Here is a 288,358-nt window from a genome sequence, read left to right as displayed (position 1 = left end):
TTGAGCAGGCGGGTGTTCGATGTCCTCTTTTGCATGTTGCGGCACCGTTTTGTGGTCCGTTCTGCATAACGTTTTAGCTTATTGCGCCCCATTCTGCCCGTTTCGCCCGACCCACTAGCCCGCTCGGTTCTCCCGATGGCCAGTCCACCCATGATCAGCCCCAAAATGTATCGGCCCACCGGGAAAACGCCCAGTATGCCAGATTACCAGTGCAGCTTGTCCACTGCGTCTTCGGTGGCTCTGATGCCAGGAGTACATGAAGACTCTTATGTTCACTTTTACAGCCAACAACAGAACACTTATGACGCTAAAGAAGCGGAGATATTATTCTTCTCACTGCATCTGCTCCAGCGCAGAAAAAAATGTCGGACTGTGTGTAGATCACTTAGGGGAGGATCTATGATAATAGGGTGGAGTACGTCACCAGTCGTGGAAGATGCCTGCTCTAAAATAACATCACTTTAGCGCATGTATGTCATTTTTATCAATTTGAGTACCTCTCTTGACTATCTTGTTTACCTCCTTTACGGTTCCTCTCAGCTGGCTTGCAAGACAGGGATTGCAGTTTCTCAGAATGGCCTGCACAATCTCCTTCTCAGTCATCTACTTTTTCCAGCGAAAACATGAAGCTCTATAATGATAGGCGAAGTCACGAAAAGAAACCCGGGGTCCTTGCTTTCTTTCTAGCAGCCTTTTAGTCGCTTCAGCGTCGTAGTCATCATTCAGAAAAGAGTGTAGAAAAACTTCTGGTTCCAAGTGTGAATGGATCTTCGCTCTGCTAACCACCAGTCTCTAGGTGTTATCTTTAAAATGGTGAGGTGAGAGAAGCTAAGATTTCTAGATCAGTGAGGGGTCTAAAGGCAAAATAGTCTTCACATTGATCAATAAATGAAACTGGATCATTTTCTTTGTCTGTGCCAAATTGGGGAAACTCGACTTTGACTGGTGGGTTATATGAAAAAACCATGCACATTTTCAGAGTTAGTGGATAACCGCTGATGGGGTTGAGTATGATGGGATCTGGTTGGGGTTTTTGAGACCAAAGGGGTGCGTAGCGGAGGTGTAAATGGAGTAGACATGATATGAGCAACAAATGTAACATGGCATTGATCTGAACATCTTAGTTTTAAACAGTCCACCATTGATTTACCCAATTCTTGCACGCTGTCACGGCCGGCTCTGAGCCGCGACAAATCAGGGAGGCAACGAGAACAAAGTCAGTCAAAGAATCTTTATTAACAATAAAGAATAAACTACATAATCAACCCAAGAAACATACTCCAAAACCACAGGCCTGCAAACGTAACTTTCCAAACTAAACTAATACACAAAGCAAAGCAAACAACTAACAACGAAAACAGCAACCCCAAACTAACAGAAAACCAGAGGGTAACCGAACAACCCTGAAGTCAGAGAACCATTATCTTTTATAATCCTCTGCAGGTGTTTCACATTAATCCCTCAGTAGGACGGGCCTAGAGGCACGTCACAACGCTCAACTCAAGGATGTTTTTGACTTTTTCCACACTCTCTCTCAATATTGTAAATGAACTACTCTTCCAGTGACCAGCATTGATCAAATAACTCTTTATGTAGACAACATTGACTCACATTCTGGGTGCACTCTTTGAGATCTTCCTCTAAGTTTGTGACTCGTTTTGCCAATTCATCCAATTGGGTGGAATCAGGGAAAGTAATGATGGCTTCCTCTTCAGGAGGAAGTGGAGGAGGAAAAGCAGTGTCGAGGAGAGAATCGGAATCACTGTCTTCATCAGAGTTAATGTAATTCACTGAAGATAATTATGAGCTCTCTTAAAAGCTGTGGGTCCCTTATGGTTACAAAGGAACCAGCAGTGAAATCAGGAATGGGTTTGTATTCATCATGAGGCTCATCAGCGGCTTATGTCCCTCTTCCCACATATCACAACCTTTTTCCAGAGTCTGTGCAAGCCACACAGCTTCTCATGGCCAGCTGCCGGTGATCCCTTACCCCTGAACATTTTTTCAGCCTTTCTCTTTTTAACTTTTGGACAACAATACCAGTTCTGCAAGATGTGGCACAGTTGTTTTGTTTCCTTTTTAAGTTGGTTACAAAGACAGTAAGGTAAAAACATTTTGATCTGCATAGTGTCCTTACAGATCTGTTCAGGCATTGAGAGATGTTCTGTGGTTTAAAAAAACCTTTCCTATGTACAGCCTACTTATTGAATTTTTATTGTTTGTGCTTTACTTTGGGGAAAGAGACTGACATCTTTATAGAACAGAAAATACAATAAACAACAAACAGCAAAAACAAACAACAATTTAAAAAAAGTAAAAGTAAAAAAACTTTGAAACACCACAGACTTGCAAATGGTCCCTGTTCAGGTGCCATTCTATAACCTGCCTAAGCTACTTTGAACTAAGGTGTTAAGAAAGAGTTGAATTATTGCTGTTATTCAAAGGATATGTAGTGTATTAAAGTAAAATAAAATCAATGAATACACGAGAGCGACAGTGCTGTTCTTTCCATACATGCATTAAAAAATGATAAAGTATTATTGTAACACGAGAATTCCAAAAAATAATACCAAATATGAACATAAACACATGAGACTGGCAGATGAATGAAAAATTATGAAAGATTTTCAAATCTGAAACAGTCCTATTTGAAGATGAGATGAACAAAGATGGTCTAGATGATTATTTAATTGTCAAAATTCATGACTAGTCTCTTAGAAGTTGCAAAGATGCATCAGAGTTCACAGTGTTGGAAAAAGGAAACAGTTTTCTAAGTTGTAGAATCATACTAAGAAAATACATTTGAGCAGTAAACCACAGAGAGTTTCTCAATCAAGTATTTAGATGTGGAACCATTATACACCATGATGCATACAAACTGATCTGCTTCCACTCTTCTACTTCCCCTATTTAAATAAAATTCACCCAGGATTCGAACAGTGACTCCTGGTGGCAGGGATGAATACAACACCAAGAGAAAAATATGAACATACCATGTGACAGGCATTTGACTGAGGTGTGCTGAGTGAGTCTCAACTTTATTACCTGGCTGAAACCTTTGGTTTGAGTAAATGTTTTGGGTGCTACCCAGAATCACTGCATTCTATACGGATTACACATGCCTAAATCATCTATTTTTCTGTTTGGATTACCATTATTTTGATAATTTTTTATCTTTTTTTGGGGCACTTTAACGAGGTTTATCAATTTTGCACAGACATCAAAATTGTCACGATAGGACTGTATTCTTTCAGCAGCTTAATGACTATCCAGCACAGACTTTAAGCACAATCACCGCTGGAGGACAGGTTCCATTTAATTTAATTTCATGTTATATCATAACATAATTTCAGTATGGTTCATTACATTATTTCATGCCCTTATTCACGGGTTCATATTTTGGGTTTTGGTTTAAGTATGATGATTTGATGTTTAATGAGTTCATGTTGGAGTAAAGTATTTTGAGTTGAACTCTGTATTTATTGTATATATTGGCACTTAGTGTTTGGTTTGTTTCAAAAACAAACTTCCTCTCGGATGCTCCACATTTCCGCTTCGTTGTTGTTATCAGCTGGATTAACGTTGCTGGTGATGGTGAGCAGCTACGGGTCTGGGTAATTATGCACTGTTATAAGGATGATATAACAACTACAGGTGGCTTAAAGAATACTGGAAAATTAATGTCACAACAATAAGCCCCACAAAAGGAGTTCCACATGACGCCATGCAACGGCAAGGTCTACGCACATTGCTAATTTTTGGTTATTTTTGTGTCAAAAACCAGTGAGATTCAATACACCCTGCTATATATCTGTTTTTTGAAAATAACATGGCAAAGAATTCAAAATTCTCAGGCTCTGAAGATATTAAAAGACACTTACGTGCTCAAGCTGAAACCTCTGACAGGCAGACCAGGGACTCAATTTGGAAGGTGCATGGGAGAAATTCAACGTCAAATGGCAAGCATGTCTGTGATGCTTGTTGCTGACTTCGATCGATTACGGTGATGGAAATTAAAAACTCTGAGTTGGTTACAAGAATCAGGGAAGTCGAGAGATGGATCGATTATCTGGAGTCATCGGAGAGGGAATTAGCTGCTAACTCGTTTGTGACAAAGACAGATTTGGAGAATCGTAGCTGGCAAAACTACTTCCGAACTGTTGACATTCCTGAGAATGAGGACGGCCGAGACATGGTAAAATTCCTGGACGAGCTCTTCCCAAATCTGTTCGACATAACAGGCCATAAGCTATAAATCGAGCAAGCACACAGAGTCCAGGCTTGGAGATTGGCTGAGGGAGACAGGCCCTGATGAATTCTGGCCAAATTCCTGAGATCATCCAATAAAGATCTTGTGTTGAGGCGAGGAACAAAGGAAAGCTTTGAAAAAATTACAGCATTTTCTTGTTTCTAGAGTTTGCGAATTCTACAAGAATTCAATTCAAGGAATGCAAGAAACTCTTACATCAATTGAAGATCGCTTTTGCACTGATGTTTCTGGCCAAACTGAGAATAGATTCTAAGGATGGCCATTGGCCACAAAGTATTTAGATGCCCGCAGCAAGCATTGTCTTTTATTAAAACATTGGAGTAAGTAAGCCATTTAGTGTTTCTCATGTGACCCCCTGTACATACACTTGACTGTCTGAGGAAGCTGTCTTGAGTTGGTTCCGCCTAGTGGCTGGAGTATGTTTTTTGTAGTAACACTCCTTCAAGAAACTCTTGCATCAATGGAGGATTGCTTTTGCACTGATGTTTCCGGCCAAATTGAGAATAGATTCCCCGAGAACTTGTGGAGATGAAATACAGATATAATAGTATTTTGTCATGGAAAGTGGAGTTTTGGTTATTCAGGGCACGACAGTCATATTTTGAGTTGGGGGACAAAGCAGGAAAACTTCTGTCTAAATATATAAAGCAGAGAGAGAGTCTTTCTCTACCATTACCTCAGTGAAATCTGCTGGTGGTGAAATTTTTACCTCGGCCATTAATATTAATAATGCTTTTAAAATCTCTATTTTGATCTTTATAGTTCCATGTCTTCATCTACTGATGAAGATATTAGAATCTTTGTGGAAATATTAGATCCCCCTAAATTGACGACAGAGCTAACAAATTATCTTGATTCTGAGAAAAACTTGGAGGAGCTTGATGAGGTAATTAAGGCCTTACCTACCAGCAAGGCTCTGGGGCCACTTTTGTTAGAGGTTTATACAGAGTCATTAAAGAATTGAAAGCTTTCGCCAACCACGACACAAGCCCGGATCAGTCTGATTCTTAAAAAGGACAAAGATCCAAGTGAGTCTAAGAATCACTGTCCAATTTCCCTGATCCTGCTAGACGTAAAAACATTGTCAAAAATTTTGGCTAACAGATGAAGTAAAGTTATGACCACATATACATATAGATCAGGTGGGGTTTATTAGGGGCCGTAGCTCTTCTGATAACATTAGGCGTTTTATCAATATCATGTGGTCAGTGGTGAACGATCAGAATCCTGTCGCTGCCATCTCACTTGACCCCGAAAAGGCATTCAATATGGTATAATGGTATTATATTTTTAAGGTTTTGGAAATATATGGGTTTGGGAATACTTTTAAGTTAGTTTATAGACACCCGTTAGCAGCAAACGAATGGATTAATTTCAGATTATTTTACTCTGGATAGGGTCACCCAGCAGGGTTGCCCTCTTTACCCATTATGGTCCTATCTTACCCTGGAACCATTAGCAGCCACGATAAGAAAGGAAGATGATTTTCCAGGAGTGGTGGTGGGAGGTACGGCGCTTGTGCTTTTTTTTTGCTTTTGCAGATGATATTTTATTATTCATCTCTGACCCCACTAGATCTATACCTAGTCTCCACAGAATTATTAATTCATTTTCTCATGATACAGTGTCAATTGGTCTAAATCCAAAATTTTGGCTCTGACAGCGTACTGCCTATTAACTGTTTTTCAGTTTCATCATGGCTCTATGACCCTTTGGCTCCACCGTGGTCCTGCTGCCAATTGGTTTCTCCGGGGTCCCTTGTCCCTTCAGCTCCTCCTTTGCCAGTCAGTCACCTGGCTCCGCCTGAGCTCTCCTATCCCACACCTACGCTTCGTCATTCCGAGCCTGCGGCTCCACCGGGGACCTCCTTACCTATGGTCCTCAGTCCCACCAGTTCAGCCTCTGTCCTCCGATTCCCACATGTTAAACCTCGGTCATCCGGGCTTTGGGCGCCACCTCGGTTCTACGAACCTCTGGCTCCACCGTGGTCCTTCGATCCGCCGGCTACTCTCTGGGTACCAAGTTCCCTGGTGTTGCCCCTCAAGTCTCTCAAGGCCCCGCCTTCCACGGCTCCACCCCTCGAGCCTCTCAGGGCCCAACTTTCCATTGACTCAGCCAGGCCATGCCCCATTCCATGTTTTGCCTAGCCATATGCTTCAAGACCCCTCCCAGCTCCTTACAGAACTTTGGGTTTATGCCATGCTTCATGTGTTTTGTTCATGTGTTCGGGCGTTGGGAGCTGCCCCTTAGTGTGTGTGTGGGGGGGGGGGGGGTGTCATGTGTATTTTGTTGGTTCATGTTTTTCATGTCTTTTATTTTGAAAATGTAGTTCCTGTTTCATGTCATGTGGTTCCCTTGTCTTGTGATTTCATGTTTCCCTCCATGTTCATGTGTCTTGTTTTCATTGGTTGATTGTCTTGTTATCTTGTTTAGAGTTCTTGGTGCTTATTGGTTTTCTTTGTCATGTATTTAACCCTCATGTTTTCCGTTTTCCATTGTCAGGTATTGCTGTGGTAACTTTGGTGGTTAGTTCAAGTTTATGTTTTATTTATATTTGCAGTTAGGGTTTATGGATTACACTGTTGGAATAAATTTGCACTTTGGTTCTTTACTTCCTGGTCATCATCTTTGTCATTACCAGTGCCAGCAACATCGTTACACCTACAGTACATATGCAAGGGTTTGGTGAAACTTGGCAATGAGTTCAGGCAGTTCTGGCTCACGCTGCTATATCTTTTCTAACTCATCGGAGTGCTTTCCATTCAGAAGTGATCATCCCTACACCCTGTTTCCTTCGAAGACTTTACCCTCCATTGTGAGAGCTTTGAAGGAGTGAAAGGTGGGGCTCTGAAATACTGGTCATTAAGCATTTTATTGAAAGGTCTGCTTGCAATGACCCAACAGCTTGGCTATACCATAATTATTCTCCCATCGAAAAGCCCTGTGAAGTCATCATGTAAGCCAAAATCCCTTAAAGTAGATTATATTAACAGAAGGTTTAAATTATATTAATACTACAATAATTATTATTTAGAACAATTAAATCATTGTTACGGTCAGTTGAGTCGGAAAACTTCAGGAATTGACCCTCCGTGTTAATCTGACAGCAGTTTTTGTGTTTACTTCATTGTACTGACGTACGTGTTTAGCAGCCGATCGCAGAACAAATGCTCATGCAGCATTACGCATATGACTTGTGGGTAATGTAGTTTACTAATCGCTCTCTCACAGTTGATGTGTATAGGATTTGAGCTGATATGTACACTACATATCCCACGTGACACGTGAAAGTCGTGTGACGTTTAAATACTGTTTCTTTTTTCAAAACGTTTTTTACCTCAGCAAATAGTCGGGTCGTGTGTAGGTTTAGGTAAGTTTCTAAACTTAAACTTATTTCTTGTTTATATAAACTGATATCATCATATGAACGCAACACGGGATGTTTATGTGACGCTTGCACACTAACCTGCTAACTACACGTTTAACGAGTCGTCTTCAACTGTTTTCTGATTCAGCTGGTTGAAGATATATTTGTGTTGAACTGTGTATGCCGTTATCGTCGCATAAAGTATGTGCTGTCCTCTAGTTTATGTCATTTGTCATTATATTTTTGCTTAATGATCAAAGACACATTCATATTCAAACTGTCATTAATCTTTCTCATTTATACTTTAGATAAACCGTGGGTATTTGATCTGTCATCTATCATATGTCAAATGACTTTCACAAGTGTCCGCTAGCAGCAGAAATGTTTATCTGGTCATTTTCACACTGTCTGTTAGCGGATCATATTTAGAAGTAAAAGTCTAGTGGCAAACGAGTAATTATTTATTGACAACTCATGTCTTTGTTAATTTTTCTCACAATTCAAAACTACAGGAAACATAATCTACTTATATTACATTGGGTAATTGCATTTTTCTCCTAATCAGGATTTCTTGTAAACCAGATTAAGTAGATTTAAGGGCTGTTCTGCATGTTGACTAGAGGATTCAGTTTAACTAATGAGTTTTGTTTGATGGTGAGGCTTGTGAGTTGTTTTTACCTGAAAGCATCTGCAAGTGTCTTCTCGGATGTTTTCACATTCACATTACTCACTGGTCAGGAATTTCAATGTTGTCGTTTTTGCATCCCTAATGTGGTGACACTTTAGAGAGAGTGTGTGACATATCTCTTAACCTCTTATGCTTTTATCCCTTTGTCCGTTCAGGTTTTTAAGACTCATTCCAAATTAAAGCATCTGCCTTTTCTACAGAAGACCACACAAAAGTGATTTTTGCGCCACCGAACGGAAAAATTAAACATTGTTTTCAAACAGGTTCCCTGAACACACATAGTCCTGCCCAAACTCATGCTTTTGTGCACTGGTTAGGATGCTCAAACTCATTATAACATATTAAGATAGGATTGGAGAAAGTATATTAACAACATGGAATAAAATGACACACTTCATCTTTAAGTTTAGTTCTACTTTTCCAAATGCTTTGAATGTTTGTTGTGGTGTTTTTGAGGAGGATGTTTTTGTGTTGTTGGTCTGAATACAGGAAGAAATTTTGTCATCTCTCATATTGATCTGTCTCTTTGGTGTGTTTGTCTGTGCAGGTAATGACTCATTAAGAGAAGCGCAGCATCATGGATGAGGACAGTAAACCGTTACTGGGTTTAGCACACACTGGAGAGTATTACACTGATTCACTGGACTCCAAACTAAGGAGGTACAATATATATCATGAAAGATGTTGTGATGTGCAATTACTCTCTGTGGTTTCATTCCAAAACCATATGCCTTTTTGTCTTCATGAAACAAAAAAAATCTATATATATTGAATATTTATCATATATATTTTGAAGAATGTACACGCTGTGCTTTTCCATACAATGAAAGCATATGTGATCAAGGGCTGTCAAGCTCTGAAAAGGACAGAGCACCATAAAAACATCATAAAAGTAGTTCATAGGACTATATTACAAGTGTTCTGTAGTCAAACAATATCTTTGTGTGAGGAACAGACCCAAATGTAGGTTGTTATTAAATGAAAATCTTTCCTTCTGCCGCAAATCTCATTTGTAGTTACAAATTGAACGGGGCATGACATGATCATGATGCATACAGGCACAGATGGTGTTTGGCATCATCATCAGAATTGGCACAGTGCGTCTTCTCATGGCAAGTTTGATTATGCACTTGTGCGAATGAGATTTGAGAGCTACGGCAGAGGGGAAGATTTTCAATGAATAATGACTTCTATTCTGCTCAGAAGAAAGTCATACATGTTTGAAACAACATGAGGATGTATAATTATGAACTATTCCTTTTGATGCAAGTTGTTTTAAAAGTAAGCAGAGCTTCAAACACTTTATAATTTTGTTATTGTTCTTGATTTTCTGTCTGATATTCACAAAAAACACTGCTGCTTATAGCATGAATACCTTAGATGAAATTGAGCCCCTCAAAGCTGGATGAGATTTGAATTTTTTTATTTTTTATATTTTGCTCTGTAGGTTTGTTTTTGACAGCTTAGACACTGTTTGCCTTCCAGGAACAATTACCATCACTGACGAGAATGAACCCAGTCTGGTATTTCACAAATACTGTCTAAGATTTGCACCATGTGCAGTGGTTGACAAAAACAAAAACTCTCCTCGTGCTGTTTAAGAGCTTGACTGTATTAATAGCATATATGTGTATGTGTGTGTATATATACACACACATACATACATACAGTGCATCTGGAAAGTATTCACAGCGCTTCACTTTTTCCACATTTTATTATGTTACAGCCTTATTCCAAAATTGATTAAATTCATTATTTTCATCAAAATTCTATTAACATTACCCCCATAATGACAATGTGAAAGAATGTGACGTACTTAAGTATTCACAGCCTTTGCCATGACACTCAAAATTGAGCTCAACAGAGCACAAACCAAGCCATGAAGTCCAAGGAATTGTCTGTAGACCTCCGAGACAGGACTCCGTGATTGTATCGAGGCACAGATCTGGGGAAGGGTACAGAAAAATTTCCCAATGAGCACAGTGACCTCCATCATCCGTAAATGGAAGAAGTTCTGACAGAGCTCCAGCATTTCTCTGTGGAGCGAGGAGAACCTTCCAGAAGAACAACCATCTCTGCAGCACTCCCAATCAGGCCTGTATGGTAGAGTGGCCAGATGGAAGTCACTCCTCAGTAAAAGGCACATGACAGCCCGCCTGGAGTTTGCCAAAAGGCACCTGAAGGACTCTCAGACCATGAGAAACAAAATTCTCTGGTCTGAAGAAACAAACATTGAACTCTTTGGCCTGAATGGCAAGCATCATGTCAGGAGGAAACCAGGCACCGCTCATCACCTGGCCAATACCATCCCTACAGTGAAGCATGATGGTGGCAGCATCATACTGTGGGGATGTTTTTCAGATCTTCCAACAGGACAACGACCCTAAGCACACAGCCAAGATAACAAAGGAGTGGCTACGGGACAACTCTGTGAATGTCCTTGAGTGGCCCAGCCAGAGCCCAGACTTGAACCCGATTGAACATCTCTGGAGAGATCTGAAAATGGCTGTGCACCGACGCTCCCCATCCAACCTGATGGAGCTTGAGAGCTCCTGCAAAGAAGAATGGGAGAAACTGCCCAAAAATAGGTGTAGCATCATACACAAAAAGACTTGAGGCTGTAATTGGTGCCAAAGGTGCTTCAACAAAGTATTGAGCAAAGGTTGCGAATACTTATGTACATGTGAATTTTTTGTGTGTTTTTTTTTTTTTTTTAAATAAATGTGCAAAGACAATCAAACTTCTTTCACGTTGTCATTATGGTGTAATAATTTGGAATAATTAATTTAATCCATTTTGGAATAAGGCAAATGTGCAAAAATAACAAAATGTGGAAAAAGTGAAGCGCTGTGAATACATTCCGGATGCACTGTGTGTGTGTGTGTGTGTGTGTGTGTGTGTGTGTGTGTGTGTGTGTGTGTGTGTGTGTGTGTGTGTGTGTGTGTATATATATATATGTATATGTTTTCCTTGCTTGTACAGTTCCGAAACAAGTTTTCACCCTTTTTTTTTAGTGACCGTGGTGTGAAGAACAGCTCCTGGATCAACATTATTATCTGAGATGTTCATGAATCTGAGCTCAAGATGTTGTCTGCTCTTTGTTTCAGGCCATTCCATGTGGAGCCCAGGAATATTGTGGATGATGATGTTCAGGAGCGGGTGTCTGCTGCAGCGTCGGTGTTGAGCAGTCGAGTTAATTACTATGGCCGTCTGACCGGCTCCTCTGACAGAATGCTGGTGGGACATCACACTGTATTACACAAACTGTACAGTACATTGGTTTACAAAGATCTGTGTTGTGTGGGGAGATAAAAATATCAGAATAAGTCTTGTAACGCTCATGCTCAACAATAAGGTTCAGTGTGAGAGAGTTTAGGACAAGATGACAGAATTGCAGTAATTGACCTTTTAGTCCTCAACATCTTGATGTAGATCAACTACTGTTGTGGCAAAAAAATTATCAACCAACCATTATCACTGCGTAAGAGACACTCTGACTCAAACAGTCTTTTAAAAGAATTTATTCTTGCAAGAAGGACCCGGTCATTACACAGGAGTTAATCTGTGCCATGAGTGGGACCCAGAGGGGAGGGCTGACTTGTATTTTATACTCTTTTATCCCAAGGTTTCTCAACAAAAGCAGATCCTCCCCCTCTGCATCCCTCAGACACAGAGGCATTCCCTTGCAATGACTATTACTGTTCAATGAGTCTCAAAATTTCTACAACACTACATTATGTGGTAAATCTTTTAATAATGTCTTTTGGCTTTCATGCAATAAGAATGTTAAAGCTAGTTATTTCATTGTGCAAATATGTTGTCTTTTATAATACCTCCTTTAAATGTGAAAATCTATAGCTGTCTTATGTTTAAGAAAGGGAGTCCCTTGCCAGGAGGTCATCATATCTGGGTGCACTTGGCAAATGTGTTTTTATACTAGAAAATTGTTTTCAAATTGTGCTGATTTAAATTTGTCACTATAGTAACATTACCTAGCTGATTATGATCAAATTATTATTTAAAATTGCAAACGGATCAGGAATTTTTCATGCTATATGCCATTGCTTTCCATAGTTGTAATTTGTAAAAAATACAACAATTATATTTTGTTAGGGAAAGTGGAAAAAATCCTTATAGTTGAGCCCTGTTGAAGGCTTGATGTGGGTGAAGTCAAGAGATACAATCTCATTATTCTGCCTTATTTCCCAGAGTAATGATGACGCTATTATTTGTCTTTGCTTCTTATAATTAGCAAGTGTGTAAGTGAATTGGCACACTTTATAAAGGCCCCTTTGTTTGATCTCTATGCATGTTGTGTTTGTGAAAAGTCAATAAAAAAAATCACACCGATTATTCATGCTCTTTAAAACACTAATGTGCCACTGTCCACCAAAATCTTAACACTGTAATTAACAATGAGCACTGGGATGCAGATCTAGAATGTGGATTGAACTTTCAGTGGAGGAGCTTTGATGTAATGCTTTTGTTTATGAGTTTTCTCCTCCTTAGGTACCTCCAGATCATGTGATCCTAGCTCATGAAGACATCTATATCTACAGTCCTCTGGGAACAGCATTCAAAGTGCAGGGAGGAGAAAGTGCTGCCAAAAACCCCAGCATTATTACAATGTAAGACCTTCTTCAGAAGGACTCTTCACATGATGTTTAACACCGGTTTAATGTGTTTTAAACCTGAGTTAAGGCCACTTGTTTTTTTAAATGAGAATTAGCACTGCTTTTAACCCTGGGTCACAAAGCCCTGCTGTTTTGCATTGCTAAACATGTATTGTGCTTTCAAAGTTATACTGTGTAATTGACAGTTTGTTAGCAACGGAAAAACAATAGCATACTAAACATTCCTTGCCTTGGTGCATATTCATGCGCTTTATACTGTATATTTACAGGAACGTTCAACATGCTGTTCAGTTTCAATGTTTGTGGGAAACTGTTAATGTCGAGTTGAACAGTGTTGGTAAACGTGTTAAATGGCATGACAAAGAGACATTTTTGCACTGTGATTCAGGAGATTTCAGAAAAACTGTGGAATTTTAACATGGCGACATTTCCACTGTTGGTCAGGCTGTTATTAGAACAGGTTATGTGCTGTACTTGTCCAGTCAATGTTATTATTAACTTCTTATGCAAAAACAGTGTTCCCATGGTCCCATGAAAAATATTTCATGAGCTAGATATTGCTTTATACCTGCATGCAAGATGAGTTATAACCGCTTATTGAGTAAATCATTCTTTTGAGGGTTGGACAAAAAGAGTGGGAACAGCGAAATGAGAATGTAAACCTGGGTTTACAATTGAACCGTGTGAAATCTCGAAACCTGAACACCCAGGAGTAAATGGTAAATTAATGATACTGTACATAGAGCAAGATAACCCAGGATAACATTAACCCAGGGTTTAGACACAAGAGTGAAAAGACACAATGGCATCACCTCTCTTTTTAGTTTTACTGATGTTGTGTGTCTGTGCAGTTTTGCCATATGGAACACCATGATGGGAACATCTATATTAAGTATACCTTGGGGAATAAAACAGGTGAGTTTAAGGGGTTATTTTTTTTTTACAATAGGCTAACATCCGAATGAGGCTTAAAGCTGATCCCTCTTTTTGTTTTCTTCTAAGTCTGGCTTCACTCTGGGTATTATCATTATTGTGCTCATGGGTCTGCTGACACTCTACTGTTGCTACAGAGTGTTAAAGTCCACAAAGTCAATACGTAAGTCAATACACAACCACCAAATTCAGATTTACTACAGCCACAAAACGCAAGGCTCATGTTATGAAGGATAGTTGAGTCAGTGTGTCGCTTATACAGAAAAACTTTAAAAGGATAGTTCAGCCAAAAATGAAAATTCTCTCATCATTTACTCACTCTCATGACATCCCAGATGTGTATAACTTTCTTTCTTCTGCAGAACACAAATGGAAGATTTTTAGAAGAATATTTCAGCTCTGCTGGTCCATACAATGCAAGTGAATGGTGACCAGAACTCAGATGCCCCCTTTATGTGGATTTTGGAGCTTCTGGTCACAATTCACTTGCGTTCTATAAACCTGCAGAGCTGAAATATTCTTCTAATAATAACAACAATAATTTGTTTTCTGGAGAAGAATGAAAGTCATACACATCTGTGATGGCATGAGAGAATTATCTCTTTACTGGCTTTAACAGAAGCATATATCATGACTTAACCGCTTCAGAGCTCATGATAGTTCTGTTTTTAATGTTCATATTTCTTCTCTAAAAGTCAGTTTCACAATGCAGAAAATGAATGACATTTTTTTACTTCTGTTGCACTGCACTCTATACACAATATATCCACTAATGAAGTAGCAATCTTTTAAGTGTTTAGCTGTTTATTACTTGAATATGAAGCTCTTTTTTGCAGCCTATGTAGATACCTCAGACTGGGAGTTTCCTGATGTGTGTAAATATTACTTTGGAGCTTTTGGAAAATGGTCGAGTCTCATCTTCTCATTGGTGTCTCTGATTGGTGCTATGGTGGTTTACTGGGTTCTCATGTCCAACTTTCTGTTTAACACTGGGAAATTTATTTACAGTAAGTCTCTTTTTAGAACATTTTTTCTATTCCTCATTTATTCTGCAGTCAACTAACCTCAAATGTTTTCTTACCAAATCTGTTTAAATGCTTACTTATTTTGCATTCACAGACTATGTTCACAATGTCAGTGCATCAGATTTTGGCACTAATGGAACAGACAGAGGTGAGCAGTCTCTGGACATTGGACATTGCACAAAAATGTAGTCAAGATATACCCATTACTTTTTTCACCATTAGTTAGCTATTAGAGCAGTGTCTGATGTAAAGATGCTTTCCATTCTTGTCACTGAATGTAGTGATATTCGTTTAGGCAAAAAGAATAGAAGTACCTTTGTTATCAGCCTTGTAATGGTAAAACGGTGTGTTATCACTGACCCTACATTTCTTGGGTCATTACAACTTGAAGATTTAGTCGGTGCAACTCCTAGTTAAAACAATGTTATCCTGAGTCTTAACACAACACATGTGTCTCTGGTCCCTGCACTAGTGGTGTGTCCGTATCCAGATTTGTATCCCGACAAGAACCGCAGTGTTTTGTTTTACGTGACTGACAACAGCACAGGACATGACGTGTTTGACCGCTGGTGGAGTAAAACCAACACCATCCCGTTTTATCTCATCATTCTGCTGCTGCCACTGCTCAACTTCCGCTCGGCATCGTTCTTCGCCAGGTTCACTTTTCTAGGTAAGATCTTTACTGGCCTAGATAGTTAAAAAAAAAAAAATGCCTAAATGTGTCATACAAGATTTTTTGTTGTTGTTGTTGGCTTTTAGCAGATGCTTAAATCAATAAAAAAAAAAAGTAAAACAGGCAACAACAGGCAAACATGCAATTATCTACCAGGAAATGTGCTATGCAAATGCAAATAAGTACTTGTTATTACAAACTGAAAAAGACTGGACATTAGGGATTTAGCTGTTCTTGCATGTTGGGGAAGTCCACCAAGTGGATCTGTGCATATGAGGTTATGGTGTAGTGTCAGGGGCTGTTTTACCTGATATTACGATCATCTCAGGTGATCTGTTCACAAACAGTCACGGCACATTGCTGTTTACACCTGGTAATAGTAAAGTGTCTCAAAAGGACCTCCTGTAACCACTTGTGATTTCAAAGGAAGCTCTCCAAGCACATCACTTACAACTGTGTCACGTGAAGCGTTACTTCATGATAAAGAGCAAAAATAAATATATGGAAAAAGAGACTGTGAAATAGTCTGCACATTAAGCAGAATACTTAAATCTTTTACTGAGCACTTGTGACCGGATCACCTGAGATCTTTATACCAGGTGTAAACTAGGTTAAGGTAGTATGCTTTGGTACTCAAAGACAGTGAATAAAAAGGTGTCAGCATGGGCCAAATGCAAGCTATACTTATTCATCAATTGATTTGCATGCCAGGACAAGTGCTTGTGTACTATCCAGGGTAATGGTGAGGGTCTTGGCTTTCTGTTTAGATGAGATGATTGTTGTCAATTGAAATGTGCAATCTTGCAGTGGTGTTTTTTGACTGGCATGAAGAGCAACTCATGAGGATGATAGAGCTGAATTTATGAAAACATTAGAATGTTAAGAAAAGTAATAAAAGGTAATAACTGGTCTGAGTGATATAAGGAAGAATAAAAGAAGTCCGAGTACCGAGCCTTGTGGAACACCAGTGGGTTGTTTTTATGTGTGGCTCCTTGTGTATTGTGTGAACAAGTATTTGGCTATTATTGCAGTAAATTATGATAAAAGCTAATACTATCACTAAAAAAATAAAATTGTTCAAAAGCTAATTCTTTCACTTAGTTTTGTATTATCCTATCACTTATGCAAAGTTAATACTATGATTTTCACAGGCACTATATCGGTGTTGTATCTCATCGTTTTGGTCACCTTTAAAGCTGCTCGACTGGGATTTCACCTGGAGTTCCACTGGTTTGAACCATCTACATTTTATGTTCCAGGTAAAGAAATTCAATGAATCATATTTTTTTTACTAGTATAGAACTGACTGAAGCAAAATTGTCTTGTAAATGTAATCATGGAATCACCTGTAAATGCTTTTTAAAGATATTTCAGTTATGAAAACTCTCGGAATGATTAACAGTGTTAATATGGATATGACAAGTTGCCTGATTTGATCTTAGAAGACTAGATCTGCTATGATGTTGCAGAGAAATGAAGAAGACTCGCTGCTGCTAGAACATAAGCAGACATGCTGTGTTGAGCATGTAAGACATGCTGTAGACATACATAAACATGCTGCATCGAGTGTGTAGGACATTACAATTTCAACAGATAGTGCTGTGGGGGAAGATAGTTTCAGGAAAAAAACACTCATGGCACACTGTTGTGAGATCAGCTATCTGCAAACAACTGTGGCAGTTTAAATGTTAGAGAGGACACTAGTTTACAATTTCACCTTTGATCCAATTTGCCACTGACCTTTCAAAGTGCAGGAAATGTTTATTAGACTATTACACGGTACTGCCATTAAAGTCAAAACGAAATGGAAGAGAGGCCGATCTTATGAATATTTTGACATTCTTTTTTTTCAGAAACCCAAGTTCAAACGAGTCCTTTTGTATCTTGTAAGATGCTGCACAATTGATCAAACAAATAATTAAGATTATAATTACAGCTACCACAATTAACTAATTATGAAGTGTCAATTACAGAATTCCCTTTAGGTATACTCCAGTCGTGTCTAAATTGTCGATTTAAAAAGTAATGTAAATGTTTTTTGCAACACTGAGCTTGTTGAGAGTACAACAGTCTTAATGGCTGTTGAATGAATTATCAAATTGGTTAAAATATTAATAAACACACAAGGAACGTTCCGGTTTGACGAACCAGGAGATGGCAGCTTATAGAACGTGCTCCCGACAATTTCGGACAAAGTAACCCACTACAACCCGAATATTTAGAAACAAACTTAATTTAAAGTGTGATTTAAGACAGTGGGTTTTGAGAATGCCCAGAGGGAAAAATAAAAAGTCAAAGCAGACGGAGTTATTCGACGTCGAAGGAGCTAGCCAAACTTCATCGCCTAGCAGCGTAATGGAGGACGAGGAGGATATGCATACGCAACTCGGAGCGGATCAAAGTGAGACCGGAGACTCTGGCCTCATACTTAAAGAGCTGAGAGAGTTCAGAAAAGACAGCAGTCAGCAGCTGAACGCGATTCGGGAAGAAATTAATAAATCCAATACGAGGATCGAAGAAGCGGAGAGGAGAATTGATGCGACTGAAACACGGTTACAAGTGGCGGAGGATACCGTGCAGGAACTGCTACACCTTCAGATCCACCTAGACGCTAAGCTGACTGATTTAGAGGGCCGCTCCAGACGAGAAAATATTAGAATTCACGGTGTTAAAGAGGGAGCGGAGGAAAATTCCCCATCGATGGTGGTATATGTGGAGCGTTTGCTGCGGGAGGGTTTGGAGCTTCCAGCTACATTTGAACTTCGAGTGGAAAGAGCTCACCGTGCCTTGATGCCGAGGCCGCCCGGGGAAGCCACGCCGAGATCCATCGTTGTCAAGATGTCAAGCTACAGGATGAAAGAAGAGCTGTTGAGAATGGCCTGGCAAAAGCGAGGATTTCAATATCTCGGAAAAGAGTCAATCTCGATCACGACTACTGCGCCGGATGTCTTGAAAAGCGAAGGGAATATGCCGAAGCAAAAGCGGTATTGAAGGAGAAGAAAATCCGATTTCAGACGCCGTTCCCCGCCAGGCTTAGAGTTTTCTACCAGGAGGGAGTTGTGATGTACGGTTCGGCGGAGGAGGCTATGGAGGATATGGCGAGGAGGGGGTTCCCGGTGTCGATAATTAAACACCCGGACTCGCTTTTGGAGCGGATCCAGCGGTTCACGTGGCACACTGTCAAGAGACCAGGGAACCGACACAGAGCTGGCAGGGCTTTGGATTTTAAGGAAAGATTACAGGCTTTCAGACATCAGGATTCAGGATGACTACTAGTTAACTGAGAATTGCTTGGTGCGAGTTTACTGGAAATATAACGGGTGAGTCCGTTGAGTCGTTGTTTTCTTTTTCCGCTTGGGACTCCCAGTAGAGAGAGGAATTAACGTTAAATCCTTTAACACGTCCTGTTTACTAAAGAAGCACTGAACGGGCTGCATAACTAATTAAGTTTATAATGTAAACGTCGGGGAGATTTTCTTTTATGTTGCCAAGACAGTCATGCATGAAGGCCCTCACCCATTCGTAAGGGGGGAGGCTTTACCTCAGAGCCCTTTTTCCATCAGGGCTTCACCAGGGTCAATATTAAGACCCCACAGTTGGAAGTCTTTTTAATTCTGTCTTTATTGTTCTTATTGTGTTCTCGGTGTCGCAGCAGTTCTTGCTGCCGTTCTTTGTAGTTTGTGGGGTATATACTGTGATTCTCTTTATTACTCATGGTCATTTAGGGTTATTTTTATTTATTTTATTATTGTTATTATTTATTTATTTATTTTTTATTTTTTTTGTCGTTTATTTCATTTCTCATTTTTCCCCTTAGTATACACTGAATGCAATCAGTTAAAATAGCAACTTATAATGTGAATGGCCTTGTCAACCCCATCAAGAGAAGTAAGATATTAACTAAACTAAAAAGAGAGAGAGTTGAGGTGATGCTTTTACAGGAAACACATCTTTCGGATACAGAACATGCTAAATTAAACCGATTGGGCTTTAAGCATCAGTACTCATCATCGTATACTGGCGGGGCACAGGAGGGGGTGGCAGTATTGATATCCAGCAAGACTAGTTTCGAACCCATTTTTGAAAAAAAGGACACGGAGGGAAGATTTATTCTGGTGAGGGGAAATTTAGGGGGCTCATTGGTTACCCTATTCAACATCTACGCTCCTCCTAACTCTGACTGGAAGTTTTTTAAACAGATATTCGATTTGATAACAGCGGAGACCCATGGGGTCCTAATCTGCGGGGGGGATCTCAACATTAGACTAAATCCCAAACTGGATGCCTCAAGTACACACACAGTCCAGCCCAATTTGATAAGTAAAAAGATCAATCTGTCTATGAAAGAAATCGGATTAATTGATATCTGGAGAGAATTAAACCCTTCAAAGAGAGACTACACTTTTTTTTCAAATCCACACTTGGTGTATTCGAGGATTGATTATTTTTTTACTTTTGCTCAAGATCTAAACAGGGTAGTTGGCTGCGATGTGGGGAGCATGGACCTTTCAGACCATAGCCCCATTTATTTAAAACTAAATCTTGAACAGTACCGGAAAGACACTTTATGGAGGTTAAACACATGTGTACTAATTCAGATGAAGGAACAAATTAAGAGGGATATTGCTGAATACTTAGAACAGAATGACAATGGGGAAGTTCCCCCACCAATAGTATGGGATGCATGTAAAGCTGTGCTTCGAGGCAAGATAATTGGGTACAGTGCTCACCTAAAGAGAGTAAGACAAAAAGAGTTAATTCAGTTAGAAGTAGAACTAAAACAATTGGAACAACACCACAAAGACACAAATGATGGAAAAAATAGAGAGCTACTTAGGAAGAAAAAGAACTAAATAAATGAGATTTATACAAAGGATATACAAAAAAAGTTAATTTTTACAAAACAGAAATATTATGAAGGGGGCGGGAAAGCCAGCAAATTATTAGCATATAGGCTGAAAAAACAACAAGCAGAGAATTCAATTCATAAAATAAAAAATCCTATTACTAATTCGATGCATTACAAATTAAATGAAATACAAGATTGCTTTGAAAATTATTATAAAAAAACTATACTCCCAGCCTCAAATAGAGGGAGAGAAAATGGAAGATTTTTTTCAGAAAATTCATCTGCCCAAATTGAATAGTGAACAAAGTAGGAATCTCGTAGCAGAAATTACAGAGAAAGAAATTCGATCAGCCATATCGCATCTTAAACCAAATAAGGCACCAGGTCCGGACGGGTTCCCTTCCGAATGGTACAGAGTCATGGAGGGTTCTTTGACCCCGGTGCTACAGTCCACCTTTAACTGGGTTCTTAAAGAGAATAGTATACCTCCCTCTTGGAGGGAGGCGGTAATATCCTTAATTCCGAAAGAGGGGAAGGACAAGTTTGAATGCGGTAATTTCAGACCAGTAAGCGTGTTGAACCAGGATTATAAAATATTTACCCATATACTATACAAACGAATAGAGGGACTGCTACCATTAATTATTAGTATTGACCAGACGGGCTTTATTCGCGGAAGACAAACTCAAGATAGTATTAGAAGGACTTTGCACGTAATTAATCATATAACAGAGTATAATTTAGATGCAGTACTAGTGGGGCTGGACGCAGAAAAAGCTTTTGACTGTGTAAATTGGGCTTTTTTATATAAAGTTTTGGACAAATTTGGATTTCACAGTACCTTTATTAAAACATTACGAGCTCTCTACGATAGCCCAAGGGCAAGAATTAAAATAAATGGGGCTGTCTCTAACCCCTTTTCATTAGAAAGAGGAACGAGACAGGGATGTCCAATTAGCCCCCTCCTGTTTGCAATCTTTATTGAGCCCCTGAGCCAATGGATCATTCAGGACAACAATATTAAAGGAATTGTTATGCGTGGGGGAGAACAAATTATTTCGTTGTTCGCTGATGATGTACTGGTGTATTTAACTGACCCTGAGCAATCGTTGGCACGGCTATTTGAATTATTGGAGCAATATGGATCCTTTTCTGGTTATAAGTTGAATGTTCCAAAAACACAAATTCTATGTTTTGATTACAACCCTTCTGTAAATATGAAAAATAAGTATAATTTGAAATGGGACTCGGTTTCAATTAGATATTTAGGGGTGAACATTCCAAGGGACTTGACAAATTTGTTCTCACTTAACTACCTCCCCTTGAACAAAAAGATCAGGGAAGACATAAGGAGATGGGATCTTTTACATTTCCTCAATTTCGGATCACGCGTGGAATCTGTCAAGATGGTTATTTTGCCGAAGTTGGTGTATCTCTTTCAGTCTCTTCCACTAGATATTCCTGACCAACAATTCCAGGAGTGGGACAAGCATATTTCAAGGTTCATTTGGAAGGGACGAAGGCCAAGAATTAGATACCAGAGTTTACAATTGTCAAAAATCAAGGGCGGGGTCGCTCTCCCATGCTTAAAAGACTACTATATTGCTGCTCAACTGAGGCCATTAATATGCTGGTGCAACCCAGATTACGGTGCTAGATGGAAAGAGATTGAGGGAGCTATATCAGATGAATTTCCAATTCAGGCTGCAATTGGGGACAAGGATTTGCTATTCAATTTAAAGGAATTGGGAAACCCATGGATATGTTTGTCACTTAAGATATGGAGCAAGGTAATAACTCATAATAACCTGAAGGATGGGGTAAAGGTTCTGAAATGGTGTGCATTCGATACAGATTTTTTGCCTAATAGATGGGACGCAAGATTTAAGAGATGGACCTTGCAAGGTTTGACAGCATACTGTACATTTTTGTATAAGGGCACTATAAATAGCTTTCAAAATCTGAAGAGGCAATTTGGCTTAGATAAGGATGATTTTTACAGATTCCTTCAGGTCCGGCATCATATGGACCAAATGCAGAAGAGGTGTACAATAGTAGGCTGGGATAACATTTTGTTAAAAGTGTTTATGGAGGCCTATTTTGCTGGCTCTAACCGGAAGCTCATCTCAAGAATATACAAGGTAGTTCACTGTATGTAAAACAAAAATGGGAACGGGAAGGAAACTTTGTTCTAAAGGAAGAAGATTGGGAGAACTTATGTAAGATACAGTGGAAAACTTCCAGTTCATCTCTATGGCGAGAGTTTTGCTGGAAAAACCTTGTGAGGTTTTTCATTACTCCAACTCAAAAGAAGCACTACGCCAATTCTTCGGCGTGTTGGCGACATTGTGGGTGCCTTGAAGCAAATCATTTTCACATTTTCTGGTCCTGTACAGTGCTGATCCCATTTTGGAGGGAGATATATAAAGTTTTGCAAAGCATTTTTCAGACGGATATTCAATTTAAATTTGAGTCTTTATATTTAGGGGCTTAGCAACAGAAAATGTTTCTTCTCATGTCAAATACTTATTTCAGATTCTAAGTGCTGCTAGTAGAAAAGCTATTACTAGAAGGTGGTTAAAACCAGGAAGACCTATCGTAGAGGAATGGATTGACATTATCTATGATATTTTCAAGATGGAAAGGATTACCTTTGCTTTGAGATTGCAACAGGAAACTTTTTTGAAAAGATGGGAAAGATGGATAACGTATATTACTCCATTACGCCCATCATTTGTTTAAAGTGGATTTTGGTTTTATTTATTTATTTATTTATTTTTTTTTCTACTTTCCCTCGGTAGAGAGCTTTATGAGTCATTGAGATTTACCCCAACATGTTTGTTTAGTTCTCATTTTGATTTTACTATGTCTAAAAATGGTTATGTGTATGTAATGTAGAATGAAGGCCTAATGGGTCCCTGATTACTATAGTAATGGTTACCGAGTCTGTGATACTTTTCTTTGTTTCTGAGTTATTAATGTACATTTACAGATGACTTAAGGAGAAATTTGACATGTAATATCATTGACTTTATTGTATGGACCTGTAAAATCAAAATAAAAAAAGAATTTAAAAAAAAAAAAAAACCAAAAAAAAACACAAGGAACAGGGAACATGTGGAAATTTGCTAACTAGCAACCTCATAAAATGTCTCTTCTGTGACACTATTACATAGATGCATATGGCAGGTGCTTATGTAAAGTGCAGACAAGACATATATTTGATCAGTTTGTGTGTTCCTTGGGAGTCAAACCTTGGTGTTACTAGTGTCTTGATCTACCAGCCGAGCTACAGGAACTAGTATTTTTCATCATTACTATCTGCAACACTGCTTATGTGGAGGTCAAAGCAGTGCATGATACTTCTGTTGAGATGTGCATTGAAGTCATGTCATGGACTATGTGGTTGTGTAAATAAGCTTTTATATCTAACGTGTGTTTGTCTTGTGTCTCTCTGACTTAATGTAGAGTTCAGATCACTGTTTCCTCAGCTGAGTGGAGTTCTGACACTCGCGTTCTTCATTCACAACTGCATCATCACGCTTATGAAGAACAACAGACATCAAGAAAACAATGTCAGTATTATCAGCCTCTTCACATTTAAAATTTACCAGAAGTACACCACATCAGTTCTGCCTTACAGAGTATGTTCATTATTCACTTGAGCACAAATGCAAAACAGTTTTTAACCACAGAGTAAGTGGATCAGCTGTCATTGCACAGAAACCACAATATATACTGGTGATGAGTCATTCTGATCAACACTGACTCACCAGGAACATCTGTGGAGAATAAAAGAAAAACCTCACTGTCAGCCAAAACATGACCATTTCTGTCCATGGAGTGAATTTTTTTTTTTTTTGTAGATGTCTTTATAGTCTTGTGACTATATGTGCAATTTTTTTATTCTTGTTATTAAAATCAACAAAAATTAAAGGCTGTACTAAAGGTGCTGTTTTATTTGTTAGTTTTCTTCTTTTTTCTTCCCCAATGGTAGTCTATAACAGCCCGATGAATAGACTGATAGAGGTAGGCATGAATAGTCCCCAGACAATATTTTAGGTCTCTAGGACAAACTCTACAGTGCTACCACAGGTTCAAAAATTAACTTTTCTTTTGCGCACATCTTTAGAATTGTTTGGACTAGGAAATATGGACCCCTTAAATTAAATTTCTGCCCATTACAGTGACTGCCATTTTGGACTTGGTAAAGGACACTTGCCTTTTTTTATTTTCTCATCCTCCAAACTTGGTCTGATTCACCCAAAAATTGTGACCGATAGTCTTTAGACTGAGCCGCACAGCATTTTGATTTTCACAATTGTTAAAAAGTAACTAACAGTTAATGTTAACATGAAACCAGAAGTGAGGCTGTGTCTCGGCAATGCTTTGTCCTACCAAAACTAAACTTGTCATGCTTCTTTAGGACAATGGTCTGTAGGTACATACAAAGTTTGGTGGCAGCGGCACCTATAGGTCAAAATATATGAAAAATGGCTATTTTAGCCTGTAACTTGAACCATATGTCCTAATAATGAGGTTGGTGTTTATGGATTCTATGGGTCATGAGGATTTTGCAGATACCATTTTTTTCCATCATCGTCCACATCGCCTCCATCATATTGAGCTATAAGTGACTGTGATGAGGAGGAGTGCGTGGCCAGGCCATGAGGGTGAGTCAGCTGATTAGCGGGAGAGCGAGATAAAGGGTGGCCAGAGATGCCAGTTAGAGAGGGAGAGACTCACTCAGCCGCTGTATGTGTGTGCGAATCTTTGTTTTATGATGTTTTTAGTTGAATTTGTCATTAAAGTTTATGTTGACTGTTCTGCCAGTTCCCGCCGCCTCCTTGCCCGTTACAGTGATGTATGTTTTGAATGCTTTGTCAGATTTAAAAGAACTGGTAAGCGTCATCAAAATCATAACTTGGGGGTACCTGAGCATATTGGAAATGGCTCCAACTATGGTTCAAAAGATGACTAACCAACACTTTTGTGTGTTGACTCAAAACCTGACATGTCTCTTTGCTATCAGTGAGACATATCAACTGACTGGCATATTGTGTAAAGCTGTAGACTACAGTGTTCCATCCCCACCTCAGCAGGTGTTAGAGTTGAATTTCTATTTTTGTATAATGCGGAATGGTTGCAGGGCTTGTCCCATATCATTGCAGCATGCAAGTATTATTAGTATTCTTCTTTCTCTTTTCCTCCAATGGCTGTTTAAGGGAGCACTATGAGCTGTACATAGAAAATGACGATGTTTGGCACACTGATAGGGGTGGGTATGAAGAGCCCCTTGACCAAGTTTGGGCTCTCTAGGGCAAACTACAGCACCACCACCAGCTCAAAAATGAAATTGTCTTTTGCCGTTAACTTTTGAACAGTTTGGTCTAGAAACTAATTTACTTCCTTTTGATTACTCTCCTCATGGTGATTTTTTTTTTTTTTTTTTATTGTTCCGCATTAATCAACACATTAAAACGGTGGCTACCATGGGGTATTGTGATGTGTATAGTATTTTTGCTTCTCCTACCAAAAATGTCTCAGATGATCCTCTGTCTGAGCCACACAGAATGACTGAACAGAATTTTGATATTCATCTTTATTGAGAAGTTACAGCAATACAAAGTTGACTAGCGCTTGACTGTGCTGACTCACACCTGGTTATGTTTCTTTGGCGGCTGTCAAACTTGTGTCATTGCAGTGTATAGTGTGGATAAATGTGGCGCACAAAAGTACAGGCTCAATCCTGCCCTGGGGAAATTTGTGAAGTGATGTGGGATTCTATGTGTTCTTTATGTTGTGCTTACTGTGGTGCAGTGGGTGCGATTTCGGTCCTTGATCTTGTAGTTGCTAGTCAATTTCATGACAGGTTTTGCGAGAATAATCCATGTTTTATTCATGCAATTCATTTTATTTAGTGGTTAACTTAATATTGTCATGTAGTTGTGCTTCCCATTGCCATTTCTCATACTTAAGGGTTTATACACTAACACTTTAGTGTGTAATTCCTTGTGCTACAGACACGAATGGTATCTGAAATAATGTGGCTTGTTGAGTAGTAATGCTACTTTTTCTAAATGTTTTTCTAAATTTAACTTGGTGCAGGACGATCAGATAAGCAAAAAGATCTCATGGACTTGAATTGAGAAATGGACCCGAGTCAAATCTAAAGACCAGAATATCATATTTGTGGAAAGCAAGTGCCCAGAACTTCCTAGCATGCAAGTAGAAGACACGGGGGATGTGTCCCCTGCAATATCAACTAGAGGTCGACCGATATGGGTTTTTTCAGGCCGATGCCGATTTTTTGAAATCCGGGTTGGCCGATGGCCGATTAATGCAGCAGATTTATTTTGGCCGATATGTGCTTGTTTTTAACCTCTTATTTGAACCTTTTTTTTGAAAGATAAAATGTAACACAAATAATTACTTAAGATAGACAGAATTCCTCAACAAATACATTTATTGAACACTTGACCAATCTGCACTTGTACACTTAAATTAAAAATGTATAATGTAAAAACATATTATATAAATAATGTATAACAAATATATTAAATAAACAAAGCAGGTGTTACGAACTGCTCCGAGACACGACGGTTGAGATCCAAATGCAGCTTTAATTAAGGGGCAATCCAGACACGTAATCCAATATTCAGAGCATCCAAGAGAAGCACAGGCATAACTAGGGATGGGTATCGTTAAGGTTTTAATGGTATTACTGTCTTACCGATACTGCTTATCGATCCGGTACTTTAACGGTATTCTTAACGGTTCTTTTTAAGATGAACGTTATATAGGCACAGTGATTTAATTTCAGGAAGGTCTACTAACATTACTGTTCAAGTGTGGTCTACAAAGAAATCTAATAAAGTAATCAATTGTAAAATAACACTGCATAGTTTATCATAGATAGATTAATGCTCATTAATGCAGAAGTTATTCATTCAAGAGCTGTAAGTGATTTTCTCTTTGCCTTTTGTTGTTTGATTCGCAGTAATGGCTCAATCGTCAGCATGTTGATTAGACTGCTTCCCCTTTAAGACCGAGTCTAATAGGCTCCTGATGCACCATATTTTCTCCCAACGATTTCCATAACTACGTCCATTTAAGACATAAACTGTGTTTAAGTGAATCTCCAAGCCGGTTGTTTTGACATATTTTTGTGTATATTTGATCGTTTAGACGCCAGACATGAAACCCAAAGTAGTCTATACTTTGCTTGTCTCGTTGAGGTCTGTTTCGAGCCGCACCACCTTGGGAACGGTATCTCTTGCGCTCTTTTTATTATTATACGGCGTCCCGCAATTTAGCAACAGTAGCTAGACTGCATTTTACAACAATCACCGATCGTGCTGATTCTGATGTTAAGTTTGAGTTTTAGGGAGAAATGTCAGCGCACTGCTGTGAAGGGAAGGAAGTTGTGCTAGACAGAATGCGGCTTATGTATAAATATTCTTTTTATAATCTTTGGAAGGCGAAATCTAAAATAAAATCAGACTAATAATCACAGATCTAAACCAGGCTACGTTTGAATGTTTCGTTCTGTCACTCATTTAGCAGGGCTCGTGTTTTGCTCGCTGTAGCACCGCGTGAGAGATCTCTCTCTCTCTCTCTCTCTCTCTCTCTCTCTCTCTCTCTCTCTCTCTGACTGCGAATAGCTAAATTGCATCACAGGCAAATGGTTTCATATTATTATACATAGAAATGGCTGGCGAGATAAAATAATATAGCAATAATACATGTATTTTCTTAATTTCTCCAGTACTGACAGCAGAACCGATAATGTCCGAGCTTACAAAGCCAGTCCTTCACTAGCATATAGTGCGTTGGTATCTTTTTTATTACTTATTTCTCTGCATTGAGTGACAACCCTCTCAAATATAAGACACACAAACAGAACAAATAAAAGTCTCAGATTCACAAAAGTCTTGTTTACTTATTGTGACATGATAGCAACCCTTCTGCTGTGATAATGCAACTTCAACTACTCTATCAATATCCAAAGTAGCCGAACGCGTTTGTCGCGTTTTTTCTCGAAGTTGGCTGTAACATATCAAAAGTTTTTAATTAAATATAAATAAGTTATACAAATTTAACCCTTACTGTTTTCTCCAAGGAACTTAGCTCCTTCCTTAGGCTCTGGATGAGGTCTGTTCACTCTGCTGGAAAATGACTCTAGGGGCAGCGTGCGTCGAACACGTGTTCCACAACAACACTAGGCTGCCCACAGATGCGCCTGCCTAATAATCGGCTTGATATACTTGGATATTGGCCGATGCCGATTATGTTAAAAAATGCAAAAACAATCGGCCGATTAATCGGTCGACCTCTAATATCAATAATCATCCCTGGACTTATTCACTGGGCAAATGTATTGATGTTGTGCTTTTTGTGCAGCAAGTGTGTGTGTAAATGTAAAAATACACTGATTAATATCTTAAAGAGACGATAGTGCTCAACCAAACACGTATTCACGAGCTCATCATATAGCATTGCTTACATGGTGGCCATGTCACTCACACAAGCTGGTTCTACCGATGTCAGAGTGTCCGAATATTTCAATACAGTCTTCCATTTGCATTGGTGGAAAAATTACACGTAGGCGAAACTCAAAATATTTTTATAAGTCAATGTATAATTTGTTATTTATACTAATTTCATATTTACTGCATATGTAAAAATGTTTTGTCAGGTAGCTTGTGTTAGGTTAAAATGTGCTTCATATGGTTACATCTAAATTATCTGCTCTTTTAAAAAGAAAGATATAATTGAATATGATTAATTTAAGCTAATTACTTGATGTTATACCTTTTTTTTTAAAGGTTAGATGAGTTTGAATGGATCCTCAATGTAAAACAAATATCCTTTTTAAAGTGTAGGCTATATGACTATATTCTGGTAAATGAAATGAGTAAATTCCATGTGCTCGCTTTTAATTTTACACAATAATGGAAACTACAGCAGCATAAAATGTATTCTGGACTAAACAACTATAATTATTTATATTATAACTTCTAGTTGTGAGTGATGTAGTGTTGTATCAATTGATGTTGTGGTCACAGGTGCGGGACCTGTCGTTGGCTTACCTGCTTGTGGGGTTAACTTACCTGTATGTGGGCGTGCTGATCTTTGCTGTCTTTCCATCACCTCCTCTGTCTAAAGAATGCATCGAACCAGTAAGACACTACTGTAAGCTTCACAATATCACAAATGACATTCAGTGTGTGGTGTTTAATGCAGACTTTTGCTCTGTTGCAGAACTTTCTGGATAACTTCCCCAGCAGTGACATCCTGGTGTTTGTAGCGAGAATGTTTCTTCTGTTCCAGATGACCACCGTTTACCCTCTGCTGGGGTATCTGGTGCGGGTGCAGCTGATGGGGCAAATCTTTGGTGATCATTACCCGGGGTGAGCGCAGTGCATCACACACACACACACAAAATTGTGACTTTGTGGATGTTGGTCCTTGGATCTGTATCTTTGCTGTTGATTTATACAAATAAGATGGCAGATTTCATGAGAGTTTGCATGTGTTTTCTAAAAGAGGTTGTATCATGAGGAAACAACTTGTCCAACTTTTGAGATAGAAACCCAAAACACGAACATCTGTGAAAAACATGAAAAAACGTGTAGCACCTACAGCTCTGCGGAGTCTTCTGTAGAATCCCAACATTACAAACGAGTGGCTGTAATGATCATTTCCATCTGATCGGAGCAGTTTGACTTCAGCACAGATTGTTTAATGAATCTGTCAGTGTCATGCGGCTGTACTTGGTAGATGTGGCAGTTACAATCGATATTCGACCTGAAAGCAAACTTGCAGCTCTTGTGAGAATGCAGCAAAACACCGTTACTCATTTCACATGTGAAGAGGTTGTTTCTTAAAGTCACAGCAGCAAAAAATTGATTGTACGATGTGAGCTCTTTAAAGGTTTGGCCATGTTGAATGCATTGAAAACGAAGGCATCATCTTAAAGCCCTTGTTTTTCCATTCATAGTTTCCTCCGTGTGTTTGCTCTGAACATCCTTGTTGTTGGAGCTGGAGTTCTCATGGCCAGATTTTACCCCAATATTGGCTCTATTATCAGGTAAGAGTTGTCATATTTCAGGGCTGTTGCGTTGAAGTCTTGCTTCCTTTTTAAAATGGGTATTTTGTCTTGATATTGCATCTACTGTGTGTGTGTGCACATAATACTGTGAATGTCTTTGGTAGTTGCTAATCTTTGCTTTCCTCTCAGATACTCGGGGGCGATGTGTGGTTTGGCTCTAGTGTTTGTTCTTCCCTCTCTGGTACACATGATCGCACTGAAGCGGCGAGGTGAGTTACGCTGGCCATCCGCTGTCTTCCACGGGTTCCTCATCCTTCTCGGAGTGGCCAATCTGTTGGGACAGTTCTTCATGTGACACATCTGTGCCTTGAATTTGTCACACGCGAGTTTACTGTATAGAGTTGAGTTTGCAATGTGGTTGGGAATCGTTCCTCTGGTGCTTCTTACAGGACTGAAGTCATCATGACACTTGGATGACTAACTGACTAATTAAAGCAGCAATGGGTTTTATTACAAGGAAAACAATGCACCAAAATGTCCTTGTTTATACATTTTAATGGAGTCAATTAAAGGGATAGATTTATAATATGATCTGTTCTCTTTAGCTTCACACAAGCTATTGGATGCTTTCATCAGGGATCTAATCATTCTATCCTAATTCTTGATTTTCATTTACCTGTGCATATATTTGCAAAAATAATTAAATCATAATGCATCATCTTTATGATTTGTTTTCTCTGATTTTTAAATGCTTCATTATTTTAGTGAATGTGGTGACAAAATTTACCCGAGCTATTCATGTACCCCTGCAAGATGCAATAACACACTGTATTTAATTGCACCCTCATATTTTGATCCTTTTAAACTTTAGTCAGTATCCTAACAGAAGTCCTCATGTGTAGAAAAATGACACAGATCAAGCTATTTCAGCTGGAATGACACCACAGTTAGTGTGCAATATAAACATACCTCAAAGGTCTTCCAGACCCAGTGTTGTGAGTGCTGTTGTGTTCATGTATTGAGTTTAAGCTTGTACAGTTAATGGATACATAAAGGGAAGCAAAAGTGTCTAGATTCAGTTACAAGTTAAATGTTCATGATAACTGTTTCTTGTTGCCTTTGTTTGATATTGTGTTTGTTACTCTTCTGTAGAATCAGAATGTACGATTGCATTTTAAATGCATTTGTGCCACTTTATTAATTATATGCACATGAATGTGGGAGGCTTCGAATTGCTGTGGGATTCCAAAGCTTGTCAATTTTTAAGCATTCGTAAATATACTTTTCTGTCTAAATGTCTTCTGTTTTTGTGTATGTATTTGCAATTCCTCATATTTTTGCAAATATATGTGGCATGGATTTGACTTCATATGTATGCTTTTATAAAAAATAAATAAAAGGCAAATTGTTGCAACTTTTCTATTGTAAAAGGATTTACAAATAAATAAACTAATACAGCATACTTAAAAGGGTCATGAAATGCTATTTTCTTTTTTTTTTTTTTATCATTTTATTATATTCCCTGAGGTCCACTAATACTGTCAGTAACGGTTTTTGCATCAAAACTGTCATAGTTTAATAATAGATGATCATTTACCACCCTTTTTGGCCTTCTGTTTCAAACGCTTGGTCTGTTTTGGCCTCAGCATCTCCTTTAAACTTCAATGTAAGCACCCACTGTTCTGATTGGCTAACATCGTGCTGCCCCTCAAATTCAGCTAGATTTGAAACTCCATCTGAAGAGAATAAACAAGCTCTCTTCACAATATTATAAAACTACATTTCAGGGTTTACACAACACACATCCAACACATTGCATCCGAATATTTAAAACTGTTCACTCCAAACAGCCCTTTTCCACTCGTGCAGTTCTGTGAACTTTTACAGTGGAATCAGTATTAACATTGGTGTAGCAGATTGTTGTAGTTGGATTTTTGCCATAGCATATAATGTTATTGATAGAAAATACCACCATTTTACTTATCAGATAGCCGCGATCTTCCAAACTTAGTGAGTAGCTGGTCAAAAATCGTAAAATCTGAAAACACAATGCACAAATAAGATGACAACTGTGTAAGAAAAGCTAACAAATTTGGCAAATATCTGTCTGATCATTTTGTGGATTTTTATTGTTGTTATAAAGAGAAGTACTCCTTGCTGCAGATGGTAGCTACTGTTGGTTTTTGGGAAAACTTTACCATGGTGGCGAAACATTATTCCGTCCCCTGATGTTATCAGTTCCTGTGTAGAGACCAGCAATCTTTTGGGGCCGGTGCGGAACCAGATTTTTTGGCCCTGGAACAGCCTTTTCTGCGGTGGAAATGCACGGAACAGTTCGAGAACCCGCACCCAAACCATTTTGGTGGAAAAGGGCTAACAGTGTCTCCTTTTCCGAGTCGTAACTTGACAACGCGTCTTTAAAAAGAGGCGCGATAAACATGACAATGGTCAAAAGACATCTGTGTAAAGCTGTGTTACATGCACAAAGAACTTCGAATAGTCCCTATCGTGTTTAGGAATAGTTGGTCACACTAGGCCTGTCTCTCTACTTTTGTTACTCTGTTTACCATACACTGAACGCCAAGGGTGCGATGACACATGTGGTGGGGCATGTAAATACAACTGAGCAATGTTTCGTGATGAACACAGTTTTCATAATGAGACGTTTCAGCAGGGTGGGAAATATAAATGCTCTTTTAGATTGGGAAGTTATGAGTTCTGAAATTTACAGAATGTATTAATAATAGAGTCACCTCTTATATGCATCTAAATATCAAGCGAAATTAGATTTTCCATTTCATAATCCCTTTAAACATGTTCGAAGAGTTATGTAAAGGAGATATTACTAGTGTCGTTAATATATTGTTCAAATTTGTGCCAATGTTCTTCCTAATTCTGTTTCTTTCCCAAACAAAAGCAGACATGTAGAGTCTATTAGGTTTATATTATATTAGGTTTTTGTTTTCATATTGCAGCCAAAGTTTTTATTACAGTGTCAGACAAACAAAAGGGCATAGTCCGAAACTGTGTTTTGAAATAATAAACAATGAGTGCACTTGCATGTACAACTATCAAAAATGCAAGAAAACCATTTAGACATCCACACACACAACTCAATCAGTTTATGCTTAAACTATTTATGAACTTACACTGACAAAGAAAAGCCACTTATGACATTTACATGACCTTATGTTTTGTCAACTTCTTAACCAAAATCAGTGTAAGATTATGCATGTAAACACACCCATTGTTAAACAACAGTGTTAATTACGCTGTATATGATGTGTGTATATAGTAATTATTAATACCATTATTTCAATTATATTAACAGAAAAATTATAATCTTTTTACAAGCAAAGCACTTTTAAAGTCAATATCATATTACAAAAAGAAACAGGCTGTTTAAACATGGAAAAATCATGTGGTCATAAATGTACATCAATAATTGGATTCAAATAAATGCAATACAATTCATTTGGGTGCCTCTGGAAATGTGATAATCCATGAAAACAGAATTCTAGTTCAAGTTATTCTTGCTGTATTTATTATTATTAAATCATACATTCAGGGTTGACAATTTTGTCCAATGATTCCTGCTAAGTATCACAGTGCAGTACGCTTGTTTACAGTGTGAAGGCTCAAATATTCTTCATTCAGGTGGTTTATGTCAGTGTTTACAGTTCAGCTGAAGAGGTCTGTGTAGTCAGCGGCACCTGCTCTCTGGCCACGCGCGTGCAGTAGATACTCCCCTCCAGATGGGCTTAGCGGCTCCACCTAGTGACAAAAACAGCCTTAACTATTGTAAATTACAACTGGATACTTGCAACAATTCAATCAAATAAAAAAATACTAGTGAGTGAATGGTCCTGGCTTCAAAACATGGCCATGTATAAAATATAAAGCCAATTAATTAAACCCCCGGTCACACACACAGGAATAATGCTTTACCTGATGATATTCCACCAGTTCTGTGAGAGAAGTGAATTTGATGTGGTCTCCTAACATCATGTAGCAGCTCTCTGAAGTATCGATGAGCAGGTGCTTGATTCCCTCTTTAGATTGGTAAGAAAGCACATATCCAAAAATTCTCTCACTCACACGCACCAGAAAGTGACCGGCCTCCCCCTCGTTCAACAGCTCCTCTGCCTTCTCACGAGTTATAATACCTGATAGTATTAGGAAGCATTAGATATTATACCTGCAGCAGTGTCAGAGTTCATATAGAAGTTAATATAATATACAGTATGTCCCCTGGAGTGGTTTTAGAGGCACTGTTCACCTTTACAAGGACATATTCCTTTTCTAACCATACAAACACAGCGTACCTTCATTTATGTTGTAGTAAATACTTCAGTTTAATAATGTCACCTATTCAGCTCTGCTACATATTTTGGCTGCTGCCTACAATTTTTCACACCCAAATTTAAAAACTCACCTTACACACACATACAGTGGCCTAACTACATAATATTGGCCTAATTTTACAGAATTGCAATGGTTCATAAATATGAATGTAAATTATTACAATCTTAAGAACAACATACATTTTTAAAAACTTTTATCCCATCTTTGAAAGCCTGTGATTTAGGCTCGGTTTGCTTAATGTTCCTGCAAATGTCAGTTCATTCCACTAGATGACAGCAATTACTAGGAAAAACAAACCTTTATCACCTTCTATCACAATATACAGATGTGAAATGCAGATGGCACTGTAACGCAACGAAGCACTCGCCATGTGCTTGTCCATAGACATTCAGTCTATTTTGTGATCTCACGCACCTTCCCCAATGTTTCATTGAATATCTCGGCATCAGAGTGGACTAGAAGCTTAATATGTGTGTCGTTGGAACATGGAGATCCTCGGTTTGCATTCTGTATAATAGATACATTTTTCTGATGATTTATTTATCATGATATTTCTGGACATTTGAGACATAATGGATCATTTACCTAAACAAGCTCACAGACGAGTAGAAAATGTATGTTTTACGAAGATCACATTCCACTTTGTGATTCCTTTGATAATAATTAAAACTGTGCTGTTATGGCAGATAACTATAAAATAAATAATAATTAACATTTTGGTGTTATGCATAGTCACATTCATGAGAATGAGAGCTTTAATTTAATATTTGACTTGTCGATTTTGGTGTTATTTAAAAAATAAAAACATCACAAGGTGCCACGTATTTGCAAAGCAGAGGTTTTCATATCTTATCTTGTTACCTTATCCCGTAGAATGATGCAGAGGTCAATTAAATTCTTTTTTTTTATTTGATCCCAATTTGGAATGCCCATTTCCCACTACTTACTAGGTCCTTGTGGTGGCGCGGTTACTCACCTCAATCCGAGTGGTGGAGGACAAGTCTCAGTTGCCACCACTTCTGAGACAGTCAATCCGCACATCTAATCATGTGGCTCGTTGTGCATGACACAGGAGAAACTCACAGCATGTGGAGGCTCATGCTACTCTCCGCATCCATGCACAATTTACCACACGCCCCATTGAGAGCGAGAAACTCTAAATCGCGACCATGAGGAGGTTACCCCATGTGACTTTAACCTCCCTAGCAACCTGGCCAATTTGGTTGCTTAGGAGACCTGGCTGGAGTCACTCAGCACGCCCTGGATGGGGTGGTAGTCAGCGTCAATACTCGCGGAGCTAACCAGACCCCCAGTTTATTTGAATTCTTAATCGGAACAATTATGACTGTTACCTATAAAAGTCAAATCATAATTTTTCTGGTGTGGAAGTTGGAAGCACACAGTTCTATATAATGTTACTGTATGGTGTATGATTCAGGTTTGTCCTCACAGAAATGACTGGAACCTGTTAATTAGAAGGTGGTGTCTATATTGTCTTTGGTGTACCTATAGTAAATGCAAGAGCAGTCTGACAGGCGGTGTGTTGAGCTGTTTAACAGCAGTGGGCAGCAGAACAACACAAACACTGCAGCAGCCGCTCTGTTCATTATTACTAGATTTCCTTCTACTGGGAAAAGTACGTTGACTTAACAATTAAGTATCAATGAACAATGAACATTAGAACCTTCAGCAAAATGATTGTATTCAGTTCAAATCCTGTTCCTTTGAAAAGACTACAGGTGTGTTTATTTCAAGAGTGCTCACACAACTCAAGGTAAAATCCTTTAAAGGATCCTGACATTTGAGGGGTTTTCACACTTGGCTGGTTTTAAAGATCTTGAATTTTGGCTAAAATGTGAATACTTGTAAACAAACTCAGACTCCTTAAAGTGAACGGAGATCATCTCAGGAGGTGCTTCGGGTATGGTTTTGCATATAACATGCACTGTGAACAAAAAACACTCCAGATTCACTTTACCATCATATTCACATAATTCTAAATATGTTTGAGATCTGTCAAGGCAAAGGACAGCGTGAATGCAGAGAACTGGGTTCTTCATCACTTTTTGGTCTGTACTCAAGTGTAAACACCCTTTGAAGTTTAATAGTAGACTATATAGTTCAAGTTCTCTCACCATGAAACCAGGGGGCAATCCCGCTCTGGTCACGCAGGAAACCCGCTCTGAGAGGCAGCTGTTCCTCCTTAAACCAGCGAATGATATGTGCTCTACTAGACGTTGACAATGAGCGCCGCAATTCTGGCTTCCTGTCAGTCAGAACAAAGAGATATTTGATTACTTGCATGTGTCTTTAATTAACATGAAATCATCAGCCACCATACATCACAACACTAGACAGGAACTGACAACGGCATTTTTAAAGCCGTCAGTGCTTTTGTACTTAATAGATGATCTGTTAAGGGGAAATCCTTGTGAATACATACGACTACAGAAGTTGTCTGCTGTACAACATTCCTGAGATGATGGACATGAAAAGACTTGACGTACAGTTGAATGAATCTGTGACAACTAATAGCTCTCTTAAGACAGGTCCGGTCACATTTGCTGAATCCTGTTTTGCCACAGTGAACGTCTTGGAATGAGGGCTCAGATTATTGATTATCATCATCATGTTTTTAATTTTATGGATAACACTATTGCAATGAAACACAAACCTTAATGCGAAGGAACGCAAAACATTTTTCAAGGGAGAGCAAATCTTTTTTGTAAGGGAACGCAAAACTATGTCTGAAAATAAGTTAGCAAATAGCACTAAATGTGTCATAGTAATGAACAACTACAGACATACTATAGCTGTAAAGCATGTGACGTGACTCACTGAGTGATGGCATTGCTGCTGGTCGTGGTGCTTCTGGGTTTGGGCTTGGGTGGAGGGACTTGATTTCCTCCACAGAAGGTCTTTGTAATGGCTGCCACACGACCTCTCTCTAGAGCTTTGACAGAGCGTCTGCGTTGGTCCTCGATGGTCTGTTTGACTAGGGAGCGTCTGCGCATGTCTGCGGCTTTTGACTTCTGCACTGAAACCACAAACACACACGTTATACAGACATTAGTGTTTTTCAGGGCTAGAAATAAGAAATGTAATATTCTGTGACATTTCAACATGATCACATGGAAAATCGACCCTGACATTGACCCCGTTCAGCTGAATTACTGACAAACACAATCTCCCATTACACATTCAAGTGTGAACACATTTCCCTCTAGCACTACTGAAAGTGTGCGAACAAAAGAGACACAGGTTCTGGTCCCATGGGAACCAGGAAGTAATCATTTTCAGATAAACAGCGCGAGTAAGCGTGATTGAAAAGTCGCATTAAATTGCTCTAAAATCATACTTTTAGTCCACTGATGTTTAGTGGTTTGGGTAATACAATATCCATCCTTGTTAACTGTATTACATCATTAAAAAACTAAAATGAACTATAAAAGTAAAAACAACTCTTTTTTGGACATTTTACCTGGAAACTGGAGATTACACATGCCCTTAAATTCAACAACACTTCCAGCTTTGGACACAGGGGGCAGTGCTTTCAATTTCAGTAAGCACAGACAGATTTCCAACCTGGTCTCAGAGAATCACGATACTATACCTACATTTTGTCAAAATTATTTTACATGGCTCGTTGCATGTATCGCAGTAGGTTTCTAGTGGAATGAACACTAGATGCACTACAACAACAATTACTTTTATTCACCTTCACACAAATCATAGAGTAATGTGCAAATGTGACGTCACATTTGGTTTTTATGACTCTTTCGGTTAGGTTTAGGTTTAAGGTAGGGAGGTAGGTTTGCACACTTCACCTCGGAACTGCCGTAATATGTGTAATGAACCAGGTCATGGGTATCATTTCGCAAAAATGCCACCACAGTCATATGATTTTCATGAGATCAGGCTGCCAAATTCAGCAGCAAAACTTTCGACCCATTGTTGCTGACTTCACAGTGTGATCATCCTGGATATTCCAGGTTTTCCATGACCGTGTGTGATTTTCATGACTAATGCTGTGATTTTGTGGTGAAATACCCGTTTATTCGACTAATGGCAGACAGGGGGAATGTTTGGGGAACCTGTTTGGAATCAGTCATTATTTTTGCAAGTCTATTTGGTTACGCTAGTGACACATAAGTTCCACACTATAGCTTTAGTAACTATTAGTTATTGAGGAAACAGTGTAGTTAAAGCAATGCAGATTGTACGGTGACAGGTTGTAGGATTGACTGAGCTTTTTACATGTCTCCTGCCACTGTTTCTCCTCCTCCTCCTCCTCTTGAGTCTGTTTATTGGTCTGCAACTCCTTCAGACACATGTAAGTCTGCTGTTTTCTCTCCTGATCCAGCCTCCGGAGCTCCTCCTCTGCTTTACTCCTCTCCAGGTCCTCCCGTTTCTGAGAAAGAACAAGCCTCCAGGTCAGAGCAAAAACATTTGCTTCATCGTTTGTTTAAAACAAAACATTGAGCAGTGAGTGGCTGCAATGAACACTCTTTGACCGAGTTCTCAGCGTTTGTTTCTGCGTTTGTCGTACCATGAGTTCCTCCTCAGCTCTGCTCTGTTCTACAGCAGCAGCCTGTCTGATCTTCTCCTGCTCCACTTCCGGTTCCATCGGTTCCATATAGATACCTGAAAAGTGCTTCTCTAGATCTGCCTCTTTCTTTGCCCTGCACAAATGCACCAGAAAAGTATAAAGAACGTTTGCATAAGTTATTAGTTATCCAAAGTCAGTAATCATTTACAAGCATGACCAGGAAATTACTGCTATGAGGCCATGAATGCCTATGAGAATGTACATAATAATACGGCAGCTAAATTCCTGCACCATTACAGCTGAATAACATAACACAAACACTCATGTTCACACAGAGCAAAAAAGAAATTTCCTTAGCTCAAAGTCCTTTGCATACACTGTAAAATCTGTTGCCAAGGTATGTTAAAAGAAGAGAAGCAAGTTTTTTCTCATGCTGTCATCAACTCTTTTCCATGATATGGTAATGTTACTTTCTTGTTTGGACAGTCTTACTCATTCTTAATGATTATTATTTTCTAAATTTGATAATAATAGTAAAGTCATCAAAGAATTAAACCAAGACAATTGGAAGAATAGGAATTATGCCGTGACCACAAATGTTAAACAAGATTCGTGTAGTGTACGTGTAGATTGCAGCCCTGCACACAAATCATTCTCTCAAGCAACTTCTTGAAGTTATCCTGGGAAGCTTTTTTAACAGTTTAAGTTTACATATATGCTGGACACTTAATCACTGCTTTTCCTTCATCCATTAGGGCTGCACAAATCATAGAAAAATGTAATCGACATTACAATTACAATTGTGAAAAGTGTTAATTACTGAATTCTTTTAAGGTATACTTTAGTTGTGACTATATTTTCTTAAAGGGATAGTTCACCCAAAAATGAAAATTCTCTCATCTTTTACTCACATCCTCATGCCATCCCAGATATGTATGACTTTCTGTGTTCTGCTGAACACAAATGAAGGTTTTTAGAAGAATATTCCAGCTCTGTAGGTGGAGAAAGGCATCATAAATGGTTTAATCCATGTCTTCTGAAGTTATATGATAGGTGTGGGTTAGAAAAAGTTAAAAATGTAAGTCATTTTTTACTTTAAATCTTCACTTCCACATTCTTCTTCTGTTTTTTGGCAATGTGCATTCTTCATGCATATTGCCACCTACTGGTTGGGGCTGGTCAAAGTTGGAGATTTATTATAAAAATGATTTAAATATTGATCTGTTTCTCACCCATACCTATCAAATTGCTTCAAAAGACGGATTAAACCACTGGAGTCATATGGATTACTTTTATGCTGCCTTTATGTGCTTTTAGAGCTTCAGAGTGGTCACCATTGACTTGCATTGTATGGATCAACAGAGTTTATATATTTTCTATAAATCTTCATTTGTGTTCTGCAGATGATAGAAAGTCATACACATCTGGTGTATGTCATGAGGGTGAGGAAATGATGAGAGAATTTTCATTTTTTGAGTGAAATATCACTTTAATAAACAACCATTCAAGGGGCAGGGAATTTCTGGAAATTAGATTTTTGATTTTTGAATGATTTTTGTCCCAATTGTGTGGAAATCTATAATTTTCTGCGCATGCAGATTATGTGTGGCATTTGCAAAGATTGAGTTTAGGGCTGTTGGTCTGATGCATGTTTTATGTTCTCAGTTTGTTTTGGATGTGTAGCCTAAAAGAATATGGCAAACAGATTCTCTAAATAAAATTATAATGTAAGTTCTATTAATAGAAATTAAAAGTCGCATTTTAAATATCAAACGAATTAAATCAACAATTTTATTTTTGTCACTATCGTGCAGCTCTACTGCACCTGCTTTAAAAAATAATTTCAAATACATTTTAATCATTCAAGCATAAGCTATTAGATCAAATGGTTTTCAAGAATTTCAGTCAAGTTTAGAATTATTTCATACTGTGGTAATTTAATATTGGGATTGTAAAGGGATGAGGCTGTCTAACAGTATTTCGTACATTATTAGAAAGCCTTAAGTTTTACTTTCGGTGTTGTTAAAGTCTACAGTATATAGATGCTGTTTGGAATGATTTACACCAATGATCTCTTAACATCCGAAATGTCTCTAAAAGAAGCCACAGATTGGCAAATAATCATTATAACTTCTGTCTGATAGATTTGGGTTGAACCTTCCAGCTGCAAAAACAAACCAGCACAAGGAGGAAGTGACATGGCAGGAACAGTATAGGCACATTGTGTTGACATCTTGCCATTGAGCTGGTGAAATATTTAACTGATCCTGACTCGGTCCATTTCTTTGTACGTTATTTAAGCAATGTGTTTTCAGAGTCAAAGAACAATGATATGAGAATGTCAAAGAATAACTGGCTGAATCTCTCACACATTCGTGCACACCCACACACAAATCATTTTACTTACGAGTTTGTTTGTTATATCATTCTCAATGGTGATTCTCATTTATACAGTGGGTACGGAAAGTATTCAGACCCCCTTAAAATTTTCACTCTTTGTTATATTGCAGCATTTGCTAAAATCATTTAAGTTTCCTTCCTAGAGCTGGCCGTCCAGCCAAACTGAGCTATCGGGGGAGAAGAGCCTTGGTGAGAGAGGTAAAGAAGAACCCAAAGATCACTGTGGCTGCGCTCCAGAGATGCAGTCAGGAGATGGGAGAAAGTTGTAGTAAGTCAACCATCACTGCAGCCATCCACCAGTCGGGGCTTTATGGCAGAGTGGCCTGACGGAAGCCTCTCCTCAGTGCAAGACACATGAAAGCCCGCATGGAGTTTGCTAAAAAACACCTGAAGGACTCCAAGATGGTGATAAATAAGATTCTCTGGTCTGATGAGACCAAGATAGAACTTTTTGGCCTTAATTCTAAGCTGTATGTGTGGAGAAAAGCAGGCACTGCTCATCACCTGTCCATTACAGTCTCAACAGTGAAGCATGGTGGTGGCAGCATCATGCTGTGGGGGTGTTTTTCAGCTGCAGGGACAGGACGACTGGTTGCAATCGAGGGAAAGATGAATGCGGCCAAGTACAGGGATATCCTGGACGAAAACCTTCTCCAGAGTGCTCTGGACCTCAGACTGGGCCGAAGGTTCACCTTCCAACAAGACAATGACCCTAAGCACACCACTAAAATAACGAAGGAGTGGCTTCACAACAACTCCGTGACTGTTCTTGAATGGCCCAGCCAGAGCCCTGACTTAAACCCAATTGAGCATCTCTGGAGAGACCTGAAAATGGCTGTCCACCAACGTTTACCATCCAACCTGACAGAACTGGAGAGGATCTGCAAGGAGGAATGGCAGAGGATACCCAAATCCAGATGTGAAAAACTTGTTGCATCTTTCCCAAAAAGACTCATGGCTGTATTAGATCAAAAGGGTGCTTCTACTAAATACTGAACAAAGGGTCTGAATACTTAGGACCATGTGATATTTCAGTTTTTCTTTTTTAATAAATGTGCAAAAATGTCAACAATTCTGTGTTTTTTTGTCAATATGGGGTGCTGTGTGTACAATAATGAGGAAAAAAATGAACTTAAATGATTTTAGCAAATGGCTGCAATATAACAAAGAGTGAAAAATTTAAGGGGGTCTGAATACTTTCCGTACCCACTGTACATCAGCATAAATGAAAGCCAAAACAATAAAAAATGTAAATGTATAAAAAATGTGTATATACCAAAATTCTAAAAATCATGACTGTTTCATTTTAGATTGACATGTAATCATCTAGCAGATGCTTGTATTCAAAGTGCCTAACAAATGAGGAACAAGCATTTGCCATATAAGCAACTTTTCTGCAGTATCACTCTGGCAAGTTCCCAAGAGCATGCTAGAGTAATACACAAGCTAGATCAGAAGAACAAATTGAGTTTTATTGTTATAAAAAATAATGCCAGAGTGCAAAAATCCATTCATTTCCTTCTTCTGATTATGTGGGGAATGACCACATGACAGGTTCTAGCATGTTCTGTCGTGTGCATTATACAGTATACAATACCTGAGCTGCTCGGCTTGTCTCTGGGCCTGCAGCCCTGCACTCTCAGTCATGATCTCATCACAGATCTCATCGTACGGTTTATCATGAGGATGCTCACCCATCACCCAAACCCACACGTCATCATCCAGACCCTTCATCCATGATACACACTTCCCTGAAACTGCATTCAGCACACATAACATTCAACACAATAACTTCACAGCACTGAATAAACAGTCTTGGTGTAATAAATGTCTAAAGTGACTTTAAGGGCAAAATACTAGCTGAGATTTATGTAGCATGAAGCTGTATTGTATTTATTTTGTCTCTGTGAGACTTAAAGGAGACATTTTCCCTAGAGAAAGAGATCACAAGTCATATATTGTTACTCTCCCAATTGTTTTTTTTCTAGACAGACTAAATGGATAAAGCCGTTAATTCTCAGATGTTTCTCCTGAGAAAAAATAAATGAGTATCTTACATGTGTCTCCTCATATGTTTCATAAGAGATCTTAATGTCTCAAACTGTGCTAAGATTTGCAAGAAGTCCGCAATCAAAAGTCATTGTATTAATGTGAACTTTTAACCAAGAGCAAATGTTAGGCTATACTCATTCATTTTATACTGTATATCAACCACTGACTCATTTGTGTCTTTTATTTCTCCAACACAGCTTCAGGAGACAAAGTTGATACTTACAGTAAATAAATCTGAAGAACTCCACAATATCTCCTGAGCAAATGAAAGACCAACTTCTGATTGTTTTTATTCTCTTGGTGTGGATTTAGACATCATTACTGTCTTTACCAGATCACATTCTATGCATACATTTCTAGTATCCGTTTATTCAGATCTTTATGACACTAAACATGGAGATAAAAACCTTTTTTGTGTTTCATGCGTGCAGTCTCCTCTTTCTCCAGCTGCATCTCTCTCGCTCTCCATCTCCTGATCTGTTCTTCTCTCATCTTGAAGAACAAAACCCGTTTCTGTTCTTCATTTAGTTCGGCTAGCAGCTCCGGTTCAATATACATGTCAGTCAAGATCTGCTGCAACATCTTCACACTTCAATAACACTATTCACTTTACAGAGCTCAAAGAAACTGGATGATGTTCATCTGTGAGGGCTTTAGTCCATTACTGTGTCCAAGCAGACTGGGTGAATAGAAACACAATGCTCAAACACACACTGTACCACGGTAAATTTAAGATCACTATATTCATACAGCACTCCAAGGTGCTGACATGTCCAAAAAAACAAGATAGTATCATTGTAGCTGAACCATCATTGATGAAATTGTACATCATTGATATATTGTTTAATAAAATAAAAAGCACTAGGTCTTTCCTATGTAGAATATTACCAACAAAAACAAGCTAAATACATTTTTATTAATTCAAATGAGACTAAATGATTTAAATAATGAAAATATTGCAACTGTATCGAATGATAGTCTAGATATAAGAGGAAATAAGTCCATTTCTATAATATAAATTGCAACTGGGTCAAAAATATGGGAGTGTCGCATATCTGAACAAATTTTACGGTCAATGCATGAACGTAAACAAGGAACAGGAAGGAGAACTAAGAGCTATCAATCAATCAATGAATTAATGGCACATCAAAACCACACACGCACACACTCACGCACACACCTCTCTCTCAGACACACACAACACATCACGAAGACTACACACCACTCTCACAAACATATAACACACACAAAACTCTCACATCTCTCTCTCTCTCTCTCTCTCTCAGACACACACAACACATCACGCAGACTACACACCACTCTCACAAACATATAACACACACAAAACTCTCACATCTCTCTCTCTCTCTCTCAGACACACACAACACATCAGACTACACACACTCTCACAAACATATAACACACAAAACTCTCACATCTCTCTCTCTCCTCAGACACACACAACACATCACTAGACTACACACCACTCTCACAAACATATAACACACACAAAACTCTCATCTCTCTCTCTCTCTCTCAGACACACACAACACATCACGCAGACTACACACCACTCTCACAAACATATAACACACACAAAACTCTCACATCTCTCTCTCTCTCTCTCAGACACACACATCACGCAGACTACACACCACTCTCACAAACATATAACACACACAGACACACACACAACTCTCACATCTCTCTCAGACACACACAACACATCACGCAGACTACACACCACTCTCACAAACATATAACACACAGACACACACACAACTCTCACATCTCTCTCTCTTTCTCACACACTCACACACACACACACACACACACACACACACACACACACACACACCACACCACTCTCTCTCAATTTTCAATTTCAATTTAAAAGTACTTTATTGGCATGATTGTGTTTACATACAATATTGCCAAAGCATTAATACAGAAAATAGTAACAAATAACAATAAAGATAGAATTAAAATAAGGTGCCAGAATAAAAAAAATATAATAACAATACACACTAGACAATATAAAATAAAATATGCATTTAACAGTACATTATGAACATAAGAGACTAAAAGTACTGTGAATGAAGTACATTAAGGCAGTGATTGGTTTCGGAGAGTGTGCAGCTCAAAAAGAATTTAGCTGAAACTGATGCATGATGGTCCTCCCCCAGTAACACCAGCATCTGATCGGTTTCTGCCAAACTGGAAAACTGTGGCATGAGGTTTGAGAGTTTGTGGAGGTATCTCTCTCTCACCTCTGTAAATTTCTCACAGTGAAGGAGAAAGTGTGTCTCTGTCTCGACCTCACCCGTGTCACAGTGAGCACAGACTCGTTCTTCCTTTGGAAGCCATGTTTGTCTGTGTCGACCTTTTTCTATGGCAGACTGAAATCACTGAGTCTGTATTTGGGGAGGATCCATCTCCGTTTTGGATCTCTTACAGTGTGGAGATATTCTGCCAGATTATATGTTCTGTTTACGGCCCGATAACATTCCAGTTTGCTTTGGTTTTTACTTTCATTTTCCCAATGGTCCAAATATGAATTTTTGCTTTCTTTTATGATTTGGTTTATTCTGATCTGGTTATGTTCAGAAGTGCTGGTTTGAAACTGGTGTTTGTCAGTTGTTAGTGGGTTTGTGAGTTTCAGAGCCAGCTGACAAAGAGGACTGGTTTTAGGCTTCAGCTCTTGGGTTTTAAGGGCTTCATGTTGCAGTGTGTTAGGGGAACTTGAATTTAGGTCTGTCCAACATTTGAGGGATGGTTTTTCAATACGTATAATAAGGGGGTATCTGCCTAGTTCGGCCCGGCATGCATTAGTAGGTGTTCTTCTCTGAACTCTTAGAATGTTTCTACAGAATTCTGCATGCAGGGATTCTATGGGGTGTTTGTCCCATCTCCAGTAATCTGCCAGACAGACCCCAAACCTCACTTCCGTACAGAGCAATAGGCATTATAATACTATCAAAGATCTTACACCAGATTGTTACAGGAATGTCAACTTGGGTAAATTTGCCTTTAATAGCATAGAATGCTCTTCTAGCTTTCTCTTTTAGTGCATACACTGCCAGACCAAAATCCCCTGAAGCACTAATTTTTAGACTGAGGTAGTCGTAGTGTCGGGTGTGTTCTATTGCTGTGTTCCCCAGAGTGAATGTGTATCTGGTGTTCTGTAATCTGGAAAATCATAATTTTAGTTTTTTCAGATTGACTGTCAGGGCCCAGTTCTGACAATAGTTCTCCAGCAGGTCCAGGTGCTGCTGTAGCCCTTGTGCAGTAGCTGACAGCAGCACCAGATCATCTGCATAGAGAAGAAATTTTACTTCAGAATGGTTTAGAGTAAGACCGGGTGTTGCAGATTGTTCCAGTAGCACTGCTAACTCATTAATGTAAATGTTGAACAGAGTTGGACTCAAACTGCAGCCCTGTCTCACTCCTCACCCTTGAGTGAAAAATTCTGTTCTTTTATTGCCAATTTTAACTGCGCACCTGTTTGAATACATAGATTTGATAGTGTCGTACATTTTACCCCCAATGCCGGATTGTAGAATTGTAAAATATAGACCATCATGCCAAATGGAATCGAATGCTTTTTTTAAATCAACAAAGCATGCAAACATTTTGCCTTTGCTTTTTTGATGCACGTGCTGATTGACTATTGTGTGTAGCGTGTGAATGTGGTCGGTGGTTTGGTAGGAATCCAATCTGACTCTTACTCAAGACATTGTGCTTGGTAAGAAAGGCCTGTATCCAGGCATTCAGGATACAGCAGAAAGTCTTCCCCAGATTGCTGCTCACACAAATGCCTTGGTAGTTATTGGGGTCGAATTTGTCTCCACTCTTATATAATGGGTGTATTAAGCTCATACTCCAAGAGTTTTAGCAAGGCCTCCTGCAGTACTGCTGGACTGTGCTTCAGCATTTCTGTTCTAATGTTCTCTAAACCACATGACTTTCTGGGTTTTAGTTTCTTAAGTGCATCTGCCAATTCTTCTCTGCTAATCTGATAGTCTAAAGGATTTTGGTTATTTTTTATTGTAGATTCCAATTGACTTTATTTTGCATGCTTTTCTGGTCAGGTGTGAGATTTTCAGGAGAAAGTTTTTAAAATAGTCTTTCCATAATTCTCCATTTTGTATGGCTATGTCCTGACTGTGTTGTTTATTTAGAATGTTCCATTTTTCCAAGAACTGATTATTATTAATTGAGTCTTCAATTTCATTAAGAGTGTGGTTTAGGTGTTGTTGTTTTTTGTGGTGCATTGCATTTTTATAATCCCGGAGTGCTTCACAATAGTTTTGTCTGGTTTCAGATTTGTGTGGCTCTCTGTGTTTTTGGTTAGAGATCTGTCGGAGTAGATTTCTTTTAATTTTACATTCTTTATCGAACCAAATTTCATCCCCAGTTTTAAGTTTAGTTTTCTTGTTTGTAAGCAGTACATTTTCTTTGATTGAGCACCTTTGATAAATGTCATTTATTTTTTGTACTGCAGAATTTACGTTGATCTTGTTAGCCATAAACCGTATTGTTTGAAATCTATTGATTAGGTTGGACATTTCTTAGGAGCTAATTGCACTAAGGAATTCAGACTCATATTTTGGGGACCATTTGCATGTTGGGTTTAGTTGGAACAGGTTTCTGGGCCCTTGGTCTGTTCTATGGTGTTGGATTGACTTTAGGAACACGTTAATTTGACAGTGGTCTGATAAGGTGGACTGTGGTCTGACAGTGAATGCACGTATGTAGGAGGGGTCCATGTCTGTAGTGGCATAGTCGACTACACTAGCCCCAAGAGCTGAGCAGTATGTGAATCAATCTAAAGAGTCCCCTCGGATCCTACCATTAAGCATATACAGACCCAGGCCTCGACAGAGACACAATAACTCCTTAACGTTTTTGTAGACTGTACTGTCCGGATTGTTCCGTGTTGTAGTGTTGGGGGTTAAATGTGTGTTGGCTTTCAGTATGTGGTTATTCTCTGAACCTGTCCTTGCATTTAGATTCCCACATAACATCACATTCCCCTGGGTCTGGAATTGGCTGGTTTCCATCTGAAGCTGATCAAAATGATTGTCCTTGCAGTTCAGAGACTCTGATGTAAAGGTCCTTATCACAGTCTATGATACCTTTTTTAAGTTTAAGCCAAACATGTGATAAGTCTTTTTTCATGATTGATAGCCTGTTCTTTAGAGTCTCTTTGTACCAAATGATGACGTTTCTCTTCCACGTTTCACGTTACAGTTTTTAAGTGATGGCCATAATATTTCGCTGTATCCTAAAGGGCAGTGACTGTCCACATCTGATCTGCACCATGTTTCTTGCAGAATAATCTCTTTCTTTCTTTCTTTCTTTCTTTCTCTCTTTCTTTCTTTCACTCACTCACAACTCTCTCTCAATTTTCACTCTTTCTCTCTCTCTCAGTCTCTCTCTCACACACACTCACACACACTTACCACCGCTGGAAGTTTCTGTCTCACACACGCACACATCAGTGGAGAGTTTGTTGTGCCAGCTGAGGTGTATGGAAAACCCTCTCTGAGGATCCGGTTAAACTCGCACTGTTTCTAAACCTTCAGATATCTGCTCGAACATCAGACCTGTGGAGGAACATGGAGAGCTGTAGGGAGGTAAATGGAAGTGTGTGTGTGGTAATGTGTTACACACCCTCCAGCTCAAACTCGTTTCCTCCTCTCACGCGTCAAACACATTCACGTGCGTCTAGTACTGAAGCGGTGTGTTGTTTTACTTGTTAGTAGACCTGCACAGAATCATTCAAACATTTCTACTCGTTATCACCGCTTGTGTTCGTTTATTAAGAAGTTTGACTTATTTGATGACGCTTTCAGCTGCCTTGTGAATTGACTATTAGCAGTATTACACTCATCTGGCTTTTCGCAAATTTTCCGCCAACAAACCATTCGCCACAGAAAATGTAAATAAAGTGCGCGGATTGCATGGTGGCCTATTTACAGCATTATTTCTGATATATTCTAAAGTGTGTCATCAGTGACTTACAACTTACATGAACAAACAGGGAAGAATAAAAACTTCTTCATAAACTCTTCATGATAGCAACTATTAACTGACTTTGAAATACATACGAGGAAAGTTGTCTTCAGTTTTGCACTAGATGGCGCAATTTACCAAATTACTTAAACGACTTGAATACATGCGGCGTGGTAAAACTCATAAGCATTTAGTGAATATTGACATTCACAATGCAATTATTTTTTATTGATTTAATTATAAGCTCTCAGTTTGGACACACTTAAATGAATTTATGTTTCTCACAATCTTAAAAATAATTATGCTTTAATGCTTAAAATGAGTTTAATAGTTACACATCTTATGTGCCTGCAAGAATTTATTTACAAAACTACCATTTGTATAGTTGTATAGTAAAGCATTTGAAAAGCAGTGATCATACATGTGAACTCCTTTAATCCTGTTTAAAAAGCATGTCAGCAAGAAGCACCTCAACCTGAAGTTGCTTGAGACAGCTGGAATCTCTGGAAACTTTTTAACATTTATTTGGTTGTGACATAATTCCCAAACTTTAATTTTTCTTATTTTAAAGTTTTGATGACTTTATTATTTGTTACCCATCTAGTGTCAGGTTGCAGAAGAAGAGTAGTGAGACCAGAGCATTGGCGTAGCCACAGGTGTGCCAGGGTGTGCAACTGCCACCCAAAATATCAGCTGGGGCACCTAAATGAAATGGCTGTTTTTTTATGCTTTACTGTTTGCATCATGTTAGACATGGTGTTATACTTTATTTATATTGGCTTAATAATTAACATAACAACCTTTTTTTATTTTTTTGTTATTATTATGAACCAAACCTCCTTGTACTCCATAAATACAAAGAATGTTCAAAAAGGGGTTGAATCTTATTACAGTCGTGCATTCTTCTGTTCAACACAACACATTACTGATTTATTTCTTATCGTCTTATATTCTTATATGTTTTAAACCAATTCATGAAACTAAAACCTAGTTTTATAATTTTTTCTGTATTGTGCTAATTGTACCATCATTTATATTTGTGTATTTAGCATATTTGGGAAAGTAATGATGAATAAATCCAAATGGTCAATTCCAATTCCAAATTATTAAGCCTAATGTTTTTATATATTAACAGGGCAACTTACTTCATTTTTGTTTTTCAGTCATTTAAAATACACAGAGCTTAAATATATTCTTGCCACACCCAGTCCTATTTTGGCTACTCCACTGGACCAGAGTATACAAAAATAAGGTGTATTTTTTTTGGTAATAAGGAGAGAATAAAATAAGGTGAGAATTTTAATTTGTAATGTTTTTTCATTAACAAAAAAAAATAAAAAAATTCATTTTCAAGATGGCCCTGCTGGCAGCATTTGTTCAGAACTGTCAGTAAAACAGTTTGTAATAGCACAAGTTTAAAGTCAAAATGTTTCCTGCTTCATGCTGGACTGGCACTTTGTTATTTATCATGTTTATATGATTTGTGATGCTATCTTGCAGAGCTTCATGTGGTCTTGGATGTTGGCTCTGTCAAGGGTGTAATTAGTACTGACGCATGATGGTTTACATGCAGGACCTGTTTGATGTGAGCAGTGTAGGGAGGAGCTCATGCACTGATCACTGGAGGATCTGTACAGCTCACGCAGATTGCTGGAGGGATCCGTTTTTGAAGCAGAGTGTCCCGACGGTCAAGTGATTAAAGACCTCTTGCTGGCAGGCACTTTGTCTCCCTCCGCCTGGCCAGCGAGTTGGGTTACTCATGCCCAAGTCACGAGTCCAATTTTAATGGACTTGGACTTGTCACAGACTCAGATGCATTTTTACTCCGACATGACTCGGACTCGAGCCTTTGGGATTTTTGCAGAGTCCATGGCATTTGTGATGCAGTGAAAAAATCTAATAAAAATGTAATTGCAAAACAGAAATCAATTGAACACATCTCTATCTGCAGGCAGCTGTAGCATCCCCTGATGTTGTAGCCAGAGTTTGTTTCACACATGCACACACATACATACACGCATTCAAAGCGGCACACTCGTCAGTCAATCAATGCGCTTGAATGTTACTACGGACTACTGAATAACATCAATTTATGAGGTGGCTGGCTCGACGAACACATAAAGATAGGTATGTAGCCAATGTACTAGAAACTTAACAAGGCAGTTTCACAAGGCACAGGAGTTGACAACTGGTATATTCGTATGCAGCGTTTGTTCAGCCAATACAGTGCTTGCATCGTGGCTTCATCGTCGTTAAGAACTTAATTAAGTCAAGTCACCCACATCATGTCTCTCACAGTTTACTAAAATAACATATTTAAATAAAAATGGTCTTTTTATGTGTAATGTGGGCTATCCACACAAGTAGGCTTCTGTAGTCTCTTGTGGTCCAAGCAGTGTTGTCAACTTGAACTGGTCCTTGATTAATTAATGATAACTTTTTAAATAGTCGGAAAATATTTATCTTTATTGTTAAAGTAGACAGCAACTCTGAACAGATAAACGGCACCAATTTATTATTGATTTTCTATTTGAAAAGCATTGACGAGCTGCTTAAAATATGTTCTTTTACAGTTTTTTCACAATGAAATGCACAATAAAATATTAAGATAATTTGGGCAGCTAAATGTTTTGCTTATAATTTAATTATAGATTGGGTGACCAGACATCCTGGTTTACCCGGTACAGTCCCAGTTTTAAGAGGTGTGTCCTGACAGTGCTCTAAAAATGTTAGTGTGTCCTGGTTTCAGGTGGTAGGTTCACTGATTTTGTTCTTCTTAAATTAAATCTTAACATTGTCCTTCTTGATATTGTCTCTGGTATTGTTTGCTGAGAAGAGAAGCAATTTCGTTGTGTTGCACATTGATTTGATGCTATTTTCATTATAGTCTTCAGCAAATCAGCTGAAATGGATCTGGTTACTATGGCAATTATGTCATACGGTTAGCACTCATGCTCTATCCACCTTTTTCCTGAACACGTAAGTATTACACGATTTGAATGTTTTCAATTTCCAGTCTCCAGTGTTTTCACTTGCATCGGTGTATATTCTTAGTGGGATATGCAATGTTTAAGGTATTGCATTGTCAAAAAACATGTCGATACCGCACAGTTGATATGCCAATTTTTTTTTTCTATATATAAGATAGAGTTTATAGATGACATGAAGGGATGATCCGAGGTTAGTTACGTTGATATCATTAATTACCCCCACCACTTCAACACGGAACAATCTGGACAGTACAGTCAACAAAAAACGGTAAGGAGTTACTGTGTCTCTGTCGAGGCCTGGGTCTGTATATGCTTAATGGTAGGATCCGAGGGGACTCTTTAGGTTGATTCACATACTGCTCAGCTCTTGGGGATAGTGTAGTCGACTATGCCATTACAGACATGGACCCCTCCTACATACGTGCATTCACTGTCAGACCACAGTCTACCTTATCAGACCACAGGGGCGAAAATTTCATCAAAATGTTGGGGGGGGGACAATAAACATAACAATTCTCAAGAGCAATTTTTGAAGGGGTTTTTTGTTGTTGCCCCATTTGCATTTGTATTATTTTATTTCATAAACAATTATTTTAAGAATATATCATTATATTATTTACAATACACATATTTTAATTATATTTTAGGGGGGGGGACAACCCTCAGATGGGGGTGTCCTGACCCCCCCGCGATTTCCGCCTACATCAGACCACTGTCAAATTAATGTGTTGCTAAAGTCAATCCAACACCATAGAACAGAACAAGGGCCCAGCAATCTGTTCCAACTAAACCCATCATACAAATGGTCCCCAAAATATGAGTTGTTATGACAGCCAACAGCTGCACAAGTTGAGCAATTCATTTTTACTCCAAGTAACAGTTAAATGGTTGTTGTTCTTTGGATCACTAGTTTTGGCAGTTTTTACTTGGCATCTCAAGACTAGAAATAGAAAACAGGCAATTAGAACGACCATGGTGCTCAAGAATACTGTGGAAAGCTGTGTCTCATTTCAAAGGCTGCAAGTTGAAGTATCTCAGTAGACAAGTGTAGAGTATATACAGCGAATCCGGAAAGTATTCACAGCGCTTCACTTTTTCCACATTTTGTTATGATACAGCCTTATTCCAAAATTGATTCAATTCATTATTTTCCTCAAAATTCTACAAACAATACCCCATAATGAAACGTGAAAGAAGTTTGTTTGAAATCTTTGCAAATGTAAAAAAAAAAAAAAAAGAAATCACATGTACATAAATATTCACAGCCTTTGCTCAATCCTTTGTTGAAGTACCTTTTGCACTAATTACAGCCTCAAGTCTTCTTGTATATGATTCTACAAGCTTGGCACACCTATTTTTGGGCAGTTTCTCCCATTCTTCTTTGCAGGACCTCTCAAGATTCAACAGGTTGGATGGGGAGCGTCGGTGCACAGCCATTTTCAGATCTCTCCAGAGATGTTCAATCGGGTTCAAGTCTGGGCTCTGGCTGGGCCACTCAAGGACATTCACAGAGTTGTCCCATAGCCACTCCTTTGATATCTTGGCTGTGTGTTTAGGGTCATTGTCCTGTTGGAAGATAAACCTTCACACCAGTCTGAGGTCCAGAGCGCTCTGGAGCAGGTTTTCATCAAGGATATCTCTGTACATTGCTGCATTCATCTTTCCCTTGATCCTGACTAGTCTCCCAGTTCCTGCCGCTGAAAAACATCCCCACAGCATGATGTTGTCACAATCACTGTAGGGATGGTATTGGCCAGGTGATGAGAGGTGCCTGGTTTCCACCAGACATGACTCTTGCCATTCAGGCCAAAGTGTTCAATCTTTGTTTCATCAGACCAGAGAATTTTGTTTCTCATGGTCTGAGAGTCCTTCAGGGGCCTTTTGGCAAACACCAGGTAGGCTGTCATGTGCCTTTTACTGAGGAGTGGCTTCCATCTGGCCACTCTACAATACAGGCCTGATTGGTGGAGTGCTGCAGAGATGGTTGTTCTTCTGGAAGGTTCTCCTCTCTCCACAGAGAAACGCTGGAGCTCTGTCTGAGTGACCATCGGGTTCTTGGTCACCTCCCTGACTAAGGCCCTTCTCCCCCGACTGCTCAGTTTGGTTGGGCGGCCAGTTCTAGGAAGAGCCCTGGTGGTTCCAAACTTCCATTTACGGATGATGGAGGCCACTGTGCTCATTGGGACCTTCAATGTTGCATACGTTTTTCTGTACCCTTCCCCAGATCTGTGCCTCGATACAATCCTGTCTCGGAGGTCTACAGACAATTCCTTGGACTTCATGGCTTGGTTTGTGCTCTGACATGCACTGTTAACTGTGGGAACTTATATTGACAGGTGTGTGCCTTTCCAAATCATGTCCAATCAACTGAATTTACCACAGATGGAATCCAATCAAGTTGTAGAAACATTTCAAGGATGATCAGTGGAAACAGGATGCACCTGAGCTCAATTTTGATTGTCATGGCAAAGGCTGTGAATACTTATGTACATGTGATTTTTTTTATTTATTTTTTTTATTATTATTTACAAATTTGCAAAGATTTCAAGAAACTTATTTCACATTGTCATTATGGGGTATTGTTTGTAGAATTTTGAAGAAAATAATGAATTTAATCCATTTTGGAATAAGGCTGTAACATAACAAAATGTGGAAAAAGTGAAGCGCTGTGAATACTTTCCAGATGCACTGTAAGATGTATAATTATAGTAATATTGTGAAAGGTCTCTTGTTTGTCGTGAAGGAGGAATCTTTTATTTACAATGCTTTTCAGCAAATGTTTGCATTTCAGCATAACAATCACACACACAAACAGCTTCATGCATCTTTCTCTCCTCCGGTGTTCTAGACTGCCCTTTTAATCTCTCTCCAGCTCTCACTGCAAACAGAAACATCTGTTAGGAATAATTTCCCACAGGTGTCAATTTTTACTGCTCTTCCTCTCCCAGCCAAACATTTCTCGACCACGCTCACATCACCACATATCCCCATTGCATCCTTTATGCTATGGAGTCACTGGAGTGGGGTGTGGTCCGAACAGAGGGTGAAGGCATGCGCCAACAGATAGTACCGGATGGTGAGGACAGCCCACTTGATGGCCAAACAATCCTTCTCAATCATTCTGTACCTAGTTTCCTTCAGTGAGAGCTTTCGACCAATGTACAGCACGTGGCGCTCCTCCCCCTCCACCATCTGGGACAGTACCGCACCCATCCCCCTGTCTGATGTGTCCGTCTGCAAGATAAAAGGGAGAGTGAAGTCAGGAGATTGGAATAACGGCCTACTGCAAAGTGCAGCCTTCGCCTGTGAGAACGCCTGCTGGCATGGCTCCGTCCACTGGACCGGATCTGGTGCCCCCTTTTTAGTCAGATCAGTCAGTGGGCTGGTGACGGTCGAATAGTTAGGCACAAACCTATGATAATTCCCAGCCAGCCCCAGCCCTCTAACCTCCTTTTTGATCTTAGGTCTCAGGCAGGCTGCAATTGCTGCGGTCTTATCAATTTGGGGCCGCACCTGCCCATGACCCAAGTGGAAGCTCAGATACCATAATTCCACCCACCCATTTATGCACTTCTTTGGGTTTGCTGTGAGTCCTGCCCATCTCAACGACATCAGGACTGCCCTCAGATGCGTATGGTCTGAGGATTCTGTCCATGAGCTGCTGAAATGTAGCCGGGGACCGAAACAACCCGAATAAGAGTGTCACAAATTGGTGTAATCCAAACAGTGGCATCGGGTATGCTTCAAACTTAGACACTGCATTGACTTTTCTATAATCCACACAGAACCGGACCGAGCCGTCGCTCTTTGGAATCAACACCACCAGGTTGGCCCAGTCACTGTGGGATTCTTCTATTACCCTGGCCTTTAATTCTTCCCGTACCATTTCTTTTTTGTGCTCCAGTAACCTGTAAGGACAACTGTGTACCACTACCCCTGGGGTCATTATGGTGCTCTTATGAGATTCGTAGGAATGAGGAGAGGAGAGAACATATCAGAGAATTCTCCATGCCACCTGGCAACCTCCGTGAATTGGGATGTGAGAGGTGGTCTCCACAAGTGAACGGGGTGACACGATCAGTGGCTTTTAAGTTCACCTCCAGCCTGAGCTCTTCCCTCTTCAGAACCACCGTCGCCAAAGTTACGGAAACCATGAACTCCGTGCTCCGCTCTCCGTTTCACCTCATAATCGATATCGAGTAATTTAGAGCTTGATGTGGGGAGCAGTACAAGGACTTTATCTCCAGTGTAAATTCCCTTAGCCAAGCACCCCTATTATACAGCTGACTTTGACGTTCTTTAGCCTGGAGCAAATTCTCTTGTGTTAATTGTCCGCAGTGTGTGGAGTTTTCTTCTCTGGTCAAGATTTTTTTTTTTCAAGAATTTTGCGTTTGCTGTTTGAAGGTCCCTCCTCCCAATTTTTGCGTAGGATGTTGAGCAAACCGCGTGGTCAACACCCATACAATATTTCAAATGGGGAGAACCCCATGGAGGCTTACGGTACCTCTCGTACAGCAAATAATAGGGGCACGAGCGTGACATGAGGCACGGACTTAGGTGGGTTCGGGGTTGTAGCTGAAGACAACTCCTGGTGTACCAAGCTGACGGTCGTCCGCTTGAGAGCCTTATGTTGGGTTTGTGGATGACAGCGTGGGTCTTAATCACTTCGGCCAGCGGCGAAGAGTCCATGACAGCATTTCTTCCTCCTATCCCAGGTTTCGAAACCACTGTGAATGGTCTCTTGTTTGTTGTGAAGGAGGAAGTGGGTGCCAGGTAAACAGTCAATGTAAATATTTTATTCACAATGCTTTTCAGCACAACAGTCACACATAAACAGCTTTATGCATCTCTCTCTCTCCTGGACTGCCCTTTTCTCTCTCTCCAGCTCTCACTGCAAACACAAACCGCTGATTTATACAGATAATTTCCCGCAGGTGTCAATCCTTACCGCTCTTCCTCGTTTAAAGGAGGACGCTTGGCATACCACTGCCTTCAAAGGACGCGTCCTAGCTAGCATACAGCCTTTGAAACGAGACACGGCATATGTCATCCTGTCAGTCACTGCAAATGCCCAAATAAAAATCTATTTCTTCGCATGTGAAAATATAAGCAAGGTGTTTTCTGTCACTGTGAATGTTCATTTCCCCACCAGCATGGAGGTAAATCAGACAGTGTCACATTCAGACAGCTACATTACACTTTTTACATAGTGCAAGCATTTAAATGTTGAGATGTGGTGATTGTATTTTGAATTGTAGGTTCCAATATTATGAATTTTGTTAAAATGTGTACCTGACATGACAAGTCATTTCATATGCAATATGAAATTATATGGATAGAATAGGTAACATGGAATTTCTACAAAACAAAAGCTAAAATGTGGTTAAATAATGAAAAACAAAATATAAAATTAAAAATACATTTTCACAAACATGCATACCACTTTTGTTTTAAGTCTATACGTTTTCACACCCCTTCAGAATGTATAAATATATTGTATATAACCTGAACAAGTAATGAGTCTTGATGATGAATCACTCTATGACCTATTTCTATATTTTGAGTCAATCTGTCTCTCAAATTAACATCAACCTCAAAACAGAAGATTAATTTCAAAAGTGGAATGCCCTCATTTACTGAAAGGTTCTCATTTAACCTAGTTCACATATTGAGGCCTTTTCATGCAATTTATGACTTATAGGTAACTAATGTTTAATTCAATTGGTAGGGGTAAAACAGGAGCTAAAGGCACCCCACAAGAACATTTTTTTGTTGTTTTTTCTTGTCGCAAAGTTTAATTTTAAAATATAAATGTATTTTTATTGCAAATCGATAGTTAGAGCGCAACATTTGTCAACTAATGCAAATGCTTTTGAGACAGCAAGATGCTTTTTTGTGTAACAAATAAAGATAATATTTATTTAAAATAAGCACTTTAGAAGAGGGTGCTCCATTTTCCATTCATTTCAATTACTTTTTTTTTTGCTTTTCCTAACATCTAAAGTATTCAATAGGCAAATTAATCTCCTCTGTGACTGGATCAGTCAGTAAGAGCCCACTTTGAAAAAATGTCTAAACAAATACAAAACAATCTGTTTTATGAGGGCCTTTAAATTAGATAAAACAGTATTAAAACATTAATACGTAAGTATTCACAGCCTTTGCCATGACACTCATAATTGAGCTCAGGGGCATCCTGTGGTAAATTTAGTTGATTGGACATGATTTGGAAAGGCACACACCTGTCTATATAAGGTCCCATAGTCAACAGTGCATGTCAGAGCACAAACCAAGCCATGAAGTCCAAGGAATTGTCTGTAGACCTCCGAGACAGGATTGTATCGAGGCACAGATCTGGGGAAGGGTACAGGACAATTTCTGCAGCATTGAAGGTCCCAATGAGCACAGTGGCCTCCATCATCTGTAAATGAAGTTTGGAACCACCAGGACTCTTCCTAGAGCTGGCCGCCCGGCCAAACTGAGCGATCGGGGGAAAAGGGCCTTAATCAGGGAGGTGACCAAGGACCCAATGGTCAGTCTGACAGAGCTTCAGCATTTCTCTGTGTAGAGAGGAGAACCTTCCAGAAGAACAAACCATCTCTGCAGCACTCCACCAGTCAGGCAGAGTGGCCAGACGGAAGCCACTCCTCAGTAAAAGGCGCATAACAGCCCATCTGGAGTTTGCCTAACGGCTAACCTGAAGGACTCTCAGACCATGAGAATCAAAATTCTTTGGTCTGATGAAACAAAGATTGAACTCTTTGGCCTGAATGGCAAGCGTCAAGACTGGAGGAAACCAGGCACCTCTCATCACCTGGCCAATACCATCGTATGGTATTGGCCAGGTGATGAGCGGTGCCAAGTTTCCTCCAGTCTTGACGCTTGCCATTCAGGCCAAAGAGTTCAATGAAGCATGGTGGTGGCAGCATCATGCTGTGGGGATGTTTTTCAGTGGCAGGGAGACTAGCCAGGATCGAGGGAAAGATGAATGCAGCAATGTACAGAGACATCCTTGATGAAAACCTGCTCCAGAGCACTCTGGACCTCAGACTGGTGTGAAGGTTCATCTTCCAACAGGACAACGACCCTAAGATATCAAAGGAGTGGCTATGGGACAACTCTGTGAATGTCCTTGAGTGGCCCAGCCAGAGCCCAGACTTCAACCCGATTGAACATCTCTGGAGAGATCTGAAAATGGCTGGGCTATGCACCGACGCTCCCCATCCAACCTGATGGAGCTTGAGAGGTTCAGCAAAGAAGAATGGGAGAAACTGCCCAAAAATAGGTGTAGCATCATACACAAAAAGACTTGAGGCTGTAATTGATGCCAAAAGTGCTTCAACAAAGTATTGAGCAAAGGCTGTGAATACTTATGTACATGTGATTATTTTTTTTAATTTTTTTTTTTTTTTTTTTTATAAATTTGCAAAGATTTCAAACAAACTTCTTTCAAGTTGACATTATGGGGTATTGTTTGTAGAATATTGAGGAAAATAATGAATTTAATCCATTTTGGAAAAAGGCTTTAACAAAAAAATGTGGAAAAAGTGAAGCGCTGTGAATACTTTCCGGATGCACTGTAAATAAACTTGCCTTGCATTGCCTTCTCTGAGGCCTCAGAAGCGGAGGTAAGTGAGACTTGTCCTTGAGTGACCGCGCCACAACAAGGACCTACTAAGTAGTGGAAATTGGATATTCCAAATTGGGAGAAAAGGGGATAAATAACAATCAGGGAACAGGGGCAGTTGATAACCGATGGAGCACTGGAAGGGGGAGAGACCCGTAGACGCTGCTGGTTGGGAGTTACAATCGTTCTCAACCCACAGGAGCCGCTCGCTCCTGGAGGAAGGATTCTGGGTGGCCACACAATGGAGCATTCTCTCTAGACTTTGGTTAGCTTGCTCAGTCTGACCATTGGACTGGGGATGGAACTCAGACGATAAACTATCGAACACCCCAAGCTGCCTACAAAACTCCCCCCAGATGCGAGACACAAACTGAATGCCTCTGTCGGAGACCATGTCCAGTGGAATCCTATGGATACGAAAGACATGACCCACGACAGTGGTCACCATCTCACAAGCTGAGGGCAGCTCAACTAAATGGGCTGCCTTCGAGAACCTGTCGTCCACCGGCAAAATGATCGCATTGCTGCAGGACACAGGTAGACTGTCGCATAATAATACATGCCATAATAAAGTATTTGTTTTAACAATAATTTTCTTTATTTTACTTAAAAATAATAGCTAATTATATGCTTTGAAATTGAGAAACCAAATAGTTATACATGATAGCAATTGTTTCTCTCACTGCTCTCAATAACGCACAGAGAAGGCAATGCAAGGCAAGTTTATTTATATAGCATATTTCAAACACAATGGCAGTTCAAAGTGCTTTGCATAAAAAGGATTAAATAAAATTACGTGGAGGAGGGCGGGCCGGGATGTGATTCCGCACAGCCGGCCCCCAATCAGGCTAATCAGCCAAAGAGCGGGATAAGGCCGAGCCAGATGTGACAGTTAAACAGAGAAAGAGCCACATGCAGCTGCCATGTGTGTTTATATTTGTTCATTAAACATTATTTTGATGGTTCATCCAGTTCCAGCCTCCTCCTTTCCCATTTTAACCCTCTTACATTAGTGCTGAAGCCTGGGAAGGAGGATGGATGCACTTCCGTGGAGTCCTCACCACTGCCGTCTGCCCAAAGGAGCAGCCATCTGGGAACAGAGGAGTCACTGCCAGCTGCATGGATGCGGAGGAACAGCCACCGTTCTCGAGGGGAGGAGGGGCTCGCTGCTGGCCGCCTGGACGAGGACCAATTTTTTTTCTTTCTCTCCTCTCTCTCACTGTTGCTCCGCCTTGCCCTTTCCCTCTCCTCTTTTCCCTCCCCTTGTCTCCCTACCAGGTCTGTCGGCAGGTGTTGCCAGAAGGGCAACATCCCCCCCTCAGGAAGGGGACATGTACATCATGCGGGGGTTCCCCCGGCCTGAGGCAAAGGAGGTAGGAGTGTGCGCAGCAGGAGTGCGGGCTAGTGAGTCCACACGGCCGGCCCCCAGTTGGGCTAATCAGCCGAGGAGAGGGATAAGGCAGTTAGACAGAGAGAGAGAGCCACACGCAGCGGCCGTCGTCTCTCTGTGAGTATTTTGTGGTGAACTGTGTGATCCAGTATTACCAACACCGATATATTGCCTGAATCAGTATTTAGCCGAATATCATTCAGTATCTTTATGAGCGCCATATCTGTGCTATGATGCTGTCGGAAACCAGACTGGAAATTGTCCATGTAGAACAGGGGTGACCAACCCTGCTCCTGGAGAGCTAACTTCCTGCAGTGTTTAGCTCCAACACACCTGCCTGTCATTTTCAAGTAATCCTAAAGACCTTGATAAGCTGGTTCAGGTGTGTTTGATTAGGGTTGGATCTAAACTCTGCAGGAAGGTAGCTCTCCAGGAGCAGGGTTGGTCACCCCTGATGTAGACATTTGAGTTTAAGAATGTATTCAGCTGATTGAAAACAACCTTTTGAATGAGCTTGCCTTTGAAAGGATGATTTGAAATTGGTCAGTTTTAAGTGACTTCAGAAATGTGCTTGAGGAGTGAAGCATTTACTAGACAGTTAAACACATTTTTTAAAAATGATGTGGGGAGTGTCAAGACAGTAGGTCGATGTTTTAAGATGCTGTACTGTTTCTTTCAGGGTTTTGACATCAATTGCCTCAAAATCAGACATAGTAACTAATTTCTGAAGTTTTTGTGGTGGGTACAGTCTAACCTCGAGCTGATCGTCATTCTAATATCATTCTAATATCATAGCAAAAAGAGTGTGGGCGTTGTTTATGTTGCTGTTTATTATGTTGGAGAAGAAACTCTGTCTAGCTATGCCCAGTTCCATATTGAAAGCATGAATGCTGTCTTTGTAGATGTTACTGCAGTAAAATTGGACTTCAAGTTTTGTTTTCCTGCATTGTATTTTCATGTTTTGTACTGCTGTTGCGTTTCTCCATGATGTTTTACGCCTGCCAGTAATTTTCCTGACCTTTACAGGAGCAATGCCATCAATAGCATTATTAACTTTTGAGTTCAATTTATCAAGGAGAACATCGACACAGTCTGCGGATATACTTAAGAGTCATAGATATAACTTCATAAATTTCACGCTAGTATTCTCATTTATGTACATCTTTTTGACAGAGATGGATCTAATTTCAGTGTCAGGAGAAATCAACATATCAAAGAAAATACAAAAATGGTCAGATAGCACTATGTCTTTAATAAGAGTGGTTGAAATGACAATAATATTTTTTTTTATTATTTTATTAAAAAATATAGGGAAATATGTTGTTATGTTGTTATGTTGTCTATTAATAACAAAGTGTCTAAAACATTGATTGTTTCATAGAAAAGAGTGGTGATCTTTTATCAGTTTGTACGTCTTGTAGAAGGAAACAAACTGTGGTTGGTTTTTATCATGAGCTGTAATAAGCTGTCAGTAGATGATGCTAATGCACTATTTTAGTTTGTGATCTGCCGTTACAAAAGAAGACACTGCCTGATTCTGAGCAGCAGCCAGAACACGCTTCAAGTTCGTTAAACATTTTGCTGGTAGAAGTTTGGCTTCAATAAAATAAAGAAGGTTATTAGTTATAATCTGACCAAAACGTGATGTAGTGTTTGGTCGCACTACTGAAAAATGTAGTTAAGTTAGTAGCGCTGCTACTAGTAGTTAGCTACTATCCGACACTGCTAACTAATCATATCAAAATTATTTAGTTTTAAATAAAATACATTTGTCAATCTAAATATACACCAGAAATGCGAGGCAAAAAAACACGCATTTGGGAAGAGTTTTTAAGCTTGTCACAAAATAAAGTTTAATTGCCTTTTTGTTCATTATTTCCAAGCCTTATGTTCAGACAGCTGTGATGGGATGGACTAGTCATTAATCTGGGTTGACCCATACCACTGTGGCCCTGATGATCTTGGTACTTGTCCTTTCTGAAATGAGAGTTTCAGAGCTCCTCCCACACAGAGATTACCTCTTGAACAGGAAAGAGGAGATCATCATCACTGGTAGACTTCCTTCCTGTGGGTCTTGTTGCAGTCACCCTCCAGACCCCCACCAGCCCTCAGAAAGAACCTCTCATTCAGCACCATCGTCATTCACAAATGACCCATCTGTTCAAGGGGGCACAGTAGAATATTACAGTACTTGGAATAATTGTTTCCAGCAAATGATTTATAAAGTATTGATGATTCATTGGTGTAATATTGTATTACTTTGCCTTTCAAGAAAAAGAACCACAAATTGGAGGAATTTTTCAGCAGATGAGCTGAGCTTGGAAGTAGGGCAGCTGGTACAGACGTAGAATTCTCTGATTGGATTTGATGTCAAGGGAATTGTGAAGTCATGAATCAGGTGAGTGTTTCTGCTTCAGAGGGAAGCTGTTCTCCATCACTGTATCCCAAACTCACTTCGGCTGCAAATGTCGTCTTCCTCCATCCCGGAGCGGGGTCAGGCACAGACTTCAATTTTCCAGGGGCCAAACCTCCACTGAGTCCGAAGCCTTGCATCCTTCCACAAGCTCCTGTCGTTTCCACCTTAACCACTGGCAAACCGCAGCAGACGCACATCAGCTGGGTTCATAGTGCCAAGCAGAAAGAGGAAGCTGGAGCTCAGAGCAGAGCGAAACCCGACAGGAAATCCTTTCTGTTTGCTGTCACTGAGAGGACTTCAAAGTTGTATGGAGACTTATATACACCTGCACTGCTTCACAGGACCACACCTGCCATTGAGGCTGCTGCTGTAACATCACATCCTGATGAGGACGGTGGCAAAATTTCATCATTGACTGCAGAAACAAAGTGCGCCATGCTGCCATCAGCCCGGCTTACACCTTCAGTTCCTGTAAAGGTATATGTGCACCGACTATTGGGTTATTCTTTGTCAAATCATTCAAATTTCAGTAACTTTCCTGAAGGAAGATAATAATAAATGATGATGAAAGGCAAAATATGAAATACCATGGATCAATGCTATGTTTAGAAACAAGTTTCCTGTAGCTGAATTTGTAAATCATGGTGTTAACAACACCAAGCTTATGGATTTGATTTCTATTGAACACACAAACTGATGCAAGGTATACCTTTAATGCACTTTAAATGTATTGTTGGATAAAAGTGCATCTGATAAATGTATAAACGAAGATACAATATCTGATGTATGCAAATGCACATTGTATGAATACATAGGCTGAGTGATTTGTATGTGCTCAAACTGAACGCCTCATCATACAGTGCTCTGTTCTGGTCTGTTATATGCAGTGCCGGTTCTACCCCATTTGGCACCCTAGACGAGACCCTCCATCACCCAGCCCTGGTTATATGCTGAATGTGAACATTGACTCTGGTGGGATTTGGGCATGCTGGGTTATGTTTGTCTCTCCACCCAGATGGGCTGATTACAGCTGATATCTAAATCTCTCCCATACCTCATGCTAAATAGACTAGAACCAATTTCCATCTTCCTCTTTTACATGTTACTTGAAGAAATATTGGAATTTGGAAGAAATATATTCTTTTCAAATCTCATTTCCTTAAAATACAGATTAGCACATAGCTTGCAATGTTTAAAAACAAGTGTGTTGCGTGATTGAATGTGTTTGTGTACACAAAACATTTTAGTTGCTATTATTATAATTGAGTTAGTATTCTGGACAGATAATATGAATGCTGCTAGTGTTAATTTTGAGATGTATAATAAAGATGTCTGCTGTATGCTCTTGTTAGTTATCTATTAGAAATTAATAATAGAATTAATAACTACAACTACCATTATTATTGATACTGTTAGTTGTTGTAACATTCACATTTATGCTCTTGAAAGATACTTCTTACCAAATCGGCAAACATCACAGAAAAAACCCATTATGGAACTCCTCAGGAGAATCCTAACTCTAACAAATGAACTGAATTGGTTGTGTGTGGTAACAGTAACATAAAAGATACATAATTTAAAAAACAAATTAAACAAAAAATACACAAGATGGGGGAAAACAGGCGAAAACTTGATGCATATTGCCCTCAAATCTTTCCAAAACCTTCTGCAAGCTCCAATCTGATTGGCTGACTTCTATGTAATGTCTGTCAGAAAGAAGTTTTGTTTACAAGATAGATGGTGTGTCAAGTCAAGTGGACTGTTGGGTTGCACAAGCATCTATGAGAGTGCACACAGTACGTTGACAAAAGGGACTCCTGTACTTGTTGTTGACACACAAATAAAGGTTGCAAGATCAAGTGTAAGGCAGTCAGTATCAAATAAACAAGCCATCCTCTGTGTGAACTACTTTATATATTCTGTTTTGTTTGCAGAGATAAGCCTGTGAAAAAGTCAGTAATTAATGAGACAAATGGACCTTTTTGTTGCACATCGGTGTATTATTGTGGTATATAATTTATGCATTGTGGAATTCACAATAAATATACATGCCAGTCTGATCACCCTTTTCAGGGTAACTGGGCGGTTCTTATAAGCTACGTCTGACCCGAGAACGAGCAAAGTATTTCTTTTTTAACATCATTATAGTGTTTGGTGAATAAGAGAAGTACATTTCAATAAAGATATCTTTTCAAATAAATAATAAATAAATCAGTCATTTTCAATGTTTCTTCAACACTTAATGAGTAACATTGTGTAACTATAAAATTATTTTAATTGATAATATATAAATAATAAATGTTATTGTATATTAATACAAAATAATATTATTTAAACATAAATATATATTTAAATAAATAAATACATTCTAAATATAATAATATTCATATACTATATATATATACACAAGGTTGGGGAGTAACGGAACACATGTAAAATCCAAAATATAAGTAACTGTATTCCACTACAGTTACAGTTGAAATCATTGGTAATTAGAATATAGTTACATTCAAAAAGTATTTTGATTACTGAAGAGATTACTTTGCATTTTATTGTCATTTGTTTCATTTAATATTTAGTCCTTTCATATGAAAAACATTTATACATATAAATTATGCGATCCAAAGTGCATTTGAACAGTGGTGAAACACTTTCTTATGATGTGTTACATTCATACGAGCGGACAGAGAAGATTGAATTAAGTTTGGAGCAGAAAAGATAGAAATAAACCTTGTGTAAATTGTTAGCTTTACGCTAAGCTAAAATGCTATTCCTAGACATTTTACAAGCGTGTTACCTGACACGATCATATTTTTATCAAGAAAATTCACGTTGGATCATAATTTCTTTTTTATATTAAAATTATATTCTTGATAATCATTTTTGTATCGTTTTCCTGTAAAAATATCTACAAATCCTAGATCCAAATCCAATTTGATTGATCTTGTTTTAGAAACAACACTGCATAAGATATCTTTCAGTTTTTATTTTTAAGATGTATTTTGTCTTACTGTACTGGAGGAGTTTTTATAGTCAAAACAAGTGAAAAAAATCTACCAGTGCTGAAGAAGTAATCCAAAGTATTTAGAATATGTTACTGACCTTGAGTAATCTAACGGAATACATTACAAATTACATATTACAGCATGTATTCTGCAATTTGTAGTGGAATACATTTCAAAAGTAACTCTCCCAACCCTGTTTGTGTGTGTATATGTATGTGTATAATATATATATATATATTATATATATATATATATATATATATATATATATATATATATATTCATTTTCTAATGCATTACTAAATAATCATTATATCATATAATAATATTATCTCACCCCAGATGATTTTACATCTGGACTTAAAACAGTGTAGGGCCTATGCATGATTATGTCAAGAGATATGACGGTTCACACACACACACACACACACACACACACGCGTTTTTATAGCATTGTGGGGACTCTCCATAGACTTCCATGCATTTTATGGATTTTATACAGATCTAACGATTATTTCTATCCCCTAAACCTAACCCTCACAGAAACCTTTTTCACATTTAACATCTTACATTTTACAAAGAACATCGTTTAGTATGTTAAATAAGTCATTTCCCACAATGTAGGTGATCACTGCTTTACTATCATTATGGACACACACACACACACACACACACACACACACACACACACACACACACACACACACACACAGACAGGACTGTACCAACTGACACAAGACAGGGATATTATGAAAACACAACACAGAGACCGCCGCTGGGCTCCTATGAGCTGAATTAATTCTCAGCGATGCTCCACATCCACATTTAATTGATTATTTGTGATTTTACATCACTATATCGGTGAGTTTACTATTTGTTTTGTTGTTTTATTCAGTATTTTGCTGAATTTTCCCGTAACTCGATGCACGCGCTTTCACTTCTGCTCTATTCACTGTTAATGCGTCTCACATTCACTTTCAATCAAACACACTTTATAAGCGGTTATATCTGTGTCTGACACAACATTTATCAATTTAAACATATTCACTGTGTTTATGTGTGTGGAGCTTCAATGCTCGTTCACGTGAATAGAAGTGAAGCTAACAGCCTTTAGCACACGCGGAGATAAATGAGTGAAAACAGATGTATAAATGACAATAAAAGACCGATGATGATGATGATGACGATGAAGGGGGTTCACAGACTTTCACGGTTTTCTGCTCATATCTTCATATAGGTTGGAGCTTGAGCTTTGTGGAAACGCTGCTGTTTGTCAGCTAGCTATATGAAGGATGATTTGATATTAATATTAATCCGTGATGATGCATGCTGACTTGTGTTTGGCCGTAATGTATGTTATAATAGGGTTATAGGAGTGTTATAATGATGTATTAAACTCAGTAGAGCTACAGTAACAGTGCTAAGTGAGAGTTACCATATACTAACATCACCATTCAGCCTTTGTATTCATTGTCTGCTGATGTTTGATAAAACCAACCAATCAGCTCTTTGATTCATTGAGATTTAATCATGTAGTTGTAGCACTATTGTCTTTTTAGCCTATTTAATTAAATTTTTTTTTTAAACCTGTCAAAAAAGGTCTTGGTCATATTTTATTCCAAACTCAAGAAAGGAATAAGAAATTATATTTCGGGCCATTTAAGATATTTTGCACTGTGACATTTTTTATATGGCAGTTACACATATTTTAGCCCCCAATTTTCACTACCACAATGTGAAAAAAGCTGTTCAGTATGATATTCTGAAATCAAGCCGGAAATAATATGTAAATTGTAAAGGATTTATACATCATAGAAGTACTTCCTTGGTGTACTGCCTTATATATATATATATATATATATATATATATATATATATATATATATATATATATATATATATATTGGCTAATTGATTTGGGGTTAAACATAACCAGGACATTTTCTTGTTTTGTTTTGTGAGAATCACTCTGTTTTGTTTTTTTGCACTGATTGTTTGACACAGACATTTCTTGAAAGTGTTCTGAGATTAGATTCACACTTATGCCAATGCAACATGGTTTTAGCATATGATAAGGTACCACCATCACTTTTTGTCAGGGTCTGTAAGTAAGATATTGGGGAAGTGTTGCTGTGTCAGAGAAATTGTTGCTTTGTTGGACAATTTCCTTGCCAGTTGCTTGCTGTCTGGTCACATGTCCTGCATTTATTGACACGGTTATTTTTCAATTAGCAGATGCTTGTTTGGCCACAATCGACTGAATTGAGGTTTAATGTCTTACTCAAGGACACAATTGTGATAGAGGAACTCAATAACTCTCCAATTTATCAATACATCCAGGGTTTGAAATTACAACCTTTGGGTTACTATCCCTGATCTTTAAAGGTGCATCATTTGCATCATCAACTGTGCATCACAGTTTAATGTGCAGTGACAACTATAAGAATGACATTCATGCGTTTACCTCCCACCAAAAGTTTAGGTGGCACCCCTCCACATTGCAAGACACATATGTGACCAAAAATAGCACTATGCAATAGGGGTGTAAATCTGACGTTTCATCACGATACGATATTGTATCGATTCTCTTGGCCTATGATCCAATATTTGCAGATACTTTAAAGTATGCCGTGATACAATTCGATTCAGGGGCCTGTGATCTATATTCTGATATTATGTGCCTATTTTACACAATCAATGACATTCTTTTTTGCCCTCAAATGCAACCAAAATATAATGTAATTATTTTATTCAGGTCTCTGTTTCCACATTGGGACATCTACAACAAAATAAGGTACTTCAGATGTTGAAAAAAATTATACAGATAAATAATATAAAAAATAAAGTCACACACGTGATCATCACTCGTTTGATGACAGCTAATTTTTCAGTTTAGTCCAATTCAAAATACTTACATACCCATGACTTGTTTCCAACAATGCGTGCTATCCACGGTTTTCTTGGCTACAGCTTCCAAAGTTGTAATGAAAAATTCTGTTACAGTTAACTGGGAGAATTGTTAGTAAGGGTGTTGATGTGTAAAGTCTTATAACTGATACTGGAGCTGAGCAGGTGTTTCTCTTCCCCTGTTAGTGCTGTTTAGAATGTCGGTGTTTCATATGGTGGAACTTCTCCATGGTACTTAAAATAGAAAATTCTCGTGTGAAATTTAAATTGGTCGCATCTCACATGCGCAAAGTTATCGATGGAAGCCAGAATTAACCGCACATTTGAGCCGCTCTGCGTTTGTCACGAGAGCACACATTTTAAGGATGCGCTCGCACGGATACTGTCAATGGAGCTTGCATTTCGTGGGAAGCCCGGTTGACGTATGCGCATGCTGCACGGATAGCAGAGGTATCAAAGACCCCATGCAAATCTGTGTCCCACATGAAAATTCGATTTAGGGCTCATAAAGTCAAATGAATGTAATAAGGTTGCTTCATCGTCTGATGGAAATGCATACAGACGTGGCTGACATGAGAGTAATAGAAGAAAGGTACATGCGTTATATTGACAACATCAATTGTATCGTTGATAGATGGATCATTACACCCCTGCTGACTAAAAATGTCTCTTATCCTTTTTGTTATTTACAGTCAGTTGTTGATCAAAAACAACAAAAATTAAACATTTGTCTTTCTAATTGTACATAACATCTATTGGGTTTTAAAGCCACAATTTTTGCAGTTGACTACAATTTCTTCATACTTGAAATGCTTAAAATATAATGTAAACTTTTCCAAAAGGTGGGGAAGTAGTAGGGCTGGGTGATACAATTATATAGATATTTATTTGGGAAAATTATTTATATTGTAGATAAACTTTAAATTTTAGCCAATATTTAGCCGATGTTGCTAAACAAAGTTATACACACAACTACCTAACACAGTCATGAATTCAGCTGGTAAGAAAGTATTAGCAGGCTAGCTAGCTATCCAGCTAATATGATGTTGTTGTGGACTGAACAAGACAGCACTGACTATACAGCTATCGACTGAACACTCCGACATCAACACCATTGCTGTTTATGTACCATTTAGTTAAACGTTTTTTTCATGATACATATTGCTGTCACATGCAAGAAAGTGTTTCTTCTTCTTGTGATGTTTATTGGTGATTGCCAATCCAGCTTATGTGCATTGCTGCAACCGATTTAGCTGTTGTGTGAAGTGTCACAAGAAGGTCCTCCAGTGGAGGTCTTTAAATTTAATTTTAGTTTTTTTTAAAAGAACATAACCAAAAACTGAAACAAAGTGATTTTTAATTGTTCCAGAGTGAACCCATTATTTTTAAATGCTCGTAACCGGTTATAACTGGTTAATTTCCTCCTGATCATTTTTTCATGAAACCAAAGGGGGTTCACAGTATATTTTTGGAACTACACCACTTCATGTTGCTTGAAGAAATGAAACATGTGCTTTAATCCTGAAGGAAACTGCTGCATCACACATTTCTTTGCCTAATTCCCTGTTGTGGACGTCACATTTCCTGAATAAAGACCTGTAGAACTATGTGTAATTATTACATATACTGTACGTGCACAGTATTATTGTTAAAAATGACATTTATCAGTTGTTTCCAAGTTTGATATGATGCATTCATACAGATTTGATGCTTCTGGGTTTTGACTCAGAAGCAGATCTGTAATAAAAATTATGCTTAACTTTTAATTAACTGTATGCTTGTTATGATTTCTTCACTGATAAATCCACCGCACAGGAAAAAACTAATAGTTTATTTTAGCTTATTTTGGTGAGGTAAGTGGCTTACCTTTTATTTTTCAGACCAGTTTATTTATTCCTCTTGTGAGATCTGCCAACACCCCTTAGCGTAGAGTACTGTCATTTTAAAAATAACGTTATTAACCTTTCTTTTATTTTCTTTTAACCAGTAACCTTTTGGAAAGGAGGCTGCGAAAACCGAACCGAACTTAAAAACATTTATTTTTTAGTCTTTGTGTAGGAATACATCCTAAATAGAGTATACTTTAAAGCGGGGCTGGTTATTGATACATATTTCCTGATTTGATTCAACGTCGATTCACAAGTTCTTGTTTTGATTAGATTATGTTTTCAATTTGATTTGATATCGATTCATATAGCTAAATTTCGGTTAGGCCTATAAGTCCCTTTTGCTCACATATGAAACATTTATTTTCTAGCTAATGCTGTCAATTATACAGGGGACTAACTAGGTACTACATTATGATATTTTATTCGTTTTTCATCATATTGGTCACATTTTGTCTTTTTAAAAATGAGCAAATCCAGGTATTCAATCAATGATAAAATATTATATTTCATATATAATTTTTTGTTACATGTTTTTTGTTTAATTGCTTAATTTATACTATTTACAAGTAGGGATGGCATTTTTAGAGTAGCCGAGTAGTCGATCAGCTTCTGACTTTACTTAGCATTTTTTCCAGCATAAAAGTATATCCATATCCATTGGTTAGCATTAGGGTTGCAACTAACAATTATTTTGATAATCGATTAATCTAATGATTATTAGACCGATTATTCGACTATTCGGCAATTATTGCGATGATTAATCAATACCTATTAACCGATTATTCAGCTTGTGCCCCGACTTAAAAGTTGTATTAAACGTGCTTACTAACAATAAAGAAGACAAAATCATCTTTTAAAAATACCTCTAAATGACATTCACTGAATTAACAGAAACAAATAATTTTTATAAGTTTAATATAATAAGAAATTCACTGCAAATTTTTTTTTATTGTTATCAAGTTTTTTCTCTTGTTTTCCATTTAAAAATGTCTAAATATCCTTAAACCAAAATATATTTTCTTGAGAAGAAGATATTTAGACTTGCTTTAAGAGAATGAATCTTAAATATACAGTAAGTGTATTTTGTATATAAGTGTATTTTTTACTTGTTTATACTTCTGCGAGTGCAGTAAAGACAAAATATACTTATATTCAAGATCTATTCTCTAAACGCAAATATCTTATATGCTGCTGCTCAGGTGAATGCATCTTTTTTAAAGGGATTTTTAGATATTTTACAATATTTGTATTTTTTATATTATGTTCAACATTCTCAGAATGTTTTTTCTTCTGCAGTATAGCTGCAAAATTATATGCATGTTGTTTTAAAGGAGTTTTAGATATTTATATCGGAAAACAAGCCAAAACAAAATCAAATCATAAATGTATTTTGTTGCAGTGTATAGGGGGCGAAGACTACCCTCTTCCACCTTTTTGTTCACTTCAATCCATCTTTAACTCTCAAAAAACAAACTCTCTCTTATTACTAAAGCTGCTTATTGCCAATTTTCTTCATAATAAGAAATGCACAGTGACCTCTATATTATGATTCAATAAGTCGCGAGCCATCACGTTATAATCTAGCTGCATTAAGCGTGCACGCTCGAGGGATGAGCGGCCCCGTTACAGAGTTCATCAGCCGGGTGCAGTTTACATCTCTTCCCCTTAGATCGGGACATTCGCCCAACTCATAGAAGAGGCGCTGACCACACAGAGAAATGCCAGTTTAGGAGTTTGTAGTTATTTACATGACCTGCTTTCGAATTGTTTGAACATTAATAAAGCTATAATGCACTAAATATAACTGCATTAAAAATGTAAAGTCGGGTGTTTCCTGTAAAGACAATTGACAAACAAGTTTTTCTTCAGCAGAGTGGCAACTCCAGCTCCACTTATTCCACAAAGAGAGTGCTTCTGTATTTACTTATTTTGTGTTTTTGCATTATAATCCCTCATACGATTGCAATCTACATCACCTGAAGCTGTTTGGAAAGTTTAGAGTGCTTCTGGACTGTGGTCTGTGTAATTCTTCCTCTCAGTCAGGTGCGAGCTGCAGTGCTGCTCTCACGCGCCATCATTAGAGTTTGATTTGATCACACGTTACGCTAAATGAGATCAAATGACTATTCGACTATGAAAATTTTTGTCGCAAATGTTTTTTCTCCAATGTGGTCGATAACGTCGACTAATAGTTTCAACCCGAGCCGCACATCTAACTGCCATTCAATCTGCCGAAGTCACAGGTCCCGATTCCTTTGGCATACTCTCTGGTGAAAGGGGTGTGATGAGGCAAACTATTTGAAAAACATAAATTATTTGTTGCAATTCCATTTGCTGCTGGAGTTGCAGAAATGACATACTTCATCTTTAACCACAAAGCTTCAGCTAATCAATCATGTCTTTGTTAGAACAGCTGTAAGAAATGTGTTTTAATATCAGACTCAGCCCTTTTTTACAGTATTTAGTCGTGTATGGACGTTTGATGTTCCTGCAGTTATGTAAGTTGGCAGACATGTGTATCAGAGCTGTGGCTGGCTGTATGGGACTCAATCTTTGGCACTGTGTCTATTCTCTCCGCAGATGTTTCCACATCTGTATTGTATGAGTATTTAACTCAAGATATGTATTGGACTGATCACTGCAGCTTTGTGCTTTTTCTTTTGAAATGTGGCATGATTTTAACTGTGCAAACTTACAGCCAGGCAAAAGAATCACATTGAGTCTATAATGTCTGCATCTTCACATCTTCACATACTTAAACATGTTCTAGTCATGCTGAATTACAGTATGTGGCTGGAATCATGTTCTTATGTCCTCATGTTTGCAAGGCAGTTGCAATGTGCAGGTGATATAGTAAAAATAGATTGTTCACTGTCAAAATGGGAAAAGTCATATTATTTTTGGTCTACACAACAAATAGTATTTCACCTCTAAACTTGATTTCTTTGCTTTTGGTAAATGTAATTCTCTAAAATGTGCATTCTTCTAGATCCAATTATGTTGGGTGAACGTGAACCAATCAAGTATGTTCTACAATATTACATCATTACATTTGCTACAGCTAATAACTTAAGGGCGAAGCCATTTGCAGAGTTTGTTTCTGTGGTGTTTTGCAATGAAAATACAAACAATCATAGTATACTTGTTTAATTTGTATCAATAATGGTAAAAGTGCAATTGCTTGTAATTATTTTAGTGCATAACAAATGAACGTGCAGTTAGCAGCAAAAATACACTTCAAAATACAATATGGAGTTATAAACATAGGTTAGGGAGGAGCCTACTAATCTGATCCAATTGATCAATTATGCAAAAACATATATAAGCAGAGCTCACCTCTCTTCTGGCAACCCTCCACCTCCCCAACTCCACCTATTCTCATCATCCATTAGTTAATAAACAAGGGGCTGGGGGGCTCTCTCTCTCTCTCTCTCTCTCTCTCTCTCTCTCTCTCTCTCTCTCTCTCTCGTTCGAGCCCTCACTCTCCAAGGACAGCAAGCCAAACAGGTTTACCATTATCATAATATTTACATCTTCATCAAGCAAGGAGGTGAACTTGTGAAACATTTAAGAAGTAAAACTTCTTTTGATTTTGCTAATGATGGAAGACCCTTAATTATATTTATAATAATTTTTTTAGGGATGCACCGAAATTTAATTTCTGGGCCGACATGATAACCGATAAATCACAGCTCATTGTGGCTGATACTGATAACGATAACTAATATTTATAACATTTGTTTTTTTTACATTTTCAATCATTCAACCTGGAACTGCTAGATAAGTCTTTAAAAGCTCATTTTAAAATAGGTGTCATTTAAAAGCTTGGAATTTGGACTGGTGTTTAAGGTTTAACGGATGTAACGTGAACCATAAATGTGCCTATATTACATATATATGCTAATTTAAATAAGAAATAAATTACAATGCACTTGCATAAATTATGGTGTCCATTTACATAGGCTTGGTGTTTACGGTAATCCTGAAGACTTGCTCACATAGAGAGAATAATTAATTTCAAACAGCATTAATGCATTAAACCAAAATGAGGCGATAAACTGCATGTAACGAATATTAATCAAGAAAACACACAAAACAAACCCAAATCTTTTTATACATTAACTATTATTAGTGCCGGCAGTATTATTATTATTATTTCCTTTATTTTAACCAGGAGAATCACATTGAGATATTACTATCTCTTCTTCCAGAGAGACCTGGTCAAGACGGCGGCAACATAAAGTTTCACACACAAAAATCATAAGATAACAATGCCACATTTTACACAATTAAGAACTAAATAAATAAAAGCAGATCAAGAAAAACAATTACAAGTATCCTTTAAAACATTGTGCAGGAGACGTTTAAAAGTGGCCAGGGTTGGAAGTGCATCTAGATTAAGTACATTTTGCAGTTCATTCCAGGCACATGGAGCATAAAAAGAAAAAGCACCTTTACCAGATTCTGACAGTACCCTTGGGACATTTAGCCGAATGTGAGAGCCAGACCTAGTATGGTAACCGTTTGTGTAATAAGTTAAAAGATTTGATATATAGGAAGGTAATTTACCTAAAAGAGCTTTAGCAATAAATAAATACATATGTAGCTTTCTCCTTTGATGTAAGGATGACCAAGCTAGAGAATCATATAAAATACAATGATGCGTCCGTGACTCTGCACCTGAAACAAAGCGTAAAGCAGCGTGATACACAGAATCTAATTTTCTAAGTAGAGAAGTAGCTGCGTGCATATTTAAAAGATCACCATAATCAATAATAGATAAGAATGCACTCTCTACTATTTTCTTTCGGGCCTCATGTGGAAAACAATTTTTTAAACGATAAAGGAAACCTAATTTTGGCCTGAGCTTCTTCAGCAATCTATCAGTATGTATGTCAAATGCTAATCTTTCATCCATCCATATACCTAAGTATTTATAAGAACTAACTCTTTCTAGATGTGTACCATTTAAAGTTGTAATTGACATATCAGTTACCTTAGAGCGACCACGACTGAAGATCATGTATTTTGTCTTTTTTGAGTTTAAAACCAATTTTAACTGTGACAGTGAATGCTGCAATACTTGAAAAGCGTTCTGTAATTGCTTCATGGCTTGATTTAAAGAAGATGCTGTTGTATAGATAATTGTATCATCTGCATACAAATGTAATTTGGCTGAATCTATTCCATGATCTACATCATTAATAAAAATAGAAAATAAAAGAGGGGCTAAAACTGATCCTTGAGGGACCCCAATATTTACTTGAAGGAAAGGTGAGTTATAATTTTCCACGGATACACATTGAGTACGTTCTGAAAGGTAATTTTCAAACCAACTTAGAGCCGCTTCACTAAGGCCTATAGACCTGAGTCTCTGTAACAGTAATTTGTGATCTACAGAATCAAAAGCCTTTGATAAATCAACGAATAGCGCAGCACATGACTTTTTACGATCTAAAGAGGTTATGATATCGTTTGAGACGAACATAGCTGCAGTAATGGTGCTATGTCCTGTTCTAAAACCTGACTGATAGTCGTGAAGAATATTATTATCCGACAAAAAATGTTTTAATTGGTCATTTATCAGTGATTCAAAGACTTTCGTTAAACTGGCAATCTAGAAATAGGACGGTAATTATTTGGATCTAAGGGATCTCCGCCCTTTAGTAATGGAGTAACCATTGCTGATTTCCACATTTTTGGTATAACATTTGAGACGAGGCTTAAATTAAATATAGAGGCTATGGGCTCTGCTACGAGATCAGCTGACAATTTTAAAAAATAAGGCTCAATGTGATCAATTCCTGCCTTTTTCTTTGTATCTAATTTCGTTAAGGCATTGTGAACCTGTGTAATGTTTATGGGCACGAAATTAAAAAATTCTGATGGACTGTATTTAGTAGGTTCAGCTGTTAAAGTATTAACACCCATTTTAATAGCCTCAGAAGTGCAGCCAACTGAAATAAAATGATTATTAAAAGTATCTGCAATAACATCTCTGCCCTTAAAAAGATTCTGATTGACATTTAAATGATCGGGCAATTTAAATGACTGGTTTGGTGCTGAGGTAGACTTAACTAATTTCCAAAACTTTGTGGGATTATTAAAATTTTCGTTTATCGAAGACAGATAATAATCACGTTTTGCACTTTTGATTAATTTTGTGCATTTATTTCATAAAGTTCTATAGGAAATCCAGTCTAGAGAATTGTTTGATTTCTTAGCCTTAGCCCAAGCAGCATTCCTCTGTTTTATGGAGGTGGAAACAGTATCTTTAAACCAAGGGTTATCTTTACCACTTATCCTTAATCTTTTGATTGGAGTGTGTTTATCACAAATGAATAAGAAAATCGATTTAAAATAATCCCAGGCCAATGTAGCATCTGGTATACAAGAAACAACACCCAAATCACTATTGTAGAGATCGCGTAGGAAAGCTTGTTCGTTAAAATGCTTAAAAAATATTTTATAAATATAACGCGGTGGGTTTCTAATAATAATAATAATAATAATAATAATAATTAGTGCCGGCATTAGGGGCGATTCAAGGATTTCCATCTTACGGGGCTCAGCCCCAATGACACTATTATATTGCACATTTAATGTATTCTACTCTTTAGCATAGATTGTTTTTTATTTTATTTTTTACTGTGTTTACATCATTCAAGATAGCCGGCTAATATTTATTCAGAATATTGTCATTTTCTGTAATAAACACATTTATAAAGTTATTTAAAAAAACTAAAACTGTTTAAAGAACCATTCAAATAATATTTTTATTTATTAACAAATAAAAAAAGTGTATTGAAAATTAATAATATCACAACTACTTTAGATTTAGCTTGGCCGATCTTTAGTGGAATGAATTATCTCCAAATTATGTTTCTCTGTATGTCATTAAAGGCCAAAGTATATTTGGCATGATCGCTCCACGCACAGTATTCATGATGTAAATATATTCAGTCCCCAGGGCTGACCGCGTTCCGGACAGATTTTCTAGACTCGCGCACGTTGTCATCGTCTGTGCGTATTGCCGCCATTTGCACCGATCATTAACGCTACTAAAAGACTATCACAAAAAAGTTGTGGTGGGCATGCGTTAAACACGTTCGTAGTCTCTCATGGTCAGAATAGTATACTCATAAAGGCAACGTGGTTAACCAGACGCGAGACAATCCGGAACACGTAAAAATGAAGGATACCTGGGCCTTACCTCATGACTCGAGTCTTTTGAATTCATTCAAAAGAAAAAATCACTCCAAAAAGAGATTTTAATTTCAACAAAATAACCCTGGTAAAATAAAGATGTGTGTGTGTGTGTGTGTATATATATATATATATATATATATATATATATATATATATATATATATATATATATATACGATCAGCCACGACATTTAAACCACCTGGTAATATTGTGTAGGTCCCCTTCATGTTGCCAAAACAGTGCCAACCTGCATCTCAGAACTGCATTCTGAGATGATTTTGTTCTCACCACAGTTGTACAGAGCGGTTATCTGAGTTACTGTAGACTTTGTCAGTTCAAACCAGTCTGACCATTCTCTGTTGACCTCTCATCAATAAGGCATTTCTGCCCACAGAACTGCCGCTCACTGGATGTTTTTTTATTTTTGGCACCATTCTGAGTAAATTCTAGAGACTGGTGTGTGTGAAAATTCCAGGAGATCAGCAGTTACAGCAGTTAGGGATTTTCACACACAACAGTCTCTAGAATTTACTCAGAATGGTGCCAAAAACAAAAAAAATCCAGTGAGTTGCAGTTCTGCAGACGGAAACGACTTGTTGATGAGAGAGGTCAACAGAGAATGCCAGACAGGTTCAAAGTCTACAGTAACTCAGATAACCACTCTGTACAATTGTATTGAGAAGAAAATCATCGCAGATTGCTATTCTGAGATGCGGGTTGGCACTGTTTTGGTGGCACGAGGGGGACCTACACAATATTAGGCAAGAGGTTTTAATGTTGTGGCTGATCGATGTGTGTGTATGTATATATGTGTGTGTTTGTGTGTGTGTGTGTGTGTATATATATATATGTATATATGTGTGTGTGTGTGTGTCTGAAGACGTATGCTTAAATGTTTGAAATTAGTTTTGTAGACAAAAATATAATTGTGCCAACATATTAATTTATTTCATTATAAAACTAAAATGTAATAATAATAAAAAAAGTTGGACAGAGTAATAAGGAAATGCAGCCAATAATTGCCCAACATTGATGGGAACTCCTTTAATACTGTTTAAAAGTATCCCAGAGTAAAACAAGTTGGTTGAGAAAATTTCAAGAGTACATGTCTGCAAATTATAGGCAAAGTGTGACAACTTTGAAGATGCTAAAATATCAGTTTTGGTTTATTTGGGATTTTGTTTAGTCACAACATAATTCCCATATTTCCATTTATGTTATTCCATAGTTTTGATGACATTACTATTATTAAAAAATGTGAAGAAAGAAAAATTTTAATAAATAATTAGTAAGAGTGCTTTCACTCTGGCAGTTTAGTTCGAAACAGAGCACGGTTCACATGAAATATTTATAATGTGAAAGCTGTCATGTGGACCGGGGTGCGCACCGTGGTACCGAACCTGAGACTACCAGTAGGAGGTGGTCTGAGTTCTGTTGCAATGGAACGGGAATGTGAAAGCAATTCGGACTCAGGTGTGCACTCGTTCAGGAAGTAAAGTAACCTGTGCATGTGTTTTATCCGTTGACGACATCATTAATTTTGACAACAGATAGTTTTGATCCACACATTCCTGAAAGTCCCAAAAAAGTAATGACACCACAATGAAATACAAGTAAAATCAACACTATAAATTCTGTCTGTTTATCTATCTACCTATACACCTTATAAATACTATTATAGGTTAGAAATATAGGGTATAATAAGAGATGACCGTGGCGTTTAACTTGACCTTGGACACGAGTGTTATTAAGCGTGCAGTGTAAACAAAGATGCAAATTAATTCCTTGCAATCAGCTGTCTCCCCAAAACACGGCGTTTGTGAGCAGCAGCTCTGATGAGTTACGCCATGAAGCGCACATATACGCAGTTGTCGTTCACTCTGCTGTGCACAATGGCACCAAAATAACAAAGTATGATGAGTCGCGTTGTCTTCGCCATGCGTGTTTGTGATGACGTAAGATGAATGCAAATGGACCGGGGTTCGATAGAATCAAGTGAGTGTGAAGCCAGACCAACGCTGCGGGGTGCACCGGGAACAATTGCACTCGGAATCGGGCCGCAGCAAACATGCCCAGTGTGAAAGCCCCTAAGTGTTTCAAATCTTTTGACCAGTAGTGTGTGTGTGTGTGTGTGTGTGTGTATATATAACTCTAATGATACTATATTAAAATCAGCATTTACTAAGACTTTACCAGAGTTTAAATATCATAAGCATTTTTTATATGTATATAATTATATATATAAACAAAGTATATAATTATATGAACCGCTGTGCCTGACAATCATGTATAAAAAAGACAACATAGCCTAAAAATAATTACTGGTTTTAATTACGTCCTGATGTCATTGTAATGTCATTAGTCTCTTTTACTCTTAGTTAACCCAGCCCCTTTTTTTCCTTGTTTAACTAGATTACTGAACTAAACAAGCAACATGCCTCTTCAATTGTTTATAAAAAGACGCTGATCCTCGCTCGTTCATGAATTGAATGAGGAAATGGGGCATATTCATTCAGTGGGGTCAAACCAATGATATGCTTATTCACAGCCCACACTCCAATGCTATAACAAGGTGCAGAGATGTCGAAATAATCTTCACAGAGCAACATAAGCTTGGCTCTCACTCACACGGACAAGCTGTATATGCACATGCGCACTGTTGCTCGAGACTTCACGAGTCTCTACTTGAAGGAAAGACGCCACAGTCAGACAGAGAATTTCAGATGGAAGTAAATAAACTGTAGCAAATTATTCCCGGTTATCGGCCAATAATATTTCAGCCACAAATATATTGTGCATCCCTAAAAATTTTTTGCCTCAGACAAAGCAAGTAAACTTGGGTAAGGTTAAAGTAGTAGACCTACAATAAAACTGATAAAAAAACACAAATGAGAATTCTATAATTCTATAAAACAACAATGTATTATGTGAGCAGTCCAAATGAACCGAGGCGTCACCAATCCGCTTCTCGGATCATTTAGGGCAGCTCCTGAAGAGTGCATGCAGATTAAACGCAAGCTGTGATTTATGGATGCCTTTTAAAAGGCTAATAAGGCTTTTGTTAGTGAACGCAAAACATTTTGGTCTCACTTTAACATTCGTTTAGCAAATGTTCTTGGTTGTTGTGGGTTTGTACAAGCAAGGAATAGTTCATCCAAAAGTGACAATTCTCTCATCATTTCCTCATCCTCATGCCATCCCAGATGTGTATGACTTTATTTGTTCTGCAGAACACAAATTATGATTTTTAGAAGGATATTTCTGTTCTGTAGGTCCATACAATGCAAGTGAATGGTGTCCAGAGCTCTGAAGGTCCAAATATCACATCATGATCTTGCTTAGCGACTGCAATGGTCTTTTCTCACCAAAAATGATTGGATCTCTTCTGAAGATATGGATTTAACCACTGGAGTCATCGGGGTTACTTTTATGATGCCTTTATGTAATATTTGGACCTTCAGAGTTCTGGTGACCATTCACTTGCATTGTATGGACCAACAAAGCTGAAATATTCTTCTAAAAATCTTCATTTGTGTTCTGCAGAAGAAAGAAAGTCATACACATCTGGGATGTCATGAGGGTGAGGAAATGATGAGAGAATTTTCATTTTTGGGTGAACTACGTAACCCTTTTAATGATTTTAAATTCCAGTAGGATGTTGTAGCATTTTAAATGAAGTGTAAAACATGAGCTGTTATCTGCTGTAGCTCGTAAACATGGTCAGAAATAACATGTTCTTTGGGAATAATTATTGTGTTTGGAGACTGACATGCTGTCTGCGTGTTTTAAATAGCATGTTTGACCCTGAGGGCAAAACCTCAGACTGCTCTCTGCTGTGAGGGATCAGGATGGGTTCATCTGTGTGGTTGTTCCCAGTCTGTACAGATCCATTTTCAGAATGTCATGTCTTAAAGTATCCAGAGCATTTTTTTGATGTAAAACTGCCCTGGTTGCTCAGCTGAAGATTGTACAGTATCTGTACTATTTCCTGTCTTTACCAAATGCCAGAAATGAAGCTCTTCATATAGAAGCATTCCAGGAATGATATTTCCTCTATGTTTGATAGAGGTGGTGTGACAGGAACTTCCTGATGCATCATGGTCTCATAGAATCACATTACTAAACACTTTGTTTACATGGCTCGTTGTACGTATCGCTGCAGTTTCCTGGTGAAATGAACACTGACAAAAAATGCTTTGAATTAACATGATTTAATCATGCACAGTGATTCCGCATGAATCAATTAAGTTACACGAACATATTTATTCCTCTTGATTTAGCTCATATATTCTTTGTCAGAAAACAAAAGATTTTATATGTGCCAATAACATGATAAATTGCTTCAGTTTTACATACTATTGTTGTGTCACATTACTGATTTATGTTATAAGATTATGCTAGTAAGCTAATTTACAGCTAGGAATAGCATATATTAGCTTGCTAAATGTTAAGTAGTAATTGCTCCTTGAGTAACGCAACATACAGCATTTTGTTTGTGTACCCGTCCTCAACCTAAGCAAAAGCTAATCTCTCGAATCGGTTATCTATCCCAAAATAACAACATTAAAAACTATTAAATCTCCCCCTTTCCTCATCTTGCTCAAAAATGCATAAAATTAAAATATCAACATTTCTACTCTCCCCATAAACGTAGGATCGCAGGTGAACAGTATGTCACTGATCATTCAGTTAGCGCTTTTTTCGTGAAGATTAATGAGCATTCCACTGTCATCCTGGCCTTATTTTTTGAAGCATATTTTCAACCCTCTGCAGGCAAAAGCATCATCTATTGCCTAGTAAATTTTGTTTTTACTCACCAGACTTTTGCCGTGAGTAAAAACAATGCAATTGTAAACTGAAAAAGATATTAAGCAAACCTAGAAGGCGACATCTTCACATATATATATATATATATCGTATATATGACTTCACGCAACATAGTATGCAAGATTGTACATTTTATTTTATATTTAGCTTTTAATCATTTGAATCACATTTCAGCTCGTGTATTTCACATTCTATTAATTTATATGATGTCATCAAATTGCATTTTTAATAATGACATAAATTTCATACACATTTTAACAAAATATTCACAAGGCTGTAGCTTAATGATGAAAATAGAATAACGCATAACATTTATTTAATAATTGCACTAATACAAATAATGATCTTAGTGTTGATTCAGCGATTCAACTTTGCTCGTGCGAGTTTGACCGCTGGATTATAAATTTGTGTTTAAACTCGTGTTCACGCGAGTATTGGTCTCTGTACATGCATCATGTTGTGTCATACAGTTCACACCGCTACAACAATTTTTCCATAAATTTATCCAGATTTCTTCTGCTATTTTGTCAGTACGTCAGTACGTCAGTGACATCCGGACAATGCTCAATGCTGATAGGCTTTTGCGACAACGTGTTATGCGAATTGAAGCGAATGAAGCGATTTTGCGCGTTCGAGTCACGTCAAGGTGCGTACACACTGCCAGCGACATCGCGCGCGACAGCGACTCAATACCATTCATTTTCAATGCGAGCACAGCGACTTCCGGCGACACGAGCTGTCGCGACCGTTGGCACTAGATGTGGGCATGTCCAGCGACGCGACAAAGTTGAGAAAAGTTAAACTTTGGAGCGACCAACGGAAGCGACAGGCAATAGGAGAGACGACGGGAGAGCTCACGTGATCCTTCTCTCTCTCTCAGCTCCTGCAGTAACGGAAAGATGGATGAAAGACTAATTCTTGCTGTTAGAAATTTCCCAGTGCTCTATGATATGTCTCTTCCCACGTACAAGGACATTTTTAAGAAAAATACTGCGTGGAAAGGTGTATCTGAGATCGCAGGGATTTTATGGACCCAGACAGACCGGCATTTGCATTTTCGCCGGAGATATACAGCCGCTATGGCAAACAGCACGCCTTGTTTCTAATTCATCTTTGATATAAAGCATTTTATGTACTGATTCCATTTCTATTTAGTCTTTTCCCTCCAAAATGTTTGTTTTTAGTGGCAAGAAAAGAGATTCGCTGTCAACAGCAATGGAATGGCATCCGTGAATGTCATTTATAAACGTTACTAGGCAACCAGTAGTGGGAACACCCACTAGCTACTTCACCGCCAGCCACTGGCGACTTGGCAGTGTGTACGCACCTTCATTCACTTCATTAGCGCGGCCCGGCTGTGTGCTGCGCTTAAACAGACTGCACTCAAACTTTGTTTTGTAGTTCATTTAGGCGTCTTGTTGCAGTCAGGAATGATGTCATCAAAATATTTGCATGCTGAGTTCTGATTGTTCTTTTCTTTCTTGTATATGGTTGCACAATTGATCAAATAAATAATCAAGATTATAATTACAGAAGTCAATGTATGTCTACTCAAGATGGTTTTTGCAAAGTTTTTGCTGTGATTGACCAATCTTGTAATCAATTACAAGTCTGTTGCTGGCTTCTGTATATTGAATTTATTCAAAATCTGAATAACAGTTTTGTGTTTCAGGCTGCTAAGAAGGCCAATGCAAAGTTGACTGTTTAATAAAAAAAAAGAACCTGCTATAAAGTAATAAAGTAAAGTTCACAACATGTTTTAGATGTGTAGACTATATAAAAAAGATTGATTGAGATTAATCCACCCAAAATAATTATTTTATAGTAAATTGTATAAATCGAAACTGATCTCAATTATAAAATCAAGGGAAATCAAAATCAATAATTTTTTTTGTCATTTTTTTGCAGTATTCATGCATCTTTTTCACCATTTAAAGGACCTTTTACATTGTAAACATCCATTATGTGTGGATCCTCATGCACAGCCGATGTCTGACAGTGACACTCATTTACACAGAATCAAAGACTAAATCCGAAACATACCTCAAACTTTAAAATTTCCTGCAGGAAATGCCCATCTTGTGTTTTTATGTGCCTGCTCTCGGGTTTAAGGATGTTTGATGTGGATTTAAAAGGACCCGAGGGCATTAGAAGCAATAAGTCAACATGTGTTTTTGCCACAAAAATACTGTCTAATTAGACAGTCCATGATGCATTAATCAAAGAGTAACAGCTAATATAACATCACTATTACATTAGAATCACAGAATTAATAATGAATGAATGAATATTTATTTCGAAATCTTTTTTTGTCAACAAAAGTTGCTCAAATCCTATAATCCTCAAAAAACATCAAGGATCTCTCTTGGTCTTTCTATATCTCATGGGAACAGGGGCGTTGCACAGTGACCTTTACACTGATCAACTCAACAGCTCCCTTGGAGATCTTGCACTAGTCAAAAAATGCAACATTTCTGACAGTTGGCCCAATAAAGCTGTCACTCATGGGTTCTGAGGTTAGTGTAGCACTTTGGACTGATAAAGTCTGATAACAATGTCTGATTCAGGGAACTACTCTTTGAACAATCTATTGATTGTTGAACTCTGATCCTAACAAACAAGAGAAAGCAGGCAAACCTCAACACTAAGGCCAGATTTTTTACTCAGAGCTACTTCTCTTGTGAAATTGAAAGCAGACACCGGTTCATTCCAGCTTCACTTCACTTCCAGTAATAATGGAGCATGTGGGTAGAGTGCGGTCAATTACTTGTCAGCTACAAAAGACATTGATTTTAAAAACGAGCCTGTTTCTGGAAATGGAAACATTCCTGAGCCGCACAGAGCAAGTCATGGCCACCAGCGTTCACTTGTGAAAGTCATTTGCTTTGTGTTTGCATTTCTTATGCAGTGTCGAGCACTGTTGAATTTGGACGGTTTCTTTTAGTCATGATTCTGACACATGCCGACATAAAAAAACATTAGCAAATATATGTTTCTAGGTCAGGTCATCTGACAGGAGCCAATTTGGTTCTGATGTCATTTCTCCTGTCTTCAACTGATGATTAAATGGATGATATTCACTAGCCTGTTTGAAGCAGCTAGAAGTAGAAACCAGTGCTTAAGTGAACTTGAAAACACCTGTAACCGCACACCACCTTGTTTTTTATGAAATAGGTTCCAGGCAACAGAGACATTAACTGTTAAAATCATAATATTTATTATGCCATGTGAGAAGTGGTTGACTGAAATATTTGTATATGTAAATTATAGTGATATTTACATAAAACAATTGAATGCCAGCAGCTAACGAGAGAGCTGAAAGGCCCGCCCATTCATTTCTTCCATAGGGATTTCATCAAATACTTCATTAAAGAGTTGTTTGCAATGAAACAAACCAATCAGCTCTGAGGTGAATCACAACATTACAAACTTGAGGATCAGACAAATGACAGAAGTACATGAATGTGTACTCAACGTCTTTAATGAGGGAATGAACTACAATCCCATTAAGCATTGCAGATCGGATTAAAAACTTGATTGAAATCTGTAGAAACAGTATATTAAAAGTATATTACCAATTTTTCAGATTCGTATACAAATATGTAAGTAGTTTGAGAGTGTAGGGTGCTCTTTTGCCCTGATTCTCTAAATAGTAGATTTTCTCCACCAGTAACATGTGAAGTGTAGTTTTCGATTAGGAAATACGCTATTAAACACAATTTGAAAGTTAAAGTAATGGGGACCGTTGGCTTCAACAGAAACATATAGCCAACCTTCAATTAACTACATCAGAACTCCCGGTAGGTCTGTCTTTGTCCTGTGGAGAAATTGTTGCGCTCTGTTTTACAGTGTTTATTGAAAACTTCTGAAAACAGAAGATCCTGTGATAAGCCTGTTTGTACATTTTGGAACTGGTACACATGAGTTAATCAGCCATGTTTATATGATGTTAATTTTAATTTATGTAAGTCGAATGTTGGTTTGTTCTTTTAGGGAGAGGTATTTGATTGGAGCTCGTCTGCACACGCTCAGAGTGTCGCCAAAGCCAAGTACCAGTTTCTCTTTGGAAAGACTGAAGACACGAGCTCATCAGAAACTGGTATTATGCTCTTCTCTACTTTTATTTACATGTAATGATGTAATGAAATGTGATATCCTCTGCAGGAGACACTGAGTTCAAATCACTGTCCTGCTCTTCAGACCTTCATAACATAATGATGATAAAACATTCACTATATACACTATAGAGCACAACATTTGGGTTCTGAAAGTAAAATTCAATTTTTCCATCTGGGAATTGATTAATAACAATAACTTATAAATCTTTAAAGACAGACCGTCCGTGAGCACTGATGTTGTTGTTCAATGGGATATGGTTCTGTTGAAGCCATCACACTGCATTATTTCAGCATCATTTTTAAACAATCAGGTTCAATAGAGGAATTCCTGGTGAAGAACTACACTACCCATGAGCCTGAAGAGAAAGATCCACCAATCAAAGAATCATGGCCAACAAACCATGACGCTCTGCACACTCCCATGATGCACTGTGAATGATGTAATCCTGTCTTCCTACAGTCTCAAACTACTGATATATTTGTATATATCTGAATATTTTGCAGTAACGGAAGTGTTCCACGTTTCATAACAGAGGCCTGTTTTCATTTTCCCATCTACAATATTTTCACTCGCACCAGTGTATGTTTTTAGCAGATAATGTGATGTTTAGCAGATTACGTTTTTTAAAATGACATGAAGCGATGGCCCAAGGTTAGTCATGACTATATATAACTCATTTTTACTCCAACTTACACTTGTTTTAGTAGTTTTCAATTGCTTCTTATGGAGACCGGAACCAGAAAACAGTCCAGTGGCAATCAGACCCATCAAGTTACCGTCCAGTGGATGGTCATGAAAACTGTGGATAATAAACCTTTGCTTTTGTTTGATTACATCATTCGCAATGCTTTGTGGGATTGTAGTTCACAGTACACAGTCTTGTACTTTTGTATTTTGTCTGATTTTCAAAGTTTGTAATGTTGTGATTCACCTCAGAGCTTGTTGGTTTGTTTCATGGCATACAACTCTTTTATGAAGGATTTTATGAAACATCCATTGAAGAAATTGTTTGTACTTGTGTATTAGAGGTGGACCGATAGTAGATTTTGCCAATACAATAACTAAGGCAGATGACCGATTAATCAGCTTTATAGAATGTATACAAATTTCTTTGTTTTTAATAAATATGACGGGCATGGTCAAACTGTTGATGCTACAAGAGTCCAAAATGAATAAAATCCCAGGTACAGTTTATTGTGCAACCAAAATACCAATTATAAACAGAAAAAATATACATTTGGTGCATATTGTGGGACTTTTGACTATTAACAAGCCCGAAATACACAAGGGACTCTTATTTTGAAATTATGAAAACTTGGCTTTGTTTCAGTGCTCTATATTAAAGCATTTACAAAGTTCAGCTTTTTATAGCCAAATATTTCACCAGAAGACGTTTAATGAGGAAGAAGGTTTAGTATTATATGATTCACAAGATGTGCATTTGGAGACATGAAAAAAAACAAAAACTATTGCAACTATCGGCATAGATGTTTGTAGATAACGATAGTTCCAAAAAGCAACTATTGGCACCGATTAATCAGCAAAATGGATTTATACCTGTCTACCTCTATTGTGTGTTGATGTGTAGACTATTAAACCAGGACATAATCTGTTTCACTCTTAAACAAATAATGGACCATCACACTCAGTAGACGAAGGTTTCTAAACAGTGACTATAATTATTATTTCATTCATTTCCTTCTGTCTTTCCCATTATGCATATCACACACATCATCTTGTGCAGTATGTTTGCTTGCATGTTTTAAAGACGAGAGAGTTTCTGTATGTATAGTGTGTCACGCTTAAACTGAAGCAACGGTTATAATGAAATCTGTTTCAGCGTCTACATGAGTCATAAGGCTCAGTTTCGTCTTCCTGCAGTGATGTCACTGACACACATTCACAACCGACCTTTACCCTGCAGCTCTTCTACATACTTAATGTCCCACTGCTGGAGGGCGGATTCATACTTCTAAGTGTGTAGTGAGACAGTACAGCAGTATTGAGACATTCCAGCACATCATTAAATTGTACCTTGACACCACAGACCCCTTTATAACTGTTTGGGTTCAAATCAAGCTAATCTCATACCTAAAAATGCATTATTACTTCATTTCTAGGTTTATAAATGTATTAAATTAAAACAGCTAAAGTTCCAAATTCCTCACCATTTTTACACATCTTGAAAGTAATATCTACATAATACAATTGAATGCCAGCAGCAAATGAGAGAGCTGAAATGAACACTAATGGAGTGCAATGGTGCCCGCCCATTCATTTCTTCCATAGGGATTTCATCAAATACTTCATTAAAGAGTTGTTTGCAATGAAACAAACCAATCAGCTCTGAGGTGAATCACAACATTACAAACTTTGATTGGAAGCAAATATGTGTCTGAATATCGGACAAAAAGTCCAATTATAACGACCGTGTACTCAGCGTCTTTAATGAGGGAATGAACTACAATCCATAAAACATTACCAATAAGCTAATAAAATGAAAAGTGATACAAAATATAAAACTATTGATTTAAAGTTGTTGATTTTAAGTATAGAAATATATTGATTTATTAGATGGTCACTGCAGAGCTCTTTTGCTGCACTTTGTTTGCTGCACGTCTCTGATTGGTGGATTATCCTCTGCAGAATTATGGGTAGTGTAGTTCTTCACTAGAAATGTTGCTATTAAAGATGATTTTTTTTTTTAAATATCACCTATTATGGTTTTTAAACATGCCTAATTTAGTTTTAAAGGTCTCATACAATAGATTTACTTGCATCCAAGGTCAAAAAACACTTTAATTTTCTCATAATTTAAATTGCAGCATTATCTTTTGTTCCCAGTGTCAAACACAACTCGTTCAATGATACGTTCTTAAGCATTCATTCTAAACTCCTCCTTTCAGAGAGCCTACTCTGCTCTGATTGGTCATATGTCCCAGTCTGTTGTGATTGGTCTACCACTTAGTGTAGTATTTGAGGGCGGGTCAAAGCTGTTCACGAGCAGCCAATGAAGACCAGAGGCGGGTTTTTTGTTACCAAATTATGTAGGTTAGTACAGGAAGTAAGTCTGGATTTACTAATAACTCATTTCAGGTGTTCAGAATCGGTTCTTTCGTTTGGGAGTCAATAACCCCACTTATCGTGCACTTTGATTTTTGAAACTTTGCAGACTTTTTTACATTCAAACAGCTATATAACACACTACATGAAAGGTAATATTCGAAAAACCATAATAGGTGCCCTTTAAATGAATTTGAAATAACTCAACAAAAGCATAAACCATTGATTAACAACCTCGGAGCTCACCGTCAGTCTGTCTTTAAAGGTTTATTAATTCATTTTTAAAAATCAATTCCCCTAGTGTAAAACTGCATGGGATTTATTCTTCCAGAACCAGATTGACTGAATGACTGTTGTGCTCTGTTGCAGGTTACCACTTTTTTCAGTGTATTGCAGATAGTGTGTGAATTTGAATGCAGTCTAAATTTCCATCTGTTAATATAGTCAATCAGGTAAAGGTGGTTTGTTGTTCATGTAATGTACTGTATAGTCTGACTGAAGAAGTCAGTCATGTGTATATCTGCAATAGTCGAACAGTGCCACCTGGTGAAGAAATGAAGTCTACAGCTCTCCAGAAATACTGCTTACCAATGCATCATCAGATCCACAGTTACTCTTACAAATCATGATTGGACTGCTGCTAAATGTGTATGATTTATCTTTTTTGCCACTGTCAGCATTTGGTTTGTCTGTCCATCTTTCTTCCTGTGTTTGTCCCAGCACTGGTTGTGTTGGACACAGACAGTCTTGCTCTATTCTCTATATAGACAGTCTTGCTCTATATACATACACTAGTGCTATTCATCACAATTTCTACTAACATGCGCAGATCCTCTGTTAACACCGCTTTAATGGACATGACAGCCAGCACACTGCAATGATGCTTCACTCTTGAGCACAACATGATGATCTCTGTTCTTAAAGTGACAGTTCTCCCACTAATGATAATTCAGCTATTAAAAGTCATTATTTACCCATCCTCAACTTTTTTAAATTTTATTTTTGGGCTTTTTGTCTTTTAGTAGTGTATATGATATATACGATGATGATATACTATATATATCTAAAACACTATGCAAATTATTCTGGAAAGTGATTCAGAAACCTTTTTTCAAAAATAATGATGTGTGTGTCAGTTCTGAATTATGTCTGAATGATTGATTTTTAGTTTGAAAAATAATAAACAATGCTCTGTATATTCTCACCCATTCATTTCCTATTGCAGTAGAATGATGGAATGTGGGGATTGTTTGATAAATCCACCTAAACTCATCAAATCAAATCCAAATTGTTTTTGTAGGTAATTCATTTTAAAAATTCATTTTAGTTTTTGATTCAAATGTTGTCCAAAGTAATGGTAGACCTGTCACATCCATTGCAATGGAACTTAACACTCCGAAATGGTGCTTTTGTGTCCTTTTTTGAAGCTTGAAAGCTCTAGTCACCTAGTTTTTGTAATTGCATTGAAATAAAAGACCAAAATGTTCTTTAAGATATCTCCTTTTGTGTTCTATGTTCGAAAGAAAGTCATGTAGGTTTCTGGTTGAACTAATCCTTTAATTTCTGGTTTCTCAACAGTGACCTCTCAAGTCCAAGTCAAAGAGGAAGCCAGCACATGTGTCGATGGTGCTCTTGAAGACGATGATGATGTCGATGAGACGTCACTGTTCCAGGACATCGACAGGGAGCTGTCTAATCTGTTAAGTGGCCTGACGGCTCGCAGTCAGAATGCTGCGGCCCAGCGGGGCACGACCACCACCTCACCCATGATCCACTGCAACGGACCGAACGAGACGCCGCTGGATATGGCCAATCGTGGCTTAGACCTACAGAACGGCCAGTCCGAGTTAGCTGGGGAGTCACTCCTGACGTCTGGACTGCTGTTTGACTCGTGGTGCGACGCGCTCATAAAGGATCCCAGCTCAATGGTTGCCAGCTGCTTCAGCACCGAGATCACCGCTCGAGACCCCGAGAATGCTCAGGACAGCCAAAATAAACCTGACGCCAACACAACAATAGAAACCGCAGGACATGAGGTCACGGGGTCACCCTCGCCCAGACGCTCTGATGACCCATCTGCAGGAATTCTGGATGAGTCCCTAGAGGAATCCTGTAAGATTCTGGCGGAGGTCCCGAGCATCTACAGCGCCTTTCTGGAAGGGGGCAAACTGCAAGAGAAAGCACAGAAGAAGCTGCGCTTTGTAGAGAGCATGACGGAGAGTGTACCGAATGGACAGATGCAGAATGGAGCAGAGCAGAGCGGCAGCTTTAAAGAGGAAGTGAGTCAGGACATGGAGCATGCAGACATCACAGGAGTGAGACCTGATCACAAATCAACACAACACAGCTCACACAGGTACAGTAGCTCTTCTCTTCAGTCCTTTATCTGCAAAAACTGGAGATAGTTATTAATCTCATTCACAATCCACACTTTTCTGGTTATCAGTGTTTGAAGCCTAAAAAAAAACCCCAACAACAACATAACAGCAGTGTTCACAGACTGTACATTTTTGTGTGTTATTTGTATAAATTACATTGAGTAAGATGTGTTTCAGAAATATAGGACACGTAGCATTTTAAACTAAATTATTGTTATTGTTATTATTATTATTACAATTATTAATAATGCACATCTTTAGTTATGTTCTGGAACAGAGCTTATGTTACTAGAGCAGAAACATCTTTATTGTGTTCCCAAACCTTTACGATCAAAGAATCAATCAAAAACATAAAACATCAAAATTTAGCCCTGCGTATTGGACTCTGAAACTTGAATATGACTGCTATAGTATCTGTAAAAACAGTATTGGTCAGTAGTCAGTATTGTAATAGTGCCTCTTTAAATGACTGTTCGGATATGTCTGCTGGTATGCTAAATGATGGTACCAGTCTTTAAATTAGTGAAGGTTTGGGAATCTTTCGGGAACACAATAAAAAAAATATCCGCTCTAGTAACATGAGCTCTTTTCCAGAAACTAGTGAGCTGCCTTGCAAGGATACATGCGATGCTATCATGCTAAAGTGAGATATTATTAGTGGGAAGGAAGTAGAATTTAGCTGCCTACCTTTTGTAACAGCTTTGATGCCTAAAATGCTGTTTAGGTGAGCAGCTCACTTGTATGTGTATGTTATAGTAATAAAGGTTATAGATGACTGCACACTTTAAGAGTTGAAGGGTGCCGTTTATCAGTTAATGTTCTGTACATTCAGTTCTCTATTAAAACAGTTTCACTTCCTTTATGAACTATCTGTCATTGGTCTTAATATGAAATGATCCAATGCAATAGAGGAAGCATAAGCCACTGTCACAAAAACAACAAACAGTTGCCAAATATCTCATATTTGCGCTATATGTGACTAAAATATATTGTCGTAAATGCGAGTGATTTCCTCTTATTGTGATAGAGGATTGTGCATAGAGTAAAAGATTGATCTTGGGATTTAAGAATCGAGGTTGTTCAAATGAAGGTTGCAATGCATCATAAAATCAAAATGTTTACCCAGTCCTAGTTAGCGAGTTAAGATGAACAAACAATGAACAGTACATTTAAATGTTAATTTCAATGTAGAAAATATATTTTAAATGTAAACGTTGCATATGTAAACATCAGTCAATACATTATTAACAAACAATGATTACATATTATTAATTCAGAATAAATTATAACTACTTACCAGTAATTAAAATAATTGTAAAAACATATTCAATCATTTATTTACCACTTTTTCCAGGAATATACTCCAAATTACATCAGATTTTGTTTTATATTTAAATCATTAAATACACAATGTAAAAAATGCATAGACACATTAAATAATAATAAAAAAATTAAACTAATTTAATGAAATGAAAAATCAACTCAAAGGTAATTCCAAAAAGAAATGCAAGGGACATTTCTGATTTTAGTGATTTGAGGATTATAATTATTTTATTTTTTTTATCATTATTTAAAAAAAAGAAATTGAACAATGTACATTGAATTTTTTTTTTTTTTTTATATAAATCATTCTTATGATTTTTATAATTTGGCCCTCTATCTAATGATAGTAATTTATTCTGATTTAAATAATAAAAAACATTATTACAGGATCATTGTATTGCAATATTTATTTATTTTAACTGTACAAATGACTGTAATACAAAGACTATAATTCCATTATATAGGATTTTTAAAGTATTGTATTGTTATATTATAGTAATGATGTATTCATGAGAATCACCTTTGACAATTATGAGAATTATAAAGAAACTCAAAACATCACAACAAATTACAGTAATGATTTTTTATGCAAGACGAAATGAGAATTTTAGAGGGAAATTTACATTTACATTCATTTGGCAGATGCTTTTATCCAAAGTGACTTAAAAAAAGAGGAAAACATGAGCGAATCATCTTAAGGAGACATTTGTATGAAAAGTGCCATACTACAAAGTTTCACTAGCATCAGAATAGTATACAAAACAGATTAAAGTGCAACAAGAATTTTTAGCGACTGTTTAAGTGCTCATGGAAAAGATGTGTTTTTAGCTGTTTTTTGAAGATAGAGAGTGAGTCAGCTTCACGGATGGAGTTGGGAAGGTCATTCCACCAATGTGGTATGATGAAACTGAAAGTCCGGGAAAGTGTTTTGGTGCCTCTTTGTGTTGGTACGACAAGGCGACGTTCCTTAGCTGACCGCAGGCTTGTGGTGGGAGTGTAGATCTGCATAAATGGTTTTAGGTATGCTGGAGCAGACCCAGTGTCTGTTTTGTATGCCAGCATCAGGGCCTTGAATTTAGTACGTGCATCAACCGGCAGCCAGTGGAGAGAGAGACAAAGGGTGGTGTAACATGTGCTCTCTTAGGTTCATAAAAGACCAGACGTGCTGCTGCATTCTGGATCATTTGGAGAGGTCTAATAGCACATGCAGGGAGGCCTGCAATGAGAGCGTAACAGTAGTCCAGTCTAGTTATGACAAGTGACTGAACAAGCAGTTGTGTGGCATGTTCAGAGAGGAAGGGTCTTATCTTCCTGATATTGTAGAGTGTAAATCTACATGATCTTGCAGTCTTTGAGATGTGCTTAAATGTCATCAAATTAAGGTTACAATGCAACAAATTGTAATGGTCCCAATTTAGGCTTTATTTTCTTTAAGCAAAATATAATTTATTAATTTATATATTTGGATTTTTGGAGAGAAACGTGAGCTGGACATGTCTCTGTGAGATTGACCACCCCTGTTTCATGTCATGGAGGAAAAGAGGGTCATTGGTCTGTTCAGTGTATTGTGGTGTAGTTGAAATACTCACTTCTCTAACAGGTTAGTGACCACAGAGAGAATGTCATTATTAACTTCCTGTGTAGTCTCATGCTTTGTGCTGCTGTCATGTAGATGTGTTTGTTTCAGGTGTTTAGAAGGTAAATCCAGTGCTGGTGAGGAGTCCACAGATGTCTTCAGCTGTCAGTTTGAGAACATCCTGGAGTCTGAGCGTCTGCAAGGGACTCTCTTCAGCAGTATGAACTCATTAGATGTGCTGTGCAACCCTGCACCTGATCCTGCTCCTCAAACCACTCCAGAACCCTTGTTTACCTTTGACATCCCCCTCACGCCCATGATTCAACAGCGACTCAAAGACAGAACTCTGTTCCTGGACTCGACCGGAGCTGACCCAAGTGCAGACGGTGAAATGTTGAGCGTCACCGCCACGCAGAATAGCAGACGGACGATTCTGGAGGTCACCTCTTCCTTTCTGTCATCGACTGTTGAGGACACGGGCGCAGCGGGTGCAGCTCTGGCGAACAGTTTAGATGAGAAGGACCCGAAAGACTGGCTGCATGGCTGTTTGAGGTAAAAATATAAAGCTGACTTCTGCTATTTAGAAGAATGGTTTTGTCATGGTTGTGACTGCTGATTGTGAGTGTTTAACAGTTTTAGCATCATATGAGGCAGAAAACACAGAAACTTGAGTTTTGTTTTGAATATATGGCGCCCTCTGCTGAATAATCTGATCAGCTGCACTTATACATTCAGACATTCAATGCAATATTTGAGAGATACTTAGAGGTAAATTGACTATTATTCGTTTATAACAGAATGTTAATGTTGAGACATGGAGTTTATGTTGTCAAACTGTTATTTATTAACAGTTTTATTATAAGCCACATCAAGTTGAAAACCCTATATCAGTGGTTCCCAACCCTGTTCCTGGAGGCCCCACAACAGTACACAGTTTGGATATCGCCCTGATCAGACACACCTGATTCAACTCATCAGCTCATTAGTGGAGACTATAAGACTTTAATTGGGTGTGTCAGATAAGGGAGATATACAAAATGTGCAGTGTTGGGGGGACTCCAGGAACTGGGTTGGGAACCATTGCCCTATATCATGGGTGTCAAACTCAGTTCCTGGAGGGCCGCAGCCCTGCAGAGTTTAGTTCCAGCCCTGCTCCAAAAAGCCACCTTGTAATCTACAAGCACTCCTGAAGACCTTGATTAGCTGCTTCATCTGTGTTTAATTAGGGTTGGAGCTAAACACTGCTGGACCGTGGCCCTCCAGGAACCAAGTTTGACACCCCTTCATGGTAAAATCACTGTAACTCATGGCCTCTTGTGGCTTACTGATTACATACTATAAAACAGCAGCAACAGCAAGATATTCGCATATAGCGAATAAACAGTAATTTTGTTCATAAGTCTAATTGTAGGCTGTTAAGGTTTGCTAAGCAATGCTTCAACTTGCACATCACAGGTGTGTTTATCTGGATTTGTTTTATTTGGCTTATCTACCTTTTTCCTATGTGCCGTAATGCTTAGCGAGAAATATGGCCGTTGCTTCCTTTGTCATGTGAACAGTTGTTTTTGGAGTCAAAGTATTTCTAGCAAGCCAGTTCACTGTCGGCCATCTTTGGAGCGCTCTCGGGAGGCTATTTCCAGTCATGCAAGTGCAGCTCCCATTGAATTGAATGGAGAAAGACCAAAATCTCCAAAATGGTTGGTCAAGATTACGATCAAAGAAATATTTTAAATCGCCAGTAAAATCTGTCAAAACTGGAATCATAAATTGTGATAATTTACCTAAGATTATACCATTACATTTTCCCAGCTTGTATGGCTAATACGTATGCGCTTTCTCAAGTTGATTGACAGGCAATGTCTTTATCTAAAAGGTGTTTGGTTCTTTTAACTTTTAAGGCGGGACTTCCTTTCTACATCCATTGACCATTGGGCGCTCAGAGGTCCTTGGTTGAGCATTCCAATTTCTCCCATTCATTTAAATAGAAGTGGCCGTCTCTGCCTAAATAAATAGTCTCTGCAGAGGCATATGTCCATTCATTCTTTTGTTTGGTGTTGGGATTTTGAGGAGATGTTGAGGTGATTTTGTGAGGACATTCATCAATCACAATATCTTCGTGTTACTGAAGATAATAATCTTCAAAATAGTCATGAAGATTAATAATGCGCAAACAAACCAGCGCTGTTTCTCCCAGATACAGTTGAGATTTAATCTAAGCACAAACACAACATCTCGATCAAAATTGTCAATTTTAGTGGAGTACCTGTTAAAGTTCAGCTTCAGATGTCATCTTGTCACCCTCCATGTTCAGATCATATAAACACACTGAGGAAGAACCAGGAAATTCTCACCCTTGGTTATGCCTTGGTCGAATGGTTATTTCCTTTTAAATCCACATGTAAGTTTAAACTTTTGATTGACAGGTGAGAGGTGGTGCTTCGATGCTGTCCGGGAACCTCAAATGCAGTGTGGTTTTTGACTACCTCCGTATGTGTTTTTTGTGATCCAATCACAAAACATTTTGCACCCCATTTACAACTATATTTAGCGCTGACCATTTGGGATCATCCGAAACCAGCTGTAAAGAGGCTCAAAAATGACTGTAGCCGAATGCTGTAGAATAACTTCTGGCAGAAGTCACATCCAGATTCGTTTCACCAGTTAGACCCCCAAGAAAAAGTTGGATACTCGTGTTAAGAAGATCTGTCGTTACATTTATGGGGTTTACTTCAACTTTGAGCACATTCAAGTCCCCAGGGGTTTTTATATCTGCTAACAGATTTTCAACTTCCGATATTTTTTCTTTTGTCATTTTTTAAAGGTCACAATCAAAACTGGCTCAGAAACGTTTACCCGGTCTTCATAATTTATTTTTGGAACTTTTCAAATGTCTTTTACGTCTAGTTTTGACTGATTTTGTTTTGTCCCAGACCCAGACGTTCAATATCAAACTATGAAAATTCCATTAAAAAATAAATATTATTACATGTTTAAAACTAGGATCCTCTAAACAAAGAGAGAAATAAACACAAACCATTTCAATATTTATTGTGTGAAAATGATTTCTAACAATTTGTCAAAACTTGCATCTGTCCCACTAGTTTTTTTGCTCAAGTTAGTGTTGATACGCACCCCCTTTTTGAGCACAAACCGCGAAAATGACATGCTTGAACTGAAATGGTTGTATTTACTGGACCCTTTGGAGTATGGACACAGTTGTAGTATCATTTTTAAAGTTTATAGTAATGGAAATATTTGTTACATGTTTTAATAATCTAAAATAACAATAATAAAAGTAGCAAGACAACCCAGAAATACAATGTTCTCAAAGCCACAAGTCTAAAGAAGTAACGTTTTAAATGTGAAGATGATCTAACAATAAGATTCCTGCAAGCTTTTTTCTCTGTACACCGGCAGTGATGTTACAGAGTAAAATAAAGGCTCTGCCTTTCAAGACGACACAAAATCTCACTGCACTGCTTGGCTATTTTTATGTATGACCTTGTCTTGTTTTTCCGTTGCCCCTTTGTTTTCCATTTTTGTCCCTTCTGTAGCTCCACAGTCTTGTTAGCCCTCGTGTTCACTGTTCATTGTTTTCACCTGCCCTCGTTAGTTTCCCATTGGTTTCTGTTTATCACTTTGTCATGTTATTTTGAGTTCTGTTTGTTCATTGGCCCTTTTGTCTTATGTTCATGTATTTATACCCTGTCTGTTTGTTCAGTCACTGTCGATCGTTGTTTGTTAGTGAATGTTAGTGAATGTCGTTAAGCCTGCTCTGTGTTCCCTTCCCGAGTTTTCCGTATACCTGTCTTGCTTGTTTGTTTGTTTATTTATTTAACTTAATAAAGATACTGCAAGTGGATCCTCAACCTTCGTCTCCCTCCGCTATCTCTGCAATTCGTAACAGAACGATCGACCTAAAATGGATCCAGCAGCATTCTTCGCCGAACTGACCCAGGCGGATCTGTCAGTCCGGGAGTTCTCACACTTTTTCATCAGCGTGGCCAGTTGCACCGGCTGGGATGACCACACTCTGAAGGTGGCGTACCGGTTCGGTGTTCCCAAACACCGGTGGTGGGAACTCCCGGAGACCGCAGACTGCACCTGGTGGGAGTACGTGGGACTCATCTTGGAGGAGTTCGCTGCCGGGGAGCCACCTCTCCAGATCCCAGCTCCCGCCTCTGGGCTTTCCTCGCTAGCCACGGTGAGTGAGCCAACCCCCACGCCTGCCGTGGTCAGCGAACCAGCGCTGCCAACTTCATCCGCCCGGAGGAGGAGGAGAAGAAAGGCCTCTGCTCTCCAGCCTCCGCTAACCACGGCCAATCAGCCAATGCCTGCAGCCCCGAACGTCAATGAGCCAGCACCTGTAGCCTCGAACGTCAGTGAGCCAGCGCCTGTAGCCTTGAACGTCAGTGAGCCAGTGCCTGTAGCCTCGAACGTCAGTGAGCCAGTGTCTGTAGCCTCGACCGTCCCAGGGCTCCGCCTCTCAAGTCTCTCGAGCCTCCCAGGGCTCCGCCTCCAGAGCCTCCCAGGGCTCCGCCTCTCAAGTCTCTCGAGCCTCCCAGGGCTCCGCCTCTCAAGTCTCTCGAGTCTTCCAGGGCTCCTCCTCCCGAGCCTTCCCGGGCTCCACCTCTCAAGTCTCTCGAGCCACCCAGAGCTCCGCCTCTAGAGCATTCTACGGCGCCACCTCCATCGGCTCCGCCTCCAGAGCCTTCCAGGGCTTTGCCTCTAGAGCCTCCTACGGTGCCACCTCCCTCAGCTCCGCCTCCTGAGCTTCCAGAGCCTCCCTCAGCTCCGCCTCCTGAGGCCCCTGAGCCTCCCTCGGCCCCGCCTCCTGAGCTTCCAGTGCCTCCCTCAGCTCCGCCTCCTGAGGCCCCTGAGTCTCCCTCGGCTCCGCCTCCTGAGCTTCCAGTGCCTCCCTCAGCTCCGCCTCCCGAGGTCCCAGAGCCCCTCTCAGTTTCGCCCCCGGGACCTGTCCCTATCCTGAGGCTGCCTCCCAGGCCTCCTGGACCCGTCCCTGTCCGATGGCCACCTCCCAGGCCCCCTGAACCGGCCCCTGCTCTACGGTCGATATCTCCCTGGCCCTCTAAACCTGTCCCTTTGTGCCCCCAGGGACTGCCTAATTGGCCCCGTGTACTATCTCTTTTCCCTTTGTGCCCCCGTGGACTGTTTAATTTCCCCTCGTTGCCCCCCTTGGACTTCCTGCCTACCCTCTGTGCCCCTTGGACTGCCTTCCTGCTCATGTGCCCCCCCTGGTCTGTCTGTCTGCCCCCGGTGCCATCATTTTGTTTTCCATGGGATTTTTGTCTTTGGGTTTGATTCTGTTTTTTTTGGATCGTCTGGGATCCGATCCTTTGAGGGGGGGCTATGTTATGTATGACCTTGTCTTGTTTTTCCGTTGCCCCTTTGTTTTCCATTTTTGTCCCTTCTGCAGCTCCACAGTCTTGTTAGCCCTCGTGTTCACTGTTCATTGTTTTCACCTGCCCTCATTAGTTTCCCATTGGTTTCTGTTTATCACTTTGTCATGTTATTTTGAGTTCTGTTTGTTCATTGGCCCTTTTGTCTTATGTTCATGTATTTATACCCTGTCTGTTTGTTCAGTCACTGTCGATCGTTGTTTGTTAGTGAATGTTAGTGAATGTCGTTAAGCCTGCTCTGTGTTCCCTTCCCGAGTTTTCCGTATACCTGTCTTGCTTGTTTGTTTGTTTATTTATTTAACTTAATAAAGATACTGCAAGTGGATCCTCAACCTTCGTCTCACTCCGCTATCTCTGCAATTCGTAACAGAGCGATCGACCTAAAATGGATCCAGCAGCATTCTTCGCCGAACTGACCCAGGCGGATCTGTCAGTCCGGGAGTTCTCCCACTTTTTTCATCAGCGTGGCCAGTTGCACCGGCTGGGATGACCACACTCTGAAGGTGGCGTACCGGTTCGGTGTTCTCAAACACCGGTGGTGGGAACTCCCGGAGACCGCAGACTGCACCTGGCGGGAGTACGTGGGACTCATCTTGGAGGAGTTCGCTGCCGGGGAGCCACCTCTCCAGATCCCAGCTCCCGCCTCTGGGCTTTCCTCGCTAGCCACGGTGAGTGAGCCAACCCCCACGCCTGCCGTGGTCAGCGAACCAGCGCTGCCAACTTCATCCGCCCGGAGGAGGAGGAGAAGAAAGGCCTCTGCTCTCCAGCCTCCGATAACCACGGCCAATCAGCCAATGCCTGCAGCCCCGAACGTCAATGAGCCAGCACCTGTAGCCTCGAACGTCAGTGAGCCAGCGCCTGTAGCCTTGAACGTCAGTGAGCCAGTGCCTGTAGCCTCGAACGTCAGTGAGCCAGTGTCTGTAGCCTCGACCGTCCCAGAGCCAGCGCATCTCGAGCCTTACAGGGCTTCGCCTCTCGAGCCTCCCAGGGCTCCGCCTCTCAAGTCTCTCGAGCCTCCTAGGGCTCCGCCTCTCGAGCCTTCCAGGGCTCCGCCTCTCAAGTCTCTCGAGCCTCCCAGGGCTCCGCCTCCAGAGCCTCCCAGGGCTCCGCCTCTCAAGTCTCTCGAGCCTCCCAGGGCTCCGCCTCTCAAGTCTCTCGAGTCTTCCAGGGCTCCTCCTCCCGAGCCTTCCCGGGCTCCAACTCTCAAGTCTCTCGAGCCACCCAGAGCTCCGCCTCTAGAGCATTCTACGGCGCCACCTCCATCGGCTCCGCCTCCAGAGCCTTCCAGGGCTTTGCCTCTAGAGCCTCCTATGGTGCCACCTCCCTCAGCTCCGCCTCCTGAGCTTCCAGAGCCTCCCTCAGCTCCGCCTCCTGAGGCCCCTGAGCCTCCTGAGGCCCCGCCTCCTGAGCTTCCAGTGCCTCCCTCAGCTCCGCCTCCTGAGGCCCCTGAGTCTCCCTCGGCTCCGCCTCCTGAGCTTCCAGTGCCTCCCTCAGCTCCGCCTCCCGAGGTCCCAGAGCCCCTCTCAGTTTCGCCCCCGGGACCTGTCCCTATCCTGAGGCTGCCTCCCAGGCCTCCTGGACCCGTCCCTGTCCGATGGCCACCTCCCAGGCCCCCTGAACCGGCCCCTGCTCTACAGTCGATATCTCCCTGGCCCTCTAAACCTGTCCCTTTGTGCCCCCAGGGACTGCCTAATTGGCCCCGTGTACTATCTCTTTTCCCTTTGTGCCCCCGTGGACTGTTTAATTTCCCCTCGTTGCCCCCCTTGGACTTCCTGCCTACCCTCTGTGCCCCTTGGACTGCCTTCCTGCTCATGTGCCCCCCCCCTGGTCTGTCTGTCTGCCCCCGGTGCCATCATTTTGTTTTCCATGGGTTTTTTGTCTTTGGGTTTGATTCTGTTTTTTTTGGATCGTCTGGGATCCGATCCTTTGAGGGGGGGCTATGTTATGTATGACCTTGTCTTGTTTTTCCGTTGCCCCTTTGTTTTCCATTTTTGTCCCTTCTGCAGCTCCACAGTCTTGTTAGCCCTCGTGTTCACTGTTCATTGTTTTCACCTGCCCTCGTTAGTTTCCCATTGGTTTCTGTTTATCACTTTGTCATGTTATTTTGAGTTCTGTTTGTTCATTGGCCCTTTTGTCTTATGTTCATGTATTTATACCCTGTCTGTTTGTTCAGTCACTGTCGATCGTTGTTTGTTAGTGAATGTTAGTGAATGTCGTTAAGCCTGCTCTGTGTTCCCTTCCCGAGTTTTCCGTATACCTGTCTTGCTTGTTTGTTTGTTTATTTATTTAACTTAATAAAGATACTGCAAGTGGATCCTCAACCTTCGTCTCCCTCCGCTATCTCTGCAATTCGTAACAGCTATTATGAATAAAACTAGACTTGAGACACGCTCATTTTGTTTGCGAGACTCTAATATATTACATAATATACAGTTTTACAACATGAATGCTGCTCAGATTGTTGAACGATGATGAAGGGTAATTCTTTCAGGCAAGATCTCATGTAAACAATGGAGAATATATCAATATTTCTCAGACTTATCACTTTTTTGGACAAAAAGTGCTATTGGATGTTTTTCAATGAACGCTTGTCATGGAAAATTGACCCAGGTGTGGCGAACTGGATTCATCTGGCGATCGTGTTTTCATAATAAAGGTTTGAAGTCCCATTTTGATATTGCATGTTTTCATTTGTACTCCTGCACAAATAACCCAATTGCTGTTTCTGGAGGATTGCTATCGTGAAACAGAGATCGGATATCAATGTTGAACCCTTAGACCTTTGAAAAGATGTAGAATTTGTTAACATTAATTACATTTATAGACGGTAAATTATATATTACATGTAAGCAGAGTGACGTCACTACTGAGTGCGGTGAAATTGCGTTTTAACAGGTTAACCAAGTGGACAAAAGTGTGAGTGAAGAGCATGCTTGAGATTAAATATGAGACAAAACAAAGAACAATTATTTGAAATATCACTTTTCAGAAGATTATTTTTATCAATCAAGCTGTAATTTTGCCAAATTATATAAAAAGTGTGAAAATATGATTTTATCATGTGTATCTAGGATACATCAAATGTTAGTTATAAGATTAGCCTTAGCAAGACAAAGGAGTCTTCTTTTTATTTTGTTTTGTTTTTGGAAACCGTTAAAAATGTCAGTTCCACCAGTGTCATTTCCAACACAGAATTCTATTAAACACAATACAGTGAGATGTGCTGGAAATGAATTTTCATGACTTGAATGACATAAATCTCCTGTGATGAATGTTCAATAACTGTAGACAAATGAAATAAACTAGTGAGAGTGTGAAAAGTGTTCAAGGAATGTTCCGAGTTCAATACAAGTTGAATACTCAATCGACAGCATTTGTGGCATAATGTTGATTACCACAAAAAATTATTTCTAATTGTCCCTCCTTTTCTTAAAAAAAGCAAAAATCAAGGTTATTGTGAGGCATTGACAATGGAAGTCAATGGGGTCAATTTTTGGAGGGTTTAAAGGCAGAAATGTGAAGCTTATAATTTTATGAAGGGATGAATTGCATTCATTCTTCTGTTAAACCTCTGTATTATTTGAGCTGTAAAGTCATTTAAATCGTCATTTTACAGTCATTTTAAGGTTTTTGGGTTTGTTGATGTTACATCGTCATGGCAACAAAGTTGTAAAATTGGCTATAAATTTACAGAAACAAAGGTTAGTGAGTTTCTCACACTAAACTCATGTTAACACACATATTGTTTATGTCTAGTGGCTGTACTTTTGAAACAGTGAGCATTTTAACATTTACAGATTGACTCCATTCAGATCCATTGTAAGTGTTTCACTGTAACACAGATTTTTGCTTTTTTAAAGAAAAGGAGGGATGAGTCAAAATAAATGTGTGGTAATCAGCATTATGCCACAAATCCTGTCGATTGACCTTGACTTGCACTGAACCTGGAATATTCCTTTAACAGGATTTTACTTTCTGGATATTCACAGGGCTGTAAGTGTGTTGAATAAATGTGAAGGAAGATTTTTATCTTGATTTTTATTCCTAAAATCATTGTACAAGTCTCCTTATTCATTACTGATTTCATTTTTCTGTTCTATTAATTGGTCATATTGAAAACTGAAAGTAGATTTTGCATTATTGTACAACTCCTTTGGTTTGTGGATATTGATACTTTTATTATTGAGTTACAGTTTCAGGACTCTTTTGTTCTTTCCGCTTCATATTTATCAGGAATTAAGCTCTGTTTATCCGGTTCTGCATTCTGTGTGAGTTCATTGAAAGAGTTCATGAGGTGTTGTGTGTAGATTATGTTGTTATGATGTGTCACAGTGACTCGCTGTTCACCGCTCTCACTGGACTCTTGAATTATCGTCAGAGGAGTCGGATCTCTGTTTTTACAGTAGTTCTGTGTGTATGGATCATTTTTACTCATGAAACCTTTGAATCTGACATGCAGCATCACACTCTACAGCCAATTAATAATAATGTGCGAGTAAACGTGCATGTCCCCCGTGTGCGTCAGGGATCGCTGTAGTCTGATCACGCTACATTACTTCATCCTCAGACCCATCGGCCCCGTTGCTGTTATTTATAGCTGCAGTAGAGCATCACCGCAGCCTCCTAAAGGAGGTAAATAAAGCATGGTTTGTGCTGCTCCGGCCCCTCCTCTCGCCTGGACAGTCCGCAGATGGAGCAAGAGGCAGGAGCTGATGGTGGCGACCAAAGGGATGAGACTAATGAATGAGTGCAAACAGTGTCCCAGTACACGTGCTACCGTCTCAATGTAGGTCAGAGCGGAGTGTCCGGCCGTACGGTGCAACCCATCAGGAGTTCATCCGCTGACTCTCATGGGCTCCACAGTGTCCAGATGCTTCTCCCAGCCCGGCCCGTCCTATGCCGACCGCGCATCCATACAGTAAGTCTGACCTTCAGCTTGCATGACAGGCTTCTCGTGTGTGTGTTTGGACTGCAGTGACGTCTCAGAACAGCAGTGGCAGTAGCTCTCGCTCGAGTCGGTTTGCTCTAAACGTCCTCTAAAGCTGAAAGGTTGATGTTGTGTAATCCTCCCCTCCCTCTTCACTCCTGTGGACTGCCCCTCAAACACGTTACAAATGATGATATATGTAAACAGCAGTGATATATGCTCTTATATTAATAACATAATGAAATATATAGATGCTACCCTGAGGTCTCATTATCTGTGGCTGACTCCGGATCATTTTACTGTGATAGCAATTATCTTACTCTTGATTTATTATGCATTGAATCATGAATACGAGAAACTATTGAACAATTCTTTCTTGAGCGCAACTGCAAGTCATTCAATGATATTAGAGAACAATGTTTTTGTTAGCTGTTCATCAGCACCAAATGTGGCCAGAAATGTGTTTCTTTTAACAGTTTATACTGGAGATCTAGATCAAAGAGCTGAGCCCATGTTATTTTGATGTTTTTCCTTAAAAAGGACCTGAATAAGTTTACTCAAATTTACAAAGAGAGATTATTTGTGATTTTTAATTTGATTAAATCCTGAATTTTTAAGTCATAATTTCTGTACCCGGTTTAACATGGCAAAATTGAAATATCCCTGCAATCTGCTGAAGTACAACCTGGGGTATATGTACAGGAATCACCGTTTTAAGGATAAATAAAAACAGAACATTTTAAATGTTATTTTATTGGGTTTTCATGATACCTTAATACTAATCGCATCTGTATGCGCACCAATTTGCTGATAACTTCAAAACAATAATCTTATTTAAAAAATCAAACAACAAAGGAAATCCATGATTTTAACATCAAAATGTAAATGGACATGCTCACAAGATTGCACACATTGGCTAAGCCAGTAAGAATGTCGCTAAAGGTGTTTACATGCAACACAAAATCAAGATAATGGGCAAAAATATACATGTGCTGACTGCTTTACACTTAAACCATTTAAACACACTTTGTTGAATTATTAAGCATAATCGTTGTAAGAAAGTGCGTGTAAATGCACTCAATGTTTTCGGTATGATACCAGCTAAAGTATTACGATTCCACTCATTCCTACTTTGAAGATGCTAAAATATAACACAGTTTTGAATTATTTTGGATTTTGTTTAGTCACAACATAATTCCCATAGTTCCATTTATGGTATTCCATAGTTGTGATGACTTTATGACAATATTATTCTAAAATGTGAAATAAAATTATAATAAAGAATGAGTAAGTGTTTGAAAACTTTTTACCAGTAGTGTGTGTGTGTATATACACAAACACACACACACACACACTGGCGGCCAAAAGTTTGGAATAATGTACAGAAGGAAATTGGTACTTTAATTCACCAAAGTGGCATTCAACTGATCACAATGTATAGTCAGAACATTACTGATGTAAAAAAACAGCACCATCACGATTTGATTTTTTTTTTTATCAAGACAGGCCCCATTTCTAGCAGCCATCACCCCAGCACTTTATCCTTGAGTAAACATGGTAAATTGCTAATTTGGTACTAGAAAATCACTTGTCATTATATCAAACACAGCTGAAAGATATTTGGTTTGTTAAATGAAGCTCAACGTTGTCTTTGTCTTTGTTATTGAGTTGCCACAGTCATTGTTTTGAGGAATGAAAGCTATACAATACTTGAAATTGCCAAAAACTGAAGATTTCATACAAAAGGTATACATTACAGTCTTCAAAGACAAAGCACAACTGTCTCTAACAAGGACAGAAAGAGATGTGTAATGCCAGATGTACAACTAAACAAGAGGAAACAAGTACATCAGAGTCTCTAGTTTGAGAAATAGACGCCTCTCATGTCCTCCGCTGACAGCTTCATTGAATTCTACTCGCTCAACACCAGTTTCATGTACAACAGTAAAGGGAAGAATTGCAAAGAAAAAGCCACTTTTGAAACAGAAAAACAAAAAGAAAAGGTCAGAGTGGGCAAAGAAACACATTGGACAACAGATAATTGGAAACGAGTGTTATGGATCTTAGCCTCATTGTGATTTTGTGGGATCAGTTAGACTGTAAGGTGTGTGAGAAGTGCCCAACAAGACAGCCACATCTATGGCAAGAGCTACAGGAAGTGTGTGGTGAAATGTCACCTGAGTATCTGGACAAACTGACCACTAGAATAACAAGGATCTGTAAAGCTCTCATTGCTGCACGTGGAGGATTTTGTGATGAGAAATCTTTGAAGTAGTTTAAGGAGTTCTGGACATTTGTACATTTGTAATAGACATTTTTCACGTTATTGATGTCCTGAATATACATTGTGATCAGTTGAATGCCACTTTTGTGAATAAAATGACCAATTTCTTTCCATAACGGCAAAATCTGTACATTATTCCAAACTTTTGGCTGCCAGTCTGTGTGTGTGTGTGTGTGTGTGTGTGTGTGTGTGTGTGTGTGTGTGTGTGTATATATGTATATATGTATGTATATATATATATATATATATATATATATATATATATATATATATAATGTTTTATAAAATCAAATTCAACATAATACCAGGCTATTATTATTATCATAAAGATAATTCTGCAACATTCCAATGGAGGCTAAAGAGCAGACAAGCACAGAAGAGATATTTCTTGTTCAAGAGGACACTATCCTTGCAAATCCCAGATGACTGACAGAGAAGGAACAGTGAGAACTCCTCATATGTGCTTGTTCCACAAGACGTGCGTGAGCGCCAATAAACCTCTGAACACATGGCAAATCAGACACGTGCATTGACAGCTGTTCTTTCTTCTGTTTATCAAAATATAATCAAGTGCGCTTCTTCAAACGTGCGTCTTTATGTCTAATGTCATTTCTTCTTATTTGTCACTCCGAGACATCTTACAGGTCGCCCGCCACAGCGGCGGGTAGATAAGCGGAATTACCCATTGCACATGAAAAACTTGTATTTGGCAGGTGCTAATTTTATACCCTGACTACCATGTATTATATTTGTATTATGTTGACTTGACAAAGTCAATATACTGATGTTGATCAAACTTGGGCTTTTATCGAAACCCTTAACCCAAGACCAAAATGCTCAGTAACACAAGTACTTGCTCTCAATCACAGTGCGCATGGTGTAAAATTCAGTTCACGAGTCCTGTCCGCATGCAGCCCATTATGTCCACATCTACTTGCATCGTGTGCGCATGTGCCTGCCATTAACTGTCCTGAAGAGTCTCAGTACATGCGCATGCATCAAACGCATATGTAGGAGGTCGCAGTCAACGGAGTAAACTTTGAAATGCTGAACGCTCGACTCGCAGACTACGCAAGACACTCACTTGTCACCACTTACTGGTGTAAATATGTAACATCATAGGAATTAATGAAAATCTCCATCTCTAGATCTCTGCAGTGCTCTCATTGCTATGGTTCGGAACTCCACAACCGCAAGCGAAGTGATACATTAATGCCTCTCGCCCAATCAGATTCAAGAAACAGAAAAAACTATAAATAATAAAAAGCCTCTAATCTGCCTTCTGTAGGATTTAAAGCTGAAGTATGCAAGTTCTGCGCCACCAAACGGAACTGCAAAAATAAACGCTGTTTTCAAAACAGCTTTCTGAAACGCCCGTCTGCTGTTGGTCAAACAAAGGGTCTAAATGTGTCGCTCAAAACAAACAGAGAAAGTGCCACCTAAAGACTGAACCTTTGAATGGTTTGCTTATATTTGGCTCTGCATATTAAGCTGGGATAGAGGAAGGTTTTTTAACACTGAAAAAGTTACATATTTCAACTTTAAGTATTTAAACTACATAATCAATATATATTAAGACTTTTTAAAGCTGTTTTAAAACTTCTAGGCAATTCTTTGTCAGGTCAACAAACTTTCTTTATCTAGTTTTCTAATGATGTTATCATTATTATAAGTAACGTCATCCATCATTAATGTAATATTGTCAAGCTCAGTGCCCCCCTCCATCATCTGCAGTTATTCATAGACTTTAAAGTCTGCAGTATTTCAGTGCCATCACTAAATGCACTGAAATTAAAGTCAGTGTCAGTGAGTATTTATGCTCTTTTTTTCTTAAAAAAAAAAAAAATGACTCATTGACTTTGACTCATATAAATCATTACTGAGATGACATTACTAACACAGCACCAGCCCAGTAGGGTGAGTTGTGATTTTGTCAGCTGGCCTGAATCTCTCTCTCACTGACCCTGGGCCATCAGCTCGTCCTGCACTGGATTATTATGAATGTTCATGACAGCTAAGCGTCATTGTCAGTACTGCTGATGAAAGCAGTGATCCGTGTGCTCTTTACTTCCACACAATCACACACTTGGAGGTAAACAGTGTGTGTGGCAGGTGCAGGTGTCACGTGACGAGTGTCTCTCTCTGCCGGTCGAGAGGAAGTGTGTTTGTGCCAGTGCTGGAGTAGTGAGTCAGCACCGGCGGCCGATGCCAGGCGTCTGTCTGCCAGCTGTCCTGCACACTCCCTGTCATATTTAAAGATACACTCAGCAATATTTTTTCTCATTAAAATGTTTTGTTAAATTAGAACTGAATTATATTGCATTGTTTAAAAAATATGTTTGAAATGATGCATACTGCCACTCCAGTCATAACAGTCTTCCGATGTACGTTGCTTTATTTTACACGGAGCGGGGCGCCTCGTGGAAGCTGCCACATTGAGATCACATGACTAGCCGTTAATCATGACTGACTGTAAATAATGCATTACTTAAAGAAATAGTTCACACAGTAATGACATTTCTGCCATTATTTACTCAACCTCAAACCCATATGACTTTCTTAGAGTATGTGGAACAATAAAGGAGTTATTTTACTGTTAATGAATATCCCAGTCCAGCTTCTCAATACACTGGCACAGGACTCGCTTTAAAGCTGAAAAAGAACCTGAAATGAGCATAATAGTAGCCCATGGGGCTCGAACGTCATTTTCCGAATCTTCTGAAGGCATACAATAGTTTATTATTTAAATTTTATTGAGTGGAAATTCAGTTATCAGTGTCCATGATTGCTTTGAAAGAAGCTTGTTCACAGTGCCTCACATCGTCACATGAGAACCTGTGTTGTTTAGAGTTGAAAACCACTGTGCCACTGGGAACTTCTCCCATAGCTCTTATAAACGCACATTGGGCTGCAACATTGCCTACATTTTGGGTTGTTTCTCACCAAAACCTGTCATAGGTCTTAAGAAGACTTGGAAAACTGACGGCCATTGTTTTGAAAAGGCGGACCGTGATATTTACATTTACATTTATGCATTTGGCAGACGCTTTTATCCAAAGCGACTTACAGTGCACTTATTACAGGGACATTCCCCCCGGAGCAATCTGGAGTTAAGTGCCTTGCTCAAGGACACAATGGTGGTGACTGTGGGGATTGAACCAGCAACCTTCTGATTAACAGTTATGTGCTTTAGCCCACTACACCACCACTCCCAAATAAAATATCCAATATCCAAATAAAAATTATCGCTTTATGTTTTGCCTAAAAAAGTATTTAGAACTACATGAGAGTGAATTCTGACAAAATGTCATTTTTGGGTGAATACCAGTATTCTTTCATTAAAAATAAAATATGTCTGCCTTTAAATCCTCTTAACTCTGGCATCGTTTAATCCCATTGTAAGAAAAAAATTATGGACAACAGTAGAATTTTTTGGTTTTGTTTTAATCAACGTTATGCAACAAATGCTGTCAGTTGTGCTTGAATATAACCCAGATTATCTTCAACAAACTGTATCATTAAATACAAACAGCTCATATTTAAATATTAACACATAAAGGAGTTTTTGATATTCTAGATAGAGAGAGAACTAAACGTGTGCTGAAAAATGCTGTGATAAGAGTGTTTATATTCATGAGACTGAATTGATCAGAACACACCATGATCATGTGACCTGTGTGTGCGTGCACATTTCACTGGTATGCCCTTCCGCTCAAGGACGAGATCTTTACATCAGATGATGAAACACCAGAACAGACTCAACAGCTTCAGATATCTGCACACATTCTTCTGAAAGATGTGATTTTAAAAAGCTAAAATGTAGACAAAAGGAAAACACTTTCATTAACTGAAATAAAACTATAAACTAACATAATCTGAGATGAAATGCATTTTAATTCTTTCAAAACTAACTCAATTAATATTATTATTAATATATAATTAGAAACTGTAATTTGGGACCCTTACAAACCCTCGAAAATCTGCATGAAAATGAAGAAATTGAATTAAAATTAGATCTGAGAAAATGTAACTTATGAAACTGAAGACATTTTTAACATTGCTAAATGCATTAAGTATAAGGAACGTACATTTTTAAAAATACAATTCATGAATGAACATACTAAACACAGTAAAAATTAATTCACCAAAAATCTTCACCTCCGCCCATCTTTTCTATGCATATTCATGTGAGAGGCTCTGTCATGCATCTACGCATGCTGTCTTTATGTGGAGCTAAAAGTTTTGGACCCTATGACTCACTTTGCATGGACAAAAACACCTCATTCATCCATCAAAATACCTTTGTTTGTATTCCGCAGAAGAAAGAAAGTCATACGAGTTTGAGACGGCATGAGGGTGAGTAAATGATGAGAGAATTATTATTTTTGGTTGTACTATCCCTTTAACTAACAAGATTAATAAATGCTGTTCAAGTATTGTCCATTGTTAGTTCATGTAAACAAATATAGTTAACTACATTTAATTAATACATCCTAATTGTATGTTACCAACATATTTATTTAATTAACAAGTTAATGCACATTCTAAAACTAAAATAAATACTAAATATACTGAAAAACTGAAACTAGATGACACTGAAATGACACTAAGTAGTAGCGTGAAAAGTAATGAAGCAAAACTAAATGGACTAATGGACTAATGGACTAATTGAAAGTCAAATGTAAATAAAAACTAAATTCAGAACTCAACAACCCTGTGTGGACGACGCCTCACTGTGTGCTTTTACAGGAATACAGCCTCACAAACACTGAGAAGTTTGCTTGTGCTGATGTAGCGGGAGTACAGCTGCTATCAGTTAGAGATCCAGTCTTCTGCTGTCATGCCAGCATTCTTCAGACGCCTGCAGAGGATCTGAGGTCAGTCACAGGGCTGTTGAGATGTGGAGCTGTGGGAGCAGGAATAGAGACATCCCAGGATGTTTGGGAAGGGTGGGAGTGTGCAGGCTTTCACTTCAGGAATGGAGAAAATAACTCTGTTTGTGATGTTCACTTTCATCACTTTTCTGTAGTATTGATGAAGAACATGAGACCTTTATCTGGAGTTCTTCTGGGTAGAGTTGCTCCAGCTGTGAGAAAAGTCTCACTCAAGTTGTGACTTAATTAATTAAGTGACTCAATAAAGTAGCATCACCAGTTTTAAAGGCAAGACTTCGCTTATAGGTTGTAAGCTCTCTGTAATGTAATGCATAATGGCATAATATGACGTTTACATTTAGTCATCCAATAAGCAGCCTTCATATTTGTTAACAGACATGTTGAAAAGGCATTTTATCTTGTTTCGGAAGATGTTCAAACCTTTTCTTAACTGTCAGCGGTAATAAATTGCATCTAGATTTAAATACTAATACTAAAGTAAATATGTAAATAATTATTTAAGAACTGTATCTGAAATTATTAAGGAGCAAATACTCATTTAAGTGTGTTTACACTAGTGATCTTTGAAGTTACATTTAAGTGCGTTTACACTAGTGATCTTTGAAGTTACATTTAAGTGCGTTTACACTAGTGATCTTTGAAGTTACATTTAAGTGCGTTTACACTAGTGATCTTTGAAGTTACATTTAAGTGCGTTTACACTAGTGATCTTTGAAGTTACATTTAAGTGCGTTTACACTAGTGATCTTTGAAGTTACATTTAAGTGCGTTTACACTAGTGATCTTTGAAGTTACATTTAAGTGCGTTTACACTAGTGATCTTTGAAGTTACATTTAAGTGCGTTTACACTAGTGATCTTTGAAGTTACATTTAAGTGCGTTTACACTAGTGATCTTTGAAGTTACATTTAAGTGCGTTTACACTAGTGATCTTTGAAGTTACATTTAAGTGCGTTTACACTAGTGATCTTTGAAGTTACATTTAAGTGCGTTTACACTAGTGATCTTTGAAGTTACATTTAAGTGCGTTTACACTAGTGATCTTTGAAGTTACATTTAAGTGCGTTTACACTAGTGATCTTTGAAGTTACATTTAAGTGCGTTTACACTAGTGATCTTTGAAGTTACATTTAAGTGCGTTTACACTAGTGATCGTTGAAGTTACATTTAAGTGCGTTTACACTAGTGATCGTTGAAGTTACATTTAAGTGCGTTTACACTAGTGATCTTTGAAGTTACATTTAAGTGCGTTTACACTATTGATCTTTGAAGTTACATTTAAGTGCGTTTACACTAGTGATCTTTGAAGTTACATTTAAGTGCGTTTACACTAGTGATCTTTGAAGTTACATTTAAGTGCGTTTACACTATTGATCTTTGAAGTTACATTTAAGTGCGTTTACACTATTGATCTTTGAAGTTACATTTAAGTGCGTTTACACTAGTGATCTTTGAAGTTACATTTAAGTGCGTTTACACTAGTGATCTTTGAAGTTACATTTAAGTGCGTTTACACTAGTGATCTTTGAAGTTACATTTAAGTGCGTTTACACTAGTGATCTTTGAAGTTAAATTTAAGTAAGTTACTTTATTCGGTCTATATTCTGTTTTAAAGCATCAATGGTGAAGTGGATCTGTCTCATTCTTTTGTGCAGTAGTTGTTTTTGAGTCTTCTGTTTAATTTAATTAACTCCTTGGCCTTTTATTTCATTATGCTGTCATTGTGGAACAACTTCCTGCTTTAGTATCATGGGAGAGGAAATCACTTCATATTCCCATGATATAGATCCTGCAGCAGGAAATTATCCTCATAATTCAAGATTTCAAGTTGGGGAACTGGTTCTGAGAACCATAAATTGTTTTAGTTTAACCACCTTTTTTTTCCTGATCGCAGACGTGTTCCACGTTTCATAACTGATGACTGTTTTCGTTTTCCGGTCTCCAGTTTTTCACTCATATTTGCTTATGTTCTTACTGCATAATGTGATGTTTTTTGTGTATATTAAATATGTAAAATTTAAAAAAAATAGAAAAAAGTACTGTAGTTCCATAGTGCTGATACTTACATTCAAGTGTTTTTGATAGTCCCTCACCTGTGTAGATGACATGAAGTGTTGGTCCATTTTTCCGTTCTTGTTCCGAGAATTCACAGCCTCCTTTCCCAATGGAAACCGGTTAAAATGAAATTGAAGAATGGTTAATAACGTTCTTTTTAAATTGACAGTACTCTGTGCCAAGGGTGAAATACCAGCTGCAATTTTTCCAGATTTCTCAATAAAAAACAAGGCACCTGTTTTGGAAAAACAAGCTCAAAATAAGTGACATGCCCCACACAAAATAAACAAAAATAAGTGATTAGGTTTTTTCCCATGTGGGGGAATATTCAGGACAGAAATAATAAGTGTAGTTCTGTATATAAAACATATTTTCAATAAATGTATTCTTAATATTAAATATATCCCCCAAAATATTTCAGATATTTATTTGGCCACCTAAAATCAATTCATAGCCTAAATCTTTCTCTCTCTGCATACACGCACACACTGTGGGTGCGTTTCGACTAAACGACACCTTTTGCGGCCCAAATGAATGTGAGGATATTTTTTAACATTGGTTTTTAAAACTATCAGTTTCCTTAAGGATTAAAGCTTATATTCTAATAAAAGTGCTTATATTCTACTTTTTCGAGCAACAGGAAGAGTAATTCAGAAAATCTGCTGTGTTAAAACATTGGTCATTGGATCCAAGAAAAAATGATCGGAACAAAATGAACTGGTTCTTTACCAGTCAGCAGTATTTAAAAATATTGTTTTCATTCAGGAAAGGGATTGAAAAGGATTTCGTTTGTGATTTTGGTAAAGTTCTGCCAAAAAAAAAAAATTTGTTCCTTGAACCGTTCGTTAATAGTTCCTGTTTATATCAGCCAACAACTGCACAAGTTGAGCCTGACATTCATTTTTAATACAACTAAAACTTAAAATGGTTGTTCTCCGTGATGATCGCTTGTTTCAGTAATTTTCACATGATATCTTATGGTGATCACAACCAGAAAACAGGCCAGCGGTAATCAGTCATCAAGGCACCGCCCAATGGTTGTTCAGGAAAACTGTGATCACCATGGCAATGTTAAATTCTTGATTCTTATTGGTTGACTTACAAGGTGTGTTGATAAATTTTCAAGCTGTTAATTCATTTAGCAGCTGTGAAGTAGTTGTACAAAAGAAAGAAAGTAGTTTAACTTGTTCCAATTGACAAGTAGCTGGAAAGCTTAATGTCAAGCCCCTGAAGTGTCATTTTTAGGGATTGTGAATGTAAAACTTGTTGTAGTTCTTGATTGGTCTTGACATTGTTTAGTGCTGGTGTTGACCGGTTAAAGCTTCCTGAGGCCACGGTTAGGAGGGAGAGTAAGTCCAGCTGCCTGGACACTCCCTTCAGGGCCCCAGAAAAACCAAACATCACTAGAGTGACCGCTCTGTGGTCACTCTTCATGCAACTGCTGCAGCGTTCAGAGGCACAGGACCTGCGATGAGTGTCTCTTGGCCTGGGACGACTGCAGTCAGCAGTGCCATCGCTTTCTATCACTCTCTCTTGAGCTTATAATAATCCTCCATTGTTTGAAAGAAATATCTGTATCACAAGAAGCCAAATCAGTGCTGGATTTAAGCTGTGTTTTTTCCCTTGTGTTTTCATTTAGAGGGAGAGGTGTGGTCAGTCTTTCAGTTTATATAGTCGTGCTCTAATATGAATGTAATGTTCTATTTGTGGTTCCCACATTCCAGGATAAAGTCATTTCGTTCATCCTAAAGCATGACTAAGAGGGGTGAAAGATTGTGTTTTAAATGAAAGCAAACAGCCATCTTTCTCAGTATTTGACAAACCCTGATTGGAATACATTTTCTTTTTTAAAAAGCTGGTGAACAAGCAAATGTTCCAATTTGTTTTAGATATATACTGCAAATTGTAATATATATATTTAATGTTTTGTTTAAATAAATATTCTGGATTTAATTGACGGCATTTGTGATATAATGTTGATTACCACAAAAATTTATTTCAACTTGTCCCTCCACTTCTTTAAGTGAGACACTTTAAATGGAAGTCAATGGGGCCAATTTGTAAAGCTTAAAATGCTTTTTCAAAAGTATATCTTATTTTAGAACTTTGTTGCCATGACGACTTAATGTCATAAACCCTGTAATCTGGGTAAACTGCAGTATAGGCAACTTTAAACAGCTCAAATTATTCACAAGTTTTAACAGAAGAATTAAAGTAAGTGCTTTTATTAAATTATAAGCTTCACATTTCTGCCTTGAAATCTTGGGCGATGGTTGGGGTGGGCTACCGGGGCTTAAGCCACAAATGTTTTCAGTAAAGCCCTGAATGTTTTTATCATAAGAGTGATGTCAAAAGTACCAGTGCTTCGTAACAAGTTAAAACATTTTATATCAAGAAATATATTATACACAATGTGTGTTGAACTATGGAAAGGCAAAAGGGACTATATATATATATATATATATATATATATATATATATATATATATATATATATATATATATATTTTTTTATTTTATTTTTTTTCTAAATTACGCTTTAAAGTACATGACTTTATAATGCATTGTCCACTGACCTGTTTAGCTTTCTCACAAGAATGCACAGGCACAAAAGGAATAAAAACACTCAGTAATCATCTACAAGAACTACATAAAATAAGAAAATACATTGCATATCATTATGGTCCAAGAATCTCATTCAGTGATCTCAAATGATCACAGTTACATAACCACATAAAAAGGAACAAAACTACCATTACCCTTCTCCATTAAACAATCTGATGGCCATGGGTACAAATACATAAAAAAAAAAATTTGGAACCCTATACTGCCTTCCGAACAGAACAGGATCATTACAAATTCATAATGCAATTCTGAACAAATCATGCAGTTTCTGATCTTTGAGCAAACGGCTGAGTCAAAAGTTAGTATGACCTTTTAGTTTTGGTTTCAGTAACATTTAAAGATTTACAATATTAATAACACCTCAAAAATGTAACATTCAAACTTGGTATATAAAGTGAATTATATTCTGATATTTTCTCAAATGATGAGTCAAAAGTTCATATACATATCCACTAAAGTCTGGGCTAATACCTGAATATTCACAAACCCTTCAAAAATGGGTCCCATTCCCTTTCTAAGTGCCTCACTGTAACCTCAAATGTAGTTTTTTTAAAGAAAAGGAGAGACATTATGAAAATATTCAATCAAAATTATGCCAGAAATGCTGTCGATTGAGCTTAAAGGTGCTGCAAGCAATTTTAGCGTTCAGAGCCCGTATTCACAAAGAATTTTACTTTAACACTAAGAGTTCTCCAAAGAGTTCCTAGCTAAGAGTTTTTGTGTAAAACATATTCATAAAACTGCTTAGAGCAAGTTTTACTAAGGAAATCTTAAGATAAAACTAAGGCAGAGTTGACCTCATTGCTAGAGATGATGTTACATTTTATGAACGCGCTCTTTTAAATCTCCCAAACTATATAGTTTGATAGATTAATTAGCCATGCCCCCTCATGTCAGAACCCCACCCTCCAAAGATCATTTTCAGACCAAAACCGAGCAAAAGAGCAGCATTGTTTGTTCCTGTGGCTGTCAAATTCAACAGTGGTACAATACAATAGCGCCCTCAACTGACAAACATTATAAATCATAGACTCAATGATCCACTTCAAATACAACTCTATGAGAACGAGCAAAATGATTGACAGGTGAAAAGCGTCAATGTCTGTGGTTCGTAGACACTTTTTTGTTTGTTGTTTACAAGGTCTACAGCTGTCACAGAGACCAGTGAGATATCTCAGGACACGTATTACATTCATTTCTTAAAGGGGTAGTTCACTAAAAAATTCTCTCATCATTCACTTACCCTGATGTCATCCCAGATGTGTATGACTGTCTTTCTTCAGCAGAACACAAATGAAGACTTTTAGAAGAAGATAGAGCTCTGTCAGGTCCTTATAATGCAAGTGATTGGGTGCCAGCCATTTGTCGGTCCAAAAGTCACATTTTGACAGCATAAAAGTAATCCACATGACTTCAGTCGATCAATGTATGTCTTCTGAAGTGAATCGATACATACAGTATGTGTAAAAAAAATCATTAAAACGTTTTTAACTTTTAAAAAGCGTGTCCTGCCAGCAGTTGACGCATCACGTAGCTCTCGCATGACGTAAGTACATCGGCGAGTTTGCGTGAGAGTTCGGAAGTGGCGCTGATTTACAACAGAAGAACGAACGTCACGTGAGAGTTCGGCCATTTTGAACAGCATCAGATCCATCGACAGAACGGCGATTTAAAATTAAACATTTTTTAATTATCAACTTGTTTCTTTCATAGACCTATCGATTCACTTCAGAAGACATTAATTGATTGACTGGAGTTGTGTGGATTACTTTTATGCTGCCTAAATGTGACTTTTGGACTGTCAAAGTGCTGGCACCCATTTACTTACATTGTAAGGACCTGACAGAGCTCTATCTTTCTTCTTTCATTTGTGTTCTGCTGAAGAAAGACAGTCATACACATCTGGGATGACATCAGGGTAAGTGAATGATGAGAGAATTTTCATATTTGGGTGAACTATTCCTAACTACGTTTTTGGTATACTTTTCCATGAAAAAAAAGAAATCACTTACTGCTAGGGTTGTCTATTTAACATGCAAATTCAGTGCGATTAATTATATAAAAATAAAAAAATACTCAATAATCATGTCCCCGGACCGTGATAAGGAATTTACCTTCCATCTGAGCAATGCAAGCTTGAACTGTTTCTCGTGAGGGCAGTAAGTGAAACTTCAGCTGTTTGGGCAACGCGGTTATACAGTGAACAAACCACACTCACCGACAGCAGACAAAAGAATCTCAAGACATGTTTTTCTAAACAGTGACTTAAAAACAGTATGTTTATTACGAGATGCTCTAAAAGCATCTCACGCAGGTGTGCATGGACGCGTCTTAGAAAAGCCCTCATAATAAATATATCTCGGACTGATTGACGAATTCAGTTGCAAAATGGATTTTGTGAACTGTAGGCCAATGATAGGTAGAGGACATGAGTTCAGTAATATGGAAATAAACAATATATTGGATTCTAAATCCACTTTTTTAATTGTCATTTTGGTAACACTTTACAATAAGGTTCTATTCGTTAATATTAGTTAATGCATGACGTATTATAAACAAACAGTCAATATATTTTTACAGAATGTATTAATCTTTGTTAATATCAGTTAATAAAAATACTGTTGTTGATTGTAAGTTCATGTTAGCTCATAATGCATTTACTAATGTTAACAAACACAACTTTTGATTTGAGAAATTGTATTAGTTTATGTTGAAATTAACATTAACTAAGATTAATAAAAGCTGTAAAAGTATTGTTCATTGTTATTTCATGTTGCGCAAATGCGATCTAAGGGATCTCAAGATGTGTTTAAAGATTGAGCATTAAACTATATTTATCTTGACACAGTGACCTAAACATTTTATGTTTATGACGCAACTCACCCATGACACTACACAAGCATGTCTGACGCAATTTTTAAATATTTAAAGAGAACTATGTATAATTATTTCATCATTATATGTTGAATTATTGTTATACGATTGGCTTTCTCAGCAAATATTTGTATATGCGATTAAATACGATTAATCACGATTAATCACGATTAGTTAATCGGGACGCCATGTAATTAATTATATTAACATTTTTAATCGATTGACAGCCCTAATTTAAATATAACTATTTAAAAAGTATTTAATCATTATTGATTAAATTTTTGTAATTTGAGGGACTTTCTAAGCAAATATTTATGCAATCAATTGTGATTAATTAGAGTAATTAATCTGCAGACCATGTATTTAATTACAGACAAAAATGTAATTGATTGACAGCCCTGCTTACAGGAGCTTTAACATATATATATATATATATATATATATATATATATATATATATATATATATATATATATATATATTCATACAATGAAAGTGAATGGTGACTGAGGCTAACATTCTGCCAAACATCTCCTTTTGTGCCACCGTGTATTCCGTGTATACTCCGCATACTACACACTGCATTCTAGTGTGTAGTATGACTGCACTGTGAGCACTCCCTCAGTTTTCACTCTGCTCGTCCGAGCCGGAGTTTACTTTCAGTTGTTTTGTGAGAGAACCGAGTTTAAAGAGGATGTTCCCGCTCTTCTTGTCCCTCCTCTGCACTGAGAGCAGTGTGGAATGCGTGAGTTTTTCGGCCAAAGCATGAGCGGACATTTAGCTGGACTTGCTTCAGAACTTTAAACAGCGCGTCAGTTTCTTGTGTTTTAAATGAATCTGCGCGTTTGAACGGGACAAACCGTCGGAATGTTTGTGAAAGCGGTGTGTGAGAGTTTTGAACTATGGACGTGAACGTGAAATGTGCAGGTAAACAATGACACTTTTGAAAGTTTGATAACGGCTCACTGCGCGCGTTTGACGCGACGCTACACTAGAACGCAACGCTCCCGTTATTATGAAAATTAAACTCGCGCGAAACACTTGAGACTGGATCAGTTTTGATGAATGCGTTGCGTTCGCGTGTGTCGCGTCGTTCGCTGCGGAAAGAGCGAAAATGTTTAACTTTAGTACTAAAGTTAATCTCCGGGTGAGGTGAAGAATGCACAATATTGTTTTCATTTCACTCTTTTCGCCAAGTATGATGAAGTGTGTTTATTGTTCCCGTTTATCGGAGGTTCAGTTGTCTTTATTTGTACATTGGGAAGTCATTCAGACCCGACAGTCAACTAGTCAAGTCATTTTTATTTATACAGCGCTTTTCACAACAAACATCGTTTCAAAGCGGCTTTACAGAAGATAATGGAGAAAAATCACCTTTGGAGAAACCAGACTCACTGTGTGGGCCAGTTCCCCTCTGGCTAACATCATGAATATAATGCAATATTACTTATTTGTGTGCAGTGCAAGACGTGGTTTGAAATTAGTAAAATAAGTAAGTGTTAATGGACAGTGTTTAAACAAAGAGTTAAAACTCCAAGATTAATGACTAATGTCTTTGAAGTCCATCCTGGATTAACTGCAGAAGTTCACACAGATGCAATTGTCCTTTGTTACTTGGCTGATGAAGGCTTTTGTTGCCAATTAAAGTATAGTTTATGTATTCCATTATAAGAGTGTAGTCCATCAGTAGACAAAGGTTATGCAGGCAGAGATCAGTGAGGTGCATCGCAGTTCAACCGGCAGGTCATTTCGGTGAGGTCCATCCTAAGTCCGAGGTTCAGGCAGTGGCATATGAAGTATCCAATGTCTTCCAGTTGGAGTTGGCATCAGTTCATCCTCTGAAGTGATGTCTGGCTAGCACCAGCTGTAGTTTGTCGTCATCACTCAGCAACACGTAGCAGTGGAGTCTGACACCAAGCAGGAACAGAGCTGGATCTGGCCTAATAAATAGTAAGTAAAATAGTGAGTTAATGGATAAATTAGGTGTATACTTGGCTAAATAGATGAGTCTTTAGTCTAGACTTAAACTGAGTGAGTCTGTCTGTGTCCCAACCATGTTAGAGAGACTATTCCATAGTTTAAGAGCTAAGTATGAAAAGGATCTACCGACTTTTGTGGATTTTGATATTCTTGGAACTATTAACAAGCCATAATTTTGTGATCATAATGAACGTGATTGAATATAGCATGTCAGAAGGTCACTAAAGCACTGTGGAGCTAGACCATTCAATGCTTTGTATTTAGTTAACAGAATTACAAAATTAATACGAAATTTAACAGGTAGCCAATGTAACGATGATAAAATGGGGCTAATATGATCCTATTTCTTGGTTCTTGTTAGCACTCTGGCTGCTGCATTTTGAACCAAATGAGGTTTATTAATTGATCTTGCTGGACATCCTCCCGGTAATGCATTACAATAATCTAGTCTTGGGGTCATGAATGCATTAATTACTTTTTCGGCATCAGCAAAAGAGAGCATGTGTTGTAATTTAGCAATATTTCTGAGGTGGAAGAATGCTGTTCTTCAAACACTGGAAATTGGAAGTTGCTTTGGATAAAAGCATCTGCCAAATTAATAAATTTAAACCTAAATTTGATTTTCAAAGGACAGATTGGTATCAAATATAACACCTACGTTTTTTGCTGTAGAAGATGACGTAACCGTACATCCATCGAGAGTCAACTTATATTTTAACGGCTTAATTTGAGATGTTTTTGGTCCAATAATTAGTATCTCTGGTTTGTTGGAATTGAGTAGAAGGATATCCCTTCCCCAGACATACGGGTATAAAAGGAGGGAATCGTGCATCCGTTCATTCAGATTTCTTCTTCGGAGCCGAGCGGTTGTGCGATCAGCGAGCTGAGATCAATACTGTTTCACTCACCTCTGTAGAGCGTCTGCTGTTGAATCTACGGCGCATATCAGCGGCTTTCTCCTTCTCTGCATGGCTGCTTCGACAGCGCTTCTAAAAGAGAGTATTTCCCTAAAAGAGTATATTTCTCTAAAAGAGCACACACAGCAAGCGTTGAATGTCCTTTTCAGGATGTGTCTTTTTAAAGACGCCCTTCCGCCCGTGTGTAGTTCCTGGATGCGGTCGATTTCTCTCCGCTCCTGACGGTCATAGACGCTGCCTCGTGTGTCTGGGACGCGATCACACTGAGGCGGCGTTTGTGGATGGTTCATGTTCTCACTGCGAGAACTTGACCGACTGGTGATTGAGTCGATTTGGGGATGGCAGCGGGCTCTGTTTCGCCGGGTACATCTCCACGAACAACCCGCCCCCCGGCACGCTCGTTGACTTCCGTCCAGGCTCGAGGTGAGAGCGGCTCACCTCACTGCCAGTCTGTTTACTCCCTTGAGCTGGATGATTAATTTGGCGCTGCATCGGAGAGTGCTCCGGCGTCTGATGCAGAAGACGCGACTGGACTGTCACCTTTGGGTCGGCATGCCCAGTCTGAGGCTGCCCGGGCCGCCGTGCTGTTTTTCAAATTTACCTCATGAATTCCCTTCAAAAGGGAGTTTGTTACCTTCTCACTCAAAGCGATTACGCTTGTTAAAGAGTGGTGTGCTGTCATAGCAACCATGTTACATTCCGTTTCCATTTGTCCTACGAAGGCCGTCTCTTTTAAGCGAGGCTTGTGTAAAGAAGGACGCTCAGTATACTGCAGCCTTCAAAGGCACGCAGCCTTTGAAACGAGACACAGCTAGATCTCTGTATGATATCTAGGTGATACAGTCTCTATGTGATGTAGTTTATGTGACTTGTGTGACCTATCAAGGCAGCTTGCAGACCTTCGGATTAGCCAGTTTGTCTGCTTCCTGACCTGTGACGCAGTTAGTCATATAGTATCACTATTGTGACTATGAGCTATGACTATGACTAGAGAGGAGAGCGGCACCTTCAATGGAGGGATGCAGTCTGTCTCTTTAGCAGGTCAGGTCTATCCCAAAAACTCCCAATTGTCCCAGTTGTCCATAAATCCTATGCTATTCTCTGGAATTACTATCAGATTCCTTGACAAAATATTGGTACCATGGTAAAGTGGTGGTATGATCAGATGATATGATAAATTATGCTCTGACATGCTGCAAGATTAAAATGATACCGTCATTGTTGTGTCCAAAACATGCTTTTACCATAGTACTCTTTTTTTTGTCACAGTTGTAGATTCACCATTTCATGTTTACTCTTTCTCTTCATTTTCTGGCTTTTATTCGAAGGGTTCTTTTTTCAGACAAAATCTTCACTTCAGAACCAGTTTAGTATTTAAAATCAGTTTCTCATTTTACAGCCAGTTTACTGAACCTATAGTGATCATTTACGGAATTGTGTTGTTTGCCTTGAGTAGATTAGAGTGATATAAGATCATTTATAATGAAAATATTTGTATTAAATTATAAAAGTGTAAAATACAATAACAGATAAACAGAAAAAATTGAAACATAAAAGATGATGAAAGCCAAAATATTAAATGCTGTGTATCAGTATTTACTAGGGCTGCATGATTTGGGGGAAATGTCATATTGCGATTATTGAGGTTAATTATGCGATTGCGATATAATAAACAAATGGTATCATGAGTCAACTTGCTTGGTAATCAAGGAAAATGCACAAATAGATTACTGATAATGCTGAAATGTGTTTCTCAACTCAAACATACAAACTAGCAACAACAACAACTATAAATGCAGTGTTTTCTCAATATTACACCTAAATAAAATAGAACAATAAATAAGAACATACAAATTCATGAAAATAATATTGTCCAAACAAACAGGGACATTTAAGCAGGATGTAACATGTACTTTGTTGAAAAGGAAACTGGATATAAAAGTGTGGTTCACTCAATCAAACCACTAAAATTGTTGTTGTTGTTGTTGTTGTTGTTGTGTGTATATGTGTATATATATATATATATATATATATATATCTCTACACACAGACATTTTATTGTTCTTGTAATTGTAATGTTATTTTTCACATAAGATTGATCTTATGATGATTTCATCAATGATGCAACACGTTGCAAGTTGCAGACAGCGGGGGTGAGAGACGAGCGTCTCCGTGTTCGAGTGCGCATCAGCCGGCGGAACTTTATATCTCTCCTGGTCTCGACTCCCGCTCAGCTTGGGTCTCTTCCGTGACTGGTTGAAGCAGCTCTGACGGCACAGAGACTGACAGTTTTGGAGTTTGTGCTTTATTTACATGTCACGCTCCCATATTATATTAACTTTAATTATTGATGAAATAAAGACATATCGCCAGACTGTGATCTGCGTGTGTGTTATTTTTTCTGGCCACCAGTTCAGTGTCGGTCTGCTCGGCGTCCATCTTCACCTGATTTCCACACTGAACACCAGAAACTCACATGACCACACATGTCACTCCCTAAACTGAGACTGACGGTCATCTTTTTGTTAGCGGTGTAGAAAATGGGCAAACAGCTCTCAGAGAGAATGGGCTGTCACATCCACACATGCACTTATTTATTTAATATAATCATATAATCGCAGAGGCTGACATTGCGATTGCGATATGATTAATCGTGCAGCACCAATATTTATTGAGTAATCTATTATTTTGTTGAGAGAGGGTCAAAATTAAAATGTTCTCCTTTGATTCTGGAGCAAAACTGCAGGTGAAAAAACAGCCTTAGGAAGTTGGCTGCAGCATTATTTGATTTCTACACAGAGACTTTTTTACTACTAAAATCAAGTGACTTCATCACCAAACCCACTTTTTGCTTTCCTTCTTTTTCTCAAAGTTGAAGTGCTATAACTTCTACTGATAAAATTGAAATAAAATTGGAACTATGCAATCAACAGTCAGAGCACCTCAGAAAACAGTGTCTCATAATGTTCCTCACAAAGTATTAAATACTGTATATCTTAATACCCTTTTAGAATCTGGTTCAGAACAAACTTTCCTTTTTGAATCTTCATTTTTAAGACCTTAAATGGTTAAATCGCAGTGCTATAGGGCTCTCAGTGTGGCTTCATATAAATTAATATGTGACACGTAGCTCTTTAGTTCAAGGGTGTGGATTTAAAAAAATGCACATTTACAAGGCTCTGGAAGTTATCATTAGGGGTCCAAGCACTATTGTGTTTGAACTGACATTCTTCTGCTTTAACTGCCTTAAAAGTTTCTAGGTGTCAGAGAAATTTTGTCAAAAGTCACAAAAAGGAAAACAAGTTCTGAACCAGATCTCAACACTAAGGACTTTTTCTAGGTTCAGATTTTTACTTGCCCTGCCAAAATGTTCCCTGGCTCCAACACAAATGTGAAAAACAGCTGTTTTAACAATCATGGCTCTAAAAATATGTATTTAAAAAAAATATATATGTAGTTTTTAAGATAATTTCCCCCAAAATTATATCACATTTTTAGTTTGCAAGATGTAAATGTGATATAATACATGACTGCTTCCTATAATAAATATAAATACAATATATAACCTTTTCAGGGGAGCAAATGATGGGTTTTCGGTCACCTGTTCACTGGGATTACCACGGTGTACTGTGTTACCAGTTTTACTCGGTACAAGAGACAACACCGGTGTGAAATGTTATACCGGTGGAAACATTATGAATGGAACTTCCAATATCAATACAATAGCCTAACAAATAGAATGGCCTTAAGTAAAGAATAGTTGCCTAATGAAGAGTTTGGAACCCATTGATTAATTAACCTAAATAATGCATTGAAAGCCAGATGTTCTTTACCAACATATCAAATTACATACGGAGGAAAGTATGCGCACTGACAGAAGACGTTTAATGTGCATGGTGGGTCACTGTAAGACATCTCGGATTCAGAATGACACAAGAAATGCTGTTAGACACACAGACATGCTTGAAGAAACACACTTTATTATATTTTTAAGCACATATGACTGATGCACTGTTAGTTCGGAATCCTGCAGTCTCGTGTAACATGTGTCAGGCCCGGTTCCAGATCAAAATCACTGAGGGTGATTCTGAAAATAGTGGGGGTGCTCTATATAAAGTGGAGATGTATTGTATTACATCGTATATGAAGTCGTTTAAATGCTACTACAAATACATTTATAAACATTTATTGCTTTTTTTTATCTGTGCATGATCTGTCGCTGAAAATTACAGCAAAATGCTGTGGCCGCAAACTAGTACATACGGATTTGCAAAATCATACATGTTTATTTGTTTTGATGCTGTTCTCTGAGATTCAGAAATCTGCTTTGCCAATATACAGGCTTACATACCCTATTCAACTGAGCAGGGGTGTGCTTTTATTTTGGTACAGGGGCCACATCAGTCTTTAAGTAGAACATGGAATATAAGATAAAAAGCTCTGCACAGTTCTTGCATCTTTGAAGCCCATAATAGTGCACTCATTCTAATGCATGATGCGCAATTTGTGTATTCAGTGTATAAAGTGTATATAGTATGTAACTTATGGGACTATTCTGCAAATGTTTTTCTCTACAAATAATACTTTTCTATCAGGTGAAAGAAACACTGAATAAATGTGAGGTATAATTAATAATTGGTTATTTTACCATCGATAGGACTTCAATGCAATGTTTATTTATAATTCATTTTAACCTATTATCTGACAACCCTGAGCATATTAAATGCTTGTGGAGCCATGTTAGGTCCCAGAGATCTAGTAAAAGAAAAAAAGAAAAAATGTTCGGGATAATTTTGCCCTGTCTGCAATTGAGGATGTTCTAATGTTGATTTGGGGTGCATAGCACTGGGCCTGATACGTATGTAACAGGTTCTCACTCTTTCTTTGTTTCAGTCTCTGAAACTTTTTTGCAAGAATAGTATCATCTATAAGAATGCTGTAAATGACCTCAGACCATCTCAGCTCAGGAGGTGCTTTGAGTTCAGTTTGCTATATTTCAACATAGCAATTAATTGTGAGCACAAATCTGCAGGGTCACTTAATATATAGCCAATACATTTCTAAATGTTCATTTGTATTAGTACTTTTCCACCATTGTCATAGACAGATAGTTGCCATACAGTGAATGGAAAGGTGGTTATATATGTTTTTTTAATTGCCTTTTCGTTTTGTTTGAAGTGCAATTTGAATGTAATTACATTTTCAATGCAAAATCACTAAAGCAAGAATATTCACCGATCCCTCATATGGGGGTTGACGATGTAATTGGAAATTGTGTAAATATATATATATATATATATATATATATATATATATATATATACACTCACCTAAAGGATTATTAGGAACACCATACTAATACTGTGTTTGACCCCTTTCGCCTTCAGAACTGCCTTAATTCTACGTGGCATTGATTCAACAAGGTGCTGAAAGCATTCTTTAGAAATGTTGGCCCATATTGATAGGATAGCATCTTGCAGTTGATGGAGATTTGTGGAATGCACATCCAGGGCACTGAAGCTCCTGTTCCACCACATCCCAAAGATGCTGTATTGGGTTGAGATCTGGTGACTGTGGGGGCCATTTTAGTACAGTGAACTCATTGTCATGTTCAAGAAACCAATTTGAAATGATTCGAGCTTTGTGACATGGTGCATTATCCTGCTGGAAGTAGCCATCAGAGGATGGGTACATGGTGGCCATAAAGGGATGGACATGGTCAGAAACAATGCTCAGGTAGGCCGTGGCATTTAAACGATGCCCAATTGGCACTAAGGGGCCTAAAGTGTGCCAAGAAAACATCCCCCACACCATTACACCACCACCACCAGCCTGCACAGTGGTAACAAGGCATGATGGATCCATGTTCTCATTCTGTTTACGCCAAATTCTGACTCTACCATCTGAATGTCTCAACAGAAATCGAGACTCATCACACCAGGCAACATTTTTCCAGTCTTCAACTGTCCAATTTTGGTGAGCTCTTGCAAATTGTAGCCTCTTTTTCCTATTTGTAGTGGAGATGAGTGGTACCCGGTGGGGTCTTCTGCTGTTGTAGCCCATCCGCCTCAAGGTTGTGCGTGTTGTGGCTTCACAAATGCTTTGCTGCATACAGGCAAAGTTGCTCTTCTATCAGCTTGAATCAGTCGGCCCATTCTCCTCTGACCTCTAGCATCAACAAGGCATTTTCGCCCACAGGACTGCCGCATACTGGATGTTTTTCCCTTTTCACACCATTCTTTGTAAACCCTAGAAATGGTTGTGCGTGAAAATCCCAGTAACTGAGCAGATTGTGAAATACTCAGACCGGCCCGTCTGGCACCAACAACCATGCCACGTTCAAAATTGCTTAAATCACCTTTCTTCTGACATTATCATTCTGACATTCAGTTTGGAGTTCAGGAGATTGTCTTGACCAGGACCACACCCCTAAATGCATTGAAGCAACTGCCATGTGATTGGTTGATTAGATAATTGCATTAATGAGAAATTGAACTGGTGTTCCTAATAATCCTTTAGGTGAGTGTGTGTGTGTGTGTGTGTGTGTGTGTGTGTGTGTGTGTGTGTGTGTGTGTGTGTGTGTATATATATATATATATATATATATATATATATATATATATATATATATATATATATATATATATATATATATATATATTGTAGCTGCCACATAAGTATGGAATATAAATATATATATATATATATATATATATATATATATATATATATATATATATATATTGCTGTTAAAAAATCTAATTGTTCTTAGAAAACAGCCATAATTAATATATGTTATTTTCCTGGGTTTATTGCCAAGTTAAGTGTTTCTGAGTTCCCGCTTAACTCTCGCGAGAGTTCTGTCGCGAAGCCCAGGAATTCCCATTGACGTCACTCCAAATCAGCTGGATGACTTTTTTCTTCCGTTTAAATGGAGCCGGAAACCGGCGTTCAGGAGCGTACACGCTTATGCTCAAGGGATTAATGATCGATCGCGCGAAAACCTCCTCCAGAAGCTGTTACAGACTGTGAACAGAAAGACACTGTGGGATTATCTTTTTGTTGATTTTTCACCTTTGGATTTCGTCACAGAACAGCGCTGCTTCACATCGAGCTCACGGACACACACAACCACCGGTGAGGCCGATTCAACACACACACATATACAGGACATTGTACGGGACTCCTATAGTCATTCCATCTACTTTTCATTTATTATTTTATTTTTTTTGCTTTCTTGTTTGTCTTTTGTACATTTGTATATATATATATATATATATATATATATATATATATATGTCTGGATTCACTTTGATGTTTTTCTTCTACTTATTGTAAATACACCTTGGGTTTAAATCGAGTTGTTGTCTTCCTAGCCTTCTTTTTTTATAAACTTCATCACCATACAAACTTGGGGTCAAGATCATAGTTTTTGTGTATCATCTCCTATAAATCTAGGCTGAGCGTTACATATTGGTGGCCCGTACGGGGACCCTTTATTGTTATTATTGTGTTTGTTTGGGGTGGGGTTTTCTTCTCTCTCTCTCTCTCTCTTTTTTTCAATTTACAAAATGGATGTGACAAATCTTGATTTGGTGGAAGTTCCTAATGAGGATATTGATAACCCTGTTAAATCTGGTAATGTCCAAAATGATGTTGAACAAACAGGGGTGGATTTTACCACAGGTTCATTGTTAACCAGGCGTAATCCGCCTGAAGAAATAACTTCAATGATTAGTTCATTATACATGTCTGACACTGAACAATCTGATGATGATGATGAAGGTAGCATACTGAATATAGGCATGGTACAATTGATGCATACTGACTTGACTCAATGTAAAGGTAATTTATTGGCTCTAAATCAAAAATTACATACTTTGGAACAAGATTTCAAACAGTCAATGGACAGTACATTAAATAGGGAAGCAAGCTTTAGACAAGCCGTGGACTCTAGCTTGGCAGGGTTGGAGGATTACTTCATTAAGGCACTGGAAAAATTAGAAAAGTCTGTAACAGATTGTTTTCTGAGGAGAGATGCAAAATGGGAAAGTCAAATGAGGAAAATGAGACTCACTAGCAACCCCACACTCTCCAGATTACAGGCCTACTCATCAGATTCCTCCCATTTTTCCACTGTCCAGTCAACCACTGACCCCAGCTCTAGTATCTAAAGAGAAAATTTCCACTAATAAATCGATCAATGATACTTATGTGGTTCAACCTCAGGTGCTTGCTCACCATCCTAATGTGCTTACCTCCTCTGTAGTGGCAGGTGCATCCTCATTCTGTGCCCGTCCGCCTATCCGAATCGAGTTCCCTTCTTTCGGAGACTCCTGTGAGACGGCGGAGGTGCTCAACTTCATCGAGCAATGTGAGAACTTCCTGGAGATCCGGCCCCTTCCCTGTGCTGAACTAATAGGAACCTTAAGTACGGTACTGAAGGCACCCGCTCTGAGCTGGTGGAAGGCAGAGAAGGTCAAGGTGACGGATTGGAGGTCCTTCAAAAGGCATTCATGGCTGCTTTTCTCCCAGACGATTACCTCTCAGAAGTGGAGGAAAAACTGAGGACGATGGTTCAGCAGCCACGACAACGCCTGAGAGACTTTGCTTATGACTACCGGGCCTTATGTCTAAAATGGAAGCCAGAGATCTCTGAGGAGGAGCTAGTAAATCGCGATACTCAACAACATCAACCCAAGAGTTGCCGGGTGTATGAGGGGAACAGTTACCTCTGTTGAACACCTGGTGAAAATCGGATCCATGGTGGAAAAGGACTATATGGGAGCTAAAGACTACTGGCAGAAAGTGGGAACTCAGAGCAGCAAAGAAAAGACCAACAAGAAATCTGCTGAACGTACCTTCAATAAAAACCTGGCCGGAGTAACACTAGCTCAACCCCATCCAGTGTCATCTCTCCTTGTGGTGCCTGTAAAGGTAAATGGCAAAGAAGTGAAGGCAGTGTTAGACACAGGTAGCACTTACACTTTAATGCAAGAAAACCTGTGGAAACAATTGAGAGGTGAGATTCCATCAGTTGTTACCTTCAGCCCACAGAGGTTCATTATGGCCGACGGAACAATTCACCAGTCCAGAGACCTGCAAAGGATTAGGTTTCAATGGCATGACCACTGAATGCAGTATGGATACTTATATCCTTAAAGACACTCACCTCGCCTTTCCTCTTATTGCTGGTCTGGATTTCCTGAGGGCCACGGGAGCAGTCCTGGAAGTGGGACGTGGCAGATATGGGCTAAGATCTGACAAAGGATACACCTATTACCCTTTCTTGCCGTCACAGATTCCAACAGGTCCAGCCAACCCATCTGGTCCAGTTCTTTCTCATATGGCTGCAAAGCTGAATTTATACTATGCCTTACCCTCAACTGGTAGACTTCCCGAACTCATGTCCGTTTCCACCGAGATCACTGAGTGGGATTCTGACAATCAGGAGGAGTTAATGAAGTTAATCTCCGCCTGGCCACGCACCACTTCAAACACCCTGGGTAAGACCTCTATTGTACAACATAAAATCACATTATCAGATGACATACCCCTCAAGTCCCGTGCATACCGCGTGTCTCCTCTGAAGAAGCAGATTATTGAAGAACAAGTAGACCTGATGCTACGGGACGATATCATTGAACCCTCCTTTTCACCGTGGTCTTCACCGGTAGTCCTGGTCCCCAAACCTGATGGCTCTTACAGGTTCTGTGTGGATTACAGAAAGCTGAACAGCAAGACCGTACCCGACGCTTATCCAATGCCATTGATTCATGACATCCTTGAATCCCTGGAAGGAGCTTCCTGGTTTACTTCCTTGGATCTGCAGTCCGGGTACTGGCAAGTGGAGATGGATGACCAGAGTAAAGAGAAGACTGCTTTTATCTCAACTAAGGGACTGTTTCAATTCAAGTCGATGCCGTATGGGCTCAGAAATGCCGCTGCTACCTTCCAACGGTTGATGGAGAGAGTACTGTCTGATCTGAGAGGGAGAATATGTTTTGTATACATTGATCGATATAATAATCTATTCCAAATCACTTGAACAACATATTCAACACCTAGATATGGTTCTGCAACGGCTGACCCAAGCCAATCTGACACTGAGCATGAAGAAATGCCACTTCTTCAAACGACAGCTCAACTTCCTCGGCCATATAATCTCTGAGAGGGGAGTGGAGGTGGACCGAGAGAAGACCAGGGTCGTTGCAGAGTTTCCCCACCGCAAGATCTTAAAGCTTTGCAACGATTTCTGGGACTGGCAGGCTGGTACCATAAGTTTATTTCCCACTTTGCTGACATTACTGCTCCATTGAACCTCCTAAAAAGAAAGGAGTTAAGTGGGAATGGACCCCAGAGTGTCAAGCTAGCATGGAAGAACTAAAACAAGCCTTGCAAAATTCACCGGTCCTAATACAACCTGATATTAACCAACCCTTCCAGGTTCATACCGACGCAAGTGAGGTAGGACTGGGAGCCATCCTTACTCAACATACTGAGGAGGGTGAAAAGGTGGTGGCATATGCATCAAGGACCTTAACTGGAGCAGAAAAGAATTACAGCACTTCAGAAAAAGAATGTCTAGCAGTGGTTTGGGCGGTGGAAAAGTGGAGACATTACCTGGAGGGAAGACCCTTCGACGTCTTCACGGACCATGCGGCTCTCGCCTGGGCGTTCAACTGCCCTAAGACCTCCTCACGCCTTACCCGCTGGACACTCCGCCTGCAACAGTTCTGTTTTCAAGTTCATCACAGGAAAGGTTGTCTCAACCAGGGTCCTGATGCGTTGTCCCGGTCCTGGAGGAACCTGTTGCTGATGATGCTCCTTGCCTGATCTTGTCTTCACATAATGCATCTCCATTACCTCACTCTATGGAAGAAATATCAAAGGCTCAAAGTTTGGATGATACCATCTCTCACCTGCAGTCTATCCTGAACCCCCAGCAGTCAAAGACCAATCCATCAGCTTTGAAGACCTCCAAGGTGTGTGGTACCGCAAAGTTCCCATAAAAACCAAGGAGTGAAATATCAGCTGGTGGTACCACAATCCTTAACCTCAGATTTCATGCATTACTATCATGATAATCCACTTGGAGGCCATCTCGGACAGTTGAAAACCCTGCTGAAGATCCTAGATGTGGCATGGTGGCCGTCTGTCCAGAAAGACGTATGCCAATACATTAAAACCTGTGAGATATGCCAAAAATATAAACCCAGCAATACCAAACCATCAGGATTGATGCAGAGTACACCGATCACCGAACCTGGACACACGTTAGGGGTGGACCTAATGGGACCCTTCCCCATCAGCAAGAAGCAGAATACTTGTCTCCTAGTCATTGTGGATTATTTCACAAAGTGGGTAGAAATGTTCCCACTCAGAGACAGTAAGACCCAGAAAATAGTGAAGATTCTGCGGGAGGAGATATTCACTCGTTGGGGGTACCCAAATACCTGGTGTCCGATAGGGGTCCCCAATTTACTTCCAGCATCCTGGGTGATCTGTGCAAAACATGGGGATGTGTCCAGAAACTCACCACGAGTTATCACCCACAGTCAAACCTAACGGAAAGGGTCAACCGGACCGTGAAAACCATGATTGCTGCCTATGTGGGACAACAACATCAGTCCTGGGACCAGTGGCTACCTGAATTCCGCTATGCCATTAACACCGCCCAGCAAGAAACCACAGGAAAGTCTCCTACAGAGCTCATGCTGGGTAGGCAAATTCTAGGACCACTGGAACGTCTTATCCACCGACCACCTTCACCAGATCAAGCTGCTTATTCCCTGGTGGAACGACAAGACAGTATGATGGCAGAAGTGAGGGACAGAATGAGGATGTGCCAAGCCAAACAAGCTAGGTATTATAATTACCGTAGAAAAAATGCGCAGTTTCAAACGGGTGACCTAGTTTGGATTAAAACTCATCCTCTCTCTAGTTCCTCAAACAAATTCTCTGCCAAGCTAAGCCCAAGTGGGAGGGTCCAGCTGAAATAAAAAGTAAAACAGGGCCAATAAATTACACTGTGTGCTGGGGCAACCCACAAAGAACTGATGTATTAAATGTGGTAAACCTGAAGCGCTATTATGGACGCTCTCCTCCTATGCCGCTGGCTGGGGGGATTATGTAGCGCTGCCACATAAGTATGGAATATAAATATATATATATATATATATATATTGCTGTTAAAAAAATCTAATTGTTCTTAGAAAACAGCCATAATTAATATATGTTATTTTCCTGGGTTTATTGCCAAGTTAAGTGTTTTTGAGTTCCCGTTTAACTCTCGCGAGAGTTCTGTCGCAAGCTCCAGGAATTCCCATTGACGTCACTCCAAATCAGCTGGATGACTTTTTTCTTCCGTTTAAATGGAGCCGGAAACCGGCGTTCAGGAGCGACACGTTTATGCTCAAGGGATTAATGATCGATCGTGCAAAAACCTCCTCCAGAAGCTGTTACAGACTGTGAACAGAAAGACACTGTGGGATTATCTTTTTGTTGATTTTTCACCTTTGGATTTCGTCACAGAACAGCGCTGCTTCACATCGAGCTCACGGACACACACAACCACCGGTGAGGCCGATTCAACACACACACATATACAGGACATTGTACGGGACTCCTATAGTCATTCCATCTACTTTTCATTTATTATTTTATTTTTTTGCTTTCTTGTTTGTCTTTTGTACATTTGTATATATATATATATATATATGTCTGGATTCACTTTGATGTTTTTCTTCTACTTATTGTAAATACACCTTGGGTTTAAATCGAGTTGTTGTCTTCCTAGCCTTCTTTTTTATAAACTTCATCACCATACAAACTTGGGGTCAAGATCATAGTTTTTGTGTATCATCTCCTATAAATCTAGGCTGAGCGTTACATATTGGTGGCCCGTACGGGGACCCTTTATTGTTATTATTGTGTTTGTTTGGGGTGGGGTTTTCTCTCTCTCTCTCTCTCTCTCTCTCTCTCTCTCTTTTTCAATTTACAAAATGGATGTGACAAATCTTGATTTGGTGGAAGTTCCTAATGAGGATATTGATAACCCTGTTAAATCTGGTAATGTCCAAAATGATGTTGAACAAACAGGGGTGGATTTTACCACAGGTTCATTGGTAACCAGGCGTAATCCGCCTGAAGAAATAACTTCAATGATTAGTTCATTATACATGTCTGACACTGAACAATCTGATGATGATGATGAAGGTAGCATACTGAATATAGGCATGGTACAATTGATGCATACTGACTTGACTCAATGTAAAGGTAATTTATTGGCTCTAAATCAAAAATTACATACTTTGGAACAAGATTTCAAACAGTCAATGGACAGTACATTAAATAGGGAAGCAAGCTTTAGACAAGCCGTGGACTCTAGCTTGGCAGGGTTGGAGGATTACTTCATTAAGGCACTGGAAAAATTAGAAAAGTCTGTAACAGATTGTTTTCTGAGGAGAGATGCAAAATGGGAAAGTCAAATGAGGAAAATGAGACTCACTAGCAACCCCACACTCTCCAGATTACAGGCCTACTCATCAGATTCCTCCCATTTTTCCACTGTCCGTCAACCACTGACCCCAGCTCTAGTATCTAAAGAGAAAATTTCCACTAATAAATCGATCAATGATACTTATGTGGTTCAACCTCAGGTGCTTGCTCACCATCCTAATGTGCTTACCTCCTCTGTAGTGGCAGGTGCATCCTCATTCTGTGCCCGTCCGCCTATCCGAATCGAGTTCCCTTCTTTCGGAGACTCCTGTGAGACGGCGGAGGTGCTCAACTTCATCGAGCAATGTGAGAACTTCCTGGAGATCCGGCCCCTTCCCTGTGCTGAACTAATAGGAACCTTAAGTACGGTACTGAAGGCACCCGCTCTGAGCTGGTGGAAGGCAGAGAAGGTCAAGGTGACGGATTGGAGGTCCTTCAAAAAGGCATTCATGGCTGCTTTTCTCCCAGACGATTACCTCTCAGAAGTGGAGGAAAAACTGAGGACGATGGTTCAGCAGCCACGACAACGCCTGAGAGACTTTGCTTATGACTACCGGGCCTTATGTCTAAAATGGAAGCCAGAGATCTCTGAGGAGGAGCTAGTAAATCGCATACTCAACAACATCAACCCAAGAGTTGCCGGGTGTATGAGGGGAACAGTTACCTCTGTTGAACACCTGGTGAAAATCGGATCCATGGTGGAAAAGGACTATATGGGAGCTAAAGACTACTGGCAGAAAGTGGGAACTCAGAGCAGCAAAGAAAAGACCAACAAGAAATCTGCTGAACGTACCTTCAATAAAAACCTGGCCGGAGTAACACTAGCTCAACCCCATCCAGTGTCATCTCTCCTTGTGGTGCCTGTAAAGGTAAATGGCAAAGAAGTGAAGGCAGTGTTAGACACAGGTAGCACTTACACTTTAATGCAAGAAAACCTGTGGAAACAATTGAGAGGTGAGATTCCATCAGTTGTTACCTTCAGCCCACAGAGGTTCATTATGGCCGACGGAACAATTCACCAGTCCAGAGACCTGCAAAGGATTAGGTTTCAATGGCATGACCACGAATGCAGTATGGATACTTATATCCTTAAAGACACTCACCTCGCCTTTCCTCTTATTGCTGGTCTGGATTTCCTGAGGGCCACGGGAGCAGTCCTGGAAGTGGGACGTGGCAGATATGGGCTAAGATCTGACAAAGGATACACCTATTACCCTTTCTTGCCGTCACAGATTCCAACAGGTCCAGCCAACCCGTCTGGTCCAGTTCTTTCTCATATGGCTGCAAAGCTGAATTTATACTATGCCTTACCCTCAACTGGTAGACTTCCTGAACTCATGTCCGTTTCCACCGAGATCACTGAGTGGGATTCTGACAATCAGGAGGAGTTAATGAAGTTAATCTCTGCCTGGCCACGCACCACTTCAAACACCCTGGGTAAGACCTCTATTGTACAACATAAAATCACATTATCAGATGACATACCCCTCAAGTCCCGTGCATACCAGCGTGTCTCCTCTGAAGAAGCAGATTATTGAAGAACAAGTAGACCTGATGCTACGGGACGATATCATTGAACCCTCCTTTTCACCGTGGTCTTCACCGGTAGTCCTGGTCCCCAAACCTGATGGCTCTTACAGGTTCTGTGTGGATTACAGAAAGCTGAACAGCAAGACCGTACCCGACGCTTATCCAATGCCACTGATTCATGACATCCTTGAATCCCTGGAAGGAGCTTCCTGGTTTACTTCCTTGGATCTGCAGTCCGGGTACTGGCAAGTGGAGATGGATGACCAGAGTAAAGAGAAGACTGCTTTTATCTCAATTAAGGGACTGTTTCAATTCAAGTCGATGCCGTATGGGCTCAGAAATGCCGCTGCTACCTTCCAACGGTTGATGGAGAGAGTACTGTCTGATCTGAGAGGGAGAATATGTTTTGTATACATTGACGATATAATAATCTATTCCAAATCACTTGAACAACATATTCAACACCTAGATATGGTTCTGCAACGGCTGACCCAAGCCAATCTGACACTGAGCATGAAGAAATGCCACTTCTTCAAACGACAGCTCAACTTCCTCGGCCATATAATCTCTGAGAGGGGAGTGGAGGTGGACCGAGAGAAGACCAGGGTCGTTGCAGAGTTTCCCCCACCGCAAGATCTTAAAGCTTTGCAACGATTTCTGGGACTGGCAGGCTGGTACCAAAAGTTTATTTCCCACTTTGCTGACATTACTGCTCCATTGAACCTCCTAAAAAAGAAAGGAGTTAAGTGGGAATGGACCCCAGAGTGTCAAGCTAGCATGGAAGAACTAAAACAAGCCTTGCAAAATTCACCGGTCCTAATACAACCTGATATTAACCAACCCTTCCAGGTTCATACCGACGCAAGTGAGGTAGGACTGGGAGCCATCCTTACTCAACATACTGAGGAGGGTGAAAAGGTGGTGGCATATGCATCAAGGACCTTAACTGGAGCAGAAAAGAATTACAGCACTTCAGAAAAAGAATGTCTAGCAGTGGTTTGGGCGGTGGAAAAGTGGAGACATTACCTGGAGGGAAGACCCTTCGACGTCTTCACGGACCATGCGGCTCTCGCCTGGGCGTTCAACTGCCCTAAGACCTCCTCACGCCTTACCCGCTGGACACTCCGCCTGCAACAGTTCTGTTTTCAAGTTCATCACAGGAAAGGTTGTCTCAACCAGGGTCCTGATGCGTTGTCCCGGGTCCTGGAGGAACCTGTTGCTGATGATGCTCCTTGCCTGATCTTGTCTTCACATAATGCATCTCCATTACCTCACTCTATGGAAGAAATATCAAAGGCTCAAAGTTCGGATGATACCATCTCTCACCTGCAGTCTATCCTGAACCCCCCAGCAGTCAAAGACCAATCCATCAGCTTTGAAGACCTCCAAGGTGTGTGGTACCGCAAAGTTCCCATAAAAAACCAAGGAGTGAAATATCAGCTGGTGGTACCACAATCCTTAACCTCAGATTTCATGCATTACTATCATGATAATCCACTTGGAGGCCATCTCGGACAGTTGAAAACCCTGCTGAAGATCCTAGATGTGGCATGGTGGCCGTCTGTCCAGAAAGACGTATGCCAATACATTAAAACCTGTGAGATATGCCAAAAATATAAACCCAGCAATACCAAACCATCGGGATTGATGCAGAGTACACCGATCACCGAACCTGGACACACGTTAGGGGTGGACCTAATGGGACCCTTCCCCATCAGCAAGAAGCAGAATACTTGTCTCCTAGTCATTGTGGATTATTTCACAAAGTGGGTAGAAATGTTCCCACTCAGAGACAGTAAGACCCAGAAAATAGTGAAGATTCTGCGGGAGGAGATATTCACTCGTTGGGGGGTACCCAAATACCTGGTGTCCGATAGGGGTCCCCAATTTACTTCCAGCATCCTGGGTGATCTGTGCAAAACATGGGGATGTGTCCAGAAACTCACCACGAGTTATCACCCACAGTCAAACCTAACGGAAAGGGTCAACCGGACCGTGAAAACCATGATTGCTGCCTATGTGGGACAACAACATCAGTCCTGGGACCAGTGGCTACCTGAATTCCGCTATGCCATTAACACCGCCCAGCAAGAAACCACAGGAAAGTCTCCTACAGAGCTCATGCTGGGTAGGCAAATTCTAGGACCACTGGAACGTCTTATCCACCGACCACCTTCACCAGATCAAGCTGCTTATTCCCTGGTGGAACGACAAGACAGTATGATGGCAGAAGTGAGGGACAGAATTTTACATTTACATTTATGCATTTGGCAGACGCTTTTATCCAAAGCGACTTACAGTGCAATTATTACAGGGACAATCCCCCGGAGCAACCTGGAGTTAAGTGCCTTACTCAAGGACACAATGGTGGTGGCCGTGGGGTTAGAACCTGTGACCTTCTGATTAACAGCCCTGTGCTTTAGCCACTACGCCACCACCACTCCAGAATGAGGATGTGCCAAGCCAAACAAGCTAGGTATTATAATTACCGTAGAAAAAATGCGCAGTTTCAAACGGGTGACCTAGTTTGGATTAAAACTCATCCTCTCTCTAGTTCCTCAAACAAATTCTCTGCCAAGCTAGCGCCCAAGTGGGAGGGTCCAGCTGAAATAAAAAGTAAAACAGGGCCAATAAATTACACTGTGTGCTGGGGCAACCCGCAAAGAACTGATGTATTAAATGTGGTAAACCTGAAGCGCTATTATGGACGCTCTCCTCCTATGCCGCTGGCTGGGCGGGGGGGATTATGTAGCGCTGCCACATAAGTATGGAATATAAATATATATATATATATATATTGCTGTTAAAAAAATCTAATTGTTCTTAGAAAACAGCCATAATTAATATATGTTATTTTCCTGGGTTTATTGCCAAGTTAAGTGTTTTTGAGTTCCCGTTTAACTCTCGCGAGAGTTCTGTCGCGAAGCTCCAGGGAATTCCCATTGACGTCACTCCAAATCAGCTGGATGACTTATTTCTTCCGTTTAAATGGAGCCGGGAAACCGGCGTTCAGGAGCGACACGTTTATGCTCAAGGGGATTAATGATCGATCGTGCAAAAACCTCCTCCAGAAGCTGTTACAGACTGTGAACAGAAAGACACTGTGGGATTATCTTTTTTGTTGATTTTTCACCTTTGGATTTCGTCACAGAACAGCGCTGCTTCACATCGAGCTCACGGACACACACAACCACCGGTGAGGCCGATTCAACACACACACATATACAGGACATTGTACGGGACTCCTATAGTCATTCCATCTACTTTTCATTTATTATTTTTTTTTTTTGCTTTCTTGTTTGTCTTTTGTACATTTGTATATATATATATATATGTCTGGATTCACTTTGATGTTTTTTCTTCTACTTATTGTAAATACACCTTGGGTTTAAATCGAGTTGTCTTCCTAGCCTTCTTTGTTTATAAACTTCATCACCATACAAACTTGGGGTCAAGATCATAGTTTTTGTGTATCATCTCCTATAAATCTAGGTTGAGCGTTACAATATATATCCCACTTCTTGGGGTTTGCTGTGAGCCCCGCCCACCGCAGCGATATCAGACCCGCCCTCTGATGTTGCATGTGCCGCTGCCAATCATTACTATAAATGATGATGTCATCTAAATAAGCAGCGGCATAAGCTGAGGATTCAGTCCATGAGACGCTGAAACAAGCCGCAAACAAGCCGAACGGGAGCTTCTCGAATTGGTGCAATCCGAACGGTGTGGAGAAGGCTGTTTTTTCACGGAAAATTTGTGTCAAGGGGAGCAGTACCTAATCAATCTAGCAACTCATCAACCCGGGGCATCGGTACGCATCAAATTTAGACACGCGTTGACTTTTCTATAACCCACACAGAACCGCACAGACCCGTCGCTCTTAGGCACTAGAACAACTGGTTGGACCAATCGCTGTGGGATTCCTCTATTACCCCCATATCGAGCATCGCATCTAATTCCTCCCGAACTATTTTCCTCCGGTGTTCGGGCAATCGATAGGGACGGCCACTTACAACTACTCCCGGGTTTCGGCACCAGTGTAAAGAGTTACGAAGGATAAGGAGGACACAAAGACGAGTTGCTCCTCTCAGTTAGGGATTTTAATGGGCAGGCAGCAGAGCTCACAGTTTCACAAATAACGAACTCTCAGTAAACACAAAAGTTCTCTGACTTCGGGGGAACATGCCAACACTGGACTGACGTGTCGTTCTCTCTCCCCCACTGCCCGTGGCGTGGGTGTTTTATCTGCTGTCCCCGTGCTCACTGAAACAGGTATTAGACATAATTTGGCTCAGGTGTAAGTGCCCTTACCGCTTCCCTCTCTCCGGACGGGCACTTGAACACACCCCCGCTGCCACAATATATTATATATATATATATATTTTTATAATTTATCGTGAACAAATTTTTTGCATATCACCCAGACATAGGAGGGAACAAAACGTCATGGGTACTGTTGTAACCTCCGTTCCCCGATGGATTGTAGTGACACAAGGGGTCTTTTCTGAACTTGAGAAAAGGCCAATGTCAAGTTGGCAGACAGAATTTGCATGCTCTGCCCCAGACATATGGGTAAAAAGAGAGTGGGTGAGCGACTGTCAGACAGGTTTTCGCTGAGGAGCCAAGAGTAAGGTTACGGCGCATTACAGTGGTAGGGATAGTGACTTGGCAAGGGGAACACAACGTCTCGTTCCTTCCATCAGGGAACGGAGGTTACAACAGTAACCATGATGTTCCCCTTCTGTCACTCACTCGACGTTGTGTCGATTGTAGTGACACAAGGGGTCCCACTTCAAAACGCCATGCACTACCCATGTTACGTGACTGACTTGGGGGGAGGTAACTTGTGGCTAATACACACAGGGGTTGTCAAGCCACCCGCGGACATAGTGCGATGGTAGATCCTTCCTGACAAGGGAGGAGTTGCTACAGACACTGCGCTCGGGGGGCAGCGAGGACTGCCCAAGGGAGACACGGGTCCTGCCAGCAGGGGGACCGTACCATGGAAAATACATCACAGGGAGTTGCCTGAAGCGGGAACTATGTCTGTGGAGCCCAAGCCCAACATGGAGCACTCGACTCGTGGTGGGTGTGGCTGCGAATTCCTCCGATGAATTCGCCGGCCAGAGGGCTAGGGAGGAAGCGAGAGTTTAGTGGCTAACCTGGGAAATAAGGCACACAGGATCAACTTGGTGAAGGGCACAAGGTGCAAGCGAAACACCCGGTCGGCTGTTCCGTATCACAGAATTCTACCGGCTCAGACCTGACAAAACACTGGACGAGACAGACTCAACCCTGAGGTTGTAGAACCTAGCAAAGGTGTTGGGTGTTGCCCAGCCCGCTGCTCTGCAGATGTCTGCTAGGGAGGTGCCATGGACCAGTGCCCACGAGGATGCCACACTTCTCGTAGAGTGTGCTCGAACACACAAGGGGGGAGGGCATGGCCTGGGTGTGATAGGGTAGGGGATAACATCAACAACCAAATGAGCTAACCTCTGTTTGGAGATGGCATTCCCTTTCCGCTGTCCGCCAAAGCAGACAAAGAGCTGCTCTGAGCATCTAGAGCCCTGCATGTGGTCCACGCAAAGCACGTACCGGACAAAGAGGCCGGGTCTGCCTCCTCCCGGGGCAGCTTCGCTTGCAGGTTCACGACCTAAACACTGAAGGGGGTCGTAGGAACCTTGGGCACGTAGCCCAGTCACAGTCTTAGGATGAGGTGAGCGTCTGCCAGACCGAACTCCAGGCAATTGCTGCTGACAGAGAACGCTTGCAGGTCCTCAACCCTCTTGATGGAAGCGAGCGAGATCAGGAGGGCCATCTTCAAGGAGAGGGCTTTGAGCTTGACTGAATCAAGTGGCTCGAAGGGGGGTCTCTGAAGGCCCGAGAGGACCACTGAGAGATCCCAGGAGGGGAACAGGCTTGGCCGGGAAGGGTTCAACCTCCGGGCGCCTCTTAAGGAACCTGATAATCAGGTTGTGCTTACCAAGGGACTTGCCATCCAATGCGTCATGGTGGGCTGCGATAGCAGCAACAGACACATTCAAGGTGGAGGGGGACAGCCTAAACAAGCAAGAGGGCCAGGTGGCAGGTGGTTCCTGGGGATTTACCTGTCGAAACCAAGCCCTTCGTCATCCCTGAATCGCCTTCATCGCCAGCCGGGTCGTCCTCAATCCCATGGGAAGAAGGAACGGCACGGGGCGGCAGAAGTGGCTTTCTCTCATGAGAAAAGAAAGCAGTGACCGCAATGTTGCCATGGCTATGTTCTCGCACTGAGAACATGAACCATTCATAAAACGCTGCCTGCGTTTGACTGCAGCCCAAGCATGCGAGACAGCTTTTATGACCATCAGAAGTGGAGAGAAATCGACCGCATCCAGGAACTACACAGAGTCGGAAGTCCATCTTGAAAAAAACTCGTCATGAAAAGGACGTTCAACGCCTGCTGTGTATTGCTCTTTTATGAGTGGAAACTCAAATTCTTTTAGAGGAAATAAGCTCTTTTAGGAGGAGAAACACTCTTTCAGGCAATCAAAGAGCTGTCGAAGCACCCAGGGGCGTAAAGGAGGAGGGCGTGGCCGGACCGGGCCGTGAGGCTGCACGGTTGGCGCTGAATCATCTGATCAGCGGGAGAGCGAGATAAAGGGGGGACAGAAACGTCAGTTTGAGAGAGAGTGAGAGACGCAGGTGGCTGCGCTGCACGTGTATCTGTGTTCGTTTATGTTTTATTTTATTTTGTTTTAAGTTTATTTTTATCACAAAACTTTACGTTGACCGTTCAGCCAGTTCCCACTTCCTCCTTGTCCAACTTTGAATGGTTACATAGACTAACAGACATTTTAATTGCACTTCTGTTTTTTCAGTTTCATTTTGAAAATTTTGTCATGACTGATACTCAAAGCACAAAAATGTAAATACCTGTACAGTCCAGAAAAGAAACATGTAACAGGTGTGATATAAAAAAGTTATGAGTAGACTGTTTTAAATGTCATCTTTGAGCTGAAAAGCTTTAATAATAATAATAGCCACTGTGGTTTTGCTTTTTTTCATATCAGATAGTAAAATGTATATACTTACATTTTGGATACTGAGCAGCTCAGATTTCCAGCCATGTGTATAATCGGGTTTAACAAAGTTTCTTAGTCTGTCTCTAAAGTTGAATATATATATATATATATATATATATATATATATATATATATATATATATATATATATATATATATATATATATATATATATATTTTTTTAAATTTTTTATTTTTACAATTGTATTTTTATAGCACATTTTAAAACAACTTCCGTGGACCAAAGTGCTTCCCAGAATAATACAAATGAAAATAAAGCATATAACATAATAATACATATAAGACATATTATAATATGAAGTCAAAAACATAATACATTCAAAAGACTCATCAACACAACGTCATTGCTCTGCTCAAATGCCAAAGTGGTTACACTTTAATTTAATGTGTCATTGTTACAGTGTGATTACACAAGTAATTACTGATTATTGCTAATTAACAACATGTACTTACTAGAGGTATAGTGGGTTTGGTTTAGGGTTAATTGCTTGTAATTATTTTTGTTACCAAAAAAGTTTTTAAGAGTCAATACAGTTCTGAGCAACAACAGAGAAGGCATGATTACCTTTGATTTCAATCGTGACCAGGGGACAGACAGTACCATTTGACTGGAAGACCTCAGAAGTCTTGATGTCTGATGGGGGCAGATATGATCCACAATGTATTGTGGAGCTGAACCATGCAAAGCCTTGAAAACAAATAACAACACCTTAAACTCAATCTGTATTGAACTGGTAACCAGTGAACCAGTACAGGTGTAATATGTTCCCACCTTTTAGTACCTGTCAGAAGCCTTGCAGCTGCATTTTGTACCAGTTGCAGGTGGGACAGATGGTACTGTGAAATTCCCATATAGGGAAATATTTTAGTTTTTTACGGTGTGAACAATGCTAGCTCTCTGTCACTTTACAAGAGTGCATGCATGTTAAACACATGATAATGAATGGAGAAACATGGATTTACAGTCCAATAGAAAGAAACTATTGATTTCTTGTGTTGTTCCTATGTGTAGATGACAACATTTTTCACCAATATGTTAAAATGAAGAATGGGAATAAAATGTTGCGCAAGATGTGTAATCCCGCTCTGAAATTCATGAAGGTCTTTTTTTTCCTGCAATTTTCAGCACAATTGGTAATAAAGGCAGCAAAGACACATTGAACAGAGCAAGGACAGTTCTAGGAGAGCGCGCTCGGGGTCTGCACATTCTTGTGCACTCACGCGACTGTGCTCACATCTGCACGCTTAATATAATCGTGCACGCTCGCTTGCCTCCGAGTGCTCGGTTGAAAGACTGTTCTTGTAATTTTGGTGCTCTTTCACTTGTTGTCTGCACAAGCAATATCGTAATTAGTGCAGCACTGGCCCGATCAGGCATAGAGACAGTTCTAGCAACTTGTCCGAATCTCTCTCACAGTGGCCCCGGGCCATCGGGCAGTCCTTATTGACTAGCCCTGCTGCAGTTATTGGCACTCCATCTTAGGAAAACCTTTTTTTTCTGTATATATAATGCAACAAGAGGCAGGTTATTTATCATACTGCATCATGGAATATTTTCCCTTCTACCCTAGTGTTTTATTTATGAAAGACTTTTCATCAGATTTTTTGTAGTATTTGAATCTCTTTTCATAAACATATCTATATCATGGTATATATTGTTATCCACCAAAATTTTGATTGAAAGTTTTGCTTACAGTATATATCGTCCACCCCTACTGTTATGCCAGGTCCACGCAATAGCTCCTTTTCCACCATTGGGCTGAACGGTTCTGAGCATGGTGCAGAACGGTTACAGTAGCATTTACACTTGAGCATAGTATGGCACAACTATAAACCGTTCTTGACCTGGAATTCTCAGCAGGGTTAGCTTACCGTCCTCAACCGTGCAGGTGGGAAGGCTTTAGTATATGGTGACTCACAATAGTCAATTTTCAAATGCAAAAGTAACTTAAGCTCTTTAGTTGTTTCTAGCCAATTTTGCAAATATTTGGCGAAAGTTAATAAAAGTTTATAAAAATTGTGTATGGTTAGTGAATCTTCATGATTATATGATGATGGTTTAACTATTGTATTGTATTGTAGTCTACATCTATTTTTCTACAGACCTTTTTCCACAAGGAAGCAGATTACTACAGTACCTCATTGAAACTTAAATTATATAAATATATTCTCTAATAATTTTCATATTCTTATATAATATTATTTTTGCACTCACTCCAATGTTTATCTCACACGTTGTCACCAAGTCGGATCTGTTATGTCAGACATGGGCAACATACGGCCCGTGAGCTGGATCAGGCCCTCCACATGGTTTAATGTGGCCCGCGTCTCATTTATAGTAGAAGCGTTTTTTTTTCATTGGATTATTCAGTTAACTTGCATTGAGACCTAACGCATCTCCACAAGCATTTAACATGCTCAGGGTTGCCAGATAAGAGACGCAACACCCCCAGTTTGCGATTTATACTTGCGCAAATGTGCAGGATGTTTGGTGCTACTTTGCAGGTAAACCTTCTCAGTGATTAAATGAAATATAAAAGTAGATCTCTGCATCATTGACGTGCGAGCAAAAGCAAGCCAGAGATGAATATTATGTAAATGTATTTTTTATTTGTTCAATTTAGAAAGGTTCAAGTCCCATCACACCTGTATGTTAATCTAACTCTTGCAGTAATCGTGTATCATAGTCATGCAGCCTGTGTTCAGTTGTGTGCTGAAAGTCAAACCATCGAGGAGACCTGAGTCATGACCCTTTTAGCATGTAAACGGTAATGTTTTAGAAAAAGTTTTTTCTTTTTGAGTTTTTTTAATGCCTGATAGAAAAGCATCTATCTTTGTAGAGCAATACAATACTTTAGGCAATTGCAGAATAGTCCCATTAGACACAGATACACTTTAGAAAATTGAGTACACAACTATTTCTGAGCTTAAAAGATACAAAAACCAAATCAATGCAGAACATTGTATCTCAAAAGGAATGTACTAGTTAAAGCCCGATTTGGCCCCTTTACCAAAATAGTTGCCCACCCCTGTGTTAAGTACACCCTACTGAATTCACGGCACCACAGTGAAAAAAGAAACCGTAATGGCACGGTTTTGTGATAAGAACAGTTGGCCTGATAGTGGAAAAGCTGCTGATCTGCACCCAAAAAACAAATTTTGGAACCCACCAATACAAAAAATCTCTATGCATATACATATCATTTGCATATTTATTACATTATTTAGTTAATTTGCTTTTATCTGTCAGTAAGAGTTTAGTAGCCTATTTGTAGCTCTTGTAAAGAATTTGACCGATTCCCATTAAAATAAGTGGAGAAAATGTGAAAGTCTCCAGATTCCATCTGCACCTGCTCATGACCAACCCTGTTCTTTTCTAGGAAATCATGAACTTTTCTCTGAAATGTTTTAGTTTTTTTGTTGTTGCTTTGCTTGCCCTGACTCTCAACAGATGGCAGTGTTACGCTGTGCTGCCATACATGTCATGATTTCAAGAAAGTTAATGCTGTAAATATGAGGATTATACAGTAAGTGATTAGGATAGACTCATCACCTTTAGAAAATTGCCTCTTTGAGCCTTAGTAATAAATCAAGTTTTCATGGTCAAACATCTGCACCGGTCTTCAAAACTGAATAAATGCTCTTGATGTATAGAGAGTTCTTTGATCAGACTCACTCCATCAGTCTCTTGATGATTTAAATGTTTGAAAGATATTTCTCTTCTGCACACTTGATGCAACATTGAGGGTTTGTCTGTATTATACTGCAGTGACTGATGGCTCTGAAATTAAACAGATTTGACTCACAGTTCTCGGATGATGTCATTGCCGTAACAACTGGAGATCTTTAGATTTTTAAGAGCTGTTCCTTGTGTAGTTTTACAGTAGGCATCCCTTAAAATGGAACACAGTGGTCAAAGACGTCTGTGTGAATGTGTACATGGCTGAAGCAGCAGTGTTTTAATGAGGATGAATTTAAATGCATCTTTTCTGGGTTTTACTCTAATGGCTTCAGCACAGCATGCTGTTGGCATACCAATTAAAGGACAAACTCTAAAAATGCGAAAATGTAGATAAACTTGTTGGCCAACTAGTTGACAATTCCACCAAAAATGTTTTCAAACTGGATTCTTGAACATGCACCCCAAAGAGACAAAAAAAGTTGGGCATGACTTGATTTTATCAATGGGCCAGTGTCATGTATTCCCTGTTTTTGTGCTTAGACTTTTATTTTTGAAATTATTGTTTTGTTCCCCGTTCCTGTTTCCTATTAGTTTTGTAGTCCTTTGTAGTTTCCTTTCATGATTGGTTTTCCCCTGATTGTTTTCCCCAGGGGTTCCTCGTTCACTTTTTTGCCCTTTTGTATTTAAGCTCTTGTTTCCCCTGGTTTCTTTGTCAGCCTTCACATGGGTTGTTATGTTCTGTGCTTGGTTCCCTGTGTTTTTTGTTTTTGTCATTATATTCTGAGTAACTTTGTTTATCTTTTGTTTCATTTAAAGCTGCATTTAGATCCTCATTCCTTGCCTGCCTCGTCACAGCGAGTGGTTTGTGATGTCAGATGAAAAGAAAAGTTATTTCATCAAGTCATATTATTTAGATAAAATGCACCAATAGATTGTTCCCAATAAAAGTAGGCACATGCTTTAAGAAATGAACTAGTGTCAATGTTGAGTTGTGCGTTTTCTCTTATTGTGCAGCAGCGATGCAGGGCTGAAGGACGTGCTGTCAGACTGGGACTCAGACATGGACTCTGTGGAATGTCTTAAAGACACAGATGTTCTTCACAATGGCAGTCGCAGCGACCAGGAAGCCGCCCGACGCCTGGCCAGACGCCTCTACCACCTGGAGGGCTTCCGGCGCTCGGATGTCGCAAAACATCTGGGCAAGAAGTGAGTTCATTCAGCCATAAATTCACTTCTGTGAGGCTGTGTTTTTGATACCTGTTACACACGAACCAGAGGAATCTGAATACTCTTGCCTATAATTTTGTGTCTGAACTTCAAGAGGGATTAAACCAGGTTTACATCTGCTCACAAGTACGTGCCATGACCAGTCTCGTGGTCAGACAGTTCTCGGTTACTGACATCTAAAGAACGGGGTCGGCTTGGTACTAAAAATGTTGCCTTCTGTATGATACCAGCCTCAATAAACATAAACAAAATATGGAAACAAGCACATTGTTAATTGCAGCAGATGATCCAGATTAAAGCAAGCCTTAAACAGCACGTCGTTGTGCATAGATGTAGAATTAATCCTCACAAAGCAACGTGACATGCTAACTTTACCATTTGTGTGCCGTTTGTGTGCACACTGTCAAAGTTTCTCTGTTGCAAGCCAATCAAAATGGTCTTTGGTGGTGACTGAAGTCTACGGTCATCCACATGCTTGAACTTGGTTTATTACAGTGAGTTATTTTACATCATGCATGAATTAGATTTTTTTTTTTTTTACTTTAAGGCACTATGTGAAAATGAACTAAACTTACACCTTATTTCTATAGGCTAGTTATAATATTCTGAGTGTACCCATAAGTAGACCACTCTACTGAGTTGGGACTGTGCTTGTTACGAAATGTTGCTTTATACTCCAGAACAGACATTGTTTTCCTTTCATCAGGCTCCTAATAATTTAAGTAATCTGAAGACAGACAAGGCCAGTTTATTTCCCAATATGAAACATCATTCAAACAGAACTTATATTGAACAAGAGGAAAACTTTGTCCATAATTTGTTAAAAGAGGTCCAGACCGTTTATGTACTTGACTGATTATTTATAGTGCAATGCTATAAAAGCACATGCACATTACACACACTATTACACATTAGTAATAGCTGCTGCTAAGACGCTTGGAAAAGAGCGAGGACAGTACTAGGAGAGTGAGCTCGGTGTCTTCACGATCTTGTGCGTGCACGCGGCTGTGCCTTGTATATTATGGGTTTGCGTGTTTTTGTGAGATAAATATACTTGTGCTCGCTCCTTGGTTAGAAGACTTTGTTCGCTCCCTGTAATGTTTGTGCTCTCTCGCTTGTTGTTTGCTTGCATTAATGTTATAAATGCAGCACTGGCCGATAGGGTTTGGCCCGAATCTTTCTCACACTGGCCCCGGGCCATCGGGCAGTCCTTGTTGTTGAGCCCTGCCATAGATGACTCCTTATTACCATGCACCCCTATTCAAGAGAGGATTTGGTTTTTCTTAACCCCTCTTCATATGTTTTCATGTTCCATTTAGGGGCAGGCAAATCTACAATTGTGGAAACCTTGAGAGTGACGTATGACATTTATTTATTATTTAATTATTAAATTGAGTAGCTGCAGACATTATACAAAATCAACAGATCACTTCAAGGCATATTGTGCTTTACTGTGGTAAACTGTTTTACTCTGATAGCCCTTTTCCACCAAAATTGCGATGGTTCCTGTGCCAAGCCTGCGCTCTGCTGGTTCATAGCCAGGGCAATCTGGAGCCTATCGTAAACAGGCCATGCTTTTCCACTGACCTGAGAGCCGAACAGTGACGTAATGGTTTACTGTCTACGTGGTAGTTTCACGTGACTACCTAAACTTGGTGTGTCACAGTGTGTTTGTATACAGCTTTCACTATTGTTTTTGAGGACGTATTTAAACATACGGTTTAATGCAACCCATCGTGATTACATTGCTCAACAAGAATGTCAGAGACGACATTTACGCTAAAGATGACAGATAATGTAATTTCAATATATTTTATGAACTATGGCTTAACTTGCTAAGTTCTGGAAAGTGTTACAGTGGAATCAGTATTAACATTGGTGTAGCAGATTGTTGTAGTTGGATTTTTGCCATAGCATATAATGTTATTGATAGAAAATACCACCATTTTACTTATCAGATAGCCGCGATCTTCCAAACTTAGTGAGTAGCTGGTCAAAAATCGTAAAATCTGAAAACACAATGCACAAATAAGATGACAACTGTGTAAGAAAAGCTAACAAATTTGGCAAATATAACAACTTACTGAGATCGTCTGCAGAGGACACTGGGAATTCACTGTTTATCACGAGCTTCACTGGCTGAATTCAATGTCCCGGTTAGTTACATCATTGCTTCTACAGTTTTGGAATAACACTATTACATTTTCACAACTTTTCAAATGAAGAAAAAAATATAGGAAGTGGTGGATTTCAACAATCAGCCAAATTTACTGTCACTCTCTCAGCAGATGTAGTAGAAACCTTGTTGCATCTGCTGTAACTCATTTTTTAAAACTAAATCCAGAGTAACACAAAGTATACTGTTAAAAATATTTTATATTTATAAAATAAAGAATTGCGAATATAACATTTTGCTGGATTTACGGTGTTAAATATGGTAGAAACGTGTCATCACAGTCTGTGAAAATGGTCCATATCCATTAACAGTTTAGTAAGCAAATATTCATGAAGTATTGATGAAGAATGTTTCCTGACATTAAACTGGCCTCTTTGGGCGCTGTGAAGTGATATACACAGTAGCTGGATAACAGGGGTTTTACAGCTGGTACTATACAGTATAGTGTGTTTTAGCTCACCAGAACACTGTATTTGACCATTCAACCTCCAGGAGCAGAACTATCAGTTATATAATAAAGGGATGAAGATACAGACGCTCATCCATATTGATAAGCACTCTCAGTGGCAGACAGAGTACTCCAGAGGAGAGCATCATCACTGCATCAGTACTCATACTGTCCCACCTCCATAGCCCAGTGCTCGCCTGTTACTCTTCTGCAGTCTGAACACCAGCACTGTCTGATGGACTACAGTATCTGGCACACAGGGGGAGTTTTCGACTTTCTTTTTGCAGTTCCATTTGATAATGCTAGTGGTGCAGAAATTACAAACCTCAGCTGTGTATGGCTGTCCCTCACTGCCATGGCTTCATTCACATCAAATTAAATAAGTTGTCTACCCTGATTAAGTCTATAAGAGGATGTTGACTATGGATGGGTAAAAATATTGATTCTTTCATTAATCACAATCTTAGTTTAAACAATCACGATATCGATTCTTAAATCACAAGATTAATCTTTACACCAAGCACAAGCCTCAACAGTGCGAGTAAATCACGAATTAGACCAAATTTGGCACAAGGCTGTCTCCGCTGTCTGGTAAATGTTCATGTTTCTCTCGGCAGTGATTGAGTAGTATAGTGGTGAAGAAGTTCAGTAGCGAGATCCTTTCACTGTATGTTGAGAGGAAAAGTTTGATTTGACTTGTTCTGTGTAATGTGTGTCCAAAGACGAGTTCAACACAATCCATTTGCCATTAAATAATTTCTCTTTTAATATCCTTTCTGTTCTTTACAAAAAAATTACATTTAATTCTAATCACATAAAGCACTGATGTGGTAAAGAAGCCATTTGACTCCTCTTGTTAATGTGCACTCAACAAAGTGAGTCAACTTCTGTGAGACACTCGCTGAACTGATGCTATTCTTAAAGAGACAGAACCGTTTTAGCACTTGTTCTGCAAATCAATGTAAATGCATTGAGAAAAAGATGAAAGAGCAGAGCACTAATTCACTGTAAAGTGTGTATTACATGTAGACTATACTGTATTTGCACTTTAACGATAGCACTGGGACATGTATTGATCTATTTATCAATCAGAAGAAGAAGTGAAGCTTCCATAAATACCACGCGTCAAAATAAAAGCTAGATGCCTGAAATTTAAGAAACTGCAGTAGAGGGGGGGCCTGGGTAGCTCAGCAAGTTTTGACCCTGACTACCACCCCTTGAGTCACGAGTTTGAATTCAGGGTGTGCTGATTGACTCAAGCCAGGTCTCCTAAGCAACCAAATTGGCCTGTGAAATTTCAATAGTACCTGTACCGACAACTGAAATTTTGGTATTGTGACAACACTACCAATACGCATTATTGTGGAGCGGAGGGGGGCGGGGCCGGGCTGGAATGTCGCACGCCCGGTCCCCAATTGGCCTGATGGGGCACGCGAGGGATATTCCAGCTCGGCCCCGCCCTCCGCTCCATATATATATATATATATATATATATATATATATATATGCAATATAATACATACAATTTCAAGACATTATATTTATTGATGGAATACATGGACTTAAGCAGACTTAAGCTCAAATGTTACCAAAATGATGGAACTAATGATTAAATTTAAAATTTCTATTTTCAGAATGTACCAAGTGTTATTACCCAAATTTGGGACCAACATAATGTCTTTCATATGTAAACAAAATGGACATTACTACTGAAATAAACGCAAATGAATTATAATTGGAATGGAACCGAATTGAATTCTTCTCAGTCATACTGAACATATAATGGTGTCATGTGTGGTTGTGAAATACAGTACGTAAATGCTTTCGTCAGATATTATTATTAGATAAACCTATAAACTGTGGGAAATCAAGTTTTATCTTTGTTCTGATATGAATCTTGTGTTTGTGTTGGCAGTAATGACTTCAGTAAGATGGTGGCAGAGGAATACCTCACATTCTTTGAGTTTACAGACTTGACATTGGACCAATCACTCAGGTACAGATTCAGTCTGATGGCATTTCATTGAGTGCTGTTCTTATCATGTGGGCGGAGCTCTGAGTGCTCTCTGATGAATACATCAACACATGACCGTCTACGTTTATGTCGGTGACACCTATTCATGCCCAAGTGGTATATTACCATGTCCTAACTTAATGAATGTTTTATTGATGCAACAAAATAATGATTTATTTATTATAAAGTTCATTACATAAATTATTGTCATATTGTTATTTTAATGTCTGGGGTCATTCATGCAGTTGCAGCTCAGATAATTGGCCAAAGTTCACAAACTTTTTCATTCATCTGTTTGTGGTTCTTTCTTCCTGTGACGTGTTGATTATTTTTGTCTTGTGTCTGGACATCTGTAAAGACTCCTGATCTTCAGACAAATAATATCATCTTTATATGCATTTGTCTTGTTCCTGCAGATCATTTCTGAAAGCGTTCTCACTGATGGGTGAGACTCAGGAGAGAGAGCGAGTATTAATTCATTTCTCTAACCGGTTCTATCAGTGTAACCCCACAGTCATCACTACACAAGGTACGGCACATCAACTTAAATAAACACAAAATGTTTTTTAGATCAATAAACCCTTTGCTTAGCTACACCTTTAAAACTTTACTGACAATCTCAGCGATAGCAGCTGTTGCCATCGGTCATATTAGCAGACAAGTTTTTACTCATAATGTAAGTCTATGAGAGTCCTGTGTGTTTGGATAGTTTGTCATTTTTATATATATATATATAATATTCAGATAATTAAAATGCATTACATTCCTGTAGCAGAAGTGTTAATCATTGATAAGACAATACAAAAAGCGTCTTTAGAATACAATGTATTGTTTAATACCATATTATTGATCATAAGTCAATCATTGTCACACAGTTCACAGTAATCCATTTCACAAGTGAATTTGTCAATCAGTTGGAGATTTATTATGAGGGCTTGTTTAAGGACCCGTCAATTTCAACAAGTGTCAGACATGCTTGTGTAGCGTCTCGGGTGTGTTGCGTCATAAACATAACAAGTTAAATATAGTTTAATACTTGGAACACATCTTGAGATCCCTTAGTTCGGATTTGCGCACCATCAAATGTTTTGAACACAAGAACGTAACGCATGTCTGTGTTGTGCTGCTGCTGAAGGTTGTTTTCTTCACTGTATAAACTGTGTGTTGCTCATACAGCTGAAGTTTCACTTACTGCCCTCTGGAGTAAACAGGTGGTACTACAAGCTTGCATTTCTCAGGAATCTTCCCTATACGGGGGCATTGTGACTTATTGCGAGTTATTTTTTATCAAATTAATCGCACTTAATTAACGCATTAAATCAACAGCCCTAGTTAAAATAAAAAAATATGTTAGATTTTAAATAAACGTAGCCTAAATTAGATTGTATATATTATATACATAGGTGATATCAAAATATTTATAATAATAATAACTGTGAGCGTGGCCAGTTTTTGGAGGGTTTAAAAGCAGAAATGTACATTTTATAAAAGCAGAAATGTACATTTTATAAAATGTACATTTTATAAAAGAAAATTAAAATAAAAATGTACATTATTTCAGCTGTAAAGTTGTTTAAAGTGTAATTTTTACACTCATTTTAGGGTTTATGGCATTTCGGCGTTATGGCAACAAAGTTGTAAAATTAGATATAACTTCACACAGCAAAGTTTAGTAATAGATTTGATCACACTAAAATCATGTTAAGATGCATATTGTTTGTTTTGTGACTGTGCTTTGGAAACAGTGAGTATTTTTTGTGGTTATCAATATTAACCATAAATGCTGTCAATTATGCTGATCTTGTATTGAACCTGGAATATTCCTTTAATAAACATAATTAACATGAAAATAATGTCACAAAGAAAAAAATCTGAATGGTCCTAAAAATAAGCTTTATCTTCTTTCTTTTTTTTTTTGGAGTGAAATAGGAGCTGGTTAGATTCACCCATAAGACAAATCAAACCATTTGGAGAGTTTGTCTGCCTTTAGTAATTCTGCATGAAACGTGATAGTGTCTAGAATCAGAGTGCATGTTTCCTCCATAGCAACCATCTTGGTAACAGCAATGACTAGTATATGGGTATAAATCTGTTGCTAATACTGTTGCCATGGAAGTGATGTTAAACGTTTGGTCTGATGCAAAGATGAATGTTTGATATGAGATGATATGAGGAGAATATTGTTCATTGTTTCTGATGTTTGCAGATGGAGTTCATTGCCTCACCTGTGCACTTATGCTGCTCAACACTGACCTTCATGGCCCTGTAAGTGACCTTTGACCTCTGACCTCACACTAGAAATGCACATTGTAAATGTTAAATGAACATTCTCAATGAAACATGACAGTTTTTTATGTAATTGTCTCGAGCACACAAACCCAGTCAACGTTTGACCGTATGAGAGTGAGTTATCGACTGATTAAAAGATCCCAGTGCAGGAGGATTGCAATATACCGTAGGACACGACATGAACTTGATTTAGTCTTAAATGAATACAATTGAAACATAATTCCATATTCGGATAAATGAACTTAATCTTAAGGTTCTTTATTTAATAAATGTCTGTTGATAGGATAAACAAATGTTCACCTGTAAATCTACCAAACATATTTTCATATAAAACAGATTTGATGAGCTTCGTTCAAAGCCATTGTAAAATGACTTTAAATGCACACCTGTGATTGCACATTTTGGAAAAGCATTTGGCAAATTATCTTTCAAAATGCATTTTAAAATTTGCATTTAAATGTGACAAATTAATTGGCTTATTGCAATATTTTACAGTATTTTAAAAAATATTGTCCATTTGAAAAGTGCTTTATTTACATGTTGTTTTTTAAATAATAAAAAAAAGATAATTGATACATACTGCATTGCTAGGCAACTGCAAACAACATACAGTTGGACTAATGAACTATATTATTTGGCAAAATAATAGTTTATTCCAATAATTCATAATTATAACTTTATTATAACTGGTGTCTTGTATCATAGTGCAGTTTCTGCCATTTTATGCAAGTCCTTGCATTACAGTAATTTTACCATGGTTTAGGGTGTTTTAGGTGATTTACATCATGGCTAACACCCATTACTCATAATAAAATCACTCTAGCTCACATTAGTATGCACCTAAATATGACCTATGATTTTTCCACTTATATACTTCATGCATCTTGATTGATCAGATTCCTGTTGTCACAAGTGAAGAAATAGAAGCAAGTTTTGCACCCTTGAGGGTCCTTTTAGAATAGCTCATCTTGTTTGGTCTCCATAGAGTTTGGTCATGTGTCTTGGATCTCACAGGGTGGCATGTTTTGAGTTGGACATGTTCAGTGGAGACGTGGATATTTTGTGCCCACGCCACAGTACTTTCATTTCAAACAGTGTTCAGCAGCTCTTGCCGTGATGTGGGTGAATGCAGCTCAGAGTTGCACAAATATATGCCAGACGCCCACACACAAATAAATGACTGCGTTTGAGAGGGAACATTATGCATATCACACAGGTTATAGACACACAGAGCAGGTGTAGCTATCTAAAGACTACTTGAACACTTGTGTTTTATTTATGGGTTTAATATTTGGTTACTAAACAAAAATACATATTTTCCTTATCAACTAGTCAGTAGCTGGTTTCCATCCTCATATATTTTTCCAATTTTTAGGACATTGCATAAAAAATGCTGGATGGAAACACAAATAAAATCTCAAATATTTGCATAAAAAACATTGCTTCGTTGGAGGCGGTTAAAAGTTTGATTAGATAATACGATTTGCACGTACACTATGATGGAATCTTATTTACAGAATAAATTCCTAGATGTGCATCAAAAAAGTCAGGACTTTGCCTCAAGTCATGTGACTAAATAATTCCCTCCTAACTGGACTAACCAGTGGACTGTTGTCATCGCATAGCATCTCAAAAGTTGCTCTGGTTCATCTGAAATGCTTCAATTCCTAGACATAATGCATCTGCTGCCAATTGCAAGCAAACACGAGGGTCATGTTAAACCGCAAGTATTTTATTACATTGAACAAAAAAATGACGGTGGCTTTTTTATTTTGTGGCATTTTTCCCAGAATTTGTGACCATTTTGTTCTGTTGAACACATGGGATGGAAATGCTGCTTTATATGTGAATTGTTGTTGAATTAGCCCAAAATCTTGCATTAGTTAAATTGTTACTTTGATTGAGATCAGTGGGTTGCCTGAATGACTAGTCAACTAATAAGTCTTAAGGAAGCTCTGTAACATTAGACTGGTTTGGTTTCACATGATCCTGATCAGATGCGTTTCATAGGGGGTGTTTACATTAGATGAGTTCTCACGTTCATAAATAGCTAAATGGTGTGCAGCGTAATGGAACAGAACGCAAGAGTCTTGACTGTTTTGCACTTCACATTCTGTGTTAAAATGCAACGTTTGTGGTGAGACACAATGTGACGGCCAAATTCATCTGTGAAGTTTTATACCGTAAATTGAACAGGATTTTTTTATAGTGTAGATACCCTAGTAATCGCATAACAGCATGCTACAAATAATTCAGAGCACCTTATGAATGGTATAGCAATGCCATGGTAACAAACCACAGCACCCTTGCATTGCAGCAGTGAGTTTTGCAGAGGCAAACACCATTTTGTTCAAATGTCTGAATTACATTGAACTGTCCTTGCAGAGTAATGTCTGACTCTTACAGTCTTTGCTGTGATCTGCTCATACTGCAAACCCGTGTCAAATGATAAAAAATCACTTGATTTGTGCTGTTCAAATGATGGATAAATGCAGCTATAGCATCATTTCACAGATGAAACTGCAGTGGAAGATCTGGCTGTGTGTGCGTTTGATATCTCTTGCCAGTCTGAACATTTGTCAGTGGCGTCCACCTACAATCTCAGCTGGTGCTGGTACGACCAGTACAGTGAGTGAAACAAACACCGGCTGCTCGTGATGTCAGCCGAGCCATGGCTTCAGCAGTTTGCGTCTAGAACATTATCTATCAGCAGCCTGGAAAAGCAGAAGCAGAAATCAAGAGTTAGACAGAGTAACTGTTGAGAATGCCGTCAGTATGTACTTTATGTGCTTACTGTATTGTTGAGTACATATGAAATGCTTAATTCTGAAAGCATGTGCTTAAAGGAATTGTTCAGCTAAAAGTTATGTCACATACTCACTTTAATGACGTATCAAACCAAACAGCTCCAAATTCATAAATATCAATATATATCAAATAGTGTCAAAAAAGCTGAGAAACTTCTGACTGTATGTATATATATTACAGTAATATACAATTAATGATATACAAATAATATCAGGATATACCATTTTAATGCTGTTTATTACTGGGTTCGTACAAGGTGCTTGAATACTTGAATTTAGCTTTTTCAAATTGAAGTCCTGGAAAACTGTTGAAAATTGCCATTTTTAACAAGAGGTGCTTAAAAAGTGAAATATAGAAAGTGTAACGGTGTAGACGGATGTCATGTGGCACCTGTTACTTTTGGCAGCGTTGTTCAGAATTGGCCAATCACAATCAAGTGTTACTGGAGGATTTAATATATATATATATATATATATATATATATATATATATATATATATATATATATATTATATATAGATACTACTGTGGCAGATTTAACAAGTATGAATTCTTGCAACTATCAGTTTTAATAAAAAATGACACTCCAGAGTGAAAAAATTATATAAGATGTAAAATGTTTTGAATGATTTGAATGCATATCAATGGAGGATTCAGTTTTGTGAGCCGCCTAGCGCCACCTTGTGTAAAGAAAGCTTTGTGTCTCCCAAAATATTATTTTCTGTGAATTTTCTATAAATGTTATTTCTGACAACAACATTTGGGTCAATATGAAAATATGTTGACAAAAATGTCCCTTGACTTTTAATCATGAAAAAAATGTCAAATAGCAAAAATAAATAAATAAAATATATAATTCTATAACCTAACCTTTAATGATACGAAATGGCTTGTCTCAGTTTCGCAAATGTTTAAGAAAATATATTTGAAATTGTTAATTGCCTGAAAAAATCCTTGTTCCCTTCTTCTGGTACACCACTTCTATGGCATGTAAAGTTATTTGTGTATTTATTTTGTACTAAAACAAAATTATTATTAATAATTTAAAAAGAATGTTTGTCCCTTGATTTCATGTCATTGGTGTTATCAATGTTAAAATCTTTTTTTATATGTTTTAAAGAAAAATGTAATACAACAATTATGGAAAATATTTGTTAAGGTCAAAGTTCAGAGGCTGCTTAAATATGCATATAATGATTTTCCCCAGCATGTTAAAAGTTATTAATTCATATTTTAACTGTAGTTTTTTCACACAAAAATATCTGGTGTTGTACCCCATTGAACCCTTAAAAGCCCATTTAAAGCTTGTTAGTGTTAACTTAGTGTTAACTTGCTTCATCCGTGAAACAAAATTAAATAATAAAAGAGAGAACAATTTATAAATAATAATGTATGTCAACAGGTTACAAAATGTTTACCAGAGTTTAATTAACTAAGTTAATTTAATGCACTAATTTAGAATAATAAAGATAATTATAAATATAATATATTGGCCTGATAAATATTATAGTTCAGATAATTTATATACATTACATCGTATTGCATCATTAAGCATTTATGCAATACAAAAAGTGGCTTTAAGTGGCTATGATTGGTCTTAATTCCCTCTGCTTTATTTTTAATTGTTGGTCTATGTATTTGTGCGTCAGATGGACGCTTTTTGAGCGTCTCACTTTGGTTGCATCGTGTCTCACTAGTTTTCAGCTTCATTTGAGGAGGCGTGTTGTCTGTACAGCTGGAGTGTTGACTGCCCTTTACTGCCACATCAAGGTGGCACATCGACCTTAAATTGCTCCGACGGAACTGTAGGAACATTAGTTAATACAGAATTGACCTACAAGTCGGTGCACGATTAATTGCGTTAATTTCATGTAACGTGTTATTTTTCATTTTTATCGCAACAAAATTAACGCATTAAATCGACAGCCCGAGTCATTGAATATATGACATTGGGTCAAAATTCTTGCAATAGTGTATTGTAGTAGTAAATAATAAAATTTGTAATAATTTTTAAAACAAATTCAACCTTTCTCTTCTGCTTGCTATTACATTTTAATTTGTGTCTCATCCATACTATGTCTAGTATGGATAAGATTGCTGTCAGAGAACAAATGTTCAGGCTGCTAATAGGGACATGAGTAATGATAATCAGGGTAATTAGTTACTGATTACACACTACATTAACATAATCTCATCATATTAGAATTGATTACTTCCTGATTGTAATGGATATCCTTAATCCTTTACATTTAAAGCTGAACGTGTTCCAGCAGTATTTAATCGTGTGCATCATGAGCTTCATTATTATCACAGTACTGTGTGTCTGGTGTTTCCAAGTGAACAGTGCTATTTACTGTATACTGTGTACGTATGTAGATCATGGTAGATACATTTGTGTGGTTATCAGTAGGGTTGTGCCGATGGACGATATCATCGTCCATCGTGATGGCTGACCAACATCACGATGTAGAGCCACCATCGTGATGCCACGCCCCCTTTTGCGAGTCTTGCTAGTGTGACTCACTAATCCTAGTCTCTTCTATAGTTAACCTAAAAACTTTGCAGGGATTGCTCTGTAAATTAAATTGAGAATATAGCTAATGCATATATGCTATTTTAAATACTGTAGTATATGCCAGAGACGTGACGTGTTAGTCTGTGAAAATACCGTGTCAGGCAGGCTACACAAATATTGATCTTGACATTGTTAGCTTCTTGTCTTTTTTTTTACATGTCTTACACTGTACATTTAGATTAAAATATTTTATGTTGTAGGCTACAAGAAAATAGCCTTTATTAATTAATTGTTAGTAGTTGTTGTGTCTCAGAAAATCTTGCTCATTGTCACATGAGCTCTTGTATACACTGAAGCGGCAGTTTAAAATAAACCCAGACCAGCGAACGTCAAATAACTTTTGTCTGGTTAATACTTTTAAAGAAAAATTTCCTTGGCCATAAATCCATAATGTCAATTCAAATGAAAGAAACAAGGTGAATATGAATAACACACATTTATTAAAACATAGAAGAACAACAAATAAAGAACAAGAAAACGGGAACAACACTCAGACCGAAACTCGGCATTACCATTTCACTTATAATTAGCAGCACAATTAACTTCAGCACAGGCTACAAAATAAATTATGTTATTGAAATATTGTAAAGCGGTCATATGAACTACACAAATGAACGTTTAAAAAATAATATGCAAAATCGAATAGCTCCGCAACGGATGGCGAAAAATGCGTAAAGAAGTTTAATATCTTTCACCATAAACCATGTTTAAATTTTGATGTTTCTGGCCAGAAATAGCAACATATTCACTTTATCTGGTTTTAATAACCAACCCTAGTTATCAGTGGACAGGACAGCTTTACGTTATTTTCATGATGTGCTATCACAGGGGTTCGTCAATCAGCTATTTTACAACAGCTATGAATGTGTCTCATCCAATCTGAATTTAGAGTTTTGAACTACCGTAATTTCCGGACTATTGAGCGCACCTGAATATAAGCCGCACCCACTGATTTTTAAATAAAATATTATTTTGAACATAAATAAGCCACACCTGTCTATAAGCCGCAGGTGCCTACCGGTACATTGAAACAAATGAACTTTACTCAGGCTTTAACGAAACACGACTTGTAACAAAAATAAATAGGCTTTAACGAAACACGGTGTGGCAGCGGGCGTGGTCAAGCGCCGTCCGGAGAGAAAAGCGGTAAGGGCGCTTACACCTAAGCTAAATTATGTCTAACACCGGTGTCTAATTTCAGTAAGCATGGGGAGAGCGGCATAAAAAGGCAGCAGCCACAGAGCTGCTGAGCACAGAGACACACGTCAGTCTAGTGTTGGCGCATAGAAGAATTGAGAAACTTTATAAAGTTGATTGTAAACATTGCTGTGGCCATTAAAAGCCTTACCTGGAACGTCAAGTGCCCTGCTGAAAACTGTCACACTGGTGCCCGTGTGGCAGTTTTCCCAAGAAGGACACGTGAAGCAGGGCACTTGAAATTAGACACCGGTGTTAGACATAATTTAAGCGCAGGTGTAAGCGCCCTTACAGCTTTTCTCTCCCGGACGGGCGCTTGACCACGCCCCCACTGCCACACACGGCTTGTAATAAAACATTTGCAGTAAACAGTAGCCTACCAAGAAAGTCATTGGTCACTATCTTCCTCGTCCTGTGCACTGAAACCACTGAAGTCATCTCCTTCGGTGTCGGCGTTGACTAGCCTCAGATTTAGTTGTCTTTTTGCAGTCAATTCCTCACGCTGCTGTTTCCAACGTCTTATCATCGACTCATTAAGACCAAGCTCCCGTGCAGCAGCTTATTTTCCAACAGCCAGATCGATCGCCTTCAACTTGAAAGCAGCATCATATGCGTTTCTCCGTGTCTTTGCCATGTGAGGGTGACAAAATGACTACCGTAATCAGAATGATGGGAAGTTTGAGCGTGCTCGATTTAATCTAAACAGTAAACAAAAAAAGTTGTTTTGACCTTAACCCGTTCGGCAATTTCAATTGGTCTAATGAAAGCTTCACGCCGCCAAAAAACTGAGCACGTCACAGAATGTTTTTTTTTTTTTTTTTTTAATATATATATAAAATTTGAAAGCGGGAATCCATATATAAATCCATATATTAGCCGCGTCATTGTATAAGCCGCGAGGTTCAAAGCGTGGGAAAAAAGTTGCGGCTTATAGTCCGGAAATTACGGTAATAGTTTTAGAATGCTAGTTTTACTGTTTTGAGTCTTTTGTTTTTAACTCGTGTGTTACTACATATGGTATTTTTCGGTGAAAAAAATTCTTCCCCACACAGTGAAGTGTTTAGTATTATGTTCTCTCTTTAAGCTGTATTCATGGAATGAGGTGACACCAGAAGTAGGCAGTGTGATTTTGACTTATTTGAAGTGTTTAAATCTTCTGTTTTATTTCTGTTTTCCTTTATTTTGTGACGGACTAAAAATGGTTCAAGGAACAGAAACCGAAAACTGGAACAAAGTGATTTTTAATTGTTCTGGAGTGAAAACTTTATTTTTAAAGGCTGGTTACAGGTTATAACCAGTTAATTTCGTCCTGATAATTTTTTCATGAAACCAAATGGGGTTCACAGTATATTTTTGGAACTACACCACTTCATGTTGCTTGAAGAAATGAAACATGTGCTTTAATCCTGAAGGAAACTGCTGCATCACACATTTCTTTGCCTAATTCCCTGTTGTGCACATCACATTTGCTGAATAAAGACCTGTAGAACTATGTGTAATTATTACATATACTGTACGTGCACGGCTAATCCAGATTCAAGGAAAACGTCTCGGGTTACATGTGTAACCCTTGTTCCCTGAAAAAAGCGGAACGAGATGCTGCGCTGCTAAGCGCTAGGGGGAACAACTCTAGCTGTGAAACGAGCTGAAATAGTGTGTGTAACACGTCAATGAACATTGACCGGAATTTATAGCCTCGGCTGATGTAATTATTAGATGCACCTGCGGCCAGGCTATAAATGGATACGTCACCAGGTGTCGTCAGATACTTCTTTTTGAAGCAGCGCAGCATCTCATTCCGCTTTTTTCAGGGAACAAGGTTTACACATGTAACCCGAGACGTTCCCTTTACAAAAAGCTTCACTACGATGCTGTGCTGCTAAGCGCTAGGGGAACGCAATACCCACGCCGCCACACTTGGGGCTGTCCGGACCCCTACGGTTGTGCAGTGTACTCACAAAAACGCGAGAGGTCTCAGACATGAGCTTGAGATGTCGACTCAAGGGCATAAGAGCCCGGAGTAGCATAAACATCTAAACCATTCAATTTTGATGAATGTGTGCGGAGAGGACCAGCCTGCCGCATCACAAACTTGTTTAGGCATGGGCTGAGATGTCGACTCAAGGACGTAAGAGCCCGAAGTAGCAAAGCATCTAACCCATAAAGTTCGATGAATGTGTGCAAAGAGAACCCTATCGCAACACAAACTTGTCATAAAAACTGATGAATGTGAGCGGAGAGGACCAGCCTGCCGCATCACAAACTTGTTCAGGCATGAGCTGAGATGTCGACTCAAGGGCATAAGAGCCCGGAGTGCAGAACATCCAAACTAAAAACGTCCAATGAATGTGTGCGGAGAGGACAACCTGCCGCATCACAAACTTGCTGCAGAGGGAGACCTCTAGCCAAGGATTTAGAGGAGGAGAGCCCTCTGGTAGAGTGCGCCCTGAAACCTACTGGCGAAGCTTGACCGCGCGCCTCGTAGGCCTGAGCAATAATGAGGATGCCTCTTTGAGGACACCCCGCCCACCAAGCCGTGGCAAACCGCAGTGGCCACATAGAACCCCCTGACGGTTCTTTCTACAGAAAATCCAGAACTGAAGCAAACTGCAGTTAGCTGGTTCTGTAATAAGAACTTTAGTAGAAGGAAACGCATGCAGGCGCATTTGCGTTACTACGTTCAGCCCCTCCCGAGGGGGAGGGGGGGGGGTTGGGCGACTCGGGGAGAAGTAGAGGAGACATTGCGCTATCAACAGAGGCGAAGAAGTCCTCTTCTGCCCTGTAAAATCTACCCAGATCAGTTCCAAGTGGAGGGAGCCCTAGCACTTGAAATGGTCTCGATAACCTCAAGAGAAAACCCTGTGAACCTCATTTGGTACCCTTAGGGGTCAGACATGAAAGGTTTCACAATTCAGGGCAAGGATGAGAAGGTCCTCCCTGTTCGGAATCGCCCAAGGCGAGCCATCGAGGAGAGGAATTAACTCCGAGCATCATATCCTGTTCGGCCAGCGCAGCGCCATTAATAGGAGGCAAGACCCTTGCTGGTGAACATTGCCAAGACTCCCGGGAGCAGAGAAACCGGGGAAAGAAACGCATACAGACGCATTCTGGGTCATGTATGAGTCTTAACGTCCAGACCCAAGGGGGCTGGGTGATTTCAGGGAGAATTAGAGGAGACATTGCGCTATTCATAGAGGCGAAGAGGTCCTCTTCTGCCCTAAGATCTCACCCAAACTTGTTCCAAGTGGAAAAAGCCCGGCATTTAAAAAGGTCTCGATAACCTCAGGAGAGAGCCCTGTGTCCCTCAGTTGGTACCCTTAGGGGCCAAACATGAAAGATTCCACAGCTCGGGGCAGGGATGAAATATTGACCTGTGCCTGAGATAGAAGATCCTTCCTCTTCGGAATCGCCCAAGGCGAGCCGTCGAGGGAAGAAATTCGCTCCGAGAACCAAGCCCTGTTCGGCCAGCGGTTCTATCAGTAAGAGGCAAAAACCCTTGCTGGCGAACTCTGGCCAACTACTACCTTAGGGTGGAGTTCTTAACTCCCCATTGGTATTTTCTGTCTGGACAGTAAATCTGCTCCCATATCACGGGCATCCAGGGATATAACTGACCTGAGTGACAGGAGCTTGCCATGGGCCCTAAGGAGAATCCGGCGTGTCAGAAATACAGCTGACAGGAACGTGGGTCTCCTTGATGATTTATGTAAGAGGCTACCGCTGTATTGTCCACCAGCACCAAGACATGGCAGCCTCAGGAGGAGGTATTTCAGGGCCAGAAATACAGCCATCAACCCGAGACAGTGACTGTGACAACCGAGCTGGCTGACCCTCCTATCCCCTTAAGCTGGGCTGACCACTTAAGGCCGCTACCCCACCTGTCAGGGAGGCGTCTGTCTTTAGCAGCCTGCGACAACAAGACACACCTAGAGTGGGACCCAAGGCAGAAAACCGGGGTCTGAACCACATAGGAAGGAGCGAAGCCTGAGAGCATAACCCTATTTAGCCTAGGGGTTTTGGCCCTTGGAAGAAATCCCCTGGCTTTTGGCCACAACAAAAACGGTCTCATGAGCAGAAGGTCCAGAGGGATCACCGTGGACGCGGTCGCCCTGAGACCTGGAAATCATTGATACTGATAGCAGTGCAACCTTGACCTAGCCTGACTTTGCTCAGGGTGATCTGAATGGACTCAATCCTAGCGGGAGACAGTTGTGCCCGCATTGTGATTGAACTCCATAAGATGCCTCGATAGACAGTGTTCTGAGTGGGAGAGAGGACGCTTTTCTTGGCGTTGAGCCTCAACCCCAGAAAAACAGATGAGCTAAGACGATGTCCCTGTGCTGAACTGCCAGTTCCTGGAACTGCGCTAGGATCAGCCAGTCGTCTACATAATTCAGAATGCAGATGCCCCGAGTCGCAAGGAGCCAGCTACATCATGCATTGTGAATGTGCGGGTAAAAAGGGCTAGGCAGTGAAAGAACCTGATCCTGGAAGACTTAGCCCCCGGAAGCGAACCTCAGGAACTTTCCATGTTGTGACAGAACTTCTAAATGAAGTATAGAAGTGCGTCATAAGATCGATGGTGACCAGGCAAACGAGTTGTAGGGCTTGAGACACGACCGTCTTGATAGGCATCATCTTGGACTTGAACACCCATGGGCAGTTCAAGCTTTAGGACCTAAGCCAGACGCCACCCCTCACCCTCCATGGGAAACGGGAAGTATTTAGTGTAATAACCTAACTCTCTCTCTGGAAGGGGAACACATATCATGGCCCCTTTAACCAGGAGATTGAGGTTTTTTTTTTACAGAAAAAAGAAATCCGGTTTACGGTAGTGAGAACACGCCGTGGAAACCCGGAAAAGAGGCGAGTGAATTAAATCCTGATGCCCTTATAAGACCCACAGAAAAGAATATATCTGGCAGAAGTTTCCACGCTGCCAGGATCTCTGAGATGGGTATTATATTTGAACACTTCCTGTTGAGGGGTTGTCGAGTGTTTCGCGTCCTGAATAAAATGCAGGAACAGCGAAAACACCCAATTTTGACGGAAGCCTCAGCAACCCGAAACACCAAGAGGTGGCAGGAATGGAGGGGCTTCGAGGGGGTACAGGGAGGGGTGAAGTGAAGCACGCGCCCCATCCCGAGGGGAGCTACCCCCTAATCTAGGCGCAAGACCGTCAGGGTTTTCTCTTACTAGAAATGATAGCCCTGAGGTCTTGCTTCGGGGGCTGGCGAGGGAGGCAAGACTGTCCCCAATCCCTGGGAGGAGGAGCACGACTCGCCAGGCTTTGCTTTTGAGCCTCCGTTCAGACAGGACTGAGGCGGGTCTGAGGCTTGCTCGTCAAGCGCAGAACCCACACTCAGGTCATCCAGGAGGTCAGCCTGGTATGCCTGTAAAACAGCATAGTGTGCACAGCAGCACCAGCCTGACCTGCTGCTTGATAAGCCCTTCCCACTAGGGGAGAGAGGGGCTTTGAGGGGAGAGAGGGCTTCTTAAGTGACGATGCCGAGCCCGGCGAGAGATAGCCCGCAAGCGTCTCTTCGACCGGCGGCATCACTGAATACCCCCGTGCCTTAGCACCCACGATGGTCGAATATAATGACGTCGAGGGTATGTGGACACGGGAAGAAAATATATATATATTTATTTATTTATTTATTTATTTTAGGGGTTCCTCCATGAGCGAAAAAGCTCTTCATGGAGGTTTTCAAAGAAGGGAAGGGACTCATGAGGCGTTCCCTTTCTTAGACTGGAAGATAAAATCTATCCCCTAATTTGGAGGGTTTGGTGTCTCTTTTTCGCATGGCCAGTCCAATCTGGCAACCGCTTGAGTAACAACATCGAGCAATTCCTCCGTAGATTTTTTTTTCACGGACGGAAAGCTCGGAGGCGGGAAGAGAATCGCGATCCTCCTCATGATCCGAAGAAGTGTCGGAACGCGCTTCGAGATCATGTGAAGGACCAGCTGAGTTTGGGGAGAGAGCGAGAGAAAGGGATCAACCCGTCTCTTGCTCCTCAGCCAAATCCATGCAAGAGCCCCACGAACGATTTTTCTTTTTTTCTTTTTCGTGAGTGCTGACTCCCGGAAGCAAGCGAGGCGAGCACGAAGCACTCTGCCTGTTAAAGCAAATCGCAGTGCTCGCACCCGCCCTGCTGCAACGCAAGAGCAGCGTGCTCTTACCCCCAAACAAACAGAGCAAAACTGATGTGTGTCCTCTTCAGCTATAGAGCAAAAAGAGGGGAAAACGCACCGTTTGCGGCTTTCAGTCATTCTCTCTTTTTTTTTTCTTTCTTTCTTTTTTTTTAAATATATATATATATATATATATATAATATTTTCTAAACAGAAGAGAAAAGAGAACAACGTTTACTGCACACTGCCTAACTGATTCTAACTCCTAACAGAGGAAAGAAAGTTTTGACAGGGTTTGTGAAACACACAGAAACAGAATCGCTCTGAACAAAGAGTTTCTGACGACACCTGGTGACGTATCCATTTATAGCCTGGCCACAGGTGCATCTAATGATTACATCAGCTGAGGCTATAAATTCCGGTCAATGTTCATTGACGTGTTACACACACTATTTCAGCTCGGTTCACAGCTAGAGTTGTTCCCCTAGCGCTTAGCAGCGCAGCATCATAGTGAAGCTTTTCGTAAAGGGAACATTATTATTGGTAAAAATGACATTTATCAGTTGTTTCCAAGTTTGATATGATGCATTCATACAGATTTGATGCTTCTGGGTTTTGACTCAGAAGCAGATCTGTAATAAAAATTATGCTTAACTTTTAATTAACTGTATGCTTGTTATGATTTCTTCACTGATAAATCCACCGCACAGGAAAAAACTAATAGTTTATTTTAGCTTATTTTGGTGAGGTAAGTGGCTTACCTTTTATTTTTCAGACCAGTTTATTTATTCCTCTTGTGAGATCTGCCAACACCACTTAGCGTAGAGTACTGTCATTTTAAAAGAACTATATAAATATTATATTGTGATGTACATATGTTGGTCATAGTGCCCACCCGTGCGTATGCTTCCTTAAGTTTAGTGTCAGTTTTCATTGAGTGTGTAAATGTGATGAGTGATATACAGCTGCTGTAGCAGTGCATGCTGGAGTTCATTAGCGATCTGTTCCTCTGCCCTGTCTAGCTCGCAGGTTAAATCAGATTGATGCAGTACTGTCCCGCCCCATTAATGGCCTAATAAATGTTTCTTATGCCCTGCAGAATATTGGGAAGAAGATGACATGCCAGGAATTCATCAATAACCTGGACGGACTCGATGCAGGACAAGATTTCCCCCGAGAGCTGCTGAAGGTAAGATGCAAACGAATCTCCCAGCTGTGAGATCATATGTGAAGAGACACTGCAGACACAAATCACTTAACTGAAATGTAAAACAAGACAAACAACTAGACTATGTGAAGTAATAAGTTTTCAATTGAGATTTGTATTCAGATTGGGTGGAGAGGTCACAGAGGGATTGTGGGAGGGAATTTCATAGTTTGGGAGAAGTGACACTAAATGCCAGCCAAAGATGTCAACAACCAGTAAATATGAGTTAGATGACCTGAGTTTACGAGCTGGGCGATATATTGAATATTCACAATATAATCGCAACGATTTTACTGGTGATATAAAATGAAGCAATATCGGGAATATATTTAGAGCTCATCATTAGACTGATTTCACTATCCTTCAGGGCAGCAAATAAAAATATAAATATGATCATATGTGATTATTAAACCGCAAAAGGCTGTAGTCAGCGCTAAAGACACAGACCAACATGGTCATGGTCCAACATGGTGTGCTTCAGAGGAAATGATTGACTGTATAACATAAATCTAATCCTCAAAATAGTAATTACAATAAAAATAATGATCACAATAATTCTGATAAAAATATAGCAGTGATGGAGCCCAAGCCCCACTGGCATTCACTGAGCACATTGCAAAGAGCTCCAGTACAATAGACACACAATGTTAAGATTAGTTGAGTTGGGTTTTGAACACCCAATCTTTTAAACCATAGTCCAGAGCTTTAACCACTGTGCCACTCAATTGACTCGTCTAGATGACGCCAAAGAGACATTCCAAGTTAAGAGTACAAAACAATTGTGGGGAAAATATTGCTACAGTTAAGAAGTTTTGGATTGAAGCAAAAATTACACAGTAGAGGATGGCCCTCATTGTGGTAAGCACAATTTGTAGACTCAAAGGTCAAGGACAGTTTTTAAAACCATGGTTTGCAATACTCGAACACCCAATCTCTGGAACCATACTCCAGAGTAGTGTTGCCAGTACCGCCACTCCCTGTAAGCAGACTACGCTGTCTTCGTAGGGCACCAACTCCCTAGGGGGGCACCAGAAATTCCACCGGTTGCCTTTACTCGCATGTTATAAACTTTTCAAGGACCCGAAAGCAGTTGCAGAACACCGATGATCGCCTCGCATCATTTCACGCGATGATCACGTGATATGTGTTCTTAATGGACAGTGGGAGTAATAAGTGATGATTTTCTGGAATATGTGAGGACTCTTGCTGAATTCTAGATACATGGTAGCTTATTGCTGGTTTTGTTGGGGAGACCAGTAAAGAGGGCATTGTAGTGATCCATTCAGGAAGTGATGAAGGCTTGAACGGGAGTCTCTGCATCTTTGGTGGTAGGGATGAGAGACAGCTTAGCAATGTTACGGAAATGAAAAAAGCAGACACTTTGAATGAAGCACTCTGTCGCTCCTCATTGGCATAAAGTAAAACTTTTCTCACTTTGTTGTATTGCTGGACACACCCACATTCTTTGGCCAACAGAAGTCGCAACTTAACTGATTTCAGTGGAGATTGACGGTAGCATGTTGCTAAGTTAATGACATGTTTTGGAAACAAACATAAAATACATAGCACTCTAGTTTTTAATTACACAAAGCTATTTTTTATCTGCACTTTTCAGTACATGTGATGTTACCTTAGAATTTGGCCAAAATAAGGTATCTTAGTAGGCAACATTTTTAAGTTGCTACCTTTTGGAGCAGCTTTCAATTCAACAGCACACCTATGATGCTTTAATATCTGCAGCTCACTAGGGTTTGAAACAAAGCAATAAATAGTGTAACTTAATGGTGTCTACTGACCCGTGTTTCATACTATCATGTGATCTTTACTAATCTTTCATCTATTTCGTGTTTGTACACCTGATACATGCTCAGGACAAAATCGCTCTTGTCCTGCATTCATGATTAATACATGCTGTTATTGGAGACACAGAGGCACTTTTGGGGGACATGAACTAATCCAGTACAGCTGATCTCAGCAGAGGCTCAGGATAACAATAGTGTGCCACATATCAAGTGTACCAAAAGTTGTGATATCATATGGGTCATTCTACAAAATGGTTAATTTTTGTGTCCATTATTATATGTGTAAATAATGATTTTAAGATTAATAGCTGACACCAGATTATACTATGTGTTATTAAAGGGATCAAAATCATGTAAATGCTATTTTTAAATATTTTTTGGTGCATATATATATATATACACACACACACACACACACACACACACACACACACACACACACACACACACACACACACACACAGTATACGTGTGTGTGAGTCTGTGTAATTTTAATAAAAAGTTGTGTCAACTAAAATTTGAAGTTTCCTTCAAATTTCCTTATGTTCTGCATCAATCCTACATTAATAGTATAAATATCTTATATCTTTAAAATAAAAATTAAGACCTTGCTACATTTCTGAATAGGGTTGCAACTAACGATTATTTTGATAATTGAATAATCTAACAATTATTAGAACGATTATTCGACTATTCGGCAATTATTGCGATGATTCATCAATAGCTCTTAACCGATTATTCAGCTTGTGCCCCGACTTAAAAGTTGTATTAAACGTGCTTACTAACAATAAAGAAGACAAAATCATCTTTTAAAAATACCTCTAAATGACATTCACTGAATTAACAGAAACAAATAATTTTTATAAGTTTAATATAATAAGAAATTCACTGCAAATTTTTTTTTATTGTTATCAAGTTTTTTCTCTTGTTTTCCATTTAAAAATGTCTAAATATCCTTAAACCAAAATATATTTTCTTGAGAAGAAGATATTTAGACTTGCTTTAAGAGAATGAATCTTAAATATACAGTAAGTGTATTTTGTATATAAGTGTATTTTTTACTTGTTTATACTTCTATGAAGTGCAGTAAAGACAAAATATACTTATATTCAAGATCTATTCTCTAAACGTAAATATCTTATATGCTGCTGCTCAGGTGAATGCATCTTTTTAAAGGGATTTTTAGATATTTTACAATATTTGTATTTTTTATATTATGTTCAACATTCTCAGAATGTTTTTCTTCTGCAGTATAGCTGCAAAATTATATGCATGTTGTTTTAAAGGAGTTTTAGATATTTATATCGGAAAACAAGCCAAAACAAAATCAAATCATAAATGTATTTTGTTGCAGTGTATAGGGGGCGAAGACTACCCTCTTCCACATTTTTGTTCACTTCAATCCATCTTTAACTCTCAAAAAACAAACTCTCTCTTATTACTAAAGCTGCTTATTGCCAATTTTCTTCATAATAAGAAATGCACAGTGACCTCTATATTATGATTCAATAAGTCGCGAGCCATCACGTTATAATCTAGCTGCATTAAGCGTGCACGCTCGAGGGATGAGCGGCCCCGTTACAGAGTTCATCAGCCGGGTGCAGTTTACATCTCTTCCCCTTAGATCGGGACATTCGCCCAACTCATAGAAGAGGCGCTGACCACACAGAGAAATGCCAGTTTCGGAGTTTGTATTTAATTACATGATCTGCTTCCATATTATTTGAACTTTAATAAAGCTATAACGAATTAACTGCATTTAAGATGTAACACCTGGGTGTTTCCTTTAAAGAGCTCCGACTCCACTTATTCCACAAAGAGAGTGCTTCTTTATTTACTTGTTTGTTATTTTTGTATAATACCCTTGTACTTTGCAGTCTACATAAGATGAAGCTGTTTGGAAAGTTTAGAGTGCTTCTGGACTGTGGTCTGTGTAATTCTTCCTCTCAGTCAGGTGTGAGCTGCAGTGCTGCTCTCACGCGCCATCATTACAGTTTAATATGATCTCATGTTATGTTAAATGAGATCAAACGACTATTCGACTATGAACATATTTGTCGACAATTTTTACATTGTCGATTACGTTGACTAATCATTTCAGCCCTTTTCTGAATGCAAAATTATTTTCCAATATCTAATAATATTTGTCAATTTAGATTTGAGATGGCACAATGGATTTATTAACAATTAAACACATTTCCAGTCTAAAAGAAAATGTTCAAGCCTTTTTAAAAGCAAAATCTAATTTTTGCAGAATGAGTCATATAGTAGTTGTGAATTGGAACTTCAACTTATAAGCGCAAGTTCTTTAATGCGTGCGGTAATTTTAAAAAGTGTGACCGTACACTTCGCAGTATATCCAGGTCAGATTAAATATCATCAAACATATAATGTGATTTTTAGATGTTTTTAATGATTGGTTATGATAGAAAAGATGTGATTGCCAATGCGCTTGCCAGGCATGTGTGCCGCCATATTGTTTACATTGCAATGTAGCATGGGATTCTGAGTTCTTCATAGCATAGAAGGTTCTAAAAAAAACTAGCCCTTCCACTTTTCTGGCTCTGGAAGTGGTGAGAATGAGTGACGAAAGGAATGGGAGAAGGCTCAAGTGGACTGACTAATTTACACATTCTTTGTTTAACCCTCTGGGTCGACGGACGCACCGGCGCGTCCTGCTGGATATTTTCGTCATTACAGCGGAAACAAATGAAAATGCTCCGTAATTTTTGGGTATACAGATAAGTGTAAGACATCATTAGAGACTATAAATGGTCTACTTTTATTTGTGTACACTCACAATAACAACAAAACCTTGTGCTTTTGTAAAATAAAGAAAATAAAAAGGGTGAGCTTTCAGCAGTCTCTGTGTTCATGAGCATATTTCAGAAACACATCACAAAAATGAACTGAAACTCTGCGAATACTTATCTCACAAACATGAAACATATGTCTAAAGAAAGCTTCAAATGTCCACTTTTAAATAAAACTATTCAAATTTAAAACAAACATTCTTCTGCAATGTAATCTGTATGAAACAAAGCGATGTACATGTTTCAGCTGGCTCAGCTCATTATAGCTAATGTGATCACACCCACCAGCAGAGCGCGCTATTCATACGCTAATGTGCTGAAGCGATCAAGACAAATGGTAAACACCCCGACTGTGAGGTTTGATGTAAACACAATTAATTCACTTTACTGCGTGTTTGTAATGATACACAGGCGAGGAAACTCCTGGATAGTAAGGAAGAGTTAACATTTTCCTCAGAAGAAGAGCGGGACTCCGATGAACGTTTGAATTTTGAAGAGAGACTTGATCCAGCCAAGGATACAATATTGGATGAGTAAATCACTTAGTTTTAATTAGTTGACATGTACATGTAAATACAGTGTTATCAGACTTTAGCCATTAATATGTTTTTAAGCAACTGAAAAAAGCACAAATGTCAAGGCATGTCAAAACTTCTCCAGTACCCAAAACACCCTCAGACCCCAGAGGGTTAACGTCAGTTAACAATCCCTGCATGCTGCATCAAAACAGTGCGCTCTGACAGTAACAGCTTTACATGTTTATTTTGTGATTATTTATATGTTTGTATCATAAAAAATAAAGAGATTGTGATGTTGAAAAGACTATTTGAGCAGATAATTCATTATGACATCTGCTTCAGTCCCTCTCTGCTGGTAAACAGCAGCACAAATACAGATTGCAATAGTTTGATCGTATGTGCGAAATGGAAAGTTCTGGATTTTTTTAGAGGTAAATAAAGGGGCTCAATCAACAGCATTTGTGGAATAATGTTGATTACCACAGAAAATAACTGTATAAAAAAAACAAAAAGTAAATACTGTTTCAAAAGTATAGTCGAAATGAGTATTTGTGGTAATCCGCATTAAAGAACAAATGCCATCGATTGAGTTGAACTTGCATTGAACGTGAAATATTGCTTTAAGATCAATTACTTTTTTCTTTTTCTCAGTTTTTTCAGTTTTTCTCAGTCTTGCATCTACAAAATTATAATGTTTTTTATTTTTTGTTGTTGTTGATTGACCTCTAAATTAACAACATTCTGTGAAAATTGTTTATTTCATGCAAGTCTTGTAAAAAGCTAGATCAAACATGACGAGGTTTGGCTTTGATTTTGCATCAGATCTGTGGCCGCCTGCTAGACAATCCTTCCCATGATGCCTGTGATATGTCCGGTGTTGGCATAATCACTGCAGCAAAACTTCATCAGTGATAGGCCAAACAGTCCAGTATGGCTCAGAGTTTAATCTGCCAAGTCCAGTGGACATAAATAATTAAATACCCCCACCCCCCCGCTCAGCCCATCCCTGCCGGACAGTACCCTTCCTGCTTTAATAAAGTGAGTACATCGTGCACTAACAAGATATGTGTTGTATGCTGCAGAACTTGGCAGTAAGTTTAGTTATCACTTTAAATGGCATTATATAAAGCTGCAGCAATCTTAATGCCCTTGTGTATGGTCTGTCATATCTGTCTGCTGCCAACATGAGCGCCTGCTTTATCCGCTCTTTATATCCTGATCGCAGGTAGCACAGAACTGAACCACTCACACACTGTTTACCTCAATGTGACGAGTGGCACAATGCAATCTCTTTGGTAACACTGCATTCAAATCTGATTTGTTTTTTGTGTGTGTGTGTTTTTATCCCCTTTTCTTCCCAATTTGGAATGCCCAATTCCCAATGAGCTATAAGCCCTTGTGCTGGCGTAGTGACTCGTCTCAATCTGGGTGGTGGAGGAAGAATTTCTGTTGCCTCTGCATCTGAGACGTCAATCCGCGCATCTTAGCACACAGCTTTTTGAGCGCATTACAGCGGTGACGTAGCACGTGTGGCGGCTTCATGCTATTATCTGCGACATCCAAGCACAACTCGCCACCCGCCCCACCTAGAGTGAACCGCATTATAGTGACCACGAGGAGGTTACCCCATGTGCCTCTAACCACCCTAGCATCCGGGCCAATTTGGTTGCTTAGGAGACATGGTGGGAGTCACTCAGCACACCCTGAATTCGAACTCGTGACTCCAGTGGTGGTAGTCTGCATCAAAACTCGCTGAGATCTGATTTGGTTTTTAAATACGATCCGCATCATTTGGCTATAGGGATAAAATCTGATCCGTATGGTCAGACAGTGAGCAGGCTAATGTGCCATTCAGAACTGAATTGAGAATGCCTTCCAATTCCAGTTTAATTCAAGATTTTGAATTGGCTTAGCAAACAGAATTACAATTTTAATTAAAGGAAATATAATTAAAATGAAAAGAAATTCAAAGACTAGAGGTGTAATTCTTCACTGGCCTTATGATTTGATTCGATTACGATTCAAAGGGTAACGAATTGATTATAAAACGATTCTCGCTGCATCACAATGCATCTTATCCTTCAATATCTTTTTTCAGTTTCTTCAAAATGTAGTTTTAAAAAAAAAAAAAAATCCTTTCAGCTTTTTATTTAACAGTTGTTTTAAAAATCAGAACGAGTCACATTACATAAACTGGCCTTTTACATTCAGTAAGAGCTGTGAACAAAACATGGAACACAACATGAAATAAATGGTTCTATATCCTTTATCATCAGGTGTGCGTACACCTGACAAACGAGTGACCGACAATGACAAAAGCCAATGAAATGGATAGCGCGCAAGAGTAGAGGAAGGCATCAGGGGGAGGGGGAGAAAATAATAGTTAAATGAAAATATCACCAACAACTCCCGAACTGCTGCCTCGTCATTATTTTCTTCTGTGTTTTCCCCTGTTGTTGCAAATCAGTGCAATAATGGGTGCGAGCTCGTCTTTCATGTTGTTTGTTGGCTTCTTATCACGAATAAACTCTCCCGTTGCTATGTGCGTGGGTTTGTGAAAGCATTTCGGAATCGTAGTTTCATTCGTGCACAAATGGTCATGTGTTTGATACAGCTGGTCTGCAAACAGTCGTGTTTGTGCACTTGACTTTAGTGCATACACTTAACTTGTGTCTTTGTTTCCACATGTCTTTGGCACACACCACTGCTCTGCCGTGATTTAAACTGAACTCAGAATCGATTCTGATTCTTTTGAGAATCGATTCAGAATCGTTTGAGTATGAATCACAATGTATCGCTGAAGCTATCTTTTTCCAACAGCTCTATCAGTGATATTACTATAACTGCAGTAAGAGTAGATTATATTGTCAGCTTTGGAATACTGCCTAAGGAAGTTTGTATTTAATGTATAGATACTATACATTTAATTTAATAAAGGAATTTATTTTAACCCTCTGGGGTGTGAGGATGTTTTGGGCCCTGGAGAAGTTTTGACATGCCTTGACCTTTGTGCTTTTTTCAGTTGCTTAAAAACACATTAATGGCTAAAGTCTGATAACACTGTATTTAGCACAAACTGGGCTACAATAATATGTGAGCAACATGGGTGTACATTTTTGTATTTTTGAGAAAATAACGTTTATGCATGGTTTTTGAAAAAAACAAAAATTTTGAAGTCATTGAAATAAGACCATATAACACATACTAAACATTTGTCCACAAGACTTTTGAGAACTGGATCTTGTAGCCTTGTGTTTTTGCTACGAAATGATGTGAAAACCATCCTGATCACTCATTCATACAAATCAATATAGTAATTTAACTTTTGTAAGACACTTTTAGTGTTAGAGATGTAATATGCGAGGAGGAACTATCATGAATATTGAGGTAATTCACACCTGAGGACACAAAAGACCCCTCCCCTGGGCCTATCACTGAGGAATGTGACAGAAAGAGAATGAATGTGAGGAGACTTAATGATCAAAATCAAGTTTTAAGTTAAAAGAAGTAATCTGACTATACATTTTCTTTACATAAAGACTTAATTATAGACCTACACTACTGTTTAAAAGAAGTCTCTTCTGCTCAACAAGACTGCATTTATTTGATCCAAAATACAGTAAAAACACTCTTTTTCAGTTTAAAACTCTGATCATTCAGAAATAATTATAATATGCAGATTTTCTAATATGGGCGTATTTAAAGTGCATTTTACTCATTTAACCTGAACACATATTTTCAAGCACAAGCTTTGTTGATGATGAGGCAGCATAAACACTAGATAAAATATAATCTAAACATTCATATTATTTTTATATCATATTACATATCATATTTATATCATACAGCATACAATTTAATTACCTGCTTTAGCTGAAACAGCATTTAAATGTAACTAAAACTTGCTTATTAGGAGTCATATTTCAAATTTCAACGCGCTGAATCCTGGCTGGCAAGTCTGGAAACAGTCCCACTAGTAAAATATGTATATGTTTTTATAAAATATCATTTCAACTAATTAAACGACTTACTCTTCCGAAAATGCATCCTCGGCTGGATCAAGTCTCTCTTCAAAATGCAAACGTTCATCGTAGTCCCGCTCTTCTTCTGAGGAATATTTTAACTCTTCGTCACTATCCAGGAGTTTTCTTACTTGTGTATCGTGCTATATTTCAAACGTGCAGAAAAGTGAATGAACTTTGTTTTTAAGGCACAGTCGGGGGCGTTCACCATTTGCATTGATCATCTCAGCATATTACCTTATGAATAGCGCCCTCTGCCCGTGGGTGTGATCAAATTGAAAATTCGCTGAGCCAGGTGAAACTGTACATCGCATTGTTTCATGCAGATTACATTGCAGGAGAATATTTGTTTTAAATGTGAACATTTGAAGCTTTCTTTAGACATATGTTTCATGTTTTTGTGATAAGTATTCGCAGAGTTTCAGTTCATTTTTGTGATGTGTTTCAGAAATATGCTTGTGAACACAGAGACTGCTGATAGCTCACCCTTTTTTTTTTTTTTTGTAAAAGCACAAGATTTTGTTGTTATTGTGAGTGTTCACAAATAAAAGTAGACCCTTTATAGTCTCTAATGATGTCTTACACTTATCTGTATACCCAAAAATGACGGAGTATTTTAAGTTGTTTCTGCTGTAATGACAAAAAAAATCCAGCAGGATGCGCCGGCGCGTCTGTCGACCCCAGAGGGTTAATGTACGTGTAGTGGAAGAACACTTTGATACTCATAATGCTCTTATTTACCCAAAATTTTTATGTCAGCATTAAGGTTGGTTGATACAGCTAAAAAAATGTGTCACGGTATATAATGTTTCATATCATTCGGTATCGATAATTATTGATACATATTAATAACCTTTTTTAAACAAAGACCAGTAGAAAAAAGGTTTGAATTAAACCACGATATTTGTAATTTACCCAATCTATTAATGCAAACAAAAAATTATTTTAGTTTTAACAGTCAAAAACTAAATAAAATGTAAACAAATATCTTCTTTCTTATATCATATAGGAAGATTAAATACATATGGGTTAAAGAAACTACTGAACATAATAAATAAAATGTAAAAAAAATAGTTTGAAGGATTTCTCATAAGACATGGTTGCCAAGTACCTCGCCATCGTGTACTGCTTGTGGGTTGTTTGTTGAGGTGAGGTAGATGTAGGTTGTAGCTGATGACATGCTGCATATTCCAAAGTGTGGAAGCATTTAAGGTGATTAAATAATTCGTTGCTTGTGTTTCTGTATTTGGCAAGGATGTTTTTTTTTTTTTTTGCAAAGCTTACACACAATGGTGTTCTGATGTTGGTCAGATGTAAAGAAACCAAAAAACTGCCACACTGGTGAGCTGACATGTCCTTCTTTATTCATAATCTCCTCATCGTCGGCATGCACGGCACTCACAATGCACATGTGTTCATGTGTTCTGAATTCACATGGCGATGGCGCAACCGAACCCCACATCAAAGCAACTTGTTATTTGCTGTTTGCTTGTCACTCGTAGCGCGCTCCTTTATCAAGCCATATGATTAGCTGTTTGTGATCCAGGGACTCCGCATGCTTGAGGGTTGTTCATGCAACCAAACGTCATGTCTATTTACATTTTAATGCATTTAAGTGAAACTATCAAGAGTTGTATAGAATAATTTTTAAATTGTTATCGATAAAGGTGTATCGTCGATAAATACTGATACCGTTTTATCACCCAGCCCTAGTCAGTATGTATTGTAATAAAGGGGTCTAAAAATGGTGTGTTAAACATCTTGTGGTGCTGTATGGAAAATGTAATTTGATGTTTGTGTAAATTGATTTATTAACCTCCTAAAATGTTCCTCCATAATAAAATAGGAAAAAAAAAAACCTCAAACTAAAATATCATTGCCTCATTCGGACAAATCGCATTGGCTGTATTCCTCATTTGTAATCCGCTTTGGAAAAAAGCATCTGCTAAATGAATAAGTGTAAATGTTTTGACGGAATTCAACTTATTTTACAGAAATATGGCATTATAATTATTCATGCTTTGTTGAACATCCTGTTGGGCTAGGCCAATTTAATTCAAATTCCAACTCAAGAATTTAGAGAGCCCATTCCTAAATTCAAATTTTTCCCAACCCTACAGTGTAGTCAGTGTATCTACTTCTGGTACATGTGAGAGTAGCTGTCAGTTTGGAGAGAGAAATATAATGGAAATATTGCCTCAAAATGTTTTGATAGATCATTTTGTCCTTTCATATTTCGTGGTTGGCATCTGCAAGAACTCCATATAGCACCAGTGAAACAAAATTCATTGTTATATTATTAGCTGAAGAAGTTCTGTAATTTGAGTGAAAAACTGCTACCTCATTGCAGCTACTGTTAGGAAAATGAAAATGTCCTTTCTTGTGTCAGAGTAAGAGGTGGGTGATGCTTATCAACATCACGATAAAATCCATTGCATAACAGTGCATCATAATGTCATAAATGGATTGCGATTGTTCCTCCACAAAACTAATTCTGGAATAATGTTACTGTTTAACTTTAATAAAAGGACAATTTAATGAAATGGTTAGTGATGCCCCTTAAAGTCAACATTAAATAAAAATGACCCTTTTTACCTTATTAACATTCCTGGACTTATTGTGCACAATTTATAATTCACATTATTCGAAAGAAAACGTTTTTACCTTAAAAAAAAACGGACAATTTCTGCCCGATCCTCAACAAACGCCACGTAAAATTCAGACACAATGTCACACACAGAGTGTTTTATCACATCTGTTGGTGGTTTTATCACATCATGGTCAGAGAGCAAGAAGCAATGGCCAAAAACCTAAATCTGATACACGTGTACATAGATAACAATAGAGTGCAACAGTCCAGTTCTAGAAGTAAAATTCCCATTCATTTTTTCCAGATGCGAATTCATTCTCAACAATAATGGATTACCATGAACTCTGAGGTTGTTAATCAGTGGTATATGCTTCTATTGAAGCCATCAGTCTGTGTTATTTCAAGTTCATAAAAAAAAAAAAAAGAACTACACTATGCATGAACCTGAACAGAAAAATTCAATCAGAGAATAATTTCCAAAAAGCATGCCAAACGTGTGCTGCAGGGAACGCCTACTTACATAATGTACTGTGAAATGCAATTGAGTCGCTCTCCCAGCACTCTTAAACTACATTTGTATATTTCGGAATATATTGCAGTACAGTTTAAATCTATTGTTTCTGTACTTATAATCAAAACTCTCAATCAGTAGTTTTTTCCCATTGTTTTTATCTCGATTATGTCATTCTTGGTGCTCCATGGGATTGTAGTTCATTCTCATTAAAGACATTAAGTATGCAGTCTTGTATCTTTGTCTTTTGTCTGATTTTAAAATGCTTTATTTTTTGTTTGTTTTTTGCTTCAAATTATTTAAGTTTGTAATGTTGTGATTCACCTCTGAGCTGGTTGCTTTAATTCATGGCTTAAAACTCTTTTATCAGGGATTTTATGAAATCCCTATGGAAAAATTCATGGAAAAAATACTTTTGGAACCCAGATGGCTAAAAAAGTGGACGGGCACTTTTGTACTCTTTTTAAAAAATAGCACAGATGGAATTTAAGAACACATCGTCCTCCCTCAGTTTTCTGTGGGTCAACCGGTCAGACTTGCAATGCTGTGTGAAAGTAAATAAATTAAGAGCACATCAACACTAATCTGTTTAGATTTGAAACCTCCATTTTCAGTTTCCTAACGTCATAGTTTTATGGAGAGTGTTTTTGAGAATCTTCTTTTCAGTGAAGGGGCCCTGAGTGTTTTGCCATCCCTCCAACTGATTTGGAATTTGGAGCAATTGATCCTTCTCTAAGCCCGCCTTAAAAGTGCTTATGACCAATCCTGTTTTAGCAACTGCAGCCCTGCCGCCATTACTCTGACACGCATTTGCTGTTTTCCAGTGACAGCCTATGGAAGTAATGTGTGTTTGAGTACTTTTAAGTGAGATTTTATCAAAATAATCAAACGTATTGTTGCTGGGTCATTTGCAATAGTGACAGAAAAGAGCGTCTTCGGGGTGTGTTCAAACTTGTAGTTCGGTTCTCTTGGTTTGAACCAAAAAAGAAAATGATACTAATGATTACTATTGCTCATAGTGATTTGATCAAATCTCTAACACTATAAGTATTCAACGTTCACTGTGTAAGTCGTTCTGCAGCTTATGTGCTCCAGTCATGAAGGATGCCTCAAATCAAGTGTCATGTTGAGGAGAGGTTTGCTTTTACATTACTAAGCAATTTGACTAGCATTGTGGTGGAGAGTTTTGCACGGACAAACACCATTCACATTTTCGCCAGAAACTTTGGACTAGGAAACAGTCCACCTCATGTACTGTATACACTGTTGAATCACAGAATACTTCTGACCACCTGATAGGTATTTAAAGCATTTGTAAAGAAGTACATACTGGATCGTTCTGTTCAGATCTCTTCAAGCTTTCATCATGTATATTTCTGAAGAGAAATAAAGCTGTCAGATGTTTGGATTTGTTGAAGGTCTGGCCTTTAAACAGACACGAATGACTGCATGCATCTGTGTAATCACACACCAATCACACGTCTATACTCATCTGACTATTTTTACCCTCACAATGCTCAAGTGCTTGAGTAAGACTCACTGACCTGTGATGACCTCAAACCTGTATTCACCTCAACAGGACTTGAGATTGTGGTGTGGATGACTAAAAAATATCTGAATATTAGATTATATTGGAGTCACAGATGACATGATTGGTTATCAATGTATACAAAGACCCCCAAAAATGTTTGTTCACGTAAAGTAATAAGGTTAAGCTCAATCAACAGCATTTCAAGCATAATGTTGATAACCATGAAAGATTATTTTGACTCGTCCTGCCTTTTCTTTATAAAACAAAATTCTTTGTTTCAACTCTCCCAAAAATGTACCCCCATTCACTTCCATTGTAAGTGCCTCTCTGTAGAGTCGAAAAACATTTTTGTGGTAATCAGCACAATGTCACACTATTCCTTTGATAACAAAATATAAAGGTGTGATATAGAGAAGTGTCAAATGCTGCCTTTTCTCAGAACTAACGTTCTATTTTCTGAGTGATTTTTGCTCAATGACTTTGAATGAACTGCTGTTGTGGTGATTTTTAGTGGATGTATGAAGTCACTCATAGCCCTTTTCCACCAAAATTGTGATGGTTCTTGTGCCGAGCCTGGTTCACGTCCGGGGCAATCTGGAGCCTATTGTAAACCGGCTGAGCTTTTCCACTGACTTGAGAGCCGAATGGTGACGTAACAGGTTACTGTCTACGTAGTAGTTTCACGTGACAAACCCACTTTATATTAGGTGGCCTTAACTACTATGTATTTAACCATTTGATACAATATACTTATTATGTACATACACAGAATTGGTTCCCGTGTAGAGACCAGCAAGCTTTTGGAGCTGGTGCGGAACCAGGTTTTTGGCCCCAGAACGGCCTTTTCTACACTGGAAAACTTATACTGCAGTCTTAACAATACTGTATTTTTAATACTGTCTATTGCACTAAATCTGAATGTTTCTTTCAAATAAATTACACTTGCTTTTGATGTGTAAACATTTCAGTGGAGCTGTCAGGCAATAGGAACATTTTCTGCATGTCCTTCCATGCTAAATAACTTCAAAAATCTCAACCTTTTTGATCAGTAGATATTGTTTGTCCTTATGGCAGGGTTCCAGTAGAATGAATGACAGGTGTCAGGTTTATAAACACAGGTGAAATGACGCAGATCATCTGTCTGAAAATAAAGTGTTAATTCAGGAGTTAACAGATTAATAACTGTATATTAGATGGAAAATCTGTGACTATCTTTAGATGACTTCTGCTGTACACATGCAGAGGAGAATCAACATCTCCAGTATTAAAGTCTTCAAAGGAGAAAAGATTTTATTTTCCTAATCACAGATAAGAGTTGTTTTATTATCTACCTATTTTATTATCTACTTGAATCAATAAATTAATACTAATTCTCCAAAACAAGACAATGTTTCTGTAAAGTGTCAAATCCACCATATTGTGTTTCTCCTTTTTATTTGTCATTTTCTACAAGTGATCCTGAAATCTACATGTGACCTTTTATTATGGAAGGTAACAGTCCACTACCAGAAGAATATTCAATGACAGGTGATACCAGGACAGAGGCGAGAGCTATTTAGATTGGGATTTAGAACATTGAGATTCTTGTTACTGTGATGAATAGATGCAATAATCACAGCACATTCACTGATCCAAAGAGCAAGCTCACAGTACTTACACTACATCTTCATTTGAGTCCTGATATTGATTCTTAAAATCACAAGATCGCTCTTTTACTCTATGTGCAATTCTTTGCAATGCGAGTAAATCACTTGCATATGCTACCGTATTTCACTAACAATGTCTGTGATTCTCCGCTGTCTGGTAAATGTTCATGTTTCTCTCGGCAGTGATTGAGTAGTATAGTGGTGAAGAAGTTCAGTAGCGAGATCCTTTCACTGTATGTTGAGAGGAAAAGTTTGATTTGACTTGTTCTGTGTAATGTGTGTCCAAAGACGAGTTCAACACAATCCATTTGCCATTAAATAATTTCTCTTTTAATATCCTTTCTGTTCTTTACAAAAAAATTACATTTAATTCTAATCACATAAAGCACTGATGTGGTAAAGAAGCCATTTGACTCCTCTTGTTAATGTGCACTCAACAAAGTGAGTCAACTTCTGTGAGACACTCGCTGAACTGATGCTATTCTTAAAGAGACAGAACCGTTTTAGCACTTGTTCTGCAAAACAATCGAAATACTTCTAAAAAGTGGAAACACTGCATGAAAAAAATAAAATAAAACATGTTACTAATATGCTGTATATATGTATATAGTACTGTGAAAATGTGAAGAATTTTCAAAGTGAGGATTTCTTAAAAAAAGCGAATCATTAATCAGTTACTAGAAAAAAAAGTTTTTCTTGGTTGTTGGCAGATAGGATGTTCCAAGCCTCTTGGAGAATTCGCCACAGTTCTTTTATTTATTTAGGCTGCCTCAATTACTTCTGTCTGTTTATGTAATGCCACACTGACCTGATCTCATTTTTTGTGGGGAAAAAATGTGATCTCTTTGATTTGGACCATGGCATGATTGTTGGTGCCAGACGGGCTGGTTTGAGTATTTCTGTAGCTGCTGATCTTCTTGAATTTTCACACACAACAGTCTCTAGAATTGACTCAGAATGGTGCCAAAAACAAAAAAACATCCAGTGAGCGCAGTTCTGTGGGCGGAAATGCCTTGTTGATGAGAGAGATCAACGGAGAATGGCCAGACTGGCACCATTCTGAGTAAATTGTAGAGACTGTTGTGTGTGAAAATTCCAGGAGATCAGCAGCTACAGAAATACTCAAACCAGCCAGCTGGCACCAACAATCATGCCATGCTCCAAATCAGTGAGATCACAATTTTCCCCATTCTGATGGTTGATGTGAACATTAATTTAAGCTTCTGACCCGTAACTGCACGATCAATTTGATTGATCTTGTTTTAGAAACAACACTGCATAAGATATTTCAGTTTTTCAGAGAATGTATTTTTACATTTACATTATGCATTTGGCAGACGCTTTTATCCAAAGTGACTTACAGAGCCCTTATTACAGGGACAATCCCCCTGGAGCAACCTGGAGTTAAGTGCCTTGCTCAAGGACACAATGGGGGTGGCTCTGGGGCTCGAACCAGCATCCTTCTGATTACCAGATTACCAGTTATGTGCTTTAGACCACTACACCACCACCACTCCAATTTTTAACATGTGTATTTTGTCTTACTGTACTGGAGGAGTTTTTATAGTCAAAACAAGTGAAAAAATCTACCAGTGCTGAAGAAGTAATCCAAAGTATTTAGAATATGTTACTGACCTTGAGTAATCTAACGGAATACATTACAAATTACATTTTACAGCATGTATTCTGCAATCTGTAGTGGAATACATTTCAAAAGTAACTCTCCCAACCCTGTTTGTGTGTGTATTTGTATATATATATACACACACACAGTATATTTAAAGTGGGGTAAGTACAAATGTGACCAAATGAGATCTTTACCGTTGAGCTCTGTTAAAAATCATGCTGTAGTGTCCAGTGTGTTGTTTCTTGATGATATTCCTTGTCAAAAAGACAGTTGTCATTTTATGATTGATTTATTCATATGTTTAGTACTAAATAGATTCTCTGGCATTTGTAGGATATAAATATGACTCCATATATCAGTCTGCTTTAGACGTGACATTCAGACTGCACTCTATTATTTTGTTAGTCCAGTGCAGTGTGTGTATATGCAGCACTATAACGCATATAAACATTGTATATGTTGGTTTATTTTAAGCAGCAGCAGAGAATTGACCTGTCTGTGTGTTCTTTATGTTGTATGCTGCTCTGCTGCCAGCGTTTCATCCTACACAGGCATTTACACAGCACCGTTTCAAGGTTGCACATGGAAAAGGCATTTTTTATTTGTATACATTATACAAACACTCTTCCCTACAATCATATGAAGCATTGTGTTTTGCTTATGCATGTAACATCTGATTAATCATAACTGGCTAAATATTTGCCAGCAGGCCAACACAAATCACAATTTAGTATGCAAAAATTACAACAATGCCATAGCTTTGTTACATTTTGAACCGTGAACATTCCATCTATGTAAAACAGTGGGAGATTTTCAACCTTTGATCTGAAGTTGCATACAGTATTTCTAAATATAAAAAATAGGCAGCACACCTAAAGACTCAGTCACTTTCACCCTTACATGGTGAAATGTCATGTGCAAGTACGAAAGACTGCCCAAACCGGTCACTTCCAGACCAAGCAACTTGCTATTGGTCAACACTGCAAAGTTCAGAAAAACGTAAACCCTGCTCAAAATTTGTGTACAAAAATGTCTTTGCCAATGAAGTCCATCAGGCGAAATTTCTGATTGCAAAGATTTCCATTGAGATTATGATATTTCTGTGCAAGGCTCATGCGACCGAGCCTTAAGACTGAGATGATCTACATAACAAAGTTTGAAGGGAGTTTGTATGTTAACCGGTTCAAACTGAATTAAATGCAGAAGTTTGATACTTGAGCATTAGTGTTAGTGTTAGAACGTCTTTGAGCTTTAGAAACAAAACTCAAACCAGAATATTTGAGGAATATCTTTGGTACCTTTATTTCTGCCATGGAGGGAAAAAGTAATTGTGACTTCATGTCTTACAATTGTACAATTATAAATGTCTTACCATTCATTCCGAGTTTATATCTAATATTAACTTTTTTTGCATCCAGCTTTAGAAAGCTATTGTAAAATCTGGATATATGAATGTAAAACCTCAGGAAATGTGAGAATTAATGTAGAAATTGCGAGATGTAAAGTCACAATTTGAGGTAGAAACTCACAGTTGTTAGACATATATGGGCAGATTCACTAAGAATGAATTGCGGCTGTTTTTTTTTTGCATGCGCTCTCTTCTGGTTTAGTGCCCGAGAGAAATGATGTTTAGTGTATATATGCTAAAGGAATTATGCAGATCAGGCAATGGCGCAAACACATCTACAAAAAGTTTAATTTTCACATCTTGTTCTGATCTTGCGGTCTGATTCTGAGCGCATTATTGCGGAGGACTCCGCAGACCACCATATTTGACATCGTGCCGGGATTGTACATCATCACTTTGATCCAGACATTTGAATCATCTCTTAAACAGGCAGAACGTGCGTATGATGACTCCACACATCTGGATATATGCCAGAATATAACTCTTTTCTCCATCATTTGATGATTATTTGAATAATTACTGATGATATGATCGGTTGAAAACACTTATAAATAAAATTCATTTTACTGCCTACATTCATTTGCGTTAATAGTGTGATATAAATTGCACCACGCGGTTTTTGTGAATGAAGCGCAATCAACAATGAGCGTAATTTACAAAGAAAGGAAGCTTATTTTGTTCTGAAAGGAATGACAATGACTTCATTTAAATACTTAAGATGCAGCGCAATTTCAGTGCTGACTGCGCCTACTAAAATAGATTGTGGGTGGTTAGTGAATAAGACGCAGGTTTTTGCACTGAAATACCACATGCTAAAGTGCTGCAACTTATTAGTGTCATAGTCTCAATTGCAATACATAGTTGCAATTTTGAAATATAATGTAGCATTTGCGAAATATAATGTTGCATTTGCAAGTAATGAACTTAAAATTGTGAGATATAAAGACACAATTGCGAGAAACAAAACTCACAATTCCTAGATATCAAATCAGACTTGCAAGAAGCAATAAAGTTGAAAATGTGAGATGTAGTCACAATAAATAAAATACAAATGTGTATATATGTGATAACCTGTAAATGTAATATATCACAATTGTGAGATATACTGTAAACTCACACTTTATTTTACATTATATCTCACAAAAAAATATGGTTTGAGATACAGTCGCAATAATACCTTTTTTAATTAGTTTATTCCAAAGCGGGATCCGGCTTTCATAATTATCACTACAGTTATTATTACAGTGTCGCTTGGAAAATAGTGAATCTTTTAGAATTTTGTATTTTCTCAAATGATGAAATGAAGAAAAAGCTGTACTTTATATACGTACTGTGCATTCATCTGTAGGTTACACTGGGCTGTGCTGCTTTAATGAGGGTATAAAATGAGGTGAGTTTAATGTTCAGCAGGCTGACCTCATTAGGATTTCATTCAATTAGAGTTGCTGCCAGTAGCATTGTAAAGCGCTTTGATTCAATAAATCACAATCCGTTAACTGCATGCTGAATAGGACCTTATAACAGTTCTAAGCATTTACCGTGTCTAGGTGCAGCAGCAAGTGTCTCCCTGAATGTGCAATTCTCTGAAGAGCAAAAAAATCACACCTAGTCAGAACATGCTTTACGTTTAATATACTGTCATGGGAAGTGGAATTTTAGACCAATGAGATTTCTGTCTGGCACTGGATTAGGTGTTGTGAAATATCCAAAACTAAAAGTAAATTTTAGACCCTAATAGAGTCTTTCAACAGCAGCTGTCCGAGCTTATTTATATTATGTTAACATACTAGAATATATAAAAGTATTTTCTTTTGATTTAAATGGCAAATTATTTAGAATATTCTGTTGATCTTTTCAAACAGTTTCTGAAACCATTCTGCAATGTGAATAATTATTATTATTCAGTTGGACTTGTACGTCTCAGAGTGAGTGTGATAGATGTGTTTGGCTGCAGGTTGCTTGGGTAGGCATGCACTGTGCAGCGCTGTAGGGAACAGATGGGTGTGATGATGCTTCAGTCCATTGGCTCACTCAAACATTAAGGCATATTGTCTGGCATGTGACCATGATCTTAAATAACCTGATGACAAACCTGCTGAGAATTATATTAAGAAAATGTTCTTCATGTGTGTGCATCATTTTTTGTGTTTTAAACAGATTTTCCAATTCGATTCGGAGTTCAATTCAGTTTTATTTTATTACAATTAACTGGGGGTACATTTCAGTTACAATGTCTATATTATTACAGTTGAAAGTAATTTGATGGAAGTCAAAACCAGTTTCAATACCATAACAAAATACTAAATAATTTGAGTAAACGTTGTTTTGAGTAAACAGTTAGTAATTAAGTTAAAGAAAAGAAAAAATTACAAGCAATAAACCAAATAAGAACAATAGATTAAAGGTAAATATGAGCAGTTTTTATAACAGCAGTATCAAGTATTCAACAAAGATGGCTGCCAAGGCAATGAGTGGTTTGTTAGGCTCCACTTTTATCAAGCATTTTTTTATTTTATATGTCAGTACTTTTAAATATTTAATCAAGAGTGCTAAAAGATGATCACAAAACAAATCAACAAAAGCAAAGGGGTTTTACTGCCGATCTGCTGTTGTTTGGAGCTAGCTTCCAACAATAACTCACTAAAAGTTCATCAAACTCCATCACCTGATGAGGTGATTATATATTATATTGCTGCTGGCCTGTGACCTACATCTAAATCCTGGACCTGCTATGGGAGAACAATTGAGTAATATCTTCCCAAGTTCAACACCTATAGAACCAGCTGGACCAATGGGGGACTTTATTCTCCAAGGCAGGCTAGGTGACGCTGCAGGGAGTGTAGCACCGGCGGTGGGGTTTGGTGCTGGTGAATGCCTGGATCCGCAGTGTCTCTTTGTAGAGAAGTGTTGGAGATGCGGTTGCATTCCAGCAAAGGTTGTGGAGATTCTCACGTGTAGCTTAGCGGACATGCCGGTCTAGGCTCATGTGTTGTGGTTGGTGGAGGACATGCAGGTTTGGTCAGGGCGAAGTCAGCGAAAGAAGAAGGGTGCATGTGCAGGGCCTCAAGGTACTACTGAGACTCAGGTGCACTGAGGTCAGTGACGGACAGAAGTCCAGCGACACTAAAACAGAAACAGCACTTGTTCTTTCAAACTGTTAATCATGCAAAATCAGTGTGGGACATTAAATCGAATCCAAGAGGAATTCTAGGTGGACACTTAAAAATTTGTAGTTAAAGATCAAATTCATGTATTATTTACTGAATCAAACTTAGATTATATTTGTTTAAGTTAAAAATGGCTTCAATGTAATACTTTGACAAGTATGATAAGATATTCCTGGACATGTTTGTTTTAGAAAAGATAGATCATCGGGCAGGGGTGGTGCGGTATTTACGTAATTGTAAGGAATTAAATACTACGCTTGAGATTCTAGGGTTTACCCTCTTTCCTCTTATGAATATTAATGTTATTGTTTTTTATAATCCCCTGTCATACGTCATGATGAAAAAAAGATTTTAATGAAAATGTTTGATAATCACTCTGAAACAATATTGTATGGAGATTATAACATCAACTGTTTGGATAAAACAGTTTTTTTTTTATATTATTATGACTAAATTTAAGAACCACCATCTTAGTAAAAGTCCAACAAGAATAACAAAAAGTGGGACAACTTTAATTGACCTCAATTTTACCAATAGACGAGACTGAATCACAAAAACAGGATCAGACCACAATTTGGTGCTTACGTTCAAAAAATAATGAAACAACGTTTACAACGACATCAAAATCGTGGATTTGATAGAGTCACGTTTGGGGTACCGAATTCCAAATGAACACAGTTTGAAACAGAGATGACTAATGCTAATTGGGATAATGTCTTGCGAATAAATGATGTCTTTTTGCAATTCTTTAACTGAAATAGTGACTAAATTGGTGGATAAAAACTATATACTTTAGAAATGCTCCATAAAAAGAAAATAATTTCCATGGCCAAATAGTGATATCCATAATCTTATGAAAAAACTAGTCATTGCTTAAAAAACTGCTTTGTTTTCTAAATGAAGTAAAAATAACTTAAAAGTCTTAGAAACAACGTAGTACAAGAACTGCGCAATTCAAAAGTATCATATTACATTCAACTTGTATAGGACGCTAATGGACAAAGTTCAATTTTATTAAAACAATTTAATAATTTTACAAATAAAACCTGTAATCAGAGAATCAAAGAGCTGCAAATAAAGGGAGAGATTGTAAGTGATAAAGCCATTATTGGGCACAAATTTAACACATATTTTATAGCCTCAGCAGAAGGTTCAATTTTACACTAAAACTGTCCAAAGATGAATTACCAAACCCCTTTTTTGTGTTATGGAAACTGATGAAATAAGTGAAATCATAAAGAAACTATAAATAAAAATCTACAGCAAAAGATATTTACAACTTGGATAGCAATTTGTTTTTAAGAAATATAGCTCTATTGTCAGTTCCATAATCTCACTTAAACTTATTCATTAGGGAAAGTCAATTCCCAGAAAATTGGGAAAAAGCTATTATTACTAACATTTTTAAGTCTGAAGATTCCAATTTGGTCTCAAATTATCATCCAATTTTGATTTGATCTGTTATGTCTAAGGTTTTAGAGCAAGTAGTGGCAGAACAATTAATAAATCACTTAGAGTAATCATTTCCTCCACCCGCAGCAGTTTGGTTTTAGGTCCAAGCACTCAACGGAAACTGCAAACTGACATTCTTTAGATCAGGGGCATGTTGTGCGAGACGTTTTTATTGACCTGTTAAAAAGCCATTCTACACTCTTAACCGTGCTATTCTTTTGTCTAAATTAACTGCTTTTAATTTTTGTAATCAAACATTTGAGTGGTTGGTCTCTTACCTACTAAAAGAGAGCAACATGTAAAAATTGAACAGGAAAAATCCTGTTAATGTTTTAACAATAAACTAGGAATACCCCAAGGTTACATTTTAGGTCCATTGCTTTTTAGTTTATTTATAAATGATTTGCCAATTTTCTGCCCAGATATTAAGTGTCAGCTTTATGCTGACAACACCATATTTTATGCATCAGCTAAAATACCAGCAAAAACAGCTTAGATTTTAAATGCCAACCTGGAGGGGATATCACAGTGGCTCCAAAATAACCACCTCACTTTGAACTTCAGAAAAACAGTTTCTTTGTGTTTCTCTAATAGAAAATATAAAGAAACACTCATATTACATATTGCATTACAGTTTCCAATCTGTATTGCAATCCACAGTAGATTGTATAATATCACTTTACAATCAGGCTTTACAAATTATGGAAAATAAACCAAATCTTGTGCATCATTGCAATATTTAAACTTCTTAGTTTTAACATTTTATCAATTGGTCCTACATAAAATGTATGTATAAATGTATCCAAAATAAAGCCCCACAGGTATTATGTAAAATTGCTAAATGGACAGGATGGTAGTAGAACAATGAATGGTAACTGTAGGGTTGACTATTGCAGAACATCTCTGGGCAAAGGGCCTTTTCTGTGAAGGGTTCCTAACTCTGCTACCATCTGAAATAAAATCAGTTACAGACATAAAATCTTTCATAATATTGGTTAAGTGCTGGTTTAAAAGAAACCAGAGCTCTACTCATTCTTAATGAATTTTTGGTCTAATTGTTTAATACTGTATGTCACCAGGGTTGGGAGCAACCTTAGTATTTATTAAGCCATTTATTCATATTTCTATAATTAGATTATATTGCTTGATTTGTGTTGTTTTTAATAATAAAAAAAGCCTATCTAGGGACCTGAGATGCAAATTAGCATGTGGTATAATCTTAAATGTACAAAGCAACTTTTTGAGTTTTTTGTGCTGAATTTATGATAATAACAAACCAATAAATATATAAAAATAAAAAAAAAGTAAACTTTCAGAAATTGAAAAAAGTCATGAAATGTTCTATAAACTACTTAAATTACTGGGGGCGTATTACAGAGAGTTCTATCTTAAGTCTAAAGTTAAGATCTGATCAGTTGAGTTTGGATTTTTCACTAAAGCAAATCCTAACTGTAGTTAAAAAGCAGAATGGTATTTTCTGTGTTATTGTATTAATATTAATGGCTTACTAGAAGAGAGGCATGTTTAATTAGGCTTAGGGCTGGGCAATTTGTCTTAAATTATATCTCTATTTTTTTTCAGTGTATAATAATTATGTATTTGCTCTAAAATGGCTGAAAAGTGTTGTTATTTTTTATCAGAGGAACCATCATTTAATCCAAACAGCCATTGTAGCCAAGTAGATTCAATATTTTAAAGACTTTCAATAAAATCTATTTAAAAATAAATATTTTTCATTAAATAAACACAAGGGAGAATGAAATTCAGTCATTTTTTTTTATATCTCTTTATATTTATATTTCATATACAATTAGTGGCCCCTGCATCTGTACAGCTGTGCGTATCATGAGTGCTCAGACTGACCTGAGAAATATTTACTCTCAGAATATTTCACCAATCATGAAATGTGTTGGCTTTTTAAAAGAACTAGCAATGCCCAATTTGCAAATGAATAATACTTTTGAGTCGGTTCTTTTCAGTGAATCGGCCAAACAGGCTTCAAAACTGTCTGAATCAATTCTTGACGGACTGCACTCTCACTGAATCATTTGGAGTGGTTTCTCACACTGTAAAACAGTATCAGGATATTTATGAATTTATGTTCACATGCTGTCATGTGAACAAGGGTCCGTTCAAACGGAACAGGTTTTTGCAAAAATGATGTTTTTCAATCGTTTTCCATATAAACATTCACTAGATAGATGTTTGCGTCACGTTTCACTGTGTTTTTAGGATCTCTCACAGGAGCACTGCATTTTTAAAGGCTGTGTCAAGTTAAAAAGAACTTCTTCAACTGATACAAACGCGTCTTGAGACACCAGCGTTCTGCTGTATTTGGTGCGTTTTGCTTTTTTAGTGTGAAAACATGTCTGTCTGAACGGTTGCTGGAAGAAATGATTTATCCAATATTTAAATGAATGCTACTCATACTCAAGAAAATAAATACAGTTGAAGTCAGAAGCTTACATACACTTAGGTTGAAGTAACTCATTTTTTAACCACTCCAAAGAATCACAGAAGTGTATTTTTCAGTTTATGTGCATAAGTTCTCTGATCACATGCGCACATATACCGACTCTCATTCAGTCAAACAGTGCGGGAGAATGGAAAAACATGGATCTTTAACATTGTCATTGTTTGTGTAGTCTCTCCCTCTCTTTTCCTTTTGGCCTGTTAATGAGATCAAGCAGTGGTTGTCTTGTGATTGATGTAATGAGCACCTCAGGCACCGAGTAAAAGATGCATCTTGTAATTTTAAGAATCGATGTCAGGATAGTTCAAATGAAGTTGCGATTAATTAGATAATTGATCAGTTCTATGCTGCTGTTTAAATAGTCCTGGTCAAACCCTGCTCATTATAAGGATCAATATCATAGGAAACATGATTTATGTATAATGTACTATGTAAACACTCAAACTTTCAGAACTCAAAGCTTCCTGCCTTGAACACTTATTGAAACAGTAAAAATAACATATTCAGAAATCTTAATGCTTGCGATGGCACAACCACGAGCACATGAACACGCCCACATGTACAGTACACGTCAGTGATGCCTATTGGGTTTTCAGAAACTTGTAAATGAGGAAGGAGGATAGATACTAAGCAACCGCCACTCTGCAGATCCTTCTGAATAATCCCAATGTTACGAACAAGCAGCTGAAGTTTATTTTGAAAAACATAGCTAGTCTTTTCAGTCTGATCCTAACAGTTTGTGAGGCACTCGGTGTCTTCATTGTTTCTCCTTCTTGTCTTGCATGTTAGGCATTTCCTTAATGTAATAAAACATGCAGATTTGACTCTGCTCTTGCAATTGTTTTAATGTTCTCCCTTGAATGTGCAACATATTTAAAAATGTGTATCCTGCACGAGACATATTCTTCACCCTTGATATGATACTGTACATACAGCTCAGCACATTAAACAAGTCACATGTGAAGTAGACTTACAGTGACAGGCCTTTGACTATTGGAATAAAGTCTGGTCCATTTTACCAGACCGACATGTCAATAGAACGAACCACAGTTTTTGTCTATATGACTTTGGTGGGTAAATACTAAATAATAGACTGGCATGGAAATATCTAATTGGAAAAAACATGGAAATGATTTATGTAAATAATAGCACAGCTGCCTCTCTGAAAGATTGCACAACTTATAACACTCTCAATATTAGTGAGGATACATCAATAAAGATTCAGAGAATTCAGTCATTTCCTGATGCACAAAGATGTGTACTATACAAACACCCAGAATAAATATATCTTTCATCACATGAGCAAAGTCCATATTATCATAACTTGGAGCAGTTCCCATAGTCTTTGCACAAACAGATGAACCGCATATCTCTTACCGCTCACTTAGTTAGTCCCAGCCCCATGTACCCCAGTCCATGGAAATGAGTTTAGACTTTTCTGAATTTCTGTCCATTCAAAAGCAATGAGGAATCAATTTGTTTATGGCAATACAATGTAGAGTTGTACTTGGGATGTCCCAGTGTGACTAGTTCTTCCTCAGAATGTTCATTTCACTCCTAGTGAACTGATTCTGTACAAAAGTGTTTGCACTGACTCCTGTAAATTGTGTTAAGCCAGCCAATCAGATTGGAGCTTGCCATTTTGACAAAGTTCCCAGCATTTGTGTGTGCAGTATGGATTGTATCATTAGAGTGCCACAACTGGTGTGTTGAAATAATTAAACCATTCCGCTTAAGCCAAATCGTCATCATTTGCATGATTTCAGCCAGTCCTAATGTGTTGGTTGAGCATTAGTATGTGCTCTGAATTATTAATTTCAGCTGAAATCATACAGAGGTGTTGGATTTCTCATCAGTGGTCTTTGAATTGCTGCCTGAAGCAAGGAATGTTTGAAGAACTACAATTTCTCTCATTATTCCAGAGATGTTATTATCATAAACCACCTCAAGATTATGAGGGAAAATTCTTATTGCATTCAAAAGTGGAATCTTATACAGTTGTTTCACAACAAACTATTGTCATACAGACGCATGCTTTGAGTGCTGTGCAGTGGCGTGTTGGTTTTGGGTAATTGTGGTGCCATCGATTTCAGATTGATCTTTCCCTCAAAGTGAATTATTGTTGGTTGATTTACATGTCGGTCAGACAGTCTCTTCCTGTCTAAGTGGGCAGTTCTTGGCCAAAATAAGCTGCATGGTGAACCAGAATTTGTCCTAATAGTTAAAAGTCTGGCTTTGTGAAACTGCTCTGTATTTGACTTCATGCTTCATGAATGACCCGTGGATCCAAGCAGAAGTTGCTTGGTAATGCTGCATTGCATATTTATATACAAGTGTACTTTTCTTTTCTTTTTGCTTTAATGTGCTGACAGCATGCTGTGCTTTAGCTGTTAGCCTTTTACTGTCTCCAACATTGGCACATTGGCAGATTTTGCCCTCCTAGTGGCAGTTGTGATGAACTTTCAATTTGCCTGCTATGAATTGTATTCATTGCAAGGGAGAAGGTAATCACAAATAACAATGTTAGAGCACCTGTCCCTGCAAAAACTGACAATGAAGCTTTAAAGAAAGTTAGAATGGTTGTTGGCTTTGTGAGTTTGTTTTTGTGGTTTTCTTCCAAACCTTAGAATGACATTTTTCTATGTGTGCTATTTGAATAGATGAATTCAGTTAATTTCATAATGAATATTCACTCAGTATTTCTTCTTCTTCTTTTAATTTAATCTGACATTTAATTACAAATACCTTTTGTGATGTGGTTGCCGTAAATGATCATTTCTGACTTCTAAATTCATAACCATCTGATCTGTTAATGTAGCAGGCATTCAGAATAAATTTAAAGACACGAGCCATTCTTATTTCTCACTTCGTGTTTTGAAAGAATATGTCACATCTGGTTGGCGGTCGCATATGTTAGAAGTGTAATTGATGATATTGCTCCTGTGAAAGTCAGGAAGAAGAGTGGCAGACAAAAAGCACCTTGGAGAAACTCAACAGCAGTGCAAAATATGAAAAGACAATGCAGAAAAGCAGAGCGCATGTGGCAGAAGACAAAACTTGTAGTCCATTATAACATCTACAAAGACAGCATCCATGCTTTTAATATGGAACTAGGCAAAGCTAGACAGACTTTCTTCACGAATATTATAAACAGCAACTTAAACAACACACGCACTCTTTTTGCGACTGTAGAGAGACTGACAAACCCCCCCAAGCCAGATTCCCAGTGAAATGCTCTCAGACAGCAAGTGCAGTGAGTTTGCTTCTTTCTTCTCTGAAAAAATCAATAATATCAGAAAGGTGATCAGCACATCCTTGAGTTGTGCTGGGGTCAGACAAATCAAACCACAACCTGAGAAAGTAGTTACTAAGTCTGATTTCAAAGAAATTGGTGGCAAAATTTTGGAAGAAACCGTGCAGCACCTTAAAACATCAACCTGCACTCTTGATGCACTTCCCACATCGGTTTTCAAAAGTGTGTTCAACTGTTTAGAAGCAGATCTCCTAGAAGTGATAAACTCCTCACTTGTCTCTGGGAGTTTTCCAAACTCCCTGAAAACTGCAGTTGTCAAGCCCCTCTTGAAAAAGAGCAATCTGGATAAGACCATATTAAGCAACTATAGACCGATCTCAAATCTTCCTTTCATAGGCAAGATCATTGAAAAAGTTGTCTTCAATCAGCTGAACAAATTCTTGAACTCAAATGGATACTTTGAAAATTTTCAATCTGGTTTCCGATCGTATCACAGCACAGAGACCGCGCTCATAAAGATAATAAACGATATTCGCTTAAATACTGATACAGGCAAATTATCAGTACTGGTACTACTCAACCTCAGTGCTGCATTTGACACTGTCGATCACAACATGCTTCTTGACAGGCTGGAAAACTGGGTGGGGCTTTCTGGGATGGTCCTAAAATGGTTCAAGTCTTAGAAGGGAGAGGTTATTATGTGAGTATAGGAGACCATAATTCTGAGTGGACGTCCATGACATGCGGAGTCCCTCAAGGCTGAATTCTTGCACCACTCCTGTTCAACCTGTATATGCTCCCAATGAGCCAAATAATGAGAAAGAACCAAATTGCTTACCACAGCTATGCAGACGACACACAGATCTACTTAGCCCTATCACCTAACGATTACAGCCCCATTGACTCCCTGTGCCAATGCATTGATGAATTAAACAGTTGGATGTGCCAAAACTTTCTTCAGTTAAACAAAGACAAAACTGAAGTCATTGTGTTCGGAAACAAAGATGACGTTCTCAGGGTGAATGCATACCTTGACGCTAGGGGTCAAACAACTAAAAATCAAGTCAGGAATCTTGGTGTGTCTCTAGAGTCAGACCTTAGTTTCAGTAGTCATGTCAAAGCAATAACTAAATCAGCATACTATCATCTGAAAAATATTGCAAGAATTAGATGCTTTGTTTCCAGTCAAGACCTGGAGAAACTTGTGCATGCTTTCATCACCAGCAGGGTGGATTATTGTAATGGACTCCTCACTGGCCTTCCCAAAAGACCATAAGACAGTAGCAGCTCATACAGAACGCTGCTGCCAGGATTCTGAGCAGAACCAGAAAATATGAACATATCACACCAGTCCTCAGGTCTTTACACTGGCTCCCAGTTACATTTAGGATTGATTTTAAAGTATTATTACTGGTATATAAATCACTCAATGGGCTAGGACCTCAATATATTGCAGATATGCTCACTGAATATAAACCCAATAGATCACTCGGATCATTAGGATCACATCAGCTAGAAATACCAAGGGTTCACTCTAAGCAAGGAGAGTCTGCTTTTAGCTATTATGCCAGTCGCAGCTGGAACCAGCTTCCAGAAGAGATCAGATGTGCTCCTACAGTAGTCACATTCAAATCCAGACTCAAAACACATCTGTTTAGCTGTGCATTTACTGAATGAGCACTGTGCCACTGTGTGTCCGACTGTTTGTACTGTATTTTATTTTATTTGATTCTAAACTGTTTCAATTATTCTTATTTTTTTATTCTTATTTTAATCTCTTCTATGTAAAGCACATTGAATTACCATTGTGTATGAAATGTGCTATATAAATAAACTTGCCTTGCCTTGCCTTGCCTTGCATATTGTCTAGACGCACAAGTTGAAATATTTCAATGCATTTCAAAGCTCAAACCAAATCTGGAAACTCTACATCCTCAGATGGTCCAAACTGAATGCAGTGTAAAGATGGCTTTAAACAGTTTGCACAGTAAAACTCTTTAAGAAAAGTTGTGTCTTTAAATACACCCCTTTACAGCACCGTCTCTACAGCCAAACACGTTCAGATTTTCCTGATTCCTGATGACAAGCTGTATGATTCAACATACTGTGAAAGTTTCAGAACTCAAAACTTCCTCGCCAGTCCAAAAAGAGCATTTAATGTTTAAAAAAAATCTGCAACATCGTAACGTCCGGATGTGGTGTTTATTTGAATATCCCCACCTTCACAACACATGTAATCGTTGCGGTGAAAGAGAGAGTGATTGAGATACTCCAACACTAAAAGTGATAATATTGTTACTGTAGTTTGTTTTAACCAACAAAAAATTAGGATGTCGAGGAAAGTACACAGACATTGTGGATGTGGACAAAATGCATCTCTGTATAGCCTTTTAAAGGATCCCAACATTAGGAATGTGGGTTAAATTTATTTAAACACAGTTTCTGGGACTGTATATTTCCTCTGTACATATCTTTATGGATTCTATTGAGAAACAGTATGATTCAGGCTTTGCAATGAAACTTATAGGAGGGATGCGTCGGAGCCGTGTTATTTATATAGGACAGTAATGCTGGTGTGTGACAAATTGAATGCCTCTGTTTCTGTCTGTATATTTTTGTTATGAGGAATTGTGTAGTCAGCTGTTTTTATGGCAAATAAACCATGATCATGATCCAAACACTGAGTGGTAGCTTCGCGTCGGGGTCCTGATCGCCCTCTAAGGGTTTATTTTGCAATAACAGCCATTTGATTGTACATGATCTTACTTATTTTATGGCTACTAGCCAAAATAAATGGACATAAAATATTGATTTGTGTTGAAATTATTTAATTAGTTTTCGGCTTCTTTCTGTTGAGTATCCCACTTAGTAAAGACTGCTTGCCAAATAAATAAATAAATGCACATTAATCTTTTATTTGCATTTAAATTATTTTATTATTTTAACTGTAGAGATTACACAGTGATCCAAGAAGCAGGAAAGATCTCAATACCCGAATGAGCGGTCTGAGACGTCTTAATCCCCATTGGTTGGCGCCAATGAGAGTCAAGTATTCCTGAGACCTGTGTTATAAATAACATTATATTCTATTAAAAAAAAATGTGTATGCCTAATAATATAAGTATTGGCGAGCAAAAGAGTGCCATCTTTGTTAAGTTGTCTGTTGTTATTTCAGTCAAACTATTCTAGTAGTGTGATTGCGTGCTTCACATTGATACAGCTATCAATGATTGCCTAGACTGCCTGCTTTCAAGGGATTTTGTAAATAGCTTGCATATTTTCTTTAATTCTTGGAAAAAAAAAACTGTTCTGCAATTGTTATGGTGGGGGGCGTTTATTTTTATGTTTTATAAGATGTTAGCCAATCATAGCACAATGGGCAAGTACTGTATATTGAATATGGGTGGGTAACAAGATAATTTTTTCAATGCATTACAACCTTAATTTCATCAGCTGTTGATCAACATAAAAGAAACATTTAATTCAAATCATGCATAGCACAGATGAGATATAGTCATTCAAATCTCTCTTGTTAACACTCGCACATTTACAGACGCTCTTTACACTTTAAAGTGTTTTAGCATGAGTTCTACAAATCAATGTAAATACTTGTAAATAGTACAAATCATGTAATTAAACAATAAATGTGTAACAAAAAATAATAGGTGAAATATAATATCTTATTTTTTATTTAATACATTGATTTGTTAATTTTTAAGAAGACAAAATGTGACTAAAATGATGAACAATTAATAAAATATAATAAGTACAATATATATTTTCATAATGTACTTAGTTAGAAGGTCCTTTCTTTCATATGAAAACAAAATGGTCATTATAACTGAAATATATAAATCGATATCGAATCGAAATCATAATCAAATCAAATTGAGAGCTTGTGAATCGGAATCAAATCGGGAAATCTGTATCAAAACCCATCCCTAATATGGAAGTCTTAAAGGGGTAGTACACAGAAACTGACCATTTCAGACAGAGTGCCAGAGACAGGGTGGAAAAGGTAGGTGTGCTGCATGAGTGTTGTGTGTTAAAAGTTAAAATGCGACTTGTGCGTTTTGTTTCATTCCATTGTGCTCGCTCTAACTGTTTTTGAATGCAAGAACATGTTTTATATAAGCTCTCACCAACAAACCTTTTTAGTAGGGGTCAGGTGAACCTGAAACCAGCCTTATATTTTACAGGGCTGTTATACAGCAAACTGTAGGTAAAAGATTAGGTAACTAGTTGATTTTGAAAATATTTAGTTTTGGTTGTTGCTTGCTTTGGCTAGTGCTGATTATCTCCTGGTTAACATCCTGTGATGTTAATGACCAGACCACAGCCTTGAGGTGCTGGGCAGCACACATCAGCTGTTTAAAATATAAATGAATCCATCTCAACATTGGCTCACTTCAGAACGGGAGGAGCTTGTTTCTCTCTCTCTCTCTCTCTCTCTCTCTCTCTGACTCCTCCAGTCAGTGACGTGTTGCTTCCAGGGAAACTCTCTCTCTGTATCCAAACACTCATCGAGGGATGTGTGAGAGACCTGCACCACTTGTGTCTTGAAGGCAGGCAGATATTTCTGCAGAGCTCTGTTCGCTTTCTTATTCACTTTCACTCGTTTCCTGTCTTCTGGCCCGCTGGCTCATCTCCACGCGTCCCTCCTGTCGAGCAGAGAAATCCACGGGTTCACTGCCACGCTCGTTCTCCTCTCTCGTGCCGTGTGCATGTGAACAGGCTTTAATTGGTCATCATGATCGGGGTAAACAGCGTTCAGGGGACCGGTAAGGTCCGCATGCGGGCCAGCGGCTCCGTCAAGTACGGCCGCGAGGAGTCACTCAGGCGTCAGCCACAGCATCGCTCCAAGTCCCTCAAAGTGTCCAATTCTGCTGACTTCAACATGGGACCACCCAAAAAGGACAAGGTAAAATCTGTTTTTGTGCTAGGAATAGACATTATTTTTGTGTTTTTGTTTTTTTGTTTGTTTGTTTGTTTTTTGCTTCATTACAATAATTCCTGGCATCGGTGCTGAAAAGACCAGCATGAATTTCCATGATGGTCCAAGTTGGTTTTGCTAGACCAGCTTTGCCATGTTATTCAGCAGCTGAAACAATGCTGATCTTTCTAATAAAGCTGGTTTACAAAGGGAGCAAAACAGCATCCAAAACACAACATAGACTGGTGACCAGCACTAGTCTTTTCAACAGGGATTAGTGGACTGGACTAGTGGATTTTAAGCTATAACACTGTTTATTGACAATGTCATGCAGCTGTTATTTCAGCATGTTATCTAAAGCACCAGAGTAAATAACTATTGCAGCTTGTATAATGCGTTTGTGCCTGCAGCAGTGGGCGCAATACTGGCACTCACCAAATGCTGCATTTCCCACCAGACGAGTGAATGCTGTCTTTACACTAGATTTATATGTGGAGCTGAAGCTGACGGGCAGCAGTTTGCCTTTTAAAGTGATGGATGCTTTCAAGACGCCTGTTTTGTCATTTGTGCCAGTAATTGTTTGAGATGCATGGTGTTGTTAATATCAGTTATTGTGACGGTATTAATGTGTCACCTTGACCCGAGTTCGCAGTGTCTCTGTGGTTGATTTATAATTCACAGACAGCGTTTATGACAGTTCTGTCCTATCCAGTGTAACTCAGTCACTGAGTCTCTCACATTCACTTCAAGTGTTTGCTGTTAACAGTCTGTAATGTGTGTGTGTGTGCTGCGGGCAGTGAACATGCCTTTAATGTGTTTCTACTCCTTTTAACGTTTGCACTTCACTTTTGATTAAACTAATTAAATATTCCACTTTACAGAGACAACGCATACAGGTAAAATTACCAACTGTTAACAGGTGTTTTTTTGCTGATAGATTAGAAGATTTATAAAGGATGAAATATGATTATTGACTGTACACTATAGTGTCAAACATACAGACAAAACATCATATAGATTGGAAAGGTCTGAAATTCAGTACAACAAACATTGTTTCACTCACAGACCAAAAATATATTAAGTAGAGTTGCAAATGTTAAGAGATTTTCTTAATCTAAAATTGTTAACAATTATGAATGAAAATCAATGAATCATTAACAATTACAGTAATAAATTATTAGTGGTTAACAGCATGAAATTCAGATAATACAAGATGCATATTTTTCTTCTATCAAAGCTTTATTTATACAAAGAGTTATTCATGCTAATTCACTTGGAAGAGTCAACATTGTAAAATAATTCCTTTAGGAAACGTGAAAACATGAAACATCCAAAGTAAGGATGTGGATGTAGCCTTCTGTTTAAAATATCATTTAAATAGATACACTTCAGAAATGCAAGTATTTTCCTCTTAATATATGTGTAGTTCAGTGTATTTTTTATACATTCAGGCTGTTTAAATGAATTAACAAGAATTTACATTTAATGTATTACTATTAATAATAAGTTGTATAAAAGACAAATGTTTGAGTTTGTTAAAACTTCATGTTGTAGATTGTGGGATATGTGAGTACAGTAACACCTCTACACTGTTGACATTTCAGGTGAGAACTGACATGATTGTCGCTGAGGATGACACAAGTGTGCTTGCTGTCATGTTGTACTTTTAACACGTAAATATCGTCATTTATTTATGCTGAAATTGATTCGATAAACTTAATTGATCAAATTATTAACAACAAATAATCAATTATCTGTTATTTATTAACATCCCTAATACTGAGTAAAAGCCCCAAGAGTAAAAGCACAGAGTTTATAAGTTGTAAATAGATGTGCCTTTTTGTCACATTTCACATGTAACCTAATGAAACATAAGCAGAATAGAAAAACAGCACATGCTCCCGATTGAAATGAGCCCAAATACAATGTGATATGATGCATTAACCTTAATCTTACATACAATTTTATGCAACCTCTTTTCATTATCCTAGAGGACTGTTTCTGATTACAAAGGCACATGGTTACAGTTACAGAGGTGCGTGTCAGGCTACGGCGTAAGTTCGACACAGAACTGTAAATTGGCCTTAAACTTAGAGTTTAGAGGTCGTCCGATAGTGGATTTTGCTGGATTTTAGATATTGATAACTAAGGAAGTGGAAAAGGCAGATAACTGATTAATCAGCTGATTATTTTTTTTTAATCGATTTATAGAATGTTAAAAAAATGTTTTTGTCTTTTCTTACTGAAAACAAGCACATACATTGAGGCTACAAGAATGCAAAATGAATTCAATCCCAGGTGCACTTTATTGAACCAAAATCCCAATAATAACCAGAAACAAATAACAGGACTTTTAACTATAAACAAGCCCATATACACAATGGACACTTATTTAGAAATGACTTATAATTAATAATTTACTAAATTAAGCTTGTTATATCCTACGTAGTCGTCAGATGAAAGGTTTTGTGTATGTGTATTTCACAAGATTAAGTTAAATGATTAAATAGGTTTAGCCTATTATTATTAACAAGATATGAAGTTGGAAACACAATGTATGTGCTGACAGGGCACATTTCCATATAGCTGTTTTTTTTTTTCTTTGCATACCCTTGCTGCAATTTAGAATGCTTGATTATCTAATCATTTATCTAAACAATTATTTGTCAATATAAAAAAGGTTAAAATACAACAATCCTCCAGATGATTGTTTTTATTTGACCTCTAGAGGCCGCTGTTATACTGAAGAATTTAAGCAGAGTAACATGGACATAAACCCTATAAATGCATCTATCGGCATCTATCAGCACTGAATAATTGGTAAAACTAATATATCGTTCTACCTCTACTATAATTCTCTCTGAATATTAAACTGGAATAGGATAAATAATTTTAACATCTAAAACACAACACATTTGACCTAATGAAACTTAGATGCTTTCTTATCCAAAGTGCCTAACAGTACCCTGACCCTTTAAATTTTCATATAAATAATAATCATATCAAATAATCATTATCTGTCATTTTAATAAACTGGGTTGTTCATTTATAGTTATGCTTTGTTTTTATCTGTCAGTAAAATTAGGTAACACTTGGTATTTTAACATATCACAAGAACTTCTCTTTTAGTCTGATCAAACACTGTGTTGTAGGTTAATGGCTTCTTTTTATTCTGCTCTCACAATCCAAGAATTACCAGATCTGATCAACTAATTTATTAAGCAGTGTTTAAAGAATTATTCTACTGGCCTGTACTTGCAATCTCTCATGTTTCACCTTAAATCCTCATGTGTGTGTCTCTCCTGGGTTAGTTTCTTTAAAATCTCAAATTTTCTTTAATTTTCACACCCTATTAGCATTAGATACAGTGAGAATGGTTCAAAAGTAGAGAAACGCAATAGATTAATTTTTTTACATTTTTGGTTAACGCAACCTCTGGATTCAACGAAAACACATAATTGTGTTGCAGAAAGCAAATGTACAGGCTCTGACCCATCATGTGTCATCTAACAGCTTCATGTAACATCAGTTGTTGTGTTTTTAGTGCCATGTGATAGTGTGATGAGAAAAAAGCTGCCTGACTGCCTGCTGAGTTTCACGTCAGTGTTACGGCCAGATTACATCATATACAATATAAATCACAGTATGAAAACTGGTAAAGTGGGACACTTTCTGTTTTGACATGGCACATGTTTGAACCTCTGGAGACCCGAGCATGACTGATGTGTGCATTTTCCATTTCCCTTTTTGATTTGTAACTAGTAGCACCTAATAACCAAGCAAAGCACATATGTGGACAGTGGGAATAAGTTGGGAAATTAAAAATAATACCAAGCTATAAAAAGTTAGATTTTTTTCATCAAATAGTTTGTTTCCAGGAGTGTTGGTAATTCATGTTTTGAGACGTTGCAAACATTACAGCTGATTTTCTATATACAGGTGAAACTCGAAAAATTAGAATATCGTGCAAAAGTTCATTAATTTCAGTAATTCAACTTAAAAGGTGAAACTAATATATTATATAGACTCATTACAAGCAAAGTAAGATATTTCAAGCCTTTATTTGATATAATTTTGATGATTATGGCTTACAGCTTATGAAAACCCCAAATTCAGAATCTCAGAAAATTAGAATATTGTGAAAAGGTTCAGTATTGTAGGCTCAAAGTGTCACACTCTAATCAGCTAATTAATCCAAAACACCTGCAAAGGGTTCCTGAGCCTTTAAATGGTCTCTCAGTCTGGTTCAGTTGAATTCACAATCATGGGGAAGACTGCTGACCTGACAGTTGTGCAGAAAACCATCATTGACACCCTCCACAAGGAGGGAAAGCCTCAAAAGGTAATTGCAAAAGAAGTTGGATGTTCTCAAAGTGCTGTATCAAAGCACATTAATAGAAAGTTAAGTGGAAGGGAAAAGTGTGGAAGAAAAAGGTGCACAAGCAGCAGGGATGACCGTAGCCTGGAGAGGATTGTCAGGAAAAGGCCATTCAAATGTGTGGGGAGCTTCACAAGGAGTGGACTGAGGCTGGAGTTACTGCATCAAGAGCCACCACACACAGACGGGTCCTGGACATGGGCTTCAAATGTCAAACGTCTTACCTGGGCTAAAGAAAAAAAGAACTGGTCTGTTGCTCAGTGGTCCAAAGTCCTCTTTTCTGATGAGAGCAAATTTTGCATCTCATTTGGAAACCAAGGTCCCAGAGTCTGGAGGAAGAATGGAGAGGCACACAATCTAAGATGCTTGAAGTCCAGTGTGAAGTTTCCACAGTCTGTGTTGTTTGGGGAGCCATGTCATCGGCTGGTGTTGGTCCACTGTGCTTTATTAAGTCCAGAGTCAACGCAGCCGTCTACCGGACATTTTAGAGCACTTCATGCTTCCTTCAGCAGACAAGCTTTATGGAGATGCTGACTTCATTTTCCAGCAGGACTTGGCACCTGCCCACACTGCCAAAAGTACCAAAACCTGGTTCAATGACCATGGTATTACTGTGCTTGATTGGCCAGCAAACTCGCCTGACCTGAACCCCATAGAGAATCTATGGGGCATTACTAAGAGAAAGATGAGAGACATGAGACCAAACAATGCAGAAGAGCTGAAGGCCGCTATTGAAGCATCTTGGTCTTCCATAACACCTCAGCAGTGCCACAGGCTGATAGCATCCATGCCACGCCGCATTGAGGCAGTAATTAATGCAAAAGGGGCCCAAACCAAGTACTGAGTACATATGCATGATTATACTTTTCAGAGGGCCGACATTTCTGTATTTAAAATCCTTTTTTTATTGATTTCATGTAATATTCTAATTTTCTGAGATTCTGAATTTGGGGTTTTCATAAGCTGTAAGCCATAATCATCAAAATTATATCAAATAAAGGCTTGAAATATCTTACTTTGCTTGTAATGAGTCTATATAATATATTAGTTTCACCTTTTAAGTTGAATTACTGAAATTAATGAACTTTTGCACGATATTCTAATTTTTCGAGTTTCACCTGTAGCTGAATTAATCATTCTTATTAAAAAATAATGGCCACCAGCATCATCCAATCACAGCCAACCATGTTAAAATAAAACTTTGTGTTATAAAATTCTGAATCTATGAACTGATTATCATTGTTAAATATCTGCCAATCATCTGCAGCCTGAACTTTTGATCGGAATGAATGCACTTAGCTGCACAGAAAGATATAGGATGCACCCTTGCTCCCTCTTTAGTAGGGATGCACCGATCTGATACCTGGATCTGTATCGGCTCTGATACTGAAGGTTTTAGCATTTGTTTGCAAACGCTAATAATATTTAAGTTGAATGGGTTCCAAAAAAACAACTGTGTGAATGAAAAGTGAGCTGATATCTTACAACTAAATTAACAAAAAGAGATCTGAATCCTTTATACAAGTTAAAAAATTTAGCAAACATTTTTTTTGCATTTGCTGCTACATTATCCAATATACTAGTTAACAATAAAGTGTTTCTTAATAAGCTAGAGGTTTAGTTAGAGGTTTGTGTTAGTTCCACACAATAATGTAAAGATATTCGAAACTGATTATGCCAAAAATAATAAGAGGAAAAGTTGTATTAGTGCATCATTACTATTTAGTGAATGACTTAACCTCCAGTGTGCTGTCTCTCTGCACTGGTCTCAGAACAGTTAGAAATGCACCTTATTTTCATCCTAACTCATATAAAACCTCTGAAAGCAAAATGTTTCAGCTTTTTCTTGAATACATTTATTCTCAGTGTGAAAATGCACAATAAATATACTGGAATGAATTTACTAATGTGAATGAATAGAACCTTATTGTTCACTGATAACATAATAAATATAAATTAAATATAACAACATGTATATTAAAATGACCCACAGATGTGTTATAGTTGAAAATTATTCAAAATGTTTTTTCAACTTTTGAGGGAGTGCAGTCCTAATATTAACATATGGTGAAATTTGAATTTATTTGTATAAATTCAGACGTCATGTTTATCAGCGTGCTGATGCATGACAAATTCATGGATTGTTAAAGCAGCATATCAACGAAACTAGAGATGATACTTTTTATAAACAAAACAGGTTTCAATCAAGGTTTTTGGTTTTGTCAAAAATACAACGTCCACACATGTGGACACGGGGTCGCACAAGGTTAATGATGACTAATGTTGATGGTTTTAGGGATGTAAGAATATACACATACTGTTAGATGATTACATTTAAATGTCCCACGTTTTCTGTATTCACTCGTTTACTGCTATCATTTGAGTCCTGCATGGATGCACAGGATGAATTATTTAGGGCATTTTGCAAATCAAATGCAATTTGCATGTTTGCCATCTGTTCTGCGGTTTGAAGCTCTCTGAATGGAGTATGCATTCTGAAATTCAAGCTAACAAATCAATTTGTTGTGTTTTTGCAGCATTTTGATTCTCCACGTGACCTTTTTACTCTACACTCTGTTCATTAGGAAAATCTGTGCATGCGTTTGCATTAAACATGTAAATAAATAGTGTGACATTTTCACAGTGAATCTGAATGATTGCACTGAATGAGAAAGATCTGTTAGTGTCTATAGGAGACAACACATGCTTTAAAGATAAATGACTTGATGTGATATTGATTTTGATATAATTATATTCATTTTGAATGGAAGATGACAAGCTCATACAGTATCTGATCAGTTTAACACAAGGATGCAATATTGCAGTTACACAGATAACATTTACCATGAGACAAATCTCTCATTTTTAGAACAGTTATATTAATATGGTCTTTCTTTCCTGGTCAATATGAATACATATCAAACTGAAAATGTATACTGTACTAATTTTTTATGTTTTTGTTCCCCTTGCAGTCATTGTATAACTCCATCAAGAATGAGAAGCTGGAATGGGCCGTGTGAGTATTTACATAGTATTTACATTAACATTTTGTGTCATCTTTATAAAGTGTGAAAAAACATTTGCATCGGCTACAACACAAATACACAGTAAATACACAAAATTCATATTTCAAATGATCAACTTATGTCCAAACAGTGCATGTGATAGCTTGACTTTGAATAATGCCAGTGATTAGGTTGATGGCATTTGAGACATGAGCTGTAATTCTGATGTTGACAACAGGACATTAGACTGACAATGTGTCTCAGTGATAACAGTTATAGAGAGAGAAACAGTGTGCCAAATTACAGCAAGACCTCGCCAACTTTCTGAACCAACCCCCTTAACCACATGTGATTCCAAATCTTGTAAACCTGAATTTTGTTGAACATGAACATGTGGTGTGGTTATTTGCAGATTAAGTAGTACATGGATGTCATGTTTGAATACATTCTCTCCACAATAACATTATTAAATCTGACTAAAAAGACTATATTAATGGTACTGATTAAAAGATTGAAAATTCAACAAAGATTTTTCCAGCCAAATATAGTCAAATAGTGCACCAAAAGAAATGTTCTTTTGCAGTAGGTGGATTGTAAAGATTCTTCTTCAAGTTCAGACCTTCTTCAGCCCAGTAATGTTATCATACTGTTAGATATGGGATTTTTGAGACCGATATCGATTTTAGAGGGGGGAAATTCACAGATTGCCGATATGGTTAATTTTTGAGCTGGAATGAAAACAGACTTTTTCTATGTGGATTGTTCACCGATTTTGTACCGATATGACTATGCAAAGGTACTCCAAAGGCTGTTTTCTTAAATATTTTTATCAAAGAATATTTGACAATATTATTATACATTGTCAACATATTCTAGAAATGAAAACTGAGAAAATAAAAATACAATAAATAGTATAAGAAACATCAGTCCTGTATGTTTAGTATCAGTCAGTTGCTGACCATTAAAATAAAGAATAAATAAAAATACAATAAATAGCATAAGAAACATCAGTCCTGTATGTTTAGTATCAGTCAGTTGCTGACCATTAAAATAAAGAATAAATAAAAATACAATAAATAGCATAAGAAACATCAGTCCTGTATGTTTAGTATCAGTCAAATGCTGACTTTAATACTGCCAGTCAATTATTGGCAGGTTGTAAAACAAGAAGCATTTACATCTGCTGAGACGAGAGATAAACAGCGGCAGCGGTGTCAAACCGTATTCTGCCAAACAAGTTCAGGGGAAACATTCTATGGTGGAAAACTAGACTTTTAAATATTACATTTTATAAATGCAACGACTGGAATTGTTCGGTTAAAGGGAGTACCAAACTGTGAATCCTGAACAATACAGTTTGGTGAATATATGTATACACATTAGTTTCCACTCAGCTGGCATGGTATCAAAGTAGCTAATTGGTTAGCAATAAGTTCATTGTCACAGAGAGTAAAAGATGGACGTTGTTTATTTACTTTTCAGCATTACGTCTCACCAACTAGGTAACAGTGTAGCGTGATATCAACACTCAACAGACACAATCCACCACCGCACTGTTGTCTGCTGAGCTGCAAAAAGATGCTCTGATGTTTACCTTTCAATATGCTACATTAATTACTGCACTGACAAACTATAGCTGGCTTACATAGCAAACAGACATGAGTGACATGGTTGTCAGGGGCAGGGTTAATGTTATGTTAATGTTAATGTTAACTAGTTATATTGAAAATGGAAAATGATTGGGCCATTGTTTAATAACTTTCCAGTATGTATTTCACAAACAATTTAGCAATTTACTGAGAAGACACCACTTAATTCCGCCCTGTCTACAGAGCCACCGTCAGCTCAGCTCTGTAAACAATGGAGTCGGAGCGCACTCTGCTGGACAAACTACGTAATGACACCAATTCTAAAGCATTGTTTTCTGCATTATGTGTTGTGAAAAAAGTTTTCATATCAGCGCATATCAGTAAACATATGTGCCGATACCAATTTTTCAGTTTAAGGCTAATATCGGCTGATAATATCGGTCGGGCACTACATACTGTATATAAAGATATTATATAATAGTATATTATAAAAATAAACATTTGAAACAGTTGTTTAGATGTTTAAGATACACATTTTTAGTAATTGAACTTCAGAATGCAAATTGTCTCCAGTGTTAATCTTGTTATATTACGCTGCACACAATGCAATATCTTCAACTGGCTAAAACACATACAAAATAATAGCAATCTCTAAAGCATGAAGAGTTCATGATACAGTTTCTCAAAGTAGCAATACATAAGTATATCCTTGTAGTTTATTTTCATAGACTAAAATTCTATGCCATTGTAATCAAATTTATTATGACAAAATATTGACTTATTTAAAAGGACATTTTTGTCAAAAGTCAAGTCAAACTTTAGAAATAAAATAATAACAATGATAATAAGAATCTAATAAAAAAATTAAAAAGTACATTAATAAATGGATGAAAATAATCAGAAAAGGGCAATATCAGTATCAGGTAAACTGTTCCAGAGCGAAGGAGCAGCAATAGAAAATGTCCGATCGCCCTTAGCCTTGCACATTGAGCAGGGGACAGAAAGCAAAAGTCTATTACATGATCTGAGCGGCCTGGTGGCAGTGTAAGGCTGAATAAGGTCACAAATATTATCAGGTACCAGTCTGTGCAGTGCCTGGTAAGCAAATGGCATAGATTGAAATCAACTCAGTTTAATTGGAAGCCAATGCAAGGAGGCTAATACAGGAGAAAAATATTCCTTTTCTTCATTCCCGATAACAATCTGGCTGCTGCATTTTTGACCATCTGCAAACAAGATAAAGTGGATTGAGGCAGGCAGATATACAGAGAGTTTCAGTAGTCCAGACATTTTTTTAATTTTGCAATGGATCTAGGTTTGAAAAAAACTGCTCTTAATGACAGCACTTATTTGCTTGTCAAAATGCAGCAGGGGTCAAAAAGGATACCAAATGTTTTAAGATGATTATGCAAGTTATGACTTAGGTAGCCTAACTGGTTACTGAAAAAATAAGTGGATGCATGAGGGCCTAAGTAAAAATTACTTAAGTTTTGTTTTCATTCAGTTTGGAAAGTAATTTGCCATCCAACTCTTAATTTCGGCTAGGCACACTGAATGATTATCAAGTGAGTGAGTATCATCTAGTCTAATAGGGAAGGTATAGTTGAGAATCATTAGCATAGCAGTGATATAAAATGTTGTATTTATGAAAAATGGAACTCAAAGGTAAGCATATATATGGAAAACAAAAGCGGCCCCAAAACAGATCCCTGGGGAACAGCACATGATATGGGTGCAGATGACAAGGAATTGGTTCCAGTGTTGACAGAAAAGTCCTGCCCTTCAGATACAAAGCAAACCACTGTAGTGCCAGGCCATGGATGCCAACCACAAACTCAAGATGTTTTAAAAGAATATCATGATCAATCGTGTCGAATGCTGCACTTAGATCTAACAAGACCAAGATAGCACATGACAAGAGTCAATGATAGCAGAATGTAATTTGTGACTCTCCGCAAAGCAGACTCGGTACTATGCATTGCTCTAAAACCTGAATAAAATGTATCAAAATTTTTTAACTCATCATGCAATGAGTGGAGCTGAGAATAAATAACTTTCTTCAAAACAACTCATTTGTTTATAATAGCAAACAAAAGGACTGATGGTGTCTAAGTCTTCCCTAAACAACAGGTAGCACAGCCGATTGACAATTAGTGAGCTTCATATATTAAATGATTTAACTGACATGAAGACACAGGTTGAAAGTGTGTAAAACAGCCAGGAGGTTGCACTTATTGTGAAATCCATGTCAGAGTGCAGAAAATGAGACCATATATATATATATATATATATATATATATATATATATATATGTCACCCTGAGAAAAAAAATTTAAAATAATAATAATAATAATATATATATATATATATATATTATTATTATTATTTTATAAAAAAAATTTTCCCAAAAAATAAAATGGCTTAGAAGTCTCAGGGGTGACATCAGGTGAAAAGGCCTCCCATTTAAAGATCACTCAAACCCAAAACCAGCAGCGGACAACCAGTAACCGAAGGGAAAGTGGGTATTTACTACCAGGATAACTGGTCAAGCCAAAATCGTCATAGGGTGGCGAGGGCTCATGTTATTCACTAGTTGTCTCTCAGTTTTCAAAAATAGTTTAGTAAAAGAGCAGAACTGTCACAACTCTATCTCACTGAATTACATGGGATGATTGTCCCTCAGATGAGCGTACATGTTGGATCACTGCCACTTTTCTGCAGCATGTTTTACACAAAGGGAAACCATCTCCAACCAATACACTCTGCATTTTTATGGAACCCAAAATACTTCCCCATTTACGACTAGCGGATAAAGGATCGACTGTGTTTCTCCTTTAGCCATGTTTCTCTTCCACTCCTGGTTTGTTTACATCAGAGTGCACATGTGTCGTTTGTGCTGTGTACACTCTGTGTTGTAAATCTTGATTCGTTCATGGATAAAAACTACTGTGCAATCAGAAAAATTGGAACAATTTGGCCAAAAGGTTATCTTAAATAACATTTAAGTGTAAACATAAATATTTACGGTATTTTGAAGTGCCCACGATAACATTATTGTGATTCACCGTATAACTGATACCGTCACATGCCTACAGGACAGAGACTCCAGAGACAGAGAGCAGCAGCAGCAAAAACACCCCAGCATTCACTGAATCGGAAATGATCAGAAGCCACCTGTGGTTGCTAAAAATACTAAAACAAACGCTGAAAAGGTTAACATTGATTGTCTTATAATGGATGTGAAGGTCACATTACTACTAAGACAAATCAAAGTGTGGGAGGGAATATCTTAATGCCTCACTTTCCTCTGCTCATATTTATGGGTGGAGCTCTGTTTTGACACACTGATTAGTGTCGATCTGATGATTCCTGGTGCCAGTTTTGGTGTTAGTCTCTCAAACCCTCTAGTGCCACCAATAGCCCAATTTACACTTACACTCACCTAAAGGATTATTAGGAACACCTGTTCAATTTCTCATTAATGCAATTATCTAATCAACCAATCACATGGCAGTTGCTTCAATGCATTTAGGGGTGTGGTCCTGGTCAAGACAATCTCCTGAACTCCAAACTGAATGTCAGAATGGGAAAGAAAGGTGATTTAAGCAATTTTGAGCGTGGCATGGTTGTTGGTGCCAGACGGGCCGGTCTGAGTATTTCACAATCTGCTCAGTTACTGGGATTTTCACGCTACAACCATTTCTAGGGTTTACAAAGAATGGTGTGAAAAGGGAAAAACATCCAGTATGCGGCAGTCCTGTGGGCTGAAAATGCCTTGTTGATGCTAGAGGTCAGAGGAGAATGGGCCGACTGATTCAAGCTGATAAAAGAGCAACTTTGCCTGAAATAACCACTCGTTACAACCGAGGTATGCAGCAAAGCATTTGTGAAGCCACAACACGCACAACCTTGAGGCGGATGGGCTACAACAGCAGAAGACCCCACCGGGTACCACTCATCTCCACTACAAATAGGAAAAAGAGGCTACAATTTGTAAGAGCTCACCAAAATTGGACAGTTGAAGACTGGAAAAATGTTGCCTGGTCTGATGAGTCTCGATTTCTGTTGAGACATTCAGATGGTAGAGTCAGAATTTGGCGTAAACAGAATGAGAACATGGATCCATCATGCCTTGTTACCACTGTGCAGGCTGGTGGTGGTGGTGTAATGGTGTGGGGGATGTTTTCTTGGCACACTTTAGGCCCCTTAGTGCCAATTGGGTATCGTTTAAATGCCACGGCCTACCTGAGCATTGTTTCTGACCATGTCCATCCCTTTATGGCCACCATGTACCCATCCTCTGATGGCTACTTCCAGCAGGATAATGCACCATGTCACAAAGCTCGAATCATTTCAAATTGGTTTCTTGAACATGACAATGAGTTCACTGTACTAAAATGGCCCCCACAGTCACCAGATCTCAACCCAATAGAGCATCTTTGGGATGTGGTGGAATGGGAGCTTCGTGCCCTGGATGTGCATTCCACAAATCTCCATCAACTGCAAGATGCTATCCTATCAATATGGGCCAACATTTCTAAAGAATGCTTTCAGCACCTTGTTGAATCAATGCCACGTAGAATTAAGGCAGTTCTGAAGGCGAAAGGGGGTCAAACACAGTATTAGTATGTGTTCCTAATAATCCTTTAGGTGAGTGTATGTTTCTGCTTGTTTTGAATAGAATGGTATAGAAACATAATTGTTTTTCATCTTTTTAGGTGTTAGCACTGGTGCTTGTAAATTAATAAATCAACTGGCACAAATTAAAATGTATTATAGAACAGATTAATGTAATGTTTTTGTGGTAAATTATTAATTAGCATTTTCATTATTTACTTCTACAATTTACTGTTTACTGCAATTTAGTACTACTATTACTGTGGTTTGTGCTGAACCAAAGTGGTAGCTCATTCAGATAACAATATTCTTTAATAGCTTTTAAAGATTCAGTGCCATAAACTTTGCAAACTTTTTATGTATTTTATGTATTTGTATTACTATAAATAACTTACTTGTATTACTATTAAAGCTATAAATTAAGATAACAAATGCTGTAACACTTTCGTAATTTCCTTGACTGGCCATTTGTCACCTTTACAGAACATGTGTTTTGCTGCCATAAAAACAATATTTCGATTTTTAACTCGTAATTTAATGGGTTCTCTTGAGCAGCAGATTTCAGTGGTCGATTTGTGCAACCGTTCAGTTGTCTTTTAAACTTTATATAATGTAATGTTCGTTACAATTATTATAAGTTATTATAAATGGATATTTAAAGTTAAATATTTTAACTTAATTCACTATGCACACAATAATGTTTGATTATGTCGGCCATATAACAGGTTGATGAATATACATCCTCACACATTTAACACACTTCTAAAGCCAAATATCTAAAGCAAAAATATGGCTTGAAAATGAAATGAAAACTACCACGAGGCATGCAATATGCATTTTTACTGCTCAAATTATAGGTCTAAAAACAGTCAATAATAATATTTGACTTCAATATCATCATATTCAATATTTAAACTTGATAACAGCTGGTTTCGATTGAACAAGTTACTTAATGCAGTCCAAATAATTGCAAAGATTTTAGAAGTATTATTTTTAGCCACATATCCTTTCTCAAACAGTATGGGCTGTGATGATAGAAACAAGTCCCATTCGTCCTGTTAAATGGTAGTATAAGATCATCGTTAGATCATATCTTGCCTTATATCTGTCACGGCGATTGCACTTTGGAAATGAAAACAGCTGTTTATGATTGGAGTTTGTGTGATTCTTTCATGAAAAGTTTAAATCTATGATGCCAACAGCAGATGCGGGTCAAAAGGGTCTTACTAGAGCAGACGCGATAACACAAATGCCAAATCATGAAATATATAATACATGATGTCAAATCCTGAGTTTGTCCTGATGAGCATTTAAAGAAGCCAAAATCTGCTATAGTCTGGAAGAGTGCACATGTTTACTTCTACCCTACAAATAGCACTTTTTGGGCATTTTCAGCTCAATTTAAACTAAGTGCCCATAGTGCACATTTTCTGCATTACCAAAAGACCCCAGAAGTTCCGCAGCCGAGCGTTTGTGAACAGTAACTTTATTTATAGTATTTATATTGGTCTTATCAGTTTCTCGCAGTAAACATGCAGCGTAGAAGGAACATTACTGAGACTTTGGGCTGCTGTGGCTCAGGTGGTAGAGCGGGTCGGCCACTAATCGCAGTGTTGGTGGTTCGATTCCTGGCCCACATGACTCCACATACCGAAGTGTCCTTGGGCAAGACACTGAACCCCAAGTTACTCGAAATGGCTGGCTAGCGCCTTGAATGGTAGCTCTGCCATCATTGGTGTGTGAATGGGTGAATGAGACGCAGTGTTAAGCGCTTTGAATTCTGCTAAATTTAAAAAGGCACTATATAAGTGCAGACCATTTACCATTTACTCTCAACAAATCCATGGCAAAAACGATTTGGTCATAGTAAAGGCGATATCAGACTCTTTGTACATGTTTTTTGTTGCAACACTCCTTGTAGACATAAAATGACACTGTGAATGGGTTCAAATTTGTCATTGCATATTGTAATATTTTGTTGCAAATGCAAACATACTGTCAGCCAGTACATTACACAGGCTCCACAAAGCAGCTAATGTGAGATCTTGCTCATGTGGAGTCTGTTTAGTGCCAGGTGTTCAGTCGATGTCTCTGTGACCTGTCATGTGTCTCATGACAGCTGTCAGTCTTTAATCAAACACTCTGTCCTGATACACACCTGAGACTTCACTGTTCTCACTGTTTTTCTGCACATGAGGCATTTTACACCAGTAGTGTGCTACAGATGGCATTTATTAAGGGGCAGTATTTGCCCTGGAATAGATTTTTCTGGAAATGTTTTACTTTTATTAGGGCTTTTATTTTTCAGTAAATAATACTGAAACATATAGCACAAGATATTATAACACCATAATGGTAGTGCTACAAACATTTGAAATAATTAGCTAGTCCCTATTGTTTGTTAGATGAATTCATTGATGAGGCAATTTCCCAAACATTTTAAATGACTAATGACGTTTTGCCCCAAGCCCTGGTTCATTTCTGACTCTGGTTGAATTATTGCAGGTGCTTAACGTTCACAAAATGTCAACCGTCAAGCTCAGAAGGTCAAACTATATATTAAATTAGCTGCATTATGTTTTATAAATTTTTGTAAAGAAAAGAAAACCCCAGTAACCATTTCATTTTGGAAAAGTATCTTTCAAAATTCTAAATTAAAGGATTCAAGTTGCATCTTAATATTTAAAGTTTCAATGCATTATCCCTGTCAAATTAAAAACAGAGAGTTGACTTTGCATATTCAGTGCAATCTTAAGGCAAGACTACCATTATTAAAATGGAAAGGCAAATGTGAAAAATGGGGAAAAAATTATGCAGTAAAAAAACTAACACAAAATTATGTTTGTGTACATTTGGTTAATAGAAAATACAGTTAATTGAATAACAACACATTAAAACTATTTTCAAAATGACAATACTTGGATGAAGCTAATTGTTGGATACAGTCAAGAATGTGACGTACATGCGCGACATGGACAAAATCACCATTTTTTCTAGGTTTATTTTATGTTAGACAACAATTTATCATATCTAATAGTTCTTATGACAGAAAGAAAAAGAAAAACATGATTTATGCCTGTAATGTTTTAAACAAATATGTCACAGGACACCACATTGTAGTGTGCAAAGTGCATGTAACGTCATGCTGACTCATAGTTTTTTGTCTCATTTTTGTGATTTTCTTTAGAGGTCATGTGCTCATCAAGTCCACATGCTGTATTTCATCACCAATATCACATTCATTTATTTATGTGGAGATTGCACAGTGTAGAACAATCTAAAGTGTGTGTGTGTGTGTGTGTGTGTTGTAGGGATGGAGACGAGCTGAAGAAGTCTCTGTCTGAATTGGCGGATAAGAACAATCACGCTCACATGAAAAGCATCAGTCGCATCAGCAGTGGCAGTAATCCATTCCTGGACATCACACATGACCCAAACGCCGCCGTCTACAAAACCGGCTTCCTCACCCGCAAAATCCACGCCGACATGGATGGGAAGAAAAGTAAGAGTAACATTTGCTGGAGAATTATTCAAGAGACATTGAGTGTCAGTTTTTCTGCTAAGTCAAGTCAAGTCAATTTTATTTGTATAGCGCCTTTCACAACACACATCGTTTCAAAGCAGCTTTACAGAATATTAGCATTAACAGACGATAAAACTGTAATGTCTATAAAGTCGATTAATCATCATTGTGTAATTTAGATAAAATACGAATTTTAATAGTGTTTATAAATAATTAAATTATAATTGTATTAATAACCCCAGTGAGCAAGCTGTAGGCGACAGTGGCAAGGAACACAAAACTCCATAAGATGTAGATTAATGGAGAAAAATAACCTTGGGAGAAACCAGACTCACTGTGGGGGCCAGTTCCCCTCTGGCTAACATTATGAATGTAATGTAAATATTAATTATGTATAGGTAAAATCATGGTTCAAAATTATTAAACTAAGTGATAAGGGTCATTGATTAAACATCGATTGTGTTTGAACTGTAAGATTAATGACCAAAGTCTTTGAAGTCATCTTGATTAATTGCAGAAGTTCACATAGATGCAATTGTCCTTGTTAATTGGCTGATGAAGGCTTTTGTTGGCAATTGTTAGTCTAAGCATTTCATTTCATGATCGTAGTCCATCTATAGACCGAGGTGATGCAGGTTGGAGTTGGCATCAGTTCATCCTCTGAAGTCCATCATAATAGATTGAAGTGATGTTTGGCTGGCACCGGCTGCATTTAGTCATCATCATTCTGCGACATGTAGCAGTGGAGTCCAACATGAAGCAGGAATGGTGCTGGATCCAGTCGGTTCTGGTGACCTCAGGATAGGAGTCCCGAGGTTGAGACAGGGAAACAAATAAAAAGATGTAAGGGTAGATGCCATTGAATTTATTGCAGAGTTAGAGATCATGCTCAATGTTTCTGGTTTCTGGTTCCGGCAGACCCAACTAAAGCAGCCTAATTGTGGGATAAATTAGGTGTATGCCTGGCTAAATAGATGAGTCTTTAGTCTAGACTTAAACTGAGAGAGTGTGTCTGCATCTCGAACAGTGTTTGGGAGACTATTCCATAGTTTAGGAGCCAAATATGAAAAGGATCTTCCTCCTTTAGTGGATTTTGATACGTGTTGGAATATAGCGTGTTAGAAGATCACTTAAGTACTGCGGAGCTAGACCATTCAAAGCTTTGTACGTAGTTAACAGAATTTTAAAATCAATACGGAATTTAACAGGTAGCCAATGTAACGATGATAAAATGGGGCTAATATGATCATATTTCTTGGTTCTCGTCAGCACTCTGGCTGCTGCATTTTGAACCAATTGAAGTTTATTTATTGATCTTGCTGGACATCCTCCCAGTAATGCATTACAATAATCTAGTCTTGAGGTCATGAACGCATGAATTAGTTTTTCGGCATCAGCAACCGAGAGCATATGCCTTAATTTAGCAATATTTCTTAGGTGGAAGAATGCTGTTCTACAAACATTTGTAATTTGATTTTCAAAGGACAGATTGGTATCAAATATAACACCTAAGTTCTTTGCTCTTGAAGATGATGTAACAGTATATCCATCTAGAGTCAAATTATATTTTAGTGGCTTATTTTTAGAGTTTTTTGGTCCAATAATTAGAACCTCTGTTTTGTCAGAATTGAGTAGAAGGAAATTTCTGGCCATCCAGTCTTTTATTTCATTAATACACTCTGCTAATTTTGAGAATTGTGAAATCTCATCAGGTTTTGAAGAAATATAAAGTTGTGTATCGTCAGCATAGCAGTGGAAACTTATTCCACGATTCCTGATAATATCTCCCAGGGGAAGCATATACATGGAGAAAAGCAGAGGCCCTAAAACTGATCCCTGTGGCACTCCATACTTTACTTTTGTTTGGTTTGACAATTCCTCATTTAAATAGACAAAGTGGTAGCGGTCTGCTAACTATGACCTAAACCATGTTAATGCCACTCCACAAATTCCAACATAATTCTCCAGCCTATTCAAGAGAATGTTGTGATCTATCGTGTCGAATGCAGCACTAAGATCTAAAAGCACTAGAAGAGAAATGCAGCCGCGATCAGATGATAAGAGCAAGTCATTTGTAACTCTGATAAGTGCAGTCTCTGTACTGTTATGAGGCCTAAATCCTGATTGAAATTCTTCATATATACTATTTCTCTGTAGAAATGAACATATTTGGGAGGATACTACCTTTTCTAGTATTTTTGACATAAACGGGAGATTTGAAATCGGTCTATAATTAGCCAGTTCTCCAGGATCAAGTTGTGGCTTCTTAATTTGCGGTTTGATAATTGCCATTTTAAAGTTTCTTGGGACATGTCCTAAGCATAGCGAGGTGTTAATGATATTAAGAAGAGGTTCTGATATTACAGGAGATACCTCTTTTAAGAGCTTAGTTGGTATAGGATCTAACAAACAAGTTGTGGCTTTTGATGTTTCGATAAGTTTTGTTAGCTCTTCATGACCTATGATAGCGAAGGATTGAAGTTGCACATGAGGGAAATTATTCGACACTGTTTTCTGAGGTGCTATGACAGATGATTGCATAATTCCAATTTTATTTCTGATTATTTCAATTTTATCTGTAAAGAAATTCATGAAGTCATTACTCTTGAGCTGTGACGTAATATCTGGTTCGGTTGAGGCTTTATTCCTAACCAATTTAGCCACAGTACTGAATAAACATCTAGGATTGTTGTGGTTATTTTCTATGAGTTTACTAAAATATGCTGACCTGGCAGCTTTGAGTGCGTGTTTGTAGCTACAGACACTATCCTTCCATGCACCCTGAAATACTTCTAATTTTGTATTTTTCCACATGCGCTCCATTTTCCGAGCTGCTCTCTTGAGAGCATGAGTGTGATCATTGTACCATGGTGCAGGGCTTATTTCTTTAATTTTCTTTAATCGAAGTGGGGCGACAACATCAAGGGTGCTAGAGAACACTGCATTTAAATTTTTTGTTATTTCATCAAGTTCTTCTGGGCTTTGGGGTTTATTGAGTATATGAGATAGATCTGGAAGAGTATTAGTGAAGTCATCTTTAGTGGTCGAAAGAATAGTTCTACCTGAACGATAGCGTGGTGTAGATTGAGTAACATTAGCTGATTGCAGCATGCAAGAGACGAGGTAATGATCCGAGATGTCATCGCTCTGCTGCAGAATTTCTATATTTAATTCTCTAAGTTCGCTAAGTTCTCTGTGTTTTTATTTATTATTAAGTGCTATTTTAGCTACTCAAATTACACAAGTTTCAGATATACAAGTTACTATCAAAGCTATTATCTTGTATATCTAATATAATATCAGGCACAAAAACATTGAATATCTTAATACGCATGTATTTTTGTCTGGTTTTCCTGTAAACTTTTCTAAACATTCTTAAAACACAATTTCAAGCAGAACTGCATAAGATATTAGGTCTTTAGACTTAATAATCAAAATATACTTGTATTCCCTTTGAATTACGGTAAGTTTATTTTTCTTACCCCATTAGCAAACTGTTTTTTCTTGTATTAAGCATAAATCTCACTAAATTCAGTTCTTATACCAGTTTGCTTGTCAGTAAATAAATCACATTTTGAGAATGTTTAGATATTTTTACTGGATAACAAGCAAAAATACCCTTTTCTGTGTGTGGCAGAATCAATCTTGAGTATATACATTTACACTAAAGAAGACAACTAATAAAACATAACACTCTTATTTGTACAACTGAATAGAAAACATCATGATAAATAGCTTTTACTTCCAATATTTCTCTCGCTACAAATGATCTAAAATGCTGCACAGGGACATTTTTTAACAATTGCTGAAATAAATGTGATATATTTATAATAATTTTGTTTTATTTATAATATACTGTATATATTTTGTTCAATTTTATTTGTATTCATTAATCTAAGAATTAGAATCATTTATTCATAATTAGAGTTTATTTATGGCCCTTTCTAACTAAAGTGGCAAACTGTCGGTCACAGATATGTGTATTGAGGAAGTGATGGGAGAAGTCGTTCAAATAAATGCTGTGTCATGTGAACAGAGGTAAAGCAGCTTTGAGGAATGGGGATTTTGGCCGTAGTCGACTCGTTCGTGTGTCATGTCCAATTCTTCCTCCTGTCTAATGAGTTTCTGAAGCCACTAGAAATAAAGAAACCTGCTGAGCTGTGCGTGTCTACTGAAGAGATGTATGCTTTGCAGTATGTTTACTTGCATTTGGGTTGGGTTTACTTGCCATTATACAGGCTTAATCTCATGTTCTTCTCTCGGCTGAGACATCCATGATAAAAACACAAATGCACCATCATGAGTAAAGAAACAGATAAAATAAGATTCAACTTTATTGTCATTGACAGAGTACAGTTACAGAGCCAATGAAATGCAGTTGTTTTCGCATATCCCAACTAAGCTGGGGTTAGAGCGCAGGGTCAGCCACGAACAGTGTCCCTGGAGCAAATAGGGTCAAGAGCCTTGTTCAAGGGCCCAACAGTGGTATCTTGGCAGTGCTGGGGCTTGAAACCCCGACCTTTTGGTCAGTAACCCAGAGCCTCAACCGCTGAGCCACCACTGGCCATACAAAAACAGATCTAAACTGGTGTTGCGCAAGTGCGTCAGTTCTAGCGTGAACATGCCAACACGATTACATCACACGCGCATACCACTGATCAACGGAAGTAATGCTTTACAGTTTAAAAGCACTTACTGTAAATATTGCTTATTACTTTTTCACACCAGAAGCGATTGTATTGCTTTAGAAGACATTAATGTAACCGCTGGTGTCCTATGGATGACGTTTTCGCTGACTGTCTGTGATTTTTGGAGCTTTAAAAATCGGATCACCATCCACTTGCATTGTATGGACCTGAAATATTCTTCAATTCAATTGTGTTCTACAAAAGAAAGAAAGTCATAAACATCTAGGATATCACGAGGGTAAAGAAAATGTTGAGAGAATTTTCATTTTTGGGTGAACTATTCCTTTAAGACCCTAAATTGCTTTTGGGGTTGTGTGTATGTAAGAGGGTAAAGGGAGCAAATTAACCTCTGCCCTCCAGTGCTTTATGATTTACTGTCCCATTGTGGCAGAAGAGGTGCCAGCACAAGTTTAGTGAACATGCCACCTGGAGTGTTCAATACTTGTCATCCCAGTGAGGTTTGATGAGTGTCTGTGTGGGTGTATTACAGTGAGGTAAAAAAAGAAGGGCTTTAGTGATATGACCCCACAGAATCTGTGTGGATGGGGGGCGGGTTTGGGTGGTTTTCGAGGACATTTCAAACTGGTAATTACAATTGTATTATGCTATAAATGTGGTTTATGAGGACATTTCTAGTGTCCCCATTATTCAAATCGCTTAAAAAACAATGTTTTATTGAAAATGTTGTTTTTTTGTTAGGGTTAGAGGATAGAATCTATAGTTCGTACAGAATAAAATCATTATGTCTGTGGAGAATCCTCATAAGGATAGCCACACCAATATGCGTGTGTGTGTGTGTGTGTGTGTGTGTGTGTGTGTGTGTGTGTGTGTGTGTGTGTGTGTGTGTGTGTGTGTGTGTGTGTGTGTGTGTGTTAAAGTATTTGGATGCTTCCCAAACCTCATAGCAGGGCTGTAAATAAAGCTGCTGCTCAGTGATGGCTATCAAGGGAAACATTTCTTAGTTTAAATGTTAGTAATGGCCTTGAGAAGCCAAGCAGTGTGGTACATTGTTTGATATGTTTAAAGTGTTACTTCACATTACATTGAAAATTCTGTCATGTTTTAGTCACTCTCATGTCCTTCCAAACCCATTTGACTTTCTTTAATAACAATCTTAGAGTCATTGACAAATAAGGTGTTTCATGGTGATAAAAATTTAAAATCTTAACATTTTTTAGATTAAAACACATGTATTACATTTGTAGAAATGTTAGTTTTATACATTATTGAAAAACATTTATAGCATCTTCAATATGTTGAATCCTTGATTCTGATTGGTTGATGGAAGTTCTAAGGTGTGCAATTATTTTTCAAGTAAACACATGGGTAGTTCCAAGTATTGACCACATAACAGTTCCATATCACTTTGCCAAATTATTTCAGTTATTTCAAAGAGCCGTAAATGCTACCACAACAAAATAATCAATTAAACCAAAGATATCGGTTAAGTACATCGGATAAGGATGACAAACAATGTCTTTAATATCCTACATTTATTTCAATTTCAGTTGAAAGCTCCCTTATCTCCCCCGCACTTACACATGCTCACACACACACACACACTTATTGAGACTCATGCTGCGACCAACAAATAGAGATGCACCCCCCCACGACTTGAACAATACAACAGTTTCTGTTATCCGAAATAACTTATTTGGTGAATAAGTTTCACATATTAAATGTTAGTAAATCAGCCTCACATAGCTGTAATGAAAAGCACCGCTTTAACCCTCCCCCTCTCTCTTGCTCACGCTCTCTCACGTGCACACACACACACACACAATGCCGAAAAGCAGCACATCCTCCGTTGCTAGTTCTAAAGGGACGTTTTCGAACAAGCAACGAAGTCTCTGCTGTATCAGATTTAGATATATTTGAGCAATACAACAGTAATGCTAGTATATTATCTGAAAAATCTGTGGGAAACACTCTTGCCCCCCTCCCTCCTCCTCTCTTTACACTTTCCCACACTTGTGGACACACAGACATTATACGAATTATGCACACACTTGCGAGCTCAGTCAATGTGGGATTGCATCAACCGACCGACCTTTAACTTCATGACTGATGTCTTGAGATGTTGCTTCAATATATCCACAGAATTTTCCTTCCTCATGATGCCATACATTTTTTTAAGTGCACCAGTCCCTCCTGCTGCAAAGCACCCCCACAACATGATACTGCCACCACTATGCTTCACGGTTGGGACGGTTTTCTTCTGCTTGCAAGCCTCACCATTTTTCATCCAAAAATAATGATGGTCATTATGGCCAAACAGTTTTCTTTCATCAAACCAGAGGACATTTCTCCAAAAAGTAAGATATTCATCTCCATGTGCACTTGCAAACTGTAGTCTTAATTTTTTAAGGCAGTGGATGCCTTACTCTGGATATAGATACTTGTCTACCTGCTTCCTTCAGCATTTCACAAGGTCCTTTGCTGTTTTTCTGGGATTGATTTGCACCAGACTACATTCATGGCTAGGAGACAGAATGTGCCTCCTTCCTGAGCGGTATGATGGCTGCGTGGTCCCATGGTGCTTATACTTGCGTACTATTGTTGGTACAGATTAACGTGGCATTTGAAAATTGTTCCCAAGGATGAACCAAACTAAAATGTCTGAGGTCTTGGCTGATTTTTTTTTTTAATTTTCCCATGTTGTTAATCAAAGAGGCTCTGAGTTTGTAGGTAGGCATTAACATTAATTCACAGGTACACCTCCAATTTACTCCTATTAGCCTCTCAGAATCTGATTGGCTAATTGCCTATAAGCTTGACATAATTTTCTGGATGATGCTTAAAGGCACAGTTAACTGAGTGTATGTTGACTTCTGACCCACTGGTATTGTGATAAAGTCAATTAAAAATTAAACTATCTGTCCGTAAACAATTGTTAGAAAAATTGCTTGTGTCATGCACCAAGGAGATGTCCTAAACGACTTGCCAAAACTATAGTTTGCTAATATGAAATCTGTGGAGTGGTTAGAAAATTAGTTTTAATGACTTCTATGTAAACTTCTGACTTCAACTGTATATTTTCTTTTAAATTTTTATTTTTAGTCTATTTTTTTTATATTATTATTATTATTATCTCTGTCTTGTTGTATTGTTTGTGCACTGGAAGCTTCTGTCATCAAGACAAATTCCTTGTATGTGTAAGCATACTTGGCAATAAAGCTCATTCTGATTCTGATATCATATAATGAAATAGGGATATATATGATTTCCTTTCAGGCTTTAAAAACTTGAAAAATATTGCAGTCGTAGAGTAAAATAAAAAAATACATATAATTTAAATATTAAAATATTTTCAAATAACATTCCATACTTTTATTACTTAATTTAGATGCACTTCGTTTTTATGAGTCACATAAATTGGTGGCAGCGTGCCTCAATAAACCTCTCAAGCAGCAGAAACAGAATAAAACTGCTCACTTAGGACAAAGAACAACTGAAAACAGGAATCTTGAGACACACATTTAAAAGTTTCTACTGCTCACAAACAGTCCGCCTGTGTATGGCACGTAAGGACATGTCATGTCAGGTTTAACACCTCTGGTTCTCGTATGTCTTATTATGGATTATGATGCTTCAAGTTTGAATATGTTAATGAGAACAGAACTTTTGGGTGAATGATGTGACATTGTTATTAAGTTTTACATGTGTTTTTATGTATTCTTTAGCGCCCAGAGGAAAGAGAGGATGGAAAACCTTCTATGCTGTTCTCAAAGGCATGATCCTGTATTTGCAGAAGGTATGACGATTATTCAAACATGATCAATAATCATTCACATTCTTCTGCACAATGTTAATTAAGTTAACAGTTATTTGTCATAGTGAGGTAATTAACCCGTTTTAAATCGGTTCATTTTGTCTGTGTTCGGCACATTGCCCTCGTGCAGCTCAAGCAGGGAATATATGTTTCTCTAGATGTTTTTTCTTCGTAATATCTTTCAGTATTATTTTTTCTCATAATATGTTTGTCAACTGTACCCTTCAATAAAATCGGCCCATTCAAAATGCAAGTTGTTCATTTAGAAATTTGTTCAAGTTCAGATGTGCATTTGCTTCTGCACATTGTAATATTCTATTTATGTTGTTTATTTAGCTGATTAATCTCATACTGTATATTTAAGATACATTAAAATATATGAGCTTGTAAAGTGCTTAGGTTTACAGGGTTCAGCTCTTTCAGCTTCTTAGTAATATCTTGCGGTGTTATTTATTTATTGTCATATTTTCATCATATTAATTGAAATTGTTTAATTATGCTCATGATCTGTATTCTTGTGTTTGTTAACGGAATCAAAACACCCCTGCTACATTTAGTTGATGAGATCAACAACAAATAACAAATAAATAAAAAAGGGCCACATGGTTAAAGAGAAGCACCTACGTTTGATGCCATTGAAAACGTAGGCTAAAATTATTTTATTTGTAGCAAGTTGTTGCTCACAATGATGTCACTTTGACATAATTTTTTTTGTTTACAAAATGTTGTAGAAGTACACCAAAAATCGTGCCAACGCCTATGCATTTTTAAAATATGAGCAAACAACCATTGTGGCCCTGTTTTTTGGGGGCACCCTGTATATACATTACATATATACAGTGTATGTATATATGTATATGTGTATGTATATATATATATATATATATATATATATATATATATATATAAAACAGGAAAGCCCTCCGTCTCGGTTTTTATGTCCATAAGGATCTCTTTCTCATTGGCGATAGCAGCAGTGATGAGAGCTGACTCAACTACTGTAGATCTTGCACTCTTCATTTTCGGATGACGTACATAATTTGTCAGTAATTTAAGTAGTTGTATTGTGCATTAGATTAAAGGTTTTAAATTACTATTTTTTATGTGATTGCTGCTTTTGCTGAAAAACCTCCCTTTTAAAAATAAACTGCAGACTAATTGCAGTATTACTACAATCCATGTTGTAAAAAGTGCAGTTTTGTGTAGTACAATAACGAAAAACTGTACTGAACTTACAATGCATTTTAACTGCAGTACTGATATAGTGCACTGCAGTACAATTGCAGGTCATTGTGTAGTATAACTGCAGTTCAGAGTGAGGGATATCTGCATTCAGCACTGTTATAAATGCAGTACATTGCAAAATAATAGCATTCAGTGTAGTACAATTTCAATGCAGTACAGCTGTAGTTTGTGTAGTTCACAAATAGCTGTGCTGTTGTATAAATTGAACTGCAAATGTAAATGCAGTTTTCACATTAAACAAAACTGCAGTCCAAAAGTGCCTGAACTAGGGCTGTCGAAATTAAAGCGGTTTACAATGTTTGCATTTTTTTTACGTGAGTAACATAAATGCCAATTTGACATTCAGTTTTGCCATCGTATTCAGCTCTGTGTGAGATCTAAACGCTGGTTGCAATAATACAGAACCATTGCGATTTAACCAAGGGGATCTTGCACAGAGGCACACACCACAAACAAACACACAGCAGCAATTCTGAGTTGGTGATCAAAGTGATGGAGAAATGGAGACAGACCTATACAAAACAAACAAAAAAGCAGTTAACTAAAGCCACATTCACACGACTTGTTGGAGTGAAGCAGCCAGCGTTTCCTCAACACCTTTTTGCGCTTCCATCTTATATGATTATTGGGTAAATTATCATTATGAGGGCAGTATTAGCACTAAAAGCAAAACAATGCCCTATTCAGACAGTCATTGTTTCTCAGGATGATGTCTGTAAAAACAAACGCACACCGGATGACAATTATTCACGGTGGAAAAGTGAGTTCGGTCATCATACGAACCCAGAAATGTCAACACACACACACACAGTCTGCTCTGTGCGTCTCTCTCATCTGTCGCTGTCTCCTCTCCTCAAATACTCCGCCGCCCCTCACTGGAATGCGAGACCGGTGTGGCACACAGGTGGACCTCATTCACCACTTATCTTCATGGCCTCGCTATGCCCAGATGCCGCTTGGCCCTGCCCTGCTCACCACAGCTATGCAAATATATTTGGAATTACACTAAAGTGTAAATAGAGTGAACACAATGCACTTTGCTCATGCTTTCATTTCTCACACACCGAGATGAGTGTATCAACAGTTGCGTCTGGGCTCTCTCTCACTCTCATGCATGCAATCAAACACACACACAAGTGCGTAGGGAGAGAGGAAAAAGCCACATATATGCCATGTACGCTATGAAAAATGAAGATTAGCACAACCTCTTTTTATCTGTTTTTCCTCTACATAAGATCTCCCACTCAGTGTGGTGGAGAAGGGGTGTAACTTTATTAATGTGAATAATTTCCAACATTTCTACACATGCCTATTACCATACATCTTGATCATTCCTAACTGTTCGGCACTTGGCAGAGGTTAAAAAGGTTTTCCAAAATGGCTTTTGGATTGATTTCTGTTTTTAAATTCAAAGATATACGTAGATTAAGATGGAAATTAAATCAGCACACAACCTTGGAGTTTGTCAGTAAAACAGTGGGTAATTCGGTTGGGAATTTTCTTGCAAGCGGTGGGAGAAAAACACAGACATTTTGGATTCGGACAGTAATAAAATCCCTGTCTAGACGGTAAATGCTGAAAAGACAATTAGCATCTAAATAGGGTTCAGCAATTTTCACGTGGAATTAAAAGTGGCACGAATGATGCGACTTTGTGAATTTGCTGTACAAAAAGTAGACAGCCACAGCCTGTCAGACCAATAGTATTGTGAAGAATGAGAGATTTAATGTGTACTGAAAAGAATACGCAATCTATAGGGACAAGTTCTTTAAGTTTGTGTATCTCCCACTTAGATTTTGGGAAACATTTAATGTTACTTGGTGCTATTTTAATGCATTTCTATCTTTATACTGTGAAAGGCTGTGTTTGGAAAATATGAATAAAACATTGTTGCATACTGTTTTCTTTTTTTAAGTTGGAACTAAATGCATTTTGACAGGAAAATACATGTGTATAGAGACATATTTCAGAATTTTCAAAATCTGTGATTAACTACTGTAAGAAAAATCATACAGTTAATCATGATTCAATATTTTAATCAACTGACAACGCTAACATGTATACATGGTGCCAATTTTTTCTTTTAAAACTCTTTTAAAACATTTGAATGTCAATAAATTGCTGATTGCTAATAACTTATATTATGTTTCCAGTAATTGGTCAAGTTGTGCAGAGAAGTACAGTAAACGTATTAAGTATAGGAGTGCAGAGTGGACTTCAAGATGCAGTGTTCCTGCAGTTTTCAGAACTGCAATACAAGTGTGCTAGTTTGGACACAGTGTTCCTGCAGTTTCCAGTACTGCAGTAAATGTGTGGTAATTCGGAAGCAGTATTCCTGCAGTTTCCAGTACTGCTTTACAAGTGTGCTAGTTTGGACACAGTGTTCCTGCAGTTTTCAGTACAGAACTGCCTGTTCTAGGGCTTCACCGATCCGTTAGTGAATGGCACCACTGTGTCGACCCACACACATAATCACACGCAGGCTGGTGAGGATGTTGCTGCTATTTGAGCACTCCACACAAACAACATTTGTAATGTAATGTACTGTAGATGCTCAGTAGTTCTGTTCACTTATAACATGCATTAAGAAAGGCAGCGGAGGTGCATTTCACCAGATTTTTAATAAGAAGTGATTTACATTCAGACAAAGTTACAAGACTTCCTGGTGTGTTCTGACCATCTAAATAAAAGCCAGAGGGTTTTATAGTTAAAGGTGCATGACTGTAATATATTACTGTTGTATTTTTACATTTTAAAAGTAAATAATAATAATAATAATGTATTATCACCATTATTATTTTTTTATAAATGACAACAATTTTTGAGTTGAGTGTGTTCCAGAAAATAATTGTGAATGAAAAGTGGACCGATATCTTACAACTGAAGTTAACAAAAAAGAGATCTGAATCCTTTAAAATCAAGATAAATGTTGAAAAAAATGTGCAAAGAGAACTGGCTTCTTTTCCATTGAAGACTTCGACTGGAATTACTGTTAATTTTGCTGCTGCATTATCCAGTAGAATAATTCAAAATAAATGCATTTATATTGAAATAATATGTAGTTAGAGGAGTATGTTTTTTACATATAAAAGAGTACCCCCAATTAGTACCGCACAGTGAAGTACAGATATTCTACACTGATAATAAAAAACAACACTAGTATCGGATCGGTATCAGCTAATACTGAGGTTTCAGGTATCAGAATCGGATTGAAAAAGAGAAAGAGAAAAATAGTCTTTTATTTTATTTAATAAAGTCCCTTTATTTTATTACTGACATTTAAATTATTACTTAAAAAGCTTGATAGCTACATTGTTTTTAATTAAAATTGTTAATATTAATAATAATTAAAAAAGGTATTTTAAAGCATATTTATTTATTTTACAGTGGTGGGGGGTTGGTACACACTATAAAAGTCAAGTCATTTGTATTTGTATAGCGCTTTTCACAACACACATCAAAAGCACACACAAAGCAGCTTTACAGAAGATCATGCATTAACAGAAAATGTAAAGTCTTAGAGACATAATTTTGTAGTTTGATTAAATATGATTAGAAATTTTGCATAAAAATAAGTGGTGCCATAGTTTTAAAAAGTTTAGGAACCACTGATTTAGATAACTGAACACCACATTAAACGGTATGTAGCATACCACTGTTAGTAGTTAGCTAGTATTTCATTCTGAACACAGCTTCGCCCTGTACAGTGCTGTATTAGGATTGTCTGTTAGTTGATTCTAACAGCTCATATGTTGTTTATTGTGTGTGTGTGTGTGTGTCCTGCAGGATGAGTATAAGCCGGAAAAAGCTCTATCAGAGGACGATCTAAAGAACGCAATCAGTATGCATCATGCTCTAGCCATCAAAGCCATGGACTATGAGAAGAAACCCAACGTTCTGAAGCTCAAGACTGCTGACTGGAGAGTGTTCCTCTTCCAGGCCCAGTAAGCGCCCTATGCAGTCATCACATGCCTGGCGTCACATACACTGGACCTACCCACAACTCAAAATCTAATTTCATGCCTGAGTTCAAGCTCAATTAAAACACACTTATCTCTCCGATTTGCCTGGCTGCAGACCTTTATTTCTTCTTCATCCAGTATGCTGAGAGAAGATCTTGTAATTAAGAGTGTTTGGTTCCATCCTTTAGTGAGTGTAGTCTCACGCAGTCAGACCTTTAACTCAACGGCATAAAGTCTGGTGTGTATTGCTGTTTATTAGACAGGAAGAGAATGTCTCATTGACATGTAAAGTGATTAACCACAGTAAAAAAAATGTTTTACGTGTTTATCTCAAATGGATTATACCATAATATTAGGCTGGCTTAAAAAATATATATACGTATATATACGTATATATTGATATATGTATATATTATATAATGACGCAACTGTCTCCACAAGTAGAATGGCAGAAACATTTGGTAAATGTAGATATTTTGTGATCAGAATTTATTATTTTACAGATGTATCTCTGTCGTTCTGCTCTTGGATATCTAGTTAACTTGCTATTTAGTGCTTCCAACAAAACTGAATGGTTTTTAAAGAGATACAGTGATCATTTCATACCCAAAAGCGTTATTTGTTTCAAACAAGTTTCTTGTTTCCAGGCGGATTGATATAACAAACACATGTGCTTTAACTCTCAAAGGTTTCCTTAAATCAGCTACTAGATTGAGAAAGTGTTTTCCAGTTTCCTTATCTGAACATGTAAAATGTCTCTTTGTAGGAGTCCTGATGAGATGGAGTCCTGGATCAGAATCATCAACTCAGTGGCGGCCATGTTTTCCGCACCATCATTCCCTGCTGCCATTGGCTCACAGAAAAAATTCAGCCGCCCACTGCTGCCGGCAACCACCACCCGAATGTCTCAGGTTGGTATAAAATATTTGGATTCTACTCAGAGACTCTTATGCTACAACACTGCTGACAAAACACCTAAACTCCTTTGACATTATACCTTTTAGTCTAGTAAAAAATAATTACTTTGGTGTTGTTCTAAAAACATTTGATCTATACCAGAAAAAAATTATGACAAAGCAATCCAAAATTATAGCGTTTAGAACCATGTTTCCCAAGGTGGACTTTTATTTGTAAGCATATGTAAGCATATTTACTTTTGATAACTGGATTTTGTAGCCTACAGTGTTTGCTACAAAATTATGTGAAAACCATCCTGATCACTCATTCAAACAAAACTATTTAGTCATTTAACTTTTGTAAGACACTTTTAGTGTTAGAAAGGTCATATTCGAGGAGGTGTGAACTATCATGAATATTGATGTTGTTCACACCTGAGACAAAGGCCAATCCTCTGGGCCTATCACTGAGGAATGTGACAATTTGCATTGATCGCCTCAGCACCTTACCGTGTGAATAGTGCCCTCTACCCGTGGGTGTGATCAAATTAAGGATAATTAGCTGAGCCAGGAGAAACTGTACATGGCTTTGTTTCATACAGATTACATTGCAGGAGAATATTTGTTTTAAATTTGAATTGTTTTACATTTATGCATTTGGCAGACGCTTTTATCCAAAGCGACTTATAGTGCACTTATTACCGGGACAATCCCCCCGGAGCAACCTGGAGTTAAGTGCCTTGCTCAAGTACACAATGGTGGTGGCTGTGGGGATCGAACCAGCGACCTTCTGATTACCAGTTATGTGCTTTAGACACTATGCCACCACCACACCTTTTGGTTTTATTTAAAAGTAGACATTTTAAGCTTTCTTTAGACAGAGTACATACGGAAAGTATTCACAATGCTTTACTTTTTCCATGTTTTGTTATGTTATAGCCTTATTCCAAAATGGATCAAATTCATTATTTTCCTCAAAATTCTACAAACAATACTGAATAATGACAATGTGAAAGAAGTTTGTTTGAAATCTTTGCAAATTTATTACAAATAAAAATTTTTAAAAAAATCACATGTACATAAGTATTCACAGCCTTTGCCATGACACTTAAAATTGAGCTCAGGTGCATCCTGTTTTCACTGATCATCCTTGAGATGTTTCTACAAATTGATTGGAGTCCACCTGTTGTAAATTCAGTTGATTGGACCTGTCTACATAAGGTCCCACAGTTAACAGTCCAAGGAATTGTCTGTAGACCTCCGAGACAGGATTGTATCGAGGCAAAGATCTGGGGAAGGGTACAGAAACATTTCTGCTGCATTGAAGGTCCCAATGAGCACAGTGCACCACCAGGACTCTTCCTAGAGCTGGCCGCCCAACCAAACTGAGCGATCAGGGGAGAAGGGCTTTAGTCAGGGAGGTGACCAAGAACCCGATGGTCACTCTGACAGAGCTCCAGCATTTCTCTGTGGAGAGAGGAGAACCTTCCAGAAGAACAACAATCTCTGCAGCACTCCACCAATCAGGCCTGTATAGTAGAGAGGCCAGATGGAAGCCACTCCTCAGTAAAAGGCACATGACAGCCCGCCTGGAGTTTGCCTAAAGGCACCTGAAGGACTCTCAGACCATGAGAAACAAAATTCTCTGGTCTGATGAAACAAAGATTGAAACCAGGCACCGCTCATCACCTGGCCAATACCATCCCTACAGTGAAGCATGGTGGTGGCATCATCATGCTGTGGGGATGTTTTTCAGCGGCAGGAACTGGGAGACTAGTCAGGATCAAGGGAAAGATGAATGCAGCAATGTACAGAGATATCCTTGATGAAAACCTGCTCCAGAGCGCTCTGGACCTCAGACTGGGGTGAAGGTTCATCTTCCAACAGGACAACGACCCTAAGCACACAGCCAAGATAACAAAGGAGTGGCTACGGGACAACTCTGTGAATGTCCTTGAGTGGCCCAGCCAGAGCCCAGACTTGAACCCGATTGAACATCTCTGGAGAGATCTGAAAATGGCTGTGCATGGGATGGAGCTTGAGAGGTCCTGCAAAGAAGAATGGGAGAAACTGCCCAAATATAGGTGTGCCAAGCTTGTAGCATCATACTCAAGAAGACTTGAGGCTGTAATTTGTGCCAAAAAAGTGCTTCAACAAAGTTTTGAGCAAAGACTGTGAATACTTATGTAAATGTAATCTTTTCTAGTATGCATTACCCCCAGTGAGCCTACAGGGGAGGATGAGGAATTGTCTATGGGTGAGGGCTAAAATGCGTTTGAGCACCACCTACATTTCATATCAGTATAATGTGATGGATGGTATTAGACAGGAAAATATTTTTCTAGTCCTTGCTAGAAGTAGAATCCAGTGGAATAAAATGAGACTTTTTGCTTGAAAGCAGAGGACACAGATCTAAAATGATTCCATTTTATGCTTTAGACCAGCCTTTCTCAAACTTTTTTCAGTCAGGGCACCTTTCAAAAGTGCATAAAATCTCAAGGCACCCCAGTGTAAAATATAATTTAAAAACACTGCATAACCCAAATGTAAATGCAAATGTCTTGTTTATTTAGACAGAACAGTAATGAACAGAGCATAATACGAACTGTAAATAACAATAACAATAATAATAACAACTTTATAGCACCTTTAAAAACACAGGTTTGCAAAGTAATTCACAAAATAATTAATCAGAGACACAAATGCCATAAAACCGTAAGAGGTGGACCACCCAATACAAGAACCCAACAACAAATCCAGACCAGGAGAACTAAAATGAAGTGCAGGATGCAGTTAAAATGAAATAAAAAGGGGCAGACATGAAAAAAATATATATACAATACGATAAGAAAAAGATGCATGTTAAAAAATGCACCAGAGATACTAAAAGTGGCCTAAATTCACGTTTATTTTTAAGTTTCTGTCAGTCTGATGTGTTGTTGCTATAACGCGTTGCTATGGGTTGCGTCACTTGCGTCAAGTTGTGTGTGTGTCTTGCTTCGGTCTTGTGAGACGGATTTTTATGGTTAATTTTATATATATATATATATATATATATATATATATATATATATATATATATATCTGAAATGAATTTACAATTTTATTAATACGTTCATATGTTTAAAAAGAAGAAGAATGTATTTATGTAAATTCAAATATATTTATATATGAAATGTCAGATTTTTAAAAAAAAAAAATTTTTTAGCCTACGTAATTTTTTGGCGGCACCCCTGACACAGTCAGGGGGCACCCCAGTGTGCCGCGGCACCCACTTTGAGAAAGGCTGCTTTAGACATACATTTATTTTATTTTTTTCCAAAAACATTGTTTATCATAAAATTGCAAACATATACAATGTTATTTCTTAATTATTGCAACCATTTCTTAAGTTATCTATAAAATTAGACCAGTTTTATGAAATTTGTCCATTGTATGTGGGAATAGGGAGCTTTTAATTTAAGTGTAAAAATGTTCAGGTGGCAGCCCTAAAATCCTGCAGAGTATAATAGTCTTTATCAGCAAATTTAAAAGCAGTATTTTTGAATAGGTCAGATCAGCTATATTCATTGTAAAGAGTCTAAGCTTTATTATGACACCTGTTTTGTGCAGATCAAGCAAGTGGTTGTTGAGTAATACCATCATTATTATAATTGGTTTTTTTTGTGTGATCAGTACCCCCTAAAGACCCTATCGGGTCGCTCCGGGTTTAAGAGGTTAAGTTGTTATTCTCTGATAATCTTTCCTTCCGTCATCAATTTCTGTGTGTGTGTTTGTCTTCATTCAAATTTAGACACAGTTTTGTTCCAGTCCTTGAAATTGTTTCCAAGAGTGCTGGTATTTCCACACTAATCTATTTTCAGAAACATTTCCCTCCACAAAAAACTGAGCATTTCAAAAACACTCTCCATTACAATATACTTTGCAAAATGATGGCATTATAAAATAAGAAATAGTTGTTGTTTTTTTACTTTTGGATTAGTGTGGATGTGGCCTTAATATCAGCCTTGCTTACTTAAATGGCATGTCAAGATGTTTCACTTTAGGCTTAAGGTTTGATGTAAGTGATGCCAAGCGCCATTGGTTCTTGCGTGGCTCACTTTAGTCATAACTTATTACAAAAGCCCAAGTTTGAATAATTGAATGGAAAAGAGCATTGACAACATTCTGTTAACATCTTATGTGTTTCACGGCAAAAAGAAAGTCATGCGGGTTTGTAAATAGCATGATGTGAGTAAATGATGACAGCATTAAAGTTTTTGTTGAACTATTAATTTTAAGATTTTTTACAGGAGTAGTTAAATGCTTTGTGTCCATCTGAAAGTTTTTCTGCTGTAAATTCTGTGTATTTGTTTGGACTGGGTAAAAATAGTGATTTTTCGATGCATCGCAATCTTCATTTGAACAATCACGATACTGATTCTTAAATGCTGAGATTTTTCACTCTGCGCAACGCTCTTCAATGCAAGTAGGCCGAAATGATGTGCTCATTTACAGACCCTTCCCACAGAGTTCCCCTCTGGCTAAAAAGCATGAATATAATTAGTTGTCTATGTGTAATACAAGTCATGGTTTCAAATTAGTAAACTGAGAAGATGTTTGTGGACAATATTTAAGCTAAAAGATTTTGTATGAACTGTAAGATTAATGACAAAGTCTTGGAATTCCATCCCTAATTGACTGTGGAAGTGCATGTAGATGCTTTGGCCTTTCTTATTTGGCTGATGAAGGCTTTAGTTGGCTGTTCATTTATTGTATATGTGTTCAATTTTAAGACAATGTAGCCCATCCTTTGACCAAGATGATGAAGGCAAAGGTCAGTGAGGGGTATCGCAGTGTGGCTGGAAGCTTGTGGCAGTTCATTTCCAGTCTAAGTCCAAGATTCAGGCAGTGGCCAGTGAAGTACCCCATGTTTTACGATTGGAGTTGGCAGTAGTTTATCCTCTGTGAAGTCCATCATAGTGGACTGAAGTGATGTATGGCTTGCAAAGCCTGCAGTTAGTAGTCATCACTCACCGACAGTTAGAAGGTCCCCTGTATAGTGAACAGCATTAGCTGGGAGAGAATTTCTTTAAATTGTAAGCAATTGAATCGAGAGCTTGTAAATCAGAATCTAATCGAATTGTTAAATCTGTATCAATACCCAGCCCTAGTATTTGTTGTATTACTGGAAAAGAAGCTGAATGTTTTGTGGTGTTAATTCAGTGTTTTTGTTTTACTGCAGGAAGAGCAACTGAAATCCCATGAGACCAAGCTGAAGCACGTCTCCACAGAGCTTGCAGAGCACAGATCCTACCCTCCAGATAAGAAGGTCAAAGCCAAAGAGATAGATGAGTACCGCTTGAAAGAGCACTACCTGGAATTTGAGGTAGGAGCAATTGCTTTTTATGAGGCCAGAAACACAATACAGCAGCTTTAAACCGAGTCTTAAACCGAAATTTTCCTCTCACATCAGCATATACTGACACACACACACACACAGGGACTCACATTCATAGTACTTGACATTTTCTCATTTGCACTGTCAGTGATGAACTTAGAGAATTTATGGAAATGGGTTTGCTGAAGCCTGGTTCATTTTCCAGCTTGATTGATAGTTGAGGTCACAGGAAGAGAATTATACAGTATGCTATATTACATACTGTGTCCTGCATTTCTTTGACAACTTAAAACAATATATTGTATAAAAGATGAAAATAACCATGCTCATCTCTGTGCTCTTCTCAGTGATTTCAAATAATATTTTGAATGCATTTGAGTTATTTTAAACTAGCCATAATTTTTCTGTAAGCAGCCATAATATATAAATCATAATATATGTATAAACTCAGCAAATGTCTTGCACTTTCCACAATTAGGCTACACTTTTGTGTCCCATTACATTTTTATAAAAGCAATAAAGGGTATGGATTTAACCCTTGGAACCTAAATAAGGGAACAGAACACTGTGTCAGTAGCCAACACTATTTGAACTCCACTAGGAGTGGAGATTACTCAAGCCCATATAGAAGTTGCGCAACTTATTGCCAGATGGTGATTGAGCTCCACCCCATAGGCACGTATCTCTAAGTGTGCATAAATTAGGTCATAACCGGAGCCCAGCGTGATTTTACTCTCTTCTGCTAATGGGCGAATTTCCCTGGCAGGAAAAAACATATTAGTGTGGCAATGTTTGCAGAGTCTTGTTCCCTTATTCAGGGAACTGGGTCACTTCAACGCTGTGTCAATAGCTGATGCTAAGGGAACATAATGCGACCATGCCAGACTACTGCTTGCTGCCAGGACAACTAGCCAATTAGCATAGTGAATGCCCCACTCCAAACTGAAACACAACCCCTTTCACAGTTAACACCTGGGAAGCTAGGGAAGAAACATCCAAACTGTAAAATCTGGCAAAGGTGTGGCCAGTGGCCACATTAATGTCTTCCAAAGAGACACCCTTAGATCAAGCCCAAGAATTATTCACTATTCTGTTAGATTGTGCTTTTATCAGGCAAGGCAACCAATGTGCCTCAATAGCCTGCATGTTCGCCTCAACATGCAGGCTATTGTTTGGAGATGGCCAGAGTTTTTGCGTGGTCACAAAAAGATATAAACAGTTGATGGGTCTTACACCATTCATGCATGTGATCAACCTAATCATTCAATGCTCTAACAGGGCATTCTTTTTGTCAAACAAGTCAAGGTCTGTAAGTCACCAATGCACTTCACCCAAGCTAGCGCGAACAGCAACACTTTCTTATGAGAGAGTGTGCTCAAACATACAAAAGAAGGTGTCAATACTTGTCATACTATAAGGACCTGTCTGCAGGTGTCAAACTTGATAGACTAGGTCCCTCCTGTGGAAGTCTCCCAAGGAAGTGCATCAATGCAAACAGGTCCAGAAATTACAATTGGTTGGGCCACAGTAGTGCCACCAATAGAATATCTCCTATAGTCTCCTTGTCCTTCCTCAACCTTGCATAGCACTTAGAACAGGAACCTTATGTGAGGGGATGCATAATAGTTGCTCGAAGGCCACTTCTCTGTGGGCCATAGCCAACTCCTTCAAGCGAGCCTAAATCAGCCAGTTCAGGTAATTCAGAGACACAACTTAGCCTTAGTTGCGGCTAAAGACCCAAAACTGATGTCGTCGTCCTCTGAAGGCAAATCAGAGAAATCACATGTGACAAGGAGCAATCTGGACCTGGAAGTGTGCATCCTTTTGGTTCCCATTCACAAAACAGTCTCCAGACTGATATGCGTAAGAATATGTTTTTGATTGACCATCTTGAAGTGAAACGTCCTCAGTGTCCGATTCAGCCTCTACAATAGCACAAGATGCTGTTTTTTTACTTTTCAGCTGTAAAAGCCACACAGTGTCTACTTGGGAGGAATCTCCTCTATTGTTCCATTGCAGGAAAGAGGTTGAACTTCCTGCTCCAAAACTGGCAACTCCTACACTGCCATGGCAAAGGAAATAATCCCATACAAGTGAGGAGGACTCTGAGTGAATTGAAGCACACAAACTTTTGTAACTGCAAACAACACTCCGACACCCCAGAAAGGCAAATTAACTAATAATAAGCAAACAAGGAGGCGGGATATGACATAAAACAGAGAGACACACGCCGATACAGAAACAAAACAAAACCACGTGCTCTCACAAGACAACATAACACCAGAATGGCATGAGCACACATCGCCAAAACATAAAGGCAATATACGCCCATACTAACCAACAAACAAATGAGAGAATGCATAGCAACGCCAAACAAAGTGATGTCATGCATTTTCACACTAAACGAAACCTGAGCGTACATCAGCGAGGCAAATGCCATGCGATGCACACAACAGGCGACAAAGGCAAAGACAAAAGCATTAGATACATTTATTTTTTCCATGCCGGTATTCTGTGGAGGTATAACATATCTCAGATTTAACACACCCTTAAACAGCATGCAAAAACAAAACCAACTGTGATTGGTCACTTTACATGTCAGGTGGCTCTCCCTGTCTAAGTGGGCAGTTCTTGGCCAGGATAAGCTACAATTAAATGTTTCAAATCAGTAACTTGTAAGATTCCATTTCAGTTTGGATGCTACCTTAGGCGGTAGACAGTGAGGAAGTAGCGCACTAGGGTTTGGAGCAGAAGTTTTGTTTAAACTTTCTCCTTTTCTGGCTGAACGGTAGTACAAGAGTTGCTGCTATTGAAAAGATAAGAAGTGTAATGTGTTGTGAATTCCTCTCTGCAGGAGAGCCGTTACGAGATGTACGTGAAGCTTCTTAAAGAGGGAGTGAAAGAGGTGTTGATGCCCAGGGATGGAGACGCAGCGCTGAAGAAATCTCAGTCCAGCCCCTCCCTGAACCAGGAGTCTCAGCCGGCTGCCGCCAAAGTCAAACGCAACACGTCCGAGCGGAAAGATCACCGGCCCGAGACACCCAAGGTTACATAGACAACCTTCAGCCTCCCGTCAGAGAGCCACTGTATATCATGCGTGACTGTATTTGGATGTAATTTATTTATCTGCTGACAGTTGTATCAGAAAAGATTTATGTGAAATGTAAATCTCTTGGTCTCCCTTGATCAATGGGTGCTTGTGGAGCAAATTGTGCAGAACATGACATACATGTGTTTTATTTTTTATTTGTGAATGTGCAAAGATTTCTTTCTCTTAGTGTGTGCTGTCCCCTTCTTTGCTTTTTCTTCAAGAGAAGTATTCTCTTCAATTTAGTGGAAATGTCCACATTGATTTTACCATAGATATACTAGGCAGTAGAGTAGTAGGCTCACTTTGAAGGTTCCCTGTGATTTTAATATATAAATTCAGTAAATGTTGAAATATAAATGCAAACAACCTCATAACCACACATCGAACTGACTACAGCCTGCAGCAAGGCAGAGGTTTAAATGGTCTTTGTTTTAGACATTTCGAGGATCCATCATGAGATTTTAGTGTATGATACGATCCTGAATTTGTTATGAAAGCCTTTCATTGAGTTTAATGATATATTCCGCTATCAATTTACTAACAAACCACCAAATTCTCAATATATATTCTCACAGTTAATGTATCATACCAGTATGTTGCAGCGATGGACAAACTCTAAATAGATAATTTTATAATGATGTTTTAGAGGTACTTGCTGAGTTCTGGCATTTCAGACTGCAAAGTGATGTTACCGTAAACATCATCAATTGTGCAGTTTGTGCCATTTATTTTTTTATCTGTTGAAGTAAAGAGTATACTTCTGCTTTTTTGAGTAGTGTAAATGCCAATGCTCTTTTTGTGTATTTTATAATCTTATATAATTGACTTTTTAATTCTCAGTTCCAAACGTTGTAAAGATGACAGTAGTATTTATAGTGCACTTTATAAATGAGTTCTTTTGAGTATTTTAGAGAGCTTTATAAAAGGTAGTGATAAGTTACTTTATTATATCGCAGGTTGTTGGAAAATAACCAAATTGTGTTGATTTAGTTGATGGTACACAGCCGAAGGTACAGTCGTGTTAGTTTGTCTGTGGTTTGTGTTTTTGCTGTTGTTTGTTCCAGGACATGATTTTTAAATGACTATCTGCGTTGTTGTAGGACATTTCACTTTGGAACTATTGCTTTTCGTGATGCTGATCTTGAATTTAAAATGTCATTGATACATTTGCATTATGGAAAGAACTGACGTGAACACTATATGAACGTTCTACATTGTTTATTGCACACCAACTAATATTTGCCATACCAAACCTATTGACTTTTTATAACATTTATAAATATCAGTTTATTATCATAGCAATCCTTCCCATCTAAAATGACATTTGTTTACTTGAAATATTTTTATGGACACTTTATTTTTGTTAGCTTTTATGTTTTTATTCTGAATTTGAGTACTTTTATCTATTTGATAAATGGAAAGGATTCATTCATATCAGTCATTTCAGGCTCTTATAACGGACTTTATATTGTTGTGTCTTGTATTTCTTGCCTTGAAATTTCAAACACAACAGACGTCATAACTGTTTTTTTCTCTTGTCCAGTTCTGAACACAAAAGCACTTCATCTTTTTTTGTTTGTTTTTGCTACTTTTAGAACTAAGTGCATTATTTCGAGCAGTATATAAGCAGATCACAACCATAGTCATTAATACTACAAAACTGTAATCAGTATGTAAGGTGATATGAAGAGGTCTACTCTTCTTTTTATGTGCAGATGTGTTTTCTGTTGTTTGGTGTTCATCACTTCTCCAGACCAAATAGTTTCCTGTGACACGTAACTCTAGCACTAACCCTTTAACTGTGCATGGCATAAAGAGACTTAGTATTTTTCAGAAGTCATCTCATGATTTTAAGTAGGATGTAGAAAACGGCAAAAGAAAATGAGAAAGCATGTTGTAACAAAGATGGTGGCATGCAAGTGCACTTAAGGGTTTCTGAAAGAAAAATAGATCTAAAAGTGAGATTTAACATAAAAGTCATTCATAAATTGAAAATAATGGAAAAATCTTGCTTATTTTATGATAGTCTCACTATTTTGAATGGCACACTCATTTTGTCACATCTCTGTGTTTTCAATGGCATTATTTTCCTTGAACTGAACTTGATTTGCACGTTACAACTTATCCATGCTGACTCCAGCAATGTCATTTTTGTGTGTTTACTCTTATCAAACCCTGTATTTTCTGATCTCCTCTCAAATGAAGGAGAGCAGCTGGTTTATAATGCGCCTTAGCCATCACTTGGGCCATTTGATGTCCAAACTCAAACATAGTGAATTAGTTTTTAGTTTTTTTCTTCTGTGATCCTGTACTTTTCCTTTAAATCTGTAAATGTTGTTAAATATACCTGTTGCCCTGTGTTCAGAAAATTGGATTTGCTGGTGAGGTGATCTCTTGGCACTAGCGTGTCTTACGCCTGCCTACTAAGATCAGGAACATAATGTTGGCTTCAGTCAATAAAATACTGTATTTAACCATGTACTGCATCTGCACTCATTTTCATGCCACACATCTTCTGAAAGTACCTCAAAAATAAGCAAGAAATAACTTTTTTCCTTATAGACTTCGTAGACTTTGTCCTAGAGTCATGCCTACATTAGTCAGTACACTTACCAGCAGTATAATATTGCACCAGTCTATTCATCTACGATCATATTTAACAAACATTATATATTATGAGGATGCTGAATAGATGCATAAAAAATATAGCTGGAAGCAGCTGTTATCAGACATCAAGAGCATTGCGTTAAGCATGATACAATTATCCTAAATGACATGCGCTGTATGGCTGATGGAAACATCATTCTGCTATAGAGAGTCATGACTTGAGTGAATCCAAGGATTTCCAAAGGTATTTATGATCACTTTGTTTCATTTATTGATATTTTTTTTATAGGAAACCAAGTTGCTGCAAAATCTGAGATTGCGCCTAATATAGTTTGAAATGGTCAAATCAAATCATTCTTTGTCAATCACTCAAGTTCTAAACCTTGCATACCAAAATAGTTCTATCACTTAATCTACTCAATACATGACTTGTAGTACACATTGCTAACTAATGTTGACAAAAGGACGTAAGTTAATTATAAAACTCAAGTGGTTTTATTCATGTCTTCTAAAGTGATATACAGTAATTGGTGGGAACAGATCAAAATGTTTTTTTTTTTTTTTACTATAAATCATGTCGTTAAGACATTACAGACATACAGTATGATTTTCTGTAAAGCTGCTTTCAGAGTATGTGTTTTGTGTTAAATAACAAATGAAGGGTTCAATGAGGAAAAATTAAGCAGCTGGTGGCAGGACTATTCAGATCCAATCAGATCAGTGTGCCAAATATTACAGTTTTTGACCATGTTATGTTTCTGCCACATTCGTTTGTGATGTAAAACATGAAAAACACAACTAGCATTTAACAGAAAATTGTCAAAGGTTAAAAAGACCGGTCAATCTGGTCTGTCTTGGGCAGTCAATGCATCAGGATTTACTTATGACCGTTTCAGAGACATTTCAACGCATACTGCAGAATTTGTGTGATTCAAAACCTGTTCAACATGACCCACTTGTTGCTCCTCATCTTAGAGCTAGGTAATCTGGAGGCAGGGTCAACAAAAAGGTGGCCATAAACCAGCCAGCCACAGTTCTCTCTTCTTTTCTCTACAACAGAGGGTTCAATCACAAAGAGGCACCAAAACACTTTCCCGGACTTTCAGTTTCATCATACCACGGTGGTGGAATGACCTTCCCAACTCAATCCGGGAAGCTAACTCACTCTCTATCTTCAAAAAATGGCTAAAAACACATCTTTTCCAAGAGCACTTAACCGGTCATTAAAAATTAAAAAAAAAAAAAATTTAAATTTCTTGTTGCACTTAAATCTGTTTTGTATACTATTGTGATGATAGTGAAACTTTGTAATATGGCACTTTTCATACCACTGTCTCCTTAAGATGATTCGCTGATGTTCTTCCTCTTTTGTAAGTCGCTTTGGATAAAAGCATCTGCCAAATGAATAAATGTAAATGTAAAGTGCTCGCCTGTTTCATTCTCACTCTCTCTCCTCAACAGTTCCCTGTAACTTTAACTGTCTTGTCTAATGATAAAAAGGCAAATATCAATAAAACTACTATCATATACCATATGCAAATATGTACAAATCTCATTTAAACAGATGTAATAAACAAACATCACAAAACTTGAGCAAATCCAGCATTCTGTGCTTTAACCCATTTATTTTCCTCTAAAGCATGTTCTCAGCAGTTCCCTGTAACTTTTCACTTTTCTAACGATAAAAGGCAAATATCAATAAAACTTCTATTATATACTCTAATAGTATACAAATGTGCAGATATCTCGTTTAAAAAGATGTAATTCATGAACCTCATTAAAATCCAGCATTTTCTTTCCTTCAAGCGCTCCTCTAATATCTTCCTCTGAAGCGCAAATTCAAACAGAATCAAAAACATCAGGATCAAAAGTTCCTCTGATTCACAAATCATGACAGCTGGTCCATGACAATCAAAGCAGGTGATCCAGGCCTTTTAAACTGTCAGGAGATTGATCCGCACGAGCATGTGAGTGCAACTTCAAAAGTAAAAGCGTTTCACGTGTCCTGTAAGTACATTTCTTATTCATTATGCACTGCATGTACAATTGGGTTGATTCTGTGTTTTTAGAGAAAATGTGTTTGCTAATGTGGACATGCAATCCATGGTTTCTGGACCATCATGTTATTTACTATATTAAATTGTGTGATTTATTGGCATTATATCGGCCTATCAGTCGAACACTAGCACACAGCGAGGTCCATAAAGCCATAATTTCCTGAATCTGGTATAGAAGATCTTGACTGGCCTGCACAAAGCCTGGACCTAAACCCCACTGAAAATCTTTGGGTGAACTGGATGCTGACTGTGAGCCAGAACTCATCACCCAACATCAGTGTCTGACCTCACTGATGCTCTTGTGTCTGAATGCGAGCAAATCCATGCAGCTATAATCCAACATCAAGAGGAAATCCTTTTCAGAAGAGTGGAAGATGTTATAGCACCAAAGAGTGGGATTAAGTCATATAGTTCTGAAATAAAATGTTCAACAAGTATAAATGAATGTTGGTGTTCAGGTGTCCAAACAACCTTTGACCATAGGTTCACATCTCAATCAAGATGGATCAGTGTTGGCAAGAACTGGGAGCACAGATTACTAGATTGATTTTACTGTGCCTGAGTGATGTGTGTCATGACTTGTTTGGTGCATCTGTGATGGTTTCAGAACCTTGTCTGGTTAACTGGTATTTCTTCATTGATGGGCAGGATGAGGGGTATAATTTGCTTTCATTGTGTAGGAGGATGGGTGCCAGTGATGTCGGCAGCAAGGTTATGGAGCAGTTGCCATTCTTTCCCATTCTCCATTCACCTTTTCCTACTCTGTTCATTCAACTTTTTTGAATGGAAATATGATGTGAATTTATCCATACAATGAAAGAGGTTTTAGAGGAACCACTGTTCCTGGCTTGAATAAAGTGAGGCATTTCAGAACCGACTGCATGCACTCGTTGGTGAGGCATGCTGTCATTGAGACGGAGTCTAACTCCATGCAGAGAAAAGAGATGCTCTTAACCAGGGCAAGCTTGCTCTTTTCCCCGTTGACCTGAAGCCCTAGATGGCTGAGGTGCCTGAGCACCTGGTCCCTGTGGGTGCACACTGACTCTCAAGAGTGGGCTAGGATGCCAGTCGTCACTTAGCGGGGCAAGGCCTGCCTCTGCGACATTCGTGAAGACGCGAGGGGACAGGAACATGCTGAAGGGGAGCTTCTATCGCGGCTTTGAGTAAGAGGGTCCCAATCTCCACACGTAGGGTGTTGCCGTTTTCGCCGTGCACCGAGGTAAAGCGGATACCGTCAAAAGGGGGCGGGGGCCTGGCGAACTGAATCGCGTAGCCGAGTTGGGAAGTGAAAGCCACGAGTCCAAGCTCCATGCGAGGGGCACTAGGGGGACAATCGCTTTTGACGTACCTGGTGATGCTTCACAGCGGTGCAGAGCAGGTAGTGTCGTGTCGGGAGGCAATAACATGTCCCGAGGCTTTGGTGCTGAGAGAAGACTCTAAGCACTTACCTTGCTCCACGCACCTGGCAGGGGGCGGGTTAGTGACTGAGGAGGAGGTCCCGTGTAGGCATCCTCTAGACTCCTCAGAACCGGCTGGCCGGGGGTAGCAATCGTGGGTCCAAAGGTGAGGGGTCTGTGTCCGGGGTACCAGGACTACCGGAGTGTGGCACCAGGTTGCTGTGAGAATGGCATTTGCGGGCCAGATGACTTAAGAAATGAGGAAATCGCTCTTTTATTGAGAATGTGGGTACCGCACTTCGGTCTGCGGCAGAGGAAATAATATCAAACAAGGATTCTCCTCCCGGCCCTCCGCTGGGTGACGGAGTGATCTGCTTACCAGTTCCGGAGCAAACGTCTCATTCCCTGGGTTGTCCGTCTCAGGAAGCTTGGGAGCCTTCCGGGTCATCGAGCATGTTCGGGAGATGGGGGGCTTGAGCTTCCTGTGGGGTGCTCAACGCTGGGGCTGAGAGCTGGGCCCAGGTTGAGGCGGAGCTGCTGGCTTGGGAGCCGCAGGGGGACGCCCTTGGTGACAGACGAAGCATGACCCATGCTGGATCGGCAGCGGGGCATGATGTGGGAAATGGCCTCCGTCTGTTTCTTCACCTCCAAGAACTGCTGTGCAAGTCGTCGCTGAATAGGCTGAGCTGGGAGACAGGGGTGTTGAGAAAACGAACTTTGTCTACTTCCCGCATCTCAACCAGGTTCAGCCAAAAGTGACCTTCCTCGACCACGAGGGTGGACATCACCTGCCTGGTTGTCCGCGCTGCGACTTTCGTGACTAGTCTCACTTCACTCAACACAACATCGAAGTGAGCAACAGACGGGGAACTAAATTCACACATTGTCAAAACCAGGCTTTCCTCATATCCAGGCAAAAGCAATGGACAGGTATTACATTTTTCTTAAAACAAGAACAAAATCTGCAAGGTCCACTTCAGGAAAATTATTTTCTGTCAGTGATGTCACTCTCACCATCCAATAAACAAGTATCTGATGTTCTACTTCTCACAGGTCTGGCAAGAGTCAGACTGATCATCGGTAACAAATAAATTAGGCAAATATCAAATCAAATCAAATCACTTTATTGTCACACTACCATGTACACAAGTGCAACAGTAGGTGAAATTCTTGTGTGCAGTTCCGAGCAACATAGCAGTCATGACAGTGACGAGACATATACCAATTACAATAAACAACATACTTACACAACAACAATTTACAAATCAAATGTACACATACTTACACAACACAATAATTATATACAATGTACAGTAAACAATACACACAATATACAATACAATAAGGAGTATATGAAATATATATATATATGAAGTAGTATATTGAGGAGAATATGTTGACAGTCCAGTGTGAGATATAAGATGAATAAAGTGCAGTGCTAATTATTGATCGTGATAGATCAAGTGTTCAACAGTCTGACTGCTTGGGGAAAGAAGCTGTCATGTAGTCGGCCGGTGCGGGTCCTGATGCTGTGATACCGCCTGCCTGATGGTAGCAGTGAGAGCAGCCCATGGCTCGGGTGGCTGGAGTCTCTGATGATCCTCCGAGCTTTTTTCACACACCGCCTAGTGTATATGTCCTGGAGGGAGGGAAGCTCACCTCCGATGATGTGTTTGGCAGTTCGCACCACCCTTTGCAGGGCTTTGCGGTTGTGGGCGGTGCTATAGCCGTACCAGGCAGTGATGCAGCCAGTCAGGATGCTCTCTACAGTACTGGTGTAGAACAGTGTGAGAATGTGGTGGTTCATTCCAAACTTCCTCAGCCGTCTCAGTAAGAAGAGGCGCTGGTGAGCCTTCTTCACAACGGCCTCAGTGTGGACGGACCATGTGAGTTCTTCAGTGATGTGGACACAGAGGAACTTGAAACTGCTGACTCTCTCTACCGGTGCTCCATTGATGGTGATGGGGCTGTGTTCTCTGTCTTTCTTCCTGAAATCCACCACAAGCTCCTTGGTTTTACTGACGTTGAGGGAGAGGTTGTGCTCCTGACACCAGCGTGTCAGAGTGTGCACCTCCTCTCTGTAGGCTCTTTCATCATTGTCAGTGATCAGACATACCACCGTCATATCATCAGCAAACTTAATGATGGCATCGGAGCTATGTGTTGCCACACAGTCATGCGTGTATAGGGAATACAGTAGGGGGCTGAGAACACAGCCCTGCAGGGCTCCAGTGTTGAGGGTCAGTGATGAGGAGATGTTGCTGCCCATTCTAACCACCTGACGTCTGCCTGACAGGAAATCCAGGATCCAGCTGCACAGCGAGCCATTTAAGCCCAGAGCCCGGAGTTTCATATCAAGCTTGGAGGGCACTATGGTGTTGAATGCTGAGCTGTAGTCTACAAACAGCATTCTCACATATGTGTTCCTTTTTTCCAGATGGGAGAGAGCAGTGTGTAGTGTAGATGCAATGGCATCATCAGTGGAGCGGTTGTTGCGGTAGGCAAACTGCAATGGGTAAAAAGAGGGGGGCAGAACAGAGCAGATGTAATCTCTGATTAACCTCTCAAAGCATTTGCTGATGATGGGGGTCAGAGCAACAGGACGCCAGTCATTTAAACAAGTGATTGTGGCTTGCTTCGGTACAGGCACAATGGTTGACGTTTTGAAGCATGTGGGGACTACAGACAGGGAGAGGGACAGATTGAAAATGTCCGTAAAAACACCAGCCAGTTGATTCGCGCACGCTCTGATGACGCGGCCCGGAATGCCATCTGGGCCCGCGGCTTTACGGATGTTCACCCGTCGGAAGGATCGGGTTACATCCACAACAGAGACGGAGAGTGAATCAACCTCTGTAGCGTCAGCAGCGAGTGCTCTCTCTGCGAGGGCGGTGTTACTGTCCTCAAAACGAGCATAAAATGTATTAAGTTCGTCCGGGAGAGATGCAGCGGTGTTCACGGCGGAGTCTTTATTCCGTTTGTAGTCCGTGATGGTATTAATTCCCTGCCACATGCTTCTAGAGTCAGTGGTGTTGAACTGACCTTCAAGTTTGTGCCTGTACTGGCGTTTGGCTTCACTGATGGTGTTCCGGAGGGCATAACTGGCTTGTTTACGCTCCTCCGTGTTAGAAGAATTAAAAGCGGAGGACCACGCATTGAGTGCCGCGCGAACCTCGCCGTTAACCCATGGTTTCTGGTTGGGGTATATCTGTGTAGTTTTGGTCGGAACAACATCCTCTACGCACTTCCTGATGAAACATGTTACGCTGTCAGCGTAAACCTCGATGTCGTCATCAGAGGCGGACCGGAACATCTCCCAGTCCGCGTGATCAAAACAGTCTTGTAGCGCAGAGTCTGATTGGTCCAACCAGCACTGGATCGTTCTGAGGGTGGGTGCTTCCCGTTTCAGCTTCTGCTTGAAAGCGGGCAAAAGCAGAACGGAAGAGTGGTCCGATTTGCCAATTGGGGGGCGGGGGAGGGATTTGTAGCCATCCCGGAAAGGAGAGTAACAATGATCTAAAACCCGGTCCCCTCGTGTGTTGAACTTTATGTGTTGGTGGTATTTTGGAGCGATTGTTTTGAAGTTGGCTTTGTTAAAGTCCCCGGTAACAATGAACGCAGCCTCAGGGTGCTCGGTTTCCTGCTCACTTACACTCCCATACAGTTCCCTGAGTGCCCGGTCTGTGTCGGCTTGTGGAGGGATGTACACAGCTGTGATGATGACCGCTGTGAATTCCCTCGGCAGCCAGAATGGTCGACACAGAAGCATGAGATATTCCAGATCAGGAGAGCAGAAAGACTTGATGAAATGTACGTTCCTCTGATCACACCATGATTTGTTGATCATAAAACATAAACCACCACCTCTGCTTTTACCAGAGAGGTCTTTCGCTCTGTCCGCTCGGTGCACGGAAAAGCCCGTGATTTCGATGGCCGAATCTCCGCAGCCAGCCAGGTTTCTGTAAGGCAGATAACACAGCAATCTCTCGTATGTAAAACACAACCAGTTGTAGGGAATGATGTCCTCAAGGCTTGGTCCAAAAGAACAACTATCACTTTAAGTAAGTGTATACACATATTAAAAAATATAATCAGTCCAATAACATAGTCAACAATTGCTCAAAGGGCCAGTGGTGGCTCAGTGGTTAAGGCTCTGGGTTACTGACCAAAAGGGTTCAAGCCCCAGCACCGTCAAGATACCACTGTTCTGCCCTTGAGCAAGGCCCTTGACCCTATCTGCTCCAGGAGTGCTGTTTCATGGCTGACCCTGCGCTCTGACCCCAGCTTAGTTGGGATATGCGAAAACAACTGCATTTCATTGGCTCTGTACCTGTACTCTGTCAATAACAATAAAGTTGAATCTTAATCTTAATAGTCCAGTAGAATTTACAGTTTTAGTTTTGAACATTAAATAATATGTTTTTATTGAGAGTTTGTGTTTATGGCAGCCTAGCTGTTACTGAAGTAGTGTAATATTAATTGTAAACCCACGCTGACTGTATCTTTTAAGTTTTAGACATAGTGAGATTATTTTGGGGCGAAAATACCCTTTACCTAACTGTATTTTAAAACATCAGGCAAAGAAGACAGTAACAGCGAAAAGAATGGCTAAACAAATGGTATCTCATCCATTTCAATGTTAAAGAGATAAACTTTAATGTAATTTAGAAAGATGGTCCTGAAATAAATGAATGTCCTAGAAGCATGTGTGAATGGATCAGCATAAACTTTTTTAAAAACAAGAATTAAGTAAACCAAAGATTCAAATGAAATAGTCCATTAAGCTTTCTATTTGTGGTAAGAACAGCTTTGCTCTGATTAAGTTTCTGATGATTGGAATTGCTGAGACATCCTTCAGATGATGGAGTCGAGTAGAGGAGGGACAAGGAGCTAATGGACAGGATGTACTGTGTGTGTGTGTGTGTGTGTGTGTGTGTGTGTGTGTGTGTGTGTGTGTGTGTGTGGGTTTACTGCACTCCACAAGCACTGGCATTTATGGATTGGAACGTCTATGCATACATTTAGCTCAGATCAAATCGCTATCTACAAGACAGCTGTAATACTATGTAGTACATGAAAATATGTCATGGTTGTAATATTTGATGTCATGCTAATTAATGAGTGCAAATTCTGCACAACTGAGAGCAGTATGTGAATAAACATACTGTAGATGACTGCTCAAATAACATTCAGAAATGTGCAATAATGGATAAATAATACCAGTATTGTACGTGAAGTAATAATATCTATCATGGTTTTAATGTATGATTAATACATGTCAACAGCAGACACCCTATCAGTGTCAAGCAGCCCACTGGACTTCATGCAAGTGCCCAATTGTGCTTCTAATCATTACACTCTTGTGTTTTTCTTCAGTGTACACATTTGTGGCCACCTACACATGTTGCCACTAGCAACCAAATCCAAACCATGCATTTGCTATAGTTATAATTAGCAGCAGCCATAAACTTGTAGATATATTTTGCAGAGAAGGACATTTTACCCTGTGCTTGCGTTCTGCTTGAGAGAGAGAGCTTCAGCCTAACTGTGGTTAATCACAATGCAAGTATTGTGTTTGTCAGTCAACTGTACATGCTGCACAATCCTCTTATACAGTTTTTGTAATGACATTACAGTGTCAATGTAGGTAATTCTTTATCAGTATTCAGCAGATGACAATATACTTTACAAATGTTTTGGTGTGTCATCCATTATAAGCGGGGGGGGGGGGGGTGTTGGTTGGGTGCTGAATGCACCCCCTTTAGTGAGCAGCTGGTGCCCCCCTTACCCCTATGCATTTATGATTTTTGCACCTCTGCCTACAGGTGTTCACTAACTTCTCGCTGCATTTTCCACACAAAACTGGAAATGTAAGTGCAGCGTAGTTCTAGCGGGAAGACTCGCAGCTGTACGTCATTGCACCATTAGCTAGGTTACTGATTAGCGGTATCTGGTTTCCTCCAGACATGATGCTTGCCATTCAGGCCAAAGAGTTCAATATTTGTTTCATCAGACCAGAGAATTTTGTTTCTCATGGTCTGAGAGTCCTTCATGTGCCTTTAGGCAAACTCCAGGCGGGCTGTCATGTGCCTTTTACTGAGGAGTGGCTTCCATCTGGCCACTCTACTATACAGGCCTGATTGGTGGAGTGCTGCAGAGATGGTTGTTCTTCTGGAAGGTTCTCCTCTCTCCATAGAGAAACACTGGAGCTCTGTCAGAGTGACCATCGGGTTCTTGGTCACCTCCCTGACTTAGGCCCTTCTGCCCCGATCGCTCAGTTTGGCTGGGCGGCCAGCTCTAGGAAGAGTCCTGGTGGTTCCAAACTTCTTCCAGGATGACGGAGGCCACTGTGCTCATTGGGACCTTCAATGCTGCGGACATTTTTCTGTACCCTTCCCCAGATCTGTGCCTTGATACAATCCTGTCTCGGAGGTCTACAGACAATTCCTTGGACTTCATGGCTTGGTTTGTGCTCTGTTAACTGTGGGACCTTATATAGACAGGTGTGTTCCTTTCCAAATCATGTCCAAGTTGTAGAAGCATTTCAAGGATGATCAGCGGAAACAGGATGCACCTGAGCTCAATTTTGATTGTCATGGCAAAGGCTGTGAATACTTATGTACATAATAAATACATTTGCAAAGATTTCAAACTAACTTCTTTCACGTTGTCATTATTGGGTATTGTTTGTAGAATTTTGAGGAAAATAATGAATTTAATCCATTTTGGAATAAGGCTGTAACATAACAAAATGTGGAAAAAGTGAAGCGCTGTGAATACTTTCCGGATGCACTGTAAGTCTGCTTACAATGCATTGCTGTTTCAGTTTGTGCCAACATGGCAACCTCCACCACCCTACCGCCACCAGTTGAGTCCTGTCCTGCACAGGGATAGGCTTCTTGCCCCTGCCTCCTATCTCCAGCAGGATCTGCAGGTTCCAAGTACAACTTCTTCGGACCGCCAGACGGGGCTTACACCAAAGAGAGACATTATATTCCTGTTTCATATTCATCAAATAAATGTCATTTTAAACTTTACACAAGTCTGCGAGCCATCCTGATAATTTTCGGGTGGGGAACGTTTTTTCCATTGAGGGCCATTCGAGTATTTAAAAAATAATTTGCAGGCCATACAATTGCTTGCAAGTTCTGATTGTGGGTTGAAATTAACATACGCATTCCGTTAAATGCATGTTATGTCCAACATTATTTTAATGGATTTTTTTTTTTTTACAGCTGAGAAATTACAGATTATTTCTCAAATGGTCCTGTGGGCTGGGTAAAATGGTCTTGCAGGCCTTGGTCTGGGTAAAATGGTCCCTGAGGCCTGACATTCCCCACCCCTGCTCTTAAGTGACTGGCTGGCTTAATGCATCTTCTGTAACTAAGGGCTCTTTTTATCATTCCATGTGGAAACCACGTTTGTTCTCATGTATTATTTGAGCTGTCAAGTTGTTTAAATCATTGCTTTTACAATTGGGTTTACAGCGTATGGCAACAAAATTGTAAAATTGGCTTTAACTTTACATAGAAAAGGTTAGTATATGATTTTATCACACTAAAATCATGCCATCATGCATATTTTTTATGTCTTGTTTCTATGCTTCTGAAATAGTGAGTATTTTAATGTTTACGGATTGACCCCCATTCACTTCCATTGTAACTGCCACAACTTGAATTTTGCTTCTTTTTTAAGAAAAGGAGGGACGAGTTTAAATACATTTTTCTGGTAATCAATATTATGCCACAAATGCTGTTGAGCTTAACTTGTATTGAATCCAGTACATTCCTTTAATAGCAAGTAAACTATGAACATAATTAATATTCTGATTTAATATTCTGATCGGAGTGGTGGTGGTGTAGTGGTCTAAAGCACATAACTGGTAATCTGGTTATCAGAAGGATGCTGGTTTGAGCCCCACAGTCACCACCATTGTGTCCTTAACTACAGGTTGCTCCGGGGGGATTGTCCCTGTAATAAGGGCTCTGTAAGTCGCTTTGGATAAAAGCATCTGCCAAATGCGTAAATGTAAATGTAAATGATTTGTTTTCTTAGTTTTATCTGTGAAATAGTTTGTACTTATTTTCTGCACTGTACTATATTTTCTGCTGTTTTTTTGCAGACTGACCGCAAGAAAAATTGGCGACAAGAGGACGAATGTGTGCTAAAATCAGTGTGCTTTTGTCCGAACTGCTGGAAATGTAAACGCAGTGTAGTTCTAGTGGGAAGACTAGCAGATGTACATCATCCTAGCCAATCACATGTAAACCATTGCTTTATAAGTCTGCTCACAATCACATTGCTGTTTCAGTGTGCTAACACAGCAACCTCCACCACCCCACCACCACCAGTTGAGTCCCAACCTGCACGAGTGTAAACTCCGCGCCCCTGCCTCCTATCTCCAGCAGGATATGACGGTTCCGAGTACAACTTCTTTGGACCACAAGACGGGGCTTACGCTAAAGGGAGACATTACATTTCTGTTTTATATTCATCATATAAATGTCATCTTAAATTTCACTCAAGTCTGCGAGCGTTCCTGATAAAACTAAAGTTATGACGTGCTGTGCAAGCACAATAAAGTAATTCTTTGAATGGATGTGACATGAAAGGCACAGTGGGTCAGATTTTCAGAAACATTTGAGTAGTAATTACAAAAATATCCTCCTAACCCCCAACATAAACCTTAAATCTAACCATAACAATACTGAGACCAAAACGGTGTTCTTTCATTTACTTCTCTAAATGGATGTGTTGTGAAAGGTGTGGTGCATAACAGTTTGAGTAGTAATTACATTAATGTACTCCAAACCCCAACACAAACCTTCTTTCACTTTTTAAGTGTCTGGGATGTGAAGTCAAAAGCACAGTGCAAATAATTTTTAAGGCAAAAACATTGTTAGAAAAGCAGAGCTTGTCTGGAATTTGGCATATTGCGTTCGAATGAGGCTATCAAAACATTCAAAACTAACACACAAATTGTCTGTGATAATTTATTTTTTTTTTTTTTGGTTTTCTGTAAAATCATTCAAAATACTGTCACACCATTATTTAAATGTTTTTTACAAACCAGTCTTTTATTGTGGTAAATCATATCTCACATAACCCCACCCCTAAATGGCATGTAGACAAGTGTTGGGAAGTACTAGTAATGCTATAGTGTCACAAAACACACTCATCTAAACCATCCTCTCTCTCTCCTGTAGCACTGGAAAAACCAAATCATTAAAGTGAATCGATTCTTTCCTACGGTCCATGTAGATCACATTAATGATTCACTGATTCACTTGAGCCCCACGCAGCCTTAAATGGGCTTTGTCTTCTTTTGTTAAGTGAAATATTTAGTATGAAAAACTGAGTATGGTCATAAAAACGCATTTGTGCATGCAACTACTTTATTATGCGACCAATCAGAATCTGCCATTGCTGGTACAAAACAAAGGATACGTCCAAGCCTCTTAAGAAATAGTATGACGGCTTGTGCTGTTTCTAACAAGTCATTGGATAAACAAGGATAGAAGGATGGATGTGTGTGTGTGTGTGTGAGAAAGAGAGAGAGAGAGAGAGAGAGAGAGAGAGAGAGATGGAGCGTGTGCAATCACCTGTTGCCACACCCAATCAGAGATGCTTACAGCTTTCTGAAGGTCAGCTTTCTCAGTGGAATATAGACGTCCAAGCAGAGTATTACTCTATTTCGGGCTAGTCGGTGTGCAAATGTCATTCACTATAGAAACAGCGATATCCTCTGCCATTTTAAACAGTATGTATCCAATATGGAAACTCACAGAGCGCTGTTTGACTTTACATCACCAACTGGTTCATATTACACACATCTTTTGCCACCACCTGGCTAACATATTTAATTTCAATAATAAAGCCAGTAACTCCTAACACATATGCACTACGCTTACACTTTAGTTTAGAACAGCACCGAACGCAAGTGGAGTGATACACACAGTGATGCTGTCAGACCATCAGTGCTCATAGAACGTCTCTCCTCCAATGAGATTCGAGGACTGGAACTAACTGTGGTATATATATATATATATATATATATGTATACACACAAATAAAGAGTAGATTTTCCTCAAAAAGATTTTCCCCCAGTGAGTTCAACGATGTGACCGCTGGCTCGTCTCATGGCGAGTTTGCGGCCTGTGAAGTGGTTGAGCTTTCAAATACAGCATCGGAGAGTGGGTTGGTTCAGTCTGTCACCAAGCGCAGCTGACGGCCATGCTTTCCCAGGTGGCTGTGAGCGTCGGGATGGAGTGGAATCCTCTGCTCACCCCTGAATCCTTGCGGCCCGATGATTGGTCCCGGGGCACCGAGCGCCGCTTATGGCCATGCCCCACCCCCATACCTTTCTTCCCGTAAGTGCATGATGAGCTCATGTGATCGTGGCGGGCACCTTTTATTGCCTGAACCCAGTTCGCAGGCTCATCCTCTATCATTACCCTTGATGGTGAGGCTGCCAGGGGGTGCTCGGCGACTCCCCAGGTCGGTAAGGCAAACGCGGGGCACCTATACGAGGCACCTGAGTGGTGAGAACGCCGTTACTCTGTGTGCGGAGATCGCCTCCCTCCTACAGAAGGATGCAATAGAGCCTGTCCCTCCAGCCGAGATGAAGAAGGGGTTTTACAGCCCCTACTTCATCGTACCCACAATAAAAAAAGGCAGCGGGTCGCGGCCAATCTTGGACCTGCGAGACTGAATCGGGCTTTACACAGACTCCTGGCCAAGATACTAACGCAAAAATGCATCTTAGCGAGTGTCCGGCATCAAGGTTGGTTAGCAACGGTAGATCTGAAGGACGCATACTTCCATACCAGTACAAGGTCCTCCCCCTCGGTTTGTCCCTGTCACCTCGCGCCTTCACGAAGGTCGCAGAGGCAGCCCTTGCTCCGTTAAGGGAATCTCAATGACTGGCTAGCCTTGACTTCTAGCTTACTCACGGGACAAGTTGTGTGCACACAGAGACCTGGTGCTCAGGCACCTCAGCTCCCCTCGGCACAGATGCCCTTGCGCACAGCTGGCACCTGGGGCTACACAAGTGTGCATTTCCCCCCAGTGAGCCTACTTGCACAGACGTTGTGCAATATCAGGGAGGACAAGGAGAGACTTGGTTCTCGGACCTCATGCTCCTCGCGACAGCCCCCCCATGGCAAATTCCCCTAGGGAAGGACCTTCTTTCTCAGGGACAGGGCACCATCTGGCACCCGCAACCGGACATATGGAATCTCCATGTTTGGCCCTTGGATGGGATGTGGAATACTTAAGTGGCCTACCACCCATGGTATTAGTCACAGTCACTCAGGCCAGGGCCCCCTTATCGAGGTGCCTGTTGACCTGAAGTGGTATCTGTTCACTAAGTAGTGTTCTTCCCGATGCGAATACCCCCAGAGATACGCAGTTGGATCAGTGCTGTCCCCCTCCACCTTGAATGTGTGTAGCTGCTATATCGGCACATCACGATGTAGTAGAATGTAAGTATTTGGGGAAGCATGACTTGATCCTCGGGTTCCTGAGAGGTGCGAGGGGTTAAACCCCCCCAAGCCGTGTCTCGTTCACTCATGGGATCTCTCCGTGGTCCTTTGGGGCCTTCTCCTTTCGAGCCCCTTGAGTCAGCCGATTTAAAGGTGCTCTCCTTAAAGACCACCCTCCTGACGGCGCTGACCTCCATCAAGAGGGTAGGGGATCTGCAGGCGTTCTCTGTCAGCGAACAGTGCCTGGAGTCCGGCTTACTCTCACGTCATCATGAGACCCTAAACAGTCTATGTGCCCAAGGTTCCCAGGACTATGGTATGCCACAATACTATGGCATACCATGCCCAGCATGTGGGCCCCTCCCTTGAGGTGAAGACGTATGCTCTTTTCCCAGTTACGTTCACAAAAAAGTGTGACTCCTAGACATATTTCCTCCTTAGCCCAACATCTGACGAGTATACGGAGAGGCTCACCGCCGCCCCAGTACGTGCGTTACTTAGGCCCCCGTACTAAGGTAAGTGCTCCACATGTGCTGGTTGTCTCCTTAGGTAGCCCTGTGTCATTTATATTCCGCAAAATGGTTTCCCCGCTGGTAAACCGCATCTGTCCTTGTTCACCGTGTTTGTAGTAACTCTCCCCTCCTTGGGTAGGACCTACCCTGGTGCCAATCTGCACGACATGCTTCTGCTCCGACCTGGTAAAACCGTGTGATGTGTCCACTTAGAAGTCCCCCCCCCCCTTCTCAGGGCCAGGTGTGGTCTCTCTTTGGAGGACACCCCCCAATATGGACCTTATATGGCTCCCAGCTGAACGATTTTGTTCCTTTTTTGGCAGTCTGCATAACTCGGTTCAGCTCTTGTGGTGTTTTTCATTGGGACCCCTAGTGTGAACTCATCGACACAACGTCGAGTGAGTGACAGATAGGGAACGTCATGGTTACTGATGTAACCTCCATTCCCTGATGGAGGGAATGAGATGTTGTGTCCCTCTTGCCACAACACTGAACCAATAGCTGAAATGGCCGGGTCTTTGGCTCGGCTCCTCAGTGCGAAACCTGAGTGTGTGGTTGCAAGTGGCACTCCTTTTATACCTGTATGTCTAGGGGAGTGGCATGTAAATTCCACACGCCAATTCTCATTGGCCTTTTCTCAAAGATCAGAGATGTCTGGGCTCCCAAGAGTGACCCCTAGTGTCAACTCATCGACATAACGTCTCGTTCCCTCCATCAGGGAACGGAGGCTACATCAGTAACCATGACGTTTTTTAGTTTATTGGTGCATATTAAGTAAAAAAATAAATATATATTTTCAATTCACAAATTAACCATTGTTTTAATAGTTACCACAAACATTAATATTGGCCCAATTGTTCTTCTAAGAAATCTTCTTCTTTTCTAGGTTTTCAGTACTTTTGGGGTACTTAACATGCGTTAGGGCTGGGCAAAGTTGCGGGGGTTGGGGGGCTCTTTAGCACCACTTAGAATATGGGCATATTCGGGGGGGGCGCATTTGAGCTACCGTCACCAAACTGTACACTGTACTGTACAATATAGATCTTATCAAGCCGGACAACTTTCACGCTGACAGTCATAAGCTCTGCCCAACCGGAAGTCAGCCATTTTGGATTGTTTGAAAAATGCGTGCTCTGACATTAGAAATACTACTCCTAGGGATTTCATGTTACAGGTACCAAATGTGGGCGACATCATGCCAAGACATTGACAATGGTAAATTGTAAATGGATTTTTGATATATCAAATGGTGTGGCCATGGTGATGTGATAATGTCAAAAAATTGGTAAAAGGAAGTGTCTCGTATCCTCTGCGTGCATCGTGTGATTTACATAAAAATGTAGCCAAATGTTTGCCCTTGTGGGCTGATCACATTGATGTGGCTATTGTGGGTCACAGTCTTTGTGACACCAACTGGCAGCAGGAAGTAAGACAATTTTAACAGACTTTGAAATAGCCCTCTTGTGATTACATGAATTGCTTGTGTTTACATGAATTACACAGCTGATGTAAAATTATAAAGTGATATTTTATATCTTAAATAGTGTTTCCATGGCAACACATGAATTGTTATAATTCCTTCCTATATTTGAGTGTAAACTTAAACGGTTGTAAAACTCATGAATGCTAGGGAGTACAGACCTACACTACTGTTCAAAAGTTTAGTGTCACTTACATTTACATTTACATTTATGCATTTGGCAGACGCTTTTATCCAAAGCGACTTACAGTGCACTTTATTACAGGGACAATCCCCCCGGAGCAACCTGGAGTTAAGTGCCTTGCTCAAGGACACAATGGTGGTGGCTGTGGGGATCGAACCAGCGACTTTCTGATTACCAGTTTACCAGTTACCACTTACTCATTCTTCATTTTTTTCACTTCGTAGAATAATAGTAAAGTCATCACAACTATGGAATAATAGAAACGGAAATATGGGAATTATGTTGTGACTAAAAAATCTGAAATAAATCAAAACTATGTTATATTTTAGTATCTTCAAAGTGGCCACACTTTGCCTAGATTTTGCAATACCATGTGCTCTTGGTATTTTCTCAACCAACTTTTTGAGGTATCACCCTGGGATGCTTTTTAAACAGTTTTGAAGAAGGTCCCATCTATATGCTGGGCACATAGTGGCTGCTTCTGTTAATTATTACAAAATAATTTGTCATCCATTTCAAAAACTTTTTTAAATCAAATTTTAGTTTTGCAATTAAATAAATTAATATGTTGGCATAATTATATTTTTTGTCTACAAAACATTTTTCAAACATTTAAGGCTACGCCTTCAGATCAAAAGGTTTTTAAGATCATGATAAGCATTTCAGGCAAGTGAACCCAAACTTCTGAACAGTAGTGTAAGCCTTTCTCTTTTTAAAGGGGACACTTGGCAGTTTGTTGTGTAAGTGAAAACTGTTTTTAAAGTTAGAAAAATTTATTAGAAATGAAAATGTACTGCACAGACATTTTATATTTTTATATAAATAAAATATACAAAGAAATATCAACTGAAATGTAAACATATTAGAAAACCAAAGCCACATGTCTAACCCAGGTATGACCCAGAAAGGACCTTTCGGTGGCAAATTTAAGATTCAGTACCAGAACTGCAGGTACACAATACCTGCACTTCTATAATTTGCTCTACAGCATACAGGTGTTCCGAAAATATTTGCTACCTATCAGGATGTGCTACCAAAGCTATAACAACATTAGGGTTTAGGGTGGGGCTTAGTACAGCTTCATGCCCATTTCACATTCACATGGGGGCTGATAACATTAATTCAGCTATTATGGGTAACGGTCATAGCGCCACCAACTGGCAGCAGGATGTATGGCACTTTCAACAGACTTTGAAATAGCTTTCATTTGATTACATGAATTGCTTCAAAATTCTTTTGAATAATTTCAAGACACTGCTAATGTAAAATTGTAAAGGAATATTTGATATCTTAAATACTGTTGTTATTAATCCTTTCTCTATATAGGCGTTTTTGAGGCACTTGGCATGCTTAAAATTGTATGAAATTCTGCACACTCATCAGTGTCATCGGCCATTAGGACTCATGAACTGGACAAAGTTCATACATAGGCATGTAGCACCCCCTTTAAAATGGGCATGTAACAGGGTCTCTGTAGCACCCGCATTTTCATCCAAAACTTGGTACATATATTGTTCTCATCAAGCCAAACATCTTCCATAATTATAGTTCCCCTTCTGTCGCTCTCTCCACGTTGTGTCGGAGAAGCGACACTAGGGGTCTCTCTTGAGCGCCGATATTCACCTCTGACCTATTGAAAAGGGCCAATGAGAGTTGGCAGTCAGTATTTGCATACCCCGCCCCCGCATACGGGTATTTAAGCGGGGCAAATACGGAAGTTTAGTCAGAAAATTTCTTCGGCGCCGATGGTCTGTCTGCAGTTTGCTGCGAGTTACACACCACATTAAAACGTTCCTGTTTCCTCTGACGATCTGCATGCTGTTGGATCTTGACGGCGCACAACAGCGGCTTTCTCCTTTACATTGCGCGGCGTGCATTGTTGCCCCTGAGCGCTTCGACAGCGCAGACACACACACACACTGTGTATTAAAAGAGTAAATTCCTATTAAAAGAGTAATTTCTCTAAAAGAGCAAAACACAGCGGCGTTGAACGTTCTTTTCAGAACGCATCTGTTTCAAGATGCCCTTCCGCCCCTGTGTTGTTCCTGGATGCGGTAGAGTGCTCTCCGCTTCAGACGGCCACAGGCGCTGTCTCGTGTGTTTGGGCCGCGATCACACCGAGACGGCGTTTGTGGATGGTTCATGTTGTCGCTGCGAGAACATGACCATGACCACGTTGCGGTTGCGGCTTGCTTTCAACAGAAAGCAAGCCACCCCAGCTGCACCCCGCATTGCTCCTTCTTCCCACGGGATTGAGGACGATGCGGTTGGAGCTGGGGGCGATTTGGGGGCGGCAGCGGGTGCGGTTTCGCCGGGTAGCCCCCGCGAACCTCCCGTTCCCGACACGCTCGCTGGTCCCCGTCCACGCTCGCGGCGATAGCGGCTCGCCTCACGGCCCGGCTGTCTATCCTCCCGAGCCCGAAGCAGATGAGCTCGCCGCTGCATCGGAGAGTGTGATGTCTGATGCCGAGGACTCCCCTGGACTGCCGCCTTCGGGCCAGCAGGCTCAGGCTGAGGCCGACGCTCAGATGTCTGACATGCTTTCCCGGGCCGCCGTGAGCGTGGGGTTGGATTGGAACCCTCCATCCTCCCCACAGCCTTCACGGTTGGATGACTGGTTCCTGGGGGCAGCGTGGCGTTCGCGGCCTCGCATCCCCCCGGTCCCGTTTTTCCCGGAGGTGCATGACGAGCTGACGTCTACGTGGAGAGCCCCGCTCTCCGCCCGTCTAGGTGCCACCCGCTCCACTCTCACCACCCTCGACGGCGGAGAGCGCCACAGATACGGGCCGATTCCCCAGGTCAATAGGGCAGTTGCGTACCATCTATGCCCCGGTAGCCCTACCTCCTGGCGTGGCCGCCCCGTACTCCCATCCAAGCCCTGTAGGACAACATCCTCGCTCAACGCGAAGGCCTACAGTGCGGCTGGACGCGCTGCCTCTGCCCTGCATGCGATGGCCCTCCTGCAAGTCCACCAGGCCAAAGCACTCAGAAACGTGCACAGGGGTGGACCTGATCCTGATGTGCTGCAGGAACTGCGCTCAGCGACCGACCTCGCCCTGAGAGCGACGAAGGCCACAGCGCAGGCACTCGGACAGGCGATGGCCACCCTAGTGGTCCAGGAAAGCCATCTTTGGCTCAATCTGGTCGAGATGCGTGAGGCCGACAAGAACCGCCTCCTGGACGCACCTGTCTCTCAGACTGGCCTTTTCGGCGACACCGTCGAGGACTTCGCCCAACAGTTCTCCGCGGTGAAGAAGCAGACGGAGGCCATCTCTCAAGCATCATGCCCCGCCGCAGACCTGCCGCTACCCCGGCCGGCCGGTTCAGATGAGTCCAGAGGAAGCCAGCATCAGACCTCCTCCTCAGTCACGAACCCGCCCCCTGCCGGGTGCGCAGAGCAAGGTAAGTGCTTTGAGTCTATTCTCATCACCTCAGCCTCAGGCCGCGACGAAGGCCGCATTACCTGTTCCGCCCCGCTGCGAGGCCCCGCCGGGTACGTCCAAAATACTCGTCCCTTTGGTGCCCCTAGCGCAGAGCTGGGAAGCGTGGCTTTCGCTTCCCAATGCATCACGCTGGCTGCACCGGACCATTTGACTCGGTTATGCAATTCAGTTTGCCCGGCTTCCGCCCCCCTTCAGGGGTGTCCGCTTTTCTGCAGTACACGGCAAGCATGCCAGTTCCCTGTGCACGGAAATTGCGACCCTCTTAGCCAAGGGCGCGGTAGAGCCTGTCCCTCCATCCGAAATGAGGAAGGGTTTCTACAGCCCTTACTTCATTGTACCCAAGAAAGGCGGCGGCTTACGACCAATCCTGGACCTGCGAGTTTTCAATCGGGCCTTGTTAAAACTCCCGTTCAAAATGCTCACGCAGAGAAATATTCTGGCTGCCGTTCAGCATCTAGATTGGTTTGCAGCGGTAGACCTGAAGGACGCGTACTTCCACGTCTCAATTCTGCCACGACAGGCCGAAGAAGAAAATTCTTATGGTTCGTGTTCGACGGCCAGGCGTTTCAGTACAAAGTCCTCCCCTTCGGCCTGTCTCTGTCCCCTCGCGCCTTCACGAAGTTCACAGAGGTGGCCCTTGCCCCGCTACGAGTAGCCGGCATCCGCATTCTCAACTACCTCGATGACTGGCTCATCCTAGCACACTCTCGAGAGTTACTATGCACACACAGAGACCAGGTGCTCTGGCACCTCAGCCGCTAGGTGCTTCAGGTCAACTGGGAAAAGAGCAAGCTCACTCCGGTTCAGAGCATCTCTTTTCTCGGGCTGGAGTTAGACTCAGTCTCAATGACAGCACGTCTCACGAGCGAGCGTGCTCAGTCGGTGCTGGATTGCCTCGCTTCCTTCAAGCCAGGCACAGTGGTCCCTCTAAAACTTTTCCAGAGGCTCTTGGGGCATATGGCGTCCTACGCCGTGGTCGCGCTGCTGGGGTTGATGCATATGAGACCACTCCAGCACTGGCTCCAGACTCGAGTCCCGAGACAAGCATGGCACCACGGCACGCATCGGGTAAGGATCACCCCCGCCTGCCTCAAAACACTTTGACCCTGGACAGACCTCTGCTTCTTACGGGCAGGAGTGCCCCTACAGCAGGTGAACCGACGCCTCCCGGTCTGGGTGGGGTGCAGCGGGCATGCAGCAGCGGGCCGTTGGAAAGGGGCCCCGCTGCGTTGGCACATCAACTGCCTGGAGTTGCTGACCATCCTTCTTTCTCTCAGGAAGTTCCTCCCGTTAGTTTGGGACAAACATGTCCTCGTGAGATCGGACAGCACCACGGTGGTAGCGTACATAAATCGCCAAGGCGGCGTACACTCCCGCCACATGTCACAACTCGCCCGCCGTCTCTTCCTATGGAGCCAGCAGTGAATCAAGTCCCCGGCAAGCTCAACGTCATAGCGGACGCGCTATCACGACAACGCCTGCCCGGCGGGGAGTGGAGGCTTCACCCCCAGTCGGTCCAGCTGATTTGGGAACGGTTTGGCAAGGCCCAGGTAGACCTGTTCGCCTCCCAGGAAACCTCCCACTGCCCGCTCTGGTACGCCCTAACAGAGGCTCCCCTCGGGACAGACGCGCTGGCGCACAGCTGGCCCTCGGGGCTGCGCAAGTACGCATTTCCCCCAGTGAGCCTTCTTGCACCGGTGCTGTGCAAGGTCAGGGAGGACGAGGAGCAAGTCACGCTAGTGGCACCCTACTGGCCCACTCGGACTTGGTTCTCGGAACTCAGGCTTCTCGCGACAGCTCCTCCCTGGCGAATTCCCCTGAGAAAGGACCTCCTCTCTCAGGGACGGGGCACGCTCTGGCACCTGCGCCCAGACTTCTGGAACCTCCACGTCTGGTCCCTGGACGGGATGCGGAAGAGCTAGCCGGCTTACCGGCGACCGTTGTGAATACAATCAACCAAGCCAGAGCCCCTTCTACCAGTCACCTTTATGCCCTAAAGTGGCGCTTGTTCGCAGATTGGTGTTCTTCCCGAACTGAAGACCCGCAGAGATGCGCGATCAAGTCAGTGCTCCTGTTCCTACAGGAGAGGCTTGACGGGAGGCTGTCCCCGTCCACCCTCAAGGTGTATGTTGCCGCCATTGCCGCCCACCACGATCCTGTAGACGGCAAGTCTTTGGGTAAGCACGACCTGATCTTCAGGTTCCTGAGAGGCCCCCGGAGGTTGAATCCCTCCCGGCCAGGCCTAGTTCCCTCCTGGGATCTCTCGGTAGTCTTGGCAGGACTCCAGAGACCTCCCTTTGAGCCGCTTGAATCAATTGGACTCAGGGCCCTCTCTCTTAAGACGGCCCTGCTGATCGCGCTCGCCTCTATCAAGAGGGTCGGGGACCTGCAAGCGTTCTCTGTCAGCGACACTTGCCTGGAGTTCGGTCCGGCAGATACGTCTGTGATCCTAAGGCCGCGACCGGGCTATGTGCCCAAGGTTCCTACCACACCATTCCGAGATCAGGTAGTGAACCTGCAAGCGCTGCCCCGGGAGGAGGCAGACCCAGCCCTTTAGTTGCTATGTCCAGTGCTTGCCCTGCGCATTTACCTGGACCGCACACAGAGCACCAGACGCTCTGAGCAGCTCTTTGTCTGCTTTGGGGGACGGCAGAAAGGGAATGCCGTCTCCAAACAGAGGCTCGCCCACTGGGTTGTTGACGCCATCACACTGGCTTATCACACCCAGGCCGTGCCCCTACCCTTGCGAGTCCGAGCTCACTCAACAAGGGGTGTTGCGTCCTCGTGGGCACTGGCCAAGGGCAACTCCCTAGCAGACATCTGTAGAGCCACGGGTTGGGCAACACCCAACACCTTCGCGAGGTTTTACAACCTCTGCGTTGAGTCGGTTGCGTCTCATGTTTTGTCAGGTCCGAGCCCGTAGAACTCGGTAACACGTAGACTGACCGGCCGGGTGGATCACTTGCGCCCAGCGCCCTTTTCCTGACGTCAAGTTTAAGTAGTGCGCCTTTTTTCCCAGGGCGCCCCACTCCGAGTCGGGACCCTGGTCGATTCCTCCCCAGCCCTACGGGTCCGCGGTTCAGTGGAGGAACTCGCCGACCCAAGCCACTGCGTGTACCCTGATGGCTACCCTGTACTGGTATAGGTGCTCCACAGGTAAGGCTTCCTGCTCGGACTCCCCCTGTGTGTAATTCCACGGTTCTGTCCCCTTACGAGCGGACCCCCGTGTCTCCCTTAGGCAGTTACAGCTGCCCCGGTCGCCTGCTGTAGCAACTCCTCCCTTTCGAGGCTGGATCTACCACCGCACCATACTTTCCACACGAGCCCTAAGACGGCCGTGTGACGTATCTACCAGTTTTCCTCCCCAAGAAAAAGGGCAGGTGTGGTCTCCGCAGGGTCTGGGTAAGACCCCCTTCCCTATATGTGTGTAAGGGCCCTGGCCGTGATCGCTCTATGCGAGAAACATAGAGAGAAAAGATGTTCCCATGTTGGCAAACATCGCCTTGTTCCCCTCTCAGGGTAACTAGAAGGATCCCGATGTTCGTATGGGGCACTGGGGAAGGGTACGTGCAGCCAGGTACAGACGATGCGCGGCACTGGATGAATCCCTGCCCGCCTCTGTATCGGCAGTTCACGTACACGGTTCAGCACATGGCAAGATTGGAATGGGTCCCCTAGTGTCGCTTCTCCGACACAACGTGGAGAGAGCGACAGAAGGGGAACGTTTGGTTATGTATGTAACCTCCGTTCCCCGAGGGAGGGAACGACACGTTGTGTCTTTGCTCCGCCATGTCGCTGAACCGAGCCACTGTTGTGGCCGGACCATTTCCGGCTCCTCAGAAAAATCCTGACTAAACTTCCGTATTTGCCCCGCTTAAATACCCGTATGCGGGGGCGGGGTATGCAAATACTGACTGCCAACTCTCATTGGCCCTTTTCAATAGGTCAGAGGTGAATATCGGCGCTCAAGAGAGACCTCTAGTGTCGCTTCTCCGACACAACGTGTCGTTCCCTCCCTCGGGGAACGGAGGTTACATACGTAACCAAACGTTTTTACATCCACCCAACCGGAAGTCAAAAAAAGAATCAAAAGAACACATTTTGTTTTCCCTTTGATTTGTTGTATTCCCCTTGTAAATGTGAAATATAGAAATAAAGAGATGAAAATTCTAAACTAAGAATGAACAATAATACTTTGTACATTAAACAAGTGTAAAGGTAGTTATTTCTCTTCAAATGAACCTCAATTCACAATGAATATTATCCTTTGTTCTCGATACCGGTTACCACTTAAGTACACATTTCTACACAACATGTACCTGTAAAAAATGTACATCAGTACCTCACACATATCTCTGGTTTTACTTCAACAGTCCCAGTTGAATTAAAGATAAACACAACAACACATTGGGGCCCAGGTTGTAAATGGTCTGCACTTATATAGCACATTTTTTTAACCTTAGAGGTTACCAAAGCGCTTTACACCATGTTTCAATCACCCATTCACACACACACTCATACACCAATGGCGGCAGAGCTGCCATGCAAGGTGCTAGCCTGCCAATGGGAGCAACTTTGGGTTCAGTATCTTGCCCAAGGACACTTCGGCATGTGGAGTCGTGTGGGCCAGGAATCGAACCGCCAACCCTGCGATTGGCAGCCAACCCACTCTACCAACTGAGCCACAGCCATCGTTGGTGCACATTAAAATTTATAATGAGTTCTCCTAATATAACTCAGTTATGCAGGGGATGAGTGAATCTGAAGTAAAAGGTTACTTCCGATCCATACAGTAATGCAACACAGAAAGAAAGTTCACTCATGAAACCCAGAAACAGATCTTGGTTGAAGAAAACCTGCTTATAGCAAAATGGAATCCAGCTACACGTGATGAAGATACAGCACCATAAAATAGCAATCATGGAACTTTCACTTTCTCACAAATCCCTCAAAGAAACGTATCTTCACTTTGGAAAGATCTGGCAAACTCACAGTTTGTGATCCTCGGGTCCCTCGTAGTAAATATGATCTGGTTTTAGCCTACTAGAACTTTTCTGTCACTTTCACAGGTGGTATGGTAAAATCCTGCGATGATCTAATCTACAGTCTTTCAAACTAGACACCAAATAAAACAAATAACCCACTGTACTATAAACAAATAAAAGGCTTACAAATGGCAGATTATCATTTTGGGCCTTATACTGCTCACAGTATGCTAATCTCATGGAGCTTCAGAAACATGCATCTGCCCCTCACCATGAGCTCTCCTCTTCTTCTTCTTCTTCTTCTTCTTCTTGTCTCACCAAAGAAAACAAATGTGACATCACTTCAAAACTCAATATTTAACATTGATTGGCCCGTACTGTTACATTTCTCAACAACAACATACATCAATGAATATGATTACAACAAGAATGTAACACTGAAACACAGCATTATGGGAATAGTAGTTTTGTCATTTGTCATAAATTAACAAATGAAACACATTTCATAGGGTTCTTCACACTATATGATAAACAAATACACATTATATTCAAAATAACATGTATTTTAGGGGTCCCAACACAGGAATCAGATGTTTGGCTGAAATCATGGGACTACATCAGTAATGGGTTAAGTAAGAATCAATGAGATGTAGACATTAAATTTGATTTATTATTGTTTGTTTTGTGAGTAGTTTATTGTGTGTGAGTCAAGTACTCTTCAGAAATTTGGAGAGCTCATAATGCCTTTATACACCCACAACACAAACAAACACACAGCTGTATGTCTGTAAATATAGTGTTCATTTTGTTCATCTTGTTGTGGCATGTACAGGAAGTGATCATCTGTTTGACACACAAACAGCTTCATGGACTGAGTACACAGTTCAGTAACAAAAAAAACAAAAATACATCAAAAGAATATCTGCTTTTGTTAATGTTAAAATCCACTTAGTATTTGACGGATGTGCAATCTAGCGTGAACCAGTGTGTTTCTGTAATTTGCTGTATGAAAGTGAATGAGTTCTCCTTTGAAGCATTAATAGAGGGAGAACGACCACTCAAAGTATTTTTGTTGTTGCCATGGAAGCGAACAGGTATGATTCATTGTTTGCCCTGGTGAACCTGTCTATTGAAGCAGACGTACATCTCAAACACAAGAACTGTAGATCCTATTGATCGTTACAACAGAAGACAAACTGAGTTCACAGTCTTCTTATGTTGGTACAGACCAAACAGTTAACAGACAACACAAGTCCAGCTCTGGATGGCATATTGTAATACAGGACAGCTGTCAGTTCTAGATAGATTGAGACTTGCCTTCTCAAATTCCTCTTTTTTTTTTTTTTTTAGGTCTTGGCAGAATGAAACTAAAGAATGACACATGCATCTATGGTTCAATTTCACAGGCATTTGTCAATCAATGTTTTGTTTTCACTCCATCAACCATCAGTAGAATTACTGAAGTATGTTCTCAGACCAACTTTAGGATTGAGGTCCATATTTAAAGTAGTCTGCACAGAAACTGTTTATCCCCCGTACTGTTGTGATTAAACATAACTTCTACATTTTGTGAAAGGATATAACAAAGATCAATGCCTAAAGGAAAGAACATGACAAAATGTCCTATACGGCAACAGATCTTTCATTAAATTGAAGTAGATCACGCTGATCGCAGCCGGACAACATTCATCCTGTCAACTGCACTCAGTTACAGTGTAATTAAAGAATCTGCAGGTATTTTTCAACCATAGGTGTAGATTTAGGTAGGGATAGTAGGGACATGTCCCAACCAACTTTCAGAAAACCAGAAATGTCCTGAACAACATTTGGGTAATTTCACCACATAGAAAATACTTCATATTATTTTTAATTTTCATTTGAATGACTATTGACCTTTTCGCACATGAGTTTCTGCTGTACTGGCCGATCTCCCAGTGTGAGTTCTTTAATGCATGCTGTAATTAAAACAAATCTTACCTTAAATTATATCACAGCAGGTGCACTGAAGATCAGATTCTATATAACATATAATGATATGTGACTGCAGACGTGCTTGCGGCTATGTGCACCGCCATATTTTTATTGTAATACAAGATGGGATTCGGAGTTCTTTTTGTCATAGAACCATGCAAAAGGAGGAGCATTCTGCAGCAATGGTTCTAAAAAACTAGCCCTTCCACTTTCCCAGAGCCAGAAGTGGTTGTGACGACCGGAATGAGAGAAGGCTCGAGTGGACGTTGTTTGATGTTTGATCAGTGCTGCATCAAAACAGTGCGCCCTGACGGTAACGGCTTTATACTTTATTGACTGTTTGGATGTTTGTAACAAATAAAAATAAAGATATTGTGATGTTGAAAAGACTATCTGAGCAGCTGGTTCATTATTACAACCGCTTCGGTCCCTCTTTTGCTGGTAAACAGCAGCACAAATGCAGATCGCATCGGTTTGATCGGACAATTCTGAGCCCAACCCATAGACTGTATATAAAGATAGATGACACGTCTCCACTTCCTCTCACTGTACAAAAATTACGCCAAAATATCCCAGAAACGGGCGCTGCCATCTTGCGCTGATGGCGTCATTTGGAGCCAGAATCTGTGTAGTAGTGATCATGGGGTGGATTCATGGTATCTTTAGACAGAGTATAATTCAGGTTTTTACCGAATCATTTTCTCAAATAAAAAATGATTAGTAACTGCTAGCTACAGATCACCTGCTTTTTTTCCACATAACATTTGACTGCTTGTTGTCTTAGCTAGCTAGCTAGCTAATAACACTAATTTACTAATTAGCTTACAAAGCACAACTGTAACTTACAGAAAAAACTGAAATGATCCCTCAGATCCCTTAGGTCGGTTAGGTCGGTTAGTACAGTTAGAACAACTTATTTTGTCGGTTTGAAATAGACAGTCACAGTAATGGAAAATTAAATGTTAAAGTTACCACTTCAACTCCTCCAGATGTTCCCAAAAAGAAGTTTGCAGGTGCCTCTGTGACTACTTCACTCATAGAAGCTGTCAATCACAGCTGTCAATCATGACATCACACCCCATTTATAAAGCATCAAACAAGTAATTAAAACCAAACTTATCAGAAAAAGTAACACTTGAACATACATCAACGTGATAAGAACTGCCTAAAATGACAGAAACCATCTTTGGGAAAAATATATTTGAGGTGTACTTTGATTTTTTTCATTTGGCTCATGTCCCATTCGCTAACATGGAGGGGGCGTGGTTTATGACCTATACTGCAGCCAGCCACCATGGAGCAATCGAGAAATATTGGCTTCACTTTTGGGGGGCTGTCATGTTGTCCATATTTATATACAGTCTATGGCCCAGCCTAGTGTAATTACACCAGTTTGATCGTACGTGCCAAAGGGTTAAAGTTTCTTAGCATCATTGTATATGTGTAAATTGTTGTTCTACCTGCAGCGCAGAAATGGCATTTTCACGTGGTACCTGTTACTTTTCTCATTGCTTTTCAGGATGCACCAATCGCATTATTTTATTGAATATGGCTAATATTCTTTATTAAAACAGGCTAATATTTAATATGGTGGGGCAGAGAAATAATAAATGAGGCTTGTTATGTGAGGAAATAATGTTCATTTGTCTATATTACCAGAGTGACTTTCTCACATTTTCTTATTACCAACATTTTTAATATTCTGCTTCTTGCAATATGTCCCTACCGATTTTCAAATAAAACATATGTCCTTGATTTCAACAGTAATGTTACATGTCGTCCTGAGACCCAGAGGTTCATTGTTGAGCACTGAATATCACTGCATGAGATCAGAAAATATGAAAGTATGTGTGATGTGCGTGTCTCAAATGCTGCTTGAGCTTTTCTCAGAACCAACTTCACTTTTCTGAGTCATTTCCGCAATGACTTTTATTACGCAGATGGTGTGGCAGTGTTTTTTAGTGAATGTATAAGGTGGCCAAGGGGTGCACAACACAAGCAAACTAGCAAAGACAAAACGAACTAAAAACTCAATGGAAATCAGCCACAAACCAATGGAATTAAGCACAATGAAATAAACAGGAAATGAATATGTTTTTTAAATCAAGGGCATAGGTTTGGTTTGTTGGCAGGGACATACAGCAAGGATAATATTCAAAATGTTGGTATTAAGAAAATGTGAGAAAGTCAGTCTGGTAATATAGGCAATATAACATTATTATATCATATAACAAGTCTAATTTCTCATATATCTGGCCCACCATATACAAAATAAGCAGTTTTTTAAAAGAATTTAAAAAGAACAAACAAATTAAGAACTGACCACCAGGGCTGCATGGTGAAATATGATAAACTTGGATAATGTGCAGTGATATGCAATACGATAAACCTTAGATGAATGGGTCAAAATAAAATGTTTTTGGGCATAAAGTGACATTCTGTAAAATGTATTATCCACCATTAAACAAATGAAAAACTAAACAAAGGGTAAATTAACAATTTACATGTGCAAAATTACATCACAAAATAAACACAATCATGAGAAGAATAGAGCATTGACATGTAACCCCACTTTTTGCTTTCCAACTCCCCTCACTCCCACATAATCTCTTCTCATATTGCTTATTTATAGGTACTTACATTTTTATCTGAAAACGTAGGCCTCCTGAACAAAGCAGGCTTTAGGCTTAGGCTGCAATTAATGTCTTAATCACAAATATATATATTTAAAATTTTTATTTTGGTGGATAGTCATTTTTATATGAATATCATAGTAAAGTAAAGGGATGTCAGAGTTTGCATGTGATTTAGTGGGACACTGCAGGGCACATGAGAGTGAGATAACTTACTATTCTTAGACTATGTAAATATTGATTTTATATTATATGGAACACCTATTTGCAGTGACATTGAAAAATATGCTTTAAATGCTTTATAAAATGTTAATTAATCTGCTCTGTGACTCACGGCAGCTTCCAATCTCAATACTGCTTCCCTTTGGGAGTAATAATTACTGGACAAATTGCCTACACTAGTGCAAACTCTGACATCCCTTTACTTTACTATGGTGTAAATATAAAAATTACTATACACCAAAAAAATTTTTTTAAAAAAAATACAAATATGGTACCCATGTTAAATTCTCATAAAGGTAATCTGATACACAGGGGGGTAAGCTAATTAGTTACTTTGCCCATGCAAAGGTCTGTGGTTGACATTTAATGGCATCAAGTACAACAATTTACTTACTTGACTTATATTACTGAAAATAGAATGTATATGTATTTACATGATACATAAATTAATTGTTATCATTAAAACACATTTCACCTTGTCCTCTGATTCTGATCCCCAAATACAAACAAATGTTTGTATTTTAACAACATTTCGGTAACTAGTTATTGATCCGTCAATTTCGTGAATCTGTGAATATATTTCCAACTTTACTGGACTCTTACCCTTGGAGGGCACCAGAAAGTCCACCGGCTGCACATTATAAGTACCCGAAAGTAAATCGCTCAAATTTTCAAATGTCTTCCTCAAGAGGCCGCTTACCAGCCAAAAAAGCAGTCCTCCACTGGGCTGCATGCAAAACTCAGAACGTTTGACTTTTTTACAGGAAACATTTTGTACACGAAAAGTATAATTTCAAGTATTGGACCAAGATACAAACAAAAATCCGCCTGCGTAATCTCCAGAAAACAGCGCTGAAAATCAGGTTCCATGTGACAACAACATTTATGTGCCGCTTCAGAAGAGGTAAGGCAATAATGGACATTTGATAGTTGTTAAAATTATAATAAACACTCTATAAATGTAAAATATTTTCTGTCTGATAAAATTGCTCAAATGTTGGTCGGGAGTTGGTATATTTTAGATTTCCTGAAAGTTGGTAGGGACAAAGGGAGGTAGGGAGGTTTTAAAGGGTAACTAAACCCTAAACCAACTTTTTTTAGTTAATGATCTGTAAGCTTGGGGCTTTATTAGTACTGGTCATTGATTCAAGTAATTTTTTTGACATTTGTGTATAAAGTGTTTTAATTCTACAATATATGGTGTAAAAACGTCTGAGTGCTGCCCTGTTCAGGTTGAACGGTGGCTACTGCAGTTGAATTTTCCTATTGGCTGTTGCGGTACTTCGTGACGTAAGCGGTGACAGCTGACGTAAGCAGGTTCCAGCTCACCACGCCAGATTCATGTACATGTCGTCTTGCGACCGTGTGAGGAATAATAATAACATAGAGTCTGACAGCAGCTGTCAATTAATCCGTCACTACGAGTCTCAGGTGCCCACCCCCGCTCAGCCCCGCTACTCGGTTCGTTCCCTCTATCCCCGCCGGGGTCTGCCCACTTTTCCAGCATTTTCAAATATTTCTAGTGGGTGGAGTCAGACTCTGAGCAGGTGTTTCGTTACCCTTTAAACACTGTATTGTAAGTCATGTGCAGGTATGTGACAACACAAACGGGTTGAACGATAAACAAACACTATTGTTGTTCTCTTAATTACAAGTTTAATTACCTTTCCAATACCAAAATGGCCTTTAAATTAACAGACAACAAAGAACTTTTAAAACAACCCTGAATCATTAACACATACATAGCCAAATATAACATTGAATTGATGTCTTAATATTTAAATGCTCAGTATGCCACGGGCACTGATCAGATCAATACAAACCTTGTCTTGTTGAGGTTAATGTTAAATTAAGGTTATACTAATTTATCAGGCCAGCTACTTGGCTTCAACAATATTATGCATGTTTTTTCTGGATAGCAAGCCAGTTGCTAACAAACTCAGCAAAAAAAGAAAGAAAAAAAGAAATGTCCCCTTTTCAGGACACTCTATTTTAAAGATAATTTTGTAAAAATCCAAATAACTTTACAGATCTTTTTTGTAAAGGGTTTAAACAATGTTTTTCATGCTTGTCCAATGAACCATAAACAATTAATGAACATGCACCTGTGGAATGGTCATTAAGACACTGACAGCTTACAGACGGTAGGCAATTAAGGTCACAGTTATAAAAACTTAGGACACTAAAGAGACCTTTCTAGAGGAAGAAATGGAGATTGACACTGCGGATCGGCACGTTTGGTGTCAGTTAGAGAGCGAGGAAGAAAGCTGAACCGAGGAGAAATTTAGGACTTGTTTTTGAGAAAACATCGAAACAAATCAACAGATTCTGTGTAGGACAAACAGGAACGGTTCTTGGATTGAAATAGGTGGACATAATGGATGACTCTTCGGATGGTGGTAATCAAGATATGGAGTTCCAAGAAGTACAATATAATAAAAGGATAAAAGGAAATAACATGGGTGATGAGTCTGAATATGAGCAAATGTATTCAAGTAAAACCAGGAATACAGGGCAAAGGGTGATGAGAAATAGTGAGGGAAAAGACATAAAAGTTATAATCACATTTGTTAAACAAGCAGAACAATACATGCATCCTGTTAAATGATCAAAAGTGATAGAAAAATGTCTGAGCAATGGAAGAGTCTTGATTAAGTGTAAAGATGAAAATCAGAGAGCAAAGGTTCTAAAACTAAAATCACTTGCTGGTGGTAAAATTAGATGTGAAGAAGCGTGGGGTGATTTCAGGAGTCCTTTATAAGTGTAACTACAGAAGAAATAAAAGGAAACATGTTTGGAGGCCAAGTTGCTTTGGCTAAAGGATTGATGATATGGAAAGATAATGAAAAGTGTGATTAGTCTTTCTGTGTTGGTACACTTTGAAGACAGTGATTTACCTGTAAAGGTAAAGCTAGGTTTCATCAGTTATGTGGAATGGAAATATGTACCCCCTCCTTTGCTTGTTATAAATGTCAGCATATAGGACATACTGCTGCTGTTTGCAAAGGGAAAATGTGTAGGGAAGTGTCAGGAAGGTGCTGAGTTAAAATGCTGCAACTGTGGGGAAGAGAGCACAGTGCTGCATATGCAGGATGTCCAGTACAAAAGCAGGCTCGTGAAATCCAGAAGGTAAAGGCCATCCAGAATTTAACATATGCAAAAGCAGCTCGCAGAATGAAACATTTAGAAGAAACAAGAGTACAAAATGGACAGACACAAACCTCTCAGACTAATGAACCAATGAAACAGCTGAACTTGTTAATAAGTGACTCAACTGACAATATTAACATGAGCAAACCTGATTTTGTGGCATTTATCTGTGTAGTGGTGAATGGCACTGTGCAGGCAGTAAGAAGATCTGACAAAATAAAAATTGTGGTAGAATGTGCAAACAAATTCTTGAATTGCATAGGTATATCAGCAGAGCAAGTTCATAAGATATTAAAACATAAAGAAGGGCAAATAGAAGTATAACAGCAAGCTATGATGCATCTCAATGTAATGATATATAACATTGTCATGTCTTTCCTGTTGCTTCATTGGAATGCAAGAAACTTAATCGCTAATGGACAGGAGTTAAAAAAATATATTGCAGATATGAATACATTTCCTGATATCATCTGTATACAAGAAACATGGTTATGCAAGTCATTGGATTTTAAGATAAATGGTTATAAGTCAATAAGGAAAGACAGGATTAATGGTAGAGGTGGAGGATGTGTGACATTCATAAAAGAAAATGTGATATACAGATATGTAAATAATGAAAGTAATGCAGAGAGTGTAATGGGAAGTAATATAGAAGTAATGGGTACACAGGGAGTAATCAGATTATTCCATTTCTATAATCCATGTTCAGAATTTTAAAAGTGTCATGGGAGAGATGTCAAATAAAATGATTTTATGTGGGGATTTTAATGCTCATAATAGTATTTGGGGTAGCAAGAATACAGATAAAATTGGAGAAATAATAGAAGAATTCATGGAAGAGAACTCTTTAGTGTGTCTAAATGAAGAATAGACATCACAAGAGGTGGAATGTCATGTTTGGATATTACAATAGTTTCAGCATCATTAGCTGGTAAATGTATATGGTCAGTATCTAAGGATAATATAGGAAGTGATCATTTTCTGGTGACCTGTGAAATTCAAAGTAAGATTCAACTATAAAAATGTAATTATGGTGTAAAATTGGCATATAAAAAAGCGGATTGGGAAAAATGTCAAATGTTATGTGAAGAACAATTAGATAATCTGTCAGTAGTGGGTAATGTTGATGATAGGTATGGTAAAATAGTTAATGACATATATTTTGCAGCCTCTCAGTCTATCCCACTATTAAGTGGTACAAGTGCAAGGAAAAATGTGCCATGGTGGTCGGAGGAATGCTCGACAGCAATCAAAGAAAGGAATAAAGCATTTCATATTTTAAAAAGAATACTCACCCCAAAAGCAGTCATAGATCAAAGGAAAAGAGCTTATGTTAAAAAGGTTATTAAAAGTACAAAAAGGACAGCATGGCAAATCTTCTGCAATACAATATGAAGGGAAACCTAAATACTGTATATGTAGTCTGGCATATGATAAAGAAAATGAATGGAACTGACAGCTACAAAATGATACCTGTAATGGAGGAATGTGGGAAAAATAGCTATTACAAATAAAGACAAGGCTGCAATGTGTGCTCAAACATTTGCTAAAGCTCATAGCATTGACAATTTAGATGATACATTCTTAACAAGACGACAACAAATTAAGAATATATATGGAAATACTTGCAAGGAAACGCAATATTTAATAGTAGTATGGATGATGAGATTCATTATTTTGAGTTTAAAACAGCTATTAATAACTCAAAGAATACAACACCGGTAAATTTTCAACAATCAACAAATAATCATCTTACTCGCAAAGTATTGGAGGAGTGCTGGGAATATTCATATGATGGAGGACACAGTTTTGGATGGAAGAGTATGATGTGGGTTAAGGATTGTGGCATGGACAATAAGATCTTCTGTCCTAATGTACTGCTTACTGATACTCCACCTTGGAGAGTCCCTGAACCGTTTGTAGATTTGAGCCTACTAGTCAAGTCCAAAGAAGAATTGGAAACGAGGTTAATGCTATTTTAAATTACAAATTTTACTCAATTTAACAAATATTTACAGATGGCTCTAAGGAACCTGTCAGTCAAAAGGTTGGATGGAATAGGTGTATATATATTCCAAAATTTTAAATTTGTTTGAAATTACCCGATGAGTTATGTTTACACTGCAGAGTAATCTATCATCTATAATAATAGCACTGTCAGACATAACAAATAGTAATATGCTCAGATTCATCTTCAGCTTTAATTTGTATAATGCATGCGAGATCAAACAGAGAAGATTTAATAATGGAAGTATATTTATCATTATACAGACTGAAAGAGGCTGGAATAGTGGTGTATTTCTGTTGGGTACCAGCACACGTTGGGTATCTGGTAAGGAAGTTGCTGATACACGAGCAAAAAAAAAGCACTGGACAAGAAGGAGTTGGATGTTAAAGTGCCTATGGGGAAAAAGGAGGCAAAATCGTTTTTAAAGACAAAGTTAATGAATAAGTGGCAAATTAGATGGGACAGTAGTAACACAGGGAGATGGTGTTATAGTATTATACAGACAGTAGGGAGGATACATTGCCAGGGAGAAAATAGAAAAGAAGTAGTATTACTGGGACACACAGGGATGAAATCAACACTGGCACTTATGGGTTTGCATGAAAATGGATAATGCGATGTGTGTGGTGTATCTGAAAATGTATGTCATGTGCTTTTTATGTGTTGTAAATATAATATATATCGTGATATATTATTTGGTCACTTTAAGAATGGGGAGGACAGAATGAAGAATGAGGATATTTTAGGAAAAGGTTTAATGGACAGACAGGTATATATAGCACTAATTAAATTTATATATGACTCAGTTCTAGGGTCTAGATTGTAATATGTTTGGATGGAAATACTCTACCTAATCTGGAGAATGAGGAGCTAATTGTGCTCTGATTGGTCCACGGATTGGGAAGTAGTATGAAACATCCATAGATATTTTAAACTTCAGATTCACCACCCATGCAAGTGTAATTTTCCAGACAGGACTGACAAAAAGTGTTCTTCACTGACGAGTCACGGTTTTGTCTCACCAGGGGTGATGGTCGGACTTGAGTGTCCGACCATGAGTGTTTCACCAATGCCTATACTCTGGAGCGGGATCGATTTGGAGGTGGAGGGTCTGCCATGGTCTGGGTTCATGGTCACAGCATCACTGGACTGAGCTTGTTGTCATTGCAGGTAATCTCAACACTGTGCGTTACAGGGAAGATATACTCCTCCCTCATGTGGTACCCTTCCTGCAGGCTCATCCTGACATGACCCTCCAGCATGACAATGCCACCAGCCATACTGCTCGTTCTGTGCGTGATTTCCTGCAAGACAGGAATGTCAGTGTTCTGCTATGGCCAGTGAAGAGCCCGGATCTCAATCCCTTTGAGCATATCTGGGACCTGTTGGATCGGAGGGTAAGAGATAGGGTAATTCTCTCCAGAAATGTCTGGGAACTTGCAAGTGCCTTGGTGGAAGAGTGGGGTAACATCACGCAGCAAGAACTGGCAAATCTGGTGCAGTCCATGAGGAGGAGATGCACTGCAGTACTTAATGCAGCTGGTGACCACACCAGATTCAAGGACACATTATTCAGTTTAGTTTTCATTGCATTTCACTTGCATTGTATCGACCTACAGAGCTGAAATAATATTCTATAAATATTAATTTGTGTTCTGCAGAAGAAAGAAAGTGATACACACCTGGGATGCCATGATGGTGAGTAAATTAAACTTTTTGGGTGAACTATTCCTTTAAATCTTGAAAAGGATTCAATCTATTAAATTATTTAAAAAAAATCTTTTTATTGGAAAACCTTAATCCTATGTTTTTTTTTACAATAAAACTTTATTTTAAAATTGTACAATTATTATTATTATTATTATTATTTATTCATTTTCTTGTATATTAGGCAATCTATCTTTGATCAATTTAATTTGAACAAACCGGGCTGTGGTACCCAAAAGAGCTGCTTCCTCACTCCTTGATTCACCTAACCGGTGTCCACACATGCCACACATACAGTCACAGCACCATGGACGTGGTACCTTCACCTCCACACTTTAGACTCCTGGCGGGCCTGATCTGATGAGTCTAGAGGACACCTCCGTAGGACCTCCTCCGCAGTCACTTTCCCGCCCCAGCCGGGTATGCAGAGCAAGGTAAGTGCTTTGAGTTTTCCCCCAGCACAACTGTTTCGGGACGCAACTTCGCACCCCGACATAATATTACCTGTTCCTCCCTGCTGCGAAGCCCCACCAGGAACGTGAAACATGATTGTCCCCTTAGTGCCCCCCATTCGGAGCTTGAACGCGTGGCTGGCCAGGACCATCAGACTCGGTTATGCGATTCAGTTCGCCAGGCGCTCGCCCCGTTTCAGCAGCATCCGTTTCACTTTAGTGCACGGCTAGAATGCCAACACCCTGCGAGCGGAAATCGCAACCCTTTTCCACAAGGACACGATAGAGCCTGTCCCTCCAGTCGAGATGAAAAAGGATTTCTATGGCCCTCACTTCATCGTACCCAAGAAAAGCAGTGGGTTGCGGCCAATCTTGGACCTGCAAGTTCTGAACCGGGCCTTACACAGACTGCCGTTAAGACTCCTGTTTAAAATGCTCATGCAGAAACTTATTGTAACGTGTCTTTAGCATCGAGATCGGTTTGCAGTGGTAGACCTGAAGGACGTGTACTTTAATGTCTCCAATTTTGCACCGACACAGACCCGTCCTATGGCTCGCATCTGAAGGCCCGACATACTAGTATTAGGTCCTCCCATTCGGCTCGTCCCTGTCCCCTCACGCATTCACGAAGGTCGCAGAGGCAGCCCTTTCCCCGCTAAGGGATGTGGGCATCTAGATACTCAATTACCTCGACAGCTGGCTGATTCTAGCGCACTCTCGAGAGTTAATGTGCACCCACAGGGACCAGGTGCTCAAGCACCTCAGCCACCTAGGGCTTCAGGTCAACTAGGGAAAGAGCAAGCTCTTCCTGGTTCAGAGAATCTCTTTTCTCAGAATGGAATTCAACTCAGTCTCAATGACAGCATACCTCACAAGCAAGTGCATGCAGCCGGTGCTGAACTGCCTAAGTTCATTCAGACAAGGCACAGTGGTTCCACTGTGGCAGTTCCAGAGGCTCCTGTGGCATATGGCATCCTCAGCGGTGGCCACACTGCTCTGGTTGATGCATATGAGACCGCTTCAGCACTGGCTTCAGACTCGAGTCCCGAGATGAGCATGGCCCCACTGTGTGACCATCACCCTTCTCTGCCGTCATCTATTCAGCCCCTGGACAGACCTCTGTTCTCTGCAGACAGGAGTACACCTACATCAGGTGTCCAGACACATCATGGTCACAACAGATGCCTCGAATCTGGGCTGGGGCACCACGTGCAACAGCGGCTCCTGGACAGGACTGCTGCTGGGCTGGCACATCTACTGCCTAGAATTGCTGACTGTACTTTTTGCCTTGTGGAGATTCCTCCCACCCTTTCAGGGCAAGCATGTCTTGATCCATTCAGACAGCTCTGCGACCGTAGCATATATAACTCACCAAGGTGACTTTTGCTCTCGTCGCATGACGCAACTCGCTTGCCATCTCCTCCTCTGGAGTCAGCAGCGGCCGAGGTCGCTGTGCGCCACTCACATCCCAGCCTCAACACGACAGCGGACATGCTGTCGCAACAGGTCACGCTCAGTGGAGAGTGGAGACTCCACCCCCAGGCGGTCCAGCTGATTCAGAATCAATGGGGCGAAGCACAGTTAGACCTGTTCGCCTCTTGGGAAAGCCCGCTCTGATACTTTCTGACGGGATCCCCCCTCGGGACAGACACGCTGGCACACAGCTGACCCCGGGGGCTGTGCGTGTACGCATTTTCCCCATTGAGCCTACTTGCACAAGCCCTGTGCAA

The 288,358-nt window shown here is 39.1% G+C and overlaps 3 protein-coding genes and 1 pseudogene across 9 annotated transcripts; 2 read left to right on the top strand and 2 right to left on the bottom strand.

Moving 5' to 3' along the window:
- Positions 1-603, bottom strand: part of LOC127635496 (adhesion G-protein coupled receptor F1-like) — a 2,955-nt pseudogene extending 2,352 nt beyond the window's left edge.
- Positions 604-7,579: 6,976 nt separating this feature from the next.
- On the top strand, positions 7,580-31,947 carry LOC127636099 (sodium-coupled neutral amino acid transporter 9). The gene is made up of 15 exons (XM_052116492.1): positions 7,580-7,640; positions 8,873-8,985; positions 11,433-11,562; positions 12,835-12,953; positions 13,811-13,874; positions 13,962-14,055; positions 14,729-14,899; positions 15,012-15,065; positions 15,390-15,587; positions 16,742-16,849; positions 23,908-24,014; positions 29,508-29,621; positions 29,704-29,852; positions 30,443-30,532; positions 30,683-31,947. The coding sequence occupies exons 2-15, from the start codon at positions 8,903-8,905 to the stop codon at positions 30,846-30,848; spliced, it is 1,647 nt and encodes a 548-aa protein (XP_051972452.1). The 5' UTR covers positions 7,580-7,640; positions 8,873-8,902; the 3' UTR covers positions 30,849-31,947.
- Positions 31,948-33,490: 1,543 nt separating this feature from the next.
- LOC127636100 (SH2 domain-containing protein 4A-like) lies at positions 33,491-49,487 on the bottom strand. The gene is made up of 9 exons (XM_052116493.1): positions 49,325-49,487; positions 44,267-44,538; positions 43,405-43,564; positions 39,408-39,540; positions 39,116-39,269; positions 37,697-37,895; positions 36,994-37,124; positions 34,442-34,659; positions 33,491-34,267 (listed from the first exon to the last, which is right to left on the bottom strand). Exons 2-9 carry the CDS (start codon positions 44,439-44,441, stop codon positions 34,175-34,177), a joined length of 1,263 nt encoding a protein of 420 aa, XP_051972453.1. The 5' UTR covers positions 44,442-44,538; positions 49,325-49,487; the 3' UTR covers positions 33,491-34,174.
- A 14,566-nt stretch (positions 49,488-64,053) lies between these two features.
- Positions 64,054-250,468, top strand: LOC127635642 (PH and SEC7 domain-containing protein 3-like). 7 transcript variants are annotated; one of them, XM_052115811.1, is made up of 16 exons: positions 64,054-64,777; positions 88,132-88,237; positions 92,899-93,676; positions 96,709-97,149; positions 151,383-151,574; positions 156,135-156,215; positions 156,650-156,762; positions 158,440-158,498; positions 172,338-172,427; positions 213,542-213,585; positions 223,092-223,282; positions 231,675-231,745; positions 236,795-236,952; positions 237,737-237,881; positions 243,091-243,234; positions 246,101-250,468. In XM_052115811.1, exons 1-16 carry the CDS (start codon positions 64,274-64,276, stop codon positions 246,299-246,301), a joined length of 3,318 nt encoding a protein of 1,105 aa, XP_051971771.1. In that variant the 5' UTR covers positions 64,054-64,273; the 3' UTR covers positions 246,302-250,468. The 7 variants fall into 7 exon arrangements, with proteins under 7 accessions (XP_051971771.1, XP_051971772.1, XP_051971773.1 ...); XM_052115812.1 differs by lacking the exons at positions 64,054-64,777; positions 88,132-88,237 and adding an exon at positions 68,057-68,166; XM_052115813.1 differs by lacking the exons at positions 64,054-64,777; positions 88,132-88,237; positions 92,899-93,676; positions 96,709-97,149 and adding an exon at positions 106,734-106,932.
- The last annotated feature ends 37,890 nt before the right edge of the window (positions 250,469-288,358 follow it).

The sequence above is a fragment of the Xyrauchen texanus genome, chromosome 43 (genome assembly GCF_025860055.1).
Source record: "Xyrauchen texanus isolate HMW12.3.18 chromosome 43, RBS_HiC_50CHRs, whole genome shotgun sequence".
NCBI classification, from domain to species: Eukaryota; Metazoa; Chordata; class Actinopteri; order Cypriniformes; family Catostomidae; genus Xyrauchen; species Xyrauchen texanus.
The sequence above is the reverse complement of the archived record's forward strand: the minus strand, read 5'-3'. Positions and strand labels throughout refer to the sequence as shown.

Coding starts and splice junctions, on each gene's coding strand:
- LOC127636100 (XM_052116493.1), bottom strand. CDS start 44,441: ATGTTGCAGCAGATCTTGACTGACATGTATATTGAACCGGAGCTGCTA. Junction 37,125..37,696: donor AGCAGCAATGCCATCACTCA/GTGAGTCACGTC, acceptor TCTGACTGACAG/GAAGCCAGAATTGCGGCGCT. Junction 34,268..34,441: donor AACTGGTGGAATATCATCAG/GTAAAGCATTAT, acceptor TTTTGTCACTAG/GTGGAGCCGCTAAGCCCATC.
- LOC127635642 (XM_052115811.1), top strand. CDS start 64,274: ATGAATCAGGTGAGTGTTTCTGCTTCAGAGGGAAGCTGTTCTCCATCA. Junction 64,778..88,131: donor CACCTTCAGTTCCTGTAAAG/GTATATGTGCAC, acceptor TTGTTCTTTTAG/GGAGAGGTATTTGATTGGAG. Junction 223,283..231,674: donor CGACATGGATGGGAAGAAAA/GTAAGAGTAACA, acceptor TGTATTCTTTAG/CGCCCAGAGGAAAGAGAGGA.
- LOC127636099 (XM_052116492.1), top strand. CDS start 8,903: ATGGATGAGGACAGTAAACCGTTACTGGGTTTAGCACACACTGGAGAG. Junction 14,900..15,011: donor CACTGGGAAATTTATTTACA/GTAAGTCTCTTT, acceptor TTGCATTCACAG/ACTATGTTCACAATGTCAGT. Junction 15,066..15,389: donor CACTAATGGAACAGACAGAG/GTGAGCAGTCTC, acceptor TCCCTGCACTAG/TGGTGTGTCCGTATCCAGAT.